This window comes from Mobula hypostoma, chromosome 30 (genome assembly GCF_963921235.1).
Source record: "Mobula hypostoma chromosome 30, sMobHyp1.1, whole genome shotgun sequence".
In the NCBI taxonomy this organism is placed as follows: Eukaryota; Metazoa; Chordata; class Chondrichthyes; order Myliobatiformes; family Myliobatidae; genus Mobula; species Mobula hypostoma.
In genome coordinates, this window is record NC_086126.1 from 7,702,125 (window position 1) to 7,990,482 (window position 288,358).

General features: G+C 42.6%; 1 protein-coding gene across 3 annotated transcripts; it reads right to left on the minus strand.

Moving 5' to 3' along the window:
• Window positions 1-5,222: 5,222 nt before the first annotated feature.
• LOC134339692 (leucine-rich repeat transmembrane protein FLRT1-like) lies at window positions 5,223-239,537 on the minus strand. 3 transcript variants are annotated; one of them, XM_063036401.1, is made up of 3 exons: window positions 239,193-239,537; window positions 142,501-142,683; window positions 5,223-18,400 (listed from the first exon to the last, which is right to left on the minus strand). In XM_063036401.1, exon 3 carries the CDS (start codon window positions 18,345-18,347, stop codon window positions 16,428-16,430), a length of 1,920 nt encoding a protein of 639 aa, XP_062892471.1. In that variant the 5' UTR covers window positions 18,348-18,400; window positions 142,501-142,683; window positions 239,193-239,537; the 3' UTR covers window positions 5,223-16,427. The 3 variants fall into 3 exon arrangements, with proteins under 3 accessions (XP_062892471.1, XP_062892473.1, XP_062892472.1); XM_063036403.1 differs by lacking the exon at window positions 142,501-142,683; XM_063036402.1 differs by lacking the exons at window positions 142,501-142,683; window positions 239,193-239,537 and adding an exon at window positions 51,420-54,283.
• Between the last annotated feature and the right edge of the window lie 48,821 nt (window positions 239,538-288,358).

Sequence of the window (288,358 nt, forward strand, 5' to 3'; positions counted from 1 at the left end):
AGTAGAATTAGAATCTGAAGCAGGCATATATTGTGAATTGTTTTTGTCTTTTTAGTAGCAGTACGATGCAATACATAGTAATAAAAAAAAGTAGTGAGGTAGCGTATAATTTTTAAATAGAAGAGACATGCTGAGTGGAAGGAACAGTGTTACCCAGAGGTTAAGAGTTGGAAATAAATGCAGTTTTAATTGAATTGTTATGGGTTGGGCAGGTATCACAGTCCTAAAAGCTTCTTTTCCCAATCTTGCTGAAATCCTCAACTTAGTCCATATTTTTCCATTCCCAGATTTTAGAGCTACCTCCACACTTTCAGATACTTTTCTTTGCTGCCAGATCTCTGGAATTATCACTGCAATCCTAGTAGCTTCCCCAATGATTTTTATTTTATGTAGAGATATAGCCCTTCTGGCCCAATTACATCTATTTGACCAATAACCCTACTAACAAGCTCATCTTTGGAATGTGGGAGGAAACTGGAGCACCCAGACGAAACCGTGGGGAGAATGTAGAAACTCCTTACAGACAGTGGTGGGATTTTTATATCTCCCTCTTCAGTATTTCCAAATGGCTCACACTTGAACCCAAGAAGGTTCTTCTATTTATGTGCCAGTCTACTTTCAAATAGCATTTGATTTGAGTTGAGAGGGATAGAGTGGAATATTCATGTTGGCTTCCCAGAAGAGGAGAATTGATGCAATATTAGGAAAGAAGGTCGCTCAGAGATTTTGTTTCCTTTGAAACAGCGACCTTCCCGAAACATGATCACCATTGTAAAGGAGCCAAGGATGTGATTTGTTTCATTTTCATAATTTTGTACAAATAACTATCCTCGGAGTCTCTCTCGATAACCAACATCTTAAAAAAAATTTCCAGATAGCAGAATTGCTGTGCTCATTCTGCAGAATAAATTCAGCACCAGATCAAAGTGGTACACCTAACTGTGTTTCTGTGCAGGCAACAATTTAACCATGCCACTTAGAATATTTTCACTCCAGTTAGACTTACATAACATTCTGAGAATGATGGGATTATCAACAGACACTGGCTCTTTTACAACCATGTCTGGATTTCAGTAAGCTCTCCAGGCAATGCTCCTCTCTATCACTGCACTGATGACTATTCCATTAAAAAACGGACTCGTATATTATAATCCTCTATCTCCCACAACCCAAAAATTCTCCTTCACCATTCTTCATTACCATTTTCCCCCCTCACCTTATCTACTTACCTGCCCATCACCTCTCCCTGGTGCTCCTCTCCGTTCGCTCTCTTCCATGGCCTTCACTGCACTGATGACTATTCCATTAAAAAACATGACTTGAAAATTATAATCCTCTATCTCTCACAATCCAGATTCTACTTCACCATTCCCCATTCCCTTTTCTTCCCTTTCACCTTATTTCCTTACCTGCCCATTACCTCCCACTGGTGCTCCTCCCCATTCTCTCTCTTCCATGGCCTTCTGTCCTCTGCTATCAGATTCCCCCTTCTCCAGCCCTTTATCTCTTTCACCAATCGACTTCCCAGCTAATTACTTCACCCCCCCCACTAGGTTTCACCTATCACCTACCACCTTGTACTTCTTCCTCTCCACCCCCCCTCCCACTATCTTTCTCTGACTTCTCATCTATTTTTTTTCTCAGTCCTGATGAAAGGTCTCGGTCCCTTACTGTTTACTCTTTTCCATAGATGCTGCCTCGCCTGCTTAGTTCCTCCAGTACTTTGTATGTATTGCACAAAACTGATGATGTTTGAAAATATGGTGGAACTTCAGTTGAACTTCCAATGTCTTTAGTGGGGGATGATTGGAATCACAGAAGAGGGAGGTCAGAAATCCCAGGGAAACTATTGGGGGCTCTGGTGTTGCTACATAATTTGTGCAATAAAAATGCTACCTCTCAGATAAAATGGATTCCAGAGCGTAGTTGTTGATGAATAATTCAATTTACATATTATCTTGTTTCTTTTTAATTTTTCCACAGGTAAGAAGTCACTTCATACTGAAAGGTTTTGCAGACTTCTTTAAATTTAGCTCTTCCCCAGAAATCCTGCTGTGCGTGCCTGCAATGTCAAATTGTGTACAGACCAAGAAGCACATACCTATTTCCTGTACAGGTTATTTGTGGAGCTTTGCCCTATAGGTGTACAGCCAGCTGTGGACATGTATTCCTTAAGCACTCATTGTCAGTAATGTAGGCTTGAGATAAAATAATGGGTTTAATTTAGGTTTCCACTGCTAATCTGTGAGAGGATAGGAATTTATGCAAAAGCCTATTGAAGTGCTCCATTTATTTAAGGATTCTTTTGAAGTGAAAGTTGTATTCATTGATCTCATGGGCCTTTGAATGCTGAATAAATTCCGGGAACCAGCTAAGGCAGAGCTTCGCATGTTTCAGCAGCCACTGTCTTTCATTTATAGAGATGTCTGGCTTTCAGGAAGGCCACTGTTGAAATGGGAACACAGAAGAGGGCTTGGGTTTGAGAGATTCTTTAATGATGAGCGTTAGTTCTATTGAACAAAAAGTCTCTTACTTTTTTTTGATATTAGTATAGAAATTGTCAGCTTTGCCTCTGGGATGGTCTGAAAAATTACATACAGGATTGGGTTCGCAATATAAGACAAAAATTGGTGGCGGGACTGAGCAGGTCAGGCAGCATTTGTTAAGGGGAATAGACAAGTCGATATTTGGGTCAAGACCCTTCATCTGGACAGAACGAGGAGAGGGGAGTTAAGAGGTAAGGGGAATGGGTGGGCAAGAGCTGATTAGCAATTGGTGGATCCAGGTTAGAAAAGGAGATTGGCAGAAGGAAGTGTGCAAATAGTGACAGAGGCTGGAAGATGGGAGGTGGAGGCAATAAAGGGCTGTCTATGATGGAATCTGATCGGAAAGGAAAGAGGAGCAAGAATTAAAATGGAGGTGGAATGGGCGGATGGTAACAAGTGTGTGGGTGATGGCTAGATGAAGAAGGTGGAGGAGGAGGAGGAAGAAACTGCGTGATCAGGTGGGGAAGGGGCTATTGTCTGTATGAATGGTATGGACAAGTTTTTCACTGTACTCGTGAGGGGGTGGGGGTTATCGTCTCTATAGATGGTATCCAAGACAAGTTTTTCACTGTTGCTCGATAAATCTGATGCTAATAAACTAACTTACCAGTTTTGGCAGTTGCTGAATTGCAGTGGCTTGAGGTTGTCTGGGAGGCTGGAGTTGATGTGCTCATGACTAGCCTTTCAAAGCACTTCAGGATGACAGATGTCAGAGCTGCTGAGCAGTAGTCATTAATCTACCTTGCCTTGTTTTTCTTTGGCAGTGTGATGATAGTGGTCTTAAAGAATTGGGGAGCCTCAGACTGAAGTAGGGGGGAGGTTAAAGTTGTTTATGAATACTCCTGCAAGCTGGTCCATGCAGGATCTGAGGACGTGATTGGAAACTCCATCCGGGACTGTTGCTTTCTGATGGTACAGTTTCAGGAAAGCCAATCTGATATCCGCGTTAGTGGCTGTGGACTGATTGGAGGTTGGATACTTCCCACAAAAAGAGGTTAAAGAATTTGGAAAAATCTTGGAATTTATTTCTAAGTAAAAACAGCCCCTGATTAAAACAATATTGGTTGTCCTCTCAACATTGACATATTCCTGTTTAGTAAGGCCCTTCAGCCCATCATGTTCATGCTGACCATCAAATACCAATCTATAATAATCCCATTTACCACTACTAGGTCTTTAACCTACCATGCCTGGGTAATTCAAGTGTTTTTCCCAGACATTGCTTAAATGTTGGGAGAGCATCTGCCTGGACCACATTGTCAGCTAAATGGCTAGACCAAGATTGTGTTGTTGTAAATCGTCTTTTAAAATTGTCTATGATATAATTATTTCAGATTTATGAAGGAATTTCAAGCAGTTAGTTGACGGTGGTACATTCCTTCGTCGTGAAAAATATTTCTTCCTTTTTACCCTCTAATCTTGTTATTCTTTACCTCAAACCCTCTATTCCCCTAATTGTAGATAACAGAATGGGGAAAAGTTTCCTATTATCTCCTGTGTCTATGCCTCAAAGAATTTTGTCTCCCTCTCTCAATCTCCATTTGGCTATTTCTGCTTCAAGATGAACAATGTCTCGCTTGTCTAGTCTCTCCTCATAACTGGAACATTTTATCTCCGGCTACATCCTGTGCATCCTCTCCAGTGCAATCACGTTTTTCTCCGATGATGAGTAGAACTGCACACAATATTTTATGGGTCCTGAATTAATTCTGCAGATATAACATCAAAGATAAATTACCTGACACGAATGACCTTCCATGTCAGAACAGAGAGTGTTGGCCACTCTTGCTTCTCTTTCCATAAAGACATATTTTCCCCTCCATCCCACCCAACCAACCTTTCTCCAGTAATAAGCCATTAGCATTAAAAAGAATCATATCACAATGATAATCTTCTTTTAGCTACTGCAGTATTTGCTCTACTGTGCTTTTAATAATTTTTGTGCTAAATGGATAGGCCAAGAATGGTGTAGTTGTAAATGGTCTTTTAAAGTTGTCTATGACATAATTATTTTAGATTTATGAAGGAATTTTAAGCAGTTTAGTTGAAGGTTATGTTATATTACTTAGGAGTTGTGGGATTAACAGGGATGTAGCCCTCTGTCATAATTTAACTTACTGATCTGTTCAGTTCTGAAATATTGCCAAGCCTTCTAATGCACTTTCATACTGCAAGCCAAGAGCATTGTGTGGTTCTCTTGCTATGAACTGCACTTAGAAATGTACCCTGAATTGACTTAGTTTGAGCTGCAGCAGAGATTAACTTCCTTGGTAGATCTTAGAAACTCTGTCCAATTCTTTGGTTTTAATCCAGGTTCTGGTGCTTATTGTGGATGAAAAATGAAAGGCAGGAGTTTCACCGGAAAATGCTATTTCAGTGACTATGTAGATAAAGGTTCGACCGATTAAGATAATCAGTAAAATCCCTGTTTCTGTTCTGAGTTAGCTGATTATCACCTGACCCATACGTGGAGCAATGAAATTGGTTTATATGTGCCTCTGGTGAGTGAATTGGCTCCGGCTCGTTATGAATGTCTAGTGTCTTTTGCAGAAATGTGTGTGTGTATATGCGCGCTCATGTTGAGTTGGGTAAAGTACAAAACAGTTGAGGAAGAGGTTGAAGAACAGGTTCAAGAACAGTTCCTGCCCCTCAACCATCAGGCTCTTGAATAAAAGGGAATAACTACACTCACTTGCCCATCCATTGAGAAGCTCCCACAACCAATGATCTGACTTTAAGGACTCTTCATCTCATGTTCTCGTTATTTATTGCTGTTTATTTACATTTGCATTTGCACAGTTTGTTGCCTTTTGCACCCTGGTTGATCTTTCATTGATCCTGTTGTAGTTACTATTCTCTAGATTTGCTGAGTATGCCCGCAGGAAAATGAATTTCAGAGTTGCATATGGTGACATATATATACTCTGATGACAAATTTACTTTGAACTTTGAAGTCCCCTTTCAAAGGTTGAAGGAATGAACTCTTGATCTCCCAATCTACCTCATTGTGGTCTTTGCATTTATCTACTGGTACTGCACTTTGTCTGTAACTGATAGAATATATTCTGTCAACACACACAAAAAATATTGGTGAATGCAGCAGGCCAGGCAGCATCGATAGGAAGAGGTACAGTCGATGTTTCGGGCTGAGACCCTTCGTCAGGACTAACTGTTCTCCTTTTGTACAACCTCAATGCATTAATGTATGGAATAGTCTGTGTGGTTGGCATGCAAACAATTCTTTTCACCCAGCAGAGCACACAACATGTTGGAGGGAATCAGCAGTTTGGGCAATGTCTATAGAGGGAAGTTAGCAGCTATTGTTGCGGGCTGAGACCACTGTCCACAGAACAAGTGAGAATAACAAATAAATTAGCAATTACTTATCAAAATTATACTGTGTTTCTTGTGACGGCTTGGACACAGACATTTGCTGGAGACTCAGATGTCTGGGTCATCTGAATGTTCTCCCTGGTTGAGACAGACATTTCCAGTAGGGAAACATGAAGAACTGAAAAGGAGCAACAGACAACGTATTCAAATGCTGGGGGATCAGTGACTGTATCAGACAGCATCAGAGGTTCTGGTGCCTTCAAAAATGCAATCATAACTTGAATTGTTATGCCAACTTTAACATGGAAAAACATAACAAGACTTTTATAGACAAAATCTGAAACAAAAACCATGGAAAAAGATATTAAGAACCATGGGAGAAGTTATTGAGATAACTTGATCAAAGATAAAATTTTTATGAAACATAAGAGGCTTGGGAAGTTTATGGCACGGATAGCTGAAGGAGAAGTGACCATGCACCTCAGGACAAAATTAATGTCTTGGAAATTGGAGAGACATTAAAGGCTAGAGAGGTGTGGTTGGAGGGGCTGAATGGTGGCAGGCTTATGGAGGGAACTGAAATAGGAAAGCAAGAACTTTTGGGGTGACAGGTGAATGACAGCTATAGAAAGTAGTTAATTTTTCCGGTCGGTGAAATCTGTTGCCTTTCCACTAACACTGCCTGACCTGCTGAACATTTTCTATTTTATTCCATGTTTCTAGTATTTGTGTTATTTGCAAAATAGGCCCTTTCAGCCCTTTGAGCCGCGCGATCCCCTGATTTTAATCCTAGCTTCATCCTGGGACAATTTACAATCACCAATTAACCTACCAACTGGACTGTGGGAGGAAACCAGAGCACGCGGAGAATGTACAAATTCCTTAAAGGCAGCGGCGGAAATGGAACCCAGGTCGCTGGTACTGTGAAGTGTTACGCTAACCGCTGTACCACTGTGCCACCCATTGCAATAGTGGAGGTATTTGGAGAGGTGTAGGTCAGGCAGAACTTGACATTATATGGAGTATGAAGATGTGTTTTTGGATGAAATTAATGGGACAGAGTGTAGATGTTGACTGGGCAAAATTTAGAACATGGAGCAGCACAGCGCAGGAACGGGCTCTTGGGCCCATGATGTCTTAGATGGCACACTTTCTGGTTACGGCTGGATCGATATGAAAAGAACAGAGAGAAGCATTGTCAGATATGTCAAAGGCTACAGATGGTTTAGAAAAGGATATTTTCAACAATAGCACATTTTCCCAATCATCCTTACTCTCTGCTTTCCGTAGGGATTGATGTCTACTTCACTCCCTTGTCTACTCGTCCCTCCCCACTGATCTCCCTCTAGTCACCTATCCCTGCAAAGGAGGCAACACTTCACCTGCAAATCTGCCGGGGTCATCCACTGAATCCAGAGCTCCTGGTGTGGCCTCCTCTGTATTGGGGAACTGCTTCACCGAGCACCTTTACTCCATCCACCACAAAAGGTGGGATATTCAGGTGGCCAGCCATTTCAACTTGATTTCCTATTCCCATTCCCAATCTGATTTGTGCCATGATGAGGCCAATCTCAGGTTGGAGGAGCAATACCTCATATTCCATTTGGATAGACTCCAACTTGATGGCATGAAAATTGATTTCTCTAACTTCCAGTAATTTCTTCCCCCTTCCTCCTTTTCACTTTTTCCATCCCCATTCTTGTTTCCCACTTATGCCATGTCTTCTCACCTGACCATAGCTTCCCTCTGGTGCCCCTCCTCCTTCCCTTCTCTCCGATCAGATTCCTCCTCCTTCAGCCCTTTACTGCTTTCACCTACACCTTCCAGCTTCTTACTTCATTCCCCTCTCCCCTACCCATCCACCTTCCACTTGAACTGGTTTCACCTATCACCTACCAGTTTGTACTCCTTCCCGTCCTCTCACCTTCTTATCCTGGCTTCTGCCCCCTTCCTTTCCAGTCCTGAAGAAGGATCTCAGCCCAAAACGTTGATTGTTTATTTCCTCTACACAGATGCTGCTTGACCCTTTGAGTTCCTCCAGCATTTTGCATGTGGTGCTCAAGGCTTCCAACATCTGCAGAATAAGGATATTGTGCACTATATTCACAGAGAAAATAATTTATTCTGTACCCAGGTTAGAAAGTAGTAAAAAGGTAAAGTTCCTCCTTGTGCCTTGTTTGGCACATCAGGTGGCAACCTCGCTGTCTCTTTAGCGTTTTTCTGTTTTATGAGGCAGAGTTGCTCAACCCAGCACAGATGGAAGGTGTGCAAGGAGCCGGCCGGATTCGAACCCGGGACCACTCGCCCTGAAGTCCGGTGCGGACGCCACTTCACCACCAGCCGAACAGACGGGTTAGAAAGCCGGGAAATTTAAACATGAAGTAGGAGGAGTGAGATTTAGAAAGCACTCAAAGTTTAATGTTGTTGGAGAGGAAAGTAAGGTTGGAGACGGGTCAGTGAATGAATGACAGGAACTGAATGTGGCTTTTTTGGGGAGTTGGGTGATAATGCGCAGAGATTTCTTGCAGAACAAGAGAAACCACGACCACAAACCTACATTGATTTAACAACTTTTTAATGTAAGTGGAAGATACCTCATTTTACTCTGATCATCTACAAAATTTGGCAGCAGTGCTCCGATAGGAAAAAATATAACTGACAAAGCTAAGTTACCACTGATAGACACCGTCTGTATTTTCAAAAATTTTATTTTGAAGAGAACAAGGAAATTTTCACATTTGTATGTACAAGTAAAAGGTCAGCATGTTTCAGCTTGAACACACATTAACATTGAAATTTCAAGGCACCTACAAAAAGAGGCCAAAGGGCTTCACAATGCACTTTGGTTTTTTGTTTCTGAAAATCCTTTTTTCTCCTGTAGCAATTCTCCTCAAAAACACAGCAAGCCAACCCTAAACAATACGACATTCAGAGAATGAAAAAGGAGTGACCATTTTCTATATAACTATGATTGAGTTTAACTAATTAACCCGCTCCTTATGATTTATTGTCTTGATTAGGACATAATTATTCACACTGTACAGCAGATGCCAGAGCTAAGAATATTAATTCACCTTCTGAGAGTTAGCTCCTCTCAGTAAGGCAATATTTCTGCAGTTCCAGTATTTACCTCCACGTCCTTTTGAACTGCATTTCCATGTATTCATTCTTTGATCTTTAAGCTGAGTATGTAGATTTGACCAGTGTACTGGATACAGGCAATAATTCACCTTGTTTTTTTCATTATTCGTGGCCTAGTCCCCACTTAACTAATTTTAGGAATAATTTTGGGGCATTTCTTTGCCAGTGTTTTGATCAGAATGGTAAGTAGGTAAGTGATCTGAGGCCAAACTGTTTCTGCAGTCGGCTGCGTCTCCCAACAGTGACCACCATTTTATATTCTCACTGGATTTTCCTGCTACTAACATCAAACTCGTATCTTGCGACAGTGACAGAAAGAACATTTCATAAGCAAGACGTCACCTGAACCATGTATGCTCTAAGTAGGGATTTTTGCTTTAAGGTTTTAAGCAATTTCATCATCAGGAATTTGCCTGAAGTAGAGAATGGTAATTCTATTGGAGTTAAGGAAACATTTGTGCAAAAAGCACTTGCATGAGCAATTGATTCTGAATGATGCATGGCATGGACCTGAAAAGAATTTTGATTTGAAGTAGCACAGTGTACTGATTGGCCAAGACAGACTTTTGCTAATTTATAATGATCCTTTCAATGGCATTCCAGTGATAACGTTGCTTATATAAAAGCAGCAAATTATCAGGAGCCATTATTCTGCTAAAAACGAGAAATTAAATGTAGTAAAGCATTGTTTCTCAAAGGCATGCTTCCTTACTTTAAGTGAAACCCAAATAGGAAGGAGAAGAATAGAAAATCAGCAGTGTTCTGAGATTTGCTTTGTTGACATGAAGTGAAAATTTAAAAAAATATATACATAATGTTTAAATTTTGAGAACATGGTCATTGCTGGCAATGTAAATATTTATCGCACATCCCAATTTGTCCTCTCCCTTTGCTAGGCCAGAGAGCAATTAAGACTCAACCATGCTGAGGTGACAGCGCAGTTGACTAAAAGCCTAAAAGCTGTTACCCTCCATAAGGGATTTTAATGAACACCTTGGGTTTTCCAAAATGGTAACCGATTCAAAATTCTGGTGTAGTCTTTTTTTTCAATTTGGCTCAAATTTTCAAATAGCCCATAGGACAGAAGGCAGGGGTTTGGACCTATCAGGATTATTAGTCCAAATACTCAGTCATTATATTACCATGCGTTGCAATCCTAGTTCAACATAACTTCAACATAATTGGACACAGAAATACATGGAAAAATTAAATAATCAGTCTTAAAATAAAAGTTTGGTGTCTTAGCTACAACTCAGAAATGACCACATAGTCTGCAAAGTAATTAAGACTTTCTGTAGTGAGAATGGAAGGTGACTAACCCAGATTCTGTCTGGGTAGCCTCCAACCTGATGGCATGAACATTGACTTCTCAAAATTCCAGTAATTGCCCCCCCCTTCTCCTTCACCGTTTCCCAGTCCTATTTCCCTGTCTCACCTTATCTCCTCACCTATCCATCACATCCCTCTGGTGCTCCTCCCCCTTTCCTTTCTTCTATGGTCTGCTGTCCTCTCCTATCAGATTCACCTTTCTCCAGCTCTCTATCTCATTCATCAATCAACTTCCCAGCTCTTTACTTCACTCCTCCCCCTCTCCCGGTTTCACCTATCACCTACCACCTTGTACTTCCTCTCCCCCCACCTTCCTACTCTGATTTCTCTCCTTTCTTTCCAGTCGTGATGAAGGGTCTCGGTCTGAAACGCTGACTGTCCACTCTTTTCCATAGATGCTGCCTGACCTGCTGAGTTCCTCCAGCATTTTGTGTGTGTTGCTTTGGATTTCCAGCATCTTCAGAGTTTCTTGTGTTTCAGATTCTCCTTGGTACTTTTTAGTGCATGGGTAGGGATTTTAAAAGACAATTATTAATTTAATACTTTGTTTCAAAGTTAATTGCTGCATGGAAAGAGTAAAGATCTTTTTCTGTGAAATCCTAGTGCCAAATGCTATAAAAGGACAATTTGTGCAATGGGGAATACCAACTGAGTCATATAATATAATTTTTTGCAGGAATATTTTGATCATAATTATCTTTGCCATTATAGTTTTACCATGCACACAATTGTTCATGTTGTTGGAAATGAAGAAAGACAATAAAGGTAATTATTTAGAATTTGTAAAGATTGTTACTTATGAATTAAATATTGATTTTGTGACACTTCAAGGTTGGGTTCATGTGAAGTGAATTTTATATAAAGCAAATTATCAGGTTGTTAGGCACTGAACTAAAATGATGGTGATATGTCTGAGTAGGTAGATGGCGCATTCTCTGAACACTGGAGATTTTACATTTTCGATGATGAGATTAGAAGGTTATAGAAAAACATCCATAATTTAGCTTTCTGATCGGTAATGCTTTTCTATTTCAGAGTACACATGTAATGCCCATGATGGTGATCAAACAGTACAAGATTGGCCTGTTGAAGAAAAACACAGTATTATCTACCCTTTCAAGGAATAATGAGAGAAGTGGGGAAGGGTTTTTTTGGCGCAGAGCAGTACGGTAGCAGAACACCGGCAGGGAGTTGACGGAGATTTTTTTTCAACACAATAACTTGCATTTCAACAACAATAACTGCACTAACATTGTAAAATGTCCCAATGTCTTATCAAACAACCAAGGATAGAGCATGTGACAAATAGTTTAGCCAAACAAGTAGCTCTTAGGGAACATTTTAAAGGAGGATACAGAACTCCAGAGACTGAGATATTTAGGAAGAAAGGCTTAATGATCAGGAAAGGATGAGTGAATGAAACACGTTTTAGGGGCTTGTTTTGTCATTCTGATTTCAGTTAATCATAAATCTGAGTATGTGAGAAATCTGTGTTACTCCTGAAAAGTTGATTCTGATAGGACATAAATCCCTTTTGCAGTTTTATTAATTACTTATCTATTTATGGAGATACAGTGCAGAATAGGCCCATCTAGTCCTTCGGGCTGTGCCGCCCATCAACCCCCCCAATTTAACTCTTGGTCATTGTAAATTGGGACAATTTACAATGACCAATTAATCTACCAAGTGATGTGTCTTTGGACTGTGGAAGAAAATCAGAGCACCCACGTGCAAGAGCATACAAGCTCCTTACAGGCAGTAGTGGGAATTGAACCTGGGTTGCCTGTACTGTAAAGTGTTGTGCTGCCCTGTATAGACTTCCAAATGAAGTTCTGTTCGAGGACACCATTTTAACTTGTATGACATTAGGGTGATGACTTCTTGTTTTACTACAGTTCATGTAAGGCCATGGGCAAAATTGAATTTTAATTATTTTGGATCAAGGAGTACTTTTCTTACTTCAACTTGTACAAGTGTTGAATCATGAGATTAACGTTCCACGGTGCTGTGCTGGTGTATGTAATCGGGCATTGGCTGAATTCCTGATGCTGTGCCCTGAATGGTAACTAAATGGATAATGTAACAGTGCAGACATTATTGTTTTGCTGTAGGAAGAAAGGTTAGAGAGGCCAACTAAAGAATTAAGCAACCACCTTCGTAGCTGCATAGCATGTTGGGAGATAAATATCTGTACCTTTTTGAACCAAAGTGTCTGTCGGAGAAACAAAGTAATAAATTTTAACACGTGTATAAATTAGTCATGTTTTCCACTGCATTGAGACATGGACTTTTAAAGGGTCTCCCAAACAAAGAAATATAATTTAAAAAAACCCTTCACCTTTTTTCACTTTTTCCCTCTACCTATGTAACTGAGCAATGGTGTGCTTGCTACTTCTCTTGGTGTTTGTTTGCAATCCCAGGGTAGAGATACCTTTAAGTAAATTTTACAGACCTATCACAAAAGTTCCTTATTATTTACTTTTCTCTAAGAAGGCCAACTTGGTAACTTGCTGGAGCATGTAAAATGTATTTTTAATATATTTAACTGATGGAGGACCATTTCTCTTGATGGCATTAAACTTGAAAGGTTATGAGGTAAAAGTATTAGTCAAAAGTGGTGACATATTATAATAGTTTCTTCTACAGTACTTGCACTAAAACCACCTTTTCTTAGCCAGTAGTTTGGTATTTACACGCAGTGGCCACTTTATTAGGTACACCTGTACACTTACTCTAATCAGCCAAACATGTGGCAGAAACACAATGCCTAAAAGCATGCAGACATGGTCGTGAGGTCCAGTTGTTGTTCAGACCAAACATCAGAATGTAACTAAAGTGGCTTTGATGTGGAATGATTTTTGGTGCCAGGTGGGGTGGTTTGAGTATCTCAGAAATTGCTGATCTCCTCGGATTCTTAAGCATATACTCTAGAGTATAGAGAAGGGTGCGGAAAACAAAAAGACATCCAGTGAGTGGCAGTTCTGAGGGTGAAAACGCCTTGTTAATGAGAGAGGTTTGAGGAGAATGGCCAGACTGGTTCAAGCTGGCAGGAAGGCGACAGCATCTCAAATAACCACACGCTACAACAATGGTGTGCAGAAGAGCATCTTGAACCTTGAAGCGGATGGGCTACAGCAGCAGACCATGAAGTGGCCACTTCATTAGGTACAGGTGGTACATAATAGAGTGGCCACGGAGTATATAATGTCGCCAGGGTCAGCTTTGCTGAATTGACAAGGTTGAGAATGCTGAATGTTCAGTCCTACATGTAACATTGAAGTGGATAATTATTCACGGTTGTCTGCTCAGAACAGTTTGTTAATCAGTCTGGTGGAAGTATTGGCAGTTTTCCTGTTTTTTAGAATGATGCTGCAAAGATTGCTGGTGGCTCGTTTTTCTCATTTTGAAAATGTATCGCTCTGCAATGAGGTGTGCTCTCACTTTAAAGCTGTAAATGTACATCTTTCCCAAATAATGGCGCAGTGGATTAGAATCAATATTTTGTTTTATGCACTCTACTGCCTGCATGGACTGCGCACTGCATTTTAATTACATTCTGAGTGGTTGAGACAAATGCTTTGTGTAACATTTGATTTAAGTGAAGCATTTTTAACAAACATTTTAATTTGAGGATCTATTATAATTCTGACTCTTCTGAGGCGTAAAGTATAAATGCCAACATTGCTGCGGTAAGCAGGTTATTTGAGTAGTTCTGCTTTCATCTGGTCCGACTGGTGCGACAGTCAAGATGATCTGAAGCTATCAGGTGTATATTTAAGTAGTTAAAGTGCAGAATGTTCAGCCTATCTGGAATGAAAATCTATATCCTACTAGTGTAAAAATCTTCCTATTATATTTTGTCAATCTTTTTTAAATTCCATTTCTGAAAGTAATTTAGAAGTGTTGGGTTTGGTGGGAGGTTGCAGTGGGGAAAGATACAATCAAACAATGTAATCAATATTCTCATTAAAATTCTCTAATTTAAAATAAATCAGTATTTTCTGGTTACTTAGATACAAATTAGAACTGTGAAATGACTGCAAAAGGTGAGATGATGTAACTACAATGACCATAAGGAGCAAAATTAGGCCATTTGGCCCACTGAGTCTGCTCTGTCATTCCATCACCTTTCTCAATCCCATTCTCCTGCCTTCTCCCTGTAATCTTTAACATCCTTACTAATGAAGAACCCCTCAACCTCTGTTTGAAAATACCCAATGACTTGGCCTCCACAGCCATCTGTGTCAATAAATTGCACAGATTCACTGCCGTCAGGATGAATAAATTCCTCCTCATCTCTGTTCTAAAGGGACGTCCTTGTATTCTGAGGCTGTGCCCTCTGGTCCTACACTCCCGCACTATAGGAAACGTCCTCTCCACATCCACTCTCTCCAGATCTTTTAATATTCAATATCACATCATCATTAGTGTGGAAATATGATCTCGATAACAATATTTAAGGTCATAAAAATATTAGAGTATTTTACAGTTTAAGGAGAATTTCTTTAAAAAGTCAGTTGTGACTTGCTAATCGTGCTTAAAAATTATTCACTGGCAAACTTTTAGATAATCTTCATATTATTTCTGTTAATCATCAATCCAGGGTATTACTGTACCTGCTAGGTAGAAAAGTTTGAGGCTATCAACTCAAATGTTCAGGAAATCTTGTCACTAATAAACAGGAATAAAATTAACACTGTTTGGAACAGAAGGTGCTTTCAGTAAAGATGTATACATTTCCTGAAAGAATTCTCAGTACATAAAAATGCATTTCTGGATGATCACCATAGAAAGGGACAAAAATCCAACATTACAATGAGGAAGATGAGCCTCCAATGCTTAGGTTAGCAGTAGATAATACACGCGCAGCTCTGGTATATTGAAACATTTCCATTAGAAGCATCACCTTTTATCACTGAAACATATTTAACACCAAGCCTTGGGTGTGCTTCAGTTTAAATGTGTTCTTTTCACAACATTCGGACTAATTTATTTTATGAAGAAAGTTTTTAACCCTTTGAACATTTAGTTTTACTAGTCACTTCAGAAATTATATTGTTTTCCTCAAAATTAAGGAGCTTTTATAAAAAAGGCAGGGCGTTTCACTTAATGCAGATAATTTGTCAAAACCGAATTCACCGTGACGTTAATTATTCTGCACTTTGTATTATGGAAATGTAACTACAGAACAAAACTAAGGCTTGGAAATTATTCAAATAAATTGCAAATTTTTCTATTGTGTCTAAATTTGTTTTAGTTGCAGCTTTTCCTGCAATAGTTCTTAGAATTAAGTTGAGAGAATCAATGTCATGACAGGTCAGATAACCATTTGGCTTCTCATTTAAGGACATATAATTCATGGTCTAGGTGCACAAATATCTAACTTGATTTTTTAAAAAATGTTTTAGCAAAACTGTCTTCAAAAGTAACTATGATATTCTGTCTCTTTTCCCAATTATGATAATGTCCTAAAACAGCACCACAAGCAACACCATAAAGAACTAAATATTTTAAAACTAATTTTCTGTTTTAAAACACCATTGCAGAACAGAGGGAAACAAAACATCAACAGATGATACCACTGGAAGTATGGGGAAATTTAAATCCTGCACAGAGAAACAGAACTTTTATATATATATATATATATATGTATGTATGTATGCACATATGTTTTGCTGAACCATATGCAGTAAATCTTCAACATGGTGGGAAAAGAACGCATTGCTAAAAGAATTTCTACATTGTTTACTTGTTTGATACTAAAACATTTCTGAGTCTTTAAAATGCCTTATGATTCCAGAGTAGGCTGTTCATTCTTTATCCCACTTCTAACCAAAATGCGAAAGAAAGAATGGCTTGAATACAATTAGGAAGCTGTGTTTTCTTTCTAAATATCCAGCTTTTTTAATCTTTTAAGCATATTAAATATAAATTATATGACAAATGTACAAAATATTGTGCCAGACATTTACTGCTGGACTTTGTGTTTTGTCCCTAATGGTTTTTATGATCTTTTTTGTAAATATCTTTTGTTTGCAGTGCATTGAAGATGAAAAATGCCGTAAAGCATCTCTGCAATCACGTGTAAGAGTATTCAGCATCTGGTATCCCACCGTCTCTGTAACCTCGGTTACTGCCAAGTGCTGTTCTATGACTGTTCTTGTAAATACTTGTCCCATTGGATGGAAATATGGTGTGGATCACATAGTCCTCCTTCGGTCGTTGTTGGTTGTTGAGTGGTATCATCTGAAACCCACTCCCTCGGATTTCTAAAATGGAATTGTCTTTTTTCGTTCCTGCCTCTGCGTAGTCATCCTTTTTCCTACAGCCTCTGTTGTATGGTTGATCCTGTGAGAAAACATTCCGGTTGTTGTTGATGTAACAGCAGAACGCTGCAAGGACGACAACAATGAATACTAAAGCTGATGCGCCTCCAATAATACCAGCCAGGGGTAGGACTCCTTGGTCTGATTCTTCTTGCTCCCGGTTTAATGTTGTGGTCGGGCTATACAGATCAGCAGTCTCTGCTTTAGCACAGACCGGAGTCTCGTCTCTTACGTAGAAATTGCTGGCCTCCATTGTAACCATGCAGATGATGTAGGTCGACTTGGGCTCAAGGGCTGTGAGAAGATATTCAGTTTGGTCTCCTTGTACCAAGGTTTCAGTGATGGATCCAACTGACGGATTATGGTCGAGTCTCAGCCAACTAAGCCTGAAGGAAGTGACTGGCAACATTGCCCTCCATGTTATGCGAATGCTGTCAGCTGTTAAAGGCATTACATTGATGATTATTGGTTTTGTTCCTGACCCTCCTGACAAGGGATGGTCTACAGTCAAATCTGGTGACTTCATGTTTGGCTGCCTTGGTTTATATGTGAAATGTAATCCTTGAGTGGCAGTTACTGTATGTATGATTGGGGTTGTCTTTGGAGCTGGATTGCCACCACGTAAACATTCATTCATTTCTGTTTTGATGTCTTTGACCGCCATTCCTCGAACTTTTTCGGGACCTTGGCACATCAACCCCCTCACGTTGACATGAAACGCTGTTGTTTGCAGCCAGTCTCTCAGCCACATCATCTTGCAGCCACAGTACCAAGGGTTGTTGCGTAACAGCAGCTGACTCAAGTTGACCAAGTCGTCGAAGACTCCTTTGGGCAAACTCGTTAGGTTGTTGTTCGATATGTCTAGTCTCTGTATCTGCCTCATTTTAGAAAAAGCATTGGGTGGAACATAGCTAATGAGGTTATCCTGAAGATACAGCTTTTGTAAATTTGAACTGGGAAGATTTGTTGGTGGAAAACTCAGGGAGTTTCTGATCAGTGAAAGTTCAGTCAGATTTTGCAGCCTGCTGAAAGTTTCATCTGCAATTCTTTGATTAGCTAAAAGGTTACCATCCAATACCAAACGCCTCAAGTTGACTAAACCTTTGAAAGCATATTGTGGAATGGTTGCAATCCGGTTGTCATCCAATCTCAATTCCTCCAGTGTTTTCGGAAGACCAGTCGGGATGCTGCTCAGGTGATTCCTCGATAGAAAGAGCAGTTTGAGGTGCTTACTGTCAGCAAAAGCATCTTCCTCAATACTAACTGTGGACACTGAGTTGTCATCCAAATGTAACTTTTCCAGGAGAGGAATCCTTGCCAATGCGTCATGGGTAATGGCCCTAATGTTGTTGTCTTGAAGGTGCAACTCTCTGAGTGATCTAGGAAGGTTTATTGGAAACTCGTCTAAAGAATTTTCATAAAGATAAATCACTTTTATATTCAATAGATACTTCAGTTTGTTTGGGATCCCGGCATTGTTAATCTGGTTATTTTGCAGGAAAAGTGTCGTGGAGTCTTCGGGTATTTTGGCAGGAATGGATGTCAATCCCCGATCATTGCAGTAAACGAATCCATTGTCACACCGACACATCGAAGGACAAGCTGATAAAACACTTGGCATCAGTAGTGTTGGTATGGTAGCGCAGAACAACAAACAATTTTTGAAATCCATTGTTTGAAGTGATATTCAGAGGTTGGTAATTTATATTTCTGTCGGCTTATAATCTGCAGGGTAGGAGAAATTAGAAAATGCATGTTAGTTAACGAACAATAATTCTTCTCACCCTTACAAGATGACAGTTTTGTAATTTCATTTTTCATAACTAATGGTTGCAAATCCCTTGTACACTGAATTGGCTGTCTACACTAATGAACAATGTTGTAATTGGAGGTGGATTATTAGTGTCACACGTACTGAGATACTGTGAAAAACTTGTCTTGCATTACTCTTCATACATATCAGATCATTACACAGTGCATTCAGTAAAACAAAAGCAGAATGCAGAATACAGTGCAGTGTAGGTAGGCAATCAGGTGCAAGATCATAATGAGGTAGACTGCGAGGTCAAGAACCCTACTAGGGATTCAGTTGTCTTTTAACAGCAGGGTAGAAGCTGTCTTTAGTGAAGCTCACTGCTAAAGTGCGCTTTCCTTCTGTCAATAAACTTGTTGAAGACGTATAAAGGCTTATTTACCCACCATTAGAAACATTATTTTCTCAAATCTTTTGATCTGTTGTCAGATAGTGGCTTAAAGTGAACAGTATGTGATCATGCAAAGCCAAGACAGAGTTATTACTCTCCAGAAATTTGCGCGGTGGTATAAAATGCCATAAATTAAAACTTTACATTCCTGGCATTTACATCTGAAAATTAATGTGGCGAACTAATTTTACCAGGTAATGACAAAATTCCTTAAGGTTAAATATAAATAAAAGATTTGATCGAAATCAAGGATTTCTAATTAAGAGTTCTTCTTGCTGTTCTACTAAGTTAAGCTTTTTTTCCTGAAACGAGAACACATGTTTTTCCTCAGCAAGTGTTATTTCTGGGAGCCTGATCCTTTCATGAGGTTGTATTCACATTGAGTTCACTTTGGAGTTAAACACTTGCCTAGTCAATTAGAAAAGATTCCCATCTCAGTTCACACCTGTACTTGGACAACGATAGATATAAATTCATGAAAATTGGAGGTTTCGGTCGCAAAACATATTAATTTTCAGATTAGATGTTAAAAATAATTATATTTATTCCAAATGGAATTGTTTTTGGTCGTGCTATTAACATTTACAACATGCTTGAACTGTTTCTGTAGTTTCACGAGTATTTTTGACACTAATTCAAAGCTGTCTGTGCGTGGATTTGACCTGATTGATTTTCATGGACGAGGTCACAAGTGGGGTGAATTACAAACATCTGTTTCTGTCACTTATTACCGGGTGAGAAGGAAGATACTGTTTCTTCGTTGTGTACAACTATATAATAATTTTGGTCTGCTTGTATTTTGGGAGAAGTTTGGAGGAACAACATGGAAGGATTATTTATAAAATTTCATCACAATCCTGTAATTAGTTACAGGCTTGTAACTTGGTTCACGGAATGTTGTATGAAATGCCAAAAGTGTAAAATATCCAGGTATCCCATATCAGAATTCATAAATGCATATTGTCCTCTGTTTTAATTAACAACGATTGATTGAGAGTTATGTAAACTTGATCATCCTCTTCGTTTTGGGAGCTTTTTAATTCTCCTATGTTTTAGTTCATGATGCCTCAAAATTAGAACACAAGTCTATGTTTCCACTGGAAAATTCATTAACACCGTTTATTTGTTTGAAAGTATTATTTTATTAAAAATTTCAAATATATAAAGTATATTTATTATTCAGGCAACTTCCCCCCTTCCTTTCCAGTCCTGAGGAAGGATCAAGGGCCGAGGCGTCTACAATTTATTCATTTCCATAGATGCTGCTGAGTTCCTCCAGCGTTTTGTGTGTGTTAGTTCTGATTTTCAGCATCTGCGGGCTTTTTCGTGTTTATAGTATATGCATTCTCACGGTTCTCAGCACTGCCACACAAGAGATATTGTTATATCTACATTATGTTCAGTTTTCCTTTTCATTGATTCCCTGTGGAAACAATCTAAGGATTTTTTAAAACATTGGTTCCAGCTCCATAAAACTGTTCATGGCAGCTGCACCACTCTTCAGTGCACCCCCCAGTATGTATCATAGACCATGGAATGTGGCAGTCTGCAGCATTCGATGGTGGACGTCTCGTTGTATTGGAAAACCAATAAGTTTTATGTCGATCTTTCACAGAACTGATCATCTTTGACAGCAGTTGATGGTTCTGTCAAAGTGTGCCCTTGAGAAACATCCAAAGAGCACAGAGTACTGTGCTATACAGCTGCCTGCTTCAAACTTCCAAAGAAATCACTGAATCTCTTTCCAGACAGATGCACATTCCAGAAGTAGATAGATGATGTCTCATCCCCAGCACAACTGCTTCATGGGCAGCATAAGGTGACGCTGAGTCTCTGGCTGTGCAAGAAGGATTTGCCAGAGAACGATCTTCTTTCTTATTATAGTCATAGAAAAGTACAGCACAGAAACAGGCCCTTTGGCCCGTCTAGTCCAGGTCAAAACCATTTAAGCTGCCTACTCCCATCGACCTGCATCGGGACTACAGTCCTCCATACAAGAGAAGATTGGATAGGTACCATCCATGTACCTATCCAAACTTCTCTTAAACATTGAAATCAAGCTCACATGCACTACTTGTGCTGGTAGCTCGTTCTACAATCTCACCACCCTCTGAATGAAGATGTTTTCCCTCACGTTCCCCTTAAATTTTTCACCTTTCACCTTTAAATCATGATACCAGCTAAGATAATGTTTTACTTCTATATTGCTTGTTTGAATGTTCTATTAATGAGGTATTTTGTCCTACGGTCTTGACGGATTCCCATATCACAAACATGAGAAAGTCTGCATATATTGGAATCCAAAGGGACAACACACACAAAATGCCAGAGAACTCAGAACTCAGTTGATGTTTCAGCCCGAGACTCTTCTTTGGGACAGAAAAAGAAGAGGGAAGATGCCAGAATAAGAAGGTTGGAAGGGGAAGGAGGCTAGCTGGAAGGTGATAGGTGAAGCCAGGAGGGTAGAATAGGTAACGGGCTGGAGAGGAAGGAATCTGATAGGAGAGGAGAGTGGATCTCAGGAGAAAGGGAAGGAGGAGGGGACCCAGGAGAAGTAATAGGCAGGTAAAAAGAGGTTAGTGGTCAGTGTGGGGAATAAGGAAAGGTGGGGGGGGGGATTTTTTTTTTAACCAGGAGAAATCAATATTCATGCCATCGAGTTGGAGGCTACCCAGATAGAATATAAGGTATTGCTCCTCCACCCTGAGGGTCGCCTCATCTTGGCACAAGAGGAGACCATGGACTGACATGACAGAACGGTGATGGGAATCAGAATTAAAATTGTTAGCCACCAGGAAGTCCCGTTGTGGCGGATGGAGGGGAGGTGCTCGACAAGGCGTTCCCCAATTTACAATGGGTGTCACCAATGTAGAGGAGGCCACATTGGGAGCACCAGACATAATAATAATAGATGGCCCCAGCAGATCTGCAGATGAAGTGTTACCTCACCTGGATCCTCATAGGTTTTCCTACTGTGCCTATGGACTGTTCTTTGTAAATCGATGCCTCACTGAGTTATGGTCAAACATCTTCTTTGAAGCAAGATTTGCTGAGAGTGGCGGGTGGTAGGATGCAATCCAACTGAAAGGTAGTTTTCAATACACCTGAGCATGCAGTAATACTTGGTATCTGCCAGGTCTCAGAATTTACTGCACCCAACAATAATGAGTTTATTGTTATTATTCATCCCTGAGCTTGTTCTACGTTGGTGTGCCACTATATCATACCTGTTCCTCAGCCACAATCATGCTTATCTGTCGCGGCAGCAAAAGCCCTGATAGATTACTTCCCTGCTGTGTTGAACAATGAACGATCTTGCATTCAATTTCTCCTTGCTGCACTAATACGTGGAATCTTTCTCTTTCTTTGTAACATCAATTCCCTTTATGATTGGAGAGGGAGATTGGAAATCTGGTGGAGTGGTGCCACAACGGCAACATCTTACTCAATATCAGCAAAGCCAAAAGGCTGATTATTGACAACAGGAGGAAGAAATGAGAGGTCCATGAGCCATTCGGGGATAGAAGTGGAGACGGTCAGTAACTTTAAATTCCTTGGCTTAGTGACTTCAGAGGATCTGTCCGAGGACCAGCATGTGTGCCATTTCAAGGTCTGCATGGCAGCGCCTCTACTGTTTTTTAGGGGTGGCATGTCATTTAAAACTTTGACAAACTTCTACAAATGTACAGTGGAGTATCCTGACTGGTTGCCTCATGGAAGCACCAATGCCCAAGAATGGAAAAGCCTATCAAAAGTAGTGGATGTAGCCCAGACTGTTACAGACAGAGCTCTCCCCACCAGTGAGCACATTTACATGGAACTCTGCCACCATCAATCACCAAGGACCTCTACCATCCAGGCAATACTGTCCTCTCGCTGCTGCCGTCAGGAAGAAGATACCACACCACCAGGTTCAGGAACAGTTAATCCCCTACAACCAGTGTGGGTTACTTCACTCACCTCAACACTAAGTTGATTCCACAGCTTATAGACTCACTTTCAAGGACTATAATACATGTTCTCGTTATTTATTGATTGACTATTTGTTTCTCTGTATTTGCACATTGCTTGTTTGTCAGTCTTAGTGTGTAGTTTTTCATTGATTCTATTGGGCATTTCTGTGTTCCTCTGTGAATGCCTGCAAGAAAATGAATCTCAAGATAGTATATGGTGACGTATTTCGATTAAAAAATTTCACTTTGATTAGGCCTCAGTTTTATATACTAACAGGCTTTCATTTATTTTAATTCACACAACTTGTACAAATTGTAAGGTGTGTGATTCTGGAAGAGAATTTATGATGACATTTGCTTGGCAGTTTAGACCTTTAACCTTTGGTTAATACCATGAAGAAAATGTACAATTAATTTTTTTGTAGAAATATAACTGTTATCAATGCTGAGGATCCCTTGGGGGATCTGGAATTTGATCGCAATTTTTACTCAAGATATTATGTGAAGAATCTATTTAAAAACATTTATCATTCGCTTGTTTGGCAGAATTCTGCTCTGAATTAAGAGTCTGTGGACGGAGTCTCCGTGGACTTCAATTCAGGATGTTATTTGCTTGTTTTTATTGTTTGCATGGTTTGTTTTTTTTCCCCCCTCTGCACACTGGGTGTTTGACGGTCTTTTTTAATGGGTTGTTTTGGGTTTTTTTTTGTGGCTGCCTGTAAAGAGACAAATCTCAAGGTTGTGTAATGTATACATACTGTGATAATAAATATACTTTGAACTTTAACAAGCTGTATTATATTCAACTGCAGACTGCTGTAGCATTCGCGGACTCAGGGCCTGCCTTGGACTATTTTTCTTTTGTGTGACTATATTTTATTGACACCTTGAGTGCTACATGTGCTTTGTGCTGTGTGTAACTGTAGGTACTGTGTTTTGCACCTTGACCCCAGAGTAACACTATCTTGTTCGGCTGTATTCATGTATGGTTGGATGACAATTGAACTTCAACTTGAATTTGAATATTATTCCCAAATGTCGAGGTCAAGTTTGAATCCTGTGTGCCTTCTTGGCTCAGCTGTGAGACAAAACAGCCTTGTGCAAAGAAGTGGCGTTAAATTGGTTCTGTGAAGTTAAGATTCTCTGCTCTCCTAAATTATTCCCTTGAGAAGTAATATTTGTTCCACCACATTTTAAACCTCAGAAGGATGGTTCCTTGGATGGGAGTATGGAGAATTGTAACTTAGAAAGTGAAGTGTAACGAATGTATTTTATTACAATACTTTAAAACAAATATGGCCTTTACAATAGCTTAAATTTATGTGGCAATTTTCTCTGATCCTTCTCCTCCTCTACCGTAAACGTGTCTGACAGGGTTCAGATTTATTTTGGCTTCATGGCCTTAAGCTTTGAGTATCTTTGTTCCCATGCATTATCTTTTTAAAGGCACCAATGAAGTGCTAATGGTGCTTTAAACACTTGTTTTGAAGATATTGAGTATCAATGTCAGTAAAGGAACTCTAAGAAAGTTTGAAAGGTTTATGTATGTTTATTTTTTGCTTCTATTGAGTCAGGTTTTCTGGGGTTTCTCTTTCACACCGGGACATAAAACTTTGTTTTTTTAAACTTTCTGGCCTGTATTTTAATATAAAGGTATATTAATACCTTAAAACCTGTATATAATAATATATATAGTGTATAACAACATTCAAATTAAATATATTATCGAAATACATGTAAGTTGAGTGAACTTGGTCTTTTCTCCTTCGAGCGACGGAGGAGGAGAGGTGACCTGATAAAGGTTTTAAAGATGATGAGAGGCATTGATTGTGTGGATAGTCAGAGGCTTTTCCCCGGGGCTGAAATGGCTAACACGAGGGGGCATAGTTGTAACGTGCTTGGAAGTAGGTACAGGGGGATGTCAGAACTAAGTTTTTCACACAGAGAGTGGTGGGTGTGTGGAATGCACTGCCAGCAGCGGTGCTGGAGCTGGATACAATAGGGTCTGTTAATAGACACTTAGATAGGTACATGGAGCTTAGAAAAATAGAGGTAGGGAAATTCTACGCAGATTCTAGAGTATGTTACAACATGTGGGCTGAAGGGCCTGTAATGTGCTGTAGATTTTCTATGTTCTATGTCATCATCTGCAACCCTGAGATTCATTTTCTTGTGGGCATTCACAGTAGGTACAAAGAAGCACAATAGGACCAATGAAAACATGTATACAACAGGGACAGGCAAACAACCAATGTGCAAAATTGTGCAAATACGGGAAGTAAATAAGTAAGAAGTAATAAATATTGTGAACGTGATTTGTAGACTTCTTGAAAGTGAGCCAACAGATTGTGGAATCAGTTCAGTGTTGAGGTGAGTAACATTATCCATGCTGGTCCCGATGGTTGAAGGGTAATGTTCTTCGCATACCAATAAACAGTAAGGACACTGAGTTGGAGAGGTTTTATCATGTCTTATAGTTTTGGAGAAATTCATCTATTCCTTGCAGAATATAGATGCTGCATGACAGTGTGTGTTACTGCTTCCAAATTATATTCAAATGTTTTTTTATGAATTGGAATGTTCATCCAGTAGATAAACCAATGGCTAAGCATTGTTGTTGTTTCAGCAATTGGTTTTATTAACATTTTGATTATGTTACGTTGGAGGAAATGATGAAGAGGAATAAGGGGGGATAATAATATGATTAGCCTTGGTAGTGTAGCGGTTAGCATGATGAATGCAGGCAATGGAGTTTGGAGTCCTCACCATGACTTCATGGGTTTCTTCTGGGTGCTCCAGTTTCCTCCCACAGTCCAAAGACGTACCGGTTAGTAGGTTAATTGGTCATTGTAAATTGTCCCATGATTAAACCAGTGTTAAATGTTATTGATTTATTTTTACTTAGCGACACAGCGTGGAATAGACCCTACCAGATCTTCAATCTGCACTGCCCAGCGATCCCGACAACCTGGGTTGTCGAGAGTTGCTGGGACGGTGTGGCTCGAAGGACCAGAAAGGCCCACTCCACCCTGTACGGCTAAATAAATAAATGAATAAATAAACAAACTGCGATTTAACCCTAATCTAATCATGGGACAATTTACAATGACCAGTTAACCAACTAACCGGTGTGTCTTAGAACTGGGAGGAAACCCACCCACCCAGAGGAAACCCATGCATTTCACAGGGAGGAGGTACAGAAAAAATGTTACAGAGGATGCCGGGATTGAACTCCAAACTTTGATGCTCCGAGGTGTCCCACGAACTGCTGCACTACTGTGGGTTTCTGGGCCATGTGACCAGAAGGACCTGTTCTGCGCTGTATCACTAACTAATTAAAAATAAATACCAAATATAGGTTAAAGAAGGAAACTGTTCAGACTGGCACACAAAATATTGGAAGAACCTGGATGTCCAGCATCAACAGAATCTGTTGTGTTTATAATTAACTATTCAGATTGACAAAATACTTCCAATTTTGTTTGGCCAAATTATTGTTGAATTGAGGAAGCATCATTTAATAGTCGCCTTGATACTAAAAGGTAGGTTAACCTGTTCGATGCTAGAAAATGGGAATAATTGTGTGCAGAGTTAAGAGTCATTTTAGAGTGAAGATCTGTCAGCATTACTCATTCGTTTATTGCCTCAGTATCATCTTCCTGCAAAAAAAAGCCCAGATTATTCAACTAATAGTCCATGATCAAAACTATAAAAAGTATTTTTATGCATCGAATTATGTGCCGTTGGATCCTTGAGGTTGTCATAGCCAGGGGTGGTAATGGGGACAAGCTCGCACTACCTATTAAATGCTCCCAATGGCATGTGCCTCAAATAGCCTCTGACAACCAAGTCCAGCTCCTGGCCTTCATGTGTGGCGTAGCTTCTACTAACGGGAGAAGGTGCAAAAACAGGTTACTGGTGCCTTAAACCCAGCTGCATCAGGCAGATGGGGCTCGTCAGCCATGGCTGGCAGCTCATCTAGGAGAAGGAAAACTCTGGTCTCAAATCTCTGCTGGCTTGTGGCTATACCCGTTCATGCGAAGGCTTCAGGAGTAAGCCTCGAGGAAAAATCCACAGCTGGAGACCCTGAGGCAGTCCAACATTGAGTTCAACACTGACTGGCAACTCTGGTTACGCTGTTGGTACCAAACTGTATCGGTCTCTGGCATTGCTTTGAACTCATCAGCTGCGTGGCCTCATATGTGCCGTTATTAAATGTGAAACTGCCACCATGTCAGTTTGATAAAAAAATAATTAAGTTGGTAGCAGTGCATTTTTTTCTGAGGTTTATGACACAGAACAAAGGTATTCAGTTGATTTGTTCTTGCCAGTTTAAGAAAAAACCTACCCAGTCCCACTTTCCAGCACTTAATCCGTCATATCTCTTCTGCATATTCCAGACATTTTGAAAAACGTGTTTGGTAATTTATACAGTGAGATAACGACCCCAACCAACTCTGGATGAAAATCTTTTCCACATCTCCCCTCTAATCCTTCCTTATGTCGGACAAAAATAGGGAAAGATGGAAAAGCAGGTTTGGTGTTCTCACTTGGAACTTGAACAAGTACTGGAAAACCCATATCATCAAATGTAGGTAGTACTCCTTTAGAAGAATATCATTGAACCTCCGCAACTATATTAAATCATAAATTTAATAGTGAGTGTTTTAATCTGAGAATTTATGTATGCCTAATGTTTGTTCAAAATGTTCAAGTTACTGGTTTGTCATTAAGAGCCTGTAATTTGAAAGTAAGTAGAAAAGGCAATTATTTTCCTACATTTGGGCTAGAGCTTGTCATATTTTAATTCCTAGATATTACAGACAGTATTTTAATGCCCAAATATTACAGTCAATATAGTCTCTAATTGTCTAGCATTTCAATTTCTCCTCTGAACAGCATTAGCTGAGCACAGTTAAACAACAGCCTTTTCAATGACGCTGTCAGCTTTTGTATCCAGGACTTTATGAGGTATAGTAACAATGTGAGCAGACCAAATGTGCTAAGCTTCCTTCATCCCAGCTTGTTACTCTTCACCATTGTGTACCTACTATCATAGTCATCCTCTTAGTATTCCCTCAGGAGCAAGGATCAGTAGCTTCCCCTGCATTTTCCTCTGTTCTGAGACGACTACTGAGGCCAGTGTGGGGGAAATCACAGAATCTTCCACAGATCGGGGCAGGTAGGTTGGTAGTTTACGAGGTAGTTGTGCTGTTTCTGCTATTTAAGTGTGCTTCAATAATACCCCAAATGCTCCTTTACTTTGAACAGAGATTCCCAGAATCAGTGGGCTTAGCATTTTGAGCACAAATTTTTGTTTTACTCTTTCCATCTGATTAATTTCTTCCCTTGACAGAGCGTCTGATTTTTGGATGCTGGTGTCAAGTGACATCTGAAACATGGGGCCCATACAGTGGTGTGAATGAGCATGATGAGGACTTCATTTCTAGGGATATTAACCTGGGATAGCATGCCGATGTTCATACACTTCCAGTGGAGTCGAAAGATTTTGTGAGACCGTGTTGGTGATGAATTTCTAACGCCTTAATGTGATCCTGTAGACCTCATAAACATATAGGAGGTCAGTCTCACTGCTCCTCACTATAAAAGTGTGTTCTGTGTCAGGACTGAGGTCCTTGATTGTCCAAAGGCTATGCTGAGATCTACAAGTTGGTAAATTTTATTAATGCCTTCCTTCACCAAGAGTACCTCCGAATGATGTGGGAATTGCTCCATAATTTCCAGGGTCTCCCCATTCACCTTTTGTCATCGGAGGATAGGGGTTATCAGCAGAGGTGCTTTGGTAGAGATTTTAGTTTTCCGGCTATTGAGTAAAGGTCTATCCCTTCATATGCTTAACTGAATGAGCTGGGAGCCTGGCCTCTGGGAATGATCAAAGAAAGTACTTTCAGCATACCACAGTTTGACTACTGAGGTTTGGGTGACCTTGATCTTGAAGCATAACCAATGTATCGCACAATAGAAAATGGTGCATTTCCTCCTTCAAGAGTACTGTTCTGAAATAGCCAACTGCCAGATAACAACTCGCTACAAGACACCCACATATGAAACCCTGCCAAATGTTGCCTGGCTGCTTTTGTAAAAGCTAATATGCAACATTAGACTTCTAAGCACCCTACTGGAAGGAATGAGCAAAGGTGAAACAAACCATCTACAAAATCATGAATCTGGAGATGTCATAAACTGAGACCTCAGTAGGGGATCCTCATACCTAGGATGTGATCTGAACGTACTTTCTTGGTTGTGGGATGGGAAGAGATGACGTGACACAGGGTATGACACACTGCACTGTTTTGTGCACTTTATGCAGTCCTGGGTAGGTCTGTGGTCTAGTGTAGTTTTGTGTTGTTTTACGTAGATCAGTGTAGTTTTTGTATTGTTCATGTAGCACCATGGTCCTGAAAAACGTTGTCTCGTTTTTACTGTGTACTGTACCAGCAGTTATGGTCGAAATGACAATAAAAAGTGACTTGACTTGTATGTAGAGAACAAAAACTGAATTGTGGTTACCTATCGAGATTTATCATGCATTTCTGATCCTCATATCCAGAGTTTGAATTGCTGAGATTTTGTAACTCTGTCCGGTTATGTTTCTTATGTATCTAACATAAAACAAATAAAATTGAACTTTCTCTTGGAAGATTTATTTAACATGGAGCTGAAAGATTAATTCTTTATGTTGATGTTTAACTGACATTCATAATTGTTTAATTTTCACTTAATACAGTTTATCAAGATTTTAAAATTTAATTATAAAATGTCAATAATATTTGTTATTGAAATATCCTGCTTCTTCAAATTTCACCCTATAATATATTCAAGAACAATGAAATCATATGCTTCATTGTACATTGCTTTGTAGAGCACATAAATTTGAGCCAGAGCTGTCATGTGGTTAAGCTGCAGACAGATATTCACTGCTGCTTCTTTTCTTCAGCTTCTGTCTAGATTATGACAGACACTCCATGGTTATATTGCTTGGGGACTAGATTTTGGAGTTTTCCAGTTCTCAAATTGTGTTACAGTCTGCATGATTTAAATTCTTTGTGTTGTTGATCAATACATGCGTGAGTTGGATTTGCAGGGATGCTCCAACTCTTGAGGGATGATAACAGGTGACTGCTGGTAAAGGCGAATGCCACATTGGTAATGAAACTAATCTCAGGAATAAGAAAGGCAGATTTGTGTGTATTTGATTCATTTTGGGTTAAAATTGTTTTTTGTTTATCAAAAGTCAACATGTTCTTCTATGGCCTTGAACTTGCTATGATTCTCACAGTATAGTATTTAGTGAGTATACTTTGAAAGGCAAGTGTACACAGAGATGTGATACTAAAGTACACATTTGTAAAATGAGGAATGTAAAAGCATAATGAGACATCCATATGATCACCATTAGAAATAGCTGAAAGTTCACGCCAACCAACACTCCTTCTCTTTATTTTTTTACAGCTGCGTGGACCAACCATTGCTCAGAGCAGAAAATTCTTACACAGCCTGAAAATTATGTAGCACTTTAAATTAGCATTATATAAAAGAAAATTCCAGCTGTGCGGCAACAAAGGCTATCTGCACGGGAGCATTGTAGTTACTGCACAGCAGCGCACCTGCGCAGCTTAGAGGGAACAGTGATGCCAACCATTTCTATCTCAGGAGATACCGTGACAGGAGGGCTTTAATATGCTGCGTGAACATTTTGAATGATGTTTCTTGAAACAATATGGCTTATTTTAGGTTTGCCACAAATGCTAAATGTATTTAAACTCTTGTCAGTTTGTAATGATTGGTAATGCAAGAAGGAGAAACTGTCTTCTCTTTGCTTGGTAACACTTGGTTCCAGAGCTTAATTCCTTCGCAAGTACCACACCCTCCTCCCTGCCCCCATCACAAAAGAAATGGTTCCAATGGCAGAAATCCAGTGAAAATTCTGTGACGGAGCAGAGAAATTTGAGTGTTCATCCTCAGAGATTTACTCATGTATTGAGCACTTAAACTTTGCCAGCTATGTGCTGAGGAGGAATACAGGCGAGTGAGTCAGCTCTCTTCAGAAAAATGGTATCTTAACATGAAGGACACTCATCACCCAGGATAATCTCCTTTACTTATTACCACCATCAGAGAGGAGTTTCAGGAGCCTGAAGACACACACTCAACATTTTAGTTACAGCTTCTTCCCCTCCACCATCAGATTTCCGAATGGACGATGAACCAACCCGTGAATACCTCACTATTCTTTGCAAACACGAGGAAATCTGCAAATGCTGGAAATTCAAGCAACACACACAAAATGCCTGTGTGTGTCACTATTCTTTGCTCTCTTTTGCACCACTTATTTATATTTTTAATAATCTTATCGCAATTCATAATATTTTAATGTATTGCACTGTGCTGCTGCTGCAAAACAACGTGGTATTAAGCCAGATTCTGACTGTGAACTCTGTTTCATGGCGAGGCTGCAACTCAAAGTTTGGTAAAACCTAACTGAGGGTGATGTCAGTCTAAACTAGTGCAGTGGTTTGTGCAACACTATTACAGCTTGAAACGCTGGAGATCGGAGTTCAACCAGTATGTATCGTCCATTCTGTAATGAAGCTGCTGCAGGTGACTGAATCCAGGACACAGACTCGAGGAACTTAATCCATATCTTTTATTTTTATTTAGAGCCACACAGTGGAACAGACTCTTCTGGCCCCATGAGCCAGCAACCCACCTATTTAACCCTAGCCTAATCACAGGACAATTTACAATGGCCAATAACCGCTATGTCTTTGGAAATATGATAGGAAACCCATGCGTTCGTGGGGAGGACATGTAAACTTCTTTACAGACAAGGTCGGAATTGAGCTCCAAACTCCGCCTGGAATCATAATAGCGTTGTGCTAATGGCTACACTACCATGGAGTCTTTCGGTGGCTTATCTTAGGTCAGGAATAACTGACCCTTGAATAATCAACCACTATAACCAAGTATGATTCTGACCATCGGGATGCCTTCTCCTTGATGCCCATTGACTTCCTGATACCATTCTCAATCTACTGCTGCTGTCTGTACGTTCCCCCCGTGACTGCGTGGGTTTCCTCCCAAACTCCATAGATGTAGAGATGGGTTGGTAGGTTGATTGGTCACATGGGTGTAATTGGGTGGGAGGCTTGTTGGGCTGGAAGGACCTGTTATCATGCTGTATCTCCAAATAAACAAATAAATGCCACCGCGATGTCAAAAACACTCCCTCCCTCTTCACTTCCAGAATTCAATTCTTTGGTTTATGTTTGGATCACCTTCCATCGCTTTGCTTTGCTTGCTTTGAGATCCATTTTACAACTAGATGGCAGAAATACAAAAAGCTGCCGCCCTATTACAGAGGGACTGTCTCAATCAATCTGAACTACAGAAAAAGGCTGAGCAGACTTCAAATCACACAACATCCTCATCTGGAAATAAATTTTCTCTTCTGTGTGTTTGCATATACACACTATGTATCAGGCATCTCCAGAACAGCAATATCACTCTCCCCTCACCAGGTGCACTCCAGCAGCCTGAAAGGAAGAACACCAGTGGGTTCCCATATGTTGCCCAATATCTGTGAGTGACAACACAGATTAAATGCATATCCCTGTAGTGAAACAATTCCCACATTGCTTTCTGTCTGTTAATGGTCAAATGCACAAATAATGAGGGGCAATTCACCATACCTCACCATTTCATTCAAAAGTGAGATGATATAATCATCGACTTTTGGTTCCTATCTTCCAAGTTTCTCTGCCTAACCTATTGCTTGGACACAAGTGTTCCTCCTATGATTTGCAGTCCAACTGGTGAATATTTGGGTGCTTTGGAGTGAAGTGATAGCAGACGGTTGTAAGGCTAGATGGGCCGGCTTTTGGACTGAATCACCTTGCTATGCATGTGCCAATAGGAGTCTGGGATAATGAACTTCTGGCCAACTCTGAGCATGTGGATGTTGGCCTCCTGAGGGAGTTGAAATTATATGTACTCCCATCCAGAGTACGAGACAGAAATATTGTTTATTTGTCCTGAGCACAATATGGTCATCTTAAAAGGATCAGCTCATTTTTATCTCCTTTGCAAATAAGCATTGAAAGAAGTGTAAGGGGGTTTGTCTTTTATGTTACTGCGATGACACGAAGCTGGGTGGCAGTGTTAGCAGTGAGGAGGATGCTAAGAGGATGCAGGGTGACTTGGATAGGTTGGGTGAGTGGGCAAACTCATGGCAGATGCAATTTAATGTGGATAAATGTGAAGTTATCCACTTTGGTGGCAAAAATAGGAAAACAGATTATTATCTGAATGGTGGCCGATTAGGAAAAGGGGAGGTGCAACGAGACCTGGGTGGCATTATACACCAGTCATTGAAAGTGGGCATGCAGGTACAGCAGGCGGTGAAAAAGGCGAACGGTATGCTGGCATTTATAGCGAGAGGATTCGAGTACAGGAGCAGGGAGGTACTACTGCAGTTGTACAAGGCCTTGGTGAGACCACACCTGGAGTATTGTGTGCAGTTTTGGTCTCCTAATCTGAGGAAAGACATCTTTGCCATAGAGGGAGTACAAAGAAGGTTCACCAGATTGATTCCTGGGATGGCAGGTCTTTCATATGAAGAAAGACTGGATGAACTGGGCTTGTACTCGTTAGAATTTAGAAGATTGAGGGGGGATCTGATTGAAACGTATAAGATCCTAAAGGGATTGGACAGGCTAGATGCGGGAAGATTGTTCCCGATGTTGGGGAGGTCCAGAACGAGGGGTCACAGTTTGAGGATAGAGGGGAAGCCTTTTAGGACCGAGGTTAGGAAAAACTTCTTCACACATAGAGTGGTGAATCTGTGGAATTCTCTGCCACAGCAAACTGTTGAGGCCAGTTCATTGGCTATGTTTAAGAGGGAGTTAGATATGGCCCTTGTGGCAACAGGGGTCAGGGGGTATGGAGGGAAGGCTGGGTTCTGAGTTGGATGATCAGCCATGATCATAATAAATGGCGGTGCAGGCTCGAAGGGCCGAATGGCCTACTCCTACACCTATTTTCTATGTTTCTATGTTTCTAATTAAAATGGCTTCTTTGTTATGTTATACTTGGGAATGCTTCTTTGTTATGTTAAACGCTGAGAAAGTTCTTGCGCTAGCAGCTTGTTTTGGGTTAGACTGTGATAAGAAGATGTTACAAACCAATTGGGATAGTTGTTACATTTTTGGTGTATCTGAAGATATTGTATGCGCGGGTTTTTGGGGGAGAAGGTGGGAGAGAGAGACAGAGGATGGATGAGGTGCTGTGAGTCCGCTAACGGGGTCGGACCCCGTGTGGGGCGTTTGGCGAGGAGAGGAAACGGAGACGGACTCGTGTGGAGTGTCTGGTTGACCACCGTTGTTGGTCCCAGGCGGCAGGTCGAGGTGGTTCGAGGGGTCGCAGGGTGAAGAAGAAGGGTTCTGAGCTCCAACTGTTTGTGCACGAAGAGATTGAACTTTGATAAGTGTGGCGCCTTTTATTTTCCTTTTATATTTTATTCTCTATTAATTATATAGTTCCAGTAATATCTATAAACTGTAAAGCATTTAATCGTATCTGGTGTGTTGTCTGTTATTTGGGCGGGGTGGGGTATATCACACAGCATCCACACAAACTAATTATCCAGTTTGGCGGGGCCGAGGGCTGTTTCCCTAGATGACAGCGAGCTGAGCGACCCTGAAGCTGGCCGGGGGGCTACAGAAGTAATTCATTTATGAAAAGGCTGGATATTTATTGAGGACACAAAATGCAACTATTCAGCAAAGAGACAGTAGGTGTAGGAGAGGGGCTGCCACTTTTTGTTGATTTGCGAAACTATTTCTTACCAATTTTGAATAGAAGAATTCAAGCAACGTTCTTGCAAATAGCCCTTTTCTACTGCAGCCTCCTTTATGTAAGTGAACAGAAGGATATTATGATCAAAGGTGTCACAGTTTGCAGTTGATGAATGGACACATTTTATGGTGCTAGTTGTGTTAATTGATGTAAAAGTACTGGCTTGCACGATGGAGTTTCCTGATCATTCATCAGAAGAAGCATATGGAGTCTCAGTTTGAACACTGATACCTATCTCTCTATTTATTCAAAGATACAGTGCGAACAGGTCCCTCTGGCTCAATGAGCCAGGCCACCCAGCAACCTATTTAACACTAGGCTAATCACAGTACAACTTACAATGACCAATTAACCTACTAACCCAAACGTCTTTAGACCATGGGAGGAAACCAGAGTACCCAGAGGAAACCCACACAGTTCATGGGGAGAACATTCAGACTCCTTAAAGACAGGGGTGGATGCCTAGAATGTGATGTGGTGGTACAGGCAAGTACATGAGAGGGTTTTAAGAGGGATTAGTTTTTAGGGTTTTGAAATTTACTTTTTAAGCTGGTTGAGCACATTGTGGGCTGGAGGGCCTGTTCCTGTGCTGTACTGTTCTATGTTCTAACTGTTATGTTAACGTGGCAGCCCATATATTTGACAATGCAGCAATCTCCTAGCACCAATATGGAATATCAATCCAAACTGTAAATTTGAATCATGGTATTATATTTTGTAACCTTTAATCCAGTACTTTAGACCTAAAGCCAGATATATCACCTCACTTAAAAATAAAACACTTTTGGTTGTGTTCCTGCCAACAATATCAAAGTTAACAGTATGTCAAATACGTTATTCACGAATATAAAATAATTCAAGTGAAATTAGTTGTATCTACAGTTGAAGTCAGAAGTTTACATACACCTTAGCCAAATACATTTAAACTCATAGTTTTTCACAATTCCTGACATTTAATCCTAGAAAACATTCCCTGTCTTAGGTCAGTTAGGATCACTACTTTATTTTAAGAACGTGAAATGTCAGAATAATAGTAGAGAGAATGATTTATTTCGGCTTTTATTTCTTTCATCACATTCCCAGTGGGTTAGAAGTTTACATACACTTTGTTAGTATTTGGTAGCATTGCCTTTAAATTGTTTAACTTGGATCAAACATTTTGGGTAGCCTTCCACAAGCTTCTCACAATAAGTTTCTGGAATTTTGTTCCATTCCTCCAGATAGAACTGGTGTAACTGAGTCAGGTTTGTAGGCCTCCTTGCTCGCACACGCTTTTTCAGTTCTGCCCACAAATTTTCTATCGGATTGAGGTCAGGGCTTTGTGATGACCACGCCAATACCTTGACTTTGTTGTCCTTAAGCAATGTTGCCAGAACTTTGGAGATATGCTTGGGGTCATTGTCCATTTGGAAGACCTATTTGTGACCGCGCTTTAACTTCCTGGCTGATGTCTTGAGAAGTTGCTTCAATATACCCACATAATTTTCCTTCCTCATGATGCCATCTATTTTATGAAGTGCACCAGTCCCTCCTGCAGCAAAGCACCCCCACAACATGATGCTGCCACCCCCATGCTTCACAGATGGGATGGTGTTCTTTGGCTTGCAAGCCTCACCCTTTTTCCTCCAAACATAACGATAGTCATTATGGCCAAACAGTTCAGTTTTTGTTTCATCAGAACAGAGGACATTTTTCCAAAAGTAAGATCTTTGTCCCCATGTGCACTTGCAAACTGTAGTCTGGCATTTTTATGGTGGTGTTGGAGCAGTGGCTCCTTCCTTGCTGAGCAGCCTTTCAGGTTATGTCGATATAGGACTCGTTTTACTGTGGATATAGATACTTTTCCACCTGTTTCATCCAGCATCTTCACAAGATTCTTTGCTGTTGTTCTGGGATTGATTTGCACTTTTTGCACCAAAGTACATTCATCTCTAGAAGATAGAATGCGTCTCCTTCCTGAGTGGTATGATGGCTGCGTGGTCTCATGGTGTTTATACTTGCGTACTATTGTTTGTACAGATGAACATGGTACCTTCAGGTGTTTGGAAATTGCTCCAAAGGATGAACCAGACTTGTGGAGGTCCACAATTTTTTTTCTGAGGTCTGGCTGATTTCTTTTGATTTTGTTTGTAAACTTCTGACCCACTGGAATTGTGATATAGTCAATTAAAAGTGAAATAATCTGTCTGTAAACAATTGTTGGAAAAATTACTGGTGTCATGCACAAAGTAGATGTCCTCAACGTCTTGCCAAAACTATAGTTTGCTAATATGAAATCTGTGGAGTGGTTAATGAGTTTTAATGACTTCAACCTAAGGGTACGTCCACACTACGCCAGATAATTTTGAAAATGAAGCCTTTTCTCTTCGTTTTGACCTTCTGTCCACACTGAAACAGAGTTTTCACCCCCCGAAAATGGAGATTTTCAGAGACGGTCTCCAGAGTGAATAAATCTGAAAACGCCGAATATCCGTTGTAGTGTGTACGGGATAAACGGAGAGATTTTAAAACGCTGTCATGACAACACCACAACAACAATGCTCTTTCTGCTTTTGCTTGGTACTGCGCAAGCACTGCCATACGGCTGTTATAACGCGCAGTCAGTGTGAAAGACGTGAGAGTTAAATTGTAAAGTGAGCTTTTTTGACTATTTAAAAACACTGTCGTGAAATGCCGGAGCAGATGGCGGCAGCGCGGCATTTCGTTGTTTTCTTGAACGCAATCCCCCACATAACCTAATAATTTCAGAACAGACGGCAACGAGACTGAAGCCAGAAGAGTTAGAAATGTACTCACCAAATACTTTGACCCATAGCTTACCGAATAAATAAGTATACTCACTTTGCCCTGTTTTCTGTCCTTGCTCGTATGAAGGCGGTTTACCTATTTATGCAAGTACTTCTCTGACAATAGATGTGTAATAGCCTAATGTAACATTGTATGGAAATACAAGAGAACACTGAAGCAGACATTTAACAAGGTGCTTTATTAATGCAACAGAGTTAGTCAGTTTTTCAATGCTCGAAACCGGCGTTTTCAAAATTATCCGGCGTAGTGTGGACGTACCCTGAATTCCAGTTTGAGAAGTGCAATATTCAGAAGTGTAAAAAATGTCACAGTGCAATTTATACCCAGGAGGTGTTTAATTATAGAAAGACCGCAGTGCTTTTGCATTTTCTCAGCAATCAAACTATCTACAAATCTGTGAATGACTGGAGCTGTCTTACCAGTGGAAAATCGATGTTAGTTAAAAACACAAAAGTCTTTAATTTGTAATTAACTTCTTATTGCAACTCTTTAGCCTGTGCACATACAATTGTAGTAGGAGGTTTGAGATTTCTATACAAGCAAAAAGTACTTCAAATATCTTGATGAATAGGAACTGGATACAGTTGAAGTCAGAAGTTTACATACACTTGGGTACGTCCACACTACGCCGGATTTTGAAAATGCCGGTTTCGAGTAAAAACGACAGGCGTGTACACTGAGCGTTTTTCAAAATATCTCTGTCCACACTAACACGGATATTTGGGTGAATCTCCTCTACTGGGCACGCGCAGGACACACAGAAAACAAGCGAAGAGGAAACGGTATACTTAGTGCGCGTTTGTCCAGTTACAGAGTAGAAAAACTGCAAAGGAATTGCTCTTGGCTCTCACGCAGGAGGACTTAAAACTAAAAAAAACAAATACTGGAGCGTATGGTGGCAACTGACAGGGAGCTCATGGACAGTATGACCCGGCTGACGACGAGCATTGAAAAACTGACTAACTCTGTTGCATTAATAAAGCACCTTGTTAAATGTATAAAACATGTCTGCTTCAGTGTTATCTTGTATTTCCATACAATGTTACATTAGGCTATTACACATCTATTGTCAGAGAAGTACTTGCATAAATAGGTAAACCGCCTTCATACAAGCAAGGACAGAAAACAGGGCAAAGTGAGCATACTTATTTATTCAGTCGCGTTGCGGCCATCTGTTCTGGCATGTCATGACAGCGTTTTTAAATAGTCAAAAAAGCTCTCTTTACAATTTAACTCTCACGCCGTTCACACCGACTGCGCGTTATAACAGCCGTACGGCAGTGCTTGCGCAGTACCAAGCAGAAAAAGCATTGTTGTTGTGGTGTTGTCATGACAGCGTTTTAAAATCTCTCCATTTACCCCATACACACTACAATGGATATTCGGCTTTTTCAGATTTATTCACTCTGGAGACCGTTTCTGAAAATCTCTGTTTTCAGTGGGTGAAAACGCCGTTTCAGTGTGGACAGAAGGTCAAAACGAAGAGAAAAAGCTTCGTTTTCAAAACTATCTGGCGTAGTGTGGACATACCCTCAGTCAGTCCAGCTCTGCTGGTAAATATTTCTTCCCGTAGAATTGTTTTACATTTCAAACACCAGTTTTAAGTTCCACTTAAAACAAAGTCAACACTATTACCGATCTTGGCAACTCCACGTGTAGTTTAATTAATTGCGGCTTTTATCGGCTGAGTACCTTTGAAAAGAGAGAAGTAGTTTCCATTATCCATTCTGTGTGCTACTGCCTTTCTTTGCATTCCTTTGTGAAAGCAAAGAGGTGGCAGGCATCAGGAGAAGGGGGGTTGGGGTGGAATCCCGAGGAACCCAGTAATGTGCAAGTTCAGAAGTGACGCATGATTGAGCCTCATCATCTCTGGACCCCCGCCGCTCTAAGATGTTATTACAGTTGTTTAAAGGTATCGGGTTTTTGTTGTGGTAGGCACCACTAGGCTGGCTGTCCGCTACTTGGTCAAACAAAAGCGCATATGTTCTCACTTAGTCACACTGGCACTCTATGAAAGGGCTTTCTTTTATATTTCAATGGTGCATTTTCTGTCACATAAATAAAAATTTTATGGCTGGATTGAGAACCGCAGAAAATCTTTTCTTCCACCACTGCTTAATTAAGACTTCTTGAAACCTCACTTATTTTCTTTTTCATTTAAAGACTGTGCAGTTGGCAGGTTCTTCCAATGCATGATCTGATCTTAATCTTTGTGAGCACTGCAACTATTTCGAGGGGCCGTGTTTTTGTAAATGTTTCATGTTTTGGTGAAATGTTCATTCCCATAAATCATTGGGCTAAATACTCACATCAGTTTAATACTAGGAAAGGAAAAGAAATGATTCACTGATGACTGTGTTAAGCGACTCAATGACAGTGTGCCTCTAAAGTTACTTTGGAATCAGTTTCTGGAAATTTTATCGGAAGGAAAAATCCACGGCAAGTTTAAATAGTTTACAGTTTTCTGATGCATCTTGCATCACATCTGATTTAGGATCAACCTTTTCAGAGTGATAATTTTCTACTTGTGAGTGGCCAAGGACACTATATTGCCCTAGTGTCCACTTCAAAATTCAAAGTAAATTTTATTATCTAAGTACCATATACAATCATGAGATTCATCTTCCTGTGGGCACACTCAGCAAATCTGCAGAATAGTAATGATAACAGGATCAATGAAAGATCAACCAGAGTGCAGCAGACAACAAACCGTGCAAATAAATAGCAATAAATAACGAGAACATGTGAGTGTAGTTATCCCCTTTCATTCAAAAGCCTGATGGTTGAGGGGTTGTAACTGTGCTTGAACCTGGTGGTGTGAGACCTGAGGCTCTTGTACCTTCAACCCTAATGGCAGCAACGAGAAGCCAGCATGACCTGGGAGGTGGGGGTCTCTGATGATGGATGCCGCTTTCCTATGACAGCATTTCACGTAGATGTGCCCAGTGCATGGGAGTGAGTGAAGTGCCCTAAGCCTCAGTGTTATATGTTCACAAGTTTATTTTTAAAATTGAAGTTGGTGATTTGTATTGCACAGATATTTGAGTGGAAAATCCTACAATGGTTAGTGGATTCAGCTCAGTAACATCACGGGTCAACCCCTCCCATCCTTTGAGCACATCTACGTAAAACATTACTGTAGAAAAGCAGCATCCATCATCAAAGATCCCCACCACCCAGGCCATACTCTTTTCTTGCTGCTGCCATCAGGTAGAAGGTATAAGAGCCTCAGGACTCGCACCACCAGGTTCAGCCATCAGGAATAACTACACTCTACTTCTGGTGTTCCCACAATCAATGCCTTGGATCATGCTCTCGTTATTTATTGCTATTTATTTATATTTGCATTTACACAGTTTGTTGTTCATTGATACTGTTTACAGTTACTACTCTATAGATTTGCTAAGTATTGCTTACAGGAAAAAATCTCAGGGTTGTATGTGGTGATATGTATGTACTCCAATAATAAATTTTACTTTGAACTTTGGGGTAGAAATAGTAAAAGAGTTGGAGTCGTGTCATGAGGGATATGTAATTTTTCAGTTTTTTTTAATGCTGGCATCCGACAATGCCTATTGTTCAATTCCTATCTTACAGTAACTCATAATTTTAAAACATCTGGTCACATAAATTTCAAAATGTCAAACCATATTTTGATAGACAGTTAATAATGATTCACTGTACATCTGAATAAAACATTGTAGGAACCTTCTGCACAAAAAACATCACATATGGTTATGTATATATGAAAAAAATCAATGCAATTACAACTGTTAAACTGCTCTGCAATTAAATTTGAATTTGTCTTTCTCATAGTCTACCACTTGTATCAGTCTAGTTCAGCTGGTAATAATGATAATGCAGAAACTTACAGATTAAGTCTTTCTCAAGCACATAAATACCTAATCTGGACTTCATTTTGAAAAGTAATAAAACAGTAAACAGATGCACTGCCTGTCAATTCAAATTAATGTAAGAGAGCCAATCACACTCTTAGAAAAAGTCCTTTCCTTGCTTTTGTGGCTATTGTTTGTTTCTCAATAAACACCACCAAAACACATTAATGCATTTGTCATTTATCCCATTTCTTTTATGAGATTTTTGCTGCGCGTGTATTGGCTACAAAGTTAACGCATTTCAAAAAATATTTGACTGCCCATCACACCTCGCAACATATACATGTTTATCAAGAGCAAAATTGAAAGCAGGTTCTGTAATGAATTAAAATATGTATTTTGTAAAAATTCAGTAATAGTTCCCAGTGCTGTGACATGGAGTGCTTGCCACAGTTTAACACATTCTCATCAATTCTATTATGTAAATTATACAGCGCAGTAAAAGACTGGCACCTTACGTAATCCGAAAGAAAATTAACATGTGACAAAATTCATTTCCCTGTAGATTCTATTAGTAGACTGTGACATTTAATTTGAGCACCCAGCTAATGATCCCACCCCCACCCCCCGCGGCAACTATTACGGGAATTCAGTCCCACGGTCAGTTAAGTGTTATGGTGGGAAATGTAATGAGAGATTTTTTTTGTCCTAAAAGCTTCAAAGAACAGCAACTACATAGACAACATTAAAAACAATTGAAATAATATGGGGTATTACTTACTGCAGTGTTCACATGAAAGAAAATCCCGCCATTCGGGAGAACTTCACACAATATCTCAACTGTATAAAAGCCTTTGATTCAGCAGAAGCATATTATAACTTATTGATGCAAAACAATTTGCTTTTCTTGTTATTTATTTTGCGTAAAGTCTTCGCAGACTGAAAATCTTTAAAAAGTGCAGATGCCACAAACCTGAAATAAAACGGAAGACACACTATGGGAAGGAAAACAAACATTTGTGGTCAAAGGGAATATCTATGATAGGGTGAGGCTAGGGGAGGTATAGGAATAACCTGCAGATATCGTCTGGTCGATGGATTCACAGAGGCAGTCAGAAAGTAAGAATACAATCAAAGGAGTGTGAAACACTGCAAAATGCAGGGCTGTAGGTTATGCCTAGCAGGACAGATGTTCCAACGGAGAGAGAAAACCTGAGCCTTTTACATAGGAGAAACCAAACCCAGATTGAGTGACTGCTTTGAGGAGTTTCTGCTTCAGAATGTAGGGGCCTCCCTGAATTTATTGCTGCTCATTCACATGCACTCTGACATATCTAGCAGTGGCCTCCTGCACTGACGTAATGAAGACCAATTCTGAACACAAAACTAATTGAAATAAAAACATGTTGCCGGGAGATGTGTGTGTATTTCATTTTTTTTTACTTTAAGTGAGGCACACACTTATCATGTGGTGGCGTGATGACCTACACCATTCACATAGTTTTACATATAACCTGTAATGAATTATGCAGACAACAATCTATTTACAATATTACTCAAATGTTACTGAAATGTTAACTGCCCAACACTCTTTGCTTAGCAATGAACTCAAACTCAATGTAGAATGCATCTCAACTCAAATGTGTAACGTATGCTCTCTAGTCATCTTATATACACACTATAATATATAATGCAACTACTATATACACATCCACAGCATAGTAAATTTTAAATTGTCCCATTCAGTCCTAAATATTTTAATGTTGTGGAGGATTTCTTACAGTTGTGGGATATTGTCTATCCTGAGTCACTGCTTGGTAGGTGAGCGTTGTGGTTCTGAAACAATCTCAATTTCTGGGGCCCCCTCCTCGGTGGTTGTAGGAGTTGACTCTGGGACTGCAGAAAGTGGTTCTGACAGCTCTGGACACCTTTCTTCTGGATGTGTTCATGTTGGCATCCCAAACAGTGCATGGCAAGCTGCTTGATCAGCTTATCTATCCCAGACCACCAGATAAAAATTTGAGCCAACACTTCCATTTTGACCGCACCTAGATGACCAGCATATACCTCCTCAAACACTTCAGCTCTCACTTCGATGGTGCAACAACTCTCAATCCCTGCAAAAGGCAAACCCCATCAAGGGCAAGTTCACCCTGATGCTGGTAAAAATGGGGGAAACTGGGAATTCTGCTGCACATTCCAGCCATGTAGACTTGTAGACTTCCTGGCTTTTCTTTGGATCATCTCTTAAGTAATCTGGGCTCAGAGCATGAGGCAACAAGTGTGAATTCTTTAAACCAAGCATCACTACTGTGGTCACACCATTGACACCCAAGGATTGCACAAGTGTCCTGAGAAAATTCAAGCAGTGATGAATGGGGAAACTGGGATTAGGGAAGAATACATCAAGAAGAGTGCCCTCTTTTGTAATTTTTTTCAGGTATTTCCCAGGGTAAACGGGGCAAGCCATCAGATTTCCATGATTAATTGTCCTCTTGAGTTAAATCTAGTAATTGGGTCTTCTAGTAAACAGAGCCCATCTCTGTATTTGTGCTGCTGTGTTAGTGGAACATGGTTCTGTGGATTGAAAATAGACAGTTCTGACTGATGATAAATAATGAGGATAAACTCTCCCATACAAGTACTGGTTGAAACATTTTACACCCCAAACCAGATTTAAGGCCTCTCTGTAAATCTGTGAGTAATTTTTCTTGGCAGTGGTAAGGGAATATGATGCAAAGGCTACAAGGCTTTCACTTCCATCACTCATCACATGTGACTTGACTGCACCTATACCATAAGGCAGCTTCACTGGACGATGTGGATCCTAATTTGTAAGTACAGTCTCTGATGTCATCATTTCCTTTGCTTCTGGAAAGCCACCTTACACTGCTTTGTCCATTGCCAATTTTTCCCAGTCTATAGTAATGAGTTCAAGGGGTAGAGCACAGTAGCCAGATTTGATAGTAAACTGCTGGAGTAATTGACAAATCTTAAAATGAACTGCAACTGCGACGTGTCCTTTATCCTTGGGATATCCACCACTGCTCGAATTTTCTCTGCACACTTCTGTAATTCTTGTGCGTCAATGGTGTGACCACAGTAGTGATGCTTGGTTTAAAGAATTCACACTATTTGCATTGTGCTCTGAGCCCATAATCATCTAATCTTTTTAACACCTTCTTGAGATGTTCCTGGTCAGCCTTGATGCACCTGGTCCATGGCTTTCTGCCAAGGTGCAAGTGCAGATGCTACTCCAAAAATAAGCCTATTACAGTGATAAAGCCCTTTGTGAGTGTTTATGGTGAGAAACACTTCAGACTCTTTCCATCTTCATTTGTAGATAGGCCTCAGCTCAGTCACTTTGCTGAAGTGTTTCCCTCCAGAAAAGTTTGCAGAGATATCTTCTATCCTAGGCAGATGGAATTAATTTACTTTCAGTACTGGGTTGATGGTGACCTTAAAATCACCACAGACCCTGAGAGACCCATGCTTCTTGGCCACTGGGACCACTAACCTTGCTAAGAATTCCTTCAGACTTCATGTGAACTAGAGGGGTTTTGTAAAATTTGGGGGTGGCATTTTCATTTAACACTATTTTACCCTTGATATGTTTGAGTTTTCCAATGCTGTCCTTGAACAATGCTGTGGTATCATCCTGTTCTGTTCTTAATTTGCTTTCAGTTGACTCTGTTGCAGGGGATGTGGCATGCAAATGGTGGATGGATCTCTAATCAAGTTGTAGTTGTCTCCCACAATGTTGGCCTTCCTGTTTTACCACATACCAGCCTGTCATGCCTTGTTGGTTGTTGTATCTCACTGGTATGAATGTAATTCTCAAAGAAATGAATCTTTCCTCCATAATAAGTTCTTAGTTGGATATGTGCAGGCTTCAGTTCAGTATCTGAAATACCATTTATGTTGTGAAATGACTGAAACAGCTGAGCCAGTGCCCAATTCCATTTTGATTAATTTGCTGTTCATTTCTGGTGCAAGCCATATTGCTTGTCTATTGTTAAGTTTTCACATAATAAGTCTCAAGGCTATCCAGTCCTGTGTCACTCTAATTATTATCAGAATTCTCATGAACAGCATGCCGATTAGTGCTCTTTTTGAAATTGCAACTTGACTTTTTATCATTTTCTCTTCCCTGTGCACTCCATTTATTTTCGTCTTTGTTTCATTTTCTGAAAGTTTAGATGTTGCAATTTTGTTCAACTCACCCTTATTCCTGACTGCAACTCAATTGTGTCTGTCTGCTGTTCCCATTGATACAGCAATTTCAACTGCTATTTTAAATGTGAGTTGTGCTTCAGTTATTTGAAATATTACAGAAAATTCTAGATTTGAGAGACCGCCGCCTAATCAGGAATCTGTACTGGGAACAAATGGTCACTGTAAGAATTGATGGACAAGTGAGTAAGTTTAGGAAAATCAAGAGAGGCATTAGACAAGGGTGTGTTTTCTCCCTTGGTTTATTTAATGTGTACAGTGAAACAACATTACAAAAAATAAGAGACATCTTGGGAATCAAAGTTGGCGGTGAAAACATCAATTTCAGATATGCAGATGACACTGTATTAATTGCAAGTACGGAGGAAGAACTACAAACTTAATTGATATAATTGTTGAAGGTAGTGCAAAAATGGGTCTATCTATCAATTGCAAAAAGACAGAATGTATGGTGATATCCAAAAAGAAGGAGAATTCTATCTGCAGGCTGAGAATAAACGGGGAAGACATAAAACAAGTACAGAACTTTTGCTACTTAGGAAGCTGGGTGACATCAGATGGCAGGTGCGACATGGACATCAAAAGACGAATAGGGATGGCAAAAGACACCTTTACGAGAATGAAGAGCATACTGACCAGTACTAAACTAGGCATGATACGTTTATCCAGTTATGTTATATGGCTCAGAATGTTGGACAATATCTAGTAACATAAGGAAATGAATTGTAACAGCATAGATGTGGTTTTTGAGGAGGATGCAAAGAATATCATGGACGAAACGAATATCTAACGAGGATGTCATGAACAGAGCAAACACAAAAAGAGAAATAATGTATGAGATCATGAAAAGGCAATGTAACTTCATTGGACATGTGATTAGGAAAGAGGAGTTAGAATGCACAGTAATTATGGGAAAGATTGAAGGGAAGAAAGCAAGAGGAAGGCAAAGACAAATGATAGAGACAGCAGCCAGAGAACTGGAAATGAATACCAATGAATTGATCCACTTAACCCGAAACAGGAGTGTGTGGGCCATGGCAGTCAAAGCTCAAACTGGGCACGGCACCTGATGATGTGCTTCAGTTAGGAGCTGTCTTTCTTGTAAGATTCCACAAAAGAAATGGTCTCTCGGTGCATCATTGAGCTCATCACTGAAATGAGGATACTCAGACAATTCCTTCAATTTAGCCATGTTCGTTGAAATGGACTTTACTTCCTTTTGATTTTGCTTATGAAACCTAAAGCGTTCTGCAATCAACAATAGTTTCAGTTCTAAATATTCCTGCATTACTTTCACGATATCAGCACATCTCATTTTTGGCTGGTTTGGTTGGAGCAGCCAAACTTCTAAGCAAACTGTATGCTTTTGCATCCAATGCACTCAGCAAAACTGACATTCGCTTTTCATTAGCTATTTCATTTGCTTCAAAATACTGCTTAGTTTACATCAACCAGTTATCTTTTGTGCTATCGAATGCATCTCTTTCCGACGTAGCCAGCCATTTCTGCTTTTTTAAATCTATTATTTTTATCACCTGACCCTCACTGTTTATAAACCCATGAATTTTGTCTGTTTTCTTTCTTTTTTAAAAACTCAACCTTCTCTGCTGAAGAATGCATGCTGCGCTTTTAAAAAAAGCTCGAATGTCTCTTTCCACTTTTTAAAAAATTTGAACATCTCGCTGTGCTTCAACAGGTAGGTAGTCATCTTGAGTTCGTTTAAAACTTCCTCGTCACCATTATTATGCTTTGTAACTGCAAAATATAAAACTAATTGAAAGGAAAACACGGATCCAGGATGTGTGTGTGCACTTTGTTTTTTGCCTATAGCGAGATATTCACGTATGATGTGGTGGCATGATGACGTATGCCATTCATATACTTTCACATATAACTTGGAATAAATTACGTAAACAACAAAGACTGCTTAATAAAACAATATATTTACAGTATTACTCAAATATTATTGAAATGTTAAATACACAACTAACAGCAGCTCATCTTTCTTAAGTATTGAATTCTACAATTTCATGCTTATTCAATTCCTCTGTTTGAATCAGAAATGGCCATTTTGGCTGTTAGTCATCTATTTTTAATATTGGCTCTGTTTTTTTGTTCTCCATTAGCACTCTGTAACTAGCCTGACATGTCACAGGACCCTGTATTTATCAAATCAAGTTTAAATCAAGTCAACTTCAATTAACATTCAACCATAATAGATACAGTGAACAAAACAGTGTTTCTCTGGGGCTAAATTGCAAAACAAACAAACCAGCACATTCAAAAAAATGAGCAAAGAAGCATATTCACGTGAAAAGGACCCTCAGCGACATGTCTCGCAATTGATACTACAGTCTCACATCAGTGCACAGATGTACACAATCCAGCCTGTCATTGCATCGCTCGAACAGGGTAGGGAAAAACCAATGGGAGAGGCCAGCCCCCAACCGAGTGTGGACGCCACTCTTCACCGCCTCCGGTGTTTCCTCACTTGGTCTGCGCAGTAGGTGAGCCCACTGCTTAAGGTCTAGTTCTCGCTACAACCGAGGCTGAACAACTTCGATGTCTACTGTCCTGTCACCAGACAAGGGTAACAGGCCTGCATTACTTACATTATCACTGTCCAACAGAGTCTTGCGATCGCAGTGAAATATCTGAGACAATCTCCCATGGTTATACTGCACGCAGCAGGCAGCAACACAGTTTTCAGCCAGCTCAGCTCCTCCGAACCTAAACTGGCTCCTCCGACATCCCGACTGGCTCCCTTCCTGATGCCCCAGCCAGTTCCTTCGCCACCTCAGCCAACTCCTTCTCCAACATCTGGGCCGGCCACTTCGACACCTTGGCCGGCTCTGCTGCCGACAAGAGTCAAGCTACTCCGATCAGTCAGCAGCTGACTGATGGAGTAGCCCTGCAGTACCCGAAGTTCTTGGAGTAGAACTGTCTTGCGATCGTAAAAAGCACATTTAACAAAGAAAAAAAGCACCTCTGGTTGGTCCCCCCACAAGAGGCTGCTGCGTGCGAACGTGCCGCTGTCTTACCAGAAGGTAATTTAACAATATTTTATGCTATTTTGTTGATATTCTAATTCTCAAACTGTGTATCAACAGTGACCTCCACAATTCATCCCCACGGCCATCATCCTATCCACAGATATTCCCTTTGTTCCCTCTCCAACTACTGGCCATAGAAGTAACTTGTTTCCTCTCTTTTCCAGTTCTGCTGAATGGCCTTTAGCACTGAAACATTGAATCCGTTTCCGTTTCTCTTCCTACAGCTTCTACCTGATCCATTAAATGTTTCCGGCATTCTCTGTTTTCAGAGGCTGAAAGGCTTGATAGTTGGCAGGTCCTTTCCAAGATAGCCTTCCACCAAGTGGCCCGGAAGTCTATCCAAGCAGTCTGGGATGACTCTTCTTCTGGTATTCTCTTTGAGATAACTCACAGCTTTCGTTACTTGACAATGAGATCGGGTAATCATTTATGTGAAACATCTGGGTTTTTAAAACTCTGAGGATTTTAAGTACCATTAGGATTTATATTGACTTCAAGATCTTGGCTCACATAACACATTTGCATTGTTTTGCCACAAAGATGTTTCTCAGTGTCACTTTTCCATTCATTTAGTTAATTATTTAAAAAAACACAGCTTAAATAAATTGTTCTTTATTACTTCTATAAAAGAAGTTCAATTTCTTTCCACCCTACCTATTCCCAAGCTGACAATTTGTGTGCATTAAGCCATACTGCAAAATCAATAGATTGTTAATTAAATTGAAAGTGTTGGCAATGTTGAACCTTAAAAGATCAAGGCCGTTTTTGTTTTACAGAGGACAATGATGGCTCATACTCCCAAGACAACCAAACTAAGGAATGTGACTGGTTATTGCTCTAAGAAACTCTTGGTATTCTGATTGGCACATCAGAGTCAATCTTGCTATACACATTTCTTATCTTGCTTATATTACCAATAGAAACTTGAGATCACTAAATAGTAAACATGGAGGAATTTGGCTGCAATTTACTGTTGCATTGCCATCCTTACAATATGCCTTTGCTCAAAACTGATTCCGGGATTGAAAGGTTTGTCACATGAGGAGCGTTTGATGGCCCTGGGCCTCTACTCACTGGAATTCAGAAGAATGAGGGGGTGACCTCATTGAAACCTATCAAATTGGTGAAAGGCCTCTATAGAGTGGACGTGGAGGATGTTTCCTCTGGTGGGAGAGTCTAAGACTGGAGGACACAGCCTCAGAATAGATGGACATCCTTTTAGAATGGAGATGAGGAGGAATTTCTTTAGCCAGAGGGTGGTGAATCTGTGGAGTTTGTTTGCACAGGCGGCTGTGGAGGCCGAGTCACTGGGTATATTTAAGGCAGAGGTTGATAGATTCTTAATTAGTCAGGGAAGGAAAGGATACAGGGAGAAGGCAAGAGATTGGGGCTGAGAGGAATAATGGATCAACCATGATGAAATGATGGAACAGACTTGATGGGCCAAATGGCCTAATTCTGCTCCTATATCTTATAGTCTTATTCATTGCTTAATTTTGCTCCCCAAGTTATTTCTTGTTTTTAACTTTCAATCCAATCCGAGCTAGAGTGTTTAAAACTGAAATAGGATTTTTTAAAAGAAATATTCTTTGTTCTGTCAAAGCAACCATGGAGAAAAGTTATCTTTGGAAAAATACCAGGGATTTTATTTTCAACTACATGACAATATGTGAAGATTTCATCGTCTTTTGATCAAAAGGAAAAGCTGAAGTTTTGTTTAAAAATGTACTGTTTTTACATGGTTAATGAAACAATAGTGAAGTTGCTGTGTGAAATTGTATCCGATAATTAATTAGATCATTAGATGGAGTTAGTCTGGAAGCAGATAAATATTTGAAAGGTTGAGGAATTGAGGATTTTCGGTAACTGGTACTGAAAGTACTGAAAAAGAGTTAAGGCAAACATGATCATATTGAACTCAAGGGATTCTGCAGATGCTGGAAATCCAGAGCAACACACACAAAATGCTTGGAGGTCAGGCAGCATCGATGGAAAGGTGTAAAGAGTTGATGTTTCATCAGGACATATTGAATGCTGGCATAAGCCTGAAGACCTAGTGGATTACTCTGGCTTCCAGTTCTTGTGTACAATGAAAATGATCTGTGAACTATTTTAAAAAAACCTTTCATGAATGTATTTTCACACCACAGATTTGATTTGGGCAGGAGTAAGGTGTTGTGAAGTTATCAGCTACGATTCATGGAAAACCATAGTATTGTCATGGTAAAAAGGTATGTGCTTGTAAAACTGTTATTTGATTGAAGTCTCATAATTCATGCACAGTAATCGCAGGCAACCAGTTCCACGTATTGAGCCACATTTCAGATGGGGACTAACATAGAAAGAGAAGGAACAATTTTTTAGAGTGTTCACCATGTGAAAACATCTTACTGAGTAAATCTGTTGCTGGTACTGTTTTAAGCCTGATTTCAATCCGGAAGTTTATGAACAAGTCTAAAAATGCTAAATGCTCCCAAATGAATTGCTAACAAAATCAGATTATAACTGAAGTAATGACCCCTTTTACCAGCCTTATTATGCCAGTCTACCATTGTGAAAAAAAAATTGTGTATAACAATCTTTCTTCATCACCTTTAATTTCACCCCGGTAATCATCTACTGTGGTCTCTTGTGGGGATATACTGTTCAAAATACTCTCTTTGACACATTCAGAGAATAACATAAGTAAAGATGTGTTTTCAAAACTTGAATGAACACCCTATGGAAATTTTACTTATACTGAAATTTCAGTGGTAGTAGTTATTCTGACATAATCTTACCTCTTTCACTCTACTTTCAGTTCCTGTAGCATCTGAACTGAACAGAATTCGCTGGAATGGCTTGTGTCCAACAGCAGAAGTGATCCTCCTTTGGTCTACTTATCGTTTTGTTTAAGCCTTATATTTGTAGTTTTGCATTATAATTCTCCCAGGCAAATCCCCCACAGATTCTGGTGTTCACATTCCAGGCTTCCCTTGCTTTTCTGAATTTCCGGCAAAGATTCCGAAAATACTTAAATTTTGTGTATTTCCCTCTTTTTATCTGCTCGAAAAGTCCCTTTTTTCTTTGTTTCAGTTGAAACCAGCCTTTTATTTCCCTGCTGGATTCTTCAACAGCAAGCAGAGGAAGAGCTCTAGTCTATAGTCCAGCTACCAGAGAGAGAGAGTGAGTAAGCAGTCTCCAGAACAAAGTCAGTGGGATTCCTGGTATTACATTACATAGCTATGGAATTGAAACACAGGTTCTTTATCTGTCCAGTCACTGAACATGCAATAGAGAGCTGTCACAGCTCTTAAGGAACTTCCAGTGTGAACCTTGACCAGTTGCATTCACTTGAATGACAAAGGAATTTGGTATCCAACCCACTTCTTGTTTGTTATTGTGTTTCTTTAAGACGTAGTAAATAGTTTCAAACAAAAATCCGGAGCTGTCTGTCCAGAGTTAAAAGCAGCAAATAGCAAAAGAAAATTAGCCTATACTATAAAATAGTTTGCCTAACTTTTGTTCCTACTTTTGATACGAAGAAATAATTTCCTTTAGAGGCACTGAGTAAAACTTGGGTGGAATTTCCCAGCTTTGTAAACCTAAATGGGTGGTGTCGATTTAGGACGAAATGACATGCCAGCAGTCTTTATCTGATATTTGCATAAGTAACTATCAGGGATTGGTCACTGCAGAGAGATCAGGAGCAAGGCCTCTGGTTAATTTCCTCTCTTCCTTAGTAACTCTCCTGAACTCATGAATATTGCACTAGAATGGTTACTATCAAGGATACTGTTTTATTTTTGGAGAACGTGTACACCACCGTTACTTCATTTGTATCATTGCTCTTCCTTGTTGTACTCAGTAACCATCACTAACAAATTCTGCCAAAGGCAACTGTTCCTCCAATACAGGAAGAATAGGTCTTTTGTTATTCTTTTTACACATCTTTAGCTGTCAATGTGACTTATTCCTTTGTTGTGAAATGAGAGGTTCACCCCCATATAGCAACACGAAAATGAGATTATCTGCCCTTTGAGCCACACCACCCAGCAATCCCCCAATTTAGTCCAAGCCTAATCATGGGACAATTTACAATAACCAATTAACCTACAACTGCTGGGTGATTAAATATTGTTTCAGTGCCTTACACCAGTGGTCCCCAACCACCGGGCCGCAAGCATGTGCGAGGAAACGACATGATTTGGCGATATGAAACGATATGAGTCAGCTGCACCTTTCCTCATTCCCTGTCACGCCCACCGTTGAACTTGAATGCACGCGAGGTCCGTAAGAATATTGTTGATATTAAACCGGTCTGCGGTGCGCAAAAGTTTGGGGACCCCTGCCTTACACCCATCCTCTAGTTGTGGAGGATAGTATGCTGCAATGAAATTAAGGACACTCATGTCGAAGACATGAGATTTCCAAGATGTGCCTAGGGAAGGTTTCCAAAGTCTTCTCCAAGTCGCAGCACAAACAGGCACTTTGGCCCATCTAGTCCATGCTGCCACCATTTAAACTGCACCGGTACCATAGCCCTCCATAACCCCTACCATCCATGCACCTATCCAAACTCATGTTAAAGATTGAAATCGAGACCACATCCACTACTTGCTCTGGCAGCTCATTCCACACTCTCACCACCCTCTGAGTGAAGAGGTTTCCCCTCATGTTCCCCTTAAAGTTTTCACCTTTCACCCTTAACCCATGACCTCTGGTTGTAGTCCCACCCCACCTCAGTGGAAAAAGCCTGCTTGTATTTACCCTATCTATACCCCTATTGGTATATGTCTACCAAATCTCCTCTCAATCTTGTACATTCTGAGGAATACAGTCCTAACCTGTTCAATCTTTCCTTATAACTCAGGTCCTCCAGTCCCAGCAACATTCTTGTAAATTTCCTCTGTACTCTTTCAACTTTCTTTACATCTTTCCTGTAGGTAGGTGACCATATCCTTGAAAAATATGCAGTGTTCATGTTTACTCATGGGAATCCTGAAGGCATTGAGCACCCCGCCCCCCCCCCCCGAGTCTCAATGCAGACTCCATGCATGAACAAATGAACAATGATTAACTTAACATGTTGACTGTTTCTCCACTTACAGATGCTGCCTAATCTAGAGAGCATTTCCTGCAGATCTCCAGCCACTGTTGTATTTTGTTTTTCGATTTGAGCAAGACTTTAGAACATAGAACATAGAATAGTACAGCACATTACAGGCCCTTCGGCCCACAATGTTGTGCCAACCCTCAAATCCTGCCTCCCTTATAATCCCCCACCTTAAATTCCTCCATATACCTGTCTAGTAGTCTCTTAAAGTTCACTAGTCTATGTTTATGGAGCAGGTGCTTGTAACCATTTAAGCACTTGTCTTATTTGTGCTCGTTATCAGAACAATTACAGTGCAATCTGTTTTCTGTCTTTAGAGTTGCTGCTGATTTGGCAAAGCCTGGATAAACATGACAATGGTGATCCACAAGAATTATTTTCCCAATGGGGCTGGGTGTGAATGATTGAGTCAGTTGCGTCTGTTTACATTCTGTGAAATTTTTACTTCTGGTCTTCTCTCATTCCCTTTTCCTCCCTGCTATCCACTGTACTCTAGATCAGAAAGCAAGATCTCCAGATCCCATGCCAATGTAATTTATTTTCATGAGATTTACAGTTTCATCCCTTTCTCTCCACAGATTGTTCACAGTTAACAGCACCCAACTTATATAGAACACCCTACATGAGAATGAGCTCCCATTTTGTTACTAAGTTCAAAAGAAAACTGGTTCTGCTGTTTGTAGGAACAAACTTTCAGCTGCATTATGGGAACTCATTCACATATAGGGTGTCCTCTATATCGGTCTGTGTGTTTTTCTTGACATTCATTACAATGTTGTGGCGGTAATGTCAAAGTGATTTTGTTATCAGAGTACATGCGTGACACCACATACAACCCTGAGATTCTTTTTCCTGCGGCCATACTTAGCAAATCTGTAGAACAGTAACTGTAAACGGGATCACTGGACGACCGACTGTGCAAATGCAAACGTAAATAAATAGCAATAAATAACTAGAGCATGAAGTAGCAGGATAACGAGTCCTGAAAGTGAGACCATCGGTTGTGGGAACACCAGAAATAGAATTAGTGTAGTTTTCTCCTTTTGTTCAAGAACCTAATGGTAACTGTTCTTGAACTTGGAGGTGCATGTCCTGAGGCTCTTGTACCTTCTTTCTGATGGCAGCAGGGAGAAAAGAGCATGGACTGGGAGGTGAGGATCTTTGATGATGGATGCTGCTTTTCTATGGCAATGTTTCATGTAGTTGTGCATATACATATTTAGAAACATAGAAAACCTACAGCACAATACAGGCTATACCGAACATGTACTTACTTTAAAAATTACCTAGGGTTACCCATAGCCCTCTATTTTTCAAAGCTCCATGTACCTATCCAGGAGCCTCTTAGAAAACCCTATGGTATCTGCCTCCACCACTGTTGCTGGCAGCCCATTCCATGCACTCACCACTCTCTGCATAAAAAACTTATCCCTGACATCTCCTCTGTACCTACTTCCAAGCATCTTAAAACTGTGCCCTGTCGTGCTAGCCATTTCAGCCCTGGGGAAAAAACCTCTGATTATCCACACGATCAATGCCTTTCATCATCATATACACCTCTATCAGGTCACCTCTCATCCTCCGTTGCTCCAAGGAAGAAAGGCCAATTTACTATAAATTAATATATTTACTATAATTTATTTACTTATTTTTTCCATATTTATCATGTATTGCATTCATTGTACTGCTGCCATTAAGTTAACAGATTTTATGACATTTGCCAGTGATATTAAACCTGATTCTGATTCTGAAAAGGGGTGGAATCTCACTGAGGGTGGTGAAATGACAAAGGATGATGTGGAATGTGGGGTGGGAAGTAAGGACCAGGGGATATCTATACACAATGTCTAGGAGGAGAGTGGGTGGAAGTAGAGGTGTGAGAAATAGATGATGTCAGGAGCTCTGTCTGCTATGGTTAAGGGGAATTCATAGTTGCGGAAGAAGGACAGCACTAAAGAGGCATAATTCTCATCATCATGGGGGCAAGTCTCATTATCAGAGCAGATAGGACAAAAAATGGAGGAACTGGCAGAGTGGCTTGGAGTCCATGTAGGAAACAGAGTGGCAGGAAGCATGGTTAAGCAAGCTGTGGACTTTTAATGGATGTAAAACTTTGACAAACTGCTATAGATGTGTAGTGGAGAATATACTGAGTGTTGGATCGTGGCCTGTATGGAAGCACCAATGCCCATGAATGGAAAAGCCAACAAGAAGTAGTGGGTAGAGCCTTCCCCACCACTTACTTTGATAATAAATTTACTTCGAACTTCGGTTGCTAACTTATTTTCTGAGACAGGGACAGATCAAGAAAGAGGACTGAAGGGTCAGGGATGGAGTACGTTCAGGTGAAAACAGAATGGAAATTGGCAGCAATTTTTCAGGTACATCAAAAAGATTTGAGGAAGAGATTGTTCCACATATCCCACAAAAAGGTGGTATTAACTGTGTCCATAGTTACACCTTGACTTAGAGAAATCGAGTGGATTGAAGGAGAAGTTCAATGCGATAATTCCTGGATGCTTCAAAAAGTAAAATGAAATTGCTGAATAGGTGATAGAAATATTTATCTGCCTTCAATGCAAAGTATTCTACCACAGTATCTTATGGGCAAATATTCTGTTTCAGATATATTTTCTCACTAACTTCATGTATTACACAGAAAGCCAATTTCAGCAGTCACCCATTGTACATTTCTGAGATACATTTTCTGTTCTGGTGCAATTATTATGTATGTCTTTGGCAAGTAAATTTTTTATTGTACTTGTGCATATACAAACACGTGCATATGACTATAAACTTGTCTTTGACTTTGGTGGTGTTGATTTTTATATCCTGCAAATGAGATCTCTTTGAATTATTATATGGATTTTTAGTGAGAGTAATGTTTGTGATGGCAGGTGCAGTTATCATAAGCTAGTAATACTGGACACCATATTTTATTCATCTTAATCAAATGAATTGCTCTTATACAGAAACAATAAATAAAATTTTGCAGATGCTAGAAATCTGAAGTAAAACTGGTGAAGCACTGCTGTAAACCTTCAAGCAGCAAGGTGAGGGCTGTGCACGTATACAATATATACCTAGGGTACAATATATAGCTAAGACATTTGCACAGTATTGCAGTTGTCAACTTGGAATGGAGAACAAGTTTTTAAATCTGGTGGGAACAAAAAATTTTTGGAATGGGGAGTGTAGAGCACAGCGGGAGGGGAATAGGACAGCTGGCAGAGAAGGAGTGGCGGGGTGGCGGGGGGGGGGGTTGTGGATGGAGGGAGGCTCAGGTGCAGACACACCCAGCCCTGAAACACCAGGCAAGGTAATTTCGTTCTAAACAATTGGTTTATTGATCATAACAGAATGTATCTCTGGTGCTTCCCACTCCATCCCCTTTCCCTTCCCATTTTCCCAACTCTGATTTCCTTCATCCTGCCCCCTTCCCACTCTCAGTGCATGATAGAGACCCACATCAGAATCAGCTTTATCATCATTCACATATGTCATGACTTTTTTTTTGTGGCAGCAGTACAGTGCAATACATGAAATTGCTACAGTACTGTGCAAAAGTAGTTAAGTGAGTAGAAGATGGACTGATCTCCAAAAGTCATAAAGTTAAAGATGAAACATTCTTTTCAACATTTTAAGCAAGATTAGTGTATTATTTTTGTTTTGTACGATTTTAGAGTGAAAAAAAGGAAAGGAGCACCATGCAAAAGTTTGGACACCCCAAGAGATTTGAGCTCTCAGATAACTTTTACCAAGGTCTCAGACCTTAATTAGCTTGTTAGGGCTATGGCTTGTCCACATTCCTTGTTAGGAAAGGCCAGGTGATGCAAATTTCAAAGCTTCATAAATACCCTGACTCCTCAAACCTCATCCCAACAATGTGCAGCCTAAGCAGCTCCTCCAAGCAGCTGCCTAGCACTCTGAAAATTAAAATAAATGATGCCCACAAAGCAGGAGAAGGCTATAAGAAGATAGCAAAGTGTTTTCAGGTAGCTGTTTCCTCAGTTTGTAATGTAATTAAGAAATGGCAGTTAACAGGAACGGTGGAGGTCAAGTAGAGGTCTGGAAGACCAAGAAAACTTTCTGAGAGAACTGCTCGTAGTATTGCTAGAAAGTCAAATCAAAACCCCTGTTTGACTGCAAAAGACCTTCAGGAAGATTTAGCAGACTCTGGAGTGGTGGTGCACTGTTCTACTGTGCAGCGACACCTGCACAAATATGACCTTCATAGAAGTCATCAGAAGAAAACCTTTCCTGCGTCCTCACCACAAAATTCAGCATCAGAAGTTTGCAAAGGAACATCTAAACAAGCCTGATGCATTTTGGAAACAAGTCCTGTGGACTGATGAAGGTAAAATAGAACTTTTTGGCTGCAATGAGCAAAGGTATGCTTGGAGAAAAAAGGGTGCAGAATTTCATGAAAAGAACCCCTCTCCAACTGTTAAGCACGGGGGTGGATCGATCATGCTTTGGGCTTGTGTTGCAGCCAGTGGCATTGGAACATTTCACTGGTAGAGGGAAGAATGAATTCAATTAAATACCAGCAAATTCTGGAAGCAAACATCACATCGTCTGTAAAAAAGCTGAAGATGAAAAGAGGATGGCTTCTACGACAGGATAATGATCCTAAACACACCTCAAAATCCGCAATGGACTACCTCAAGAGGTGTAAGCTGAAGGTTTTGCCATGGCCCTCGCAGTCCCCCGACCTAAAAATCATCGAAGATCTGTGGATAGACCTCAAAAGAGCAGTGCATGCGAGACGGCCCAAGAATCTCTCAGAACTAGAAGGCTTTTGCAAGGAAGAATGGGCGAAAATCCCCCAAACAAGAATTGAAAGAATCTTAGCTGGCTACAGAAAGCGTTTACAAGCTGTGATACTTGCCAAAGGGGGTGTTACTAAGTACTGGCCATGCAGGGTGCCCAACTTTTGCTTCAGGTTCTTTTCCTTTTTTGTTGTTTTGAAACTGTAAAAGATGGAAATAAAAAAGTAATCTTGCTTAAAATATTCAAGAAATGTGTCATCTTTAACTTTATGCCTTTTGGAAATCAGGTTATCTTTTACTCGCTTAGCTATTCACAGTAACAGAAATTTCGACCAGGGGTGCCCAAACTTTTGCATGCCACTGTATATATGTGTTTGCCTAAGAATTTTGCACAGTACTATATATATTTTTCAGGCTAATGATCATGTGTTTAGGTGGTGCACAAACCTGATAACCTGTGGAAGATTAAATATCTACCATGGTGTGTAGGTATTTTATAGTATGCGCGCAGACTTGCCACGTTTTTTGCCAAGTTCAAAATGGAACAAAAGAAAGAACTGGAATGAAGCAAGTGATTAGGTTAAAGCATGAATTCTGATGAGGACATTACCAGTGATGAATATTAATTGAAATATCTTCAACTGGTGAGTCACAGACACATAACGGATGGAAAAAATGGATTTCTTGGAGGAGAAATTACTCTGTGACTTCCTAATAAATGACTTAATTTGTTAAAATCACGTTGTTAATTTGCGTTAACTCACTGAAGGTGGCTTGTGTTGTGATACCTTTGGCACGGTGTGAGTGTCTGGTTTGGTCTTCCTTCAGAAATATGACCTGAAGACCACGGTTCAAAAATTGCAGAATGTGAGCACACCATTTAGGCTGAGGTTCCGACAAGCAGTGCCTGGCCAGAGGTCCTGTGGTTTAGATGAGCGATTAAGCATGGGCCCCCTATTTTCTGCTTCAGATTAATTCATAGAAATGGCCATGGCAAAAGGGAGTTGCTTTGGTCAGTATTCAGCCTACAGTCAACATCATCAAAGCGGATTAATAGGCCATTTATCACACACTGTTTGTTGGATATTACAGTTTGCAAATTATTGCTGCATTGCCTGCATCACAGTTGTGATTCACTCGCGGTGAAACGCTTTCGGACATCACGAGAATGTAAAAAGCTCTGTATATATGTAATTTCAATCTTTGCTTTCTCATTAAATTTCAATCATTTTCATCTAACTACAGTAAAGACTGGTTACAAATCTTGCAAAAATCTATCACCTGGTGATAAATTCATATCTTGGAAAGAGGGACAGTGCCTAGCCCAGAACCAGATGGTATAACCTTTAATCATTCAGTGCAGCCATTATATATCCTCTAGTTTATATCCACTATTTTGCTCCCAGAGCATATTTTTTGTATAGATATGGACACCCAGGGAGGTAGGCATTGCAAATGGCCTGTCTATAAAGTGTTTGTAATCTGGGCTGACTTGCCATTTATAATTTATTACTGACTTTGAGATTTGCTTATGCATCTCCCCGTGACAGTGTAATCATAGACAAACAGTACCTTTTTCCCAGGGCAGCAATAGCTACTGTGAGAGGACGTAGTTTTAAATTGATTGGAGGAAAATATGGATGGGGGGGGGAAGAACAAAAGACGTAGGAGCAAAATTAGGCCTTGCAGCCCATTGAGTTTGCTCCACTATTCGATCATGGCTGATTTATTTACCTCTCAGCCCCATTCTCCTGCTTTCTCTTCATAACTTTTGACACCCTTACTTATCAAGACCTCTCCACTTTAAATATGCCCAAAACTTGGCTTCCACAGCCGTCTGTAGTAATGAATTCCACAGATTCACCACCCTCCGGCTAAAGAAATTCCTCCTCATCTCTGTTTGTATTCTGAGGTTGTTCCCTCTGGTCCAAGACTCTCGCAGTCTTGGAAACGTCCACCTTATGTTGGCCTTTCAATATTTAGTAGGTTTCAATGACAGCTCCTGCCCTCCACCCCCAGCCATTCTCCTAAACTCCAGCAAGTATAGACCCAGAGGCATCAAACATGCTTCATACATTAACTCTTTCATTCCCAGGGTCATTCTTGTAAACCTCCTCTGCACCTTCTCAAATATCAGCACATCCTTTCTTAGACATCGGGCGCAAAACTGTTCATAGACCAAATATAGTCTGACCAGTGTCTTATAAAATCTCAGCACTGAATCCTTGCTTTTGTATTCTAGTCCTCTTGAAATGAATACTAACACTTCATTTGCCTTCCTTCCTACCAACTCAACCTGCAAGTTACTCCTTAAGGAATCTTGCACTAGGTGCAAGATTCCAAGTCCATTTGCATCTCTGATTTCTGAATTTTCACCCCATTTAGAAGATAGTCGCGCCTTTATTCCTTCTACCAAAGTGCATGACCATATACTTCCCTGCACTGTATGCCATCTGCCACTTCTTTGCTTATCCTCCTAAACAGTCTCAAGTTCCACTGCAGACTCCCAGCTTTCTCAACACTACCTAACCCTCTATCTATCTTGTATCATCTGCAACTTGGTCACAAAGCCATCAATTCCATCTTCCTGCTCAAAAACATATAACGTGAAAAGTAGTGGATCCAACAACAACTCCTGCGGAAAACAACTAGTCACCGGCAGGCAATCAGAAAGGCCCCCTTTATTCCCACTCTTTGCCTTCTGCTAGTCAGTCAATCTTCTAGCCATGCTAGTATCTTTCATGTAATACCATGGGCTCTTGTTTAGCAGCCTGATGTGCAGCACCTTATCAAAGGCTTTCTAAAAATCCAAGTAAACAAAAGCCACTGACTATCCTTTATCTATCCTGCCTGTTACTTCCTCAAAGAATTCCAACAGATTTGTCCCCTTGAAACTATGACTTTGGTGTATCACCTCCAAGTAACCATGGTCATAGTCATACTTCATTGATCCCGGGGGAAATTGGTTTTCGTTACAGTTGCACCATAAATAATAAATAGTAAAAGAACCATAAATAGTTAAATAGTAATATGTAAATTATGCCAGGAAATAAGTCCAGGACCAGCCTATTGGCTCATGGTGTCTGACCCTCCAAGGGAGGAGTTGTAAAGTTTGATGGCCACAGGCAGGAATGGCTTCCTATGGCGCTCTGTGTTGCATCTCGGTGGAATGAGTCCCTGGCTGAATGTACTCCTGTGCCCACCCAGTACATTATGTAGTGGATGGGAGACATTGTCCAAGATGGCATGCAACTTAGACAGCATCCTCTTTTCAGACACCACCGTCAGAGTCCAGTTCCGTCCCCACAACATCACTGGCTTTACAAACCTGAAACATCATCCTTAATAATGGACTCCAACATCTTCCCAACCACTGAAGACTAACTGGCCTATAATTTCCAGTATTTTGCCTCTCACCCTTCTTAAAAAGTGGAGTGACAATTGTGTTTTCCAGTCCTATGATTATGGTGCCATTCCATAATCCAGTGATTATTAAAAGATCACTTCTGGTGCCTCCACAGTCTCTAAAGCTACTTCTTCCAGAACCCAGTGATGTAATCCAGTGGTCCCCAACCTCCGGGCCGCGGACCGATACATTGCCGCGAAGCATGCATGGCCGGAACGCACCCAGCACATCTTTAAGAAAAAAGCCGAAATATACAAGCTAATTATTGTTTATTAGCATCGCCTCTGATCTGGGCTGACATTTACGTGCCGGGCGGCACCTAGTTAATTAACTTGTTTATTTCGGCTTTTTTCTTAAAGGTGTGCTGGGAGCATCCCGGCCACTGCTGCACCGCTGCATTCTTCACGGCAATGTATCGGTCCACGGCCCGGAGGTCGGGGACCACTGTTGTAATCCATCTGGTCCAGTTGACTTATCTATCTTCAGACCTTACAGCTTCCCAAGCCCCTTCTCCTTAGCAATAGTGACGACACTCACTTCTGCCCACTGACACTCTCGAATTTCTGGCATACTGCTAGTGTCTTCCACAGTGCTGACGGGCACAGAATACCTATTCTGTTTGTCTGGCATTTTCCTTGTTCCTCATTACTACCCTTCCATCATCATTTTCCAGCGATCCAATTGCTACTTTTTCCTCTCTTTTACCCTTTATATGCCTGAGAAAAATATTTGGTATTCTCTTTTATTGGCTGGCTTACTTTTTTATTTCAACTTTTTTCTCCTTATTGTTTTTTTAATTGTCTTCTGTTGGTTTTTAAATGCTTGCCAGTGCTCTAGCTTTCCACTAATTTTTGCAAAATTGTATGTTCTCTCTTTTGCTTTTATACTACCTTTGACTTCCCTTGTCAGACTTGGTTGCCTCACCCCGCCTCCCTTTTAGAATGCTGCTTCTTTTTGGGGATGAACTGATCTTGTGTCTTCTGAGTTACTGCCAGAAACTCTAGCCATTGCTGCTCTACCTTAATCCCTGTTGGTGTCCCCTTCTGGTCAACTTCGGCCAGCTCCTCGCTCATGCCTCTGTAGTTACCTTAACTCAACTGTAATGCAGATACATCTGATTTTTACTTCTTCCTCTCAAACTGCTGGGTGAAATCTATCATGTTATGAATAATGTCTCCTAAGGGTTCCTTTACCTTAAGCTTCCTCGTCAAATCTGGTTCAGTCCTGAGTTGCCTGTTCCTCAGTGTTCTCGACCTCAAGCTGCCCTAAAGACACCTCGTAGGCATTCTACAATTTCCTTCTCTTGAGATCCATCACCAACCTGATTTTCCCAATTTCCCTCATATAGAAATCTGCCCCCCCATGATTATCATAACATTGCCCTTTTGACATGTGTTTTATATCTCCTATTGTTATTTGTATGGCCTCTGTATAACCCCCATCAGGGCTATTCACTGTTTTAGATTCTTAACTCTACACGCAAGGATTCTACAACTTTTGAATGTCCTTCTTTCTAAGGATCTGATTTCACTTTTTACCAATAAAGCTATTCGACGGTCTCTGCCCAGCAGCCTCTCCTTTTGATACAATGTGTATCCTTGGACATTAAACTCCCAGCTGTGATCTTCCAACCATGACTCCAAACATCACGCAGTACCTGCCAATTTCTAACAGCGCTAAAAAATTATCTGCCTTGTTTCAGATGCAGCGGGCATTCAAATGTAACACCTTCATTCCTGTATTCACCCCCCTTCTTTTCAACGTTGACTCCATGTTGCCCGAAGTTAATTTCTTATCATCCCCTTTTTAAACTTTTTGACTTATTTCTTTATTCTGGAGACCTAAGTAACCTCTCCTGCACTCTCCTTCCTTTTTACTTTATCCATAGTTTTTGAAACTGTTGAATCCACTATTTAGTTTCAGAATCAGAATCAGATTTAATATTTATTGTGATACAGCATGGAACAGGGCCTTCCGGCTCTTCGAGCTGCACTGCCCAGCAACCCCCCTCCCCGATTTAATCCTAGAATGGGGCAATATACAATGACCAATACCAATTAACCTACCAACCGGTACATCTTTGGACTGTGAGAGGAAACCCATGCGGCCACAGGGAGAACGTACAAACTCCTTACGTATCACCAGCATATGTCGTGCAATTTGTTAACTTCGCGGCAGCTGAACAATGCAATATGATAATATAGAGAAAAAAACCCTTGTGAATTACAGTAAGTATATATATATATATAGTTAAATTAAATAAGTAGTGAAAAAAAAAGTTTAAAGCCAGAGTTACGTTATTTGCCAGGACCCTGCTACTAGCATGATTCAAGCTGCTCTAACAGAACAGCTCCCTCCTTCTCCAATGTCCCACCAATTCAAGCCTAATTTTCCCACACCAATATCAGAGGTAAGTTTTTTTATGCATAGGATGGTAGATACATGGAATACACTGCCAGGGTTGGTGGTAGAGTCTGATAACAAAAGGGACATTTGAGAGAATCTTAGATAGGCACATGGATGATGGCAAAATGGAGGGCTAGATGGGAGGAGAGATTGATCTTGGAGTAGGATTGTGGGCTGAAGGGCCCGTACTGTGCTTGTGTATCAAATAGAGTCATAGAAAAGTACAGCTGTATCATTCTATATTCTAACTGATGAAATAATAGGTCTCAAAAGCTTTCTCACTCTTGGCTCCTGTGCAACCCCACACTTGCTGTCCTGCCCTCTATTATTACAAGAGCAGTAGTGATAGATAGTGACATTTTTACAGCTATTGATTCTTCAGCACTGTTTAAGAATTTTCCACGAATACTTATACTATCTATTGTGCCCTCCCTGCCGAAACACATACCCTGAACATCCACACCTGGTACATACAGAGGGCTTGGGCCATAAGACCATAAGATATAGGAGCAGGAGTAAGCCATTTGGCCTATCGAATCTGCTCCACCATTCCATCATGGCTGATCCAGTTCCTTCTCAGCCCCAATCTCCTGCCTTCTCCCCATATCCCTTCATGCCCTGACCAATCAAGAATCCATCAACCTCTGCCTTAAATACATGTAAGGACTTGGCCTCCACAGCTGCCTGTGGCAAAGGCTGAATTATTGTTAAACTGTTAACACACTACACAGTTAATGTGCCAGTACAAGTAGGGGCTCTGTATCTTTGCTACCTTAATATGACAGGTTTATATCATTGCCAAGTGAATTCACCATAATGGATAAATAAGGCTGAACTCCAAACTAGTTGGATCTCACTGGCTTTGCACTCAGGACAGCAAAACATATGTCAGAGGGAAGGGTTAAATTGATCTTGGAGCAGATTAAAAGGTCAGTACAACATCTTGGGCCGAAGTGCCTGTACAGTGCTGTACTGTTATATGTTCTGCCAATTGTGTTCTTGCGATACCCACATGATGCAATGAAGAACTTACATTACTGAAATGCAGTTGTGATTAAGTACAAAAATATAGGAGTTGTCCAGGTAACAAAATCGTTATACTAAGTTATAACATGGAAAGATGAATTCTTGTACAGTTAAGAAATACCAGTCTGATAAAATATTGCGTGTAGTGCGCGGTACATTATACTGTATCATGCAGAAATTCGAATGGATTTAGATCTTAAATCACTAAGCAGTGATACAAGCACATAAATACAAGAGATTCTGCGGATGCTGGAAATCCAGAGAAATATACACTCAGTGGCCACGTTATTAGGAACATCGGTACGCCTGCTTGTTAATGCAAATCAGCCAATCATCTGGCAGCAGCTCAGTGCATAAAAACATGTGGACCTGGTCAAGAGGTCCAGTTGTTGTTCAGGCCAAACATTAGAAGGCAGAAGAAATGTGAGCTCAGTAAATTTGACCATGGAATGATTGTTAGTGCCAGATGGGATGGTTTGAGTATCTCAGCCACTGCTGATCTCTCCTGGGATTTTCACGCACGGCAGTCAGTTTTCACGCAAAACAAGAAACATCCAGTGAGCGTCAGTTCTGTGGGCGAAAACGCCTTGCTAATGAGAGAAGTCCGACTAGGGTGGTCAGATTGGTTCAAGCTGAGAAAGATGACAGTAACTCAAATAACTGTGCATTACAATAGTGGTGTGCATGTCGAAACTTGAAGCAGATGGGCTACAGCAGCAGAAGATCACACTGGATTTCATTCCTGTACCTAATAAAGCGGCCATTAAGCGTATATATTGCTCTCTGATTCTTATTGGAATAGGGAAAAGAAAATATGCAGCGGCAAAGACAAAACGGGAAGGAACTTCTAACAGAGTGCCTTTTATGATCTCGAAACATCCTTGTTCACAGTCAATTAAGTTCTAGTGAAGTGCGGCCACTGTTGTAATGCTGGGAATCACAGCAAACAATTTGTGCACAGCATGGTTCACAGCAATAAAATGAATAAGCAATTGAACTCTTTCAGTGATATTGGCAAATCGTGACAGGCAATGTTTTATGCATCCCACCGGAAAGAGAGCAGCTTTGGCACCATGGCATTACCTCGCTAAACTGGCGCTTGCATCCTAAACTGACCAACTCAGACCTGGCTTTACAGCCAGGTCTGAGGGAAAAAGGAGAATGAAGATAATTTCACGATGATCTTTTTTTACATCTTTTCCAGATTTGGTATGGATGCAATAACAATGGAAAATTAAAAAAAACTCAAAATACTCAACTGGGCAACATTTGTGGGAAATGTTTCAGATTGAACACCATTTGTCAGTGGAAAGGTTTTTGACCTGAAATGTTAACCCTGCTTCCCTTTCCACACTGGTGCAGCAGGTAGAGCTGTTGCGTCAAAACACCAGAGACTCTGGTTTGATCCGAGACTTGGGTGCTTTCTCCGCACATTTTCCCCGTGACTACGTGGGTTTCTCCAGGTGCTCCAGTTCCCTCCCACGTCCCACGGGTGTGTGAGTTGGTAAGTTAAATGACCACTGAAAATTGTCCTGAGTGTGTGGGTGATGAGAAAGTGGGGATAATTAAAAAATATATTAAGATAGGATTTGTGTCAGTGGATGGTTGATTGTCAGCATGGTACTGAATGGGCTGAAGGGCCTATCTCTGTGCTGTTATAAAAAGGCACAGTAGTTGTAACTGGTACAGCCGCTGCCTGACACTGTCAAAGACTCTAGTTCCTTTTTGATCTCGGGCCCTGTCTTTTTAAACTTTCCATATTCTTCCTTTGAGCGTGTAGCTTCACCCCAGGTGCTCCAGTTTCAAAGTTGGAAGCAAATTTATTATCAAAGGCCATATATGTCACTGTATATTACTTTGAGATCCATTCTCTTAGAAACATAAAAACATAGAAAACCTACAGCACAATACAGGCCCTTCACCCACAAAGCTGTGCTGAACATGTCCTTACCTTAGAAATTACCTAGGGTTACCCATAGCCCTCTCTTTTTCTAAGCCCCATGTACCTGTCCAGGAACCTCTTAAAAGACCGTATCGTATCTGCCTCCACCGTTGCCGGCAGCCCATTCCATGCACTCACCACTCCCTGTGTAAAAAACTTACCCCTGACATCTGCTCTGTACCCGCTTCCAAGCATCTTAAAACTGTGCTGTTTCAGACCAGGGAAAAAGCCTCTGACTATCCACGCAATCAATGCTTCTAAATCATCTTATACACCTCTATCAGGTCACTTCTCATCCTCTGTCGCTCCAAGGTAAAAAGGCCGAGTTTACTCAACCTATTCTCATAAGGCATGCTCCCCAATCCAGGCAACATCCTTGTAAATATCCTCTGCACTCTTTCTATGGTTTTCACGTCTTTCCTGTAGTAAGGCGACTAGAACTGAGTACAGTACTCCAAGTGGAGTCTGAGCAGGGTCCTATATAGCTGCAAGGTTACCTCTCGCCTCCTAAACTCAATCCCACGGTTGATGAAGGCCAATGCACCGTATGCCTTCTTAACCACAGAGTCAACCTGCGTAGCAGCTGTGAGTGTCCTATGGACTCGGACCCAAAGATCCCTCTGATCCTCCACACTGCCAAGAGTCTTACTATTAATCCTATATTCTGCCATCATATTTGACCTACCAAAATGAACCACTTCACATTGCTCCCGATGTGGCCTTTCATATATTGGCGAGACCCGACGCAGACTGGGAGACCGCTTTGCTGAACATCTACGCTCTGTCCGCCAGAGAAAGCAGGATCTCCCAGTGGCCACACATTTTAATTCCACATCCCATTCCCATTCTGACATGTCTATCCACGGCCTCCTCTACTGTAAAGATGAAGCCACACTCAGGTTGGAGGAACAACACCTTATATTCCGTCTGGGTAGCCTCCAACCTGATGGCATGAACATTGACTTCTCTAACTTCCGCTAAGGCCCCACCTCCCCCTCGTACCCCATCTGTTACTCATTTTTATGCACACATTCTTTCTCTCACTCTCCTTTTTCTCCCTCTGTCCCCCTGAATATACCTCTTGCCCATCCTCTGGGTCACCCCCCTCCCCGTCTTTCTTCCCGGACCTCCTGTCCCACGATCCTCTCGTATCCCCTTTTGCCTATCACCTGTCCAGCTCTCGGCTCTATCCCTCCCCCTCCTGTCTTCTCCTATCATTTTGTATCTCCCCCTCCCCCTCCCCCTCCAGCTTTCAAATCCCTTACTCACTCTTCCTTCAGTTAGTCCTGACGAAGGGTCTCGGCCTGAAACGTCGACTGCGCCTCTTCCTATAGATGCTGCTTGGCCTGCTGCCCTCCACACTATCCACAACACCCCAACCTTTGTGTCATCAACAAATTTACTAACCCATCCCTCCACTTCCTCATCCAGGTCATTTATAAAAATCACGAAGAGAAGGGGTCCCAGAACAGATCCCTGAGGCACTCCACTGGTCACCCACCTCCATGCAGAATATGACCCATCTACAACCACTCTTTGCCTTCTGTGGGCAAGTCAGTTCTGGATCCACAAAGCAATGTCCCCTTGGATCCCATGTGTCCTTACTTTCTCAATAAGCCTTGCATGGGGTACCTTGTCAAATGCCTTGATGCAATCCATATACACTACATCTACTGCTCTACCTTCATCGATGTGTTTAGTCACATCCTGAAAAAATTCAATCAGGCTCGTAAGGCAGACCTGCCCTTGACAAAGCCATGCTGACTATTCGTAATCATATTATGTCTCTCCAAATGCTCATAAATTCTGCCTCTCAGGATCTTCTCCATCAACTTACCAACCAGACATTCACAGTAGGACAAAGAAATAGAACATAATCAGTACATTCAAAGACTGGCAAACAACTAGTGTGCAAAAGACAGACTGTGCAAATACAATCAATCAATCAATCAATAGATAGATAGATAGTACCTAGAACATGTAGAGTCCCTGAAGTTATCCACGCTGGTTTGAAAGCCTGACGGTTGTAGAGTATTAACTGTTCCTAAAAGCTGCTGGTGTGGGACCTTAGGTTTCTGTACCTCCTTCCTGATGGCAGTAGCGAGAAGAGAGCACGGCTTGGATGGTGGGGGTCTTTGATGATGGATGCTGCTTTCTCGTGGCAGTGCTCCTTGAAGATGTGCTCAATGGTGAGGAGGGCTTTTCCTGTGATGGACTGGGCTGTATCCAATATGTTTTGCAGACATTTCCATTCTTGGAGAGTGGTGTTTCCATACCAGGCCGTGATGCAACCAGTCAGGATATTTTCCATTGTACATCTAAAGAAGTTTGTCAAAATTTCAGATGACATGCTGAATCTGCGCAAACTTCGAAAGAGTAGAAGCACTGCTGTGCTGCCTTTAATATGGCACTTACACGTGGTGGTTCCAGGACCGATCCTCCGATATGATAAGGAATTTCAAGTTTTTCCTACAAAGACATATTAGTTCTGTAAATTATTCCTAGTAGGTGGGTGAGTGACGGAAGCAATAGGAATATGGGATGAGCCAATACCCAATGGGCCAAATGGCCTAATTCTGCTCCTATATCTTATGGTATTGTGAGTGTAGGATCTGTGTAAAATATGTTTGGCAGGCGGCCTGGACCACAGGGCTAATTTCCGGTGGTGTACCTATAACTGCAGAATTGCTTATCCTACTGAATGTTTTGAGCATTTTCTGCTTCTATTTCCGATATTCCAGTATCTGCTATACTTTTATTAACTTTTAGGAGCAGTTAGCTCCTTACCTATCTGTTACAATGAAAGCTGATTGGAATAATAAATATTTCACAGCACAGAGATTTACAAAATTAACATAAAGAACAGGTTTAATCTGTGCGTCTGGACCTTGAGGATAACAAAGAAAAAACTTGGATACCAACGATGTAAGGGAAGAATCAGGAGGGAAAAGGAAAATTGGAGGCTGATCTTTCTCATCAATCGTCGATCTAAACACTATCAACAATGTCTGAAAACAACAAGACCCTTAACAGCGTTGATGAGCAGTGTGTTTTGGGGTTCCCTCTCCCCCCCACTATAGGAAGGGCGTCAAGGCTTTGGAAAAGGTGCAGAAGAGATTGACAAGGGTGCTGCCTAGTTTAGAGTGCATGTGCTATTCTGAGAGGTTGGATAACCTCTCTGCTTTTTCCGGGGCAGCGGAGGCTGAGAGGTTTGTAAGATTATGAGAGGTATAGATAGAGTAGACAGACAGGATCTTGTTTATTTATTTATTGAGATACAACGTGGAATAGGCTCTTCTGGGTCTTCAAATAGTGCCGCCCAACAATCCCCCAATTTAATCCGGGACAATTTACAATGGCCAATTAACCTACCAACCACAGTACAGCCTTTGTACTGTGGGAAGAAACCGGAGCACCTGGAGGAAACCCACGCGGTCGCATGGGAGAAGGTACAAACGTCCTCACAGGCAGTGCCAGAAATTGAACTGAAAAGTGTTGTGCTAACCACTACACTACCGTGCCGCCCCAAAAGGTTTTCCCAGGGTTGAAGTGTCTAATACAAGAGGGTATTTAAGGTGAAAGGGTAATTTCAAAGGAGATTTGAGGGCAGCTTTTTTACACCTGGAATGCGCTGCCTGGGGTGGTGGTAGCCATAACTACATTAGAGGCTTTTAAGAGACATCTGGATAGGCACATGAATGTGAGGAAATTGGAAGGATATGGACATTGTGTAGGCAGAAGGGATTAGTTGGCCATTTGATTACGAATTTAATTGGTACAGCACAACATTACAGGCTGAAGGGCCTGTTCCTGTGTTGTACTGTTCTATCTATCTATTAAACTTAGTCTGCAAGCGGGACAAGAAGTGATTTTCAGAACACCACAAGTCAGGTAAATACCTCTTCACTAGGTTCAGTCAGCAGATACCCCAGTGATGTACAAATGTGGAAGGGTTCCTTTAAAAATAACAGTAAAGCTAAATGACAGGTAAATTTGCTTTCAAGTTGCTGCTTGCCAGTGGTTAAATTCAAAGCAGCATCAGCAGGAACCGAGGATTTGAGTCTGCTAAGCTCAAATTCTTTGCCTCCCTCAACGTGCACAGATGATGCCAAGGAAGAAGAAATTAAAAATGAAGAGGAGTAAGTGATATGCACTAGGAAAAATAAAGTGATCAGATGGGAACTCCATCTTATATTCACTCACAGAACAAATAATAATAAGAAAAAATTGAAACATCGAAGCATACAGTGAAATGTGTCGCTTGCATCAAATCAAATCAGTGAGATTGTGCTGGGGGTGGGCTGCAAGTGTCACCACAGCGTGCCCACAACATACTCACCCTAATCGGTATCTCTTTGGAACGTGAGAGGAAACCGGAACACTTTGAGGAAATCCACGCGGTCAAAAGGAGAACGTACAAACTCCTTACAGAGAGCAGCGGGAATCAAACCCCAGTCTGTTTTCAGGTTCTTTGTCAGAATCAGGTTTAATATCACCGGCATATGCCGTAAAATTTATTAACCTTGCGGCAGCAGTGCAATGCATTACATAATAAAAATAGGAAACAAACTGAAGTACAGTAATTATATATATGTACATTAAATAGTTATGGCAAAAATAGAAATAAATAAAAAATGTAGTGAGGTAGTGCTCACGGGTTCAGTGTCTCTTTAGAAATCGGTTGGCGGAGGGGAAGGAGCTGTTCCTGAATCGTTGAGGTTAATGTACCCCCTTCCTGACAGTAACAATGAGAAGAGAGCATATCCTGGGCGGTGGGGGTCCTTAATGATTGACGCTGCCTTCCTGAGGCACTACACGGAGCACCATGTAGTAGCTTTTCGACATGATTGAGATAGCCGGTGATGTTGCATTGAAATGCAATGCAGCGCTTTTATAACAATCCTGTATAAAGTCAAAATGGACAGCTTTTTTTTCCCATTCATGGCTTTTCAAACAAACAACCTCAATTTTACCAGGGTCTGGAATCTATTGGCTTTATAATGTACACAGTGTTTGCTGAAACACCATTATGCAGAAAGGAAAATGGTGTGACCATTTCAATAACATCACCATGTCCTTCTCATTGATGGATTGCGCACACTTTGCTATTAGGATGGGCAACTGTGTAAACAGATTTATCCAGCTAATGGACAAAAGTGGAAAGTAATGAATATTTAGTTACTGCTGCCGCTGAAATTTTAAACTGGAGTATTGATGCTGTAAATGGTCTCTGATTTGGTGATGTATTGTACAATTATGTGCAGAGCAGAAAGTAATGAAGGCACAGATATGATGACTTTGGTAATTTTCCCTTCATATTTTGACGTGCTATTTCTCTAACTTAAGCCTGTACCAAACATAAAATATTAACCTTTTTACGGATTCAGATAGATGCTGTGTTTCCCCTACTTTGCACTGTGATTATATAATTACAACCTCATGCATTCCGAGATTAAAGCTCCTCCAGCAGTAAATTCTATATGCATACATGCATGTTATTACATAGGCAGCTGTTTACAGAGATACTGGAAACTTAAAACAGTGAAGATTGCATTTGCGCATTTATTAAATGTTGTACGGCTGTGGCTTCAAGTCTGCCTTTTTTTTTGATTGCATTGTAAAGCCTCCAGGGTTGATGTGCAAATATTTGGCGTGTTTCATCATTTTCAATAATTGTCGCCATTTTCTCTTCCATCTCCACCCCAGCCCTGCAGCCATGAACACTTGTGGGGCCACAATTCACATAACGTACTGAATTTCATCAGTTTGTTCATCTGGAACTGGAGGTGAGGGTGTCCGTTGGAGGAGAGAGAATCGAAGAAGTGTCTAATCCTTTCCTCACTCAATTTCCACAGATATGTATTTCCATTAAATGGTGATTAGATGGAGAACTCTGGCTCTGTTCTATCCTCACTCACCATCCTAGGGGCAGAGGGCAATTGATTGATAATTTAATGGAGGATGGGACTAAAATCATCGAGCACCTTCGCTCTGGCCACCGTAGTAAGTGGGATTTCCCAGTGGCTGCCTATTTTAATTCTGCTTCTCATTCCCATTCCACGATGAGGTTGGAGGAGCGACAACTTATATTCTGTTTGGGTAGCCTCTAACCTGATGGCATGATTGTCGATTTCTTAAATTTCTGGTAATTGTCCCTCCTTCTTCTTCACTATTCCTTCATTCCTGTTTTCCTCTCTCACTTTATCTCCTTACCCACCCATCACCGCCCTCTGGTGCCCCTCCCCTTGTCCTTTTCACATGGGTCTTCTACCCTCTCCTATCAGATTCTCCCTTCTCCTGCCCATTATCCCTGTCACCAGTCAACTTCCCAGCTCTCTACTTCACCCCTACCCCTTTCCCGGTTCCACCTATCACCTACCACCTTGTACTTACCCCTCCTCATCCCCCCCTCCGCACCTTCTTACTCTGATTTCTCCTTCCTCTCCAGTCCTGATGAAGGGACTTGGCCCGAAACATCGACTGTTTACCCTTTTCCATAGATGCTGCCTGGCCTGCCGAGTTCCCCCAGTATTTTGTGTGCGTTTATCCAGAATATGTCTTGTTTGCATGACTCTGTACTCATAAATGCAGTCATCTACTGGGCCATGAAGGTTACTTACAAAGTATATTTATGGATTAATATATTTAATTAATGGATACACACTGAATGAATTAAGCAAAGGTAAAAGTACCTGCATGTGCAGTGGATGTGAACCCACCACACAGTGTACAAGATTCAAGATTGTTTATTCAGTACACGAGTGTAAAGGAGAACGAAATGAAGATTACAGTGATATAAATTGATGATAGATAAAATATTTGACATAAAAATATGAAAAACATAAACAGTGCTGTTGGTCCCAAAATATGTATATTTATTTCATCAAATGGCTTCAGTTTAAAGAACGAGCTTTTAATCCCCAAAAGCATTTGGGAATCCTCAGTGCATGGTAGTAATTATATTAAGATAGGCATACAAGGTGACCTGCTGCCTCTGACTTACTGTACGGCACAGCCTTTTCTCACTGGAAATGTGATACGGGACTTTAAGAAATAATTGTTTAAAGTTTCCTACACCGGATTTGTAACTCCTGTCTATTTCTGTGCCACTATCCTGTGGGTAACCAGTGCAGGGGATAATTCAGTCACCATTCTGAATGATGAGGGCAAAAGGCTTGATTGGTTTATAGTTGTCATCCGAAATTGAAATTGCTACCTGGTAACAATGGTTTTGTGTTGGAGGGGCATATCTTCAGATTTTGTTCTGGTATTTGGTGTAATGGCTGATGTGAAATTTCTATCTGCCGCACTAAAAAATCAAACATTTCTAATTAATCATCACTGCATTTTTGTTGCAAGCAATTATTGAATAAAAATGACCGTTAACTTTAGATGAGAATTCCTCATTTGTTTTCTGATCCCCGAATCATAGAAAAATTATGACACAGGATGAGTCCATTCACTCAACCGTCTATGTTTGGTCATAAAATCCCAACTTCCAACATACAGTTTTCAGCTCTACAGGCCATGAATTTTTCCAGAGAAATGCAGAGGGCAGCACCAGCCACTAATCATGGGGTTTTAAAATTTTGTTCTGATGGCAATCAGACCCGTGATTTGAACCAAAGGTTGAGAGCAAAGCCAGTCTTGGTACAGACTGGCCTCAAGCAAGCCAGTGTCATTGGTTCAACTCTTTCACCAATTGGGGTTTGATTCTAGCCGCTGTCTAGTTTCCGCATGGGTTTCCTCTGGGTACCCCAGTTTCCTCCCGCATTCCAAAGACGTATAGTTAGCGTTAGGGTTAGTAAGTTGTGGGCATGCTGTGTTGTCGCTGGAAGTGCAGCAACACTTGTGGGTTGTCTTCCCAGAACAATCCTCGCTGATTTGACGCTAACAGCTTCAATGTTTTGATGTACATGTGACAAATAAAGACAATCCCTGTAACACACACAAAATACTGGAGGAACTCAGCAGGCCAGGCAGCTCTCTATGGAATGAGTAGATAGTTGACGTTTCGGGCTGAGACCCTTCATCAGGACTGGAAAAAAAGAAATGAGAAGTCAGATTAAGATGGTGAGGGGAGGGGTGGGGGGGAAGAAAAATGTACAAAGTGGTAGGTGATAGGTGAGGAGGGAGTGATGAAGAGCTGGGAGGTCGATTGGTGAAAGAGATAAAGGGCTGCAGAAGGGGGAATCTGATAGGAGAGGGCAGAAGACCATGGAAGAAAGGGGAGGGGAAGGAGCCCTAGAGGGAGGTGATGGGCAGGTAAGGAGATAAGGTAATGAGAGGGAAATAGGAATGGGGAATGGTGAAGGGGAGGTGGGGGGGGGCAAGTACGGGAAGTTTGAGAAATCGATGTTCTTGCCATCAGGTTGAGGCTAACCAGATAGAATATAAAGTGTTGCTCCTCCAATCTCGCCTCACCACAACAGTAGAGGAGGCCGTGGACTGACGTGTCGGAATGGGAATGGGAAGTAGAATTGAAAAGGGTGGCTACTGGGAGATCCCGATTTTTATGTGCTTGGTGAAGTGGTCTCCCAAACTATATTGGGTCTCACTGATATACAGGAGGCCACACCGGGAGCACCGGATAATCTCTCTCTCTCCCCGCTGGAGTGGAACTAATCCAGAGGACTAACAGATTCCTAATCAACCTATGTTGCCATAACATTTTTCAATGGGGGTCACTGGTAGTGGTTCCCGCTCCAAACCTTTGTCACCCCAACCTCAGTATTTGAGATGCAGCATTTAGAAAACTCTTGCATTATGTGCATTTGAGCTAATGGACTTTACACTCAACCACTGCAAAACAAAGCTCCTCTGTTAATTTACTCCAGTTTACAACGCTGCCATTTAACAATAATGATCAGTGGCATTACTCTGAGTAACATGGACCACTTCTGCACCTTTCGGAGCCTCTTCTCAATAAAGGTAGACATTCAATAATGAGATTCACCATGCATTAACACAGCCTGGAACAGAGTGCTGGTGCATTGTGGCTTTTACTAAGCTTTCACCAAGCCACCTACCACCCCTTCTGTGAACTTTCTCCCCGCTTTGTCCTTCCTCTGATCCATGGCATTGGTTCATGGCATAATAAAGGTTAGGAACCCCTGCTCTAATCCTTTTACTAATTACTTCAGCTCATGATTTTGATTGTTGCTTCAAGGGAATTATATTCTTCATGTTTACTTTTCTGAGGTTCCTCATTTTTACATCTGAATGATAAAAATATTTCCTGTTTTTCTTATTTGTCACTCCACAAGAAAACAGACAGACACACACACACACACACTATTTTTGCTAACATGACTACTTTAAGCTGTTGAAGAACAAAATGCTGAATACGTGTGTTATTTTTTTCACATGGAATGGTTTGCAGCCACATGATGGGGGACCATGATTTGCACTGCCATTAAAAGGAAAAAAAAACTGAAAGATTGCAGATGAAGTGCCAACCAAATTGTGAATGTGTCGATGAAGCAACTTGTCAATAGACAGCAGAATGTTAAAAGCCTGGCTATTTCCTAATGAGGTGATAAAATCTATTTTTAAAACTTAACAAAAGCTGCAGAGCAACACACGCAAAATGCGGGAGGAACTCAGCAGGTCAGGCAGCATCTGCTGAGGGGAATAAAGAGTCAACGTTTTGGGCTGAGATCGTTCATCAGGACTGGAAAGGAAGTGGGGGGGGGGGAGGAGACACCAGAATAAAAAGCTGCGGGGGAGAGGAGGTGAAGAAGTACAAGCTGGAAGGAGATAGGTGAAGCCAGATGGGTGTGGGAGGGAGGTAAGAAGCTGGGAGGTGATAGATGGAAAGGTAAAGAGCTGCAGAAGTTGGAATCTGATAGGAGAGGAGAGTGGACCATGGGAGAAAGGCACCAGGGAGAGGTGTTAAGCAGATGAAGAGAAGAAGAAAGAGGCTAGAGTGGTAAAACCTGCAGAGACTGGCTTTAGGAAGGAGAAAAGGCCCAAGGGTGACTAGGACTTCATAAGACAGACTTAGAAGAGATGTTTCATATTTAGAGTGAAAGGGGGCATAATTAGAAGAAAGTCTTCAACAAATCCAGCAAGGAGCTCCTGAAAAACTCACTACCACGTGGACTAGTTGAGTCAAATAGCGTCAGCGAAATTTCGGGGAAGACAGACAGACAAGGTGAGGTAAAGTAGGGTTAGAAGAAGCTTTGGCACTGACAGACCATTCATCTCAACTGTTGCAGTTCCTGTGTAATTCTATTTTGTGGATAATAGGCAGCTGCTCTTTGCTTGTCTAAGTGGTTTTGACTGTACATTTCTCAGAAAAGGGTGAGAAATGGTTTTTAATTGAACTGGTGAAACATTGTGTTTTATGCTCTGGGAAGTAAGATTGATTCTGTGATTGTTTCATTATTTATTGCAGTAATCTAATTTTAGTATTTTATGTCAAATATTTCCTTTCATCAGTTCGGCACAGCGATGCGATCCATTATACGTTACAATTAAACCTGGGGAACTTGTACTACTGCTCCAGTAAATAGAATGACTTTACATTTTCGAATAATAACATCCTTGTGAATTTTGATCCCCGAAATAATGCTCAACTAAATTTTACTTTCATAACTACAATCCATTAAACGAAACTTTTATTTCCAACGAACACGTAAATTTCAGGATGTATGCGAACGTCCACTTTGTGTGACACAGAAGCATAACTGCATAATAAATTAGAATTGATGAGCATTAAATTAACTATCTCTGCAGGCAGATATTGAATTAAATTCTTGCTTGTTGCACAGCTCATGCAGTTTATGACCTTGTTATTAAATCTTTGCAAGAAGCAAATATTTTCTTGATGAAATGGACACAAATGAGCAAGTCTCACACAATTAATTATAAATCCTGATTTATTGCATTGATAAAGGTGGAGTCACAGCTTTTTATATCACAAGCACGAAGGGTTCATAACTGACGACTGCTGCATTCTGCGTAAAAGGAGTCATCATTATCATTATGTGCAGCATTGTTGTCACACCGTTGGGTTTTGGCAAGGGTCGCGTGCCCTTATTGAGGTGTGGATGGCAAGCCACCATAGCATATTCAGTGCAAAGGTGCTTATGCTGTGCCAGAGGTGAAAAAATGAAAAAATATTTACAGTGCAAAAAAAAAGGCAAACTAATACAAAACAACAAAAGGAGAAAATGCAGATATAGACCATCAGACCTTTTGGATTACAGCTCCAAAATATCAGTCTGAAGTAATACGCCACCTCACTTTACCACACCCTCTTTCCCTCTTCCCCCACTTACACAATAATGAGCCTTTAAATAAGGATCTCCTTGGAGAAAAGGGATAGTCTATTCTTTGGAATGCAGCGGGAGTTGTTACCTCAAGCCTGAACAATTACACAAAAAGAAAAGAAGGAGTTCGCATCCTTTTTCACAATCTCAAATGTCCACAAATGCATTCCTCACAATAACATTGCACGACAATATCTATCAGTAACTACCATTTTCCAAGAGCCAGCGCAGTGCATGTGCCACCACAAACAGGCACCTTTTTCAAGACACCCCAGCCAGCAGTCGGGGCCCCTCCCTGAAACAGGAAGCTGCAACAAACAGGAACCGTCAAAGAATGCCACTGTCCTGGAGTGTGCAGTACAAACAAGTGTCCATGGTATGCATTAGCCTAATAAATATAACCTCGTCACTGCCTACAGGGATGTTGGGAATCACAAGGCTACTGGTGTGGGAGGTGGGGGTGGGTGGGAGCAGAAGAAGTTACTGGTGGCAGACCCGTTCTGTCATATTCATATGATATGGACGATCATGGTCTTTGACCTTGATTGGTCTTGGCAAATTTTTCTACAGAAATGATCTGCCATTGCCGATGGCTGACCCCAGCCATTATCAATACTCTTCAGCGTAACCAGGACTTGTGATGTGCACAGCTGCTCTCATGCCTTCCCGTGACTTTGATCAGGGAGGGGGAGGGGGAGGGGGAGGGGGCAGGGGGGGTTAAGCAGGTACTACACCTTGCCCAAGGGTGACCTGCAGGCTAGCGGAGGGAAGGTGCACCTTATACCTCCTTTGGTAGAGACGTATCTACACCATCACCATATTGACATTTGTAAACCTATCGAATATTGAGATACCTAGATAGAGTGGACGTGGAGAGAATGTTCCAAATAGTGGGTAAGTCTAGGACCAGAGGACACAGCCTCAGATTACAAGGACGTCCCTTTAGAACAGAGATGAGGAGGAGTTTCTTTAGCCAAAGGGTGGTGAGCTGTGGAGGTCAAGTCATTGGATATATTTAAAGCAGAGGTTGAGAGGTTCTTGATTAGTCAGGGCACCAAAGGTTACAGGGAGAAAGCAGGAGAATGGATTTGAGAGGAATAATAAATAAGCCATGATGGAATGGCAGAGCATTCTCGATGGGCCAAATGGCCTAATTCTGCTCATATGTCTTACAGTCTTATGGTTGCAACAACCTAGCTGTCCTTTAAAACCAAAACATCATTGACATTAAAGTGATAAGGAACAGATATATTAAAGGTTGCAGAGTACTTTCCCTTTTACCAATTAGTTCTGTGCCCTTACAACATACAGGTGTGTGTGTGTGCACCGAACGTAGTGGCTGAAGCACTGCGTTTTGTTGGCCTTCTACAAAAGATTATGAAAGTCGATCTGGCTGAGCAACTGAAGTTCCCTGACTTCAACGCATCATCATCCCTAAGGCCTGACGGGGTCACTCTGACAGAAACCTCGAAGCAGGTGGTCATGGTAGGACTGACAGTTCCTTGGGCAGAGGAGGCATATGAACGTAAGAAAGCCAAATACCAGCAGCCGGTAGAGCAGTGCCAGAGACAGCAATGTGAGCCTATAGAGGCCCGTGCAGAGGTTTTGCTGGCTGCTTGCTCTGCAGAACCTACTCTCTCCTTGCATTACGAGGCCTGCAAAGGAAAGAGACTTCAGGACCATCGCAGAAGCTGCTGAGCGAGCCTCCAGATGGTTATGTATCAAAAGGTGTGACCCGTGGACCAGTGCTGCTGGGACACAAGTCGGGGCCTGATCAACCCTCACCGAGTCACCTGGGCAAAGAGTGTCTGATGTTGAAAGACCCGAAACACCCGATGACCACAGGTTTCATCACTGATGATGGGTCCCAGTGCATCCTCAGATGTATCTCAGCATCACGAAGAAATGAGGCTGTGGATTGGCAAGGACATGAGGTATTCCTTGCCCACCTCGGGCGCATGTAGGAGGAAGTTTTCATTTATTTTTTCTCCTATCTCTTTCTCTTTTGTCCCATCAGGTTTGTATTTCTGGTTGCATGTATAGGAAGATTAGTAATGTTGAACAGGAGTCCAAAGTAGACACTACCTGATGTGAACTAACTATATATTTTTTCAATTCCACACAAAACAGTAGAACTGATAGCAGTAATGCTGACGACTCTCTCTGCTACAACTCTGATGAGAGAAAACCAGTGAAGTTAGCTTCGGGTGAAGAAGATCTTCGCTGATAAATTCTTTGATCCTTTCTGAGACAGTCATCTGATGCCTTTCTTTAGGAACTTCAGAAGTAATTTTATAAAGTTTCACATGAAAGATTACGGATTATGTTCAAAGCTGTGAAGATGCCGAGTAAAACTTAGAAATAGAAAATAAACTGTCTTACTGGTTACACATACAGAATGGATGAATGCTGAATGGATTCTCTCAGGACTAAATGTTGCAGCCAAGTGTGTTTTTAATTGATACTGCATTTTAGATAGGTACAAATTGATAAAACTCAAGGGATGGTGCAGGTTAGGTAGAAACTGAGCAAAAACGTTTTAAAACAATATCTTCCAAAGCCAGTAGGACGAGAAAACAGGAGCTTGGAAATGTCACAGCTTCCTTCTGAGTTAAATGCAACCCAAATTTGAAAAATATATTTCTTTAACTTCCTCTCTCCATTCCTCATTCTGGTTTCCCTCTTCTCCCTTCTCTTCCATTCACCTACCCATCACCTCCCTCTGGTTCCCCTCCTTCCCTTTCTCCCATGGTCCACTCTCCTTTCCTATCAGATTCCTCCTTCTTCAGCTCTTTTCCTCTTCCACCTTTCCCCTCCCAGCTTCATCTCCCTTCCCTCATCCGCCCAGCTTCCCCCTCACCTGGTTTCACCAATCATCTGCCAGCTTGTACTCCTCCCCTTCCTCCACCTTCTTATCTGGCTTCTTTCCTCATCCTCTCCATTCCTGATGAAGGATTTTTGCCCAAAATATCAACTGTTGATTCCTCTCCATTAATGCTGCCTGACCTGCTAAGTTCCTCCCACACTGTGTGTGTGTTCCTCAAGATTTCCAGCATCTGCAGAATCTTTTGTTTTTTTTTGTGGAAAAATATGTCTCGAAACTCCTTAACTAATATTACTGTGGGAGAACCTTTTTCGCAAAGAATGTAATTCAAGCAGCTGGGCTGCTGCTGCTTCTCAAGATGAGCATTAAATGCTATTCCTGACAATAATACCCATAATCTTTTGCTGGTGCGAGTCGGTGGGGGGGAGCGATTGATGCGTTTGCTGCTGCTTCTGTGAAGGGTTGGGGGGGTGGTTTCGAGGCTTCATTTATTCTATGGGGTTTCTTGTTTCGTGGATGTCTGTGAAGAGTATGGATTTCAGGTTGTATACTCTATACATTCTCTGATACTAAAGGAAGCTAAAATCCTAAATCCAAAGAGCTAGTAAAAGCAGGGAGGTGAGCTTAACTTTGTCAAATGAGATGATCTTGGTGGGCTGGGAGGTCAGGATTACACACATGCATATTCTGCCTCATTGTATTTTTACTAATGTTCTATATGTGCAAGGACCAGTCCTGAAGGCGGTGGTGTCGCCTCGCAGGTGTAGGGGCGGGTCGACGGATGATATCGGTGGGCTGGGGAGCCTGGACCATATACATGCATATCCTGCTTTGTTGTATTTTACTGATATTCTACATGGGTTTGTTGTCTTGTTCAAGTGAGGACTGGGCCTCAAGCTGTGGTGTCGCTGGGGAGGTGGGTGGTCTTCTGGACTCTTTTATTCTGTGAATGCGTTCTTATGTGTGACTGTTGGTAAAGTGCGTTACTCATGTATGGCAGAATGGCAATTAAACTTGAATTGAGTTGAAATGTTCACTTTAAAGACCCATTTCAGAGATGCGGCTTGTTACGAACAGCCTTTGAATATTTTTTAAAGTAGCTTTAGGCAGCTTCTAGATTAGAAAAGGTTTGAAAGATAACCAGGTATTGGTGGGAATGCAATTAAGAGGTTTCGGTCAGGTCAGCACAGCAGGCTTGATGGGTTGAATGGCTGATTTCCCCCCTAAATTCATATTAATACGCACAAGGTGCTGGAGGAACTTAGCAGGCCAGGCAGCATTTATGAAAAAGCAGTAAACAATGTTTTGGGCTGAAACCCTTGATCAGGACTGGAAATAAAAGAGATTAGAAGTCAGAGTAAGAAGGATGGGGAAGTACAAAGTGGTCGGTGATGGGTGCAACTGGGAGGGGGGAGGGTTGAAGTAAAGAGCTGGGAAGTCGATATGTTCATATTAAGTCTAAAGCAGACAAGTGCAGAGCTTTGCACTTAGGAAGGAAGACGCAGACATTTGACCCACTGGGACCCTGTCAGTCTCTATCCTATACACGAGCAGTAGTCCAGACACTATACACACTCTGTTTTACTGCTTTATTCCAATTGACAGCAAACTTCTGAATAATTCATTCTTTAAAACATGTAGTCCCCGGTTATCAGAGTGTACCATGCCCAGATTCCGATTTTTCCCTTTGTCAAAAGCACCTGTTTTCTGCGGTAATCCGTATCATATTGCTGAATGTACACTCAAAAACATGTTCAGAATCAGATTTGGTATCACCGGCATTTGTCATGAAATATATTGTTTTGCGACAGCAGTACAATGCAATACATAGTCAAAACCTATAAATTACAGCGAGAAATATAATTAACAGCGCACTGACGATGTCTCCTTGTATGGTGATGAAATGTTGACAAGTAAATTGCTAAGATCGGAGAACAACTCAGCCCAACCATCAACCACCCGAGCTACACATCTTCCGAAATATTTCCAAATATAAATTATATAAAATATATAAATAAAAGAAGTGGTGCAGGTAGAGAGAATAAAAGACAAAATGATAGTGAGGTAGTGCACATGGGTTCATTCAGAAATTTGATGACGGTGGAGAAGAAGCTGTTCCTAAAACATTGAGTGTGTGGTATGTGGTAGATCATCTCTGAATTAACAACGTGTGGATCCTTGAAGCAGATGGGCTACAGCAGAAGGCCATGAACATACACTCAGTGGCCATTTTATTAGTTCTATTCAAAAGGTTCAAAGGAACATCTAAACAAGCCCGATGCATTTTGGAAACAAGTCCTGTGGACCGATGAAGTTAAAATAGAACTTTTTGGCCGCAATGAGCAAAGGTATGTTTGGAGAAAAAAGGGTGCAGAATTTCATGAAATGAACTCCCTCTCCAACTGTTAAGCATGGGGGTGGATCGATCATGCTTTGGGCTTGCGTTGTAGCCAGTCGCATGGGGAACATTTACTGGTAGAGGGAAGAATGAATTCAATTAAATACCAGCAAATTCTGGAAGCAAACATCACACCGTCTGTAAAAAAGCCGAAGATGAAAAGAGGATGGCTTCTACAACAGAATAATGAACTTAAACACACCTCAAAATCTACAATGGACTACCTCAAGAGGTTCAAGCTGAAGGTTTTGCCACGGCGCTCATAGTCCCCTGACCTAAACATCATCGAAAATCTGTGGATAGACCTCAAAAGAGCAGTGCATGCGAGACGGCCCAAGAATCTCACAGAACTAGAAGCCTTTTGCAAGGAAGAATGGGCGAAAATCCCCCAAACAAGAATTGAAAGACTCTTAGCTGGCTACAGAAAGCGTTTACAGGCTGTGACACTTGCCAAAGGGGGTGTTACTAAGTACTGCCATGCAGGGTGCCCAAACTTTTGCTTTGGGCCCTTTTCCTTTTTTGTTATTATGAAACTGTAAAAGATGGCAATAAAAAAGTTTTCTTGCTTAAAATATTAAATAAATGTGTCATCTTTAACTTTATGCCTTTTGGAAATCAGTTCATCTTTTACTCACTTAGCTATTCACAGTAACAGAAATTTTGAGCAGGGGTGCCCAGACTTTTGCATGCCAATGTAAGTGTCTATCAAGTTCATGTGTGCTGCTTCCACCAGGAATAAAAAGGGCTTTTAATGTCTCCGGTCTGATCTTTGCTGATTACTTTGTGCAGCTATAGAAGGCAATAGAAATTTGAGTTCTTTACTGCTGATCACCCCTCTCCCTCCTTTGACATGCTAATAAAGAGGTGGACCAATGCTGGTGTCTCATTTCTCAAGTGTTACTTCACAGCCCAATGTTGATATAGAATTGCTGTTGGAGTTTTGTCTATATTCCTTCCACCGATCCAGATAGAGAGCACTAGGAACTGTCTTAACTTTTTGTAACTTATTCATAGTTCCAAATTATGCAGTGGATTGATTTATATATTAAAATATACATCTGCATCTGTGTGTGTACAGTGAAGAGAGAACAGTCTAATGGTGATGTCAGGTTATGGTGTTAGCTGTGAAGCTAATTTTCTTGAAGAAAGGCTGCTTGCACAATGTGCCGAAGAACTGCTGATGTAAACGACGCTAGAATAGATCACAAACACGCGAAAATCTACAGATGCTGGAAATCCAAAGCAACACTCTCAAAATGTTGGAGGAGCTCAGCAAGCCAGGCAGCATCTATCGAAATGAATAAATAGTTGTGGTTTCAGGTCAAGATCCCTCATAGTCCTTCATAGACTGTTACTCTTTTCGATTGATGCTGCCTGACCTGCGGCGTTCCTCCAACATTTTGTGTGTGTTGCTCCAGAACAGATCAACAACTTTTAAACTGTGAGAAAATTGAGGAGTGAACTCCAAATTAAATGTCCAAAGGATAGTTCTTTTTAAATTTTGGATCTGAATTTGTATATTCATTATTTTGTTTATGGTTTTTAATAGCATTGCGTGAATTATGAGGTAAAAATTATCATCAGCTTCTGTTGGGTAAATAACTATCACAACAGCAATAATGCTGCAGATTTTTGTAGTGCTTGTGACATTACATATGGGACTGTGAAAGACTTATGTGCCTGAATCTCTCTCGGGCACTTTGGCGTTTATTGATTAAGGAACTGTAGATCTTTTGTTTATGATAGAAAGTCGGATGTTGAACCCAATACAGATTTCCATTATCAAATCTATATACTGCAGTGGCCTCTCACTTGGAAAGAGACAAAAGGAAAAGTATGACAATTGGACTTTAGCCATTTACTGATTTGGTAGTAATTTGTTTTGTTATTTTAATCCAGTTTTATGGAATGAATCACAATGCAGTTCAATATATGACATTTAGAAAAAGGTGTGTATATTATATCTGACAACATAATACAGCTTCAACTTAATTAAATGTGTTATTAATCCCCAGTCATTGAATCCACAGCTTCAAAACAACATAAATCTGTTACTAAAAGTTTTAAGTATTATAGTATTAGAATGTTAACAAGGGACCTATTATTTGTGGAAGTTATAAGATTTTCTATTAGTCTTCTCAGTTGATGGACTCAGTTTAATAAAAGAACTTGGGCAACCGCTACTGAGTGACTGTGATGTGCTTCTCTTTTGCTATCTATCTATATCTAATCTACCTATCTAGATACAGCATGAAATAGGTCCTTCCGGGCCTTCGAGCCACAATGCTGAGCAATCCCCTGATTTAATCCTGGTCTAATCAAAGGACAATTTACGTTGATCAATTAGCCTACGTGGGACTGTGGGAGGAAGCTGGAGCACCTAGAGGAAACCCACGCAGTCAGGGAGGATGTACAGGCTCCTTACAGGCAGCGGTGGGAATTGAACCCGTTTTGCCTGTACTGTAAAGCGACGTGCTAACCACTACGCTACTGTGCCGCCCCATGTATATCTTCAGTATGAAGAAAAATACCAGCACTGAGCATATTAAAAAAATGACAATAGGTAGTTCTGCCTCCCCTACAAAGAGCAAGGTTTTATTATCTACACTTACAAATCAAAAGGAAGGACAAATGCCCCATTTCTTCCTTAAATCCACACAGCAGAAACTACTCTTTAGCTCATCTCCCAGTGGCCACACATTTTAATTCCACATCCCATTCCCACTCTGATATGTCTGTCCACGGCCTCCTCTACTGTCAAGATGAAGCCACACTCAGGTTGGAGGAACAACACCTTATATTCCGTCTGGGTAGCCTCCTACCTGATAGCATGAACATTGACTTCTCTAACTTCCGCTAATGCCCCACCTCCCCCTCGTACCCCATCTGTTACTTATTTTTATACACACATTCTTTCTCTCACTCTCCTTTTTCTCCCTCTGTCCCTCTGACTATACCCCCTGCCCATCGTCTGGGTTCCCCCCCTCCCCCTTGCCTTTCTCCCTGGACCTCCTGTCCCATGATCCTCTCATATCCCTTTTGCCAATCACCTGTACAGCTCTTGGCTCCATCCCTCCCCCTCCTGTCTTCTCCTATCATTTTGGATCTCCCCCTCCCCCTCCAACTTTCAAATCTCTTACTCACTCTTCCTTCAGTTAGTCCTGACGAAGGGTCTCGGCCCGAAACGTCGACTGTACCTCTTCCTAGAGATGCTGCCTGGCCTGCTGCATTCACCAGCAACTTTGATGTGTGTTGCTTGAATTTCCAGCATTTGCAGAATTCCTGTTGTTTGCCTTTAGCCAGTTTGATTCACGCCATGTGACGTTTTGAAAATGGCCGAGAACACTGGAATGTAGTGCTTGTCGTGGGCAGACATGTTCTGGTTGACGTACTGAAGATTTTCACTCTGGAACTGTCTACTTCTCTTGCTAAGCTGTTCTGGTATATTTGGCATCGACCTAGGTAGGTCCAGTCTACAGAAGTAAAATCTCAAACATGAGAAATCTGCAGATGCTGGAAATCCTAAGCAAAGTGTAGGAGGATCTCAGCAGGTCAGGCAGCATCTATGGAAAACAGTGAACAGTTGGTGTTTTGGGCCTAGACCCTTCTTTGAGACTGTCTACTAACAGTCTACACAAGGGGTTCCCAACGTTTTTTATGCCATGGAGGCTTAGCATTAACCAAGAGGTCCATGTACCCCAGGTTGGGAACACCTGATCTAACTGTCTGCTTTAGTTGTTAACTATATGCTAGAAGTTGCCATTGACAGAGCTCTCAGGCAGCACTTCCTGGTCAATAATCTGCACTGGCAGTTTCGAGTTTTGCCAAGTTCCAGACTTCATTGCAGCTTTGATCCAAGTGTGGAGAAAAAAGTTGAATTCTAGATTTGAAGTGACAGGGACTGTCTGTGACATCAATCCAGCATTTGATTGAGCATTGTGTCATGAAGACCCATTCAGAATGAAATCAATGAGTATGAAGGCGAAAAAAAAACAATAGTGGCTACAGTCACTATATTGGAAGGATAGAGTCATAGAAACAGGCCACTCAGCCCATTTAGTCTGTGCCGAACCATTTAAACTGCCTACTCCCTTCGACCATAGCCCTCCATATTCCCACCATCCATGTACCTATCCAAACTTCTCTTAAATGTTGAAACTGTGCTCTCATGCACCACTTGTGCTGACAGCTCATTCCACACTTTCATAACTCTCTGATTGAAGAAGTTTCCCCTCAAGTTCCCCTTAAACTTTTCACCTTTCACCCTTAGCCCATGACCTCTGGCTGTAGTTGCATCCAACCTGAGTGGAAAAAGCCTGCTTGCATTTACCCTATCTATACCCCTCATAATTTTGTATATTTCTAAGATACTTATAGTTATTTAGATTGATCCTTCTACTCCAGAATATCACTGAGAGGTCTCAATGTCCAAGTCACTAATGACTTCTCTTCCTCCAGATACACAAAATTAAATTCCATTTGCAACTCTTCAGCAAATGCAACAGACCAAGACAATATATGGGGCATTGGCTGTTAGTGACAAGTGACATGCACACTATCAGAGTGCCAAGCATTGACCATCTAGAAAGAGTTTAAGCACCTTTCTACGATGTTCAGTTGCATCACCAATGCAGAGTCCTTAAATGTGTTTTAAAAAGATAACAATTGTGAAATAAGTGTCTTTCCTGCATCTTTGAATAATTCTGATCCTATGTGAACAATTGTTTTCTTCACTTGTGAGTAAAGAAAAACAGTTGTCCACAATAGGTTCGGGATGATTCAAAGATTATGTCTTTTTATTCAGTCAAGTACAAGTTGGTCTTCAATTGGTGCAACACACACAAAACGCAGGAGGAACTCAGCAGGCCAGGTAGCATCTCTGGAAAACAAAAGTACAGTTGACGTTTCGGGCCGACACCCTTCGGCAGGGTTCCTCCAGCATTCTGTGTGCGTTGCTTGGACTTCCAGCATCTGCACACTTTCTCTTGTTTGTCCTTCAATTCATGTCCTTGCTTCTGGGTTGGAAGGTTGAAGATTACTCTGAATTTTCATTCCAGACTACAACGTTTGTACTATGTCGCCAGAACTGTGTATGTCAATTAGGAACTTACCAACTTTGGCTGTGGAACAACCTGCCACCTCTCATTATTTAGACACATACTTGTGTGTGCTTCTTGAGTAGGTATGCCCTGTGTAGCATGTCTCGCCACCTTAGGAGATGAAGGAAAAGTGGAAGGGAAAGCACGAATGACCAGGTAGAGAAACATATTTCTATGTCTCCAGGAAAAGCAGTAGAATTCCATGGGCTTGCTCATATGTAGATGATGTAACCTAATAAGTGAAGGATGGCTATACAGGGAATTCTCTGTTTTCCATACTCACAAACTTTCATTTGTGTAAATGAAACTCTCGGGATGTTAATGGGTGCTGGGATTTGGGATGAAGGAGAGCCCTGGTTATATAGTTTGGAAAGTAGTCTCTTTTTTTTGGCTCCGGTCAGTTGATAAAAAATGAAGTCAGTGCGCACAATGATAAATGAGATGAGCTGTAATTGAGCTGAGCTGAAACAGTCCGGCACTGTTTGTGTGGTTTGCTCTGCTGATGCGGTTATTTGTTCATGCAGACTTTTTCATTCATCTACAGCAATGCTCAGCTTAACTGTATATAAAGGTTGGAAATAAAATGTTGATATATGTCCTCTTGTAAAGGTGTAACAGTTAGGCTTGGTCCCCAATCCATCACATGGACATTTTTAAACTGCTGAGCCAAGATTTTTTTTATCATCTCCACAAACAAACTTCAAGTTCAAATAGTTTTAATCCTCAAGAGTGACTGAGCCATACGTTTTGACATCATAACCCAAATTTTCAGGTACAATTTTAAAAATGTTAAAATTATTAATGTTAGAGGTCTTTTGGTTAGGTATATGGTAGTTTTTTTGTAAATTTTAAGGGCAGCTTTTCTTTCTGGGAAGGTGCCCTCACATCTAAAGGGATTAACATAGTGGTGTGGAGTTCCATGTGTACTGGAAGTTTTCCAATATCTATCTATCTGTATATCTGTCAGTCTGTCTATCTGACTATCTATCTATCTGTCTGTCCATCTATCTGTCTGTGTCTATCTATCTATCACTCTAACAGGCCATTCTGGCCCAATGAGCTCGCACTGCCCAATTACACCCATGTCACAAATTAACCTACTAACTGGTACGTCTTTAGACTGTGGGGGGGGGGGGGGAACCGGAGCACCCGGAGGAAACCCACACAGTCATGGGGAAAACATACAAACTCCTTACAGACAGTGGTGGGAAGTGAACCCACGCCATTGTTACTGCAGTAATGTTAAGATAACCGTTATGCTACTGTACCACCCGTGCTTTTTTTAAACAATCTGTGTAGTTATCCATATTTTCACTATTTGTACATGACGTGTTTCCCAGCTGTTTGACTTTGAGTGCTTGAACAGGTAGTTCCGATGATAACTTGCCGAAAAAATTGTGCTCACCAGCTGAGGTACTATTTGATTGATGAGAGAGGAGCAGGTACTCTGGCAGAGCTTCCACTGTTCAGTTGAGAGGTGTTACTTGTATCACCCAAATGTTATCTTGATGGTGTTTTGCTTACTCACCACAAAAACCAGAAACCAGCCTGGCACTTCCTCACTTTGTCACCACATTAGGCAGTGATTACACCTCATTTCAGTAATTAAAATCACTCTTTGATGATTCATTGAGCTTGTCCCATACAACTTGACTACTCTGCAGGTTCCCTTCCAAATAGTTTCCCAATAGGTTGCCTCCATCTGCCAGTTGAGAGGGGAGTGGAATGGGAAACTGAAAATCTATTGGAACACATAGAGAAAATGCTGGAGGAACTCAGCAGGCCAGGCAGCATCTATGGAAGAGAATATGGTTGATGTTTCAGGCCGAAAACCCCAAAATCTATTGGGCCTTAATTGGCCACCTTCACAAGCCTAATTCTTCCATCCTATACATCTTTCCCTCCCCCCCCCTGCATTCTGCAGGGATCGCTCCCTACGCAACTCCCTTGTCCATTCGTCCCCCCCCATTCCTCCCCACTGATCTCCCTCCTGGCACTTATCCGTGTAAGCGGAACAAGTGCCACACATGCCCTTACACTTCCTCCCTTACCACCATTCAGGGCCCCAAGCAGTCCTTCCAGGTGAGGCAACACTTCACCTGTGAGTCGACTGGGGTGATGTACTGTGTCCGGTGCTCCCGATGTGGCCTTTTATATATTGGCGAGACCCGACGCAGACTGGGAGACCGCTTTGCTGAACATCTACGCTCTGTCTGCCAGAGAAAGCAGGAGCTCCCAGTGGCCACATATTTTAATTCCACATCCCATTCCCATTCTGACATGTCAATCCACGGCCTCCTCTACTGTAAAGATGAAGCCACACTCAGGTTGGAGGAATAACACCTTATATTCCGTCTGGGTAGCCTCCAACCTGATGGCATGAACATCGACTTCTCTAACTTCCGCTAATGCCCCACCTCCCCCTCGTACCCCATCTGTTACTTATTTTTATACACACATTCTTTCTCTCACTCTCCTTTTTCTCCCTCTGTCCCTCTGAATATACCCCTGACCCATCCTCTGGGTCACCCCCCCTTGTCTTTCTTCCCAGACCTCCCGTCCCATGATCCTCTCGAATCCCTTTTGCCAATCACCTGTCCAGCTCTTGGCTCCCCCTCCTGTCTTCTCCTATCATTTTGGATCTCCCCCTCCCCTTCCAACTTTCAAATCCCTTACTCACTCTTCCTTCAGTTAGTCCTGACGAAGGGTCTCGGCCTGAAACGTCGACTGCACCTCTTCCTAGAGATGCTGCCTGGCCTGCTGCGTTCACCAGCAACTTTTATGTATGTGCTTGAATTTCCAGCATCTGCAGAATTCCTGTTGTCTTCCATCCTATTGACAAGTTTTGGAGCTTACACACGGAACTCTAATAAACAAATTGTTTGCATTTTCAGTGAATATTAAATGCTTCTCCATACAGATTGTGTGATCTTCAGATGTGTGGCACATCCCCTGCTAAGTGTTAGAAGTGGCCAAGCAGGTAGACCAAGTGGTAAAGAAGGCACATTGCATGCTTGCCTTCATTGGTTAGGGCACTGAGTATAGGAACGGCCTAGTTAGAGTGGGCATGGAGAGAATGTTTCCTCTCGGATCAGAGGGCACACTCTCAGAATAGAAAGACATTCCATTAGAACAGAGATGAGGTGAATCTATGGAATTCATTGCCATATGCAGCTTTGGAGGCCAAGACACTGGGGATATTTAAAGCAGAGGTTGATAGATTCTTTATTTGTCAGGGTGTCAAAGGTTACAGGGAAAAGACAGGGGAATGGGGTTGAGAGGGGTAAAAAAAATCAGCGATGATGGATTGACGTAGTAGACTCGATGGGCTGAATAGCTTAAGCCTGCTGTTATGTCTTATGGTCACCTGATCAATAGAGAAGCTGTGTGTTTTGTCAGTTAGGACCTGACCCTTCTGATTTGTCTGTGGCTAATCCATAAAAAAGTGATTTCTTTCTTGTTGATTGTCTCCACGGAATTACTTGATGTGTAGGTAAAGAGGGTAGAGTAGTCCTTAGAGTCATTGGTGTCTTCCAACATTGATATAAAAGTGTATTAAGAAAGTTGGCTTGCGCTTCAAATATATTATTCTGTCCGTCAAGTCATTTGAAGAGCACTGGTAATTTTCACAACAGTAGCTATCAAAACTCTGTAATCGTGGCCTAAAACAAGATGGAACTTTGAGCCCAGCAATCAGCCCTGTAAAGTTCAAAGTTCAAAGTAAATTTATTAGCAAAGTACATATATATCGCCATATACAACCCTGAGATTTGTCTTTTTGCGGGCATGCTCAATAAATCCAAGAACCATATAATCAGTGAAAGACCCCGCCTAACAGGGTGGGCAATCAGTGTGCAAAAGACAACAAACTCTGCAAATGCAAAGGAAGGAAAAATAAATAAATAACAAATATGGAGAACATGAGATGAAGAGTCCTTGAGAGTGAGTCCATGGGTTGTGGGAACAGTTCGATGATGGTTATCCCCTCTGGTTCAAGACTGTTCCTGAACCTGGTGGTGTGAGCCCTGAGGCTCCCATGCTTTCGCCCTGATGGCAGCAGTGAGCAGAGAGCATGAGCTGGGTGCTGATTTCTTTCAATATTTATTACTGTATTATTAGAATGTGGATGAACGGCAAAAAACATTGTTCTACTAAATTGACAGTAAGTTAGCAAAAACAACGATCATTTGTCAGATACACAGGAGAATCTGAGATTATGTCTTACTCTTATTTATCTATTTATTTACTGAGATACAGTGTGGAGTAGGCCCCTATGGTGCTTTGAGCCAGCAACCTCCCCCCACCCCTGATTTAACCCTAGCCTAACTACAATGACCAATTAACCTACCAATCAGTACATCTTTGGGAGGAGCTCAGACCACCCAGAGGAAATCCACGTGGCTATAGGGGAAGAACATACAAACTCCTTACAGGCGAGGATGGGAATTGAACCTGGGTTCCCTGCACTGTAAAGCAGGGGTCTCCAACCTTTTTTGCACAGCGGACCGGTTTAATATTGACAATATTCTTGCCAACTTTCTCACTCCCAAATAAGGGACAAAAGTAGCAGTCAAATCCCGGGACACTTTACCCCAGGAAAGACTACCATGACCATGAAGCCTTGCGCGGGAACCTGTGTGCGCATGCACGTACGTGCCGATTTTTTTCCCCACAAATTGGTTTTGGCTTCATCTTCCCGACTATACTGTACATACATTATTTCTACTTTATATAGGCTGTGTGATTACCATATGATTCCTGCTTTTACTATATGTTAGTGTTATTTTAGGTTTTATGTGTTATTTGGTATGATATTTTTTGGATCTGGGAACACTCAAAAATTTTTCCCATATAAATTAATGGTAATTGCTTCTTGGTTTTAGGCCATTTCGGCACGAAAGGTTTTGTAGGAACGCTGTACGTTAGCGGGGGAAATACGGGACAAGGGCGGTCCCGTATGGGACAAACCAATTTAGCCCAATATACGGGATGTCCCGGCAAATACGGGACAGTTGGCAACCCTATGTTCAAGTTCAACAGTGTGTGACAGGGAATGAGGAAAGGTGCAGCTGACTCATATCATTTCCTCGCGGCCCGGTAGCACATGCTTTGCGGCCCGGTGCCGGTCCGCGGCCTGGTGGTTGGGGACCACTGCTGTAAAGCATTGTGCTAACTACTACGCTACTGTGCCCTACTGTGCTGCCCCATCAGGTTAACCCCTGAGGCTGCCATTCTCTGGTAAGCACTGTGGTGGCAGGTTTTTATTCACCTCGACATAAATTACAGAATTATGTACTTTAAGAAAGAGAGTATTATAAAATGACATTTGCATATAAAGAGACATTTCAAGGTTCACAAGTAATACCATGACCATGATACAGTAAAGGGCTGGTTTTTTAATGGAGCAATGCTTAAATTAAACCAAAATAACTCCCCATGCCATAATTGGTAAAGACAGCACATGAAGCTATATGTAGAACTTGATGGGGTGCCCTGTTATGCCAGCCAGAATAGAGCTGAGTGGATAATTTTCCTGTCAGCCTGCTATAAGCGAACGAGACTGATTCCGTGCACAAAACCTGCATGTAGCTATCATCTGCGGATTTTTTTATGCCCCTTGGAGAAAATGCCCTGTTTTTAATGGTGAAAGTTGCTGTAATTTCCTGAGCAGACACTTTTTTTTCCCAAGAGTAAATTGAACTTGGCGAACAATAGACTGTTTAATGCGAATCATTTGTGCTATCCCACCTTCAATTCATTGGTGGTCAGTGAATAATCTGATCAATGGTATCTTTAATACCATTTGTAAGCAGTACACCAAGTGGAAAGTAAATAATGCTACGTACCAGTGAGCCACGGTAAGTCGCATTCTATCTTTGGCTGAGCTGTGAAGCAAAGCAAGGCTCAACAATTTGCAAATGACATCAGTGAAGAATGGATAAAGGAAACACGAGTATTCTTTCCAGCTCCTATCCTTCATTTCCTCTGGCTGTGAATGGCGTGAGCATTTAAACTGCTTGCCAAGGCCCACAATGTGGTTTCTGCAATACTGTCCTTTTCCAGCAGCTGTGAAAAATCCGGCAGTCTGGATTCAATCTCAAATCATTCTTTTACTTTGTTCTGCGGCCAATACAATCTAATGCAGCAAAAAAAAACCCTGCTTCTTGGCAATGCAAACCCAGTGTGAGAGAAATTATAATTTGCAATTTGTACCCTGTTTTCTCATCAAACATATTTGGAGTTTTTAGTTAATACAATTCTGATTTTAAAAAAGTTATAAAATAATTTTAAATCTCAAATATATTTGGAGTTTTTAGTCCCATAAAATTATCATCTAAAATAAATTTAAAACTCAAATATCTTTGGAGTTTTTAGTTCCTAAAATTATTTAAAATTTTAAAAATATAAAAATATTTGGAGTTTTTAGTTCTGAAAATCCTGATTTTAAAATTAATTCTTATGTACACAGTAAGTTAATTGGATCAATATTACTAACTCTTTTGACATTGAACTTCACTGTGTGAGGAGACAATGAACAAACACTTGTGAAATTTAAGCACTATGCATTTAATGTGAACATTACAAGTCTCCAATATTCTCCATTGCAGCAACTGTCAGAAGTAATTTCTTTCTCTAAGTGATATTCTCACCATTTGCTATTAATTATTCAACAGGAGGAAGGGCTAGATGAGAAAAGATATTTAACAATTGTAGATGTGGGACTTGACTTTCAAAATTCAGCAAATGTGAATTGTGATACTGATTGAACTAGCTTTCCAGTCCGCATATAGACTTGCTGTGATTATATCTCTCTTCCACATCATCTCAGGGTTAGCCCGAATCTCCCTGAATCACATCCTCTCATTACAATCTGATTTTCCTCTTCCCGCATTTTCTTTGCAAATTTTTCCCAAGGTCTCTCCTCCTTGCAGAAGCTAACTGGGAGTGGCCTTACTTCCTTCCGATTGGCCTTGTTTCATTATAATCATAATAGGATACCTTCAGAAATTGTTTTTCTTTCCCTCACCTCTCTGACATCAAAGTTCTATTCTTAGCCTGTTCTGCTTCACATCTGCATACTCCCTTGTGACAGTGATATTTGAAGATATAAAGGGACTTGAGATTTCTTTATTTATCAGGATACAGCTCGGAAAAGCCCTTTGAGCTGCGTTGCCCAGTTAACCCTGATTTAACCCTAGCCTAGTCATGGGACAATTTACCCAATGACCAATTAATACACCGACCGGTACATCTTTGGACTGCAGGTTTAAACCACGGTACTCAGAGGAAACTAACGTGGTCACGGGGAGAATGTACGAACTCCTGACAGACAGCAGCGGGAATTGAACCCGGGTCACCGGTACGGTAAAGCGTTGTGCTAACCACTACGTTACTGTGCTGCCCCCAGATGGTGGAATCTGAACCAGCAAACAATCTGCTGGAAGAAAGAATTTAGTAGGCTGAGCAGCAACTGTGGGAGAGAAAGGAACTGTTCGTATCTCAGGTCGAATTCCTGCATCAGGATTGAGTTTTGAGAGGGAAGTTAATTAGTATGAAGATGAGGGAGAGGGGTCAGACTGAGGCCAGTGAGTGATCGGTGGACTGAGGAGGGTTGAAGGATGCCGGGCAGAGGGAGCTAGGTAGAGGAACAAGAGGGCTGGAATTGGGAGATACAGGTGTGACATTTTGGGTCAAAACAAGGTTTTTCATAGCTTTCACATGCAAAATGCTGGAGAAGTTCAGCAGCATAGGCAGCATCTATAAAAAAAGAGTAAACAGTCGACATTTCAGGCTGAAACTTTCATCGGGACTGAAGAGGAAAATGGTGGTGGGGGGATCAGGCTAAGAAGGTGGGAGGAGGGGAGGAAGAAGTACAAGTTGGCAGGTGATAGGTGAAACTGGGAGGGGGGAGGGGAGTGAAATAAAGTGCTGGGAAGTTGATTGACAGAAGAGATTAAGGGCTAGAGAAGGGGGAATCTGATAGGAGAGTGTAGAAGGGGAGGAGCGCCTGCCTGACAGAGGTGCTGGGCAGGTAAAAAGAGAAGGTGTGAGAAGGAATAGTGTTCTAATTGTTCACTGACTAAACCCTGTTCTGGATTTCTTTATGACCCAGTTCTACCATTTTACCTTCTTTCTAATTTTCTCATTTGCACTCTACGTTGTCAGACAGTTTCACATTCAATCCAGATGTGCCACATATTGAAGGTGAACTATATTGTGTTCAAATCTCAGCACATACTCACTTATGACATCATACATGTCCTTAGCTACCATCCGAGGCTGGACTTCATTATCTGCATCCTTGACTTTCTGACCGTGATCAACTTCCCTATCTATATCATCTCTGAATTGAAATACTGATAAAAACTTCCAAGTGCCAACCTTTGCTCAGTGGCAGGGGATTATGCAAATATCTTGCTGTAAATGTGGTGGAAGTGTAAAACTGCAGTTTCCCTCGGAACACAGACAGAGATATAAATTCCTTGAAGTACAAATTGCTACTTTAAAATCACAATTATATGTTTGAGTCAGAATGATATATTTTGTGCAAATAGAAAGATTTGTGCTAAAATACAGCTGCAAAGGCACAGACTCATAAATTGTGTGTTCTTAAGAAACCACCTTTTCTGTTTTCTCAGTTCTTTCCTTGCCATTCTTGAACTAATTGTATTTCAGGATCCTTACTGCCTTTGTTCAATCCTGATGTCAGTCATGTACATGGAAATGACATGCTGAACGTTTTCAAATAGCTCAGTGCTGAAGAATTAGATCACGTTAACTGAAATTTACCGCCGTGCTTTTCTGATTGATACTGCAGTCTTAATGTCAATCCACAGGCAAGTAATCCCAAGAACTCAGCAGAGAATGTCCATTTTCCTCGTAACAGGGATATCAACATAATTCAATACTGTAGCATCATATCTTTACAGGATTCCTTTGCGTTTCAGGGTATAAGCACTAGAGAACTTGACGTTTCTTCACCGGATCCCCATAAGACTTTGCTTCAAATTTTAATCGCACATAACACTCTTAATTATATCAGTAACTTTCCAAACGCTAATGAAAACATTTGGCTCTCAAGGTAGTATAATTTGATGACATTATCAGCAATACTGTAGGTTTCGGTTTTACAGTTATTTTCCAATTTTCACTGTGTAAGGCAAGCTACAGAGTGTAATTAGAGATTCTACCGGCACTAATATCTTAGATTTTACTCAAATACGTTATGATAATGTTGCTGGATCTTGCTGCACAGGTGATACTCAAGCAATCTAAAAGGTACCGCCACTCCCATCCATTCCCCACTCTGACCTTTCACTTCTTCTCACCTGCCTGTTACTTCCCCTTGGTCCCCTCCTTCCCTTTCTCATATTCTTCACCTTCCCCTCCTATCAAATTCTTTCTTCTCCAGCCCTTGACCTTGCCCACCCACCGAGCTTCACCTATCACCTTCCAGCTGGCCTCTTTCCCCTCCACCCACATTTTTATTCTGGTCTTTTCCCCCTTCCTCCTCAGTCCTGAAGAAGGATTTCGTCCCTTAGTTTTGACTGTCTACTCTTTCTCAGAGATGCTGCCTGGCTTGCTGAGTTCCTCCAGTGTTTTGAGTTAGTGATTGTTGGCCACTTACTGCCCATTACGCTGCTAGCATTTTGGGCAGCATCGAAGGTCCTTCCTCTCTGTTTGTCACTGGCCATCTTCTCTATTGTGCCCCGGGTGTGGTACAGGGTCCTCATTTGTGCCTCTACAGTGCGGCTCCAGGTTGTTTTCGGTCCCCTGCAGTTCCTCTGCCCTTCAGGAGTCCAATGAGTGCTGTCTTGATGATGGAGTAGACCTCTCTTCTCATCACCTGGCCAACCCATCTCCAGTGTTTCTTCATGGTGATTGTGGCCAAGTCCTCCTGATGACACTGAAGGAGTACAACATGGTTGGAGATCTTTCTTGGCCAGGAAATATGAAGGATCTTCTAGGGGCTCGTGGTGGGGAGTGATGGCAGCTTGACAAGGTCGCTCTCTGTCACGTGCCAGCATTCTGACCGGTACAAGAGTGTGGACAGAACACAGCTGATTCTTGGCAAGTGGCCAAGGAAATGTGATGCTTACTTTTGTTTCGCTGCTTGAGCACAGAAGACCATTGCAAAGAACCGATGGTTCCTCAGCTGTATTAGAAACAAGATAGTTATTACAAGAATATACCCTCATGAGATTCCATGATTTCATTCTTAAGCATTTCACTGAATATAACAGCTACTGCTAAATTGTAGGCAGCTTGGTGGGATGTACTGGTAACCTAATTTACCTCAGACTTCAGAAAGAGAGAGTTACGATGAAGGGATCTGATCTGAAACATGAACTGTTTCTTGTTCTACAGATGCTATCTGACCTGCTGTGTGTTTCTGGTATTTTCAGTTTCTCTTTTATTTTGGAAAGAGAACATGTTTAGAAGAGTATCGTTAATAGCAAATGCACGTTTCTTCTGGGGTTGGCTGTACTTCTGAACATAAATTCAGTGACCACTTTCTTAAATCCCTCCTGTACCTAATAAAGTGTAAGAGTGTGTGTTCATGGTCTTCTGCTGCTGTAGCCCATCCACTTCACGGTTCGACGTGTTGTGCATTCAGAGATGCTCTTCTGCACACCATTGTTGTAACCCTAGGTTATCTGAGTCACTGTCTCCTTCCTGTCAGCTTGAACCAGTCTGGCCATTCTCTGATCTCTCTCGTCAACAAAGTATTTTTTCCCCCACAGTACTGTTGCTCACTGATAGTTTTTGTTTTTCACACCATTCTCTGTAAACTCTGGAGACCGTTGTGCATGAAAACCCCGGGGGAATAGTAGTTTCTAAGATAGATCACCCTGTGGCACAGTCATTCCATGGACAAAGTCATTTAGATCATGTTTCTTCCCCATTCTGATGTTTAGTCTGAACAACAACTAACCTTTTGACCATGTCTGCATGCTTTTATGCACTGAGTTGCTGCCACATGACTGGCTGATTAGATATTTGCATTAACGAGCAGATGTACAGATGTACCTAATAAAGTTGGCACCGAATACAAACCCTCAGCCTATCTTGTTCATGCAGCAGAAGAGACCCCTCACTCTTAAAAGGTTTCCTGACCTACTGCTGGGCTTATGACCTCTAATTAAGTAGAGCTCTCCGTACAACGTCGGTGTTGGAAGTCATTCCCAATAATGACATTCTCTCTCCAGCTTCAGGTCTGAGTGCCTGCAAAACCAATGCTTTGAAAACAGGGATCCAATCAGTAAATATAACGTCGGCCAAACTGGGAGAAAACGATCCACAAGGATCCATGGACATCAATTGGCTGTCAAGCAGCATGACCAACTCTCCCTAGTCTCTACCCATGAAGATTGAGAGGGGTACAAATTTGACTGGGCATCAGTGAGAGTCATGGCGCAAGTGAACACATGGTGTGCAAGAGAATTCCTAGAAGCGTGGTTTTCTGCAAACAATTCTCTAAACAAATACGTAGACCTCGATCCTGTTTATGAGCTGATGCGGGCGCAATTTCAGACCACAATGCATGAAGTTCACCACACAGCCAATCAGCGTCGAAACTTCCTCCCCACATTATAACTGAGTTTCCGTAATGACGACCAATCGGCTGATTGATAAGTATATGAAGGCCAAGCATTCGGTGGACACACCACACAATCAACAGGGCACTGACGATGTCTCCTTGCATGGCAACGTAAATTGCCAAGATTGGAGAACAACTCAACCCAAACCGGGGATCCATTCATTCCATTTCAAATCAAAGCCACCCAAGTAACAAAAATACAGAATGAGATGAAAAAGCATGAGAATGCTTAAAAAAAACATTGTTTTTGCAGTTACCTTCCTCTGGAACGATGAAGAGCAATGTCAGATGAGTAGCATAAATAAAGAAATCACCACTTAGAGGTTTGTACAGCGAAACTGGATGATCATAAAAGCAGTGAGCGAAGTTTTTCATCCCATTAGACGCTGCTACCATCATCATGTTCAATTCTACAAATGCTCTAACTCTGTTGCCTCATCCTTCTTCTCCCCTCCTTGCAATTACTTTCAATTGCTAATTGTAATTCAAGGCTCGCCGAAACAATTTCGCCTCATTTAAAGCATAATGAAATAAACTGCGCAGCGAACAAAACAATGTTACTTGAGCAGAGAAAAAAATATATTTTATCGTAGTGTTATTTTTGCAGCACAGCTGGCTGGTCCCAAATTTCTCATAAATTAGGGGAAAATATGTTCTCACACAGTAATGAATCACGTAAAACATCACTGCTTTTCATATACTTTTGTCGTGCTCAAAATGAGTATTGTAAAGTGGTAAAGCTGATCAGCGGCTACTTTGGTTTGTTCATTTATGGATATATGAGGTTAGGGATAGTGAATGTGAGCTGGAAGGCGGATTTCTTTTCTCCCCCAACCTTTTTTTTTTAGTGGCTTCTTTTGTGGTAAAATTTTCCCTCCGTTTTCTGAAATGATATCAGTGTTCAGAGTGAGGATAGTGAAGGAATTGGGATAATGCAGCGAATGAAACAGGCTATGAACGTACACCCAGTGGCCTCTTTATTGGGTACCTCTTCTATCTAATAGAGTGTATGCTGATGATCTTCTGCTGCTGTAGCCCGTCCACTTCATGGTCTGACGTGTTGTGTGTTCAGAGATGCCTTTCTACACCCCACTGTTGTAACGGGTGGTTATTTGAGTTACTGTCACCTTCCTGTCAGCTTGAACCAGTCTGGCCATTCTCCTCAGACCTCTCTCACTAACAAGGCATTTTTTCCCCACACAACTGCCACTCACTGGATGTTCATTTGTTTATAACACCATTTTCTGTAAACTCTATAGCAGGGCATCCCAACCTGGGGTCCACAGACCCCTCGGTTAATGGTAGGGGTCCATGACATAAAAAAGGTTGGGAACCCCTGCTCTAGATACTGCTGTGCCTGAAAATCCCAGGAGATCTGCAGTTTCTGGAGATACTCAAACCACCCCATCTGCCACCAACAATCATTCCACTGTCAAAGTCACTTAGATCACATTTCTTCCCATTCTGACGTTGGTCTGAGCAACAACTGAACCTCTTGACCATGTCGGCATGCTTTTATGCATTGAGTTGCTGCCACATGATTGGCTGATTGGATATAGGCATTAACGAACAGGTGTACCTAATAAAGTGGAGACTGCAAGTACTAGCCATAATACCATTGAATGGCTTGGGAGGCAGGAAAGGCCATATGGCCTACTCCTGTGTATATCCAATATAGTCTGATTCAGTTTCTGATATAGCTCATATGTCATGTGTAAAACCAACAACAGATATGGATGAAGTATAAAGGATTATCCATCTAGGCTGAAGAGAGGAAATTTATTGACACAGACAGTTAAACCTTCAGAATGTGAATGTTCTGGATGCTTAGCCATTGAGTGTTTTTAAGGGTGATTGATGGATATTTGGACTTCACAAGCATTAGGGGTTCTGGGTTTGAGTGAGACAATGAAGGCATGGGATTAGCTGTGATCTGATTGAAAGACGGAGAGAAAGAGTGAGTATGTTGTATTCACTAGAATTTAGAAGAACGAGGGGTGATCTACTTGAAACCTATTGAATGGTGAAAGGTCTTTGATAGAGTGGATGTGGAGAGGATGTTTCTTATGGTGGGAGAGTCTAAAACCGGAGGTCACAGCCTCAGAATAGAATGGAGATGAAGAGGAATTTCTTCAGCCAGAGAATGGTGAATCTGTGGAATTCTCTGCCACAGGCAGCTGTGGAGGCCAAGTCTTTATGTATATTTAAGGCAAAGGTTGATAGATTCTTGATTGGTCAGGGCATAAAGGGATATGGGGAGAAGGCAGGAGATTGGGACTGAGAGGGAAAATGGACTAGCCGTGATGAAATGGCGGAACAGACTTGATGGGCCAAATGGCCTAATTCTGCTCCTTTATTTTATGGTCATACAGTATTCCTGGTCTTGTTGGCTGATGGGTCAGAGTGTTGCATGTAATATGTACCCAGATAAACATTATTGTTCAAAGTTCAAAGTAAATTTTATTATCAAAGTACCCTGAGATTCATTTTCCTGTGGGCACACTCAACAAATCTAAAGAATAGAAACTATAACAGAACCAGTGAAAGATCAACCAGGTCAGGACTTTCAACCGGAGTGCAGAAGACAACAAACTGTGCAAATACAAAAAGGAGAAACAATAAGATCAATAAATAAGCAATCAATATTGGAAGAGTAGTTCAAAAGACGTACAGTTAAAAGAATTTTTGGAATGATTTTCTCCAGTCCACGGAATGTCACCAGTGATCACCGGCACCATCTTGCATCGTATTCACCATGAAACTGAGTGCTACAATTAAGATTTTTAAAATTATAACTCGGAGAGATAAATTCCTTGATCACTGCGTGTATTTTGTGAGTGAAAAAAGTTATGTAGTTTGTAAAAAAAAAGAGATAACAAAGCATCAGCAGGGCAGTGGGTAAGAAAGCCACACAAAGTCGTCAGCATCCCTGGTGTGACCTGCATCTACTGCTCATCCCTAATTGGTTTTGAATTAATTAGCTGGGTCGGCTATTTTAGAGAGTACTTTAAGAGTTAACATTGCTCGGGTCACACATAGCCTGGCTTGGATACGAATGGGAGGCTTGGGTGGATTGGTTTTTGTGACAATGTACAGAGGTTTCATATTCATTATTACTGATATCAGCTTGTAATTTCAAATAATTGAATTTAAATTCGCTACCTGCCACGCTGAGATTTGAATTACTGTCTCCAGATCGTTGACGCAGGCCCTGAATTACTTGTCCCATTGCGTAAATACCATACTTCAGCATCATACAGGAAGGCCATTGTGAGAGGGAAAAGGCAATCCCGAGTGAAGCTCGAGACAGAATTGGATGCACCACAGCTGTAGCAGAGAGTTCGCTCTTCTATTATCTCCTAACGGCATAAATGGCTGTGAAGCCCCACTCCCTGTGGAGATTAATGCCTTGAATGCACACTTTGAAAGGGAGAATAACACTATATCTGTGCGAATCCCCGCAGCATCTGGCGACCCTGTGATCACCCCTCGGATGCTGATGCCCGAACATCCTTCAGGAGGGTGAAACCCTGCAAGGCATCAGGCCCTGACAGTGTAACTGAAAACCTGTGCCGACCAACCGGCTGGAGTATTCAAGGACACCTCCAACCTCTCACTGCTAGATTTCCACCTGCTTCAGAAGGGCGACAATCATTCCAATTCCCAAGAAGAGCATGGTGAGCTGATTCAATGACTGTTGCTTGGTAGCACTCACATGCACCATAATGAAGTGCTTTGAGAGGTTGGTTATGGCTAGAATTAACCCCAGCCTGAGCCAGGAGTAAGGACTTGGGCCTGCTGCAATCTACCTACTGCCACCATAGGTCAACAGCAGATACAGTCTCTCCGTTTATCCACTTTTCTTTGGAGCACATAGACAATTACATCAGGCTACTGATTATTTATTACAATTTGGCGTTCAGTGTCATCATGTCCTCAGTATAATAACCAGGCTTGAAGATTTGAGCCTCTGTACCTTCCTTCCTTAACAGGATCTTCAGTTTCCCGAATGGGAGGCCACAGTCAGTGCGGATCAGTAATAACATCCACTGTTCGCTGGACTATCTGTACGGGCGTACCTCAAGGATGCATGCTTAGCCCCCTGCTTTACTCTTGACTGTGTGGCTCGGCATAGCTCAAATGCCATCTGTAAATACACCGATGACACAGCTATCATGGGTAGAATCCCACATGGCAATAAGGAGAAGACACACCCAGCCCTGAGACACCAGGCAAGGTCATTTGATTCCAGACAATTAGTTTATTGATCATCACAGGATGTCCCTCTGGTGCTTCCCGCTCCCTCCCCTCTCCCAACTGTGATTTCCCCTTTCCCTGCCCCCTTCCCACTCTCAGTCCACAATAGAGACCCATATCAGAATCAGGTTTATCATCACTCACATATGTCATGAAATTTGTTCTATTTTTGTGTGCAATACATAAAACTACTACAGTACTGAGCGAAGATTTAGACATCCTAGCTATACAGTACTTTTGCACAGTACTGTACAGTGCTGACTGGTTGCATTACAACCTAGTATGGAGCCTTGAATGCACAGGATCACAAGGGGCTGCAGAGGATTACAGACTCGGGCACAACCCTTCCCCACCATCAAGGGCATCTTCAAGAGGGAAGCACGGAAGCAGCATCCATGATTAAGGGCCCTTACCATCCGGGACATGCCCTGCTCCCATTAGTACCATCAGGAGAGAGGTACAGGAGCCTGAAGTCCTACATTCAAGGATTTAGGAACAGCTTCTTCCCCACTGCCATCCAATTTCTGAATGGTCCATGAACACTACCTGAATGTATCCTTTTTTGCACTATTTATCTATAGTAACTTTGAATGTCTTTGGACTGTACTGAATCAGACTCAGGTTTATTATATAGGCATCCATTAGTCTCATGAGACCATGGATTTGCGCCTTGGAAGGTTTCCAGGGTGCAGCTCTCACAACACGCTGGAGGAACTCAGCAGGTTGGGCAGCATTTGTGGGAAAGATTGGTCGACATTTCGGGCCGGAACCCTTCCTCAGGACTGACCCGAAACGTTGACCGATCTTTTCCGCGGATGCTGCCCAACCTGCTAAGTTCCTCCAGCGTGTTGTGAGTGTTGCTTTGACCCCAGCATCTGCAGATTATTTTGTGTTCCAAGGCGCAGGCCTGGGCAAGGTTGTATGGAAGACCGGCAGTTGCCCATGCTGCAAGACTCCCCTCTCCACGCCACCGATGTTGTCCAAGGGAAGGGCACTAGGGCCGATACAACTTGGTACCGGTGTCGTCGCAGAGCAATGTGTGGTTAAGTGCCTTGCTCAAGGATACAACACGCTGCCTCAGCCAAGTCTCGAACTAGCGACCTTCAAATCACCAGACGAACGGCTTAACCACTTGGCCACACACCAGGTTTATTATCCCTGTGGTTTTACGGCATCAAAGTTCAAAGTATGTATACATGATATAACCTTGAGGTGTATCTGCTTACAGGCAGCTACAAAACAAAGAAACCCGAAAAAAAACCATAAAAAAGACTGAAGAACACCCAATGTGCAGAGAGAGAGAAAAAAAACAAATTGCGCAAACGATAAAAATAAGCAAGTAACATTTAGAATGAAAGTAAGTCCTCAGACACGAAGTCCGGAGCAGCCAGAGCCTCAACCTCAGTGCAGTGCAGAGTGGAGTAAACGTCACGGAGCAGTGAGCAGAACCGGCCTGACCCTGACCTCTGGTCCCGACACCCTGCCTTTTCAATCCATCTGGCCCAGCGTATAAATCAGTACTGTGATTCTGATTTGGAGCGCAATTCCGTCAATAAATGTGCTGAATATTCAGGTTGATGCCATTAGTTTCACTTCACTAGCCACAAACATCACTCAGGCAATCTACTACATTCTTTCATAAAGCTTATGCACGGTGCCTACCATGGAGCGTTTGGCCATTATTAAGCTGCCTGTTTGATCCTGCCTTTTCTGCTCTCCTTTCTAAAAAAAAACCCCTCAGGTTCTTTAACCTTGAACTTGCTGCTGTAAGAGGGACTAAGCAGACAACATGGCAAGAGAGGCTAAACTCTTTAAACCAGCAAAAGGAACATTCAATAATTTCCACTGGTATTCTTCAATACCTCTGACTTGCAAGTGCAGATCTTCGCATTGTACTCAAGATAAATGCATTGCTATGTGGGGAGCAGAAAAAGGTGAAAACTGAACCAGAAAAGGCACTTCTTGTCTCTTGAGCATTACTTATAAATTGTTTGAGGTTTAACTCAAAGGTAGCTCCCATTGAACGAGGTTTAGCACATTTACAGACAGATAAGTGTTTGATTCAAGCACTTAGTGATCATGTTGCCCGTAAATATTCCTATTTCAAACTTCCCCGGTCCTTTGAGACAAGTGAAATGCAGATAGTCTTGCTTATGGATCTGGAACAAGTTCCTTATTCTTAGCATCAGAATCAGGTTTAATATCACTGGCTTATATCGTGAAATTTGTTGTTATTGTGCAGCAGTACATTGCAATACATAATAATACAACACTGTAAATTACAGTAATAAAATAAATAGATAAATAAATATATTAGGAGGGAGGAGAAGATGGTGGCACGACGCAGCGCGTTCGGCCGTTCTGAATGATATTGATATGTGTTAACTAGGGGGCCGTGCACAATCCTGATTTCATGGACACAGCTGTGAAAAGCATGGAGGAACACCTGGAGAAACTTCTGAAATGTCCGCTTCGCTGCCGCTGCTACTGTGCGATCGAGAATCTCCAGAGGGGAAGGTCCCAAATCCTTGGCTTGGGCTATTGCCTGTTGCCGGGGCCGGGGCTGAAGCGCTCGGCAGAGATGGTGCTCGGTGTTGGAGAGCTGGTCGGAGGCTCGGAGTTTTCAGACGGATTCAGAGTCGGACTGTGGTCGGATGCTTCCAGGAGGCTGCATCGGCAAGTTTGCGGCGCTGGAGGTTTACCGTCTGCGTGAGATGATGGGACTTTCGAGAGACTTTGAGACTTTTTACCGTGCCCATGGTCTGTTCATATCAAATTACGGTATTGCTTTGCATTAGCTTCTGGGTATTTACATAAGATATCGCCTGGACGGATCGATGTTTGACCTGAGACACCTTGCTGCAAAGACCAAAATGTTGAGGAGGCTCATCACGGAAGCCCTGTTTGCTGATGACTGTGCCCTCATGGCCCACCAGGAGAACCACCTGCAGACGATTGTTGACAAGTTCTCCGCAGCCTCAAAGCTGTTCAGCCTGACAATCAGCCTGGTGACAGAAGTTCTCCTACAACCTGCATCAAACAGTCACCCTCCTCAGCCATGCATCACCATCGCCAGCACTGTACTGAAGAATGTGGAGAGCTTCAAGTATCTAGGAAGCACCATCTCCAGTGACGGATCCCTTGACAAAGAGATCATAGCAAGGATCCAGAAAGCCAGCCAGGCACTCAGGAAACTCCGTGTCAAAGTTCTGGAGCACAAGGACATTCAGCTTTCAAACAGGCTCAAGGTGTACAAGGCTGTGGTCCTCACCTCTCTCCTGTACGGCTGCAAAACCTGGACCCTGTACCGCAGGCAGATCAAACAGCTGGAGCAGTTTCACATGCGCTCTCTGCGGTCGATCATGACGATTCGATGGCAGGACCGAATCACCAACCAGGAAGTCCTTGACAGAGCCAACGGCACAAGCACTGAGGCAAGGATCCTCCAGGCCCAGCTATGCTGGACTGGCCACGTAATCTGTATGGGTGAAACAAGGATCCCCAGGCAGCTGTTCTACAGTGAGCTTCTGTATGGCAGTCGCAATCAGGGCCACCCCAAAAAAAGATTCAAAGGCAACCTGAAATCGTACATCAAATGAGCAGACCTCCAGCCTCAACAACTTGAGAAGTCCGCAGCCGACCGGGCTGCGTGGTGCGTCCTGACCAGAAAAGCTGCATCTGACTTTGAGGATGACCGAAATCAGCGCCTTGCAGCAGCACGAGACCAATGCCACAAAGCTGTGTATGCACCTGTTCTAACAACCGCCATTCCATGTCCAACCTGCAACCGCACATGTGCTTCGTCCTTCGGCCTCTGAAGTCACCTGCGTGTCCACAGATGACTGCACAATGTTTAGTCTTCCTCAGACCCTGAGAGACAACCACCTATTAATGAGCAAGTGTACCTAATAAAGTGGCCACTGGGTGTAGTGTAATACTTGCAAATATATGGATTATGTTAATCCGTGCTTTGTCTTGGCTACAACCTTCCACAAATGGTTACGGATGGTTAGTGATCCGTCAAGAGTCACTTCATGATATGTTGCTGTTGTGCCACACAGAAATTTCCTTCTGTAGAACGATATATAGGTGCTGCCATTGTCAAGAGCGCTGTGGATTAGAACGCTGTGACCATGGCTTTCGCTGTATTTGGCTTTCAGCCTCCATGTTAGTTAATGCTGTTAGACGCACTGTCTCACTGCCCTCCTGGTCTCTGAAGGTTTTTGCCTGTATTGTAAGTGCACATCATAAGAGTAGGCAAACTTTCTCATCGTTGTTAGTTGGTATATCACTTGTACACGTATTACAGAGAATAGAAGCAAAATCTGTCCCTCGGGTTACCTGGTGCTAAAGGTTTAGGGTTAGCTAATCTTATCGGGATTGAAGTAAACTACAGAGAGTTGTAATCTTAGTCAGCTCCATCATGGCAACTAGCCTCCATCGTATCTACGACATCTTCAAGAAGCAATGCCTCTAAAAGGTGGCATCCATCATCGAGGACCCCCGTCACTCAGGTCATGTTCCCTTATTGCTACCATCAGGGAGGAGGCACACTCAACGATTCAGGAACAGCTTCTTCCCCTCTGCCGTCAGATTTCTGAATGGACATCGAACCCATGAACACTACCTCACTACTTTTTTATTTTTATTTTTGCAGCACTTATCTATTTTAACTATTTAATGTATCTATACTTACTGTAATTTGCATTTTTTCTCTTTTTTTTGTATTACATTGTACTGCTGCCACAAAGACAACAAATTTCACTACGTATGCTGGTGATATTAAATCTGATTCTGATCTATGGTTCAAAGAAGGTACACGAAAATGAATCCGGGATTGAAAGGCTTATCACATGAGGAGCGTTTGATGTCTGTGTGCCTGTACTCATTGGAATTCAGAAGAATGAAGGATGACCTCATTGAAACCTATCAACTGGTGAAAGGCCTTGATAGAGTGGACGTGGAGAGGATGTTTCCAAGGGTGAGAGAGTCTTAGACCAGAGGACACAGCCTCAGAATAGAGGGATGTTTATTTAGAACTGAAAAGAGGAACAATTTCTTTAGACAGAATGCTGAATCTGTGGAATTTGTTGCCATAGGCGGCTGTGGAGGCCAAGTCATTTGCTATATTTAAGGCAGAGCTTGATAGGTTTTGATTAGTTAGGGGAGAAGGCAGGAGATTGGAGCTGAGAGGGAAATGGATTAGCCGTGATGAAATGGTGGAGAAGACTGGATAGGCCAAGTGGTCTAATTCTACTCCTATATCTTATCTCATTAGTGCACTCTCATGTTTTGATTGCTTAAAACTGTCCACATTAAGTTGAAAGGACTTGGAATGACTGAGCATGAGTTGTGCTCATAAGATTAGGGTTAGGGTTAACCCTAACTAGGGCAAATGATGCTTGAACTTTATTTTCAAGGACTTGTCTGCCACCGATTTGTAGATGACAAAAGCTTCTCATAGTGAGAGACACACTGGCGGCGGGACTAAATCTTTGGCAAAGTAGCTGTACAATGAATTTATAGTTTGTATGGAATAACGGGGTCAGCCTGTCATTCTTCAGTTCAAGAGTCAATATCCCTGGCTTTGAGATGGCGATTTCCTTTGCCTCCTTTGCCAGATTAGTGGGTTATCACCATTGCCACAAGAACTCGAGGAGCTACTTTTAGACATTTACAAATTATATTTTTTGCAAATACCAACAAATGGCTCCAAGAGTAACCTTTGGCCAGCTCTAAACAGGATAGGGGTAGGGTAGTTGATGAAACCATGGTTTACTTTCTGCCATTTTGATAATTCTTTCACCTTTCACACGACCATTTGAGAAAATCACATTTGAAGTAAAAATATAATTTTGCTGTATTCTTTACAGTTTTATGCATTCTTGTTTGAAAGATTTGCATTGGGTTCTGAAACTAATTGTCACTGCTCCCTGCCTTTAGAACAGGCTAACAAAATGGCATCCAATAAAAATTATTTTCAAATTGCTTCAATGTTATGTGGATGGGAAGAGGAAAGTGGGGAATAGGAATTTGGTCGGTGAGATGCAACTGATACTGTTCGCTGAAGGATAAGCATGGGATCTCCTTTTTGCGAAGACTTTGAAAGTTATTACATCAGGGAATAAAGGTTGCTTCTGTCACATCAAGAACAGTAAAATCCAAGGAGCTCTATGGGAAATGAGAGGATGGAGCAAAACTTTATTTTCTTGATACTTATGATATCATTCTTTTAAAAAAATGCACATTTGTATTCTAAAGCAAAGGAGCTGCCACATACAAAGTCATTCACTTTGAGAGGGAACCAGAATTGGGTTTAATATGACTGGCATATGTGTAAAATGTTTTGCGGTAGCAGTACATTGCAATACATAATAAAAAGTTATAGAACTTAGAAGAGTACAGCACAGGAACAGACCATTCGGCTCATAATGTTATGCTGAACCAACTAAAAAGCAAATCAAAGACACCCAAACACTATCCCTCCTACCTAGACCTTCCTTACATCCATGTGCCTATCCGAATGTCTCTTGAAAGCCTTCAATGTATTTGCCTCTACCACCATACCAGGCAGCATCCGCCACTCTCTAAGTAAAAAAACTACCCCTCACATCCCCCTTGAATCTACCCCCTCTCACCTTCAATGCATGCCCTCTGGTAGTAGACATTCAACCCTGGGAAACAGATACTCTCTCTCCACTCTATCTATGCCTCTCATAATCTTTTAAACCTCTGTCAGATCTTCTCTCAGCCTCCAGCACTCCAGCCTCTTGTGATAGCACATGCCCTTTAAACCAAGCAGCACCCTGGTAAATCTCTTTTGTACCCTCTCCAAAGCCTCAACATCCTTCCTACAGTAGGGCGACCAGAACTGTATGCAATACTCCAGATGTGGCCTAACCAGAGTTCTATAAAGTTGCAACATAATCTCTTGACTATTGAACTCAGTGGCTCGACTAATAAAAGCAAGTATTCCATAAGCCTTCTTAACCACCGTATCGAACTGTGTAGCCACTTTCAAAGAACTATGAACTTGGATCCCAAGATCTCTCTGCTCAGCAACACTTAAGGATCTTGTCTTTCCTGTACTCTGTGCAATTGATCTTTATATACAGCGGATTCTGGTTAATTGGATCATTGATTAATTGGCATAGCTGCTTATTTGGGACAACTCTTACAAACCAAAAAACTAATCAAGAAGATAGCTGGGATTCCCTGCATTTATTTGGGACACTATGCCGCTTAACTGGGGAATGAAACTGTTGCCAAACAGGTTCTAACTAGTGCCAGTTACGTGCACTTGTGTGGTTGTCAGACACTACACTGTGCTTAGAGCAAATAGTTTTAAATAGAGTCAGTTGCAGGTGCTTATGTTCAAAAAGCAGTGATTTCTGTCATGAAAATTGGTGAAAAATAAGCTGTAAGACAATTCAGAACTGTTTTGCTCACTGTGGTTTTAAACATCCAGGCTTGGAGATGCCAGAAATGGCCCAGAGTGAAAATGAAACAATTTCACCATTTCAACAAGTTAGGAACTACGAAGAATTTCAAGGTATTGACAATCATCTTGAATGTTACAATGAAAATGAAGATTTGAAGGATGCAATTGTCAAATGCATTGTATGAATGCCATTATCTACACTCAGTGTTTGCACTGGTTTTGTTCATTTGCAGTCAATCAAAAGAACACGGCAATATATGCTGAATTCCTCCTTTGATAACGTAATGCATAATTTTATAGTACTACACTAGAATTGATGTGTTCTAATTTGTTTTGTATTTCATTTAAATATGTAATTTGTTACTCAGTTTGCCTTTTCTTTGGTAGCTTTTTAACTATTTCCATGAAACTTTGGCTAATCGGGACAGCTGCTTTAATGGGCCAAGATGTATGGGTCCCAAAGTGTCCCAATTAATTAAAAAAAAGTCCCGTGTGTGTGTGTGTGTGTGTCTGTGTATGTATATATATAATTCAGTAAGTAATGCAAAAGAGAGCAAAAAAGAAATAGTGAGGTAGTGTACATGGTTTCATTGTCCATATAGAAATCTGATGGCAGAGTGCGTGTCTTCAGGCATGCATAGTATGGCAGCTCCAAAAAAAAAAATTCTGAGTGATAACTAATCTGCTGGTTCTTACTACTACTGGAAGAATGGAGTGTGACTACGTCCAGTTTGAGCTTGCCAGTGGCATTCCTGCTTTATATTTGCCATGAGCAGCAGTATGACGTTGAAAGAAGCAGATAAGCATGATCTGTGGCATTGGTACTCCCTCGCTGACAATGCTGTGCCTGTGGCAATGATGCCCTGGCTAACGTAAAGCCGACAGCTGGAATATGAAGTGAGCTTGAACTGCAGATGGCACTGCAGTGTCTGAGCTGAAGAAAGCTGGGTCAGATGCTGATCTGTGAATCCCTGAAGATAACGCCGAAGCTGTATGGTGCCTCCTCCTCAAAATGAAAGGTTCTCTTTGAAAGATGGATATTCTTGAGGGGAAATAAGAATCTTATCTTTTATAGACGACTGCACAAAGCCGAAGATTGTCACTTGATGTGCTGTGCATGGCTTTTGTATCTGCATATATCTGTGGCAGCTGATGACTTGACCCTAATGCCTACGGGAAGCTGTCTGAGATTGGCTAAGAGGATTTATGGGAAATGTATGGTATGACATTACACTTAGAAGCGATCTTGACCTTAGTAGTGGAAATGCATTGAATTAAACTGAAGTACTTGCAAGCCGATATAGTCTCTGAGACACTTTGTTCATTACATTCAATCAGAAACTCAATTTTCTTTCTCCATTTCATCCCTAATTGATAAATATTAAGTAGTCTCAGATGAAACTGGGATGGTTCAGTGCTGAGGTGGGGGAAATGGATTCTTCAACACACTTTCTGATACCTGTAGTTGTAAAATAGCTCATCAACAGAGAGGCATGTCAGGGAGGCGTGGAAATGAAAAGACAGATATGACTCCATAATATATTGTTGGGGTTCAAAATAGCTGGCTGGAAGCTACTCTGGATCTGGATGTGTCAGGCCAAAGATCGTGTTTCTGATCTGTAAATGGCTTCAAACAAAACACTCGGTGATTAAATTGAGTGGCTAATGCATTAACGTTCAAGTAAGTGGTATGTCATAGATTCATAGCCCACAGTTTATCCATGTAACAAAAGCTCATAATCACTCATAGCACCGAGGAAAGATATTCCCTGGAGACCTCTACTTCTCCATAACATGACTGGTTCATGTTATCCATTAAGTTGCATTTGCTTACCAGCAACATTTCTGCCTTCCTTCTTATCCAGTGAATAGTAAATTTTATTTGTTGCTGTGTTGTGCAATTTTGTGCAGATAGTGAAAGACATGGTGCTAGATTGAGCTGAACTGCATATGCCAGGACTCGTTCGATGACAGTGATTTGGAGTTTTGCATTCTGTGATTTTTGCTCTATTTTTGCTGTTTGCGCGATTTGTTCTTTTTTCTTGCATGTTGTGTGTTTGCTCTTTTTCTTTGAAGATTTGGTCCCATGGTTTTCTTTGTTTCATGGCTGTCTGTTGTACACTGCATACAGAACATAGAACACAGAAATCTTCAGGACATTACAGGCCCTTCGGCCCACAATGTTGTGCTGACCATGTAACTACTCTAGGATCTGCCTAGAATTTCCCTACCGCATAGCCCTCTATTTTTCTAAGCTCCATGTACCTATCTAAGAGTCTCTTAAAAGACCCTATGGTATCCACCTCTACCACCGTCACTGGCAGTGCATTCCACGACGCTCTGTGTGAAAAACTTACCCCTGACATCCCCTTGGTAACTATTTCCAAGCACTCTCATGTTAGCCATTTCAGTCCTGGGAAAAAGCCTCTGACTATCCACACAATCAATGCCTCTCATCATCTTATACACCTCTATCAGGTCACCTCTCATCCTCCGTCGCTCCAAGGAGAAAAGGCCAAGTTCACTCAACCTGTTCTCAAGGGACACTCTCCAATCCAGGCAACATTCTGGATCTCCTCTGCACTCTGCATGTATACTTTGAAAATAAATATAGTTTGAATCTTTGAGATTAAAGAGCGTCATCCAGAAAGCTGGTGGCTTCTTTGTATTTCTGGCGTTTTCTTTTTATATTTTTTGAATTTAAAAAGAGACAAAAAGTGGCACTAACTAGCTGGCATAGATACACTGGGCTAAATGACATACTTCTCTTTGCGTCTCTCTGACTATACGAATGTGTTTTAAGTTGATGAGCATTAAGTAGAAAGTGAGAAACAGCTTGCTTTAGATGTTTATCTTTGAATCCCTGAAGATAACGGTGAAGCAATTTGGCGCCTCCTCCTCAAAATGAATGGCTCTCTTTGAAAGCTTACGGTGGGGAATAAAATCGGAGGCAGTACTGAAGTACATACAGCCAAGAAGAATGTTAGCTTACTTAACAAAGCTACAAAGTACCACCGTGCTAGGAACCTGCCTCAGTGGGCACTTTATTAGGTACACCTGCTTGTTAATGCAAATATCTAATTAGCCAATCAAGTGGTAGCAACTCAATGCATAAAAACATGGTCAAGAGGTTCAGTTTTTTAGACTGAACATCCAAATGGGGAAGAAATATAATCTAAGTGACTTTGACTGTGGAGTGATTGTAGGTGCCAGACAGGGTGGTTTGAGTGCCTCAGAAACTGCTGATCTCCTGGGATTTTCCCACGCAACAGTCTCTAGATTTACCAGAGAACGGTGCGAGAAACAGAAGGCATCCAGTGAGTAGCAGTTCTGTGGGTGAAAACGCCTTGTTAATGAGAGAGGTCAGAGGAGAATGGCTAGACCATTTCAAGCTGGCATGAAGGCGACAGTAACACAAATAACCACACGTTACAACAGTGAGTGTGAATGAACAGCATGTTGAACCTGAAGTGGGGATGGGCTACAGCAGTGGTCCCCAACCTCTGGGCCACGGAGCATGCAGGGGTGCAGCGGTAGCCAGAACGCACCCAGCACATCTTTAAGAAAAAAGCCGAAATAAACAAGTTAATTAATTAGGTGCCTTATTTCGGCTTTTTTCTTAAAGATGTGCTGGGTGCGTTCCGGCTACCGCTGTACCCCGGCATTCTTCGCGGCCCGGTATCGGTCCATGGCCCGGAGGTTGGGGACCACTGGGCTACAGCAGCAGAAGTCCACAAACACAACTTCCTGTACCTAATAAAATAGCCACTGAATGATTATTAATAATATAGAATTGTTTTTTATTTAGAGATAACAGGCCCTTCTGGTCCAATGAGCCTATGCTGCCCAGTACATCCAAGTGTCCAATTGACCAATTAACCCTTTAGACTGTGGGAGGAAACCGGAGCACCCGGAGGAATCCCACATTGTCACAAGGAGAAGATACAAACTCCTGACAAACATCAGCGGAAATTGAACCCAGGTCGCTGGTGCTAACCGCAACGCTACCATAATGACCCTTGTCATTCGAAAATAACAAGGTTAATGAATTTTATGTTCAGCAAAAGAGTGTGATCACATCATTTTAGAGGGCTGCAAACTATAGTTTGAAGGCCTGACTTGGGATTTTAAGTTAATTCCGCGGAGGAATATATTGAGGCACACAGCAACATCTGGTACATCCTCTTTCCAATACATCCTGACCTTGAATACAGTAAGGTTTGATACTGATGTCACATTTTCACCCTTTATTCGTCCAATAATTTTCAGCTGTCTATTTCTAATGAACACATTTTCCACGCCATTGAAAACAGCTACCTAAACAATCTGTATCTCCTATAAACTATCACGGTCGTGGGGACATTTGCCTGCAGTAAACTGTTGAGTGCTTCTAAAAAAATGCAGACAACGCAGAGTTATCATTTGAGGTGTGCATTGTTAACAAAATATGTATTGTTTACGGCTCTTTTTGATGTCTTTACAACATTTGCACTAACTACATTTTAATATCAAAGTGGAACAGGATAACTTGTGTATCAAATAGAGTCATAGAAAAGTACAGCACAGAGACAGGCCTTTTGGCCCATCTAGTCCGTGCCGAGCCATTTAAACTGCCTACTCCCATTGACCACAGCCCTCCATACCCCTACTATCCATGTACCTACACAAACTTCTCTTAAACGTTGAAATTAAGCTCGCATGCACCACTTGCGCTGGCAGCTCATTCCACCTTCTCACCACCCTCTGAGTGAAGAAGTTCCCCCTCATGTTCCCCTTAAACTTTTCACTCATCACCCTCAACCCAAAACTCCAGTTGAAGTCCCACCCAACCTCAGTGGAAAAACCTCTTTGCATTTACCCTGTCTATATCCCTCATAATTTTGAATACCTCAATCAAATCTCCTCTCAGTCTTCTATGCTCCAAGGAATAAAGTCCTAACCTGTTCAATCTTTCCTTATAACTCAGGTCCTTTCAGTCCTGGCAACATCCTTGTAAATTTTCACTTTGTTCTTTCAACCTTATTTATATCTTTCCTGTATATAGGTGACCAAAACTGCTTACAATACTCCAAATTAGACCACACCTACAACTTCAACATAATGTCCCATTTCCTGTACTCAATACCTTGATTTACGAAGCCAATGTGTCAAAAGCATTCTTTACAACCCTATCAACCTGTGACACCACTTTCAGTTAACTATGGACTGTATTCCCAGATTTCTTTGTTCTACCTTGGGGAGATCTTTGTGCTGCTGGTAGAATGGTAGCGTCACAGTTGGGGGCGGGGGTGGGGTTGGGAAGTTGGGGGTGTTCCTTCCCTAGAAACTGGACTGTATTTTGAATTTTCATATGCATCATTTGATCATTTGCATGTATGTTGTAAAATTAGTCATCTCCATCATGGGCACTAGCCTCTGTAGTATCCAATATATCTTCAAGGAGTGGTGTCTCTAGGTGTTCCTTCCCTAGAAACTGGACTGTATTTTGAATTTTCATATGCATCATTTGATCATTTGCATGTATGTTGTAAAATTAGTCATCTCCATCATGGGCACTAGCCTCTGTAGTATCCAATATATCTTCAAGGAGTGGTGTCTCTACGTGTTCCTTCCCTAGAAACTGGACTGTATTTTGAATTTTCATATGCATCATTTGATCATTTGCATGTATGTTGTAAAATTGGTCATCTCCATCATGGGCACTAGCCTCTGTAGTATCCAAGATATCTTCAAGGAGTGGTGTCTCTAGGTGTTCCTTCCCTAGAAACTGGACTGTATTTTGAATTTTCATATGCATCATTTGATCATTTGCATGTATGTTGTAAAATTAGTCATCTCCATCATGGGCACTAGCCTCTGTAGTATCCAAGATATCTTCAAGGAGCGGTGTCTCAAAAAGGTGGCATCCATCATTAAGGGCCTCCATCACCCAGGACATGCCCCCTTCTCATTGCTACGATCAGGAAGGAGGTACAGAAGCCTGAAGGCACACACTCAATGATTCAGGAACAGCTTCTCCCCCTCTGTCATCCAATTTCTGAATGGACATTGAACCCATGAGCACGACCTCACTACCCTCTAATTTCTGTTTTTGTACTACTTAATTAATTTGTATTTTATATACACTTACTGTATTTCATAGTTTTGTTTCTATATTATCATGTATTACATTGTACTGCTGCCACAATGTTAAACAAATTTCACAACATATGCCAATGATATTAAACCAGATTTTGATTGTGATTCTGAAGAAGCAGCAAAAAAAATCAAATTTTGTGTGTGTGGATTTATTTTCTCTTCGCATAATTTCTAAGAGAACAACTTGCATTCCGTATCTCAAAATTTTTGATTAATTGTCTTTGAATTTTGTAAGGGGAGATTTCCATATGGGCCATTACCCCGGGTTCACAGTTTTTCCTTCACCAGCATCAAATTATTCCAAGTTAAGTAATTGCAACACTAATTAGATAGAACATTGTTTTAATCTAGTCTTCATGGTAATCCTTGACACCAGTTTCAGAAGATCATCACTTATTTTATCAATCTGTAATCTTAATCAACTGCAGGATGGTCTTTCTGATCCATCTCAGAGACACTAATGGTTTTGTGTCAAATTGTGCATGGTTTTATGCTGCAGATGGACAGAGGTTGTTCAGCTTGTTATCAGTTTCCAAAATTAACAGCATTTTGGGAAATATGGTACTTTTTAATCTGTCTGTCCTTGATCAGCTTGAAAAATCATGGTTGGGCTTTCTTTAATACCCTGCTCCATCCAAGATCTTTGGCATTCTGGTTGTTTTGTGCTCGTTACCAATATATTATTTAAAGAAGACAGAAGATATTGAATAAGAGAAAGCTAGCTTTAAAAGCGCAAAATATTTTTCAGTATACCAGAGGTTACAAGAACTATCAGACCTGAAGAAGGGTCTCGGTCCGAAACGTCGACTGTTTATTCATTTCTGTGGATGCTGCCTGACCTGCTGAGTCCCTCCAGCATTTTATGTGTGTTGCTGTGGATCTCCAGCATCTGCAGACTGTCTCGTGTTGAAGAACTATCATGCTCGTGCCTGTGAATGCTTAACTTTTTTCCAAAAGCAGCAAATTCTAATGAGTTCAAGTGTCGATTATTTTGAGTTATGTAGCTCAGTACTTGAGAACAGGAGAAATAATCTATTTATTTTACTTTTCCTTTCATTTTTCTTGTTGTGGTAAAAGACATCTGCTGTCTTGTAGAGTCTAGCAGCATAATTACAACAAGCTGTTAACCTGATCAATGTGTGAAATTAAAGGTGCACTAAAGCCTAAATCTTCTCTGATCTGGAGGAGTGTTTTGGGAGAATTTCATACTGACCTGTGAATGTGTTTTTAGCTTTGTAGTGTGGATATGAAGGATTAAATAAAGATATTTGTGAGAATATACCTCTAGAACACTCTTTCCGATACATTCTCAGGATATGCAGTGTCACAGGCAGCGCTAGCAGTTACTGTCTCCCCCAAATTGCTATCTTCTTGATCTGTGGCAGCTTATTTTTGTAGTTTTTTTTGAATTTTTGCTTGGCCACTTCAAATAAATTTCAACTGCATTGATGTGGGACTGGAAAGAGCAGGCTGTGTGTGCAGGCATTGTACTCAAAAGCAACATCAGTAAGTTTGTTCTCTCTTTGTGACAGGCCATGAATTTTTACTGACGGCAGCTTTTTTAAAACTTCCATAAAAGAAAACCTCAGTTAAAATTTTCAAATGGTCATGGTGTATATTAATAACGAAGGGCTAATTTTGTACGTTTGTCACATATACAGTACTATGTAAAAGCCGTAGGCACATATATATAGCTAGGGCGCTTTAGACTTTTGCACAGTAACTGTGGTAATTTTAATGTATTGCACTGTACTGCTGTCACAATAAAAAAACAAATTTCTTGACATTTGTGAGTGATGATAAACCGATTCTGATGTGGGTCTCTATTGTGGACTGATAGTGGGAAGGAAGTAGGGAGAAGGGAATCATGGTTGGGAAAAGGGGACGGGAGAGGGGAGGGAGCGGGAACCACCAGAGGGACATTCTGTAGCGATCAATCAATGAATTGTTTGGAATCAAGTGACCTTGCCTGGTGTCTCAGGGCTGTGTGCATCTGCACCCGCAACACCCTCTCGCCCCGGCACTCCTCTGCCACTTGTCGCACACCCCTCCCCTGGTGACCCACCATCACAATTCCCAACATCCTTTGCTCCCCCCAGATTTACTCACTTTTCGCTCCACGTTGACAAATACAGTGCTGTGCAAAAGTCTTAGGCACCCTAGCTGTGTATATGTGCCTAAGACTTTTGCACAATATTGTTCATCTTCTGCTTCAGCAGACATTGCTTGTTGAGACAGACTTATTTGAGCTCTGTGGGTTCTGAGGTGGCTGGCAAGGCACTGCTACATATGGGGTAGAAGGTGCTTGAGGGGACGGGTGATTGGTTAGTATAAGGTCAAGTCACTGTCCTTTTGCTAGTTTTATTGGGTTTCCTTATGGTCCTGTTGGAAGGATTGAAGATCCTCAGTTCTATCATGGACGCTTCTTCTTCATGTTGAACACCCATGGGGGGTTTGGGGGGGGGGGTCAAGAATCTGCATAAAATCAATGGGAAAGTTCCAGTTTTACAAGGAGGCTTTGAGAGCATCTTGGAATTGTCTTCTGTCCTGGTGACCTATCGATACTAAAACACTCAAAAACTTCTACAAATGTACCATGAAGAGCATTCTGACTGGCTGCATCACCATCTGGCATGGGGTGAGGGGGGGGCGGAGGGCAATGCACAAGATCGAACCAAGTTGCAGAAACTTGTAAGCTTAGTCAGCTTCATCATGGGCACTAGCCTCCTTAGTATCCAAAACATCTTCAAGGCGTGGCGTCCATCATTAAGGACCCCCATCACCCAGGACATGCCCTCTTCTCATTGCTACCATCAGGAAGGAGGTACAGGAGCCTGAAGGCACATACTCAGCGATTCAGGAACAGCTTCTTCCCCTCTACCATCCGATTTCTGAATGGACATCGAACCCATGAACTCTACCTATCTACTTCTTTCATTTCTGTGTTTTTTGCACTACTTAATTTAACTATTTAATAGACATATATACACTTACTGTAACTCAGATTTTTTCTCTATATTTATTTAGCATGTATTTCATTGTATTGCTGCTGTAAAGTTAACGAATTTCGTGGCATATGCCAGTCATTTTAAACTTGATTCTTATTTATTGGGGTATGGAATTGCCCTTTTGGGATTTTGGTGTTAGGCAGGTGAATGATATGGCTTGCCCACTGGAACTGGCTGAGTATAACTAAGACTTCAGTGATGGGGATGCTGGCATGGACAGTACACTGGTGGTGGTTTCCTATTCAGGCTGGTGAATTTGTAGGATTTTGCAGAGACAGTGTTGGTGGTATTTCTTCAGTGCTTTGAGATAGATCCTGTTTCAGAAAAGTACAAGGAGGGCAGGGGTCTGAGTCTAATTCTCACACTGGTTCTCTGTGGAGAGAAGGTGAGAATGACTGGGATAAAAGAGTAAACACTTTAATAAAAGATAAGGAATTATTATGTAGTGAAGTATGTAATTTTGATGAGTAGATGCAGAATATGGTGAATAACAGGACAAAGTTGGGAATTTGAAAATGTGGCCTTAAAATAATGCAAATATTCCAAGTGTGGGCCATGACAGAGTTGGGTGTGAGTCGAAAAGGGAAGGGGGTGGGTAGAAAGCTTGTTGAAGCTGGCAGACAATCAGAGGTTGCCTGATCTGTGATAGCTCCAGCAGAAAAGTAAACTGTAATGCCAAGGTAAATGATATGAACCATGCATATGTGTAGAAGGCTTTTTTGCTTCAGGAGAGATTTATTGAGGAAATAAGAATGGCTTCAGAGGGTAGATAGCCTAGAAATATTAAAGGTATATTGGGGGGGGGGGTCATATGCCAGGCTGCTGTTTATAGACTTCAGTTCAGCATTTAACACAGAAACTGTCCTCACTGGGTCTCAACACCTCCCTCTGCAAATGGATCCTGGACTTCGGAGCAGAAAGGCCATGGTCAGTTCATGTGGGCAGCAATGTCTCTAGCGCTCCACGGATGCATGCTCAGCCCGCTGCTATCACACTGCTGACGCACGATTGTGTCGCTGGATTCAGCTCAAACCGCGTCATCTAGTTTGTGGGTGACACTGCAGTGGTCGGCCTCGTCGGCAACGACGGTGAGATGGCATACAGAGAGGAAGTAGAGCGGCTGGTGGATTGGTGTGAGAAGAACAATCTAAGTCTGAGCGTGGAGAAGAAATGATTGTGGACTTCAGGAAGGTGCAGATGAACCATCCCCCTCTGTGAACACATGGCTCCTCCATAGACAGAGTTAAGTGCACCAAGTTCCTGGGAAGTTCACATCATGGATGACCTCACCTGGTCCTTTATTATCACCTCTCTGAACAAGAAAGCACAGCAGCACTTCCTAAGGAGACCGAGAAAAGCACGGCTCCCTCACACCACCGCACCCCCAACATCTTAACAGCATTTTACAGGAGCACCATTGAGAGCATCCTGACAAGTTGCATCAGCATCTGGTCTGGGGGCAGCCGAGCATCAGACCACAAGTCCCTACAAAGGACTGTGAGAACGGCCGAGAGGATCATAGGGGTCTCCCGACCATCCATCGGGGACATTTATCAGGACCGCTGCGTACGCAGGGCCCTTAGTATTATCAAGGATCCCATCCATCCATCCAGCATCCTCTTTGACTTTCTACCATCAGGCAGGAGACTCCGATGCACAAAGACAAGAACGGTCAGGATGGGAAACAGTTTCTTCCCTCAGGCCGTCAAGCTTCTGAACTCCCTGCTGCATTGAATTCGAAGTGTCACCCGTTAATCTGTTCTGTATTTAATTTATGCACTTTACTTTGTTTATTTATGCATGATTCATTTGTAGGTTTAATTCTTATTTTCCTAAGTTATTGTGTGTAATATGTATGTTATGTGTACTACTGTGCTTTACACCCCGGTCCGGAGAAACGTTGCCTCATTTGACAAAATTACAATAAACTTGACTTGACTTGAAATACACTGAGAGTGACAAGTTGGTGAGCCAAGAGACTGGGGGAGACAAGAAATCTCATTTGAAAACTTGGCCTGACTTTAAAAAACAAAGCTTTAAAGTGACAGGTGTCATTAAGCAATGTGCTTGAATGAGGAGAGGAAAAATGTTGACCTTGAATGTTGATTATTTCTTTCTGCTCCTCCTGCTGTGTCTGCATTACTTGTTTTCATATTTTTGTATTCATGAGATTTGCTTTCATCAGCAAATAAAACATGAGACTGCTGCCATGTTCCGTTGATGGATGGACGTGCTGAGCCACGATCTGAAGCACACAGAGTGGTGCCAGAACGTTTACTCTCTGTGGCAAAGTTGCTAAACCAGGTGGAGATCTGTAAGAGGCAGCCTGCAATTCCAAAGGAAACCAGGAAAAAGTATTCCAGCTGATTATCAGCTTCAAGAAAAGTTTGAGTATTTGCTAGCAAGTTCAATTAATTTATAAAGGATGGTTACAACATATTAAAAGCCTTTAATTTCCTTTTTGTTGTGTGTACTTATGCTGCCAAGAGAAATAGATCATTAGTATCTTATTTATAAAGTTGGATCTATATCTGAATCAAAATGAGTACTCGGTTTATGCACAGGTTAAGAAGAGTGTGGAGATTTTGTATACAACGTCAGATTCTTGGGCTGTCTAAATAGTTTGACTTTTTAAAGAAAAGCTTTTTTAACCGCTTTCTGTTGCCTCAGGTTCAAGGTACTTTGTGGACAACAAACTACTTTAGAAGTATCTATCTATCTTATCAATCTTTCCTTTATATCTTGGGGTCTGAGTCCATAGGACACTCAAAGCTGCTGTGCAGGTTGACTATGTGGTTAAGAAGGCATATGGTGCAGTGCCTTCATCAACTTTGGGATTGAGTTTAAGAGCCGAGAGGTGATGTTACAGCTTTACAGACCCTGGTCAGACCCCAACTTGGATTATTGTGCTCAATTCTGGTCACCTCACTGCAGGAAGGATGTGGAAACTATAGAAAGGGTGCAGACGAGATTTACAAGGATGTTGCCTGGATTGGAGGGCGTACCTTATGAGAATAGGTTGAGTGAACTTGGCCTTTTCTCCTTGGAGCAACGGAGGATGAGAGGTGACCTGATAGAGGTGTATAAGATAATGAGAGGCATTGATCGTATGGACAGTCAGAAGCTTTTCCCCAGGGCTGAAATGGCTAACAAGAGAGGGCACAGTTTTAAGGTGCTTGGAAGAAGGTACAGAGGAGATGTCAGGGGTAATTTTTTTTACGCAGTGGCGGGTGCGTGGAATGGGCTGCCAGTGACGGTGGTGGAGGCAGATATGATAGGGCCTTTTAAGAGACTCCTGGATAGGTACATGGAGCTTAGCAAAATAGAGGGCTATGGGTAACCCTAGGTAATTTCTATAGTAAGTACATATTTGGCATGGCATTGTAGGCCGAAGGGTCTGTATTGTGCTGTAGGTTTTCTATGTTTCTACCTATCTGCCTTATCTATCTATCTGAACAGCTGCACCACTCAGCAATCCCCAAATCTAATCCTCGCCTAATCATGGGACTACCAACCATTATGTCTTTGGACTGTGGGAGGAAACCCATGTGGTTATGAAGAGAATGTAGAAACTCCTTAAAGATAGAGGTGGGAATTAGAGTCAGAGAGAAGTACAGAGAGGCAGCCCCTTTGGCCCATCTAGTCCATGCCAAAAACATTTTAACTGCCTACTCCCATCGAATTGAACCCAGGCCGCCAGTACGGTAAAGTGTTGTGTGAACCACTATGTTTCCGTGCCACCATTGTATTGGTAACACAATAATAAATTTGTTCACACAAACTCCCACAAGGCAATGTGAAATGAAGTGCACTGAGTGATCAACATTAGCTCGAAGCTAGGGTCAATTCTTGTCTTACAACTTTGCTGTAATATGTTTTACCACTGAGTTGAGAAGGCAGATGTGATCTTAGTGTAACGTTGCGTGTGACAGACAGCATTCCATCAGTACCGCAACTACATGCCCTATAGGTTCTGTGCTGAAGTGAAGGGAAAAGTACCAGTGAATGTATGACTTCCACTGTTTTTAAATTAATTTCATTTAGCAAAATTAGTTGAAGAAACTGAATGGAAAATTGGTAGATGCACTAGTTCATCCAGGGTATTCATTTATTTAATGAGATACCGTGAGGAGTAGGCCTTTCCAGCCCTTCAAGCCGCACCACACAGCAATCCTGTGATTTAACCCTAGCCTAATCACGGGACAACTTAGAATGACCAATTAACCTACCAACCAGTACATCTCTGGGCTGTGGGAGGAAACCAGATCACCCGAAGAAAACCCACACAGTCACGGGAAGAACTTACACACTTCTTACAGGCAGCAGCAGGAATTGAACCCGGGTCACCGGTACTATAAAGGCCAATTTATACTTCTGCGTTGAATCTACACCGTAAGTATGACATAGCCGTGTACCCTATGCCGTACCCGACATCGTAGCCTGACGCGCACCTCCCCAAAAATGTAACTATGCGTCGCGGCAATGCAGACCACAACAACTGTGATTGGTCCGCTTGGTAGCATCGCATTTCCGGTTGCTTCTTCTCGTCAACTCTACCTGCCGACATCCGAAAATATTTGAAATGCATTTCCTCGTCCATGTCTCTCAGTGGCCGGACAAGCACAGAAAATTCACCCTCCTTCTGCCTCAATCCATTCAATGGTCGTACACACCATCTCCTCCGACGTCTTCTCTCTTTTCTGCATTGCAGTAATTTCAATGAAAGTAACTCTTATTCAACACTTACTAGCTCCAACTCCAACATGATGCGCTCAGTTTCAGTCGCCATTGCTTGAAGTACACAGAGAAACTCAACACAGTGGCATAGAAACCCCACCGCCAACTAGCGTTTTGGCGCGACACAGACACACCAATGCACAAGTATAAATGCTCGCAACGGCGTAGGCCACTTGCATAGGCTACGGCATAGAGCCTACGCAGAAGTATAAATCAGGCTTAAAGTGTTGCACTTTGCTATCATGCCGCCCGGGTAATATTCAAATGGGTCTCTTACCTTGTAATATACAGACAACAACGAGGACGGTGGAAATAAATACTTGTATGCAGATTTTTGATTGTTAAATTGGAATTGACCTGTCTTTAAAAGCAAAAGACTAAGAACAAGCAGGTAGCCAAATCCTCGATCTTGGCTGGTGTTATTGTTGAGGAGTACAGAAAGGCAGACCAACAGGAAGGTCAGTTCTCAATGCATCACTTTAAACTGACAACCAGTAATTATAGTACGCGATTACAAGATCATTTTGAATGCATTTATTAAGGGATTAGAAGTGGATCTCCGTTAATATTAAATGTAATTACTTTTCCCATCACACCGTAGACCCAGAGCTAGCCATGTGAAAGAAATAATAATCATGTCTCTCCAATGGAATGCTTTAAGGGTTAAGAAGGAAATAATTCATAAAATGTTTAATTTTTTGAGGTTTTTTTTGCTCCTTTGCTTCTGATTTTGTGCAGAGATGCATTAAGTTCAAAGTTCGAAGTACATTTATTATCAAAGTATCTACACTATATACAGTCTTGAGACTTGTCTCCTTACAGGCAGCCACAAGCAAAGAAACCCAAAAGAACACATTTAAAAAAAAGACCATCAGACACCCAGTGTGCAGAGAAAAAAGTAAGCATTAGGTATATTTTTTACAGAGCTCATCAATACATCAGGTTCTGTTTGTAAATTTTCCTGGAAGCAGAGCATATAGAACATGAAACACAGGAAAAGGCCCTTCAGCCCACAATATCTGTGCCAAACATGATTCGGATTTAAACAAAATCTCTTCTGCCTGGACATGATCCATCTATCTCCATATCCTGCATATTTATGAGTCTTAATCTATCAGCCTCTTATGCACCACAAAATGCTGGAGGAACTCAGCAGGCCAGGCGACATCTATGGAAAAGAGTAAACAATCGATGTTCGGGCCGAGACCCTTCTGCAAGACTGCCTCAGCCCAAAACACCGACTGTTTACTCTTTTCCACAGATGCTGCCTGGCCTGCTGAGTTGCTCTGGATTTCCAGCGTCTCCAGATTTTCTCATGTTTCTTACACACAATGATCACATATGCTTCCACTGCTGTTCCTGCCAGCCTGTTCCAAGCACTTATCAATCTATGTGTTAAAAAAAAACTTGCCTAGCACATATCCTTTAAACTTTCCTACTCTTAGCACAAATTCATACCCTCTAGGACTTCACATTTCTACTTGGGGGAAAGGATTTTGACTGACTTAATTATATTGTCCTGACAACATATTGTATATTTTTTGAAACTTTAAAGTTCTGCAAACACTTGAGCTACAGTGGGAGCTGAATCTGCCTTACTGTGGTTTTAGTGGATGACCTGAGGTTTAATCTTTTCTTGAAGTGTTACTTTGAAGTGATCTCTGCCTATTGAGATTCAGCATGGAATCAGCCCTTCGAGCCACACCACCCAGCAACCTTGATTTAACCCCAGCCTAATCACGGGACAATTTACAATTAACCTACCAACCGGTACGCCTTTGGACTGTGGGGGGAAACCAGAGCACCCGGAGGAAACCCACGCGATCACGGGGAGAACGTACAAACTCCTGACAGGCAGTGGCAGGAATTGAACCCGGGTTGCTGGTACTGTAAAGCATTGTACTGTGCCGCCACTAAGTGACAATGAACTGCAACCCAGCTTAACAACATGCTCAGAATGCTGGGGGAACTCAGCAGGTCAGGGAGCATCCACGGAAGGGGAGGGAACGTCGACTCAGACCATGAGAGGCCTGCGTCGGGCATTTTCATGCCTTACAAGGTGCAGATTGGAAGTCTATGTGGGACACCACTCCTCGCACAGACTAGAGCAATGTGTGATTAAGGGCACAAACACACTGCATGAACTAGCAACCCTGAGATAACTAGACGAACGCCTTAACCACTTGGCCACGTGCCCAACACAACCATGGAAATGAACAGTCAATATTTCGGCCCAAGACCCTTCTTCAAGTCTGGAAGGGAAGGGGGATGAAGGCAGAGCAAAAAAAGTGGGGGGAAAGGAAGAGGGATAGCCGTAAGGTGATTAGTGAAGCAGGTGGGAAGTAAAGGTAAAGGGCTGGAGAGGAAGGAATCTAATCGGAGAGGAGAGTGGAATATAGGAGAAAGGGGAGGAGGAGGGGCACCAGGGGGAGGTGATAGGCAGGTAAGAAGAGGTAAGAGGCCAGAGCGGGGAATAGAAGAAGAGGAATCACTGGAAGGAGAAATCAATGTTCATGCCATCAGGTTAGAGGCTACCCAGACAGAATATAAGGTGGTGTTCCTCCTTCCTGAGCCTTTAGTGGACTACAGTGGAGTACTCTGCATTTGGGTGTGGTAAAATAGTCAGGAAAAGGTTTCAATGTAAATGAATGGGAAATAAACAGTAAGTATTGATGTACTCCATATCTAGCTGGGGGATTAGAATTTAAACAGTTTGAACATTTGAAATCACTGATGTTATGAGTTTTTACATCATGGTTTTGGATTGGGTCATCTGGCAGAGCAAGGGAAAATAATTACTTGTGTAGGAGGGTTTGGTCGAGAGAGGATCCTACATCCCTTGATGAAGCTTGCTTTCTGGTAAATCTATCACAGAATGGATTGGTAAAACACGACTGCAGATAAATGGTTTGTGAGAGGTTATCCATTCCATCTTCTCGTCCGGCCAAAGAAAAAATTGCGCTCAAAATGAAACACAAAATAATCTAAATGGTGCAGAATTAATCTAAGATTTTTGCCTCAGCCATCACACCCTGAAGACATCCAGGTATTTATCACTGGTGTGATGCTTTCACTTTCAGACGATTAGTCCTGATAATGAGGCCATTCAGCCCTTTGAGTTATGCCTACACTCATCAATCCCTGGTACTCATCAATCGCTGGTGGTAATTTAGAACAAGCAATTAACCTATCAACCAGCATAACTTTGGTTTCCTCGAAGGTGTTTGCCAGCAAGACAGTGAATCTCAGGATACCTTGATAGTAAATTTACTTTGAACTTTGACGGAGAAGCCACACAGTCACAGACACCATTGGAGTTCAGAATTAAACACTGTGAGACAGCTCCATTAACTGCAGCATCTTGGCTGCAATCTGTTGGTATCTGAAAGATTGAGGTGGATTTACTTTATATATCTCAAAGTTGTGTTTTTAATCATTATCACGATCTGAGCATTGCTGGCAAGATGAGCACTGACTGCGCTTGAGGTGAAGATAAACTGCCACTTCAATCTGTTGCCATCTGTATAGTGAAAGTATTACTCCAGTGTTACTGGGTGTGGGGTTCCAATATTTAGAAAATACGACGATATTGAGATGTTTCCAACATATAACTGGGAGGGGAACCTGCAGGTGGTGGTGTTGCCCTGAACCTCTGTCTTTATCCTCCCTGATGATAAATCTTGTGGATTTAGCCTTAGTATCATCAGAATCATCTGGGTGAAGAACTGATTTTTATTCATTTATTGAAATACAGCTCGGAACAGACCCTTCCGGCCCCTCAAGCCATGTGGCCCAGTAAACCCCAATTTAACCCTAGCCTAATCACAGGATTTGCAATGACAAATTAACCTTCCATCTGCTACGTCTTTAGACTGTGGGAGGAAACTGGAGCAGCCGGAGGAAACCCATGCGGTCACAGGGAAAACCTACAAACTCCTTACACACTGCAGCAGGAATTGAACTCAGGTCACTGGTACTGTGCTGGTAGCAGATCAAACGAGTGATCAGGGTCGTTGATACAAATCGGGCTGTGAATAGTGTTTTATTGTGAATTGTATTCAGCTTCTTGAGTGCGTTTGGAGTGGCAGTCTTCCAGGCAAGTCAAGATTATTCCATCATACTCTTGATTTATGCCTTGCTGATGTTCGAAAGGCCTTGGGGTGTTGGGAGGTGAGCGACTTGCTGCAAGATCTACTCTTGCATTTATATGGCTGTTTTATTTAAGCTTTGTCTGGTTTAAGATGGCGCTGGTGAGTACTTACCGGCAGCAAAATATAAAACAAACTACTAAACAGCTTAGTAATAATGATCACCGCTAACAATGGAGAGGTGTGCAGACGTGAGTCTGGGCAAGCAGAGGAGGGAGACGCAGGCGAGGCATGGCGGAGGCGGGAGCAAAGACAGCCCCCGATGTCTGAACAATTTAAGCGCCAGGCCAAATTGGAAAGGTTGGGTCCAGGCCAGATCGTGACAGCAGGGTCCCAGGCCCCAGAGCTGTCGCAGAGCGAGGAACGACCCGATGTTTGGACGATTTAAGCCCCTGGCCAGATTGAAAAGGTCAGGGTATCTGGACCAGACGAGAAGGACGGGCCGGTTCTGCCTGGTTTAACTGAGGCTGTGGCCTGCTCTTGTGGGCATGTGGCCAAGTGGTTAAGGCATTGGACTAGCGACCTGAAGGTCGTGAGTTCGAGCCCCAGCCGAGGCAACGTATTGTGTCCTTGAGCAAGGCACTTAATCACACATTGCTCTGCGATGACACTGGTGCCAAGCTATATGGGTCCCAATGCCCTTCCCTTGGACAACATCGGTGGTGTGGAGAGAGGAGACTTGCAGCATGGGCAACTGCTGGTCTTCCATACAACCTTGCCCAGTGAAGACTTTCCAGGCGCAGATTCATGGTCTCGCAAGACTAACGGATGCCTTTATTTTTGGCCGGCTCTGGCTTTGTGTCTTTTGTAATACTTCAGTTCTGAATGCTATCTGCTTATTCTTATTGGTTTTCTCTCTGTGCTTTGGGTGTTTGACAGTCTACCTTTTTAATGGGGTCTTTTTGGGTTTCTTTGTTTTGTGGCTGCCTGCAAGGAGATGAATCTCAAGGTTGTATTATGCATACATACTTGGATAATAAATGTACTTTGAACTCTGAACAGTGACCCCTGACGTTAATGGTGGGGCATTCAGCAATGGTCATTCCATGAATGTCAAAGGTGTGTGGTTGGACTCTCTCTCATGGGAGATAATCTCTACCTGGTACTACTTGCACTTATTAGCCCATGTCCAAATATGCCTGGAGACATGGGTTGCTTTTTGAAGAGGTGCAAATGGAATTACCCATTGCAAATGACAGTTTCAGAAAGGAGGGAGGCAAAAGACAAGAAATTATAGGCCAGTTGAGTGGTTGGCAAGATGTCAGCATCCATTATTAAGGATGAGGTTTAGGGTTGCTTGCAGGCACATGATAAAATAGGGCAAATAGGCTAAAATGGTCGAATGATGCCTTGGTGCAGGTGAATCAGCCTCATGTTACTTCCTGAACAAGGTTGTGATGATGTCTGGAGCTGAGTGGTTCTCCTGAAGCCTGAAGTGTGTGGGTTAATGAGAAATGATGCAGACGAGTACTGACAGTGACAGCTTCCGTCACTCTACTGATGATTGTGTACTCGTACCAGACGATTTATATGAACTACATGTGCAGTTCACACAACAATAATACTTCTCCAATAATTTCTGTGGCGGACAGGACGGCTCGACAATGGGGAGTCAAAACTGCCCAATGTATCACCTGCACTAGCCTACCTGCCATCAAGGACATAAATACAGAAAGGTGCCAGAGAAAGGATCCCACCCATCCTGCTCACGGACTGTTTGTCCCACTCCCATCAGGGAGGAAGCTATGTAGCATCTACACCCGGGCCACCAGACACAAAAACAGTTACTTTCCCCATGCAGTGAGGCTGATCTACACCTCCACCCACTAACCCACCCCTCCACCACCACTACTTTATCATTTCCTGTCAGTCACCTTACGTACAGACACTCCTGTGCCCAGCGCCGCTTAATGGATGTACAATCAATCTATGTATATAAGCTATCTTACGTATTTACATTTATTGTGTTTTTAAAAAATTTTATTGTATTCTTTATCTTACTTTTTTTTAATGCTGCTTCAGATCTGGAGTAACAATGATTTTGTTCTCCTTTACACTCGTGTGCAGGAGATAACATTAAACAATCTTGAATCTTTCTATTGTTGTTCAGCAATAGAGCAGTATGTGATTGGGATGAAAAACATTCTATGTTATTTAATTTAACTTCATCTTAAGTAGTCTTACTGACTTATGGAGCCAGATCTAAATTTCCATTTCGCCTTTCCTCCTTAAAAGTTTTGCCGACTTAAAATTGGCTTCATGCAAGTTTTGAAAATGTTACCACTTGGGGAAGAGTTCAGCTTATCTGATGCTGAAATTATGTTGACATGATGGGACTTCTTTCATCCCTCATTCTCCATCACTCTGATCTCTGAATGCTTTTAACACACCAATTACTTTTTAAAATATATCCATGTAGAGTCATTTCTGAGGACCTCAGAAATATTAACAAAAGGAATAGATGCAGGAGTAGCCGCTGAGTCCACTGAACCTCTGCCTGATGAAACTCTGTGAAAATAATAGGATGGATGGTTTGGTGCTGTTCCAATCTTGAAGCATTGCACAAAGGTGCCTTTTTGTCAGTTCAATAAGCTTTTTGATTAATAAATCTCAGCCAAAGAATTGCAGAGTGAAATCTTAAAGAAGAGGGAGATGATAAGGTCTTGGAAGAAAATTTCAGGGCTTAGATAGTTGAAAACTTTGGTGTAAGCATTGAACAAATTGCAGGGGAGTTGCACAATAGGTATTGAGGGAGGCAAAAAGGAAGGCTGCATGCTTGACACAAGAGATTCTGCAGGTGCTGGAAATCCAGAGTAACACATATATAATGCTGGAGCTCAGCAGGTCAGGCAGCAACTATGGACAGGAATAAACCGTCGATCTTTTGGGCTGAGACCCTTCATCTGAACAGTCCTGATGAAGGGTCTCAGCCTGAAACTTAACTTACTGCCTGTTATGCTGCAGGCTTTTAGGGTAGCAATGAAGGTCTGCCTATACCATTCCATTCAATGTAGAAACAACTTTTTTGACCAGTCAGGGTTGTTAGCCTTGAGCTGAACCCCAAATCTGGAGGACTGGTGGACCACTCTTAGTATGGCCTCTACCTGAAAAGAAAAGTTTAGCATGGGTGACTCCACTAAGAGCCAAAGCATAAAGCCCTGACTCCAGCTGACATAGCTCTCCGGGTCATTGAGGCACACAGGCCTTCAAACCCTGTGACAAGGTTGTGGTCCTCTTGAAGGCTCGGCCTGAAATGCCAGCTGTCTATTCCTTTCCACAGATACTGCCTGTCCTGCTGAATTTCTCTAGCATTTTGTGTGTGCTATGCTGCATGTTAGACTCGTGTTTTGCCTTAAGTCTTCAACAGGAGTTGTGTCTAAAATTGTACAAGCTTATCAACAAGGGTTGTAATATACACTACCCTGCTTACAGTCAGCAACATTAGTTTGGCATTTTAACTGAGAATTTTTAAAAATTCCATTGTGACGGTGCATAAAGACAAGAACAGTCAGGATGGGAAGCAGCTTCTTCCCTCAGGCCATTAGGCTTCTGAACTCCCTGCGGCATCACATTCAAAGAGCCACCGGATAACTTCAAAGGTTCAGAGGTTCATTTTATTGTCAAAGTACGCATGCACAATACAACTCCAATATTCATCTTCTCCAGATAGCCACGGAATGCAGAAAAAACATGGAAGTCATTGAAAGAAAAGACATCAACCCCCCCGCCACACGAAAAGGAAAAAGAAACAAAACTCGCAAACCCCAACCCCGCTCCCTCGCACAAAAGCTAACAGATCATCTACACGGAAATTGGCGGCTGGAACATCAAACCCACAACCCCCCACCCCCCCGCAGATAATTTGTATTGTACCCTACAATATTTAATTTATGCACTTTACTTTGTTTATCTATGCATAGTTCACTTGTAGATTTAATTCTAGCTTTCCTAAGTTATTGCGTGTTATATGTGTGTTACGTGTACTACTGTGCTTTAGACCCTGGTACGGAGAAAAATTGTCTCATTTGGCGGTATACATGTATATAGTTAAATGACAATAAACTTGACTGGGAATTTGCTTGAAATTAGTTAGTAAATTTAATTGTTCTAAAGACGTCAAAAGAGGAGCAGTTTGTGCTTTCACATGTCAACACGATGGTACTGCAAATAAATATTTCTTTGCACAATAGTATTGATGTATGAAAGCAACTTTGAAAGTAACAGTGAAAGTAGCTTTCGTTTGTGTTCACAATAATAGAAAACTGTAATTGGTTTCGGTATTCTTTATATATTGACAGAGCTTCATAACATTTCGAGGACATATATGCAATACACAAAGAAAGCTACAAAGCTCAAAGTAAATTTATTATCGAAGTGTGTATATGTCACTATATATTACTACTCTGAGATTCATTTTCTTACAGGGATTTACAGTACACATTACACACAAAGACAGACAATCAATGTGCATATGAAACCCTACATTGTAGGTTTGTGAATTTGGTCCAGTACATCACGGGTAAAGCCCTCTCAACCATTGAGCTCATCAACATGAAAAGCTGTCGCTGGAAAACAGCATCCATCATCAGAGGTCCCCACCACCCAGGCCATGCTCTCTCCTCACTGTTGCCATCAGGTAGAAGGTACAAGAAGCCTTAGGACTCGCACCACCTGGTTCAAGAACAGTTACTACCCTCAATCATCAGGGTTTTGAATCAAAGGAGATTACTACACTCACTTGCCCCATCATTGAAATGTTCTTTTAAGGACTCTTTATCTCATTATTGCATGGTCTTGTTATTTATTGCTATTTATTTATATTTGCATTTGCATAGTTTGTTGTCTTCTGCACTCTGGTTGATCTTTCATTGATCCTGTTGTAGTTACTATTCGATAGAGCTGCTGAGTCTGCCCACAAGAAAACGAATCTCAGGGTTGTATGTGGTGACATATATGTACTCTGATAATAAAATTTACTTTGAACATTGAACCCGTGCGTCTTTGAAGTGTGGGAGGAAACCCATGCAGACACAGGAAGAGCGTACAGAGAGCGTCAGGAAGTGAACCGAGGCTGCTGGTGCTGTAATAGTGTTATGCTAACCGCTACGCTTTCACAGAGATGTAAAAATACTTGATACTGTTCCTGGCATCTATTATCATCATGATTTGATAACAAGGTTTGAGCTCTAAGTCAGAGAAATGCCTTGAGATTAGCAAATGCAATCTGACTATCAACAGTGAGTCTTAATCCCTAGTTTATAGAGTTGAGACCATGTTGGAGTTTGCTTTTCTGATGTAAAAATAGGAGGGAGTCCATCTGAGACAATAAGGGCAAGGAGAAGAAAGATGGGGACAGAATCTCTGCTCCCACCACAAAAAGCAGGATCTCCTGGTGGCCACCCATTTCAATTCCACTTCCCATTCCCATTCCGACCTGTCAGTCCACGGCCTCCTCTACTGCCACGATGAGGCCACACTCAGTTTGGAGGAGCAAAACTTCATATTACTGCATATGCTCCCAAGAAAACAATCTCATCTCAGGGTTATATATGGTGACATGTATGTACTTTGATAATAAAATTTACTTTGAACTCTGAACAAACACTGCAATTACCAAAAAAAAAATCCCAAATAATAATAAATAAATAATATTGAGAACATGAGTTGTACAGTTCTTGAAAGTGAGTCTATAGGTTGTGGAATCAGTTAAGAAGTTGAGGTGAGTGAAGTTATCCACACTGGTTCAGAGGCCTTTTGGTTGAAGGGTAATAACTGTTCCTGAACCTGCTGGTGTGGGACCTCAACCCTGGGGCCTGGATAAATAATGGGAATCATCACTCATCTCCCTGAGGAAAGGATTAAAAGCTCATGTAGCATTATCACTTGGTTATCCATCTTCAACTAAAAGCCCCACGAAGCATAAAAGCAAACAAATGAAATTACTAGCAACACAAAATGAAATTGTTACATTATTTTGCTGAAAGTATCAAAAATAGTGAGCCATATTATCAAGTTAAATCAAGATTATTGTCATTAACTCTATTGGGTATACTGTTAAACGAGACAACGTTTCTCTGGATCAGGGTGTAAAGCACAGTAGTACATGTAATGCACATAATGCATAATAACTTAAGAAAGTAACACAGATCATAAATAATCACCGACTTCAAATTTATAATTTTAGACTATATACAAAAAGTACCTAAATTGAAGGATTTACCTGTCTACCTATTTATTTGTTTAAATACGGCACGGAATAGGCCCTTTGGGACCTTCAAGTCGCGCCACCCAGCATCCCTCGACTTAATCCTTGCTTAATCACAGGACAATTTACAACTAACGATTATCCTACCAACTGGCACGCCTTTGGACTGTGGGGGTGGGGTGGGGGAAGCAGGAGCACCATGAGGGGACCCGTGTGGTCACGGGGAGAATGTACAAACTCCTTACAGGCAGTCCTGACGAAGGGTCTTGGCCCGAAACGTCGACTGTACCTCTTCCTAGAGATGCTGCCTGGCCTGCTGCGTTCCACCAGCAATTTTTATGTGTGTTGCTTGAAATTCCAGCATCTGTGGATTTCCTCGTGTTTGTGTCCTTACAGGCAGACTGTTTTAGACTTTATACAAAAACTAGTTTTAAATTGGGGGATTTATTTATTTAATTATTGGGACACAGACTGGAATAGGTCATTCTGGCCCCTTAAACCAGAACTCCCGATTTAATCCTAGCCTAATCATGGGACAATTTACAAAGACCAATTAACCTACAAACATGTGGGAGGAAACTGGAGCCCCCACAGGAAAGCCATGTGGTCGCTGGGAGACCTCCTGACGGGCAGTGGCAGGAATTGAACCTGGTCGCTGGTACTGTAAAGCGTTGTGCTAACTACTACGCTACCGTGCCAATCTACACATACAATCTAAACAACAGGAATTCTGCAGATGCTGGAAATTCAAGCAACACACATCAAAGTTGCTGGTGAACGCAGCAGGCCAGGCAGCATCTGTAGGAAGAGGTACAGTCGACGTTTCGGGCCGAGACCCTTCGTCAGGACTAACTGAAGGAAGAGTGAGTAAGGGATTTGAAAGTTGGAGGGAGAGGGGGAGATCCAAAATGATAGGAGAAGGCAGGAGGGGGAGGGATGGAGCCAAGAGCTGGACAGGTGATAGGCGAAAGGGGATACGAGAGGATCATGGGACAGGAGGTCCGGGAAGAAAGACGGGGGGGGGGACCCAGAGGATGGGCAAGAGGTATAGTCAGAGGGAGAAAAAGGAGAGTGAGAGAAAGAATGTGTGTATATAAATAAATAACAGATGGGGTACGAGGGGGAGGTGGGGCCTTAGCGGAAGTTAGAGAAGTCGATGTTCATGCCATCAGGTTGGAGGCTACCCAGACGGAATATAAGGTGTTGTTCCTCCAACCTGAGTGTGGCTATGAGGAGGCACCTTATATTCCGTCTGGGTAGCCCCCACCTGATGGCATGAACATCGACTTCTCTAACTTCCGCTAAGGTCCCACCTCCCCCTCGTACCCCATCTGTTACTTATTTTTATGCACACATTCTTTCTCTCACTCTCCTTTTTCTCCCTCTGTCCCTCTGAATAAACCTCTTGCCCATCCTCTGGGTCCCCCCCCCTTGTCTTTCTTCCCGGACCTCCTGTCCCATGATCCTCTCGTATCCCCTTTTGCCTATCACCTGTCCAGCTCTTGGCTCTATCCCTCCCCCTCCTGTCTTCTCCTATCATTTTGGATCTCCCCCTCCCCCTCCAACTTTCAAATCCCTTACTCACTCTTCCTTCAGTTAGTCCTGACGAAGGGTCTCGGGCTGAAACGCCGACTGTACCTCTTCCTACAGATGCTGCGGGGCCTGCTGCGTTCACCAGCAACTTTGATGTGTGTTACATACAATCTAAGATGAGTAGATCGTATCCACTGAATAATGTTGCCACGTGAGTGGCAGCTGTGATTAAAGAGTATGGAAAGTGTTGACAATGTCTGTGAAGTGTGTAAAGCTATTGAATGGTTTATTCTTGTAAATATTTTTTTTATTGTTGAATAAGGAAAAACGTTGCTTTAACTACACCGTTTGATTCAACATGCATTTATAAGTCTCCCTTTCCTCAGAGGAACTGCTGACTTTGAAATTCTGAGCTTCTCCTTGATGAGGTTTTCTTGATGTTGCTAAAGACTAATTAATAGAGATCGATTAGAATAGTTAGTCAACGTCTCCATTACTACTGTTGATGTAACCAGCAGTTTTGTGGAAAATAAACAAGGTCTTACTCGGCCATTTTGTTGGTGGGCACTAATGTTCAGATCCTGTGGTGTTATTTATTGAATCTGGTGCTCCTACATGGGTAAGTCAGATGCCATGCCAGTTGTGACTACCTGGTAGCCCACCATTTTAATTTCACTTCCCATTCCCACACCGACGTTTCCGTCCATGGCTTCCTACACTACCTGGTCGAAGCTGAAGGCAGAGTAGAGGAATAACACCTCATATTCCGGCTGGGCAGTCTCCAACTTGACGTCACGAACATTGAATTCTCAAACTTTTGGTAACGATTTCCCCCTTCTTTCTGTTATCTCTGTGCCTGATCCAACCGGCCATTATCATCTGAGCTCTTTTCCATCCCCCAGCTCATCGCCCACACACTCCTTCCCACTGGTCCCCCTCCCCATCTCCCTCCCCTTATTCCAAGCTCCACCGTCCCCTCCAGTCGGATTCCTTCATCTTATCTTCAGGAATTTTGCCACTTCCACCTATCACCCCCCCACCCCAGCTTATGACATTATTCCCACTCTCCTCCCTCCCTCATTGGCCTATCACCAACTCAAACAAAACAATGCTGCTGGCAGCGACCCCACGGGTAGTTATCTTGTATGATGCACCCTCATATCAATCCAAAAATACTGTTCAAAAAAGTCAAAGAAGTGTATTCGATCCTTTATTAGCAACTAGCAAAACATTCAATCTTGACGTAATCTAACTTATGAAACTGAACTAGCGATATTAAGTATACTTAAGTGGACCTAACACAAGTAGACTGAAGCAATTTCAAATGTAATTAAGCGTAATTAAGCCTTGAAGTTGTATATGTATACATACTTAGATAATAAATATACTTTGAACCTAGAACACAATGCCCAGTGTTGGTCACTGCACTTTAGGAAGGATGTGAAGGTCCGAGAGACGGTGCAGGAAAGATTTATTAGAATGCTTTCCAGGATGAGAAGCTTTAGCTAAGCTTGAGAGCAGATTGAAGGTTGAGAAGAGATTTGATGGAGGTGTAGAAGATTATGATAGCTTTAGAGATAAGGTAGCAGGTGGCTTAGGTATCAGGGCTAAAGATATACTGGGGCGGGTTAACTGGCTGCGAGGATTGTGGACACAATGTCAACAAGACCGTTAAAAATGGAGTCTGATTGAGAGGGATCGCAAGTAGAGGAAGTGAGCAATTTCAAGTTCTTAGGTGTCAAGATCTCGGAGGATCTTACCTGGTTGCAACATATTGATGCAGCTACAAAGAAGGCAAGGCAGCAGCTATATTTCATTAGGAGTTTGAGGAGATTTGGTTTGTCACCCAAGACACTCGAAAACTTGTACAGATATACCGTGGAGAGTATTCTGATAAGCTGCAGCGCTGTCTGGTTTGGGGAGGTGCGGTGTGGCTACTGCACAAGATCGAAAGAAGCTGCAGGGAGTTGTAAAATTAGTCAGCTCCATCTTGGATACTAGCCTCCATAGTATCCAAGACACCTTCAAGGAACAGTGCCTCTGAAAGGTGGCTTCCCTTATTATGGACCCACATCACCCAGGACAGGCCCGCTTCTCATTGTTACCATCAGGGAGGCAGTACAGGAGCCTAAAAGCACAGACTCAACGATTCAGGAACAGCTTCTTCCCCTCTGCCATCTGATCTCTGAATGGACATTGAACCCATGAACACTACCTCACTTTTTTATATATATCATTTCTATTTTGCACTATTTTTAATTTAACTATTTAATATATGATACATATATGTACTTACTGTCATTGACTTACCTATTTCTTTCTATATTGTCATGTATTGCATTATACCGCTGCTGCGAAGTTAACAAATATACCGGTGATATTAAACCTGATTCTGAACATAATTTGCAGGACCATGTGGGCGGAAGATTGAAATGCTTTACAGCAGGGGTTCCCAACCTGGGGTTCACGGTCCCCCCTTGGTTAATGGTAGAGGTTCATGGCATTAAGAAGGTTGGGAGTCCTTGCTTTAAAGGGAGCCAGCATGGACTAGATGTATCATGATTCTGTCCAAGTTATAAATAATTGGAGGTTAGAGGGTAATCTGGTATTGTAAAGTTAAAAGGTGCTATTTGAGCTTCCTTTGTACTAGCTACATTCATTAGGGAAGAAAATGTGCCAGGGAAAGTGACTTTGGTAAATACATTACTTAAAAATTGGAAAAGAATCAGGAACCCATGAAGGTGAACAAGATAAAACAGATGTGTGAAAACCTTCTTGCTCAACAATACCCCATCTTCCATCTTGATACCCCTTTCAGAAACCAGCACTGAACTGCAGAAACTCAGCCCCTGGTATTAAACCACAAGGCCATAAGACATAGGAGCAGATTTAGGCTGTTCAGCCTATCAAGTCTGCTCTGCCATTCCATCACAGCTGATTTATTATCCCTCTCAACACCCATTCGCCTGCCTTCTCCTCATAATCTTTGACGCCCTGACTAATCAAGAACCTGTCAGTTCCCGCTTTAAATATGCACAATGACTAGGTCTCCACAGCTATGACTCGACAGATACATTACCTTCTGGCTAAAGAGACTTCTCCTCATCCCTATTCAAAATGGGCGTCCTTTTATTCCGAGGCTGTGCCCTCTGGTCCTCGACTCCTCCACTATAGGAAACACCTCTCCATGTTCGCTCCATCTACAGCTTTCACTATTCGATAGGTTTCAATGAGATTCCCCCTCATTCTTCTAAACTCCTGTGAGAACAGGCCCAGAGCCATCAAATGCTGCTCATACATTAACCCTTCATTCCTTGAATAATTCTCGTGAACCTCCTCCAGACCCTCTCCAATGCCAAAACATCTTTTCTTAGATAAGTGGCCCAAAACTGCTCACAATATTACAAGTGCTGTCTGACCAATACCTTATAAAGCCTCAGCATGACAGTTTTCCCAGCACTCAGTTTTTCCTGTACTAGCATTTCAGATTTTACTCTAGTAATCTTATGTATTGCATTGTACTGCTGCTGTGAAAAAAAAAGCAAATTTCATGACATATGTGAGTGATGATAACCCTGATTCTGATGTGGGTCTCTATTGTGGGCTGAAAGTGTGCCTCAAACTCTGTGGTCGCTGATGACAGGACCCGGAACTCCAAATCTTGGACTCTGGACTCGCGAACTCACATACCCAGTAGGTTCACTGGCCCTTATGCCCCCTTCCCGCACAGAGCTCTGATCTTGAAACCTGCCAATGACTCGTTGACCTGGGGTGCAGGGTTGGGGGGGGGGCACGACTAGCCCTCCTGTTTTCTAACACCAGCCCGACAATCTAGTCACGGGTAACCTTTGCCGCATCCACATCGCAGGCCTTTGAAAGTGGAGCGGAGGCCTAGGCTCCAGCCTGACCTCTAATTACACCTCCCCCCTCCACGTCCATATCCCGAAGCCCTAACCTGACCTCTAACTCCCTTCTTCTCCTCGTCCTCCTTAAAAGTGCTATATCTCCCAACTGATCAGTAACTTCTCACAGACAAAGACTGCAGCTTGTGTAAAAAAAACACAGCAATTCATAATTCTGTGATGCAGCAGATCATCCATTTGAGTAGTACCGAAAACATCACAGCTGTACAGTAAAAAAAATTGAAGGTTGGCAGTTTAAGTACTCCGTTCATGAAGATGCATTAAGTGGTGCTGCAGTAGTGCTGTAAATCTCAGCACTTTCACAGCCTTTTTACTCGAGGTATTGAATGCTACCAACAGCAGTTTACTCTTTTCATTTTCTAGTTCCAGTCATTGCTCTAGCTAAGTTAATTTGTTGTTCCCTACGGAAGCAGATGTGTGTGCATGGGTTATTGGGAGCGTTCGATATAAGCACTATATGGTGCTTCAAAAAAAGTGGAAGGAAGACCTCTGATTACATATTTTAAAAATATTGCATCTGTATTGCTACTTTCACTCTAAACATCCATTCCAGATATATCATGTTAAAAAGTACCTCCCCTGCGCCAGTTGGGAGCACTGGGCGGTTTCTTCAGTGTTTACCTACTTCACAAGGCTGAGTTGCTATTTCGACACTCAACCCAGCACGAGTAGAACTTGCGCAAGGAGCCGGCCGGATTCGAACCTGAGACCTCTCACTCCAAAGTCTGATGCGGATGCCACTGCAACACCACTGGAGGCAGGAGAGAAGTCCGGGAGGAGAGGAGTGACTGCTTTCTAATAGTCGTTCCTGTTATTAACATAGACATGGGAATTTATAGAATTCATGTGCTTGGTGACAGAAATGTTCCTGCATGCAGACAGGTTCTCGATATTTTTTTGCTTACTTATTTATATTATTGTTTCTTCTTTTTACATTTGCAGTTGTTGTCTTCTGCACACTCTGGTCAGATACCCTAGTTCAGTGGTATTTCATTGATCCCGTTATAGTTATTATTCTATAGACTTGTTGAGTATATCCACAAGAAAATGAATCTCAGGGTTGTATATGGTGACATGTATGTACTTCGATAATAAAACTTACAAGTACCTGGGGTCAAGAATGATGAGTTCGGAGAAAGACATAAAGATACGGAAGGCGCTGGCGTGGAGGGCTATGAATGACATGAAGGAAATCTGGAAGTCGAACCTGACCAGAGAGCTTAAAAAGAGGATTTTCCTAGCAGTCATAGAGTCTATTCTCATGTACGGATGCGAGACGTGGACACTCACCAAGACTATGCGAAAGTCTCTAGATGGTTGCTATACACGAATGCTCCGGATGGCTCTTGATGTGAGTTGGCAACAGCACATGATGAACGTCGAGCTCTATGATGACCTACCGATGCTCACCACTAAAATCGAGGCGAGAAGACTGCAACTAGCGGGGCACTGTCTACGCCATCCCGAGCTACCTGCCAGCCTACTTATCATATGGGAGCCCAAGCATGGGAGGATGAACCTTGGGCACCCTCCCAAGACTATGGTCAACATGCTCCTAGAAGACAGCAGCACGGCTAATGTAGATCAGCGGTCCCCAGCCACCGGGCCGCAAGGAAACGATATGATTTGGCGATACGAGTCAGCTGCACCTTTCCTCATTGCTTGTCATGGCCACTGTTGAGCCATTACACTTGCGAGGTCATTACCCGCGCGTCATCCATGTCAGCGCGGGAGGGAGATCAACTCCTCAAGCTTGCAAATGATGGCGGGCTGAAAAGTATGTTTGACATAACATCCCTGCCAGCATTCTGGATCTCAAAGTCAAGGCTAAGTATCCTGAGATAGCCACGAAAGCACTGAAAACATTGCTTCCATTTCCAACATATCTCTGCAATGAATGCAACGAAAACTAAATTGCGTAATAGACTGGACATAAGGAACCCCCTTCGAGTATCGCTGTCTCCCATCACCCCTCGATGGGACCATCTTGTTACAGGGAAACAAGCATTCAGCCCAGGGCTCCCACTGATTCAGCGATATTGGTGTGTTGCAATGACTTCATGTGTTCATACCGGGAAAATATGTGCTGTGTGTTTAATATCCAAACGTTACTTAAAATGTTATGATGCTATTGACTTATATAACCATATAACAATTACAGCATGGAAACAGGCCATCTCTGCCCTTCTAGTCCGTGCCGAACGCTACTCTCACCTAGTCCCACTGACCTGCACTCAGCCCATAACATACTATTCCTTTTCTGTCCAAATACCTATCCAATTTTTCGTTAAATGATAATTTCGAACCTGCCTCTACCACTTCTACTGGAAGGTCGTTCAACACTTACTTAAAGCTCCCTTGTCCTTCCCTGATAATTGACTTATTGCTATATTCATGCGAGGAAAATATGCGCTGTGTGTTTAATATTAAATTTGTTAGATAAACCCTTTTAGAAACGAGACTGAGTGTATTAGCCACTTATCACCTATATTCCGGTCGTGATTAACATCCCCTCCCCCCGCAACAGAATCACCAAAAACGATTAGTAGAAAACATCGGCATGTACACGCATACGCAAAGCACGCATGTGCACTGGTGCCCGCGCAAGGCTTCATGGTCATTGTAGTCTCTCTGCGTAAACAACATATTTGGCTCTACTCTTGTCCGTTGGCAACCCTACTCCGCCCCCCCCCCGGGGTCGGCCGGTCCGCAAGAATATTGTGAATATGAAACCGGTCCGCAGTGCAGTAAAGGTTGGGGACCCTTGATGTAGATGAACTGAACACACTGATGAGGGAGAGGGAGAAGTGGAGAGTCCGTCATCATGCCCGACGCCGGCCCCCTAGGCCTGAGTCAACGTAGTAGTAGTAGTTGAAGTTTGAACTGGATAAGCTGTAACCCATGGGTTATATAGTTTATGATATAATCCCAAATCAGACTAAAATTGGGAATTAAAATTAACCTTCACAGGTCATCCCCAAGTTACAAATCGAACCACTTTCACAGATATTCATAAGTATGAAAATACACAAAATTACTTGATATGGGTAACCTTCCTTCTGCAGTAATGTAATGGACGGTCTTCTTTTAACACATCTAATTAACATGATTTTTAAAAATTGTTTTCCCCTGCCCGCTTTACAATGGTACAGAATCAAGATGTCGCTCGCACAATGGCTGGTTTCTCTGGGCTTGTAGTATAAGAGGCTGTTTACATTGTTCAGTAGAGTTTCATTACACAAGTTATCAATAGAGGTGATTGCTTGTCAGTTTCCAAAGCAATTCTCTCAAGTGGCATCCCATCATAAAATAAGGAGCGTATATTCTTCAGAGACAATGTCATCTGATTATTGCAAGGAAATGTAAACAGCTCCGGATGTAAACATGAAAATTTGCTCTGGATTTCCATCATCTGCAGAATCTAAACACGAGGAAGCCTGCAGGTGCTGGAAATCCAAAGCAAAACACAATTGGGGGTATAGATTTAAGATAATAGAGAGTGAAAAAAATCTCATCCCAAGAATTGTGGAGATCGGCAAGTCACTCTTGAGAGGAGAAGATGGTGGAGATAATGCTCCTAATCACATTGATGGGCACTGAAATGTTCCCACAACCAATGGACCATGTTCTTGATATTTATTGCTTATTTTTTATATTATTGTTTCTTCTTTTTGCATTTGCACAGTTTGTTGCCTTCTTCACTCTGGATGAACACCCTAGATCGGTGGTCTTTCATTGATTCTGTTATGGTTATTATTCTATAGACTTGTTGAGTATGCCCACAAGAAAATAAATCTCAAGGTTGTATATGCGACATATATGCCCCCTGCTAAAGTTTACTTTGAACTTTGGTAACTATTTTAGAGGCATATCCCCAACTTTTTATGGGGTTAGTCATTCCTATCTGTGCCTTAGGTGCAGCTGATAAAGTTTAAGGGAATGTGGGATTCTCAGATTGCTGTAAACAATGGATTCAGTACTGACTATGTCTGTGACTGCAGTGTGTTTGAATAATGTCTCACAGCTGCCTTCTTTGGAGCAAGATAAGGGTTAAAGTTCGTCCAGATCCACATAAGATGTCTCTGGGCTTTTCACACCTCTTGATTTTGACAAAAAGCAGTACCTGATGGAAAGTAGACAGAACATTCCTTTCTTAATTAAAGCATAAATTTGACGGATTTTCTTATTTTTGTAATTAAGTTGTGGCTCCGACAAACCAGGTAGGACATTCTTTCTTTAATTAAGATGGCTGGAGTGTCATCTTAACAAATTGATTGTACTTTTATATCAATAGTCCATTGACTTGATCGGAATAGTTATCAAACTGATTGTTCTTTTGTATCGGTGGCCTTATAACTTCTGACAATTCTGACATCGGGCAGTGAACTTGTAGAACCGCTGGGGAGATGAGAAAGGGTCTCTCCCTGATGTCGGGTCCGAGTTCACTCGCCGGCTGAGCTCGAAGAAATAAACGGGTGAAAAGGTAAGTAACGATCTTTTTGTGCTGTCGTGATTTGATCCAGCAAAGTTACGTTTACACAGCGGGCAGCAACCTTGCCGTTTCTTGAGCATTTTTGACTTGTTTTTAACGAGGCCAAGTTGCTAGCTCAATGCTCAAACCATCACGGATGGAAAGTGTACAAGGAGATGGCTGGATCTGAAACTGGGACCACTCACCTCGAAGTCCAGTGCTGTTGCCACTGCACTACTGGCCAGGTATATGGGGCATATGACTTTAAAATAATAATACCAGCACCTCCATATCCCAACCAGGAACAGTCTGTCATCAAACACTTATGTTCAATGCTCCAGGGATTAATTAGTCTGAAGTAAAATTATTTGTTAAAATTTGTTGCATTTCTTTTATGAATGGATGACTAAATTTTCCACCCACCTACAGCTGGCACAGGAGCCTGAAGACACACACTCAACATTTAACATAAGAACATAAGAAATAGGAGCAGGAGTCGGCCATCTGGCCCTTCGAGCCTGCTCCGCCATTCAATAAGATCATGGCTGATCTGGCCATGGACTCATCTCCACCTACCTGCCTTTTCCCCATAACCCTTAATTCCTCTACTATGCAAAAATCTATCCAACCTTGTCTTAAATATATTTACTGAGGCAGCCTCCACTGCTTCATTGGGCAGAGAATTCCACAGATTCACCACTCTCTGGGAAAAGCAGTTCCTCCTCATCTCCATCCTAAATCTACTCCCCCAAATCTTGAGGCTATGTTTCCTAGTTCTAGTTTCACCTACCAGTGGAAACGACCTTCCTGCCTCTATCTTATCTATCCCTTTCATAATTTTATGTTTCTATAAGACGTCCTCTCATTCTTCTGAATTCCAGTGAGTACAGTCCCAGGTGACTCAATCTCTGCTCATAGTCTAATCCCCTCATCTCTGGAATCAGCCTGATGAATCTCCTCTGCACCTCCTCCAAAGCCAGTTAATCCTTCCTCAAGTAAGGAGACTAGGACTGCATGCAGTAGACCAGAAATGCATGCATTTTGGGAACAGCTTCTTCCCCTCACCATCAGATTTCTGAGCAGCCAATGATACCTGTGAAGTCTATCTTACTATTTTTGCTTTCGTTTTGCACTACTTATTTATTTATATATATATTTATTTTTGTAACCTATTGTTTCTTTTTTTGTGTATTGGATTGTACTGCCACCACAAAGCAACAAATTTCACAATATATGTCAGTGATATTAAACCTGATTCTGATGCTGAGGTACATCCTAGAGTGCGCTGGGTCACACCACCTGGGTGTTTCGGGTCTGACATTCTCGCCCAGGTGACCCAGCCAGGGTTGGTCAGGCCCTGCCTTGTGTCCCAGCAGCACTGGTCCATGGGTCACACCTCTTGATCCATAGCCATCTGGAGGTTCGCTCAGCAGCCTCTGCGACAGTCCTGATAACTCTTTTCTTTGCAGCCCCATAACGCCAAGGAGAGAGTTGTTTCTGCACAGCGAACATCCTCTGCAGGCTTGCATTGTACCCTCCACCCGGTCTCTGGCACTGCTGTACCAGCTCCTTGTAGTTGGCTTTCTTACATTCAAATGCTTCCTCAATCCAGTCTTCCCAAGGAACTGTCAGTTCTACCATCACCACCTGCTTCGAACAGCCAGCAAAACCCGTACAACCACCTCTATGGGCTCACATCGTGCCCTCTCCTCCTGTCTCTGGTACTGCTCTACCAGCTCCTGGTATTTGGCTTTCCTGCAATCTACATCCAACTCATTTTTCTCCTGCTTGCTCTTTACAATGTGTACGCACCTCTATCACACACAATCAGATGTCAAAGATTACAGGGAGGAGGCAAGAGAATGGGGTTGAGAGGGATAATAAATCAGTCATGATGGAATTCCAGAGCAGACTCAATAGACCAAATGGCCTAATTCTGTTCTAATGTCTTATGGTCTTATGTAAATTGTGTCTTTCCATATGTACAAAATACCTCTCACAATGTTTCCAGCTCTGGATCATGGACTTGGTTGCAATGTTGAATATATATCACAGTAGTTTAGTAGCCCAAGTTTCCCCAGATTCAACTAAACTTGTTTCATTTAAGCAATTACTTCACAATTTCTCACAAACCTCAACCATATTCTATGAGCAGTGTTACAGGAAATTAATTGACTAAAATATAAAACCTTTAAGGATTTTCTTTTTTTTTGAAAAGTCTTCAGTATTGAAGATGTGGCAGTTTGGTACTGTTTTAAAAAATGTTCTCTTACCCAATTCTCTACCCTCATTTCACTGTCAGAATCAGGTTTAATATCACTGGCTTATGTTGTGACATTTGTTGACTTTCTGACAGCAGCACAATGCAATATATGATAAATCAATAGAGAGAAAAACATATAAAGTATTTAAGTTAAAATAGGTAGTGCGAGAAAAAAACCAGAAATTTAAAAGGAAGTAGTGTTCATGGGTTCAATGTCCGTTCAGAAATCGTACGGCAGAGGGGAAGAAGCTGTTCCGGAATCATTGAGTGTGTGTCTTCTGTACCTCCTCCCCGATGGTAAAAATGAGAAGAGGGCATGTCCTGGGTGATGGGGGATCTTAGGATGAATCCCGCCTTCCTAAGGCACCGCTCCTTGAAGGTGTCTTGGATGTTATGGAGGCTGGTACTCATGATGGAGATGACTAATTTTACAAGTTTCTGTAACTTACTTTGACCTTGTGCAGTAGTTCTCTCCCCCCCCACCCCCCATACCAGACAGTGATGCAGCCAGTCAGAGTGCTCTCCATGGTACATTTGCAGAAGTTTTCGAGTGTTTCAACTGACAAACCAAGTCTCCTGAAACTCTTAGTGAAATATAGCTGCTGTCTTGCCTTCTTTACAGCTGCATGAGTATGTTGGGCCCAGGTTAGACCCTCAGAGATATTGACACTGTCTCAGACCTTTTCACTGCTGCCTCGTTCTGTAACGCTGAATTTGAAAGGGTACAGAATATTTCCATATTCACTTAAATTAAGAGTTATCTGATTATTATGAAAATTCTCAGAGGCTATTAAAATAAACTGCAAAAAAAGAAGAGAAATGAAGTTGGTCTGCACAGTTTGCTGAATGATTCAGCCACCAGTTTCAAGCGAGGAAGAATGAACATTGGGCCCCCTGTGGGTTATCATTAGGAGATTAACTGGAGAAGGCTGTGGGAGAAGCGGTCATCAGCACTGGCACATTAGTTCCGGTTCTGACATTCACCACGACCTATTTTACATTAGGCATTGCCAAAAAGGATCAATTTTACCAGATCACCATCAATCCCTTGTACTTTGTTCTCACAGAGGGATCAGAAGTGGAAAGAGTGAGGGATTTTAAGTTCCTGGGACCTAACCTGGACGCAGCATATCAATGCAGCTATAAAGAAGGCAAGACAGCGGCTATACTTCATGAGGAGTTTGACGAGATTTGGTTTGTCAACTAAAACATTCAAAAACTGCTACAAATGTACCCTGACTGCTGGCATCACCACCTTGTATAGGGTAACGGCTACTGCACAAGATCAAAATAAGTTGCAGAAACTTGTAAGATTAGTCGGCTCCATCATGGGTACTAGCCTCCATGGTAAACAAAACACTTCCAAGGAGCGATGCCTACGGAAGTTCGCATCCATCATTAACTACCCCCACCACCCAGGACATGTCCTCTTCCCATTGTTACCATCAGGTAGGAGGTACAGAAGCCTGAAGGCACAGACTCGGCGATTCAGGAACAGCTTCTTCCCCTCTGCCATCCGATTTCTGATGGGCATTTGAACCCATGAACACTACCTCACTATTTTTCTATTTCTGTGTTTTTTTTTGCACTGCTTATTTTAGTTTAACTACTTAATAGACATATATATATATATACTTACTGCAATTCAGTTTTTTCCTCTATATTTATCATAAATTGCATTGTACTGCTGCCGTAAAGTTAACAAATTTCATGATGTAAGGACCTGATTCTGATTCAGATTCGTATATGAGGAGAAAAGTAAATCAGTAATAAGACCAGCGTAATTCATTTGAACAGTTTCAACCTGCATTGTAGAAATGCAGAAAATTGCTTCAACTGGCTTGGTGTTTACCATCCCCCTTTCCCCCTACATAGATATAAGAAAATCTTTGTGCCTAATCTCATGAGTTGACCTGTGACATAGTAATCTTATTACTGGATTGCAGGAATTCCCTGGAGGTAGTTTTAATGAGGTGCCATCAACCCTGCTAATGCTAAATACGCCAGAGCCTGCATTATTCAAAGAAAAGCAAAAATGCAGACTGGTTGTGGGCTGAGACAGCCAGGGTTTTCATTATCAAACACTTAAGCATTACTCCTGATTGTTGCTTGTGGTACGGTTATTTAATATGTTTTAAATGTGTTGCAAAATACCATTTCGTTCTAGAATCGAGCAAATAGGCCATGTACAGTTGCTCTTTGCACATTATGTGGGATAAGTGCCATTACTCTGCGGCGTCTGTGGGCACACATTCTATTCATATATCATTAATATCTCCAAACATCTGTGCAGTGTTGTAGAATATTTATTGTGCTGTAGTTTGTCGCACAAAGGAACTTTTTTAAACAAGAAAAATGGGTTTATCTGAAAGGGTTGTTACTGGATTACTTTTCGGAGTTCTCAGGGATTAATACAAGACTGTGGTAAAACATTGATGCTGTAGTGATGCTGGCTGCGAGGGAATGTTGCTTCTGCCTTCACGACCAGACCACTGCTCTAGGCCAAACCTGATTCTCTCTGGCACTCGTCAATTATCCCAAGTGGAAAAAGCAAACCTTTTTTCCCCAGTGGTTATCTATCGTAGAGATTCACTTTCACTTTTAACGTGACAGCTTTATTGTTCTTCCCTTCAGCATTTCTTCAGCATGTATAGTAATAATCAAGAGCAGCAGTAGTGAACGGTTTCTCGTTTGAAATGTTTAATAGTTAGATAGCTTATTAAACTGAAATGTAGGCACAAGTAATGATTTTCAGTTTTTCCCCCCACTTTCTTCAATGATAATTTCTCCTATATTTCTGCTGGGGGCACAGAAAAATTCCCTCAACTCACCCACCTCTCCATTTCTAACAGATTCTAATCTTTCCTTTCCCTGAGTTCACCAGCAACTTTGATGTGTGTTGCTCCTTTCCCTTCGTCTTCCTTTTACCCTCTGGCTATGTGAGACACCTTGGGCTAGGGAGCTTTTCTACCTTAAAGGTTCTGGGCAAACTCAACATTTTTCACGTGCCTGAAATACATTTATTAGTTATTTATTGAGAGGTGGCGCGGAATAGGCCCAATTTAATCCTAGCCTAATTATGGGACAATTTACAATGATCAATTAACCGACCAACTGGTATGTCTTTGGAATGTGGGAGGAAACCGGAGCACCCGGAGGAAACCCACGCAGAGACAGGGGGAAGGTACAAACTTCTTACAGGCAGCGGCAGGAATTGAACCTGGATCGATGGTATTGTAAGCATTGTGCTAACCACTACGCTACCATGCTGCCCTGTACCATACTGTACACGTATACCTGAGTCAAACACTTTTGTTTCTCTTTTTCCTGTTGATGCTTTCTTATTCTTCTCTGTTTCGTACAAGAAATCTGTATGTTTATTAGCTCATTCTCATAGTTATGTCATTTATTTCTACATTTTTACGATTGAAAGATAAAATAGGCATAGTGCAGTAACTGTCACTGTCACAGCATCGTACTCAATCTCTCTTTCTGCATTGCTGTGCCTTAGCAGCTGAAGTTGAACTAATCTTTGCAAATGGTTCACCTTGTGGCAACTATGCCCTGGAACCAAGGTCGTCTGAACTTCAGGAGTTGGTCTACCACGTGCAGATGAAACGTTTGTTCATGATCAAAGGCTAACTTCTACAGATAAGACAGTGGAGGGTACCCAGACTGGTTGTATCACGGTCTGGTATGGAAACACCAATGGCCAAGAACCGAAAAGTCTAGTCCAAAAATTATGGGGAGAAGGCAAGAAAATGGGATTGAGAGGAAAAATAAATCAGCCATGATGGAATGGCAGAGCAGACTTAATGGGCCAAATGGCCAAATTCTGCTCCTTTGTCTTATGGTCTTATAGTCTATTTCCCCATTGTCTTTAATGACTCAGTACGGTAAGTAGAGGAAAGCAGTGTCTGAAGGTCAAGACCTCAGACTTAGCACAAAACTTCTGCTGGGCAGCACAGGACATCGGTGTTCAGAGTTCAATCCCAGCATCCCCCTTAAGAGGTTTGTACGCTTCCCCCCCCCCTTGGAATGCGTGGGTTTCTTCCGGGTGCTCCGGATTCTTCCTGCAGTCTAAAGACATACCGGTTAATAGGTTAATTGGTCAGTATAACTTGTCCTGTGATCTGGCTAGGGCTAAAGTGGGAGATTCTGACAGTAGCCAGCTCGACGGGCTGGAAGAGCCTAGTCTGTGCTTATCTCTAAAGAAATAAATAATCACTGTCCTCCAAATGCTACAGAGACCTGGTCTCCCAATAGCAACTCTCAAGTTAAGATATTACCTGTCTCTGCAAAATCTTTCAAACACTCTGCAAGATTTGTGAATCGATACCTATGCCCTTTCCCGCGTGAACATTGGCAATATCAAGGTTCTAGTTACAGTCATCTCCATCAAGAGACCACATTGTTTATTCGTCTGATTCTAGACTCCTGAAGCAGGGACATTAATGTCACACAAAGGGATTGCAAGATCATTGAGGAAAAGATCAAGGACATGGTCAAACACCCCTCAGAAAAAAAATTGCATCATATGCATTGACTGCTGGGAATTCCTGACCCCTGATCACTCAAGGTAGGGAAGGAAAGTTCGACAGACTTGAATTCGTGCATCAGGAGCACGGAAACCCTGCACAAACAGGGGAAGAGTACAATCACCTTGCACACCACCTGCCTATTTGCCCGGGAATCAATCCGATTCCCATATTATCCTCAGAACCCACCAACATAGAGAGAAACAAGTGATTTCTGGTCCTGAGGGATTGCCTTCAAAGACCAAAAAAGAATTGTGGTCCCTAGAGTCTCGGAAGATTAGTTGGCAAAAGGATCCATTTTTTAAGAGTCAGAATTCTCCTTTCTGTCCCATCAGGCAGAAGATACAGAAGTCTGAAAGCATTACTACCAGTCTCAAGGACAGCTTCTAACCTGCTTTTATAAGACTATTGAATAGCTCTGTAGTACAATAAGATAGATTCAATCTCACAATCTACTTGGTTACAATCTTGCCCCCCTTATCGTCTGCCTGCACCGCACTTCCTTTGTAGCTGTGTTCTTCATTTTCCATTTATTAGTGTTTTACCTTTTAATACTGTAGGAGCCATGAATCTGTTTTCTATCTGCACTGTAAATTGTGTCGTGCGTTCACTATGTTTACGTTGGTAACTAGTCACGTGAGCGGGGGCGTAGTAAAAGTGAAGGGAATAAGTTACGTATTTGTGCTGTGTTCTGGGCAATTTGGTTCTGGGGACCGGCGAGTGCCATATCTTTTGTAGACTACTCAATTAACTACATCGCTTTAAGATCGTAAGATTCGACTTTTTGGAACATTATTATTGGATTTATCAGAGGGCACATCATACAAGATAACTCCCCATGTGGTCACCGGCAGCGGCATTGGTTTGCTAGAATAGCTGCTACAATTATATCAGTACACTGTGTAATGATTTGGTCTGTATGAGTAGGAAGAAGAGAACATGGCCTGGGTTTTGGGGGTCCTTGATGATGGATGCTGCATTGCTGCAACAGCGCTCCATGTAGATGTGCTCAAAGGTGGGGAGGACTTTACCTGTGATGGACTGGACTGTGTCTACCATCTTTTGTAGACTTTTTCCGCTCAAGGACATTGGTGTTTCTGTACCAGGCTGTGATGCAACCAGTCAGTAAGCTCTCCACTGCACATCGATAAGAGTTTGTCCAAGTTTTAGATAAATATGCCGAATCTTTGCAAACTTCTAAGGAGGGGAAGAAGCTGTTCCAGAATCATTGAGTGTGTGCCTTCCGGCTTCTGTACCTCCTTCCTGATGGTAACAATGAGAATAAGGCATGACCTGGGTGATGGGGGTCCTTAATGATGGATGCTGCCTTTTTGAGGCATCGCTCCTTGGAGATGTCCTGGATACTCCGAAGGCTAGTGCCAATGATGGAGCTGACTAAGATTGATGGATCAAAGCAAGTCTTCAGGAATCATTTAAAGACGGCTCTTTCAAGGTAATATTGAAAATTGAAAAACAACACAACAAGCATTTTTTAAGTCATTTTGGAAACGCATTTGCCAAGACCAAGTGTAATAAATTGCATATCAAGATTATTACTGTATGAAAAAATAAAATAAATTTTAGACAAGGATGTTTTTCTTTACTTTGTCTTGCTAAATAAGATTAATTTCACTAAGTTTTGATACATAGTTTAAGCCGTAATCCCTCTGAGTGTAGAAAAACAAATTAACCGGGAAAAAAAGCCTTTTATTCTCTTGCTCAAAGCAAACACAGTCTCTTTGCCCTATCAGTGCTAGTGGAGGTTGATTCAAACCAGAAGAGCCCAGGGCAATTTGGCAAATCTAATCCAAAATTGGCTTGATGTTCGCAGAGAACGATGAACAAAAGTCGCCTTTATGATAGGGTGCTAGTGATCAGTGATGGGATGCTTGTTGCTAATATCCATTACAACCATTGTTGGCAGAATTTCAGATGGTGGCAAGGGGGTATACAGGAACGAGATACGTCAGCTAGTTGAGTGGTGTCGCAGCAACCATCTTGCACTCAATGTCAACGAGACCAAAGAGCTGATTGTGGACTTCAGAAAGGGTAAGACAAGGGGACACACACCAATCTCTATAGACAAAGCAGAAGTGGAGGGAGTGAGCAATTTCAAGTTCCTGGGTGTCAACATCTCTGAGGACTTAACCTGGTCACAACATATCAACGTGGCTATAAAGAAGGCAAGACAGCAGCTATATTTCATTAGGAGTTTGTGGAAATTTGGAATGTCACTTGAAACACTCACAAATTTCTACAGATGTACGGCGGAGAGCATTCCGACTGGCTGCATCACCATCTGGTATGGGTGGAGGGGGCTACTACACGATCGAAGTAAGCTGCAGAGAGTTGTAAAATTAGTCAGCTCCACCATGGGTACAAGCCTCTGTCATATACAAGACATCTTGAAGGAGCAGTGCCTCAAAAAGGTGACATTCATTATTGACCCCTACCACCCGGGACATGCCCTCTTCTCATTGCTACCATCAGGGAGGAGGTACAGGAGCCTGAGGGCACACACTCAGTGATTCAGGAACAGCTTCTTCCCCTCTGCCATCCGATTTCTGAATGGACATCGAACCCATGAACATGACCTCACTACTTTTATATTTCTGTTTTTGCACTCCTTATTTAATTTAACTATTTGAGATATATATACATACATATTTTTCCTGTATTATCATGTATTGCATTGTACTGCTGCTGCAAAGTTAACAAATTTTACAACTAACGACAGTGATATTACACCCGATTCTGATTCACGAATGTGGGAGGTAAGTTTACGAGTTTCGTAGATGATGTTTTATGGAAGCAGATTTGCGGGCGCGGTGAGTGAAACAGCGGACATTGATTGCAGGTTTGTACAGCGACCGTTTGTTCACCAGTAAGCAATGGAACAGCTGACTTTCCTACTGTTGTGCTGTTCTGTGAGAGCTGCTCGTTTCCAGCTTATGTTTGGGTTACTGTTGAAGATAAGAGAGGAGGAGAATGTGTGTCATCCAATTGGGATAGTCGGATTAAGGAGAGGTTTCTCTGGAGGTTGGGCTTTGAAACTTTTGTTCGAGGGGAGATGAAGAAAGGAGACGCTGCGGAGAACCGGTTGTAGCATAGAATCTGGTGGGAGACTCACTTGTTGGAGATTGATTGCGAGTGACATTTGGAAGGTGGTGGGTGCTTTCACGTTGATCGAGGGGCCAGCGGGCCAGCGCGTGACTGACAGTGAAGTTCAAGCTGAGCTCCAACTTGTGCACCTGTTTAAATTGAATGGGCCCTTTTTGTTATTCTTTACTAACCCTTGAGCTAAGATTGATAAATATAATTCCTTTAATCGTACGCAGTGTGCTGCCTGTTATTTTGTGGCATTAATTTGTAACAGGGTAGTTAATGACAAAAAATCCACACACACCGGGGTTTGGGGTGGGATCGAGCGCACCTCAATCTCACGAGTTTGGCGTGGCCGGAGGATGTCTTCCCTGGACTTATGCAGTCAAGGAAACCAGTGTTTCACATGCATGTAAGTTGAACAAGCACTCATCCAAGTCACCCAAACTTTAGAAATTACAACATTAAGCATTCAATACACTTGTTAAATCTGTCCCAATCACACAACAAGATTAAACAGGCAATAAGCACCCACTTTAACTAGGGGTGCACCTGAAACAAGAGCCCCTCCCCTATTAACTGTAACACACCTTTCAAATGGTCCCTCAGCACTGCCCGTGGCTCATGGCCTGGAGAGAGCTTAGGGGTCAAGAGAACGAGTCGCACACGTGCGCCCACCTTTATACACCTGAAGACCGAAAGCCTGCTGCAGGGCACGGGAGCTAACCAAAGGGAAGGCACCTACACACCTCACGGTGGAAACCATTTTCGGAACAATTTTCGATCGGCAAATAGTTAACTTTCCACACATTACAGATGACATGAAGATTGACAATTGTGAGGAGGCAGCCCTCAGCCACAATATTATATTGAAGAGTAGTTAAAATGAGGAATGAAATTTAATCCTGAAAAATGTGAGGTGAGACATTTTGGATTGACTTAAAAAGCTAAGAAATGTAATGGCTGAAGACTCTTGGGAAGTACTGAGGAATAGAGAAAGTTTGGTTTGCATGTTCAAGGATGCTTCAAAGCCAAAACCCAAAGGGTAAATGGGATACTTGTGTTCATTAGCTGGGGTGTAAAATATAAGGACAGGGTAGGTTATAGTACAACTATACTCTGTTTATTAGGTGCCTGCTGTACCTAATAAAGTGGGAACTAGGTGTGTGTTCATGGTCTTCTGCTGCTGCAGTCCATCCACTTCAAGGTTTGATATGTTGAGCGTTCAGAGATGCTCCTTTGCACACCACTGTTGTAACTGGTAGTTATTTGAATTACTATTTCCAATTTCCCCTGGGATCAATAAAGTATGACTATGACTACTGTCACCTTGAACCTTCTGGCCATTCTCCTCTGACCTCTCATTAATGAGGCCTTCTCGCCCACAGAACTGCTGCTTACTGGATTTTTTTTATTTTCGCACCTTTCTCTATAAACTCATGAGATTGTTATGTGTGAAAATACCAGGCGATCAGCAGTTTCTGAGATACTCAAACCACCCCGTCTAGCACCAACAATCATTCCACAGTCACCTAGAGGACACTTCCTCCCCATTCTGATGGTCGGTCTGAACAACAACTGAATCTCTTGACCATGTCTACATGCTTTTACGCATGGAGTTGCTGACACATGATTGGTTGATTAAAGTAAAGGCATCTGTTAGTCTTGCGAGACCATGGATCCGTGCCTGGAAAGTCTTCACTCTCCAGGGCACAGGCCTGGGCAAGGTTGTATGGAAGATCAGCAGTTGCCCATGCTGCAAGTCTCCCCTCTCCACGAAACTGATGTTGTCCAAGGGAAGGGCATTAGGACCCATACAGCTTGGCACCAGTGTCGTCGCACAGCAATGTGTGATTAAGTGCTTTGCTCAAGGACACAACACGTTGCCTCAGCTGGGGCTCGAACTCATGACCTTCAGGTCGCTAGTCCAATGCCTTAACCACTTGGCCACGTGCCCACATGTGGTTGATTAGATGTTTGCATTAACAAGGTGTACCCAATAAAGTGGCCACTCTGCGTATATTATCATTAGTTCAGTGTGCATTTGCGTTTGGCACATTTACAGGAAGGACATGATCACATTGGAGAGGCACATAAGGGGCTCCCAAATGTTTCTCACATTTGAGGATAGATCAGATAGGCTGTGTTTGATTTTTTTTGCAATAGAGAAAAGTGGAGGAAATAAGATTAAGTAACACAAAATTATGAGGGACAAAGATAAATAATAAACTTTTTATCCCCTTATTCGGGATGTTTATAACCAGAGGGCACAGGTTTTATATGAGGTTGAGGAGATTTAGATTTTTTCCTCCCACTCAGTATGTTTGGAATCTGGAATGAACTGCCTGAGGGGATGATGGAGGCAGGTATTCTCGTATGTTTATGAAGTATCTAGATGAGCGCTTGGGAATACCACGGCATAGAGGGCCATGGGCTGAATTCTGGGAAGTGGGATTAATCTTGATTGACACTTGATAGCTGTGTGGACATGGTGGGTGGGTGTAAAGGTCTTTTTCCACTTTGTATGACCACTACACTGTCCACTTCTGATTGATGAAATATCCACATGCAGAGAAGAGTCATATTACAGGGTTCAAATCATCAGGAAGCGTTGGGGAAACTTTGGCTTTTCATCTGAAAAAATACAGGTGAATTCTGGGGAACAAACTCCAAATGATTATTGCACGACTAATTTATCTTTCAACGATCCAAGTACACAAGTAATGAAAGCAATATAGAGCTAAAGTAGCTTTGTGACAGGAAATGGGGAGCAACTTAAGCGTTCAGCTTTTTTGGCAAAGTAAAATTAGCTGTTGTAATCCCAAGAGGTCAGTTTTAAGCACTGTTTTTAATTATGGGTATACAGGCGTGCGATAGCAGCCACATCCTGGTACACCACTTCGACAAGTGGGCTAAACCAAGTGAGGGTAGCCACATACCTCGGAGGGATAGGACATGCTTGTCCGAGCATGTGAAGTCAGCTCCGGCAGACTGGGTGGATGAGATCTGAAGTGAGATCCAACGGCCAGGAGGGCAGCACTGCAACGCCCCATGGAGAGCAAGGGCCATGACACGGCACAGAAGACGTCACGGTCATCCACTGCAAACCAGGGAAGAGCCCCGGTTTGTGATGCTTGCTTGTACCACTGGACCTGGACTTCTGAGGTCGAGAGAGTGGGACAGCCCCAGTGCAAGGGCTCTTCAGCTTTAAAAACTCTCTGGCACAGGTCTCCTGTCATCATCGGACAGGACGGACAACCACCACACTTTCACCTGACACAAAATTTGGAAGTATAGCAAACAGTGGAATGGACACTGAGTTCAGGAGAACATTGGCTTTCTGGTGAAAAGAACGGACTCATGGCAGATAAGATTTGATGCAGAGAATGGCAGAGATTTAATTTGGTAAGAGAAGTGAAGAAAAAGAATATAATTATACGCGGGGTGATTGATAAGTTCGTGGCCTAAGGTAGAAGGAGATGAGTTATACCACTCTTGTTACATGCACGTGCAGTTCAACTCTTTGAGTGAAAATGCAGAAAGTTTGAAGTTAATAACTCATCTCCGTCTACCCAGGCCACGAACTTATCAATCACCCCATGCTGTGGACCATTTCTGGAGGTCCAAGATGCCGACTACTACAAAGAAGAGATCCGTATGCTCCATGACCGCTGGACTAAGTGGGCAAATGTAGGAAAAATAAATGTGCTAGGTTTTCTAAAATTGACTCCTTCTACCTTAGGCCACGAACTTATCAATCACCCCTCGTAATGGATAGATTTCTACAGTGTCTGCTGAGGGCTTGCTGCAATTGCACAGAAACCTTTTGAAGGTGCCGTTTGTAATTGAGAAATCAGTTTTAAAAAGCAAATAGGATATGGCTTTATAAGGGTAAATCTATGTGGTTTGTGTTTTGGATTCTGTAGTTCACGTTATGTTGTGTTTCTGGTGTCTGGATGCTCCTTTTTTTTGTGGCTATTTTGGGTGATTTTGAATCAGGGTAACCTGCAGATAACGAACACTGAGCTGAACAACATATGCCTGGACTCCTTCGAGTTTGTGTTTTATATTTTTCACTCGTTTCTTTGTTGCCTCTTGCACGATTTGGTTTTTTAAGGCATGGGGTAATTTTCTTTGAATGGTTTTCTTTGTTTCGTGGCTGTCGGTGGAGAATATGAATCTCAGGGTTGTACACTCCATACATACTTTGATAATAAATGTACTTTGAATCTTAAGTCGAAGCATGTGAAGTGCATAAGCTGGTAGGTAATTTAATAATTCTTTATTAGAACTTGCATTTAATATCACCTCTACTTTAGCCACAACTCGAATTGTGTCCAATCCCGGACATCATATCATAGGGAAGACTTAAAATTTTGTAGAATGACTGTGAATTGAATAGCAACAGTCAGGTAGGGCCACTGGAAAAGCTGGGGCTGTTCTCCTTGGATTAGGCTGAGAGGTGTTTAATAAAATTAATAAGAGTATGAACAGAGTGAATATAGAAAAACTTTTTCTACTTATGGGACGGGTTGAGAACCAGAGGAAACAAAGAACCTGCATTGACATCAGCGAAAACACCTTCGCTTAGCAACCAGTCATGGAAACAGAATCGAGTCTTATTTATAAAAGGGAATTGGATAGGTATTACAGGGACGGGAAAAAATTGACAATTGTGGTTGAAAATAGCTGGGAATGGAACTGAACAGTTTCAGAGAGCTAGCATGATCTTGATGGGGTGAATGGTCTCCTGCACTGCAGTGGCTCTGTGATTCTAAGATAGCCGGAATCCAATATTACTTTAAAATAAATGATAAGTAGGATAAAGCAAGGCAGGATCAAAGCTGGTATAATTTAGAACTAATAGCTACTAAACAACGATCAAATATGTAACGTACCAGCAGCTCATCAAACAAACACTGCTGGAAGAGCTCATGGTATCCAAACACTGAGGGGAGAGTGCCCATTAGCCAGACAAACATCGAGTAATCTCTCTTCAATCACGGACTACATGTTTAATCTATTGAAAACATGATAAAGCCAACGAGGATATTCAGGCTTTAGAAAGCATGTTATATAACTTCAGTGGTACTGACTAGAATTACAAAATAAATAATGAAGTCTTGAAGAACTGGATCTTTCACATTGGAACAGTGTGTAATCATGAGTTGATGGAATGGTGGGAGCAGATAATCATGAAAAGATAAGGCACAGTGCATGAGCTGGGTGTGGCCACTGTCCTATTTTCACACAGCAGGGAGCATCCTGACTGGCTGTATCACCGCCTAGTACGGGAACTGCACCAACCTCAATCACCGGCCACCGCGGAGAGTGGTACGGACAGCCCAGCGCATCTGTGGCTGTGGACTTCCCTCCATGAAGGACATTTACAGCAGCAGGCGCGTAAGTAAGGCCTGGAAGATCATCAGGAACACCAGTCACCCCAACCATAAACTGTTTCAGCTGCTTCCGTCTGGTGAACGGTACCACAGCATTAAAGCCAGGACCGACAGGCTACAGGACAGCTTCTTTCTACAAGCCATTAGACTTTTAAATTCACATGTCTGTACACTGCGACAGTGTCATAACGCAAAGAGTTTTACTCCCTCACGTTGCAGGACAGATGTAAGATTTAAATAAATTCAAATTCTTACCACTAGCTGAGGACTTGAGAAGATGTGGCCAAAACTGCAACATTAAGGCAGAAGAATTTTTGGATCCCATATTGGCAGTAGAGAGGGTGTAGAGGAGGTTGACAAGAATGATCCTGTGAATGATGGCTCTAGACCCTCGCTGCAGTTTAGAAGAATTGGGGATCTCACTGAAACCTATCGAATATTGAAAGGCCCAGATGGAGTGAACGTGGGGCGTATGTTTCCTAAAGTGGGGTTCCTGAAGGTTGCTAGTTCGAGACTCAGCGGTGGCAGCGTGTTTGTGTCCTTGAGCAAGGCACTTAACCACACATTGCTCTAGTCTGTGCGAGGAGTGGCGCCCCACACAGACTTCCAATCTGCGCCTTGTAAGGCATGAAAATGCCCGATGCAGGCCTCTCATGGTCTGAGTCAAGGTTCCCTCCCCTGTGTAGGACCAGAGGGCACAACCTCAGAAAAGAAAGACGTCCTTTTAGACCAGAGATGAGGAGGAATCTCTTTAACCAGAGAGTGGTGAATCTGTGGAATTCATTGCCTCAGGTGGCTGTGGATGCCAAGTCATTGGGCATATTTAAAGCGGAGGTTGATAGGTTCTTGATTAATTGGGGCGTCAAAAGCTATAGGGAGGATGGTGTTGAGAGGTTCAATAAGTCAGCCATGATGGATTGGTGGAGCAGACTCAATGGACCGAATGGCCTAATTCTGCTCCTGTGTCTTTCTGGTTTTATGGTCTAATCTAATTTCGTCAGCATTATACAGTACTGTGCAAAAGTCTTAGGACAATATATATAGCCAGGGTGCTTAATACTTTGCACAATACTGTAGCAATTTTATGTATTGCATTGTACTGCTGCTGCTGAAAAAAAAAACAAATTTCATGACATATGTGAGTGATGATAAACCTGATTCTGATATGGGTCTCTATTGTGGACTGAGAGTGGGAAGGGGAATCACGGTTGGGAAAAGGGAAGGGAGAGGGGAGGGAGTGGGTAGCACTAGAGAGACATTCTGTAATGATCAATAAACCAATTGTTTGGTATCAAATGACCTTGCCTGGTGTCTCAGGCTGAGTGTGTCTGTACCTGTGCCACCCCCCCGCCCCCCCCCACCACCACCTTGGAACTCTTCCTCCGCCATCTGTACCACACCTCTCCCGCGGCGCTCCACCCTCGCCATTCCCAACACCCTTTGCTCCCGCCAGATTTGCAAGCTCGTTTTCCGCTCCATGTTGACAAATACAGTTCTGTGCAAAAGTCTCAGGCACCCTAGCTCTATATATATGCGCCTAAGACTTCCGGACAGTACTGTATGGATGCAGGAATTCATCTCCAGGGTCGGTGGTTGAGGGGAAAAAACCATGCCGGCATTTAAATTAAATTGGACAGAGGCAATTGGGAAAAGGCAGTTGAGAGAATTTTGACTTATTGTCTCAGCTGTTTCCATGTTCATCTCCTGTATGCGGAAGTCCAAACAAATTAAAGTGGGCAAATTGTATTGGGAAAAGTCTGCTTACACTAATTGCTCTTGGATTGTTGAAAATAAAGTTGAATGGAGCCTCTGAAATGTTAATATTTTACATATTTTAATTTTCTTACAAGGCATGTTTTTGGATGCACTATTCAATTTTTACCTCCTGATAAACCAGGTACACTCAAGCATAAAATTAATAATGAATGTGTCTTTTCATTTGGAAATAATGTGTGCAGATAGTTTTGTGAAAATGGAGTGTGCTGAAAGTGGAGAATTCTTTGTGAGCACTGAAGTATTTTTAAAACTTGAAAGTAACTTTAAGGTAAATGCTGCTTCTGCAATTACAAGCTGGGATAGCTTCAGTTTGGGTGGTCAGAGAAAGTAGTTAGCAGAAATAACGGACACTGTAATTAGGAAATCACCAATAAGTGAGCCCACTGCCTTTGTCAAAGCTGAAGACCAACCACAGCCTCAGCCCAGATCACCAGCTGGCTTGCTCGCCACGGCGTCTGAAAGGCAAATGAAAGTCAATCTTGGCAAGCGATTAAAGTTCCCTCACTTCATCGCATCATTATCCCTGAGGCCTGACATGGTCACTCTGTCAGAAGCCTCGAAGGAGGTGGTTATAGTAGAACTTTCGGATTGAGGAGGCGTTTGAGTGTTAGAAAGCCAAATACCAGGGGCTGGTAGAGACTGGGGTGGAGGGCACGATAGAGGTGGGGTATAGAAGCTTTGCTGGCTGCTCACTCTGAAGAACCTACGAACTGCAAAGAAAAGAGCCGACAGGGCCGTCTCAGACACTGCTGAGCGAGCCTCCAGATGGCTATGGATCAAGAGGTGTAACTGTGGACTGACGCCACTGAGACACAAGCCAGGGCCTGATCACCCTGGCTGGGTCACCCGGGGTGAGGATGTCTTATGTTGAGAGACCCAAAACACCCGATGACCCCAGGTTACACCACTGATGAAGCATTTCGGTGCACCCTAGGATGTATCTCAGATCATAATAAATATCACAGTCTGGCAAATGTCCATAGGTCAGCATACATTTGCCTGCGATTTTCTGTATATTGATCCAGGAAATTTATGATTTATCAGCGACTATGCCCTTCAGCCTAGAGTGGATAAGGAGTGAAGTTCAAGCAGCAGCAGTTTATGTCGTCATTAGCTATCGATCAGGTTTATTACCACTGTCTTATATGACACGAAATTTGGTGTTCTGTGGCAGCAGCACGGTGCAAGACACAGCTTTACTGTAATTTACAAAATAAAGAAATAGTTACAAAATAGTGTTCGTGGACGGTTCAGAAATCTGATGATGGCGGGGAGGAAGCTTAATCACTTAAATAATTGACTGTGGTCTTCAGGCTCCTGTACACCTCTTCCTGCCCCCCGCCCCCAATGATTGTAACGAGAAGAGGACATGAGGGTCCTTAATGCTGGATGCCACCTTGGTAAGGCATTGCCCCTTGAAGACGTCCTCAATGGCAGTAAGTCTCGTGCCTGTGATGGAGCTGGCTGAATCGACAATTCTCTGCAGCCTTTTCCAGTGCTCTGTGTTGCAGCCTTCATACCAGGCTGTGAGGCAACCAGTCAGCGTGCTCTCCACTCCACATCTATAGAAATTTGCAAGAATCTTTGGTGACGTACCAAATCTCCTCAAGCTCATAATGAAATAGAGGTGCTAACACGCCTTCTTCATGATTACATCAATATGTTGGGCCCAGGACAGATCCTCAGAGATACTGACACCCAGGAACTAAAAGCCGCTCACCCTTTCCACTGCTGACCTCTCGACGAGGACTGGTGCATGTTCTCCCGACTTCCCCTTTCTGAAGTCCACAGTCAATTTCATGGTCTTGCTGACGTTGAGTGCAAGGTTGTTGTTGCGACATCACTCAAGCAGCCGATCTACCTCACCCCTACATGCCTGCTCTTTGCCATCGGAGATTTTAACAATGGTGTCGTCTGCAAATTTATAAAATGGCATTTGAGATGCGCTTAGCCATACGTTCGCACGTGGAGAGATTAGAGCAGTGGGTTAAGCACACATCCCTAAGGTACCCCTGCGTTGATTGTCAGCAAGGAAGAGATGTTATCACAGATCCGTACTGACTGTGGTTTCCTGATGAGGACGTCAAGGATCCAGATGCAGAGGGAGGTACAGACGATGTAATGGACAAGAGTTTCTAGTAATTGTACCAGACTCTCAAAAGCTATTTTGAGCCAATTATTCCAGTGCTTTTACATTTCAAGGTTAGGTGACTTAACATTTCCCAGATTTTTTTTGGAGTTAATAATATTAGTATCATTGTTTATAACTGATTGTATTGATATCTTATACCGGTTCACATTTCTCTGTCACTTTGCAGGAGAGGGGCGACAGAAAGCAGGAATAGAAAATTGTTTGGAGAGATGGGCAAAATCTGGTGGTACAGATTTAGAAGAAGCTTTGAAAAACAGGCAAAGAGACACTAATATAATGAGGTTATATAATGTGATTAATTTCAGAGGCTATAATCAAAACAGAGGATTATGGCACCAGTGTAAGGCAGAGAGAAGAACATTGCATGGTGTGTAGTGCTGGAGAAAATTGCTGATCCAAGATATGGGAGATTATGAAGTGATATGTAAATTGGGACATTGTTGGAGGTCAGTGTAATAAAGAGTAGGCATTTACTTTCTCTTTCTTCATTCATTTTTCGGGATGTGGGCGTCACTAGCAAAGCCAGCATTTATTTCCTATGGCTGATTGCCCTTGGAGGATGTTGGTGAATCTCATCTTCCACTGATAGGAGATTCAGATGTGCAGTAATGCAGGAAAGGCAATTTATTTCCAAATCAGCAAGGCATATAACTTGTAGGAGAAACTACAGGCTCTGGAGTTCCCTTGTGCCCAAAAATCCTCCTCCTTCATGGTCATCAAGGTTAACTGCTCTCAGAAAAGCCTACACATTGCATGGTGGTAGTGGAAGAAATGAAGGTTTAAGCGGAGGACAGGGAAACCAATCAAACATTGTCCCGTTAACCATCTTGTGGGTTGTTAGATCTGCACTCTCCTCCAGGTGAAGAAGTGCATTCAGTCACTTTCCTAACATGCCTTATAGCTAACTTTATGGTGTCAGTAGATGAGTCACTTGATCCAGGGATACCTCTTGTTCATGGAACCTGGTACTTATGTGGCTGGTTCAGTTGAGCTTCTGGTGAATGGTGACTGTCCAGGGATATCTGAGGTAGGCAATTCAACATGAATGTCAAAGGGGTAGTTATTAGATACTCTGTGTCACTGTCTAGTATTTTCATGTTCCTTGTCACTCATCAGCCCGATACTGAATATGATCGTATTTGGAGAAACAGAACCATTATGGGGAGAAAGAGCATCAGACTCGATGGGCTGAATGGCCTAATTCTGCTCCCATGTCTTATGGTAATTTGTTGTTGCAGTCTTGCTGCACGTTGTCGATTTCTGAAGAGTTGCAAATGATATTGAATTCTGTGAAAGCATCAGTAAATATCCCCATTTTTGACCTTGCAATGCAAGTAAGGTCACTGACAAAACAGCTGAATGTAATTGGGCCCAAGGCGCTGCCCTGCACGTTGTGGGCTCGATTTATTGATCTCCAACAACTGCAGCCATTTTCCTTTATGAAAAGAATGACAGTTGGTGGTATGTCCCTTCCCTGATGCCTTTCAATTTCAAATTCCATGCTGTCGGCAGATGGTGCCACAGCATAGTTTAACTGGCGTGGATTGTAGACTTAAGAGTCTCAGGTTTATGATGTTCTGATCCCTCTTTTCTGTTACCATATTTGAACGATCTTTGAGTCGGGGTGGTGTGTAGCCGAAATTTTAATTCTGTCTTTTTGTGTTTTCGCCTGTCTTTTTGTTGCCATTTGTGTGATATTATTTGCAGGGGGAAGGGGAGGTGTGAGGGGTTGATGTTTGATATTTTTCTTTGAACAGGTTTTCTCTTTCCACAGATGCTGCCCGGCCTGCTGAGTGTTTTCAGCATTTTCCGTGTTTGCTGTTTGACGACAAATTCAGTAAAATGTTCAAAGTAACTTTTATTATCAAAGCACATATATGTCACCATCTACTACCCCGAGATTCATTTCCCTGCGGACATACTCAGCCAATCTATAGGATAGTAACTGTAAACAGGATCAGTGAAAGATCAACCAGTGTGCAGAAGACAACAAACTCTGCAAATGCAAATATAAAAAAATAGTAATAAATAATGAGAACATGAGATAAAGAGTCCTTAAAGTGAGATCATTAGTTGTGGGAACATCTCAATGGATTGGGCAAGTGAGTGTAGTTATCCCCTTTTGTTCAAGAGTCTGATGGTTGAGGGGTAGGAACTGTTCTTGAACCCAGTGGTGTGAGTCCTGAGGCTCCTGTACCTTCTACCTGATGGCAGCAGCAAGAAAAGAGCATGAGCTGGGTAATGGGGATCTCTGATGATGGACGCTCAATGGTTGGGAAGGTTTTACCCGTGATAGAACATAGAACATAGAATAGTACAGCACAGTACAGGCCTTTCGGCCCACAATGTTGTGCCGACCCTCAAACCCTGCCTCCCATATAAGCCCCCACCTTAAATTCCTCCATATACCTGTCTAGTAGTCTCTTAAATTTCACTAGTGTATCTGCCTCCACCACTGACTCAGGCAGTGCATTCCATGCACCAACCATTCTCTGAGTAAAAAACCTTTCTCTAATATCCCCCTTGAACTTCCCACCCCTTACCTTAAAGCTATATCCTCTTGTATTGAGCAGTGGTGCCTTGGGGAAGAGGCGCTGGCTATCCACTCCATCTATTCCTCTTATTATCTTGTACACCTCTATCATGTCTCCTCTCATTCTCCTTCTCTCCAAAGAGTAAAGCCCTAGCTCCCTTAATCTCTGATCATAATGCATACTTTCTAAACCAGGCAGCATCCTGGTAAATCTCCTCTGTACCCTTTCCAATGCTTCCACATCCTTCCTATAGTGAGGTGACCAGAACTGGACACAATACTCCAAGTGTGGCCTAACCAGAGTTTTATAGAGCTGCATCATTACATCGCGACTCTTAAACTCTATCCCTCAACTTATGAAAGCTAACACCCCATAAGCTTTCATAACTACCCTATCCACCTGAGAGGCAACTTTCAGGGATCTGTGGACATGTACCCCGAGATCCCTTTGCTCCTCCACACTACCAAGTATCCTGCCATTTACTTTGTACTCTGCCTTGGAGTTTGTCCTTCCAAAGTGTACCACCTCACACTTCTCCGGGTTGAACTCCATCTGCCACTTCTCAGCCCACTTCTGCATCCTATCAATGTCTCTCTGCAATCTTTGACAATCCTCTACACTATCTACAACACCACCAACCTTTGTGTCTTCTGCAAACTTGCCAACCCACCCTTCTACCCCCACATCCAGGTCATTAATAAAAATCACGAAAAGTCGAGGTCCCAGAACAGATCCTTGTGGGACACCACTAGTCACAAACCTCCAATCTGAATGTATTCCCTCCACCACCACCCTCTGCCTTCTGCAGGCAAGCCAATTCTGAATCCACCTGGCCAAACTTCCCTGGATCCCATGCCTTCTAACTTTCTGAATAAGCCTACCGTGTGGAACCTTGTCAAATGCCTTACTAAAATCCATATAGATCACATCCACTGCACTACCCTCATCTATATGCCTGGTCACCTCCTCAAAGAACTCTATCAGGCTTATTAGACACGATCTGCCCTTCACAAAGCCATGCTGACTGTCCCTGATCAGACCATGATTCTCTAAATGCCTATAGATCCTATCTCTAAGAATCTTTTCCAACAGCTTTCCCACCACAGACATAAGACTCACTGGTCTATAATTACCCGGACTATCCCTACTACCGTTTTTGAACAAGGGAACAACATTCGCCTCCCTCCAATCTTCCGGTACCATTCCCGTGGACAATGAGGAACATAAAGATCCTAGCCAGAGGCTCAGCAATCTCTTCTCTCGCCTCGTGGAGCAGCCTGGGGAATATTCCGTCAGGCCCCGGGGACTTATCTGTCCTAATGTATTTTAATAACTCCAACATGTACTGGGCTGCATCCATTTTCCATTGCAAAGGCATTGGTGTTACATTCTTTGTTAAGGGCAGTCACTCTCACCTCACTTCTGGACTGTAGCTCTTTTGCCCATGTTTGAACAAAGGCTATGATAGGGACAATGGCCGAGCGTTCCTGTCAAAACCCAAACTAAGCAATAGTCAGCAGTTTATTGCAGTGTCAGCAGGTCATTAGCCAACAGTTTGCTCAATAGCACTGTTGATAACAGCTTCCATTATATTTCATTGACAGTAGATTGATTGGATGATAATTAGCTAGATTGAAAATTCCTTGCTTTTTTTTTGCTATCATGATATACCTGAACAATTTCCCACATTATCAGGGAAAGTTAATGTTGTAAATGTACTGGAACAATGATGGGAGGTGTGACTAGTTCTAAAACGCAGGTCTTCAGCATTACAACGAATGCTGCTCGGTCCCATAACCTTTGCTGTATCTCGTGCGGTCAACCATTTCTTGAACACTTGGCGTGAACTGAACTGGCTGAAGGCAAGTTTCTGTCACGATGTGGATTTCAGGATGAAAGACCCGATGAGCTGAATGGTCTAATTCAGCTCCCACATCTTATGGTCAAGGTGGATCACCCGCTCGGTAATTTGGCTGAACATGGTGGTGAAAGTGTGAACCATGACTGCTTCATTCTGGGCCTTATGATAGCTGAAGATAGGAATGTTTCTTGGCCTGTCTTTTCTCATACGCTGTGATGAGGCCACACTCAAATTAGAGGAGCAACACCTTATATTCCGTCTGGGTATCCTCCAACTTGATGGCATGAACATCGATTTCTTGAACTTCTGGTAATTACCCCCCCCCCACCACTCCCCATTCCTGTTACCCTCTCTCACCTTATCTCCTTAGCTGCCCGTCACCTCTCTCTGGTGCTCCTCCTGCCCCGCTTCCCTTTCTTCCACGGTCTTCTGCCCTCTCCTTTCAGATTCCTCCTTCTCTAGCCCTTTTTCACTTTCACCAATCACTTTCCCAGCTCTTTACTTCACCCCTTCCTCCCCCTCTCCCAGTTTCACTTATAATCTACTGCCTTGTAGCTCTTCCTCCCCTCCCTCCACTTTCTTATTCAGGCTTCTCATCCTTCTTTTTCCCAGTCCCGATGAAGGGTCTCAGCCCGAAACGTCGACTGTTTACTCTTTCTCATAGATGCTGCCTGGCCTGCTGAGTTCCTCCAGCATTTTGTGTGTGTTGCTCTGGATTTCCAGCATCTGCAGATTTTCTCGTGTTTGCTTTTCTCATATGTCATTTAGTTGCCCTCTATGCATACCAGATATAGCATCATTTCAGGTCTTTTATCTAATGCAATCCGTTTTCTCTGTCTGTTTGCTGTTTTGGTGCGAAGGTAGATGACACAGAAGGTAAAGTTTCAGATCAGTTAGGATCTGTGTAGAGCTTGGGAAACGCAACACCAAAATAAGTACCAAAAAGCATCTTATAACTCTTCAGTATGATTGATTGTAAGTGGTCTTCCCAAACTGACTCTTTGTTAAGAAATCTGTGTGAGTGTCCATGCCCAGAAAAGGCTTTAAATCCTTTGCTAGCCAAGGCACAGAGGTTAACAAAATCAAGGATAAGGGTATTTTTTTTTTAGAGAGAATGACAGAGACATGATAATGGACATGTTGTGAAGTTTAGGAGTCAGAGAGTTTCAGACTATATCCTCTGTGGTTTCATGCAAAGAACAGACAGGAGAATTACTTTACACTGAATGAAATTATTTCGGTAGCTTCCAGCTGGATGGCATGAATATTGATTTCTCATTCTGGTAAACAAAATTTCCACTCCCCCCCACTTCTTCTATTCCCCACTCTGACCTTTTACCTCTTCTCACCTGCCTATTATTTTCCCCTGGGTCTCCTCCTCCTTCCCTTTCTCCTATGGTCCACTCTCCTCTCCTATCAAGATTCCTTCTTCCTCAGCTCTTGACCTTTCCCACCCACCTAGCTTCACCTATTACCTTCCAGCTATCATCCTTCCCCTCTCCCCCACCTTTTTATTCTGGCATCTTCCCCCTTCTCAGTCCTGAAGATGGGTCTCGGCCCGAAATGTGAACTGTCTATTCATTTCATAGATGCTGCCTGACCTGTTGAGTTCCTCCAGGATTATGAGTTTCTTCATTTAAAACCAATTTTTTAACTAGGTGATGTTTAGTTCTGATTTAATACTAATCAACCACGGTACAAACTCAAGCTTCAAATGTCCTCCCAGTTTCTGGCATCATCAAACTTGCCATTTTTGATGTCTAAGCTATACATCAAGTGCAGTTGGATTATTTCATCCTGAAAGCCAAGGGAGGATGCAACACCATTTTATCTTGCCTTTCATCATGAATTCAGACAAACTCTGTACTGATGACAGTTGTAGATTTTCCTCTCGTCACCACAATGTCTATTAAATCATTCATGGCATTTAAATCGCTCCCCGGCTGGGACTTGTTAATAGAATAGAACAGAATTAAATAAGGGATCTACTAATTATGCTTAGTATTTACTCAGCGACATCTTTTGGGAGCTCTCCTTGGTGCTCCAATACCTCTTCAAAATTCGAATTCTGAATCAGGTTTAATATCACCCGCATATGTCATGAAATTCGTTGACTTGTGGCCATAGTACAATGCAATACATAATAGGAGGAAAAAAAACTGAATTACATTAAGTATATATTAAATAGTTAAATTAAGTAAGTAGTGCAAAATTTTTTTTTAAAATAGGGAGGTAGTTTTCATGGGTTCAATGCCTGTTCAGAAATCGGATGGCAGAGGGGAAGAAGCTGTTCCTGAATCGTTGAGTGTGTGCCTTCAGGCTCCGGTACCTCCTCCCTGATGGTAGCAATGAGAAGAGGGCACGTCCTGGGTGATGGGGGTCCTTAATGATGGACGCCACATTTTTGAGGCATCGCTCCTTGAAGATGCCCTGGACTAAGAAAGCTGACTAAGCTGAAGCACATGACGCAGCTGACTAAGTTTACAACTCTCTGCAGCTTATTTTGATCCTGTGAAGTAGCCCCCCCCCCACCCCGCCATACCAGACGGTGAGGCAGCCAGTTAGGATGCTCTGCACGGTACATCTGTAGACATTTGGGTTATTTCAGTTGTAGGCACCTTCCAGTCAGCTTGAACCAGTCTAGCTATCCATTTCTGACCACTCTCGTTAACCCACGGAACTGGTGCTCACTGGATGTTTTTTTCTGGTTTTGTTTTGCACCTTCTTCTGTACATTCTAGAAACTGTTGTGCACGAAAATCCCAAGGGATGACCAGTTTCCGAGATACTCAAACCACCCCATCTGGCGCCAGCAATCATTCCACTGTGAAAGTCACTTAGATCCACGTTTCTTCCCCATTCTGATGTTTGGTCCGAACAACAACTGAACTTCTTGACTGTGTCTGCATGCTTTTATGCATTGAGTTGCTGCTACGTGATTGGCTGATTAGATATTTCCTCTAATGAGCAGGTGTACCTAATAAAGTGGCCATATCACTTATGCAGCACAGAGACAGCTGTGTATAATTGCAAGCTATTCTTACGTTTTATTTTTAAATATAGAGTGACCTTCAGTTTAATCTGCAGCCTATTATCATTCATGGTACATTCAGACTGCATTTCAAATATATTCAAAGGAAATAATTCTAAATGGATGAAAATCGATATAAAGCAATGGTGAACTAATATCGACTGGGCTGTACACCAACTTCAAGCTGAAGAACCAGAATTTAATGATTGATACACATCATGCTCCTCGGGGAGTTTCTAACAATGTATTGTGAAGTAAACATCAGAAGAACTGAGCTCCAACAAGCAAACCATTACATTGGCTGATGTTTGTGTGATTACAATTAACAAGGCAACTGTGTTAATTAAGAAGGCAGAATGCATTATGATTGGTGTGGGATTTGATATTTGTGCTTGGGGAGAACGCAGGGTCAGATAAGTGGAGGCTGTCTACCAAAGCAGTGAGCAGACTGCAGTGGCACAGAATTTTAATTGGCGATACAGCGCGGAGAGGCCCTTGTGGCCCTTCGAGCACGCCACCCCAGGAACCCCGATTAGCCTTAATCTAATCACGGGACAATTTACAATGACTAATTAACCTAACTGGTATGTCTTTGGACTGAGGAGGAAACCAGAGAACCTGGGGAAAGCCCAGCGCATTCCACTGGGAATCCTCACAGATGGTGATGGAATTGAACTCCAAACTCCAGAACGCTCCAAGCTGTGGCAGCGTTGTTCTAACCGCCATGCTGTCGTGGCACTCAAGATTAAACTGAGTCGTCCTTTGTTTCCAAAGGGCTTCAGGTGAAGTTATGATGTCTCATGCTAGAGAGACCATGCCAGATCACTTTTCAACCAGGTTTATTTTGCGATCCAGAATAAAGAAGGCAAGACAAGTGGCCACACATATCAAAGTTGCTGGTGAATGCAGCAGGCCAGGCAGCATCTCTAGGAAGAGGTACAGTCGACGAAGGGTCTCGGCCTGAAACGTCGACTGTACCTCTTCCTAGAGATGCTGCCTGGCCTGCTGTGTTCACTAGCAACTTTGATGTGTGTTGCTTGAATTTCCAGCATCTGCAGAATTCCTGTTGTTTGCATTTTTAAAAAGACAAGTGGCCATGTTGTATTAGGAATTTGAGGAGATTGTTACCTAAAGCACTCGCAAATTTCTACAAATATACCGTGGAGAGCATTCAGACAGGCTGCATCACCGTCTGGTATGGAGGGGGTGGGGCTACGGCACAGGATCGAAAGAAACCGCAGAGAGTTGTAAACTCAGTCAGCTCCATCACGGCCTCTGGAGTACCCAATTCATCTTCAGGGAGCGGCGTCCATCATTAAGGATCCCCACCACCCAAGACATGCCCTCTCCTCACTGTTACCATCAGGAAGGCACACACTCAACGACTCAGGAACAGCTCCTTCCCGTCTGCCATCCGATTCCTAAATGGACATTGAAACTATGAACACTACCTCACTACATTTTTTAAATTTCTGTTTTTGCAATAGTTATTTTATTTAACTATTTAACATACATAAATATACTTATAGTAATTCAGGTTTTCTCCCCATGTATGGCATCGTACTGCTGCCGCAAAGACAACAAATTTCACGACATACGCCAGTGATATTAAACCCTGATTCTGATTCCAAGAATCAAAGGTCCAGGATTCTTAAGATTGGGAATCCTCGTAAATAATACTCTCGATGCAACGACCTTGAAATTTCTAACTTCAGTTTTCACGGAACTGAAGACAGTGCACCGGGGGTACTTTTATTTCACATTCAGCAAAACATACAATTTAGAAGCAAAACTGTGCAAATTAATCTCTCTGCTTTGGTTTGAGTGGATTGGTGTTTTTATCTGTACGCTAAAGGTTCCTGATTCAAGCATAAAATGTGGTGGTCTATGTGCTGTGAATTATATCATTTACTTCCAAAGGAGAACGTGAAATACATACAAAGTGGCAGTGTCTCTTAAGTGGCTCAAAGCCTCACAAAGGCTACTTATTGTGTTGCGTGGCTGGATCCTTTCCTACCATGTAATGTAAGCAAACATGAACATTGATGCAACAAATGAACTACTACATTTTTTGAATGCAGAATTTCAGATATAAAGTAGTTGTAGTTTAGGGAAGGTGTGGTGTTCAAAATAGCATGCTACAAATTATGCCCACTTAGGGTACTGTGCAAGAGCCTCGGCTGCCCAAGACTTTTGCATAGTACTATATTTGTTAACGCGGAGTGGAGAGTGAGTTTTATAAATCCAGCGGGAGCAAAGGATGTTGGGGATGGTGTGGGTGGAGCGTGGGAGGGGTATGGGACAGGAGGCAGAGAAGGAGTGTCAGGGGCGGAGGAGGGTGGTGTGGGGTGCAGACACACCCAGCCCTGAGACACCAGGCAAGGTCATTTGCTTCCATACAATTGGTTTATTGATCACTGCAGAATGTCTCTCTGGTGCTTCCCACTCCATCCCCTCTCCCTTCCTCTTTTCCCAACCGTGATTCCCCTCTCCCTACCCCCTTCCCACTCTCAGTCCGCAATAGAGACTCATATCAGAATCAGGTTTATCATCACACACATATGTCGTGAAATTTGGTATTTTTTTGTGACAGTAGTACTGTGCAATACATAAAAATTACTATAGTACTGTGCAAAGCTCTTTGGCACCCAAGCTATATTTATATGTGCTTAAGACTTCTGCATAGTACTGTGCTTATGAGGGGCAGGTAACAGCCAACTGGGAGACTGCTTACCAGAGTGAAATACAATGGTCTTGAAGGCTATCATTAATCTTGAAATGGGTTGGCAAATGAGGCAAAGTCCTCAATTATGGATCAGGTGGAAGAGAATCTTTGGAAATCTGTGAAAAAGAACGAAGGCTGCAGCAAGCTTCCCACAGGACAAGGTTTCTACCATGCTAACATGGCTGACAGGCCCAACCCTGAAACCACAAACCTGCCCAAGGAAAGGTCTTTTCTTCATTCTCCCTCCCTCAGGAAAAATGGTTTAAATATCACAACTGAGAGGAGAAAGCTGATCACAACAATTCTTCAAATCCAACACCATCACACTTCTCTGAAGCCACATCTCTTTGTCTCTGACTGGTTGGGAGGACCTATCATAAGAACATTATCTTCTAATGGCTTGTGTTATGATGGTTTCTCTCTTTGAACTGCCTTTCCTCAATTCTTTGTTCCAGATTAGACAGAATTTCTTATGCATTTACCATTCATTGAAGATGATCTAAAAATTCTCCTTCCCACATTTACATGCCTCCACGGCTTCAACTCACTCTATGCTTGTAATGCCCTCCAGCTCTACAACCTTCTTTGAGATTTCTGTGCGTCTCTAATTCTGCCTTTATATCCATCCCCGGATTTTAATCACACTGTCACTGTCAGCCATGTCACTGGTTGCCAAGGCCCAGTGCTCTGGATTTCCCTCATCAGACTTCTCCAACGTCCTCAGACTTAATTCTGTGGCTCATCTAATCCTAACACTCAAGTCAAGTCAAGATTATTGTTATTTAACTATATACATGCATACTGCCAAACAAGACAACGTTTCTTCAGTCCAGGGTGTAAAGCACAGTACACATAATAACTTGTGAAAGTAAGGATAAAATCTACAGATGGATTACACATAAATAAATAAACTAAAATGCATAAATTAAATATTGTCAGGTACGGAACAGATTAACTGGTGACACTTTGAAGGTGATGCGGCAGGGAGTTCAGAAGCCTAATGTCTGAGGGAAGAAACTGTTTCCCATCCCGAATGTTCTTGTCTTTGTGCATTGGAGTCTCCTGCCTGATGGTAGAAAGTCAAAGAGGATGCTGGATGGATGGGTGGGATCCTTGATAATACTGAGGGCCCTGCGTACACAGCGCTCCTGATAAATGTCCCCGATGGACGGTAGGGAGACCCCTATGAGCCTCTCAGCCATTCTCACAGTCCTTTGTAGGGACTTCCGGTCTGATACTCAGTTGCTCCCAGACCAGATGGAGATACAACTTGTCAGGATGCTCTCAATGGTGCTCCTGTAAAACGCAGTTAAGATGGGAGTGTGGGGGAGCCTCCTCAGGAAGTGGAGGCGCTGCTGTGCCTTCTTGTTCGGGGAGGTGATATTCAGGGACCAGGTGAGGTCATCTGTAATGTGAACTCACAGGAGCTTAGTGCACTTAACTCTCTCTACAGAGGAGCCACGTATTCTCAGAGGGGGATGGTTTGTCTGCACCTTCCTGAAGTCCACAACGACTTCCTTGGTCTTCACGGCATTCAGATTTAAGTTCTTCTTCTCACACCAGTCCACCAGCCGCTCCACTCCCTCTCTATTCTCCGCCTCACCGTCATTATTGACGAGGCCGACCACAGTTGTCCTTGTGTGACATGCTGCTTTTTCCCCTCGACAACAATTCTGTGATGGCTTTTTGCATTAAAGGCGCGTGCTATTGGAATGAAGTATGGCGGTTACAGCCTGCGACAATGACACAGGCAGGAAAAATGTGAGCTAATGAATTAAAAGCATCTTGTAAGTGTGTTGGCACAACACTGTATTGATACTGAATAAGGCAAGTGACAACTGTAATAAATTTTGAGTCCCTGTAGACTGTTCAATTGTTCAAAATTGATTCCATACTGGTAATGATTATGATTTTTATTGATGTATCAATAATAATTAACAGCTCATAATGTTTATGTTAGACTGTGGTCTGTAACTTTGGGAAGACAGGCTAGAGTAAAAAGCTGGCTGTCAGCTAAGACAGCTTCATTAAAAGAAAAATTGGTCACCTTAAGTGATCTGATATGCCCTTGGTCCCAAAATAAATTCTTGCTTTCATAGTCTACAAAGATTAAAGATGAAATCATCATATAGACCCTTTGGTAGAACTTGAGGCTTCTTTTTATGGAATTGACTAGTACAGAAGGACTTTCTTAGTCCTTCTACACCTTGGAGAAATCTATCCTGTCATAACACAACACAGGATTTCTTTGTCCTGCTTTTAACTTTAGCACGAGCTTCTCCCAGCTTTTACAATTAATAACATCATCATCATCACTATGTGCCGTGTCGTATGACTTGGGTGATCACAGTCTGTCCATGACCATGAATGTATTTGGCAGATTTTTCTGCAGAAAGTGGTTTGCCATTGCCTTCTCCTGGGCAGTGTCTTTGTAAGACGGGTGATCCCCCGCAGCCATTATCAGTACTCTTCAGAGATTGTCTAGTTGGGTGCCAGTGGTCGAATAACTAGTAAATGGTGATATGCACCGGCTGCTCATACAAATGTCCACCACCTACTCCCATGGCTTCACGTGACCCTGATCGGGGGGCAGGGGGTGCTAAGCAGGTGCTACACCTTGCCCAAGGGTGACCAGCAGGCTGGCAGGGGGAAGGAGTACCTCACACCTCCTTTGGAAGAGACGTATCTCTACCCTTCACCCAACAATAAGACTTTAAATTCAATGAGTTCTAAGAGTAAATTAAATTGAGATTTAACAGTATTCCCTTTTAAAATTGAGAAAAATAAATTCATAGAATTATGAAATGAATATTAACATCTAGGAGAGGACACCAGAATTCTAGAAATAGGAAGGATGAAAATTTGCTTATCTCACAAATCCAGATGAAGTAAGAGATGTGGTGCTAATCTCATTCTCTGTCTCTTAGTAGAGACTATCAGCCCGTGAATTAATATCTGCAGAATCTAATCCATTTATACATCTTTATCAGCCTATAATTTCTTTTTTTTTGTTCCTCTCCGCACCTTGTGGTACATCGGGCAACAACTTTTGCCATTTCCTTAGCATCTGTCTGGTTTTTTTTTACGAGGCGGAGTCGCTAGCTCGACGCTCAACCCAGCATGTGCGGAAGGCGCGCAGGGAGCTGGCCGGATTCGAACCCGGGACCGCTCGCCTCAAAGTCTGGTGCTGATAGCATCACACCACCGGCCGGCTTATATCTTCTCACAGAATCCTGATTTTATTCTGATTGGTAACTCTGCTTAAATAACCACCACTAAATCATTATCTCATTGCCGTTCGTTGAAGGTTGTGGCACAGATTAGTTGCACTTCCTGCATTGCAGGTGAATGAGAATCAGTATCAGGTTTATTATCACTGACTTATGATGTGAAATAAGTTGTTTTGCAGCAGCAGTGCAGTGCAAAGAGGTAAAAATCTGTAGCTAGTGAACAGAAAAGTAATGACAAGGCAGGGTTCATGGACAGTACGAGAATCTGATGGCGGTACGGGAAGAAACCATTCCTAAATGTTTGAGCGTGAGTCTTCAGGCTCCTGAACCTCCTCTCTGATAGTACTAAAGAGAAACAGGTATGTCCTGGATGGTGAGGGTCCTTATTGATGGGTGCCTTCTGCTTGAGTCATCGCCTTTTGGAGATGTCCCCAACAGTGGGGAGGTTTGTGCCCACGATCGAGCTGGCTGAATGTACACTTCTGAAATATTCACTGGCTATGAAACACTTCCGGATGTTGTGAGTTAAAGATAGGAAAGTTTATTCTTTTACGCTTCCTCTTAGACTTCCATCAAGAGGTCTTCCACTGCGATTTTGAAATCCAGATTCATTTTCTAGGATTAGTTGACATTTCAGATCACGTGATATTACCAAGCTGTTTTGATATCCATGTCTTTAACAGTTAGCTTTTAAAAATTATCTCTTGTCCTGCATTATCTGTTTTCCCAAAGCTATGTACCCGTTTTAACCATCAACAAGCTTTTCCTTTGAGATAATACGTAAAATAATTGCTTACTCGGAGTTCAACCTGTCACTCTCACAATGATAAGCCATGGGCTGCAACCTGTCATATCTCTCACCACAATGGTATCTGAACGAGTTTCTCTTCCTATACCCTCATTCTTGAGGGAAGGCTATATCTTCCTTTACAGATAATAGGAAGTCATTGGTGGACTGTCCTCTCAAATTTTAGTGATGATAAAAATGCCTTTTAGAGGGCAAAGAACTGATTTTCCCTGCTGTCAATCAGAGCAAATTGTGGTGAAGGGTGATCTAAAAAGGAACGGCTGGGGGAAGAATCATTTTTCTTGTTTGTTTCTCTCATTGTATACCCAGTTGAGTGACTCTGGAGATATGATATCTCTGATGATTCCTGCTTTCCAAATGCTGTTGATCATCTGGTTTCTATATGACAAATTTACTTTCCCTGTACAAGTAAATAAACAACTTCTCGGCACCAAAATGACTCTACGCTCAGTGGCAACTTTATTAGATACATGTGTACAGAATCAGAAGCAGAACCGGGTTTAATATCACCGGTATATGCCAAGAAATTTATTGTCTTTGCAGCAGCGGTACAATGCAATACGGAATATATGCAATATATTAGTTAAATTAAACAAGGAGTGCAAAAATAGAAATAAAAAAGTAGTGAGGTAGTGTTCATGGGTTCAGTGTCCATTCAGAAATCGGATGGCAGAGGGGAAGAAGCTGTTCCTGAATCGTTGACTGTGTGCCTTCAGGCTCCTGTACCTCCTCCCTGATGGTAGCAATGAGAAGAGGGCATGTCCTGGGTGATGGGGGCTTAATGATGGATGCCACCTTTTTGAGGCATCGCTCTTTGAAGATGTCTTGGATACTACGGAGGCTGGTGAAAAATGATGGAGCCGACTGAGTTTACAACTTTCTACAGTTCATTTTGATCCCGTGCAGAAGCACCCCGCCCCCCCATACCAGATGGTGATGCAGCCAGTTAGAATACTCTCCACAGTGTGCCTGTAGAAATTTGCGAGTGACTTTGGTGACATACTAAATCTCCTCAAACTCCTAATGAAATATAGCCGCTGTTGTGCCTTCTTTGTAGCTGCATCGATATGTTGGGTCCAGATTAGATCCTGAGAGATACTGACACCCAGGAGCTTGAAATTTCTCACTCTCTCCACTTCTGATCCCTCTGTGAGGACTGGTGTGTGTTCCCTTGTTTTACCCTTCCTGGTCCACAATCAACTCTTTGGTCTTATTGACGTTGAGTGCAATATTGTTACTGTGACCCCACTCATTTCACTCCTGTACGCCCTCCCGTCACCACCTGAAATTCTGCCAACAATAGTTGATGCAAACCTACTCATTAATGCAAATATCTAATCAGCCAGTCATTTGATAGGTAATCCCTTTACCTCATTCTCTATCTTTTCGTCACCATTCATTATTACCAATGTACATTAAACAGTAACTCCTGAACCAAATAAAGTGGGCACTGAGTATTTGTTCGTGGTCTTCTGCTGCTGTAGCCCGTCCACTTCAAGGTTCGACATGTTGTGTGTTCAGAGATGCTCCTCTGTACACCACTGTTGTAACGGGTGGTTATTTGAGTTACTGTCGCTCTCCTGTCAGCTCGAACCATTCTGGCCTTTCTCCTCTGACCTCTCATTAACAAGGCGTTTTCACCCGCAAAACTGCCCTCCCCGGATGACATTCTGTTTTTCATACCATTCTTTGTAAGCTCTAGAGACTGCTGTGCGTGATAATGCCAAGAGAAGAGCAGTTTCTGAGATACTCAAACCACCCCGACTGGCACCAACAATCACTCCACTGTCAAAAGTCACTTCAATCACATTTCTTCTCCATCCTGATGTTTGGTCTGAACAACAACTGAACCTCTTGACCATGTCAGCATGCTTTTATGCATTGAGTTGCTACCACATGATTGGCGAATTAGATAATTGCATTAACAAGCGGGTGTACCTAATGAAGTGGCCACTGAGCATATGACTGGTAGCTCGCATTGAGGTTGAATAGACTTTTCAGATTTACAACAACCTAAACAGTGAACAGGGTGGGAAATAGATTCAAGGTAGGGTACAGAGCTTAAACTGGGCATTTGCTCTTCTCTCTTTGAAGCTGCAGGACATAGTAGTTTGTTTGGGGACTGGCTGTGAATTAAAAATTGGACAGTATAGAGTGCAGGAGAGGAGTGAGATGATAACAAGATAGTGTTGGGTGCTTATATTTCTGTAGATAACATCATGATTGAACATTATGAGGAGACAGCGGCCAAGGATTAAATCTCAGCTGTTCCAAACAGGGTAACTTTGGGGTGGGGCAAAAGTAAGTTACTAATGGTAAATGTTTCACGTTGATGAGAGAGAATCATACCACTCAGATGGCCACAGAGGAACTCAACGTGCTAGTATACTACTCTCCAGCTGCAAATACTACAAAAGGTGGCGGATTTGGCCCAGTACATCACGGCTAAAGCCCTCCCAACCGTTGAGCACACCTACATGAAACGCTGTCATAGGAAAGCGGCATCCATCATCAAAGATCCCTGCCACCCAGGCCATGCTCTCTTCTCTCTGCTGCCATCAGGTAGAAGGTACAGGAACCTCAGGACTCACACATCCAGGTTCAGGAACAGTTATTACCCCTCAACCATCAGGCTCTTGAACAAAATGGGAAAACTTCACTCCCTTGCCCCATCCATTGAGATGTTCCCACAACCAATGATCTCACTTTTAGGACCCTTCATCTTGCTGTTTATATTTGTAGTTGCACAGTTTGTTATCTTCTGTGCTCTACCTGATCTTTTCATTGATCCCTGTTATAGTTACTATTCTTTAGAGTTGCTGAGTATGCCCACAAGAAAATGAACCTAATTTTGTATGTGGTGATATATATGTACTCTGATAATAAATTTTACTTTGAACACTTCTTAATGTTAACAAAAATAAAATGTCATTTGCGAGTAATTCAGTCAGCATCAAACAAGAAATCTTTTTTTAAAAAAAGACCTGTCTTTAACAGAGACAGAAAGAGGAAGAAACTTGTAGTCTTTATAAGACAATTCGTCAGTAAGAGTCCACTGGTAACTGTGTGAGAAATATGTGGATGTAGCCCCCTGCCTTGCTGGTTTACTTTTCAACACTTACGGTGATTGTATGGCTGGGAGATTCCTGCAGCTGTTCTCTCTGGGTTTTGCCCACATGGGGGTGGTACATACTGCAAGGTTACCTTATTACTAGGAAAAGGTCAGACTTCTGCTGCTGCTTTCATGTTTGCCTGCTTGTAATTATGATAAATTCCACCATCAGAAGCCACCAGCTGAGGCCTATTAAGAATTGTTGGCTCTTGCAGTTTACAAATTGTTCCAATATTAACTTTACAGCAATTTAAATTCGTACAAATGGTGCATAGCATTTGAGACTGATTGGAAAATATGTGCTCCTTGCATTGCGGCCGCAGCCTTGCCAGCCCCTTCAACTACCCTGGAGCTTCCAACTGAAAATTAATATCTTGCACATTGCCATGAGCAACCTATCAAATGAGTAACTGGGAAATTAAGAACCATAATTTAAATTACTTTTTACATTTTTGTTAACCGTGTTGATGATGATGAGAGGTCTGTTGTGGAAGCAAGTCACAACATCATCAGTCAATAACACAAGAAATTCTGCAGATGCTGGAAATCCAAAACTACACACACAAAATTCTGGGGGAACTCAGCAGGCCGGGCAGCATCTATGGAAATGCGGTCGATGTTTCAGGTCGAGACCCTTATTCAAGGCTGGAGACAATGAACACATGCACACAGGCCACGGTACAAGTCAGAGTCGACTTTTTAGTTTAAGTGTACTAGACAATGGTCCGTGCACCAAAGAAAGCATGGATCTACTACAGCTGAATCCATTATTCAATATTAGTCCCAAAAATAAAAGTCCACCTTTATCTGTACCTGGAAGATGTGGACCATTTTCCATACCCCTGGAGTTAAGGAGACAACAATGATGAACTTCATCATCAACTCCCATCCACCACAAAGCGTTTATCTTTCCAAGGAAAAGACTGTTCAAAGATTAAGGCCTGAAACCTGGCAGAAAGCTCATGGTTTTCCAGTTAGCATTGATCCTTGCCCACATGTACATCTCTGAGACAAGGACTAATTTTAGCAGGCACCTCAAAGGATTACAAAGGTAACATCAACTTCACAAAATGCTTCAAAGCCAATGGTAGGACAAATGAGACAAGGGCAGTATCCAACTTCACCATCACTGAGGTTGTAGTTACTTTTAGCCAGCCTCGTAGAGCAGACTACATTGTTAACATTGCTGACATCAGACTCTGCAACAAGCACTATACTCATTGTGACATGGGACACCAGAAGGCCATAGGAAATAATTAAAGAACATTCCTAAAGCTTCCTCGAAAAACTGAAACATTTTCATCATCCTTTGTGAGTTCCTGGACCATCAAAATGGAGAAGGAACAGTCAAGGGGGAACTGAGAACCTTGAATCTCTTTGTCAGGACCAATGGAAGTTCAGTGAAATTGGTGGGAGAAGCACACTACCTCCCAAACTACCCAGTCACTCACCTGCCTGCCCTATCTATGACATAATCTGCTAGTCCCACATTGGTTCACCATACCTCAGAACTCACAGAACATAGATTATGGGGTTCCACCATCAAGGATCTCATCATGATACTAGACCCAGATGGAATATGAGGGGTTGCTCCTTGGCCTCATCATGATACTAGACCCAGATGGAATATGAGGGGTGGCTCCTCCAACGTTAGAGTGGCCTGATTGTGGTACTAGATTCAGACAGACTATGATGTGTTGCTGTTCCAACATGAGGCCACTATGAGGGTGGACGAGCAACACCTCATATTCCATCTGGGTAGCCTCCAACCAGATAGCATGAACATTGATTTCTCTAACTTCCAGTGATAATTCCTCCCCTAGGCCCTCTCTCTTATTCCATTCCTTCACTCTGATTCCCCTCTTTCCCCTCCTCTTCCTCTCACCTGCCTACTACCTGCCACTGGTGCCCCTCCTCCTTTCCTCTCTCCGTTGGTCCACTTTCCTCTCCTTTCAGATTCCTCCTTCTTCAGCCCTTTACCTTTTCCATCTACCACCTCCCAGCTTCTTACTTCCTCTCCCAAATACTTCTTGCTTGTACTCCTTCCCTTCCCCCTACCTTCTTGTTCTGGGACCTTCCCTCCCCCTCTCCAGTTCTGATGACAGGTCTCAGTCCGAAACGTTGACTGCTTATTCCTTTCTATAGATGTTGCCCGGCCTGCTGAGTTCCTCCAGCATTTGCTGTTTCGCTCTGTGTCTTTAATCCATTTGCTCTCTCCCTCCGAGCCGGAATGAGTGAAGAGCTATTCACGGGCACTCCTGATTCTTTCTAACTCCTGGGAAGTAGCTGACCTCTGAGTGGCTTAATCTCCTGAGATTGTTAACTCCTCACTTGGGGGATCAAAGTGGAAACGCAGGCTGTGCTTTACGAGTCACCAGTTGTTGTGCCAGCAGTAACCGCGAGGCTTTAGTTTTGATCTGCATCTCTCATGAAAGATAAAATGCTGCTCTGGGTTCATGTTAGTCAGAATAATGTTACTTGACTTTCTGGTTGCATAACCTTGGCTGTTTGACTGCCTCCAATTGTAATCAGTGCCATGTGCTTTAAAAGAGTTTCTTTTTCGTTGCTTTCTTATTACTTTCATATCTGACCTTACAGCAAAAGATAATGAATAGGCTGAAATCCTTGACACTGGTGCTGTAAGCAGGTTTTCAAAATTATTTGGAACACTAGGTCATCTGTCTTTTATCTCTCAAAATTCTGAACTACCACCCACTTCTTAAATAGAAAAAGTGACAACTGAAGCACTAAAAAGAAAATTCTTACTTAAAAGTTATTTTATTCCCTTGATTCTATACAGTAGATAAAACTCAAACAGTCTTTTGTCACCAAGAGCACAAGATTAATGACTGACTTATTAAAGACCTTTATCAGTGATAACTATGAAAAACTTCTAAAAGCCACACACACAAAATGCTGGTCAGGCAGCACCTATGGAGAAGAATAATCAATCAACATTTCAATCGAGAACCTAGCTCAGGAATTGGGGCCAAAATGTCAACTGTTTATTCCTCTTCATTGATGCTGCCTGATTTGACACGTTCCTCCAGAGTTTTTACTTTTTAAAAAATTTTATGGAGATACAGTGTGGAATCAGCCCTGCCAGCCCTTCGAGTCGCTCCACTCAGCAGTCCCCCAGTTTAATCCTAGCTTAATCACGGGACAACTTACAATGACTGATTAACCTACCAACCGTGGGTACGTCTTCGGACTGTGGGAGGAAACCGGAGCACCTGGAGGAAACCCACGCGGTCATGGGGAGAACGTACTAACTCCAGTGGGAACTGAATCCCAGTCATGGAACAGTTCTGGAAGTGGGTTTTCTCAACAATTTCTAAAGCACTTAAAATTACTTTACAACCTAATAAATTAACTGTGCTTTTTAGAATAGTTTGTCAAAATATTCATGGTATTTCTGTGTCTGACCAACAGGTCATTGCATTTGTTACATTGATAGCTAGGAGGGCCATTTTGTTGAAGTGGAAGGATACATCAACTCCCACTTTGTCACAATGGTTCTCTCAAGTGATGCTATGTCTTAGTTTGGAGAAAATTAGAAGTCGAACCTTTGAACCTTTATTTGACTTTGAGAAAAGATGGGGCTCATTTGCTCGTTATTATCATTTGAGTTAATTGTATAATTTTTCCACGATCTAATTGTAAGTTCTTTTAGTATATTTTCTTTTCTTGCTGGCGGTTTGATGTTTATTCTTAGAAGCTTTTAGTATGACGCATGGCTCTGGGGTTGTACACCTAATGGGTTCTCTTTTTTTTCTCACTTTCCTGCTTAGTAGGTTTTTTTTGTTATCACAAAATTTTGTTTTCAATCTTTAAGATGATGGTTTTTTTTGAGGCATTGTAAGTGTTGTTACTTCGATGTACTCATGTTATTTTTCCTGTATATATACAATAAAAAGATTTGAAAAGAAAGAAAGAATCCCAGTCACATGTACTGGAAAGGGCTGTGCTAGCCTCGAAGCTACCATATTTTTTGTGTGTGTGTGTGTGTGTGTGTGCGCGCGCGCGTGTGTTGCTCTGCATCTGCAGAATATCTTGTGTTTGTAAAAGCAATATATTTGTATACAAGTTCTGAAAGATTAATTCCATGTAAGCTGAGTCAGTCTGCTCCTGTTAATAAAAAAATACTTAAGCAAGACAGTGGCCTTTCATAATTAAATACCTAGTTTTTTTTTTGTACATGCTCAGTATGGTGTTGGGAGCAGAAGTCTTACAAGGACAATGAAGTAATTTTTTCAAAACTGAATTGCTGAATAGATAATCATAAACAAGAGTCATAAGTCTGCAGTCACTGGAAATCCAAAGCAATGCCAACAAAATGCTGGAGGAACTCAGCAGGCCAGGCAGTGTCTATGGAAATGAATCAACAGTTGACGTTTCGGGCCAAGCCCTTTCTTCGGGGCTGAAAATGAAGGGGGAAGACACCAGAATAAAGAGGGGAAGGAGGATAGCTAGAAGGTGAAAGGTGAAGCCAGGTGGGTGGGAGAAGTCAAGGGCTGGAGAAGAAGGAATCTGATAGGAGAAAGGGAAGGAGGAGGGGACCCGGGGGAAGTGATGGGCAGGTGAGAAGAGGTAAAAGGTCAGAGTGGTAAAAAAAAATGTTTCCCCCTCTTCCCCTATTTCCCAGTCTGACTTTTATACCTCTTTTCACCTGCCCATCACTTCCCTCGGGACCCCTCTTCTTTCCCTTTCTCCTATGGTCCACTCTCCTCATCAGATTCCTTCTTCTCCAGCCCATTATCTTTCCACCTGGCTTCACCTATCACCTTCCAGCTAGCCTCTTTCCCCGCCCCCCACCTTTTCATTTTGCCATCTTCCCCCTTCCACCTTAGTCCTGAAGAAGGGCCTCGGCCCGAAACGTTGACTGAGTAGATAGTTAACCATCAGACAATATATAAGAATGTTATAAAACTAAGGTTTTTAATGAGTATAGTGGAAAGGATAGGAAAAGTAAGAGTAATGTTATTAAAGTCTTTTATTATAAATTTGTGAAGATCAGTACTCATTGCATAACTAGCAATAAGCACCAAGGATAATGAACGTTAAATGGTACAAGACAGTATAGAAGCAATAGACATTTAATAAATTTATACAAAGGCAACTTCCGGTTCAGCAATAAGTTATAATTAAATAGCATTTCTAAAGAAATTTTAAAATCAGATCAAAATATTTTCCCTATTTCTTTTTGCCCCTCACAGATGTTTTGTGAAACTCGTGCTTGGTGACACTTACCCTAGCGACTCTCATTCAGAAAGGATTTGACACACTGGTTAATTGAAAACAAACCGAAATCGCTCAAATACGGGGTTGAGGGGTTGACACTCTATGATGTGCTTCTAAAATAATGAATTTCCAAATTGAGAAAGGTACTCTCAATCCTCTATTATGAAACCAGCAAGGGCGAAAAATCCAATAGCAATAAAAAAACAATAAAACAAAAACTAGCGATATAGCAAAATTAACATTCTAACCATGAGGTCTAACGAAGTCAGCGTAATCAGAATCAGCAAAGTTAGCGCAATAGAGAATTTAACAGTCAACAGACACCCCTGGCTCAACCTCTGGCTCTAACCAGCCTAAACTAAACAACTAACTAACCCAAAGCATGAATATCTAACTATACTCAATTGCTTCTACAGTGCCCCGACTCATGTGACAGATTAACCATAATAAACACGTCACAAAATACGATATAGATGGACAGAAAATAGATACGTGGCTCCCACATTTTTAGCTTGCCTTTGAAATATGCCCTTTCGTTAAAAAAAATCTCCTGTTAAAACCGTTAGCAAATATTGCTGATCCAAGAGCAGAATTTCAAAGTGCACTTTTAATTCACTTTCTGTGCTAAATTAAAGGGTTACTCTAATCTTCAGCTAGAATTTCACAGCAGCTACCTTACTGTCAAGGATTCAGACAGAATTGCTTTGCTTTTAAAGTGCCTAATTGTTTAGTGGCGACGTTAACTGGAAATGGAGCTTGGATGGGAGAGTAAATGTAGAGGAAATTGGTGATTGACCCAAATTTTACCAATTACCAATTGTTTTATGAAGAAGAGTAGCCTTGGCAGGTTGTGATTAGTTTTATATAGAAAAGTTCAGCCCACAATGTTGTTCCGAACCAGCTAAAAAGCAAATCAAAAATACCCAAATACTAAACCCTCCTACCTACAGCTTCCTTACATCATTGTGCCTATCCAAATGTCTCTTAAAAGCCTTTAATGTATCTGCCTCTTCCACCACACCAGGCAGCGCATTCCTAGCAACCACCACTGAGTAAAATACTTACCCCTCACATCCCCCTTGAAGCTGCCTCTTCTAGTATTAGCCCTGGGAAACAGATACTCCCTGTCTACTCTATCTATGCCTCATATAATATTGTAAACCTCTATCAGATCTCCCCTCAGTCTCCGACACTCCAGAGAAAACAACCCAAGTTTATCCAGCTTCTTCTGATAGCACATGCCCTCTAGGTTTTGCTCAAGTGGAAACTGTCAGGGTCGGCACACGAGTGCAGTGGTCAGTGGAAAGCTTTACAGTGCCAGCAACCGTTGCTCCCCGTGACCAGATGGGTTTCCTCCCACATTCCAAAGTGATGTGCGTTCGAAGGTTAATTGGCCACTTTGTGCAATTGGGCAGCGCAGGCTCGTTGGGATGGAAGGGCCCGTTACCGTGCTGTATCTCTAAATTAAGTTAAACATTGGAAAAAACAAGAGTAGCCTCTGCAAACTGTGCTAATTGATTCTGCTCTGGTGGACGGCTCAGAGGAAACCAGCTAGAACAATAGTACGAGGCTACCCTCAGGGTGGAGGAGCAACACCTTATATTCCATCTGTCCTGATGGCATGAATATCGATTTCTTCTTCCAGTAGATAAATTCCACCCCACCCCTTCCTCTGTTCCTCACTCTGACCTTTTACTTCCTCTCACCCGCCTATTAATTCCCCCTCCTCTCCTGTCAGATTCCTTCTTCTCCAGCGCTTGTCCTTTCCCACCCACCTGGCTTCACCTATCACCTTCTAGCTAGCCTTCTTCCCCCCCCCCACCCCCACCCCCATCAGTTTATTCTGGTGTCTTCCCTCTTCCTTTCCAGTCCTGAAAGAGGATCCTGCACCGAAACGTCAACTGTTCATTTCTTTCCATCGACGCTGTCTGACCTGCTGAGTTCCTCCAGCATTTTGTGCGCGTCGCTAACAAAAGCATTGTCATGCTGGATGAATACAGACCGGTCTCTGTGCTAGCAGTAGTTTCTGTTCATGGTAATTAAGGTTTAAGGGGAAAAGGCAGGTAGGTGAAGACGAGTCCATGGCCAGATCAGCCATGATCTTACTGAATGGCAGAGCAGGCTCGACGGGTCAGATGGCCGACTCCTGCTCCTATTTCTTATGTTATTATGTAACACCTAACGTCCTTACTGTTCACTGGTAATCGCAATTAAGGAAGCAATTCAGTGCTGTGAAAATGCTCCTATTTAGGTTGGATAGCTGATTTTCACGGCACCTAGTTCCACACCAACACTGCATCAGTGAACTCAAAACTGTTTTAGCTGGGCAGTTCTGATGAATTGAACTTTTCGGCAAGTCTATTCCAGTTAAAGCAGTTTTGAAGCAAGGCTCACAACTGGGGAATGAATTATTTTGAAGGTAATGCTATTTTATAATAATAGAATTGAGGAATTATATGCAGAATTAAAAGGGCTAAAACCTAACTGACGTATTTGCGGCTTGGCTAATAATGCTGCACGATAACTAGTCTGCTAACTGTGGAAATAATGTAAAAACAAAGGAGTGTTCTTGCATGAGAAAGCTGCTCTGTGTAACCCTATCAAGATGCCTAGCAACAATCAGAGTATGTATGTGATAACGAATGCTTAGCAAGTAGCCCCAGACAGTACTTGGGGCTCACTTGATAGAGGACTTTCCCAGGCTCTATGAATGGGGACTCCGTTTTGCCAACTGAGTGACGCAAGCTTGCTAATAAACAGTGTTTGACTATTATTCCCTGGGTCCGAACCTAAAGTCCCTTGGTAGAAACATAGAAAAGCTACAGCGCAATACAGGCCCTTCAGCCCACAATGCTGGGCTGAACATGTACTTACTTAGACATTACCCATAGCCCTCGATCTTTCTAAGCTTCATGTACCTATCCAGGAGTCTCTTAAAAGACCCTGTTGTATCCGCCTCCACTACTGTTACTGGCAGCTCATTCCACGCACTCACCGCTCTCTGCGTAAAAAATTTACCCCCGACATCTCCTCTGCACCTACTTCAAAGCACCTTAAAACTGTGCCCTCTCGTGTTAGCCATTTCAACCCTGGGGAAAAGCCTCTGACTATCCACACGATCAATGCCTCTCATCATTTTATACACCCTTAGGGTAGAGAGGCAGATCGACGGAAATATAGAAAATTTGCAAAATATGTCTTTGCTGGTTGACAAAAAGCTATCTGGTCAAATTCTATCTTCCAGTAACTGGTCCATAGGCATTCAGTATCACGGCTCTTCAACGTACTATCATGCCATCGTTAATCGACCATCCTTTCACCCCGGGTGAAAAATCTTTTCTTTACCTTACCACCCAGGCCATGCTCTCTTCTCGCTGCTGCCATCAGGTAGAAAGTACAAGAGCCTCAGGACTCGCACCACCAGGTTCAAGAACAGCTACTACCCCTCAACCATCAGGCTCTTGAACAAAAGGGGACAACTACACTCATTCTGCTTCTGGGGTTCCCACAACCGATGGTTTCACTTTAAGGATTCCTTATCTTGTTATTTCACACTCTTATTTATTGCTATTTATTTATATTTGCATTTGCTCAGTTTGTTGTTCATTGATCCCGTTTACAGTTACCGTTCTATAGATTTGCTAAACATGCCTGCAGTAAAAGAATCCTGTACTCTGATAATAAATTTTACTTTGATCTTTTATAATCCATTTTTCTGTTGTTCCTCTCTGCACCTTGTGGCACATCCTTGCCGTTTCTTTAGCATTTGTCTGTTTTTTTTTTACGAGGGCAAGTTGCTAGCTCGATGCTCAATCCAGCAAGGATAGAAAGCGGGCAAGGTGCCAGTCGAACTCAAACCTGGGACCATTCGCCTCAAACTCCGGTGTTGATGCCACTGCACCACCCTTTAATCCATCCAATATTTACCCTCGGTTAATGGTAGGGGTCTGTGGCGTAAAGAGGGTTGCCAACCCCTTGCTTGAATAAGCCTGTATTAATCGAGTCTGAACTTGATCTTAAAGTTGCAAAAAACTTAATATGAATTTAGCTGGGAAAGGTTGTGGAAAATCAGAGTGTTTCTCAGTATTCTCAGGCTGTCTACAAGAAGGGTCAGAGCCGTCTCTATTTCCTGAGGAGACTGAGGTCCTTTAACATCTGCCGGACGATGCTGAGGATGTTCTACGAGTCTGTGGTGGCCAGTGCTATCATGTTTGCTGTTGTGTGCTGGGGTAGCAGGCTGAGGGTAGCAGACACCAACAGAATCAACAAACTTAATTGTAAGGCTAGTGATGTTGTGGGGATGGTGGTGTCCGAAAAGAGGATGCTGTCTAAGTTGCATGCCATCTTGGACAATGTCTCCCATCCACTACATAATGTACTGGGTGGGCACAGGAGTACATTCAGCCATTCTTCCAAGATGCAGCACGGAGCGTCATAGGAAGTCATTCCTGCCTGTGGCCATCAAACTTTACGACTCCTCCCTTGGAGGGTCAGACACCCTGAGCCAATAGGCTGGTCCTGGACTTATTTCATAATTTACTGGCATAATTTACATATTACTATTTAACTATTTATGGTTCTATTACTATTTATTACTTATGGTGCAACTGTAACGAAAACCAATTTCCCCCTGGGATCAATAAAGTATGACTATGACTATTGATAGTGAGGGCATCTCAGATGAATGGAACCCTTTCTCTGGAGTCCGTGCAAGACGCTGCTTTCATCGTGAACTAGGTCAGCCAATCTCTTGGAGGGGATGAATTCAGCAATGAACTGAATTTTGTACATTTACTCCCTGGCTGGTTTGTACATGAAGTCAAGTCATGTATCGAGAGTGCTATTGTTCATATTTTCGATTACACAGAACATCATATTTTGATAAAAAGAAGCAGTGATGCAGCCTATGGACTCACTTTCAAGGACTCTACAGCTCATGTTCTGAATATTATTTATTAATTATGTTGGTTGTTTGTCCATCTTTGTGTGCAGGTTTCAATAGGTTCTATTGTATTTCTTTGTCTCTACTATGAATGCCCACGAGAAAATAAACCTCAAGATAGTACACATGTACTTTGATAGTAAATTTATTTTGGACTTTGAACTTTGATTTACCTTCCCCTGTGATTTCCTTCCTGGCTTCTGCTGACCTTTTCCCTGATCAGTGATACCTTTCAGGAAATAGTTACCTGCTAGGCAACTCTCACCTCCTCAGGGGAACATCAAGCTGTTCTATTAATAAACAGGGCACCGAAAAACATGATACCACCAGATATAAATAGGAAGGTTGTTATTCATGACTATCAGGGAGTTGAAGAGTCCAGGGACTTGCTCATTGTGGTATTTAGATTTCTCTACGGAAAACCTCAAGGGAAGGAGAATTCCAAAGAGATCTCAACCAGTTGCTGTTTTGTGTGAATGTGCTGTAGTTTTATCGATATTATATGTACAAATGCTGAAACTGAAGACTGTATTCACCCAGCAGGAGTATGGGTGGGGTGACTGGTAGCTCACTTGGTGAGCTCTTGGCTTTCAAGATTCAATGTGTATTTATTATCCAGTATCTCTGTGGTATACATCCCTGAAATTCACCTTCCCCACAGACGGTCGTGAAACAAAGAAGAATCATGGAACCAACCTGTTCAAAGGAAAAAAAAATCAAACGTCAATCCCTCCTCCCCCCACGCGCAAAAATAAATTGTGCAAACGGTAATTTAAAAAATGAGCAAAAACACAAAATCAAAAGGCATTATTTCAGTTCAGCTCAGCTCAGTGTTCGGTATCTGCAGTCAAAGTACAAAGTACAAGGTAAAATTTATTATCAGAGTACATACATGTCACCACACACAACCCTGAGTATGAGGGCATACTCAGCAAATCTATAGAATAGTAACTATAACAGGATCAATGAAAGATCAACCAGAGTGCAGAAGAAAACAAACTGTGCAGGTGCAAATATAATTAAATAACAATAAATAACAAGACCATGAAATAACAAGATAAAGAGTCGTTAAAGTGAGATCATTGGTTGTGGGAACATCTCAATGGATGTGTGTAGTTACTCTCTTTTGTTCAAAAGCCTGATGGTTGAGGGGTAGTAACTGTTCTTGAACCTGGTGGTGCAAGTCCTGAGGCTCCTGTACCTTCTACCTAATGGCAGCAGCTAGAAGAGAGCATGGCCTGGGTGGTGAGGATCTTTGATGATGGATGCTACTTTCCTACGGCAGCGTTTCATGTAGATGTGCTCACTCAGTGGTTGGGAGGGCTTTACCCATGATGGACTGGACTGAATCCACTGCCTTTTGTAGGATTTTCCACTCAAAGGCAATGATGTTCCCATACCAGGCTGTAATGCAGCCAGTCAGCAACACTTTCCACTACACATCAATAGGGGTTTGCCAAGGTTTTTCATGACATGCCAAATCTCCACAGACTCCTGAGGAAGTAGAGGTGCTGTCGTTATGACCCTCTCCATTTCATCTTGTATGAGCCTTATTTGAGGCACACTTTAACAAATGCTGAAAAAAACAAGAACCTTTCTCGTCCCAATGAAGAGTATCGGCCTGAAACATCAAACTGAGTATTCCCCTCTTTAGATGCTGCCTGACTTGCCGAGTTCCTCCAGCATTTTGTGTGTGTGTTGCTCTGGATTTTTAGCATCTGCAGAATCTCGTGTTTATAAATCAGAGATGAGCTTATGAGCTTGCCAGTATATCGAACTAGGATTTTATTTCTCGGTTATTTTATTCTAGTCATAAAATTCACCTAATCATTAGTGCATACATAATGCCATCCACTGGTTGTAATTAATAGGATTCCCAATATGAGTTTGGTCTAAAAAAAACTTGTTTAAAATCACTCTTATTAAATTAGTAATTAATTATTTTCAAGTAATTATTTTAATAAATAAATCCATTATTTTCAATCTCCCTAAAAATATTTGTTAAACATTGGAAGTCTTTGTTTCATCCTTGATGCATCTTGGAATGGAGGAGACTTTTGGTCTGTGGGTTCCGGGGTGACTGGTGAGGCCAATGGGGGGACTGCTAAGTCTGATGTAGCAAGTGCCATATGGGGTTGGTCTATGCTTTGCTTGTGCCTTTTCTGTCATTTAAGTTCAAAGATCAAAGTTCAAAATAAATTTATTATCGAAGTACATATATGTTATCATATACTACCCTGAGATTCATATTCAAACCAAATTTAATTACTATTCAACCATACACGGATGCAGCCGAACGAAACTGCATTCCTCTGGAGCCATGGTGCAAAACACACACAGCACATTTAAAATAGTGAGCAAAAAAAACAGCCACACAAAAAAAACACAAAGAGCCTAAGCATTACATCCCACAAATCGATGGTCGTCCCTGAGCAGTGTGCATACAATCCAACCTGTCATTCCACTGATCAAACACTGGAGGGCAGCACCAACAGGATAGGCCAGCCCCCAACCGGGCACTGCCTCCAGTGTCTCCTCACCTGGACTGCAACAGTAGGGCAAGACTGCCGCTTGAGGTCTAGTCCTCGTTACATCCCAGCTCCCACTAGGCTTTATGCAGACATTGGGCTTTTTTGTGCTCCCAGTGTAACCTCACTACAGGAAGGATGTGGATACTATAGGATGTTGCCTGGATTGGGGAGCATGCCTAATGAGAATAGGTTGAGTGAACTGGGCCTTTTCCCCTTGGAGCGACGGGGGATGAGAGGTGACCCGATAGAGGTGTATAAGATGATGAGAGGCATTGATCGTGTGGATAGCCAGAGGCGTTTTCCCAGGGCTGAAATGGCTAACACGAGGAGACATAGTTTTAAGGTGCTTGGAAGGGGATGTCAGGGGTAATTTTTTCACACAGAGAATGGTGGGTGTGTAGAATGCACTGCCAGTCTTTTAAGAGACTCTTAGATAGGTACATGGAACTTAGAAAAATAGAGGGCTATGCGGTAGGGAAATTTGAGGCAGTTTCTAGATTAGGTTACATGGTCGGCACAACATTGTGGGCCGAAGGGCCTGTAATGTGCTGTAGATTTCTATGTTCCTTTAATCATTAAGGAAAAGGTTTGAAGATGAAGGCTCTGTACCCTGCACATAACTTGCAGGCAGCTACGTTTCCTGACCTTCCATCAGTGGAAATTGTACAGTAGATATTGGTCTGTTATTAATCACTGATTTTGGGTTGAATTATTGGCATTGCCATGGACGGCTGTGGAGGCCAGGTCATTGGGGACGTTAAAGCGGAGGTTAATAGGTTCTTGATTAGTAAGGGCATCAGATGTTATGTAGAGAAGGCAGGAGAATACAGTTGAAAGGGATAATAAATCAGCCATGATAGAAAGGCAGAGCAGATTCGATGGACAGAATGGCTTAATTCTGCTCTTATGTCTTGTGGTCTGATGCATTTGCCAATAAGCACAAGAAAGCCTGCAGATGCTGGAAATCCAGAGTAACTCATACAAAATGCTGGAGGAACTCAGCAGGTCAGGCAGCATCTATGGAAATGAATAAACAGTCGGTGTTTCAGGCCGAGACCCTTCTTCAGGACTGAAAATGAAGGAGGAAGATGCCAGGATAAAAAGGTGGGGGGGGGCGGGGAGATGGGGGGGGAGGGAAAGGGGGAGGAGGCTAGCTAGAAGGTGATAGGTGAAGCCAGGTGGGTGGGAAAGGTAAAGAGAATCTGATAGGAGAGGAGAGTGGAATACAGGAGAAAGGGAAGGAAGAGAGGACTCAGGGGGAGGCGATGGGCAGGCGGGGAGAGGTAAAGGGCCAGAGTGGGGATAGAAGAAGAGGGGAGAGGGAGGGGAAAAAAAATTACAGGATGGAGAAGTCGATGTTCATGCCATCAGGTTGGAGGCTACCCAGACGGAATATAAGGTGTTGTTCCTCCACCTTGAGTGTGGCCTCATCCTGGCACAAGAGGAGACCACCCTCAAAACTGGCCATTTTTGTTGCGTGTGAGAGGGTCTTGCATCGTGAAAAGATGGCTTCTTTTTCATAATGTCAAACAATAACTCTGGTTAAAAAAAATACGTGAGAAAAATTTGACAATCCAGTTGATCTTTTGGTTTTGACCACATCAATGACATTATCGTTTAGTAACCAGAATTAAGTTTTTTAGAAAAAGTACAGCACTCTTTGGTGAAATAAAGACTACAACTTTGGTATTTTTATCACCTCAATCCATAAAAAATAGGAAAAAAATAGTGTTTTTTTTTGGTAGCTCAGGTATCTCCTGCTTAATCTGCAGTCAGATTTCAGATATTCATGGTTTGAACAGTAAACTAAGTTCTTCCCTCAGGGCTCTGTAAACTGATTTCAAGTGGCATGTTCAATGAAGCCTTTGTACAGAATGTGTAGCGTTTTTTTTGTCCAAAATTCTGTCATGTTCTGTTTTATAGAAACAATAAAGTACAGTGGAGAACAGTAACAAAGCAGTAATCTGACTGAATCTGATCACCTGAGCACTTTATGAGATTACAGTTTTGAAATTACTCCAGGGTATCTTTAAAAAGAATAACTCCTTTATATGTTATGAGATAAATGTGTCCAGTTTAATTTTTTTTTGTCTTTCCTCGATCAGTGATACCTTTACTCGAATATTAACATGGAAGGACCCAATAATTGTGGGGAATACTCTGCAGATTTATTGATAAAATAATATTCAGTTGACACACTGAGCTGTAATGTGATCAATGCTTGTAAGATTACAGGAAAAGAAATCAGATAATATTTTTAAGAATATTGAAGTATTGGATAATCACCATTTACTAAAAGTATGCAGTGGGAATCCATAACAATGAGAAATAAAGGACCATTTTTCAAGACGCAAAGGAAGGGAAGAATCATTGCGTGCTTTTTGGCCTCCCGTTTGCACACAGTTACGGTCATGTAATGTAAAGTCAATAGCTGCTAGAGGTGGAAGATTGATCAGAAGGCAAGTTCAAATCCCTCCTTGGCAGCTGGTGAATTTAAATTTAAGTAATTAATAAAATGTGGAATTTAAACCTATTATCATTAAACCACCGGATTGTCATTAAAAAAAAACATCTGGCTTACTAATGTCCTTCGGGGAAGCAAATCTGCTGTTCTTACCCATTCTGGTCCATATGTGACTGGAATTGATTCCTTACCTCTTCCTCACTTTAGAGGAAATTGGATATAAACCACAAACACCAGCAAGCCAATATCTACCTCAGCGAGTATTTTTGCCCACAGAACTATCGCTCACTGGAAGTTTTTAGTTTCTTGCACCATTCTCTGTAAACTCTAGAGGCTGTTGTGTGTGAAAATCCCAGGAGGTCAGCAGTTTCTGAGATACTCAAACCACCCCTGTTTGGGACCAAAAATCATTCCACGGTCAGAGTCACTTAGAATCAGAATCAAGTTTATTATCACTGGCATGTGTCATGAAATTTGTTAACTTAGCAGCAGCAGTTCAATGCAATACATAATATAGAAGAAAAAAAAAATAAATAGTAAGTCAATTACAGTATACAGGTTTCCCCCGCCATCCGAAGGTAGAGCGTTCCTATGAAACGGTTCGTAAGCCGGAATGTTGTAAAGTGAAGAAGCAATTACCATTTATTTATATGGGAAAAATTTGTGAGCGTTCGCAGACCCAAAAAATAGCCTACTAAATCATGCCAAATAACAAAAAAACCCTAAAATAACAGTAACATATGGTAAAAGCAGGAATGATATGATAAATACACAGCCTATATAAAGTAGAAATACTTTTCTACAATCATCGCCACACTGTCCACTGTGGCGAAGATCTCACGCAAGCGCTCTCAGCAGAAACACTCTCTCCAGTAACCTTTAAGCTATGAAGCTGCCAAATCATACCAAATAACGCATAAAAATACACAACCTATATAAAGTAGAAATAATGTATGTACAGTGTAGTATCACTTACTGGAACCAGGAAGACAGCGCCGGGCACACTGATGATGGTGTGTTAGGCTGAGTCGTCAGAGGTTGGGGTGGTTTCCTTCCCCATTCTCTGCAACATCTGAATCTCTTGACCATGCCTGCATGCTTTTATGTTGCTACATGTCTGGCTGATTAGATATCTGCATTAATGAGCAGGTATACGGGTACACCTAATAAAGTGGTCACTGAGTGCATAAGTTTTTGTAATTAAAAAGAAAAAGTCTCTTCCCTTTTAAAAATGCTGGGGAATCAGAATTTTCCACCCATATTACCGGGAGATATTGTGACACTCCAGAGTGGACAGGACATGCGAGTATGCACTCCTGTCCACAATATAAATACTACTCAGTTCCCAATTTCAGTTTATCCAGAAGTCTTATAGTTGGTTGATAAAAGAAGCCAGGGAAAACTTAAAGGGATCGATCTTAAAACCTCATGGCTGTTTGGCTGCATGTAGTGGAGAAGAAAGAACAACTACAAAATGAAAGTGCACACTATGTATGGTATGAAGCCTCAGGGAACAGTTAAAATAACTGGAAAGGGGTGCTTTTAACCATCTAAATGTTGATCATATTCTGACTATCATATTCAAAGTACTCTGATTATCAAAGAATGTATAAATTATACAACCTTGAGATTTGTTCTTTAACCGGCATTTGCAAAGTAACCCGAAAGAGCCCAGTTAAAAAAAAGACCAACCCCCTTTGAAGACAGAGAAAGAGAAAAAAAAACAAATCATGCCAACAGCAGCATTCCGAACCAAATTAAGTCCTTCGATCCAAATCTCCAGAGCAGCCCAGAGTAGGCTCAGAGGCTAGGCATCATGTTAGCAGGGCAAATCACTGCAAAGTTTGCAGACATGAAGCATAGCAGCCAGGAGCAGTCTCACAGCCTTAGCGTCGTGGAGAGAGGGGCCCCCAGTCTATCTGGGCCAGTGTTTAAATATTACATTTATACTGTATACTCAGTAACTACCCTATGGTGATTTTAACACATGTACTTTCCTATAAATATGAGTGATAGTTTTTTGGTATTTAGAATATCGAGTGTTATGGGTATAATGATCAAGCAAAATATGGTACCTCTACACGTATACCATGGAGAGCATACTGACAGGCTGGATCACTGGCAAAATGATCGAAAGAAGCTACGGAAAGTTGTAAAATCAGTCTGCTTCATCTTGGGAACTAGCCTCCGTAGTACCTAAGACACCTACAAGGAGCAGTGCCTCAGAACAGTGGTGTCCATCAATAAGGACCCCCATCACCCAGGACATGCCCCTTTCTCATTGTAACCTTCAGGAAGGAGGTACAGAAGCCTGAAGGCACACACTCAATGATTCAGAAACAGCTTCTTCCCCTCTGCCGTCTGATTTCTGATTTCTGAATGGTCATTGAACCCATGAACACCACTTCACTTTATTTTTCTCATTTCTGTTCTTGCACTATTTTAAATTGAACTATTTAATATATATATATTTACTGTAATTGATTTACTTATTTATTTTTTCTCAATATTATCATGTATTGCACTGTACTGCTGCCACTAATTTAACAAATTTCATGACATATGCCGGTGATATTAAACCTGATTCTGATTCTGAATAGCAATTGAGGACTACCATGGTGTTGCAACAGACTCAAGGAGCAGAATGTCCTGCCTTTTGTGTCGATGTCTAATGTTCTTGTTCTTATGTCAAAGCTTGACCCAACAAAAACTAATTTCTTACAAGAAGAAAAACAGCAGTTTAAGAACCAGCTGTGTATTCACTTTTTGTGATCATTGCCTGCTGGTGTTGCCACGGAAACTTTCTCTCTCTGGCCTGAAGCTTTTTGCATTTTCCAGCAGAAAAAAAATAGAAAATAACTCAAAACTTTATTTACTTCTCAGGTTGGGAGTTTAATAACGTAATTTACAATATGTTGCATGTTGACTCAATTCAATTGCAACTGATGGACCTTATCAGGGAAATGCAAATTATTTCAATGCTTATTTGCATAATGCCACAAATTAACTGCGCCGGTCTTTCATTTCTTACTGAGTTTGTGTTCATTATATGAAAATAAATAGACTGAATTTTTGTTATCTTGAATTAACAGAATTATGCACGACAAAAAATTGCAATATACATTTAGTATTTCCTATTGGCATTCACTTAGAAATTAATTTGTTGTTGATGTTACAAGATTGTTCGGTAATAAAATGAAAATAAGTGTTGTTTGTATTGTTCTAAAACTTATTGAACTGTACAGAGTAGAAACAGGCTTTTCAGCCCAAATTTATTTTTTATTATTGAGATGCAGCATGGAATCGGCCCTTCCAGCTCTTCAAGCTGTGCTGACCAGAAATCCCCCAATTTAATCCTAGCCTAATCAAACTGAAGTACATTTATTATCAAAGAATGTATAAATTATACGCCTTGAGATTTGTTCGCTCACAGGCAGCCACAAAGCAAGAAGCCTGAAGAACCCAATTAAAGAAAAAAGAAAGACCATCACCACTGTGCATAGAAAGAGGATAAAAAGCACATCTTGCCCGCAATAGATGCAAATGACAGCATTCCAAGCCAGACTGAGTCCTGAGATCCACTCAGGAGCAGCCGGAGTAGTAGGCCCAAGCTAATTTACGGTACAATTTACAGTGACCGATTCCTCTACCAACCAGTACGTCTTTGGAGTGTGTGAGGAGACTGGAGCACCCAGAGGAAACCCACACAGTCGCGGGGAGAGCGTACAAACTCCCTAAAGACAGCAGTGGGACTTGAACCCGGGTCACCGCTGCTGTACAGCGTTGTGCTAACCACGATGCTACCACGCTGCACACACTCATCCACACCTTTCTTCCATCTTCCAGTACAGTCAGAGGAGGTTCACCAGAATGATTCTGGGAATGAAAGGCTTATTGTATGAGGAGCGATTGATGGCTCTCGACCTTTACTTGCTGGAATTTAGAAGACTGTGGGGGGGAGGTGGGGAGAGATATAATTAAAACTTCTCAAATGTTGAAAGACCTAGATAGGGATGTAGAGAAGATGTTTCCTATGGTGGGACAGTTTAAAACCAGAGGGCACAGCCTCAGAATAGAGAGACATCCATTAGAACAGAGATGAGGAGGAATTTCTTTAGCCAGTGAGTGGTGAATCTGTGGAATTCGCTGTCACAGATGGATGCGGAGGCCAAGAGTGTACAGTATATTTGGTGGAGACTGATAAGTCAGGGCATGAAAGGTTATGGGGAGAGGGCAGGAGAATGGGGTTGAGAGGGGAAATGGATCAGCCATGAAGAAATGGCGGAGCAGACTCAATAATGTGCTGAATGGACTAATTCTGCTCCCATGACTTATCATCTGCTTGATCCACAGCCTTTTATACCTAAATGATCCAAGTACTTGTCGAGGCACTTTTTAAATATTCTTCCACGGAGCAGCTTCAATCACTTCCTCAGGGAGTGCATTCCAGATACTTATCTTTTTCCTCATATCCTCTCTAACCTCCTTCATCTTACCACGATCTATGTCCTCTAGTTTTGTCTACCAACATGAAGAAAGTTTTCTGCAGTCTACCTTTATCTACTCCCTTCATAGTTTTTAAGTACCCGAATCACGTCCCCTCCTAACCTCATCCACTCCAGAGGGAACAGGCTTAGCTTCTTCAATCTCCCCTCATAGCTGAACTTTCCCATTCCAGGCAAAATCCTGAGTTGTCTCCTTTGAATCCTCTCCATCACACTCCTTTCTATAGCATGGTGAGAGAACTGTATGCAATACTCCACCAGAGGTCTGGCCAAGGGTTTATACGGTTGGACCATAACCTTCTCACCTCTGTATTCAGTGCCTGGATTAATGAAGGTCAGTATCCCACACATGCCTTCATAAAGACATTATCTACCTGTGTTACCATTTCCAAGGATCAATGGATATGTTCTCTTTCTTCAATACTCCCTTACTTCATTAGAATTCACCAAAAAACACCACCCCATATGTTTCAACATTTAAAAGACACTTGGAGAACTGCATGGCTAGGGAAGGTTCAAAGGGATAGAATCAGGCTGAAAATAACTGGCATATGACATGAAACTTGAAATATGGGCTAAACATAGGCAAACTGGCCTTTTTCCAGCCTCTATGGAACACTTACCTGGCTTAAGTTCCATCTGCCATGTCATCAATACATCGTTTCGTTATTCTCCGCAGTTTAAGGCCATCTTGCACACTAACAACAATCCTGCTAGTCTGTGTTATTTGCAAGCTTACAGATCACGCCTCCCACGCCCACAAAAAAAATAATTCACACGCATTACAAGCAGCAAGGCTCCCAGCACTTATCCTTCTGAGACACCATTAGTCACAGGCATTCTATGAGAAAACAAGCCTCTATTATCAAAAGCCTCGGCTGCCGACCTAATTTTGGATCGAGTTTGCTAGCCTCCATTGGATTTTATTAGCCTGAATGTTTTGAATCAGTCTCCTATTTGGGACCTTAAAGTCCATGTAAATCACATCTACTACCCTTCCCTCATTGATACTTTCTTATCTCTCTAAAGAATTTAGTCAAATTGATCAGACAGGATCTGCCCTTGATAAAGCCATGTTGGTCCCCGCTTTTCAAAGTGACCATTAATCCTCTCCTTCAGATCTTTCCCCCCCAGTATCTTCCCTAACACTGAGTTATAGCTAATCAGCTTTTCCCCACTGCCTTTCTTGAAAAGCAGGGAAACCACATTTCCTGCCCTCCTGTCATTTGGTACCTCACATGTGATCAATGAAAATTTATAAATCAGATTGGTTTACAGAGAAATTTAGGCACATCCTCACATGAAGCTGAAAAAAATTAACCTGCAGTTACAATAAATAACCAGACAGAGGGAACATTAGCCTCTTTGCAAGAGGGATGAAGTAAAATGTGGAAAAATCTTGTTTCAACAGAATAGAGATTGGTGACATCACACCTAGAGGACTACAATTTTGTTGTCATAAATTAAAGAGTGTTTTTGCATTCTGAAAAGGTTTGCAAGGTCGATTCCTGGGATTAAGGGGTTACACGAGGAGGATGAGTGGGTTGGAGCTTAAAACATGAGAGACGATTTTACATAATGAGAAGGGATTAGACTATTTGGTCCCTCATAGCAGCTCTGCCATACATTAAAGTCACAAATGATCTTGTACCCCAATACCACTTTCCTAAGATTCTGAAGCAGGCTGAATGACATTTCTGAGAGGATTTGCCCTCAGGGGAAAATGTTGAACGAAATATAATTGATAATGGGGAGACGCAGTAGCACAGTGACCCAAGTTCAATTCCCGCAGCCGCCAACAAGCTCCCCCGCGACCGCGTAGTTTTCCTCCCACAGTCCAACGAGGAACCGCTCAGTAGGTTAATTGGTCATTGTAAATTGTTCTGTGATGTGGCTAGTGTTAAATCAGGGGATTGCTAGGTGGTGTGGCTCGTAGGGCCGGAAAGTTCCTATTCCGCAATGTATCTCAATAAATAAGTAAGTACATCATTATAGGGAGCTGTCCATTTAAAATGGCGATGGGAAAGATTTGCTTTTCTCAGGGGGTCATAAGTTTTTAGAATTCTCTACCTGGGATTGAAATCTAAGAAACTTAATGTATTTAAGACTGAAACAGATCTTTGGACTGTGGGGATTGGTTAAAAATGCGAAGTTGAGGCCAAGATCAAATCAACCATAATGGTAATGAAGAGCGGAGGCAAGGTGATGAATGGAGTGTGGGGCCCTACATCTATTCCTCTTTCTTATGTACAGGCACACCCTGAATGACTGGTGGGGCGAGGGGCGGAAGGGAATGCGGCTGGTTGCATTTATAGAGCCGTATCACGATTTTCCATAATGTCACCGGTCATGCTGAAAGAAATTGAAAAATATGTGATTCATTTACTTTATTTTTCCACAAATTTCATTAGAGTGAATTTTATTGTTTCCTAAAAGTTAAATAGTAATTTGTGAAGTCTGTAAGGTGAACTCCTGTAACCATAATGTGGGTGTTGCCTATATTTAAATTAGATCTTCATAACTAAAATGGCAGCTTGGATGTTTCCAAATTTACTTCCTGGGCTCTTAGCTCCCGGAGGAGCAGAGGCCATCAATGTCCTCCCGTCTCCGTCGTCCTCTGTTCTGAGCTAGTTTCTCGAGGGTGGACCAGGAGTGTCCCCCATCGTCGAATTTCAGGCCTCCATGTCTCCCCTCCATGCGTTCTTTGGACGTCCCTTTTCCTCTTTCCTTGGGGGTTCTATTTTAATGCCTGCCAGATGATGCCGTTGGTTGGCGTCCTGAAGGTGTGGCTGATCCACCTCCATTTCCGTCTGCATATTTGTATCTCTGTGGATTCCTGGTTGGTGTTTTCCCCACAGTGTCTGGTTGGTTACTTTGTCAGTCCATCTGACATCAGGCACTGGTTGATGAAAGCCTGCAGTCTTTGTGGTATCTTCTAGGTCGTTCAGAATCAGATTTAATCCCTCCAGCACATGTCGTGAAATTTAACTTTAAAGCAGCAGTACGATGAAATACATGATAAATAAATAGAGAAAAAAAACGTTACATTGAGTATATATGTCAGTTAAATAGTTCAGTTAAATAAGTAGTGCAAAGTAACAAATAAAAAGTGGTGAGGTAGTGTTCATGGGTTCAAAGTCCATTCAGGAATCGGATGGCAGAGGGGAAGAAGCTGTTCCTGAATCGTTGAGTGTGTGTCTTCAGGCTCCTGTACCTCCTTCTTGATGGCAACAATGAGAAGAGGGCATGTCCTGGGTGGTGGGGGATATTAATGATGGACGCCGCCTTCCTAAGGCATCGCTTCTGGAAGATGTCTTGGGTATTGTGGAGGCTAGTACCCATGACTAATTTCACAAGTTTCTGCAACCTTCTTTGATCTTGTGCTTAGCTCCCCCCACCCCCATTCCAGACGGTGATGCAGCAGTCGGAATGCTCTTCACAGTACATCTGTAGAAGTTTGAATGTTTTAGTTAACAAACCGAATCTCCTCAAACTCTGAATGAAATATAGCCGCTGTCTTGCTTTCTTTATAGCCCCACCAATATGTTGTATCCACGTCAGATCCTCAGAGTTACTGACACCTAGGAACTTGAAATTGCTTCACTCCCTCCACTTCTGATCTCTCTATGAAGACAGGTGTGTGTTCCCTCGTCTTACCCTTTCTGAAGTCCACAATCAGCTCTTTGGTCTTACTGACACTGAGTGCAAGTTCCTCCTGGTTTCAGAACTACATAGGAGCACTGTTTAAACATTGGGGTTGAAGATTCTGATTTTGGTTTTCCTTGATATGACTCCGGATGTTGAAAACTGCCCTAGCCTTGTTGACCCAATTTAATGATGTGGAAATTTAATGAATTATCACCTCCCTTCCCCATATGTTTTTTATTCCTTCTGTTCTTCACAAGGTCAGATAATGAATGACATCTAGCAATGAACATTACATGTATAACTGATTCTGTTGGAAGGAATCACTTGATTCTCACAGGAATAAGAACGGCTCTTTTCCTCACCGAGACACTGAGGTCCGTTTGGTTGTCTCAGCCACGGTCCTGGCAAAATGGCTAATAGCATAGGCCACGGTCAATGTTCCCTCTAAGGTGTGCGTGCGCACACATCTTTTGCCACTAGCGCACAAAGGAATTTAATTTAAACTGCACACAAAAGGTTGTCACCCTCTACCTCATCGGCATGTTCAGTATATTTCGCAATTGCACACAATCACTTTTCCTCTTCCGGTTTCTGACGTGGAATGTTGATGACAACATGGAGTTTGTGAAGATTTGTCTGCGGATTTCAGAGCTGGCTTATTTATACTGTTTTCTATTGAAGAAATTATTGATTTACTATGCCAGGTTCCGAAGAAACGAAGGGCATGAAGTGAAAAAAAACTGCTAGTTCATTTATAACAGAATGGCTTATTATCCTTAGAACAGCTTCAGGTTTACTTCCACAAAAATTCAGTGTGCACATGTTGTTGTCACTGGGCAAAAAAATTGCATGCACAAGATTTTTGCACACACTGGTCATTACAAATTGGAGGAAACACAGCCACAGTAAAAATTTGGCAGAATTTGTCATCTATATTAAATTTCACCCTGGGCCATTCAATCACTTGCAAGGTACTTTTTTTTAAAGTTTATTTTTAATCAATGATCAACTATATACAGAAATAAATATGTAAGAGGATTTGTTATTGTTATTTGCCTTGAAGGACTAAAGCTACCTACTTTAGTTAATGTCATTTTTTTGATAATGCAATTGTTTTTCAATTTATATCTTCCATTAGCAGGGTAGTACTCTGTCTTACCTTCTGCTACTGCGCATTAGTCAATTCCAAATGACATTCTTCTCTTTTCTCTGTGATTCAGCATTCCATGTACTGCGCCTTTCACGTCAACACTATTTCCCCCACTAAACCATATTCTGATGGTCCCGCCAGAGACCATCAGGTGAGAGCCAAGGCATGACAAAATCAGCGGAGGCTGGAAATCCAAGCAACGCACACACGAAATGCCCAAGGGACTCAGCAGGCCAGGCGGTGTCTATGGAAAAGAGTAAACGGTTGACATTTTGGGCAGAGACCCTTCTTCAGGACTGGGGGGAAAAAATGAGGAGTCAGAGCAAGAAGGTGGGGGGGGAGGGGAGGAAGAAGTACAAGATGGTGGGTAATAGGTGAAACTGGGAGAAGCGGAAGGGGTGAAGTAAAGAGCTGGGGAGCTGATTGGTGAAAGAGATAAAGGGCTAGAGAAGAAGGATGCTAATGGAAGAGGATGAAGACTATGGAAGAAAAGGAAGTGGGAGGAGCACCGGAGGGAGGTGATGGGCAGACAAGGAGATACAGTGAGAGAGAGAAATGGGAATGGAATAGTGAAGGATTTGGGGGGGGGTGCATTTGCTGGAAGTTCAAGAAATCGATGTTCATTCCATCAGGTTGGAGGCTCACCAGACGGAATATAAGGTGTTGCTCCTCCAATCTCATCATGGCAGTAGAGGAGGCCATGGACTGACAGGTCGGAATGGGAATGGGAAGTAGAATTGAAATGGGTGGCCACTGGGAGATCCCGCTTTTTGTGGTGGGAGCAGAGATTCATCAAGACATACCTCCTGCATATCAAAGGTGTTTGTCCCCATCTTTCCTCTCCTTGTCCTTATTGTCTCAGATGAACTCCCTCCTATTTTCACATCAGAAAAGCAAACTCCAACATGGTCTCAACTGTATAAACTAGGGATTAGGACTGGCTGTTAATAGTCAGATTGTATTTGCTAATCTCGAGGCATTTCTCCGACTTACAGCTCAAACCTTGTTATCAAATCGCGATGATAATAGATGCCAGGAACAGTATCAAGTATTTTTACATCTCTGTGAAAGCGTAGCGGTTAGCGTAACACTATTACAACACCAGCAGCCTTGGTTCACTTCCTGACACTCTCTGTACGCTCTTCCTGTGTCTGCATGGGTTTCCTCCCACACTCCAAAGACGCACGGGTTCAATGTTCAAAGTAAATTTTATTATCACAGTACATATATGTCACCACATACAACCCTGAGATTCGTTTTCCTGTGGCCATACTCAGCAACTCTATAGAATAGTAACCATAACAGGATCAATGAAAGATCAACCAGAGTGCAGAAGACAACAAACTGCACAAATGCAACTATAAATAAATAGCAATAAATAACGAGAACATGAGATGAAGAGATACAGAGTCCTAGAAAGTGAGATCATTGGTTGTGATCATTGGGTAAGTGAAGTTGAGGGTAGTTATCCCCTTTCGGTCAAGAGCCTGACGGGTAGTAATGGTTCCTGAATCTGATGATGTGAGTCCTAAAACTCTTGTACCTTCTACCTGATGGCAGCAGCGAGAAGAGAGCATGGCCTGGGAGGTGGAGATCTCTGATGATGGATGCTGATTTCCTATGACAGCGTTTCATGTAGATGTGCTCAGTGGTTGGGAGGGCTTTACCCATGATCGATTGGGCCAAATCCACGGCTTTTTATAGGTTATTATGTTAATTAGTCACTTGAGTATAATTGGTCAGCATGGGCTCGTTGGGCTGAAGGGCCTCTTGCTGTGCTGTATCTCTAAATAAAATTAAAAGTTATTTGGAAAATATCTGCCATACATCCCAATCAAAAGTCTATGGCGGTCAATTATTTCTTATCCTTCAGTTGCTCTGTTTTGCCTGCCCTCTCCTTTGCTCCGTCCTACTTCATTCTACCATACTGTCCGAATGGAGACAGTCATTAGGTATTTTAAAGTCTCTCTGGAACTCTTAAACCTCCAAGAGGACCACAATCTTGTCGTAGGGTTTCGAAGGCTTGCGTGCCTCCATCACCCGGAGAGCTTGTTGGCTGGAGTCAGGGCCTCGTGCCTTGACTCTTGGTCAGGTCACCCATACCAAACAGGTCAAAGGGCAGAGGCCAGACTAAGAGTGGTCCACTGGCCCTCCGGGTTCAGGACTAGCAACCCCGGCCGCTCAAAAAAAAACTGTTACAGAGACAGCAGTGAAGAATCCTAAACACGAGGAAATCTGCAGATGCTGGAAATTCAAGCAACACACACAAAATGCTGGTGGAATGCAGCAGGCCAGGCAGCATCCATAGGAAGAAGCACAGTCGATGTTTCAGGCTGAGACTCTTCGTCAGGACGGATGAAGGGTCTTGGCCTGAAACGTCCACTGTGCTTCTTCCTAAGGATGCTGCCTGGCCTGCTGCGTTCCACCAGCATTTTGTGAATGAAGAATCCTACATTGTGTGCGATGGTATTCCTGAGTCTCCACCCGGGATTTGCATGACTGACAGTAGTGGAAACCGAGAGAAAGCTACTGGCACGACGAAGGAAGCCCCGAACCCTGGGGATGGCTCAGGACAGACAGGGATGGAGGACTGTCATTGCTGTCCTAAATCCCAGTGGAGTAACAGGGATTTGATGATGATGAAGATGAAACTCTTTCCTTTCTCAATCTTTTTTATTAAGTTTCGAATTGATAAACATAACAGTGATAATGATACAAAGAGATCGGGATTACATTATTAACGGTTAACGTATACAGACACAAGACTCTGAGTAACATATGTAATTTAAGCCTCCCAATCTCTTAATAACTGAACATGAGAAAAATTCAAAAAATTTTATACAAAAAAAAGTCCCCCTACACTTTAAAAAAACAAAACAACACAAAACAAAGGCTGGGCTACCATGATTCATCGGTTAAAATCAGTATTTGTCATTAACTCCGCTCCTCTATACACAAGCAAGAAGTTATTAAAAGGGACTCGGAAAAGGTCAGCTTACATCGTATGAAAATGTTGAATAAATGGCCTCCAAGTTTCTTCAAATTTAACCGAAGGATTGATAGTACCACTCCTAATTTTTTCCAAGTTTAAACATGTTATGGTTTGGGGAAACCATTGAAATGTAGTAGGGGAATTAGAATCTTTCCATTTAAATAAAATGGATCTTCTGGCTATTAATGTAACAAATGCACTTAAACGGCGAGCTGAAGGGGATAAATGATCCAAGTCCATCACTGGTAATCCAAAAACTGCAGTAATAGGATGAGGTTGGAAATCAATACGCAAAACTGCTGAAATAATATCAAAAATGTCTTTCCAATATTTTTCCAAAAGAGGGCAAGACCAGAACATATGTGTCAAGGAAGCTACCTCAGAATTACATCTGTCGCAGACAGGATTTATATGGCATAAGATGGAACTCTTAAAGCTCCCTTTCTACGTCATTGACGCTGTCTTACATGACCCTTGCCATTTCAGCATTAAGTTTGCTGCTATTGCCTTTCTTTTGTACAGACTGTGAACTCTATATGAAGAGCAGGAAATATGGATGGTTGGTGATGCCAGTGCCTCATAAAGATCATTTATTAATCTAAGAAATGAACGTCTGAAATTAAGATTGCCATCAAATTTTCAAGTTGCAAGGGGTCCTTTTTACGTGTCGGGGGGGCAAACAAGCTATTTAGTGAGCCCTGTACTTGCCTGGAGGTTGGTGGGTTGGCTCTGTCTGACTTTGCAATCCTAGTATCTAGCTTAGGGCACAAGTTCGTGGCTATTAAGTTCAAATCAACTGTAGTTGATTATGAAGCCTCGTCACTAAGGCCTGTTAACATTTCTCCCTTCCAAGAAGAATGGAAATGTGGATGGACTGCCAGGTTGAGACAGTGCCTTAGGGAAAGGAAACGGAGTAAAATGGAAGAACTCTCATTACTTGTTTCAGGAGAGTGGAAGAATCTCTGCTACAACTTATTAAACCTCAGCATCCTATTAGTCACTCTCTCGGTTCCCTTGCAAATCCATCATAGTTCCCATGGAGAAATAACTTGGAATTTGACCTAATATTTAAACTGTTAAAAAAAATATATCTTGGCCTAGTTTCCGATGAATTTTGTAGACAAATCTATTGAGGTAACATGGATTGTAACCTGGGGCCGCACTTCCTTGAAACGGTACCAGAATTCTTACAATTCCTTGCACAAAGCTGTAGACATACACATTACTGTTTCATGAAAGCAAAGTTTTGTCTTTAATGTAAGTTTGTAAATAATCAGTACAGCTCCAGCACTGCTATTTAATATACCTTTTTCCTGGTAACTTGGTGATATGCATTGACAATTCAGCATAAAAGTAAGGTCTCTTTATTATTTTATAATACAGCCATTCATAAGTTTCAATTGCATGATTGTTTTAGTATCTGTTCGAATGGGGGCGGGGTTAATAGTTTTGAATTGTTGCTTGACAATGGCATTGATTCAAATATATATTCAGTGCCACTTTATTAGGTAAGTTCTGTATCTAATAAAGGGGCCATTGAGCATATGTTTTGGTCTTTGTGCTGCAGCCCATCCACTTAAAGGTTCAACGTGTTGTGCGTTCAGAGATACTCTGCTGCACACCACTGTTGTAATGGGTGGTTATTTGAATTACTGACACCTTCCTGTCAGTTTGAACCAGTCTGGCCATTCTCCTCTGGACCTCTCTCGTTAACGAGGCCTTTTCACCCACAGAATTGCCTCCCACCGGATGTTTTCTTGTTTCTCATACCATTCTCCGTAAACTCTAGAGACTGCTGTGTGTGAAAATCCCAGGGGATCAGCAGTTTCTGAGATTCTCAAACCAACCCGTCTGGCATGAACAATCATTCCACAGTCAAGGTCACATTTCTTCCCCATTCTGATGTTTGGTCTGTATAACAGCTGAACCTATTGACCATGTCTGCTTTTATGCATTGAGTCGCTGCCGCATGATTGGCTGATTCGATATTTGCATTAACAAACAGGTATACAGGTGTACCAGACAGAGTGGCCACTGAGTATGTATTGGTAGATTCTTGGCTGCCTCAACATAGGCAAATGCGTAACCTGCTTATATCTTAAATCTAGAAACTACATTGCCTTAAGTAAATTAATTAGATTTTATACAGTAATTTCATAAAGGAAAGTGCTAGGATTTCACCTTCAAGATTCAAAGTGTTCAAGGTCCATTTATTATCAAAATATGTATGTAGTATACAACCCTGAGGTTAGTCTTCCCGTAGATAGCCACGAAACAAGGACTATCATGGAACCCGTTCAAAGAAAAACATTAACCCCCCCATGAGCAAAAAAAAACAAATCACGCAAACAACAACAAACAAAAAAACCGAATAACACAGAATATGAAACACAAAATCGAGAGAGTCCAGGCGTATTCAGTTCAGCTCAAGTGTTCATTGTCTGCAGGCTTCCCTGATTCAAAACCGCCCATAATAGCAACAAAAAAAAAGAGCGACCAGAAATCAGAAACACATCATAACGTGAACTACAGTGTCCAATCCACAAACCGTGTGTTGAATAAACCTTCCCAAGACCCAAACTCCAGCACCATTCTCTGACAGCATCGAGGGAGAGAGAGGGAGGGAGCAAGAGAGAAGGAGGGAGCGAGAGAGAGAAGGAGAGAGAGAGAGAATGAGAGAGACGGGGAAGAGAGAGGGGGGGAAGAGAGAGAGAGAGGGGGAGAGAGAGAGGGGGGAGAGAGAGAGAGAGGGAGAGAGGGGGGAGAGAGAGAGAGGGAGGGAGGGAGCGAGAGAGAGAGAGGGAGAGAGGGGGAAGAGAGAGAGGGGGGAGAGAGAGAGGGAGGGAGGGAGCGAGAGAGAGAGGGAGAGAGGGAGGGAGGGAGGGAAGGAGAGAGAGAATGAGAGAGAGGGGGAGAGAGAGAGAGAGGGAGGGAGGGAGAGAGGGAGAGAATGAGAGAATTCAGATGCAGGGACTTTCCTTCCAGAGGAGCGAGCAAGAGGGAGAGGGTGAGAGAGACCGTCACACACATACACCTTCTTCCGGAAGCAGCGAGTGAGAGGCTGGCAGACGGCGCTGAACAGCCGCTCACCTCAGTGATCTCAATCTTAGATCGGTGAGAAGTTAAATTAAAGAAGTACTGCCAAAAAAAGTAATGAGGTACTGTTTATGGGTTCAATGTCCGTTTAGAAGTCTGATGGCAGAAGGGAAGAAGCTGTTCCTGAATTGCTGAGTGTGTGCCTTCAGGCTCCTGTACCTCCTCCCTGATGGTAACAATGGGAAATGTGATGGGTGACAGTGGGGGGGGGGGGTCTTAATGATCGGATGCCGCCTTTTTGAGGCATCAATCCTTGAAGATGTCCTGGATGCTACGGAGGCTAGTGCCCATAATGGAGCTGACTGAGTTTACAACTCTCTGCAGCTTATTTCAATCCCGTGCCGTAGCACCCCCCCCCCCACCTCCCACATATGCACAGTGAAACAGCCAGTCAGAATGCTGTCCATGGTACATCTGTAGAAATTGGTGACATAGCAAATCTCTTCAAACTCCTCATGAAATATGTCACTGAGGCCTCATGATGAAGCAATAATCAAACCTCATATTGATTATAATCAATAGTTCAGTACCACATGAGAAAGGAAATACATTTACTTTAATAATTGTCACGCTCGTATCTATATTTCACTGTCAAACTTTAGCAATGTCAAGATATCAAGCTGTTAAGAGGCATAGATAAGACAGCCAGGGACTTTTCCCAAAGGTGGAAATGGCTAATATGAGGGGACATAATTTTAAGCTGATTAGAGGAAAGTATACAGGACTTTACACAGAGAGTGCTGGGTGTCAGATGCAGGGACTTTCCTTCCAGAGGAGCGAGCAAGAGGGAGAGGGTGAGAGAGACCGTCACACACATACACCTTCTTCCGGAAGCAGCGAGCTGAACAGCCGCTCACCTCAGTGATCTCAATCTTAGATCGGTGAGAGGTGGAGACTCCCTGTCTCCGGGCTTGTCGGCCTCCAGGCCACACCCTTCGCTCGAAGCCTCACAAAACACCCTTAGACACAGCAGAAAGCCAGGTCGCTCAATTCCAAAAAAAACAAGGACTTTAAAACAATGTACCACATTCACAATTATAGGGATTGTAATTGTTAATATACAGGTAGAATGGAGACCACAGGGATTCATTTGATTTAGATTTCAGAAGACTGACATTAGTGGGCAAGTTCTGTGCAGTTGATCTACTTCATTATCTCAGTTGCAGAATTACAGACTCATCAAGATCTCTTAGAGCATCCTTTGAGAACTTGAACTAAATAACATCACAGTTAAAAATAGGTTAATGAGACTACGTGGCAGCATCTCGCGTGACAAGTTCCCGATTCCTGCTAATACTCAACTGATCACAATTAGAATGCCGGCATGGATTCTGCAATTGCTTTCAGATTGTACAGGGTGTACTTAGTTAGTGCCCCCCGCTTCCACTTCTGAGTTCAGTCTGGTGCTCCTACTTGGGAAAGGTTTAGCACAGGAAATATCGAGCTTATGTGGCTCACTGCCAAATGTTAAACTTTTCAGTCCCCAAAAGAATTATCTTTTGCTGCAGTTCCAAAGAAAAGGATACAGGCAAAAGTCATTAGATTCAGAAGTTAAAGAATTTCTATAAAACAAGATAAAATTTGTTCTGATTTATACCAATAAATGATGGCTATCTTCGTCTCATTTCAATATGCAGTTTCTGGTATGATCCCTTACAACCCATGATTGTGAATTGTTATAGACTGATTAAAGCTCTTACCGTCCTGGCATCACCCATCACCTTCGAGTTTGTGCTCCTTCCCCTCCCTCCACCTTCCTGAAGAAGGGTCTCGGCCCTAAACATCGACTGTTTATTCATTTCCATAGATGCTGCCTGTCCTGCTGAGTTCCCCCAGCATTTTGTGTGTCTTACAAAAACCTCACCCATACATTGTTATTATCCTGCTACGGGCTGTTAGCTTCCATTCTGTCCTTAACACACTGAAGAACATAGATCGATACTGCTTCAAGCTTTTATCTCGGCAGAACTGATTGTTGCCAAAAATGTCGTTTGGGAACAGTCTGAAAGGATTTAGAATCTTCAGCAACACACATAAAATTCTGGAGAAGCTCAGTAGGTCAGGCATCTTCCATGGAAAAGGACAAACAAACAGCTGATGTTTCGAGTCGAGTCACTTCTTCAGGACTGGAAAGGAAGGGGTAAAGACCACAGGGAAAAAAAGGTGGGGGGAGGGGAAGGAGGCTAGCTAGAAGGTGATGGGTGAAGCCAGGTGGGTGGGAAAGGTCAAGGGCTGGAGGGGAAGGAATCTGATAGGAGCGGAGAGTGGACCATAGGAGAAATGGAAGGAGGAGGGGACTCAGGGAGGTGATAGGCTGATGAGAGGAGGTAAGAGGCCAGAGTGGGGAATAGAAGAAGAAGGGAGGGTGAAGGAATTTTTTTTACCAGGAGAAATCGATATTCATGCCATCAGGTTGGAGGCTACTCAGACAGAATGCAAGGTGTTGCTCCACCACCCTGAGGGTGGCTTCATCGAGGCACAAGAGGAGGTATTGGACAGACATGTCGGAATGGGAATCAAAATTAAAATGGTTGGCCACCGGGCAGTTCCAGTTTTGGGGGATGAAGTGGAGGTGCTCAATGAAGCAATCGCCCAATTTATGACGGGCCTCACCAGCCAAATGAAGGGTGCCGGACACAATAGACAGCCCCAGCAGGTTCGCAGGTGGTGCGTTGCCTCACCTGGAAGGACTGTTTGGGGGCCCTGAATAGAGGTGAGGGAGGCGATGTATGGGCAGGCGCAGAAACTTCAGTTACTGCACAACCATTACCTTAAGGGCTTCCGCTGCTTATTAACAATTCCTCCTGACATTATTGAGTTTTAAAACACTTTTAAGTTGCTCGCATTCAATGAAAAATCAGGAAAATAGCCTGCAGTAACGAATCGGTGTTAAATTTCAATGTAAATTCCTTCTAATGCTTTGAATTTCAAAGCAGAATCCCAGCAAGACTCCCTGTAGGTACTTCACATATGTGCTGACTATAGCAGCCGCTCTACACAGTCTCTTAATTATTAGTGTTGATTCAATTTTGGCCACCCCTCTACAGGAAGACTGTGGAGGCTTTGGAGAGGGTGCAGGTTTACGAGGATGCTGCCTGGATTAGAGGGCATGTGCTATTAAGAGGAGTAGACATACTTATATCATTTCCCCAGGAAAGCAATATGAAGCACCAGCATTTAAACTTGCGATGTAAATGCACCTTATTACTTGTTAATTTATTTGTGGTAATATTACTTTAGGTGTTGTGTGTGTCAGTCACATGCACTGTGCAGCACACCTTGCTCTGGAGGAATGTTGTTGCGTTTGGCGGTGTGTACTTTTATACATGTGGCACGGTAGTGTAGTGGTTAGCACAACGCTTTACAGTACAGGCGACCCGGCCTGTTCCCGCCGCTGCCTGCAAGGACTTTGTACGTTCTCTCCGTGACCCCGTGGGCTTCCTCTCACAGTCCTAAAGACATATGCCAGTAGGTTAATTGGTCATTGTTAATTGTCCTGTGACTAGGCCAAGATTAATTCAGGGGAATCGCTGGGTGGTCCAGCTCGGAGGGCTGGGTGGGCCTGTTTCGCACTGTATCTCAATAAAATAGTTGAACTGACAATAAACTTGACCTGAAGAGCGGAAGAAGGCTGAGGAGGGGACCCGGAAGAAGCATATAAGGTTATGAGAGGCATAGATACATGGCCGGTATCTTTTTTATAGGGGCAGGGTTGAATTGTCTAATACTCGAGGGCATGATTTGTGGCGGGAGAGAGTAAACTCAAAGGAGGTGTGCAGGGCAAGTTGTTTTTTTTAAAAAAACAGTGATTGGTATATCACCAAAGACACTCACAAATTTCTACAGATGTACCGTGGAGAGCATTCTGACTGGCTTCATCACCGTCTGGTATGGGGAGGGGGCAACTACACAGGATTGAAAGAAGCTGCAGAAAGTTGTGAATTTAGTCCACTCCATCACGGGCACTAGCCTCCATAGTGTCCTAGACACCTTGAAGGAGCGGTGCCTGAGGGAGGCGGCGTCCATCATTAAGGACCCCCACCACCCAGGGCAGGCCCTCTTCTCATTGTTACCATCAGGGAGGAGGTACAGGAGCCTGAAGGCACACACTCAATGATTCAGGAACAGCTTCTTCCACTCTGCCGTCCGATTTCTGAATGGACATTGAACCCATGAACACTACCCTCACCACTTTCTTATTTGTTTTTGCACTATTTATTTAATTTAACTTCTATATATACTGAAATTCAGTTTTTTTCTCTATTACTATATATTGCATTGTATTGCTGCCACAAAAATAACAAATTTCATGACTTATGCCGGTGATATTAAACCTGGTTCCGATGTGTGCCTGGACTGTTCTGTCAGGGGTGGTGGTGAAATCATATACAATAGGGGCACTTTAGAGATTCTTTAATGGGCACAGGAATGTGCAGAGAATGGACGGATATGGACCCTGTGTAGGCAAAAGGGTTTAGTTTAGTTAGATGTTTAATTGCCTTGGCACAATGTCAGGGGCTGAAGTTCTTGTATTATCCAATGCTGAAACGTTCTAATTTCTATGTACTTCTACCAATGAAATTAGTTGCAAGCCATTACTTTACCGGATGTAAAAGTGCAGAGAATTGAATCCAGATGGATTGGAAAGGCAGGGACAACAGGTGAGGGTCGGGCCTGTTCTGTTCACTGCTCCGTGGCATTTGCTCGGCTCTGCGCTGAACTGAGGCTGAGGCTGTGGCCTGCTCCGCTTCAGGTCTATGGACTCACTTCTCTTCTGAATGCTATTTGCTTACTTTTATTGTTTGCACGATACGGTTTTTTTTTCTCTCTACACATTAGGTGCTTGACAGCCTTCTTGATGGGTGCTTTTGGGTTTCTTTGTTTTGTAGTTTAAGTAGATGAATCTCAAGGTTGTTATAATGTACGCACACTTTGATAATAATTGTGCTTTAAACTTTAAATGGCCACGGCAGGACGGGTAATCTGTTTTACTGCACACTTGCACAAACACACAGAAAATCTGTCACGTCAAGTTAAACCTTTTTATTTCTTGCTTTCATTCCTGTCAAGTGTTTTTCACCAAATTTGCTTTAGAATGATCAAAAGCGAAACGACATTCCACCAAAAAACCAATGTAAATACACAGCAGCCCAGGCTGCATGTGTGGAGGGAGAAACAGAAATACTTTGGAATGGTAAGATCCTGAACACAGACTTTTGTGTTTTCCTTAGATTTCCAGCATCTGCAGTATTTTACTTTTTGCACTGAAAATAACAAGAAAATATTCTTAAACTATTTTTGCCAAGAATTATAGGAAGACCTATTTCTAAGAAAGGGTGTGCTGACAATGGAGAGGGTTTAGAGGAAGTTCACAAGAATAATTCCGGGAATGAAAGGATTATCATATGAGGCGCATTTGACGGATCTAGTTCTGTACTCGGAAGAATGGTGGGCGTGGGGGGTGTGGTGGGATCTCATTGAAACCTATCGAATAATTGAAAGGCAAACAACAGGAATTCTGCAGATGCTGGAAATTCAAGCGACACACATCAAAGTTGCTGGTGAACGCAGCAGGCCAGGCAGCATCTCTAGGAAGAGATACAGTCCACGTTTCAGGCCGAGACCCTTCGTCAGGACTAACTGAAGGAAGAGTCAGTAAGAGATTTGAAAGTGGGAGGGGGAGGGGGAGATCCGAAATGATAGAAGAAGACAGGAGGGGGAGGGATGGAGCCAAGAGCTGGACAGGTGATTGGCAAAGGGGATATGAGAGGATCATGGGACAGGAGGCCCGGGGAGAAAGACAAGGGGGCGGGGGGAAACCTAGAGGATGGGCAAGGGGTATAGTCAGAAGGACAGAGGGAGAAAAAGGAGAGAGAGAGAAAAAGAATGTGTGTATAAAAATAAATAACGGATGGGGTACGAGGGGGAGGTGGGGCATTAGTGGAAGTTAGAGAAGTCAATGTTCATGCTATCAGGTTGGAGGCTACCCAGACGGAATATAAGGTGTTGTTCCTCCAACCTGAGTGTGGCTTCATTGAAAGGCCTGGATAGAGTGGATGTGGAGAGGATGTCTCCTCTGGTGGGGGAAGTCTAAGACTAGAGGACGCAAGACTCAGAATAGAGGGACATCTATTTAGAATGGAGATGAGGAGGAATTTCTTTAGCTAGAGAGTGGTGAATCTGTGGAATTCATTGCCACGGGCGGCTGAGGAGGCCAAATCTTTATATATATTTAAGGAAGCGGTTGATAGATTCTTGATTAGTCAGGGCATGAAGGGATAGGGGGAGAAGACAGAAGATTGGGGCTGAGAGGAAAATGGATAAGTCTCGATGGGCCAAGTGACCTAACTGCTCCTATATCTTATGGTCTTAATGTTAGCCTGAGACATTTTTGCTAACAAAGCCCCATTTGGTTTCTCACTTCAGAATCGCAACAGTTCATTCATTGTTTCCCCATATTGGTAGAACAGAGGTTGTCCAGTACCAGAAGGGCCACTTCTCTCACTGGGTGAGGAGGACGGCAGAGGAGCAGGGCGAGAAGGAGGGGTGGGAGGCAGGGGTCAGTGATCGTCAGTTGTCCTTCCTTTTGAAACTTGGATTATTAAGCCATCGTCTTGCTGGCAAACCTTGGCATAATTGCCAGCCCCTCCGTGGGCATTTCTGCTCCTTTAGTGACCCTCTGCCTCTTCAGCTGAACTTAGCAGTTCTGCTGCAGAACTGCCTCTGCTCTTACTGACTGGATACAGCCACCTCCCTCAGTGGAAGGTGATTTGTTAGCAGGCTCACTTCCATGGCTAATGACTATCCAGCTTTGCGCTCTGCGAAGTCCAGCTCTTCCGTGCTGCATTCACACCACGAGAGATGACCGCACAGACCAGTTACTGAGCACTTCAACCTCAGCATGAATCAGTGCATTCAGAAGGAGAAAACGAAAATAATAACAAAATGGATGTTGATGACTGCTTGCATCTGATCTTATAAAGGCTACAGGTTCATTAATTATGTTGTCAAGGAAACAAGACAGCAGTGACTTCTTTATTTCCCTTTATAATTTGTGTATTATTTATTTATACCGGCAGGATGCTTGCATTGGGAATACACATAAAAAGAACATCTTCCATACAAAATATTCTCTTTGTAATCATTTACCCCCATCGCTTCATGCAATTTTTTTTTTGTTCCATTCTGTCAAGCAGTGACATAATATCTTGGGTTGACGCTAATCCATAGCAAGATTTTGTTTGGCTAAGATGATTCCAAGTAGTAGTGATTCTGTTCAATGGCTTTCACACTGTCATAACATACTTTCTTTGTGTCATTCCATTGGAGCAACAGTGTGAACGAGTCACCAGTCTGTCGCTGTGACACAGTCTGATGTATTATTCTGACTCCAACGAAGACATCATAGAACAGCCGTCATTCTAGTACAAAAACAATGTTTGCAGGTCCGTCTTTTGCAGAAATACACACACACACATATATAGCGGTGTGGTTGTGTTTTCACTGATATTCTGCATGTGCTTCTAAATCTGAGGACCGGGCCTTGAAGCTGTGGATTTGCCTAGCGAGGCCTCAAGAAGGTGATATCCATCACCCCTGACACCTGGGACGTGCCCTCCTCTCATTGCCACCATCAGGAAGGAGATACAGGAGCCTGAAGGCACATATTCAATGATTCAGGAACAGCTGCTCCCCTCTGCCATCTGATTTCTGAATGGACATTGAACCCGTGAACACTACCTCACCACTTTAAAAAAAAATTTTTGCACTATTCATTTAATTTAACTATTTAATATCTATATTTACTGCAATTCGCAGCATTTGTTATCATGTATTGCACTGTACTGCTGTCATAAAAACCAACAAATTTCATGACATATGCTGATGATTTTAAACCTGATTCTGAGATGGAAGGCAACAGTGACAGTTGTAAAACTTCACACAGGAGGGAGCGAAGCTCTTCAGCTGTTGTGTGGATTGATTTCTATCCACGCGTATCAGTCCCTCTACAGTGTACAATTTTTAGGTAATTTGTTTAACTCCCTTTCAGAAGACAATTGACTCTGCTCAAGTACTGCTCCAGACGTGCACGTAGTAGAACACCGTGGATTCTAAGCACTTTTAGCCCTCAACTTTCTCACTCTTAATGTGAAAAAGAAAATAAACCAGGTGACTAAGTTGGAGGACAGTGACACCACACATTAGCACCGCTGGAAGCTACTTGGCTGACAGATAGAAATTTGTCGTCTTTGCCGTAGCAGTACAATGCAATACATAATAATAGAGAAAAAAAACTGAATTACAGTAAGTATATGTAGTATTAAATAGTTAAATTAAAGAAGTACTGCCAAAAAAAAGTAATGAGGTACTGTTTATGGGTTCAATGTCCGTTTAGAAGTCTGATGGCAGAGGGGAAGAAGCTGTTCCTGAATTGCTGAGTGTGTGCCTTCAGGCTCCTGTACCTCCTCCCTGATGGTAGCAATGAGAAATGTGATGGGTGACAGTGGGGGGGGGGGGGCGGATCTTAATGATCGGATGCCGCCTTTTTGAGGCATCGCTCCTTGAAGATGTCCTGGATGCTACGGAGGCTGGTGCCCATGATGGAGCTGACTGAGTTTACAACTCTCTGCAGCTTATTTCGATCCTGTGCCGTAGCACCCCCCCCCCACCTCCCACATATGCACAGTGAAACAGCCAGTCAGAATGCTGTCCATGGTACATCTGTAGAAATTGGTGACATAGCAAATCTCTTCAAACTCCTCATGAAATATGTCACTGAGGCCTCATGATGAAGCAATAATCAAACCTCGTATTGATTATAATCAATAGTTCAGTACCACATGAGAAAGGAAATACATTTACTTTAATAATTGTCACGCTCGTATCTATATTTCACTGTCAAACTTTAGCAATGTCAAGATATCAAGCTGTTAAGAGGCATAGATAAGACAGCCAGGGACTTTTCCCAAAGGTGGAAATGGCTAATATGAGGGGACTTAATTTTAAGCTGATTAGAGGAAAGTATACAGGACTTTACACAGAGAGTGCTGGGTGCCAGAGGTGGTGGAAGAGGCAGACACATTAGGGGCATTTAAAAAACTCTGGCACATGGATGATCAAAAAAATAGAGGGCTATGTAGGAGAGAAGGGTCAAATTTATCTTTGAGTAGGTTAAGAGCTCAGCACAACATTGTGGGCAGAACACCGTTGCTCCATTTGCCATGTTTTTTGATCTGCAACATTTTTCCGTACAACACAACAGACTAAAGTTCAAATCATAAACCCAAACCAATATTGGAGGCACTGCGAGGGTAAGGCAGCATCTATGGAGAGAGAAAGAGAGTTAACATTTCTGGTCGATAACCTTCCACATTTGCATTTTTCTTTGTTTTTTTTATTGTCGTCCTGTGCTTGTTCAAAGTAAATTTTATCATCAGAGTATATACATGTCACCACACCACATACAACCCTGAGATTCATTTTCCTGCGGGCATACTCAACAAACCTATAGAATAGTAACTGTAAACAGGATCAGTGAAAGATCAACCGGAGAGCAGAAGACAACAAACTGTGTAAATGCAAATGTAAATAAATAGCAATAAATAACGAGAACATGAGATGAAGTGTCCTTAAAAGTGAGATCACTGGTTGTGGGAACATCTCAATGGATGGGCAAGTAAGTGTAGTTATCCCCTTTTATTCAAGTCTGATGGTTGAACCTGGTGGTGCGAGTCCTGAGGCTCTTGAAACCCCACCTAACAGCAACAGTGAGAAGAGAGCATGGCCTGGGTGGTGAGGATCTCTGATGATGGATGTGAAAGGTGCTATGTGAGCATCAAGTTTTCTTCTAATTTGACTGTATTAAATACAAATTACTCTGTGTTTCAAATACACCATGTCTTTGTGAAATATAAGTTATCTTTGTACCTGAGCGGGAATTTTCTTGTGGCTTCTCCTATCCTACCAAGAGTTTGGTGGAAATTTAACATATGCATGAGCTTTCTTCTTACTATTATTTCTTGTGTGTTATTGTGATGCAGCCAGAGAATGCCTGAAGAAATTTCACTGCTGCTCTTTAACATGAAGAAAGAAAGGAATAAGCAAAAGCCATTTTGTTCATCCTGCCAAAGTAAAGGCCAGATAAATGATCTCATCCAAATTCCTGAGGGAAGAAGGTTTTGCATAAATGCTTTCTAATCTTTAAGGATAATCTCACAAATCTTCTGAATTTTCATCCTTCCCTGTATTCTCCCTCAGTCCCAGTACTGCATGCCTGGGAACTGATTGGGAAGGAATTGTACTTTGCAGTGAACTTGTAATTGTTGTCCAGTGACAAATAAACAGGACAGATCAGCACATGCTATTGATGAATTTTGATCCAGTAAAAAAAATGCAAAATCTCTCTCTCTGCTAAGCAGATTCAGCATCCAAAAGCACTTTGAACGAGCAAGGAAATGCCTCAGAAATGCAAGCTCTACCAACAAAGTCTTCTGTCTCCATAGCAACTCTGATCACTTCAGCATTAATAATATTTTTTACATTATTAATTTTCTCATATACTTCTCCCATATCTTGTATAATTTTTTTTTTAGCAAAGTTCATGTCCCAGTTGTTACACTGGTGAGATTGTGTTCTCTGAATACCTTCCGCTGAAGCAGACCACAGGATCATACCTTGAGGAGTTGGACAAGTAATCACATTTCAATCTTTAAAATGACGTGGCTCTTTAAATAAATTGGATCTTTTAAAAGCGGAAAAGAGTGCTCTGTTAAACTAATCACCATTTGTATTTTTAATGAAAACAGTTGTAAACGCAGAGGGGAAAAAAAACAAGGTGAATGGTCCCGATTTAAACATTTAATCAAGAAAATAACTAGAATTGATTTTGCTCTTTATTGGCGGACAGTTAGCAGTTACAGGACTCAGATTCAGGAGGTTCAGGTCAAGTGTCGATGCTGCCTGGGCTGACTCTTCATTAGAGCATTGAGGACAACTTATCATCGTCCAAGTTGCCTTTTCACAAGCAGTATATAAAGCAGTTCAATGGGCGAGCTTGAGGAATGATATCATGTCAACAGGGAGGAAGAGAGCAGAAAGTTGAAAGCTTTCATGCAAAATGGAAAATGTACAAGTAAGCTCAGCTCCAGCATGACAGCTATTTCAGATACATCACAGACAGCGCTGATCGTTTTGGAATACTTAAATTATATGATATATTGAAGATATTAATTTGCTTTTCCTTTGAGCACTACTTTAATAGTGAACACAAGAGATTATTCAGAAGTTGGAAATCCAGGGTAATGTACACAAAATGCTGGAGGAACTCAGCAGGTCAGGCAGCGTCTATACGGAGAGGAATAGACAGTCAGCGTCTTGGGCTGAGACCCTTCATCGGGACCTGCTTATTCTTGTGACCAGGGCTTGGAGATTTTTTTTTAAATTTGATTTTTGGAATATGAGTATGGCCTACACTTATCTCCCACCTCCACTTGCCCTAGAGCGGTGGATACGCTTTCTTGAAATACTGCTGTCCTTTAGCTGAAGGCACTCTCGCAACATTATTGAGTGTGGAGTTCCAGTACTTAGACACAGCAATGAAGAAAAAAATAGCAAAAAAAAATTCCCAGGGAGTATCGGACATGGCTTGATAGCCTGTAGTCAAGTTCCAACAATTTGGTGTTCTCAGTCATCTTGGCAGCACAGGTTTGGGAGGCAGTGTTTGTGTAGTCAAGTACCTACAGTGCCTTTGACAGAAGGCACAAACTGTATCTTTGATGGGATGACAGCGGAAGAAATCAGGGCCTAGGGCAGCGAGTGGAGTGGCAGGTAAACGGCCTGCTTCATTCTGAATGGCGTAGAGCTTCTCGGGTCATTCCAGCTGCGTTAAGGCAAATGCAGAGTATTCAATCACATTCCTAACTTGGACTTAGAGACGACAGAATCGGTATCAGGTTTAATGTCACTGGCATATCTCGTGAAATTTGTTGTCTTTGCGGCAGCAGTATAATGCTGAGAAAAATAAGTAAGTAAGCAAGTGCAAAAATAGAAATAAAAATGTAGTCTGGTAGTGTTAAGACCATAAGATATAGGAGCAGAAGTAGGCCACTCGGCCCATCCATTCTGCTCTGCCATTCAATCAATTCTTCCAGCCATCCACACTCCTCTGCCTTCTCCCCATACCATTTGATGCCCTGGCTAATCAAGAACCTATCTATCTCTGCCTTAAATGCAGCCAGTGACTTGGCCTCCACAGCCGCTCGTGGCAACGAATTCCACCGATTTACCACCCCCTGACTAAAGTAATTTCTCCACATCTCTGTTCTAAATGGACGTCCTTCAGTCCTGAAGTCATGCCCTCTTGTCCTAAACGCCCCTACAATGGGAAACAACTTGGCCATATCTAATCTGTTCAGGCCTTTTAACATTTGGAATATTTCTATGAGATTCCCCCCTCATTCTCCTCCAGGGAATACTCCAGGGAATACAGCCCAAGAGCTGCCAGACATTCTACAGTAACCCTTTCATTCCTATATAGTTACAGCCATATAGGACCCTGGTCAGACCCCACTTGGAGTACTGTGCTCAGTTCTGGTTACCTCACTCCAGGAAGGATGTGGAAACTATAGAAAGGGTGCAGAGGAGATTTACAAGGATGTTGCCTGGATTGGGGAGCATGCCTTATGAGAATAGGTTGAGTGAACTTGGCCTTTTTTCTTTGGAGCAACAGAGGATGAGAGGTGACCTGATAGAGGTGTGTAAGATGATGAGAGGCATTAATTGTGTGGATGGCTAGGGCTGAAATGACTAACACAAGTGGACACAGTTTTAAGCTGCTTAGAAGTAGGTACAGAGGAGATGTCAGGGGTAAGTTTTTTTTATGCAGAGAGTGGTGAGTGTGTGGAATGGGCTGCCAGCAATGGTGGTGGAGACAGATACAATATGGTCTTTTAAGAGGCTCCTGGATAGGTACGTGAAGCTTAAAAAAAAATAGAGGGCTATAGGTAACCCGAAGTAATTTCTAAAGTAAGTACATGTTCAGCCCAGCATTGTGCTGTGGGTTTTCTATGTTTCAATGTTCATGGATTCAATGTCTATTCAGAAATCGGATGGCAGAGGGGAAGAAGCTGTTCCTGAATCGTTGAGTGTGTGCCTTCAGGCTCCTGCACCTCCTTCCTGATGGAAGCAATGAGAACAAGGTACATCCTGGGTGGTGGGGGTCCTTAATGATGGACACCGCCTTTTTTGAGGCATCGCTCCCCGAAGTTGTCCTGGATACTATGGAGGCCACTGTCCATGATGGAGCTGACTAAGTTTATTTCAGTAGCCCCCCCCCCGCATCACCACCCCGCTGTACCAGCCAGTGATGCAGCCATTTAGAAAGGCTTTGGGGTGTCAAGAGGTGAGTCATTCACTGTAGGACAGCCTGCCTCTAACCTCTATATTTTTTAATGAATTTCTGATCATTGGAGACCTTGAGGATGTTAACGGTGAGGGACTCAATGATAGTAATGTCATTGACTGTGGCTGGCGGTAGTTAGACTGCCATTTACTGGTCTGCCAGTTGGGTGCTGCAAACGAAACTTGTTCGTTACCTGCGCACTAAGTAGGTCTCTCCGCATACTGGGTGGAGCAGTCTCATCGCACAGGCTTGAACGTGATGGAGGGATGGTCAATGATGAAGCAACTGAGGGTGGTTTGCCCTCGGACACTACCCTGAGGATCTCCTGCAATACTGTCTTGAGTTGGGGTGACTGGAGCCCCCAATAACCCTAAGCATCTGCATCCCTGGAGCCACTAGATGGTTCTTCTGAGTACTTATTGACTAGTTTTACCAGCTTCTTGATGCCACACTGAAGTTGTACTCTGAATGGAACCATCCTTGAGCCTGATTCTGTTTTAATATCAACATATACTTCACAGCAAGAATCATCATTGGAATCCTAGTCGACAGGTTCCCCGTTCCAAGTAGCCTCAATGTGTCTGCATTGCTTCCCAGGTTAAGTATGTACAACTTCCTGGACCAAAGAGGGCCTCTTGATATGCAGGATCTGTATGATTTAAGTGATCCATGTGTCCACGAAGCAATATGTTCTAAGTTGCATGGAACTTAGCAATGAAGCAATGATTCTTTCGCACAGAAGTCTCTGCCTTCCAAATTTCTTCCTCAGTGCCCTTCGTGAGCTGAGAAAATAGAATGTATATCTCAGGAGATCTGTTGGCCTCGAATCCCTTTGACTTAACAAATATCTCCTGTCATTGATTTCAAAATGCCTGGTCCCGATTAGACTCCCAACATTGAATTGCAAATGCATATTTTACTTTTAGATTTTATAATCAGATTCCCTACGACTTAGAATTTAGAGCTGAGAAATCTACACGAAACACTGCTTTATTCTTATAAAATGAAAACTAGTATTAGTACAGCCAATAGCTGTTAACTTATCCGAGACAAATAAGAACCTAAGACATCAGAGCAGACATCGGCCCATCGAGTGTGCTCCTCCGTTCTGTCGGGGCTGATTTATTATCCCCCTCAACTTCATTCTCCAGCCTGCCCCCGTAACCTTTAACTAATCAAGAACCTATCAGTCTCCACCTTAATACACCCAATGACTTGGCCTCCACAGCTGTCTGTGGCAATGAATTCCACAGATTCACCATCCCCTGGCTGAAGAAATTCCTCCTCACCTCCGTTCGAAAGTTACGTCCTTGAACTCTGATGCTGTGCATGCTGGTCCTAGACTCTCCCACTATTGGAAACATCCTCTCCACGTCCACTCTATCCAAGCCTCACAGTATTCGATAGGTTTCACTGAGATCCTCCTCCCCTCATTCTACTAAGCTCTAGCGAATACAGGCAACACACTCAAAATGTTGGCGGGGCATCTATGGAAAAACGTACAGTTGACGTTTTGGGCTGAGACCCTTCAGCAGTCCTGAATTCCAACAGCATCTTGTGTGTGTCGCTTGGATTTCCAGCATCTACAGATTCTCTCGTTTGTGATTTGACTTCTAGCAAGTACAGGCCCAGAGCCATCAAACGCACCTCCTATGTTAACCCTTTCATTCCCATGATCATTCGCATGAACCTCCCCAAAATCAGCTCATCCATTCTCTGGACTCTCCCCAACGTCAGCACATCCTTTCTTAGATAATGGGCCCAAAACTGCTTGCCAAGAGTGGACTGACCAATGCCTTATACAGCCTCAATTAAAATACCTCAGACTTTTTAGTCAGTGAGATTTCTTTCAGCTTTCTGTGGAGCCTTGTAAGCACCAAAATGTTTGAGTAGTTGTGCTTTAAAAAAAACAGTATTTGCCATGAATAATATAATGGGAACACCAATGCCTTTGAGTGGAAAATCCTCCAAAAGGTAGTGGATTTAGCCCAGTACATCACTTGCAAAGCCGTTTCAGCCACTGAGCACATCCACATGAAATGTTTAGAAAAGCAGCTTCCATCATCAAAAAATCCTCACCATCCAGGTCAGGCTCTTTTTTCCCTGCTGCCATCGGGTAGAAGGTACAGGAGCCTCAGGACTCACACCACCAGGTTCAACACCAGTTACTACCCCTCAACCATCAGGCTCGTGGACCAAAGGGGACAACTACACTCATTCTATTTCTGGTGCTCCCACAACCGATGATCTCACTTTAAGAACTCTTTATCTCGTTATTTATTGCTATTTATCTATTTTTGCATTTCAACAATTTTTTTTTGTTTTCTATGCTCTTGATCTTTCACTGATCCTGTTTACAGTTACAATTCTATAGATTTGCTGAGTATGCCTGCAGCAAAAAAGAATCTCAGGATTGTAAGTGGTGACATGTATGCACTCTGATATTAAGGTTTTTTTGAACCTTGGATTATCATTACTGAATAAACTTTACTGGTTAGAATTATAATGGGAGTTTCCAAATGCTCATGAAGAATTTTTGCTTCAGTAGGTCTGTTGCAAACTGCACGCCTATTTAGTATGACAGAGATTCTTTGGTCAAAGTGGGCCTAGGTTCAAATCACTGAGTGCTGAATTTACTCATTTCAGTTGGGCAATTGGTTGGAGAACTACCATAGTCTTCAGCAACTAAAGCTGAGGGAGAAGGGATGATCAACAGCCAGAATTCATGCTCCTGCCTGCTAACCAGTGACTTCTGCTACTGTGGGAATGGTATGAATGGAATTGTGTTTTCATTTTCAATGTAACTAGCCTCTCCTGACATCAGACTTGTACGCTCGTGCATGGACAGGTCAAGCACATGAATAGTGATCATAGGCAAAAGCAGGAAATGAAGATCCAAAACCAAAATTTGTATTTATTGATGAAGGATGTAGATGCTATACAGGGAGTACAGAGGAGATTTACAAGGATGTTACCTGGACTGGAGAGCATGCCTTATGAGAATAGGTTGAGTGAACTCGGCCTTTTCTCCTTGGAGTGACAGAGGATGAGAGGTGACCTGATCGAGGTGTATAAGATGATGAGAGGCATTAATCATGTGGATAGCCAGAGGCTTTTTCCCAGAGCTGAAACAGCTAACACGAGGAGGCACAGTTTTAAGGTGCTTGGCAATAGGTACCTGGGGACATCAGGGGTAAGCTTTTCACACAGGGTGGTGGGTGTGTGGAATGCACTGCCAGCGACGGTGGTGGAAGCAGATACAATAGGGTCTTTTAACAGACTCTTAGATAGATACATGGAGATTAGTAAAACATAGGGCTATGCGGTAGGGAAATTCTAGGCAGTTTCTAGAGTAGGCTACATGGTTGGCACAACATTGTAGGCTGAAGGGCCTGTAATGTGCTGTAGATTTCTATGTTAAGATCATTCACATAATAAGGCTCATTGGTCTTGATATCTAAGAACCAGCCGTCTACTGGACAGCATTGAAAGGGAGGAGATATTTTTGTTTCACCACCTGAGAGAGTTAAATGTTAATTTGGATGCACTGAATTATGGAAACCATTCTGTTTTCAACAGTGTTCATCACCATGAGCAGAAAATTCAATAAATTTTATAATAGCGAGTGCCCACAGTTATATTATGAATAAATTTTAAAGGAAAAAAGTTGATTTACATTCCTGCTTGTTAGGCAGCAAAATAACCTGTGATTTGTTTTTTGATGACAGCTCAGGACAGTGACAAAATTGGAGATTTAATTCCATGCATTGATTTGCATGTGGTTAAAGGACAGGTCTTCACATCCATAGAGCATCAGCCAGTGGCTGCAGTTGCCCTTTGTTGAACGAGGTTGTCGGTGTACACAGATCAGGAAATACCCATCTCAGAACTGAAAGAATACTTTGGATGCAATCCAGGAATTTCTGTGGAAAATTGTGGAAGCCATCACTGCACACAATGGAGGGGCGAGTGAAAGCGAGGCTGCTCTGAGGGTCGAGGCACGTTCGAGATGGAGACAGAGCTGGGGCTGGGGCGAGCACAGTGGAGGTGCTTTGGAACCTAAACTGGGAGTGAGGTTGGATCCATCAAAGCACCAGGCCGAATTGCGAAGGTCCAGTATGGGCCCGAACGCTGGGCCCAGGCCGAGAGCGTATTGCTGCGGCGGGCTTGTGTCCGAGTGAGGGGGACGACCCCGTGTTTGGACACAACCCCAGGTGGACTGAAAAGGCAGGGTGTCGAAAACCAGAGGCGAGGGTCGGGGCTGTTCTGCTGCGCGATGTTTACTCCGCTCTCCTTGGTGAAAGACTGGATCGACTAGGCTTATACTCGTTGGAATTTAGAAGATTGAGGGGGGATCTTATTGAAACGTATAAAATCCTAAAGAGATTGGACAGGCTGGATGCAGGAAGATTGTTCCCAATTTTGGGGAAGTCCAGAACGAGGGGTCACAGTTTGAGGATAAAGGGGAAGACTTTTAGGACCGAGATGAGGAAAAACTTCTTCACACAGAGAGTGGTGAATCTGTGGAATTCTCTGCTACAGGAAACAGTTGAGGCCAGTTCATTGGCTATATTTAAGAGGGAGTTAGATATGGCCCTTGTGGCTAAAGGGATCAGGGGGTATGGAGAGAAGGCAGGTACAGGGTTCTGAGTTGGATGATCAGCCATGATCATACTGAATGGCGGTGCAGGCTCGAAGGGCCGAATGGCCTACTCCTGCACCTATTTTCTAGGTTTCTATGTTTGTTCTGTTACTGTTGCTGTAATTGATTTGCTTGTTTATTTCTTATTATTGTAATTGATTTACTTGTTTATTTATTATAATTATTTTTTTAAAAATTTCTCTGCTCGATTATGTATTGCATTGAACTGCTGCTGCTAAGTTAACAAATTTCACGTCACATGCCAGTGATAATAAACCTGATTCTGATTGTGGTGGTGTTCTGCCAAACATGGTGGCAAACTATGTTGGCGAACATGAATCTGAAAAATAATGCAATACTTTTGTTTTAATAAGTCATGTGTGAAGTATATGTGTGAATGTGCACAGAGTCTTGTCATCTTCAGAAGTTTTCGGATGACTCTGCCATAATTGGATGCATCAGCAAGGGAGATGAGGCTGAGTACAGGGCTACGGTAGGAAACTTTGTCACATGGTGTGAGCAGAATTATCTGCAGCTTAATGTGAAAAAGACTAAGGAGCTGGTGGTAGACCTGAGGAGAGCTAAGGTACCGGTGACCCCTGTTTCCATCCAGGGGGTCAGTGTGGACATGGTGGAGGATTACAAATACCTGGGGATACCAATTGACAATAAACTGGACTGGTTAAAGAACACTGAGGCTGTCTACAAGAAGAGACAGAGCCGTCCCTATTTCCTAAGGAGACTGAGGTCCTTTAACATCTGTCAGACGATGCTGAGGATGTTCTACGAGTCTGTGGTGGCCAGTGCGATCATGTTTGCTGTTGTGTGCTGGGGCAGCAGGCTGAGGGTAGCAGACACCAACAGAATCAACAAACTCATTCATAAGGCCAGTGGTGTTGTGGGGATGGAACTGGACTCTCTGACAGTGGTGTCTGAAAAGAGGATGCTGTCCAAGTTGCATGCCATCTTGGACAATGTCTCCCTTCCACTACATAATGTACTGGGTGGGCACAGGAGTACATTCAGCCAGAGACTCATTCCACTGAGATGCAACACAAAGCGTCATAGGAAGTCATTCCTGCCTGTGGCCATCAAACTTTAGAACTCCTCCCTTGGAGGGACAGACACCCTGAGCCAGTAGGCTGGGAACTGGACTTATTTCCATCTGGCATAATTTACATATTACTATTTAATTATTTATGGTGCAACTGTAACGAAAACCAATTTCCCCCGGGATCAATAAAGTATGACTATGACTATGACTTTAATTAATATTTCATTGTGCCTGGAAATAATAAGACATAGACACAGAATTTGGCTATTCGGCTCGTTGAGTCTGCTCAGCCATTCAATCATGAGTGATTTATTATCCCTCCAGCCCCATTCTCTTGCCTTCTCCCTGTAAACTTTGATGCCCTGATTAACCAAGAACCTATCAAACTCTGCCTTAAATGTACCCAATGACATGGCCTCCACGGATGTCTGTGGCATCAAATCCCACAGATTCAACACTCCCTGGCTGAAGAAAATTTTCCTCATCTCTGTTCTAAATGGATGTCCCTCAGTTCTGAGGCTGTGTCCTCTAGTCTTAGACTCCCCCACCATGGAAGCACCCTCTCCACATTCTCTCTATTGAGGCCTTCCAACATTTGATAGGTTTCAATGAGGTCACCGTCATTCTTCTGAATTCCAGTGAGTAAAAGCCCAGAGCCATCAAACGCTCCTCATATGATAAGTCTTTCAATCCCAGAATCATTTTCATGAACCTCCTCTCCAATGTCAGCACATTTGTTCTTCGATAAGGGGTAGAGGCCGTTCTTGAGCCCAGTGGTATGCACTTACAGGCTTTTGTATCTTCTGGCTGATGAGAAAGGGCAGGAGAGAAAGTGTCTGGGATGGGTGGGGTCCTTGATTATACTGGCTGCTTTACTGAGTTAGTGAGAAGTTATTCAGTCAATGGAAGGGACGGCAGGTTTACATCCTGTGTTCAGCTGTGTCCAGAATTCTCTGAAGTTTCTTGCCGTCGTGGGCGGAGCAGTTGCCTTACCAAGCCAAGTTGCATCTAAATAGGGGAAATGACAAAGTACTTCAGCCTCCTGAGGAAGTACAGGCATTGCTGAGATATTTTGGCCGTGGTGTCAGTGTGCTTGGACCAGGACAGAGTGTTGGTGATGTTGTCTTCTAGGAAGTTGAATCTCTCTCTCAACCCTCTCAACCTCAACACCACTGACGCAGACAGGAGCATGTGCACCACCCCTTCCCCCTCCCCTTCGAAAAACCAAATAAACAATATCCACTCACTCTCCTTTGTCTATCCTGCCTTATTTCCTCAAAGAATTCCATCAGATTTGACAGGCAAGATTTCCCCTTTAGGAAACCGCACTGGTTTTGGCCTATTTTGTCATTTGCGTCCAAGTACCACGAAACCTCATCCTCAATAAAAAACTCCAACATTTTCCCAACCACTGAAGTCAGGCAAACTGGCCTATAATTTCTTTTCTTCCCTTCTTAAGGAGTGGAGTGACATTTGCAATTTTTCAGCCTTTTGGAACCATTCCAGAATCTAGCGATTCTTGAAAGATCATTACTCTGTCAGAATCCTGGGTGTAGTCCATCTGGTCCCAGCAACTTATCTACTACCTTCAGACTTTTCAGCTTCCCAAGCACCTTATTAGTAACAGCAAAACTCCCTCTACTGCCCCCTGACATTTGTGCCTTTCTGGCATTTGGCTGGCAAAATACTTTTTAAGTTCATCCGCCATTTCTTTGTCCCCCCATTATGACATCTCCAGTATCATTTTCCATCAGTCTGATATCCACGCTTGTCTCCCTTGTACTCTTTATTGTTGCTGTTCCTCTCCGTGCCCTATGGCGTTTTGGCAGTAACCTTGCCTTTTCTTTAGCATTTTGTCTGTTTTTTTTATGAGGCCGAGTTGCCAGCTCAACACTCAACCCAGCACGGATGGAAAACGTGTAAGGAGCCGACTGGATTTGAACCCACGACCAATAGCCTTGAAGTCCGGTGTTGATACCACTGCACTCTTTATATATTGGCGGGAGGAGAAGCTGGCAGCGCGCTGCGCGTGCGCAGCTCTCTGGTGAAAATGATATTGTATCCGTTAAATAGTGGCCGTGGACAATTCTGATTTGATAGCAAATGAACGTGAAAGCACAGAGGAACATCTGGAGAAATTTCTGAAACGCTCATTCGCTGCTGTCGTTACTACGTGGTCGTGAATCTTTCGGAGAATAGGCCTCAAAATCCCCGGCCTTGCCTGCTTTTGGCGACCCAGAAGGAGGTCGAATCGTTCGGACAGAGATGGCGCTCAGTACTCAGTGTCAGAGAGCTGATCGGAGCTCGAAGTTTTCGGATGACTCAGAGTCGGATTGTGGTCGGCATGGCAGGGAGAGTTTTTCTTCCTTCTCCCGCCTGCGTGAGATGTGGGACATTTGAGAAACTTTGAACTCTACTGTGCTCACGGATTTCTTCATTAAATTATGGTATTGTTACACTGTTTTGTAACTATATGTTACAATTATGTGTTTTTGTCAGTTTTTTCAGTCTTGGTTTGTCCTGTGTTTTGTGATATCACACTGGAGGAAATAATGTATCATTTCTTAATGCATGCATTACTAAATGACAATAAACGAGGACTACGTGTCTTCATAATCATAAAAAACTTTTTGTATGCTCTTTTATATTATTGGCCATCTTCGTTTTCTGGGATGAATAAATTCCAGAAAGCTTTTCCAGAATTAGGAGCACAATAGAACGTTTTCAAGTTTGTTTGTGCATTCTAATCTCTCGTCAAAGAAGTTTAACATCATTATTCCCGCTCTTGTGACATATCCTCAGCCCTTTGGTGATGTTCCTGTACATCTGTGTCCTTCACATTTGAAGTATGTGCGAAGTTAATTATCCCCCTTGTCTTTACTGTTCGGTCCCAGTGCGGGGAAAACAAACTGACTTTCAGATGCTACGCTGCTGGCTCCTGTGCCAGGCAGGGTTTGTGGGGAGCTCAGAGACGAACCATCTTCCTTGCCCTGCAAAGTAGCGCATGATACTGCAGAACACGGCTGATTTAGATGAACCTTTGAACAGTGTATCTGCAGTTGCTGTGACACTGTAATTAATCCCTAAAGTATTTAATCTGGACTAAGTTTAGAGCTGAGTGCAACAGGCATATTTCTTTGATAAAGCTTTTTGTAGCTTTTACAGAAGGATTGCCACCACCTGTCTTTAAATTATAAGATTTATTGTGGCCATATTTAGAGGCACAATAAGAACATGCAGTCATGCTACCATTTCATTTTCACAGAAGATGCCAAGGGGATTAACAGAGGCCAGTGGATTTTCAGCTTCGGGCTGAACTGTTTACCAAGTTCGACTACATCACCATCTGATCTGGGGGGGCGCGAGGGGGGCTACTGCACAGGATTGAAATAAGCTGCAGAGAGTTGTAAACTCAGTCAGCTCCATCATGGGCACCAGCCTCCGTCGTATCCAGGACATCTTCAAAGAGCGACGCTTCAAAAAGGTGGCGTCCGTCATTAAGGACCCCCATCACTCAGGGTGCACCCTCTTCTCATTGCTACCATCAGGGAGGGGATACAGAAGCCTGAAGGCACACACTCGATTCAGGAACAGCTTCTTCCCCTCTGCCATCAGATTTCTGAATGGACATTGAACCCATGAACACTACCTCAATACTTCTTTATTTCTGTTTTTGCTCTACTTATTTAACTAATATATAAAATATATGTATACTTACTGTAATTCACAGATTTTTCATTTCTATTATGCATTGCATTGTACTGCTGCTGCAAAGACAACAAATTTCCCGTGATATGTCAGTGATATTAAACCTGATTCTGATTCAGATTCGATCCGAAGTTCAGTTTATAGATGCAGGAGTTGAAAGGAGCCGCGGATCAGCAGGGCAGGATGGTGCGAGTGGAAGGCAGGAGAACCAGCACGGACATGAGAGAAACAGGAGGCTGGGACTGCAAACTGAACGCAAGCACAATGAAGACCGGCAGCCTCGTTCATTGTCACGCTCCCTGTTATGTAAACTGCGACCAGTGTTGTTCCTTACAATCTATTATCTCTCACCCAAGCCGTCAGACTCAACTCTGCTTTGGCCTTCTGGTCAGTCAGTCCTCTTACATATGCGCACTCAGTTTAGAACGCAACTTTCACATCGCATCAAATATTATAGCTGCCACCTCTCAGAATTCGTTAAAACTGATGAACAAGGAAAGTTATCAATTTTATTAATTTTGCCCCGCTTGGCAGAAGAGCATCCTACTGAACTACACAAGGAAACCTTGATTTTAGCAACACACATCGAAGTTGCTGGTGAATGCAGCAGGCCAGGCAGCATCTCTAGGAAAAGAATCTTGATTTTACTTGTGATGTATGGCAGGTATCCCGAGCCCAGTGAAGGGAGTGTTGGATACCCTTTTCACACAGCCACACACAAGGCTTCACCTCATTTTGTTACCAAAAGCACAATTGTAAGATACGGTTTTGTTTAAAACAGCTCCTGTTTGCTAACATGTTTTTTACTGGGTCGGTGGGGATGAAGTTGGAACTGGAATCTAGTTGATTTTTTTTTGCACCATTTGATTTAATCCTCCTTGCTTTCCATTGAAACTACTTAAAGGCTTTACTGGGTATGTGCGTATCCTCTTTCCACATAAGACCGAAAAACCAGAGCTCCACTGGAGCTTAGTTTCGCCCCTTTTTCCATACATACAGCTTTCAAACTTGGCAGCTGCAGCCTTTTGTTGCTTCAGTGAATTTTCTTTTTCCCAGAGAAAACTGACAACTAAGCTGCCTTTTTACCCACAAATACATCAGAGCTGTATTTCTTGTATGTGTAAGCAGGTTTGAAACCGGTTGCCCAGTGGTAGGACTGATCTCTCAGTGTTATTTGTTTTCACCCTTTTATATCTCTCTGCATTTCCTACTTTATTCCTTCCGCTCGGTCTTTACAAATATCATCAAAGCATCTGTTATTTGTGACCAAACCATCTTATCTTACTTCATTAACATTCAATGCATAGAGCAGTTAAGGAAACCACAGCTAATCTCCCTGCGGGAATACTGAGTACAACAGTAGAAATGATCTAAATTTGGTCAAAAAATACAAAACCAGACAGAAAAGTGAGGATTTTACAGTAACAGTACTAAATCACACAGAGCAGATTTTTCAGCCCTTTGCTCTGAAATCTGTCACAGAACCCACTGATGTGGGAAAAAAAATCACTCACCTGGTTAAAAAGAAACTGTTAAGGCCATAATGCTCTTTCACCAAATGCACTCAGAGTAAAATTACCATAAAGACAATCTTTGCACAGAAGAACAAAAAAAAACCTGAATCCGTCAGCAATCAGGAGACGGCCAGGAAATATCCAAAGCTTTGGAGAAAAGGTGAGAAATAACCTCCTGGCAATTAACTGCCAAATGACATTGCTTTATGGTGCCTGAATAAGAGACAGAAAGGATAAGAGCAGGAAGACAAGACCTATTATATGCATGTGGGCTGATCAGGCAATTGGAAAATAAACAGGCTTCTTCATTGTCATAAGCAGATTGCCACAAAACAGTTTTAATTTTCAGACATTTCACAATCTTAATGCCTTTCCTTGGAATTCACATGTCGCTAGTTAACTAACCCTGATTCTTTCTACTTTTCTTTCCCAAGTTTGCAGTCACCCCCCCCACATATATTCTCAGTTTATGAGGAGCCTGAGGTATACAGGTATCGGCGGCAGTGCTGGAAATGCGTGAAGAATATCCTAGAGTAAGCATTAGAAATTTGCTCCATGCCTCACTGTTGGCAACGCATTTTCCCTCGTTCAGCACTGCCTTATGCAAACTGACAGGCTTTATACTTACTGTACTTTCAGTTCCCCTGATTTCATCGCTCTTCCGTGCAGACGGAGTCAAGACTGCACGCTTTCTGTCCGTGTAAAATTACACCAGAGTCGCGGGCCAAAATACTGTATCCACACTTCCACTTGATAAAGGGAGTGCGATATAGTTACCCGACCATTTAAAAAAAATATATAGCAAACAGAAAACTACAAGAATAGTATTGAATACGACCGGAATCTTCAATTTTAACAATAAAACCAGAAGTAGAATATAACTTTACGCAAATAACCGGTTAGTTACCACAAGATGCACTTTCCAGAAACATGTCCTCAATAGTTAGGTGGTGTGGTGCTTTTGGAATAAGGGAACATGTAATCTTCGACAAATTAATCCAGAATATGTATGCCAATATTGAAAATAGTATTAATAATTATATAAATAAGCCACCATAAAATACTATAAAATAAATAAATTATCCTCGACTCTCCACAATTCTTTAATCTAGCAATCGTATTTCAACATTGGGAAATGTTTTGATGTGTAGATGCACAGGAGAATTTCCTGTTGCGAGAGCAATTTAACATCTTTCCCGCCGTCACAGTTAACTCGCACAATTATTCGCATTAAACCCGACTGGTGCTGACTGATTCTGTTCACAAGTGCAGAAAACTTTGTGTGTATAAAACAGAGGCCCTCTATTCAGCTTAGCTTGCTATGCATTTAATAGTGAGTGGAGATCCGATTGCACAGGGATCCGCAAAATCGGGGGGAAAGGGGGGGGGATATTATTCCAAACGAGTGAAGCAATTTAGCGCCCGCTTACCTGTTCAAGGTTTGCTCATCTTCAGGCACACGATTCAAATGAAGCCCCCATGAAGCACAAGAGATATTCCACTCAGCGAGGTGGGGGGGGGGGGAAGAAGAAAAAAAGATCAAAAAAAAGTGTTCAACACACTCCTGAAGTCAGAAAGCACGAGCAAGGTACACAGCCACCGGACAATCAAACATCAAGCAAAAAAAAGAGCAGGTTGGGTCTCGGTGTTCCAGAAATGCTTCATACGAGCCGGCTAGTAGCCACCGCAAGAACTGAACTGGAGAAACTGAGAGCTTCTGCGGACACGCTTGCTGAAAATTCTGATGAGATCACCGATGGGTTGGGCTTCCGCCGTGACAGGCAGCCGGGGATGTGCTTGGGAGTTTGCATTTACTGCTATCTTGAGGGGATGTGAATCTAACCTTGTGGGCTCTTCCACACGGAATAACTCAGTCATGTGTACCCGTTTAAACAAAAGCCAGCGGCTAGATAGATAGATAGATATAAAAAAAAACTCGAAGCCGACAGAGAAAACAAGAAGTGTTCAGTCATTTACCTGCTACAGCTTGAGAGAGTTAGATAATTTTATTGTTCTTCAATTTGCGGTTAGAATATTGAGTCAACCACCTTTTTCTTCTGAACATTTGACAATTCTGAATTGACTTCCAAAGGGAAGTATGTTGTTTACTTCCCATTTGGATGGTCCTCCGTCCGTCAGAGCTGGGAGGAAAAGAAACCTCTTCAATCAATGGAATTGACAATCTTAACGTGACACATAATTTCGATGCATTGTTTAAAAGGGGATGGTGGAACATGGGGTAATTTGCTGTATGCATGCTGCTGTTGTACACTTTTAAGCAGTATTTTCTTTTAGCAAGGGGGCAGTATTTGGGGATTCTTAAACGCCAATGTTTATTCTGTTCAGATTAATTTTTTGATGCCCCATGCTTCTATGAAATGCGTTATGAATTTGCGTACCCCATGTGGACATTGCTTTCAAAATGTGCTTTACATATCCTTGGCTGCACTATATGTGTAAATATTTTTTAGAAATGTTATTTGCTTAATAAAAATTAGGCAGGTGACAGCTGTTTATCCGAGGGCAGAGCTGACAAGTGTGAAAGTGTCATTTTAAATTTGTGTAAGTGCAGCTTTGAAAATTGTCAAGCACTGCTTTGAAATCTGTCTGGTTAACACTAATGGGAACTGATTTCAAGGCAGATATTTTACACATTCACAAGTATTCCTAACATGGTTAACGATGAAGGGGTGAGGGGAGTTTTGAATTCTGTGAAGTGCATGGCAAAGCGAAGTCAGGTTTTAAACCACCTTGTTCTGGCTTCTTCCCCCCTTTCTGTCCAGTCCTGACGAAGGGTCTCGGCCTGAAACGTCGATTCTTCGTTCTTCTCCACAGATGCTGAGTTCCTCCAGCACTTTGTGCGTGCTGCTCTGGATTTCCAGCATCGGCAGAATCTCTCGTGTTGAACTTACCCTTGTCCCTGAGCAGAGCATTGGATGCCTGCCTTCGGTTCATATGTGAATGTAATCGCAAAGCAAAAAGCTCGGGACCCTTCTCTCTCTTTTGTTCATTTCAATCAGAGTGAGAACCAGGTTTAACATCACCGGTATATGTTGTGAAATTTGTTGTCCTGGAGGCAGCAGTACAATGTAACACATAATAATAAAAAACTGTAAATTACACTATATATAATAGTTAAATGAAATAAGTACTGTCAAAAATAGAAATAAAAAAGTAGTGAGGTAATGTTCATGGGTCCAGTGTCCATTCAGAAATTGTATGGCAGAGGGGAATCATTGACTGTGTGCCTTCAGGCTCCTGTACCTCTTCCTTGATGGTAGCAATGAGAAGAGGGCAAGACCTGGGTGATGGGGGTCCTTAATGATGGACGCCACCTTTTTGAAGCATTGCTCCTCGAAGATGTCCTGGATACTACGGAGGCTGGTACCCACGATGGAGCTGACTGAGTTTACAACTCTCTGCAGCTTACTTCAATGCTGTGCAGTAACACCCCCCCACCCCTGACCATACCAGGCGGTGATGCAGCCAGTCAGAATGCTCTCCATGGTACATCTGTAGAAATTTGTAAGTGTCTTTCGTGACATACCAAATCTCCTCAAGCTCTGAATGAAATGTAGCCACTATTTTGCCTTCTTTGTAGCTGCATTGATAGGTAGCAAGTGCAGGTGTAAGTTGCAAATACCTAATGAAATGTTTAAAACATGCTATGTGGACATATATCAAGAGTTGTGAAGATATGTGTTGTGAAGTGAGATGGCTGATTAACTATGTTAAAAGTGCTTATGTGTGTTTCTGTATTCAGTATAATTGATGAGCACACCTACATGAAGCATTGATGCAGGAAAGCAGCATCTATCCTCAGGGACCTCCACCACCCAGGTCATGCTCTCTTCTCACTACTGCCATCAGGAAGAAGTTACAGGAGCCTCAGGACTCACACCACCAGGTTCAGGGAGAGTTATTACCCCTCAACCATCAGGGTCTTGAACCAAAAGGGAATAACTTCACTCACCCCATCAATTAAATGGACTCACTTTCAAAGGTTAAAGGACTCTGATGGCAGTTATAGACAGGCCTCCCAACTGTAGCTGGGATGTGGACCACAGATTACAACACAAAATAGAAAAGGCATGTCTTTTTGATAGTCATGGGAGCTTCCAACTTGCAGATCGATTGGGAAAATCAGGTTGGAAATGGATTCCAAGAGAGTGAGTTTGCTGAATGCTAACGAGATGGCTCTTTAGAGCAGTTTGTAATTGTGCCGACTAGGAAATCAGCTACACTGGATTGGATGTTATGTAATGAAGCGGAGGCAGTTAGGGAGCTTAAGGTAGAAGAACCCTCAGGAGACAGTGATCACAATATGATTGAGTTCAACTTGAAATTTGATAGGGAGAAAGTAAAGTGTGACGTAGCCATATTTCAGTGGAGTAAAGGAAATTACAGTGGTATGAGAGAGGAGCTGGCCAAAGTAAATTGGAAGGAGATGCTGGCAGGGATGATAGCAAAGCAGCAATGGCTTGAGTTTCTATGAAAAATGAAGAAGGTGCAGGACAGATGTATTCCAAAAACAAAGAAATGCTCAAATGGCAAAATAGTATAACCGTGGCTGACAAGGAATGTCAAAGCTAATATAAAAGCAAAAGAGAGGGCATACAACAAAGTAAAAATTAGTGGGAAGACAGAAGATTGGGAAGCTTTTAAAACCATACAGAGAGCAACTAAAAAAAAAATTAGGAGGGAAAAGATGAAATATGTAAGCAAGTTAGCAAACAATATCAAAGTGGATAGTAAAAGCTTTTTTCAAATATGTAAAAAATAAAAGAGAGATGAGAGTGGATATAGGACTGCTAGAAAATGAGATTGGAGAAATCATAATGGGGGACAAGGAGATGGCAGATGAACTAAATGAGTATTTTGCTTCAGTCTTCACTGTGAAAGAAGTTGTAAAATTAGATCAGATCCATCATGGGCACTTGAAGTCATCTTCAAGGAGCGGCACCTCAGAAAGGCGGTGTCCATCATTAGAGACCTCCACCACCCAGGACATGCCCTCTTCTCATTGTTACCATCAGGGAGGAGGTACAGAAGCCTGAAGACGCACACTCAACGATTCAGGAACAGCTTCTTCCCCTCTGCCATCTGATTTCTAAGTGGACATCGAACCCATGAACCTTACCTCAGATTTCTTTTTATTTATTTCTGTTTTTGCACAAATTATTTTAACTTAACTATTTACTGCAATATACATATATAAATTTATTGTAATTCAGGTTTTCTCTATGTTTATCATATATTGCATTGTACCGCTGCGCAAGTGTGGGCACGTGGCCAAGTGGTTAAGGCATTCGACTAGCGATCTGAAGGTCGTAAGTTCGAGCCCCAGCCGAGGGAACGTGTTGTGTCCTTGAGCAAGGCACTTAATCACACACTGCACTGCAAAGACACTGGTGCCAAGCTGTATGGGTCCTAATATCCTTCTCTTGGACAACATTGGTGTCGTGGAGAGGGGAGACTTGCAGCATGGGCAACTGCCTGTCTTCCATACAACCTTGCCCAGGTGCAGATCCATGGTCTTGCAAGACTAATGGATGCTGCTGCAAAGTTAGTAAATTTCACAACACACGGCAGTGATAGTAAACCTGATTCTGATTCTTGTGTTCTCAATATTTATTTCTTATTTATTTCTTATTATTTTGCTTGTTTGTTTTTGTTTGTTTGTATTTACTGTGAATGCCCACAAGAAAGTGAATATGGGGATATATCTGTACTTTGATAATAAATGTACTTTGAACTTGGAATGTGGTTTAGTATTTGGTGAAATCCCAAGGTACAACACAGTACCATATACTATATTATTAGTGGCTATGGAGAGCTCCAACCTACCACTTAAGTTGACAGCTGAGGTTCTTATATTTTGCAGCCTGACAGCTTATATTATGAGTTATCAAGATGGCTCCAACATCCAACGCTCCCTTGGGCGACATCTTCCAGATAGCCCACGAAAAGCAACAGGTCTACAGCAGATGCTATCTCATTGGCTCTTCGCACAACCTTGGAACATCTGGACAGCAAAGGTGCTTCAATCAGGATGCTCTTTATCAGCATGTAACACTATCATCCCCTCTAAACTAATCAGTAAACTCCAAAACCTGGGCCTCAATAACCCCTTGTGCAATTGGATCCCAGATTTGCTCACTTGTAGACTCCAATCCGGATTGGCAAAAACACCTCTTCCACAATATCCATCCACAGGAGCACCACAGGGATGGGTTCTTAGCCCCCTGCTCTACTCGCTATACACCTATGACTGTGTGGCCGAGGTGAGCTCCAGTGCCATGTACAAGTTTGCTGATGACAGCACTGTTGTGGGCCGTATCAAAGGGGGTGATGAATCAGCACACAAGAGGGAGTTTGAAAACTTGGCTGAGTGGTGTAATAACAACAACCTCTCACTCAATGTCAATCAGACCAAGGAACTGATAGTGGACTTCAGGAGAGGGAAACCAGTAGTCCGTGAGCCAGAAATCATTGGCGGGTCAGAGGTAGAGAGTAACTTTAAATTCCTGGGTGTCACTTTCTGTCCTGGACTCATTATATAAATACAATTGCGAAGAAAGATCCTCTACTTCCTCAGGAGTCTGCAGAGATTGGGCAAGTCAGCAAAATCCTTGGCAAACCTCTATTGATGTGTGGTGGAAAATGTACTTACTGGCTGCATTACGGCCTGGTATGGGAACACCAGTGCCTTTGAGCGGAAAATCCTCCAAATGGCTCGTTGTGTACATCGCAGGTAAAACCTTCCCAACCACTGAAAGGTTGCTGTAGGAAAGCAGCATCCATCATTAAAGATCCTCACCATGCTCTCTTCTCGCTGCTGCCATCAGATAGAAGGTGCAAAAGCCTCAGGAATCGCACCAACAGGTTCAACAACAGTTCCTACTGCTCAACCATCAGGCTCTTGAACAAAAGGGGATAACTACACTTATTTAAGGACTCTTTTATCTTGTTATTTCATGCTCGTTATTTATTGCTATTTATTTATTATCTGCATTTGCAGAGTTTGTTTACACTTCCTGATGTTTACAGTTTACAGATCCCATTTACAATTACTGTTCTATGGATTTGCTAAGTATGCCCGCAGAAAAAAGAATCTCAGGGTTATATGTGGTGACGTGTATGTACTCTGATCACAAATTTTACTTTGAACTTTGAATTTTGAAAATGTCTAGTTTACTTCTTTTTCACCTGGTTTTTCATGTTAAGTGTGTTTCTGGAACTGTTAGAACCTACGACATACTGTCTGGACAACACACACAAAATGCTGGAGGAATTCAACAGGCCAAGCAGCAACTATGGAAAAAAGTACAATCTTCGATTCCTGCCGAAGGGTTTTGACCTTAAAGCATCCATTAATCACCGATTAAAGTGTTGAGGAAGATTGAGGAATCGAAGTGAATGCCAAAGGCGAGCGAGAGTTCAGCACCGACTGTCCGCCTTTTGATCGCTGCTGAGAAGGAATCTGTGAGCAACCTATTGCCGTGTGGTTCATTGTGGCAGGCGGGTCGGCCTCGGCATTCGTGTGGTGTTCCTCTCTTTGTTGACCAAGGAAGATGTTATCGTAGTTCATGGTTCATGGATTGGACTATTGTGTTTATGGACTGTGGACTTTTTTTTAGACCTTTGGTTTTTACATTCTGTTTTCTTTTCACCCATTTCTTTCCATTTCGTGGTGCGAGGGGAGGGAGTTTGAGGGTTGATGTTTTTGTTCTAGCTGATCGGGATGGTTTTTTGTACGGGAGATGGGTTTGACGTTTCTCTCTGAATGACTTTCACATTCTTTCGTTTTGTGGCTATCTGGAGAAGAAAAATCTCAGAGTTGTATATGGATGCATACTTTGATAATAAATGAACCTTTGGACCTTAGAATCAGCGAGTGTAGCAGTTGAGAGTGATGTAAGTTGTCTGAATAGTTTTCAGTGTAATGAATAATTTGGTTTTGCTTTAATTCACTGGAAATATGACTGATTTGCTTTCATTTAGAATGAAAGTGACAAATTTTCAGTCTAACTTAATGCGGTGAAAGATTCTTTAAAAGATTGAATAAATAGCTTTAAATTGATAGAGGGAAATGCTCATTGGTTTTTATACGACGGTCTGTAATGTTTCAGAGAGCCATTCCATCAGTGATGTGTCTCACTGATTGGCACGTGTGGGATCATCTTGGCAGTGGGAGGTGAATTACATCCAATAAGTTGGCAATTGAATACCTTCGGCATACTTTGGCAGAATATGAATTGCCTACCATCTCCTTAGCCAAGGAAATGTAGTACAATGGGAAATAAAGGACTAAAGACACACATCTTACTCTTCTTTAAAGATCAAATTGAATACATATTGTGCAGGGTCAGCTTTGGCAAATATTAAGTTACTGTCCAACAAATCCTTTAGGAGCCTGAGTGTATCAACAATTCAATTCTGGGCTATTTTACTCCAAATAGGGGGTCAAGTTCGCCACAGCAATATTTTTTACACCAATATCTGGGTCCTGTAGTTACTTTTATATGCAGTCCTAATGTGGAGCCAGGTTTACACCAATTCTGGTCAAAGCAGCTGCAACTTAATTTAATTCTCCAGCAGTCAGACTGCCCCAGTTAAACTTAGTCTTTGGGCACCAGAGCATCCACAGATGGCAACTGATCTTAAGCTGGGTGTTTTTAAATAATTCTTTTGTTTTCCAGATAACTACCATAATTGCATATTTTGAAGTGTTCTTGTTCCTTTTCACACTTTGTGGTGCATCAGGTGGCATTTTTGCCATTTCCTGTTTCTTATTTGACTGTTTTTTTACAAGCTGAGTTGCTAGGTCAGCACTCAACCCAGCACGGACGGAAAGTGTGCAAGGAACACTCACAACACGCTGGAGGAACTCAGCAGGTCGGGCAGCATCCGTGGAAAAGATTGGTCGACGTTTCCGGCTGGAACCCTTTGTTGCTTTGACCCCAGCACCTGTGGAGTATTTTGTGTTTAAGCGTGCAAGGAGTTGGCCGGATTCGAACTCGGGACTACTCACCTTGAAGTCCGTTGCCGATGGCACTACGCCACCGGCCGGCTATTCCTAAGTGTACAAACTTGCATTTACACAGAGCAGCACTGAGCTTATCATGTGGTTTGGGATCCAGGCTGCGTAGTGCAAAGCCACTAGGCAATCAGAATGAACTTATTTATAATTATTTATATTTTCATCTATTCCACCGTTGAAGCCTGTTGGAAGGTAGTTCCACATTGCCACAAATCTTCTGATGTAGACCAAGCCAATGGGCATATTTAAAGCGGAGGTTGATAGATCCTTGATTGGGAAGAGCATCAAAAGTTACTGGGAGAAGGCAGACAAAAGGGGTTGAGAGGGATAAAAATAAAATCAGCCATGACAGAATGGCAGAGTGGACAAGATGGGCCGAATAGCCTAACTCTACTCCTGTGTCTTATGGCTTTATGTTTTCTCAAAGTGTCCTTCCGAGCAAAAAGTTGCACCCAAGAGGACATCACTGCTGGACTAGTTTCTGCAGGGAAAGACCAGATGTTAGCGGGCAGCAGGAAAGCAGAATAACTTTTCGCTTTGGTTGCTTGGTATCCGTTGTGACTGTGAATGGAAGGCATAGAAGCTGGTGATATAGAAGTCTTTATTCAGCAAAACAAAGCAAACATCATACTGGAGACACTCTTGGAAGAGGAGGCCTCCTGACCCAATATAACATCTCATTTTTATATGTTAACAAACAAAGATAACAACGTGACAATTCTATAGTTACAATGCAGTTATAATGCTTCCTTTGAGTTGCACGTAATTTCAGACACCTAGATCTTCACATCCAACATACCCAAAATGAGTGCATATCTCTGAAGACCCAACCTGGCCACAACGTATTGATGCAGCTATAAAGAAGGCAAGATAGCAGCTACGTTTCGTTAGGAGTTTGCAAAGTTTTGGTTTGTCAACTAAAACACTGGAAAACTTCCACAAATATACTGTAGAGCATTCTGACTGGCTGCATCACTGTCTGGTATGGGGGGCGGGGGGGGGGGGGGACTACTGCACAAGATCGAAGTAAGTTGCCGAAACTTTTAAAATTAGTCAGCTCCATCATGGGTGCTAGCCTCCATAGTATCCAAGACATCTTCAAGGAGCAGTGCCTAAGGAAGGCAGCGTCCATCATTAGGGAACCCTCATCACCCAGGACTTGCCCTCTTCTCATGGTTACTGTCATTGTTGTAAAGTCTGCAACTGATACGAAGATAGGTGGAGGGATAGGTAGTTTTGAGGAAGTAGAGAGGCTACAGAAGGAGATACAGGAGCCTGAAGGCACACACTCAGCAATTCAAGAGCAGCTTCTTCCCCCCTGCCACCCAGTTTCCAAATGGACATTGAACCCATCATGAACACTACCTCACTACATTTTTATTTCTGTTTTTTTTTGCTCTACTTATTTTAACGTAACTATTTAATAGACACACACACACATATATATATATACTTAATGTAATTCAGTTTTTCTCCTCTATATTTATTTTTCATGTATTGCATTGTACTGCTGCCGTAAAGTTAAACAAATTTCACGACATATGCCAGTGATATTAAACCTGATTCTGAATCAGCTCTAGCTACATTTATGTATATGCAGACATCTTAGGTGAATGGAGTGTTTATTGCATTCATGCATATGCAGGCATCTCAGATGAATGGGTTTGCAATCAACCCCAGTCTGCAGCTGTTCTGAGCTGCATTTTAAATTCAATCTCCAGTCAACATTCAGAGTTGAGGATGGTTGCTGTTGAAAATAATATTTGCTATATTGCAGATATTAACTCCAGAATACGCCCTAACAGTATTCAAGTTCGCTTGACTAGCAAAATGTTTATTTATTTGTTCATGGGTGAGAACGTTGCCGGCAAGACCAGCTTTTAATGCTGATCTTGAATTGCCCTTGAGGAGATGCTGGTGAGGCACCTTTTTTTAATGCTGCAGTCTCTGTGATGACCCATGTGTTTGAGTAGGGAGTTCCTGGCTGAGATCAATTAGTTGGCTTCAGGATGAAGTTAAGAGCCAGGAATCTTTTTTCCTTGTGTTTAATACAGCTCAGTTAAAAGCTGACTTAATCAACTAAGTCAACGGGAAACAGTTATAATTGTATTCCATCCAGCCAAGATGTGCAAAAGTGTGAAGCATAACATTTCCTCCTGTTGGTTTTCAATCCCGGTGGCCCGAGGAATTGTCTGGCTTTACTTCAATTATTGCTTCCAAAAGGCATGTATAAATCCAGGGGAAATGGTGCTGAAACTGGTGTAAATGGTGCTTTACGCATATCTCAAATATCTTAATAGCAATTTTATAGAGTAGTAATTCCAATGTGAAATATTGAAATTCATTCTTGGATCTCCCCTGGTGGCCTAGTGGATAAATTCACTGGCCAACATTGAATTTTTTCTGTGCAGCAAGGAGGTACAAGTTCAATTGCTAGTCTTCTGTTAAGGCTGCCGGCAGTAGATTTATAGTAGAGATCTTATGCTGATCCTTTGTGCTCCTGGCCTGCAGACTGAAAGTTAGTAATGGTCCTTGCTTCTGTTATAAGCAAACAACTCCATCTGGCATCTAAATATGCGGCTCTCATTCCAGAACAGGTTTACACCATCTGTGAGCAGATTTGTTGCTGATGTCCACATTGTCACTTGGACAAGACATTGGAGGATTATCAGAACCACTGGAGCTGTTCCCAGCGTGAGTCAATGTCTTTAGAAAATCAGGGTCGACAAGTATTCAAGCTTCATAAAACATGATTGTCAATACATTTTAACAAATGTGTTCAAAGTTCAAAGTAAATTTTTAATGATCAGGATACACCCATGTCACCATATACACCCCTGAGATTCACCTTCCTGCAGGCATCCTCAGCAAATCTATAGAATAGTAACTAAACAGGATCAATGAAAGATCAACCAGAGTGTAGAAGACAACAGTGCAAATATAAATAAATAGCAATATATAATGAGAACATGAAATAATGAGATAACGTGTCCTTAAAGTGAGATAATTGGTTGTGGGAACATCTCAATAGATGAGCAAGTGAGTGCAATTATCTCCTTTTGTTCAAGATCCTAATGGTTAAGGGGTAGTAACTGTTCTTGTATGAGCCCTGAGGGTCTTGTACCTTCTACCTGATGGCGGCAGCGAGAAGAGAGCATGGCCTGGGCGGTGGGGGTCTCTGATGATGGATGCTGCTTTCCTACGACAGCATTTCATGTAGATGTGCTCAATGGTTGGGAGGGGCTTTATCCGTGATGTACTGGGCCGAATCAACTACCTTTTGTAGGATTTTCTGTTTGAGGGCATTGGTGCTTCTGTACCAGGCTGTAATATAGCCAGTCAATTGATGCTTCTGTAGGTGATGCAAATATACTTCTAATGTAAGAAAAATATTTCCTTTAGTGGGTGAGTGGGCACAGCCTCAGAATAGAAGGATGTCCCTTTAGAACAGAGATGAGGAGGAATGTCTTTAGCCAGAGGGTGGTGAATCTCTAGAATTTGTTGCCACAGATGGCTGTGGAGGCCAAGTAGTTGGGTATATTTAAAGCAGAGGTTGATAGGTTCTTTATTAGTAAGGGTGTCAGAGATTACAGGGAGAAGGCAGGAGAGTGGGGTTGGGAGGGAGTTTACATAGATTCGGCAGGACATCTAAAACGTTGACAAATTTCTCTTGATGTGTAGTGGAAAGCATATTGACCGGCTGTATCACAGCCTGGTAATGTCCTTGACTGGAAAATCCCACAAAAAGTAGTGGATACGGCCCAGTCCATCAGGGGTAAAGCCCTCCCCAACACTGAGCGTGTCTACACAAAGCATTGTTGCAGGAAAGCAGTGCTCATCACCGGGACCCCCACCACCCAGGCCATGCACTCTTCTCACTGCTGTCATCAGAAAGAAGGTACAGGATCCACACCATCAGGTTCAGGAGCAGTTATTACCCCCCTCAGCCATCAGGCTCTTGAACCAAACTTCACTTGCTGTCATACGGGGGTGATGGTAGCGGACCCAAATGCAAGACACAGACACTGAAGTACTAGGAACTGGACTAGAGTTAGGGACGGGACTGGATGCAGACTAGAAGCTGGGACAAGAACACAGACTTGGGCTAGAACTGGGCTAGGACTTGACTAGGAAAGCGGGACCTGGATGAGGAACTAGGAACTTGGAACCTGGACAACGACCCGAAACCTGGGTTTTGACTCAGGCTCAGACCCTGGATCCAGGCGAGGACATGACGAAGCTTGGGTTCCTCGAGGCGAGGACATGACGAGGCTTGGGTTCCTCAAGGCGAGGACATGATGAGCCTTGGGTTCCTTGAGGCGAGGATATGACGCGGCTTGGGTTCCTCGAGGCGACGACATGATGAAGCTTGGGTTCCTCGAGGCGAGGACATGACGAGGCTAGGGTTCCTCGAGGCGAGGACATGATGAGGCTTGGGTTCCTTGAGGTGAGGACATGACGAGGCTTGGGTTCCTCGAGGCGAGGACATGACAAGGCTTGGGTTCGGACTCCGAGCCAAAGACTGGGCAAGGACTCAGAACCTGGGTCTTGACTCGGGCTCAGACTCCGGAACTAGGCGAGAACAAGACATGGCTACAGAACAGGATGTGGAACTCCTGCACAGAACGAGGCACGTGGACAGGATGAGAGACTCCAGCACAGGACGAGAGAACTTCAGCACCGGGTGGCTGAGAACACGAAGCTTTGATTTGGTCGAGGGAGAGACAGGAACGCAGAGCTGAGAGCCTTGGTACTATGTACTTTGAAACTAAATTTAATTTGAACTTTGAGGTTTTGAACTTTGAAATCAGTTATGAGCAGATTTGATGGGCTGAATGGCCTAATTCTGCGCCTTTGTCTTATGGTCTATGGTCTAAAAACACAAGATGCTTTGCAGCAGGTTGTTTTATAAATGGGAATAGGTACCAAGTATGCAAGTCAATTTGGACGTGAAAGTAAAAATTGACCTGACGGAAAGTTTGCCTGAAATGAGCAACTTAGGAAATACTTTTGAAGGTGGAAAAGGTTGGAATTACAAAGAGGCAGGATGTTTTTAGAGCAAGACTAGGACTCAGTTATCTTTCTTAGCCTTTTTTGGCATCCAATAACTTCAGTAAATCTCTTTGTGAAGATCTTGTATCTCTTCCAAACATCATTCAGCTTTCAAACGGAATGTCTTTTCAGTGCTTCCCCAACAATTAATGGTCACATTCCTCACCTTGTTGCTGCTTTTTCTTTGTCTCTGCATCGTACCTCTTGCAGTTTAAGTTCACTTGCATACATTCATCACTTCTAGATATTCTCCTCAGGTTGGGTGAGGCTAGAACTAGAGGTCATAGATTTAGGGTGATTGGTGAAATATTTAAGGGGAATCTGCTTCACTTAGACTGTGGAAGGAGCTGCCAGCGAAAATGGTAGATGCAGGTTCCATTGCAACATTTAAAAGAAGTTTGGATCAGTACGACATGGACGGGAGGGCTTTGGAGGGATAGGGTCAGCATGGAGCAGATGGACCGAGAGGTCCATCTTTGTGCTGTTAACATAGAAACATAGAAAATAGGTGCAGGAGTAGGCCATTCAGCCCTTCAAGCCTGCACCGCCATTCAGTATGATCATGGCTGATTATCCAACTCAGAACCCTGTACCTGCCTTCTCTCCATGCCCCCTGATCCCTTTAGCCACAAGGGCCATATCTAACTCCCTCCTAAATATAGCCAATGAGCTGGCCTCAACTGTTTCCTGCGGCAGAGAATTCCACAGATTCACCACTCTCTGTGTGAAGTTTTTCCTCATCTCGATCCTAAAAGGCTTCCCCTCTATCCTTAAACTGTGACCCCTCGTTCTGGACTTCCCCAACATCGGGAACAATCTTCCTGCATCTGGCGCGTCCAATCCCTTTAGAATTTTATACGTTTCAATCAGATCCCCCCCTCAATCTTCTAAATTCCAGAGAGTACAAGTCTAGTCGATCCAGTCTTTCATCATATGAAAGTCCTGCCATCCCAGGAATCAATCTGTACTGTATGACTACATTTAATTTCAGAAAATCTCCTCAGCAATTGGTTTGTTTGTAAAAGGAACTTGTAGGTATACGGGGAAAGGATGGGGAGTGGGCTTAGCTCGATTACTCTATATCTGGGGCCAGGAGCTAAATAGTTTCCTTCCATTGCAAAAGTATTTCTGTGGTTTTGCAGCTCTTTCTGTTGTTCTTCAGAGTCTTCAAAACGTGGGCGCCTGATTTTTGTCCAGTACTGAGTTCTCGTTGTCCATCACCCAGCCACTGAAGGCTTCTCACTTTCATAAACTTTTTCACTTAAATTATTACGTTTAAAAATTTCATTAACTCTGTTAAGACCCTTGCCTAGCTCACTGTACTCCACTTTACTGTATCCTCCAATTCTTATCTTTTCTCTTGAATTCTTTTATGCTTCACTTTTATCCATAGTCTTCAATGCATTCGGCTCCTTTTTCATCTGTAGTCCAAAAAGACAGGGGTTCCCAACCTGGGGTCCACACGCCCTCTGGTTAATGGTAGGGCTCCATGGCATTAAAAAAGATTGCCTACCTCTGCAATAAGAGCATATTTGGGGTTATTGTGTAATCTTTCCATCTCAACTACAGTACTGTGTAAAAGTCTCCTGCATACACACACACATACACACGCACACATATATATATATATAGTATGTAGAGCTAGGGTGCACAGTTCAGTAGTAATTTTATGCATTTATATGCACAGTACTGTTGTAATTTTATGTATCGCACTATACTGCTGTCACATTAAAAAAATCATGACCTACCTGATTCTGACAGGGGTCTCTATTGTGGACTGAGAATGGGAAGAGGGTGGGGAGAGGGGAATCATCTTTGGGAGAGGGGAGGGAGCAGGAAGCCCCACAAAGACACTCTGTAATGATCAATAAACCAATTGTTTGGAATCGAATTACCTTGCCTGGTGTCTCAGGGATGGGTGTGTCTATACCAACTGCTCGCCCCCCCCAGCCCCTGGCACTCCTTCTCTGCCACCTGTCCCACACCCCTCCCGCGGTGCTCCACCCTCCCCATTCTGAACGTCCTTTTCTCCCACTAGATTTACAAGCTCACTCTCCGCTCTACGTTGACAAATACAGTACTGTCCAAAAGTCTTATTAGGCACCCAAGCTATATATATGTGCCTAAGACTTTTGCACAGTACTGTATGTTTCAGACAGTTTTCCATGTTAGTCAATACACTTGATTTCTACTTTTGTGACTATACTTGCTCTATCATAACAAAATCTGTCCACCTGAATCTAATTCTATTGTTCCTCTGTTGATTCTTGACTCTCTGTAGAATCTAACTGTTCAGCTGTTGTAAAACTCCAGACTAACTCTAACTAATAAGAGTTAGTCTTTTAATAGTAATAGGGGAAACATTTGGTACGTTTTACTATGGATGTGTTCATTAATCATTTCGAAAATCAGACTAGGCAGCGTTGACGTAAATTTATGAAACAGAAGCCAGTCTTGCAGATCTGTTTTTGCAAGGATTCAAAGTATATTTATTATCAAAATGTGTATGCAGTATACAACCCTGAGAATCGTCTTCCCCACAGACAGCCACGAAACAAAGAAAAACCATGGAAACCATTCAAAGAAAAACATCAATTCCTCCGGCGCAAAATCGTGCAAACTGCAACAAGAAAAATGAGTGAGAAACACAGAATATAAAACACACAATCGAAAGAGTCCAGGCATGTTCAGTTCAGCTCAGCGCTTGGTGTCTGCAGGTCGCCCCGATCCAAAACCGCCCATAATAGCAGCAATACAAGGAGCGACCAGGAGCCGGAAACAGATCGTAACGTGAACTACAGAGCCCAATCCACAAACTGCATTGATTAAACTTTGCACAAAACTCAGAACTCCAGCAGCATTGGGGGAGAGAGAGAGACCATTAAGAGAATGCAGGGACCTTCCTTCTGGAGCAGCGAGCGAGAGGAAGAGAGAGAAAGACCGTCACATGCAGACATCTTCCTTCGGCAGCAGTGAGTGAGAGGCAGGTCTACGGCGCTGAGCACCCGCTCACCTCGACGATTTCCTCGGCTCTTCCTTTCGTGATCGGCAGGATAGATGAAGAAGCCAGTGTGTGCAGCATGTTTGGACTTCCAGAAGTCCAAGGACAGACTGCAACCAGGATATTACTAAACAAAACCAGACTGACGGAATTGGGTTAACACAGCGCAGTGGGACAATTGGTTAGGAGACAGAAAACAAAGATTAGGGTGGCTGTCTCAGGCTTGGTGGTGGGTCTTTTTTGATTTGAGACGTGCCACAGGGATTAGTGCTGAGTCCCCAATTCACAGTCTATGTGGTTGAATTGGATGTGGAAAATGTAACATCTAAGTTTGCTGATGAAACAAAACTGGTGGGCAGTGGTGAGGAGAATGCAGGGAGCCTTTAAGGATATGAATGGATGGGCGTATCATAGGTAGAGTATTATGTAGATAAAATGTGAAGTTGAAAGGAAATGGGAGTATATTCTACCAAATGAGTAAATAAAGGCCAAGCATTCAGAGGACACACCACAATCAACAGCGCACTGATGATGTCTCCTTTCACGGTGATGGAACGTTGGCAAGTAAATTGCCAAGATCTGTAGACAACTCAGCCCAACAATGGACCACACAAGCTACAAACTTTCCGAATTATTTCCACCAGCTCATTTTTTTTTTGTTGTCATTGAGGGAAAGGTTGCTGTCACGACACCATGTTACCGAGCTCGCGGTCTCCTTCCTGTACTCCAACTCATCATTACGTGAGATATGGCCCACTGCTGCGAACTTGTAGGTGGAGTTAGCGCAGAATCCGGCCATGCAGTCACGAGTGTACAGGGAGCGGAGTAGCGGGCCAAGGACGCACTCTTGTGGAGCACTGGTGTTTAGAATAATCGTACCAGAGGTGTTGCTGCCTCTCCTTGCAGATTGCAGTCTGTTGGTCAAGAAATTGAGGGCCATTTGCAGAGGGAGGTGTTGACTCCCTGGGTCTGGAGTTTGGGGATGAGTTTGCATGGAGTGACAGTACTGAAGGTGGAGCTGTAGTCAATAAACAAAAGTCCAGTGTTCGTTGGTTTGTTATGTGCTGTGTTGTATGACGTGGGCGGTCATGGTCTTTCCATGACCATGATTGTTCTTGGCTCATTTTCCTACAGAAGTGGTTTGCCATTGCCTTCTTCTGGGCAAGACGGGTGACCCCCCCCCCAACCATTATTAATACTCCTCAGAGACTCACAACCACGAGAAAATCTGCAAATTCCTGAGGAAGCATCTCGGCCCGAAACATCGACTGTTTACTCTTTTCCATAGATGCTGCCTGGACTGCTGAGTTCCCCCAGCATTTTCTGCTTGCTGGTCTTCATACATTGTCTGCCTGGTGTCAGTGGTCACATAACCAGGACTTGTGATCTGCACCGGCCCCTTGTACGACCTTCTACCACCTACTGCCATGGCTTCACGTGACCCCGGATCACCTGTCTTCAGGAGTTTCGGCCCACTTATGATCAAGACTCCCTCGAGGTGGTGGGCCAGCAGTGCTAAAGCACCACCTCCCACTGGTGAGCTTAAAAACTTGGCATCTGCCTCTATCTGAGTTGTTGGTCACTTCCATCCAACAGATAGTCTGCTCTTCAGATGTCTATGCAACTACTGAAGGGTTTGCAAGATATGTATACACTGTCTGACTATCTGCCCCTCTGGATATACTTGGTCCACACCCATGCTGATCCTTTCTCTGCTGCCTTAGCTACAGCCCTGCTGGTTGACTTGATCTCTCTTCTAGTGAAGCCAAGGTCACGCAGCCACTTCTGGAAAGTGAACGCAATAAACCCACGGCAGCCTACTTCGAATGGATAGCATGAGACCTTCCACCCTCTGTCTCTGCACTCTGATCTTAATTCTGCATATTTGGTTAACTTGCACTCATGGGCTTCATCGATGTTGTCTTCCCAGGGGACTGTGAGTTCACCACAGGGTCAGAATCTGGGGGGGCTAAGCAGGTGTGACACAGGTGACCTGCAGGCTAGCAGGGGGAAGGAGTGCCTTATGCCTCCTTCGGTAGGGACCCGCCGCACAAGTCCAATGTAGGCATCTTATTATTGTCGTGTGTACCCAGGCACAGTGGTTGTACCTCGCAGTTGTACAAGGGAAAAACAAGTGTTACGCAGAACGAGCAGAGCAGGCAGACAATAGAGAGCAAGAGCCACAAGGAGGTAAATTGTGAGGTCAAGAGTCCATCTTATCTTCCAAGAGGTCCATTCAATAGTTTTATAACAGCAGGATAGAAGCTGTCCTTGAGTCAGGTAGTATGTGCTTTTCTGGTTTTGCATTCTATGCCTGATGGGAGGGGAGAAACAGTAGATGTCTATAGTTGAAGGAGCCTTTTATTATGTTCAGTGCTTTAACAAGACAGCAGAGATTCGGCATGACATCAGAAACTTTGACAAACTTCTGAGATGTGCAGTGGAGAGTGTACTGACTGGTTGGTATGGAAACACCAATGCCTTTGAATGGAAAATCCTATGAAAGGTAATGGGTTCGGCCCAGTACATCATGGGTAAAGCCCTCCCTACATGAAACTCTGTCGTAGGAAAGCAGCATTCATTATATGAGATTCCTACCACACAGGCCATGCTCTCTTCTCACTGCTGCCATCAGGTAGATGGTACAAAAGCCTCAGGACTCACACCACCAGGTTCAGGAACAGTTACTACCCCTCAACCATCAGGCTGTTGAACAAAAGAGGATAGCTACACTCACTTGACCATCCATTGAGATGTTCCCACAACCAGTGATCTCACTTTAAGAACCCACCTTAAAGACATACCTACCAAATGTTGGAAGGACCAAGATTGGGTGGATGTGGAGAGGATATTTCCTATGGGGGTATGAAGAACTAGAGGGCACAGCCTCAAAATTGAGGGGCGACCTTTTAGAACAGAGGTAAGGAGGAATTTTTTAAGCTAGAGAGTAGTGAATCTGTGGAATGCTCTGCCACAGACTGCGGTGGAGGCCAAGTCTGTGGGTATATTTAAGGTGGAAGTTGATAGTTTCCTGATTGGTCAGGGCATCAAAGGATATGGCGAGAAGGCAGGTGTAAGGGGTTGAGTAGGATCTGGGATCAGCCATGATGGAATGGCGGAGCAGACTTGATGGGCTGACTGGCCTAATTCTGCTCCTATGTCTTATAGTCTTATGGACTCTTTATCTCATTATTTCACATTCTCGTTACTTATTGCTATTTATTTATATTTGCATTTGCACATTTTGTTGTCTTCTGCACTCTGGTTGATCTTTCATTGATCCTGTTAGAGTTACTATTCTATAGATTTGCCGAGTATACCTGCAGGAAAATTAATCTCAGGGTTGTATGTGGTGACATGAATGTACTCTGATAATAAAAATTCCTTGGAACTTTGAACTTTTGAGAAGTGTAGACGGAGTCCATAGAATGGAAGCTGGTTTTCCTAATGTGAGGAGTGTACAAATCTAAAATAATAGTATCACTTAGTACAAAAATTGCTCATTGTATTTCTAATAAGACATGCAGATCTTCGATTCAGTTACAGCCTCATGTGAGTTAGTAATCTCAGTGAGAGAGGCCATTGATTTTTCATAATTACGTTCACAAGCTGATAACTGAGGGAGTGAAACAAAAATCGTTTAGGCTCCAGCTCTTGACTGCTACGAAGTGATCCCTGTTGAAAGATGTGTGCGGATGTTGGCTGAAAACAGAGCACATGTGTGTACTAGATTATGGATGTGGAATTTATGCTGGCACGCTCTGCATCATTTACTTGTGTTGACTGCGCTTCTCAAATTTTACAATGCAAATCTCTCTCATGGTGTAAACAAATTAATAGCAAAGAGAAACCTGGCCCAGAGAAATTTGGGAGAGTAGAGATGCTAGATACTGGCAGCCCCCACCATGGTGGAAGAATAGTGGCCCTCAGTTTGTAATAGACAGTAGGTTAATGAAGCAAGCTGGAACATTTTAAAGAATGTTAAAGGTTCAAAGTAAAATTTATCATCGAAGTACATATATGTCACCATATACAACTCTGAGCTTCATTGTCCTGTGGGCGTACTGCACAAATCTATAGAATAGTAACTGTAAGCAGGATCAGTGAAAGATCAACCAGAGTGTGGAAGGCAACAAACTGTGCAAATGCAAATATAATTAAATAGCAATAAATAACGAGAACATGAGATAAAGAGTCTTTAAACTGAGATCCAAGCACACAGAGAAAGTGCTGGAGGAACTTCAGCGTGCCAGGCAGTATCTATGGAAAAGAGTATAGTTGACGTTTCGAGCCAAGACTCTTCAGCAGGGCTCATGATAATCATGTCCTGAAAAAGGGTCTCGGCCTGAAATGTCGACTTTTTTTTCCATAGATGCTGCCTGGCCTGCTGAGTTCCTCCAGCATTTTGTGCGTGTGTTGCTTTGGATTTCCAGCACCTGCAGATTTTCTCTTAGAAGTGAGATCATTGGTTGTGGAAACATTTCAATGACGAGGCAATTGAATGTAGTTATCTCCCCTTTTGTTCATCAGCCTGATGGTTGAGGGGTGGTAACTGTTTCTGAACCTGGTGGTGCGAGTTCCTGAGGCTCCTGTACCTCCTATCTGATGGTAGCAGCGAGAAGAGAGCGCGGCCTGGGTGGTGAGGGTCTCTGATAATGGACACTAGCTCTTGTTGTGATTGAAAGCCAGCCTCTCATACAGTGAAGGTGCAAACGCATATGGGAAGGTCAGTACTCAGATGTCAAGCCTCTTGTGCTTGATTGAAACTGAAGTTTGGTGGCATCAGGAGAAAGGCAAAGATGAAAGAATTTAATAGCTTTGGACATATGGTGTGGTTCACAGAGCACAGCACAGCCAAGGCCGGGAACAAAGAAACGATGAAACTAATATGCAGTCAGGAGTTTGAAGGCTAGTGACATAGCAACCGAGCAGTTGACTCCTATTTAATGGTTGCTGAATCAGATGAGGTAAAATGTGAGCTGATTGGAAAAAAAGATTGGCTGTATGCAGCACTCCACGTTGACATCCTTGAAGATCAAGCCTGCTTAAAGACCAGGCAGATTCTCAGCAGCAAGCATCCTAACAACCTGTGGTGTTCATTTTAAGTGAATCAGGACTGAGCTAAAAAGTAACTTTCTGTTATCAATATTCGAGTCTTACAGTATGAGCTGAAACAAGCATTTTAAAAATTATTTTCAACATGCTCTGTTCTCACTGCTGCCATCAGGAAGTCGGGAACAGGAGCCTTAGGTCCCACACCACCAGGTTCAGGAACAGTTATTACCCTTTCAACCATAAAAATCCAAACCATATTTATTATCAAAAATGTATAAATTATACACCTTGAGATTTGTCTGCTTACAAGCAGCCACAAAACAAGAAACCAGAATAACTCAATTTTAAAAAAAGAAAAAGACCAAAAACCATTCCCGCAGAGCAAGGGAGGGAAAAAATAAACACAAATCATGCAAGCAATGGAAGCAAGCCAACAGTATCCCGAACCAGACTGAGCCCCAGATCCGCTCTGGAGCAGCCGGTGTAGGGCCAAAGCCTCGGTCCCAAATCATCATTCTAAAATGCAGAACACCCGGATCAGTTCACAACCTTGCCGGAAAGAATGAACATGGTGCCCCGATACGCCTGGGCCGCCCAGCCCGAAGCCGTTCTCAATCTCACCACGTCGGCTCGGCACTTGGAGTGACCCAATCTCGCACCCGGGTTAGGTGGACGGGTGTCGGAACTCTTCAGCATCGACTCCTCTCCGGATCGCTCACTCCGTCTCTGGCAGCGACACGAGCTCCGTCCGTGACCCCGGCTCCAACGCGTTGCATCTCGCAGTGCCCCAGCACGGTGCAGCCCCTGAACCAGCCTCGTCTCTGGCTGCCTCCCCACCGTCTGTGGTGATAGTCCACCTCAATTTACTTCAGAAAAGATGTTTTGAGTCGAATCTCTTGCCTTTAAATCTACCAGTAAGCTGTTACATGCCCTTGGTAGCACCATCTTAAACGGGAAGCTTCTGAACTAGCGTGGATAACTTCACTTACCTCAACACTGAACTGATTCCACAACCTATTGTCTCACTTTCAAGGACTCTATAACTCATGTGCTCAGTAATATTTATCTATCTAATTTTTAGTTGCACAGTTTGTCTTCTTTTGCACATTTATTGCCAGTGTTTGTGTATAGTTTTTCATTGACTCTTTCGTATTTACTGTGAATGCCTGCTGGAAGTTGATTCCCAGTGTTGTATATGGTGACATATATGTACTTTGATAATAAGTTTATTTTGAACTTCAACTGCACGTTCGTATTGGAGCCATTCCATCAGGAGGTGAAGGCTGGGCCGGTTCTACTCGCTGCTCCGCAATGTTTGCAAGGCTGGATCACTCCAAGCGCCGAGCCGTAGGTGGACACTGCGCCAAGGCTGAGGCTGTGGGCCTGCTCCGGGCCTTTGTATCTGCGAGCTCCTTGATGTTTTGCTCTGCTGTGTGACGGGCCAAGGCTGTGGGCCTCTTCTGGCTTCTCCAGGCCTCGTGCCTACGGAATCACTTTCGTTCGGAATGCTGTTGCTTGCTTTTAGTGCTCGCACGATGTGTGTGTTTTTTTTGCACATTGGTTGTTTGTTGGTCTTTTTTTTAATGGGTTCTTTTGGGTTTCTTGTTTTGTGGCTGCCTGTAAGGAGACCAATCTCCAGGTTGGATAATGCACACATACTGTACTTTGATAACAAATGTACTTTGAACTTAGAAGAATTTGGGTTTCTGAGGAAACAGAGAGATCAGAATTGTAAGCGCTTTTGATAAACCCCTTTTAAGTATAGAGGCCCCTAAATCAATGATCATTTGCTAAGGCGAGGAACATATGCTTGACCTTGCACATGTAGATCTGCGGATGTCAGTGACTGGGTGCAGAGCATCTCTTGCATCTCTTGTACAATCTTGCCAGCTTCATACTCTCCCCGTTGGTTCCTTTCCTCCGAAGAAACTGCATGTGGTACTTCCCATTCGTGACGCCAATAGCTGGCGTACTAATTATAGAAACGTCGCTGTAAATACAACCATCTATGTGGAAACACGAGAAAAAAGAAAATTAGTGCAGACATGCAGGCTTTTCTTAATTTGGTCCTTTAAAGTTATTCTCAGATATGTTGTGTCAAGTCAAGGCAAGTTTATTGTCATTTAACTATATACATGCATACTGTCAAAAGAGACAACGTTTCTCTGGACCAGGGTGTAAAACACAGTCGTACACATAACACACGGTAATTTAGGAAAGTAAGAGTTAAATCTACAAATGAATTACGCACAGATAAACAAAGTAAAGGACAAAAATTAAATATTGTCAGGTACAGAACAAAGTAACCGGTGACATCTTGAATGCAATGTGGCAGGGAGTTCAGAAGCCTAATGGCCTGAGGGAAGAAACTGTTTCCCATCCTGGCCGTTCTTGTCTTTATGCATCGAAGTCTCCTGCCTGATGGTAGAAAGTCAAAGAGGATGCTGGATGGATGGGCGAGATCCTTGATAATACTAAGGGCCCTGCGTATGCAGCGCTCCTGATAAATGTCCCCGATGGATGGTAGGGAGACCCCTATGATCCTCTCGGCCGTTCTCACAGCCCTTTGTTGGGGTTTCCCGTCCCATGCTCGGCTTCTCCCATACCAGATGGAGATGGAGCTTGTCAGGACGCTCTCTGCGGTGCTCACTTCAGGTGGGTGGTGGGGGGAGGGGAGCCTCGCTTTCCTCAATCTCCTCAAGAAGGGGAGGCATTGCTGTATCTTCTTATTCAAGGAGGTGATATCAAGGGACCAGATTAGGTCATCCATGATGTGAACTCCCAGGAACTTGGTGCACTGAACTCTGTCTACGGAGGAGCCATCTATGCACAGAGGGGGATGGTTTATCTGCACCGTCCTAAAGGCCACAATCGTTGGTCTATTCCACGAACAGACTTACGCTGGTGATCTCATACCAGTCCACCAACCCTCATGTGATGATTTTGATATCCCATTGCAACAGGCTGGTAAATAACTCTTCAGGGTGGGAGCTCCTGATGTCCCTACCTGACCCTCAGCAGCCAAAACGTATTTTGGTGTATTTGGTGTGATTCCCCTCCACTTTCAGTAACACTATTTCAAAGCTGTGACAAAGACTGCTTAAGACCACACAAATGATTTTACTTGAAGGTGGAGCAAAAAGAATTCTGCATTAATTAAGCCTTATGCTGCAACAATAACTTTTCGAAAACACAGGTATGTGGATTAATATGCACTTGGAAATTTTGGATTTGCTTTTCAATTGAACCAGGTGCCCCAAAAAGCTTCTGCATGTTGTTCTTAGTATTTATTTTAGTAGCTGTGTGCCTCATTGATACAAGACAATGAATATTAGGAGAACGTTGGAAGTGACATTTATGGCCAGCAAGAATGACAGATTGTGCTTCTCAAAGTGATATGAAGGAGAAGACTAAACCGAGTGCTGGCAAGTCTCTTCGATTTTGTTGCATTTGTGCTTGGAGAAGAATTAAATAATGATAACCTTACAACTGCAATCTTGTTAATTTTTCATGTAAAATTATGGAAAAAAATGGTTTTATTATGGAACTTCCCACAAGGATTTTCCCAATTGGTAGAACAGCCTTCTGAGAAACATTTCAGAATGGTCAGTTCCTCTGCAGATCTATCACTGTCCCTCTGAAGTTGCAGTGGGAGAGCAGAACTCCTGCTGAGTTTCTTTGCAGTTTCATATTTTAACTATTGTTGGCCTAAAATATTCATGTACAGTTTAAGGCACATGCTGGGATTTTTTTTTGTGTGTGTATGTGGGGTTCTTCCAACTGACAGCCATAACTTTGGGGAAGATCAATTGCTTCATGATGCAATCCAGTTTTTTCCTTGGTATGTACCCGAGGAATAAAACAGGCAGGGCTCCATATGACTTCTGCAAAACTATTTCCCGTTGCAGTCTCAATATGGAAGTGATCGGAATTATTGAATATTGAGTTCGCACGAGGCACAGAAGAAGGAAGGCAGTATCGTGTGATGGAGAAGGTTTCAGATTGGAAATGGCAAGGATTTCATGATTATCAATGATTCAAAGTGAAGCCAAAAGACCATAAGACATAGGAGCAGAATTCAGCCACTCGGCCCATCAAGTCTGCTCTGCCATTCCATCAGGGCTGATTTATTATCCTTCTCAACCCCATTCTCCCGCCTTCTCCCTGTAACCTTTGACGCCCTTACTAATCTAGAACATACAGTATCAACCTCCACTTTAAATATGCCCAGTGACTTGGCCTCCACAGCTGTCTGTGCAATGAATTCCACAGATTCACCATCCTCTGGCTAAAGGAGTTCCTCCTCATCCCTGTTCTAAAGGGATGTTCTTTTAAATCAGGGGTTCCCAACCTTTTTTATGCCATGGACCCCTACCATTAACTGAAGGGACTGTGGACCCCAGGTTGGGAACCCCTGTACTGAAGAGTCAAGTCAAGTTAAGTCACTTTTTATTGTCATTTTGACCATAACTGCTGGTACAGTACACAGTGAAAACGAGACAGCATTTTCCAGGACCATGGTGCTACATGAAACAATACAAAAACTACACTGAACTATGATAAGAAGAAACACAGAAACTACACTAGACTACAGACCTACCCAGGACTGCATAAAGTGCACAAAACAGTGCAGGCATTACAATAAATAATAAACAGGACAACAGGCACAGTAGAGGGCAGTAGGTTGGTGTCATCCAGGCTCCGGGTATTGACGAGTCTGTTGACTTGGGGGAAGAAACTGTTACATAGTCTGGTCGTGAGAGCCTGAATGCTTCGGTGCCTTTTTCCAGATGGCAGGAGGGAGAAGAGTTTGTATGAGGGGTGCATGGGGTCCTTCATAATACTGTTTTGCTTTGTGGATGTGGCGTGTGGTGTAAATGTCTGTAATGGCGGGAAGAGAGACCAGGATGATCTTCTCAGCTGAGACCTCACTATCCGCTGCAGGGTCTTGCGATCCGAGATGGTACAATTTCCGAACCAGGCAGTGATGCAGCTGCTCAGGATGCTCTCGATACAACCTCTGTAGAATGTGGTGAGGATGGGGGCAGGGGGTGAGACTTTCCTCAGCCTTCGCAGAAAGTAGAGATGCTGCTGGGCTTTCTTTGCTATGGAGCTGGTGGTGAGGGACCAGGTGAGATTCTCTACCAGGTGAACACCAAGAAATTTGGTGCTCTTAACGATCTCTACGGAGGAGTCATCGATGTTCAGTGGAGAGTGGTCGCTCCATGTCCTCCTGAAGTCAACAACCATCTCTTTTGTTTTGTTCACATTCAGAGACAGGTTGTTGGCTCTGCACCAGTCCGTTAGCCGCTGCACCTCCTCTCTGTATGCTGACTCATCATTCTTGCTGATGAGACTCACCACGGTCGTGTCATCGGCGAACTTGATGATGTGGTTCGAGCTGTGTGTTGCAGCACAGTCGTGGGTCAGCAGAGTGAATAGCAGTGGACTGAGCACACAACTCTGGGGGACCCCATGCTCAGTGTGATGGTGTTGGAGATGCTGCTTTCAATCCGGACTGACTGAGGTCTCCCAGTCAGGAAGTCTAGGATCCAGTTGCAGAGGGAGGTGTCCAGGCCCAGTAGGCTCAGCTTTCCAATCAGTTTCTGAGGAATGATTGTGTTGAATGCTGAACTGAAGTCTATGAACAGCATTCGAACGTATGTACGAAACCATGGATTAAGCATTGTTAGTGAGAGTTCACAGTGGCAAGTACTTTTGCCTTCTCCAAGTGATGAGCTGAAGAAATTACAAATGAGTAACGCTTGATGTTAGCTAGCCCGTGGTGTAGCGGCACCAGCACTGGACTTCAGGGTGAGTGGTCCTGGGTTCGAATCTGGCTGGCACTTTCCATCTGCTACGCTTTCCATCTGTGCTGGGTTGAGTGTCAAGCTAGCAACTCAGCCTCGTTAAAAACAGGCAAAATGCCCGATGAGATGAATATCAACAAGCAGGCCAGGCAGCATCTTTGGAAAAGAGTAAACAGTTGACGTTTCAGGCTGAGACCCTTCGTCAGGATCAGTTATCAACTGTTAACTCTTTTCCATAGATGCTGCCTGACCTGCTGAGTTCCTCCGGCATTTTGTGCGTATTGCTTGGATTTCTAGCATCTGCAGATTTTCTCTCGTTTTAAGGCTTGATGTTAATTGTGCTGTACCATAACACAGATCCAGCCCAGGAGGTCTATATGTTGGCCACATATAGGACCCAGCGAGCTACCTTTTGTATCTGAAGTAAATGTGTTCCTTTTAGGTCTCATCGCTACTCATCTCTGGAGAGCATTATTTTTCATAATTAAAGGCAGTTGCCCTGAATTTATTATTTGTAGCAAGAACAATAAAATATTGATTGAATCTGGTATGAACAAAAAGAAGGGGAACTCAATTTCATTTTCTATTAAGGTATTCTGAGGATGTCACATGGAACGTTGTGTGCACAGCACATCTGCCGCTATTATGTGAGGCTATATTCGTTATTATACAATTCCAATTCTATTGTTTATCTTTCTGGAAAGCTGACAGTACTCTATAGACAGCTGTCTGTAAAAATAATGTAAATAAATGCCAGGAATTGTATTTATATGCATCAATACATAGAAACGCACACAATGGAATTGCAATTCTGGACATATTGGATGAGCAGAGATAATAGTTCTGTGTAAACTAATGTTGCAACCTGATGATATTCTATTGTTTTCACATGGCAAGAAGGAGAACGAGGGTGGCAAATTATGCCAGGTTAATTTTCTAAACCTTCCCTACCTTTTCTTTAATGCCGTGCACCCCAGGTTGGGAGCCCCTGCCTTGGACTAAAAATTGAAGCGGAATTATACAGAAGAATTTAGACAGCTTAGGAGAACAGGCAGAGAAGCGGCAGGTGGAAACCAGTGTCGGGAAGTGTATGGTCATACACTTTGGTTGAAGTAATAACAGGGTTGACTTATTTTCTAAATAGAGAGAATATACAACAAAAGTGAGGCGCAAAGGGACTTTGTGCAGGATTCCCTGGAGGTTAATTTGCAGGTCGAGTCTGTGGTGAGGAAGCCAAAAGCGATGTTAGCATTCACTTCAAGAGGACCAGAATATAAAAGCAAGGATGTAATGTTGAGACTTTATAAAGCACTGGGAGGTCTCACTTGGAGTATCGTGAGTAGTTTAGGGCCCCTTATCATTAGAAAGGATGTGCTGAAACTGGAGAGGGTTCAAAGGAGGAAAATGATACCAGGATTGAACAGCTTGTCATATGAAGAGCATTTGATGGCTCTGGATCTGTATTCAGTAGAATTCAGAAGAATGAGGAGTGACCTCACTGGAACCTATTGAATGGTGAAAGTCCTTGACAGAGTGGATCTGGAGAGGATGTTTCCTGCGGCGGGAGAGTCTAAGACCAGAGGACACAGCCTCAAAACAGAGGGGTGTCCTTTTAGAATGGAGATGCGGAGGGATTTCTTTAGCCAGAGAGTGGTGAATCTGTTTGAAGTCATCGCCACAGGCAGCTGTGGAGGCCATCTTTTTTGTATACCTAAGGCAGAAGCTGATAGATTCTTGACTGGTCAGGGCGTGAAGGGATACGGGGAGAAGGCAGGAGATCGGGGCTGAGAGGGTAAATGGATCGGCCATGATGAAATGGCAGAGCAGCCACGACGGGCCGAATGGCCTAATTCTGCTCCGAAACGTTATCTTGTGATCAAGTAGCTCAGAGTGAAACTGAGCAGAGGCAGGCCAACTATCCCAGAAGTGAGAGAAGGGTGACCTTCATCTGATGCAGAACAGGCACAAATTTGAATCAGAAACGTTCACTGAGTTGTTTTTGTTAATTCAGAGATGCAGCTCGGTAACAGGCCCTTTCCAGCCCACAAGCCCAATCACAGCCATGTCTTTGGAATATGGGAGAAAACCAGAGCACCTGGAGGAAACCTACTCAGTCGTGGGGCGAACGTACAAACTCCTTCCAGACAGCAGCAGGAGCTGAACCCGTTGTAATAGCGTTATGTGGCCGCCTGGGACAAATTTGGAAGGGGAGTGATTGATGATAGCGCTTCTTAAAGCGGGACGAGAGCATGATTAAAGAGAAAATTCTGATGGGGGTGGGTAAAGGAAACAATTTGTCATGCCAGTTATTAATAATGTTAGGAAAATAAGAATCTCATTCGCCAATTTTGCAGGAATATCGTCTAGTTAGCTGCAGGTGGGTATTGATGAATGAGATTGGAGAAAGTTTTTGTGCAAATACGGGAGAATTTAATGGAGACAAATACAGATTAGGAAGACTTTATATTTTGGACGGGAGAGTTGGAGCATTTTGATTCCCGGCAATCAGAAGGCAGTGAGGAAACAGAGGACTTTGGTCTGGATCTCAGTAACACAGTTCATGAGTGCCTCGCATTTATTGCAGACCATAAGACATAGGAACAGAATTAGGCCATTCCGCCCATCGAGTCTGCTCCACCGTTCTATCATGGCTGATTTATTTTCCTTCTTAATCCCATTCTCCTGCCTTCTCACCGTAACCTCTGACGCCCCTTCTAATCCAGAACCCAACATCTCTGGCAATGAATTCCACAGATTCACCGCTCTCTGGCTAAAGAAATTCCTCCTCAGCTCTGTCTAAAGGGACAATCTGAGGCTGTGCCCTGTGGTCCTAGATGCCCCCACTATCGGAAACATCCTCCCCACGTCCTTCCTATTTAGGCTTTGAAGGATGGTTGGTGGTGGAGAATAGAAATGGCTTTTCTTTTGACTTCCTGGTACGTATATTGGTTTTCAAAGGCGGGAGGAGAGAGAGCAGCGCGCCCCGCATGCGCAGCCCTCCGGTGAAAAATGATATCGTATCCGTTAAATAGGTGCCGTGGACAATTCTGATTTGATGGAGGTGGACGTGAAAGCACAGAGGAACATCTGGAGAAATTTCTGAAACGCTCGTTCGCTGCTGTCGTTACTGCGCGGTCGGGAACCTTCCGGAGGGTAGACCTCAAAATCCCCGGCTTTGCCTGCTGCTGGCGACCGAGATTGAGGTCGGATCGTTCGGACAGAGATAGCGCTCAGTACTCGGCGTCGGAGAGCTGATTCGGAGGCTCGAAGTTTTCGGATGACTCAGAGACGGATTGTGGTCGGGCATGGCAGGGAGAGTTTTTCTTCCTTCTCCCGTCTGCGTGAGATGTGGGACATTTGAGAAACTTTGAACTTTACTGTGCTCATGGACTTCTTCATCAAGTTATAGTATTGTTACACTGTTGTAACTATATGTTATAATTATGTGGTTTTGTCAGTTTTTTTCAGTCTTGGTCTGTCCTGTGTTTTGGGATATCACACTGGAGGAATATTGTATCATTTCTTAATGCATGCATTACTAGATGACAATAAAAGAGGACTACGTGTCTTCATAATCTATAATATCAAAATCAGCCTGAAGATATTCAGCATGACATCTAAAAACTGGGATGATATGCACTCTATAGGTACACCTGGAGGAAATCTGTTCAAGAGGGAGCTGAGCTCCGTGGGAATGACCTCTGCTGTGCCGCAGAGAACAAGCCACAGGTACAGAAGGAGAGGTCGAACAACCAAAAGACCCGACCTCTAACCTCAGACTCCGCTTACTCTTGTCGGCACTACACCAGAATATGTGGATCTCGGATCGGCTTCTACCGCCAGCTGAAGGCTCATGAATAGACAACCCCTCAGGAAGACATCATACTCGACTCGAGGGATCGCACAAGTATTTATATTACCACGATTTCAGACTATTATCAGCAACAGGACTTCTGCTCTTCACAGTCCACGAGCTGGATGAAGGAACTCAACATGATATTTCTAAGCAACACACACACAAAATGCTGGGGGAGCTCAGCAGGTCAGGTAGCATCAATGGAAATTAGCAAACAAGTCGATGTTTCAGGCTGAGACCTTTATAAAATCTTCAAGTTTGAACATAACATGAAAAAAGTTTCCCTACCATCCATCCCACAATCTCCTTGACCCACTACCGTGAGGAAGGAGGTACAGAAGCATCGGGACTAGGACTGCCAGACTGGGTCGTAGCTTCTTCGGGGCAGACTCGATGGGCTAAGTGGCCTAATTCTGCTCCTATATCTCATGGTCTTCTTCCCTAGGCTGTGAGACTAATGAATACCCTGCCACCACCGAGGTCTTGTCACTAGGACTGTTTACCTGTGCTGTGCACTACATGCAATTTGAATTGTATTTTATTAGCCTATTTGCAGTAATATTTTGTTTTATGTGCTGTGTGCACCATGGATTAGAGGAATGTTGTTTTGTTTGATTGTATATCTGGCTGGGTTCGGTTGTTCTCTGATCTTGGCAATCCATTTGCAAATGTTTCGTTACCACAAGAGGAGACATCGTCAGCGGGCTGTTAATTTGCAGTGCGTCCTCCGAATGCTTGGCCTTTATATACTTATCAATCAGCTGACTGGCCATCATTACAGGAACTCAATTGTGATGTAGGGAGGGGTCTTGTCGCTGATTGGTTGCGTGGTGAACTCTTTGCGTTGTGGTCTCGAAGTTTGCCCTCATTGGCTTATAAACAGGATCGAGGTCTATGCGTCCGTTTACAGAATTGTTTGTGGAAAACCATGCTTATGCGGATTCTCTTGCACGCTGCGTGTCTGCTTGCGCCACGATGCCCGGCCAAGTTTGTGCCCCTCTCGACCTTCATGGTTAGGGACTTGAGAGAGTTGGTCATGCCAGTCTGACAGCCAGTTGATGTACAGTCAATCCGAGGGCAACAAACTTGAACTGAAGGTGAAAATGTGATTTGTGAGGTGGATGCGAAAGAGGCTTCAAGGCTAATGGGACGTTGAGTGAGTGGGTAAGCACATGGCATATGCGGGGTAATAAGGACAAATGTGACGTTATTCACTTCAGTCGGGTAAACAGAGAGACAGGGTGATAAACTGGGAAGTATTGATGTATGAAGGAGCAGGTTGTCCTTGCACACCAGTCCCTGAAAGCAAATATACAGGCATAGCCAGCGATTAAAAAGGCAAACAACACATTAGTCTTCATTGCAGAGGTTTTGAGGACAGAACTACAATCATACAGGGTATTGTTGAGATCACTATGAGAGCATCATACGCATTTTTGGTGCCATTACCTAAGAAAGGGCACACAGGTCCTCCCCAGGGTATAATGAACAACCAAAAGATCCAGCCACTAATCACAGCCACCACTTACTCTTGCTCCAAAACATTTTATTTACTTATTTTAAAACTTATTGAGATATATACACGGAGCAGGCCCTTCTGGCCCTTTGAGCTGTGCCCCCCCACCCCCCAGCAACCCACCAATTTAACCCCAGCCTAATCACCAGACAATTTACAACGATCAATTAGCCTACTAACCGGTATGCCTTTGGAGGAAACCGGACCACCCGGAGTCATGGGTGAACGTAGAAACTCCTTACAGGCAGCGGCGGGAATTGAACCCGGGTCGCCTGCACTGTAAGTCATTGTGCTAACCACTATGGTGCCATGCTGCTCCATATTTGGACCACAGTTCGGCCTCTTCAGCTACCTGAGGACCCACCAATGGACAACCACTTGAGACAACATCATACTCGACTTAAGTGATTGTGAAAGAATGGAAAGGAGGGATTATACCAAGGTGGGCGTCAACAGAGCAGTCAAAAGGCCTTTTGAAAGTCCATTTATCCCCTTCTTCCTTTTTGATAATTGGATATATTGTTTTACACCTGCACAAAGGCAACAGTACCTGCACACATCACCAGGCAGGCGTTGAAATGGAATCCCCAAGGTAAGAGGGAAAAGGGACGTCCAAGGAACACGTGGAGGAGAGACGACAAGGCCAAAATTAGGCAATGGGGACACTCCTGGTCCACCCTCGAGAAACTGGCTCAGACCAGAGGACGTTAGAGATGGCAGGTCATCGATGGCCTCTGCTCCACCGGGAGCTCAGGGGCCAAAGAAGAGAGACCTAAGGTTCAAGATTCAAGTACATCTTCGCAGTGGTGCCCGGGTCCTCATGTGAGGTACAATACGCCGTTTAGACAATTTAAACACCAGCCCAGATCAGAGGCGAGAGCCGATCTCGCTCGCCAGATTTCGACGCTCAGCCCGAAGCCCTTCAAATCAGCTCGGCGCTCAGAGCAATCCAACCTCGCGCCTGGGCCAGTTGTGTGAAGACAAAGATAAAGAAAAAAATGGATCCTATGTGCTAAGCTGCAAAAGTTTCTCTTGTTTCTTATGTTATTTAGATACAAAAAGAGTTAATCAGATAAATTTACATCTATAATTAGCTATTCCTAAGCATTACTCTCAGAATGGCACTTTGTTTTAATTTATGAGGAGAAGGTTATACTTTTCAGTATGTGAAAATATTAGCCAAGAGGCTGAACTGCGTTTGCTAAAATCTCTTTAGATCTAATTTCTTATGAAGTCAAACCATTACAAATGAACAATTGCTGCACTTATGATTAACAGTCACAAGTAGCTTGATTTGCTCACGCTGCCTGTAATTTAATAATGTTAATGCAATTTTTTTTGGGACTCTAATGAGGATTTCATTTTGCTCATTCTACTGTGATATTTGTTTAACATTGCCCTGCTCACTCATACCCTCAGTGTATTACAGAAGCAATTTCAAATGTGCTTGAGTCATGCAGACTTCATAAAAAATTACTTTAAAATGATACATAATTTAAATCAATCGTCAAAATATGTTGCTGATGGTAAGAGGAATATTTTCACACGTTATTGTTGGGGGGGGGGTGACCATGATCACGTGGAGGTTAGCACGCCGCCATTACAGCCCGAGGCACCGCAGTTCGGAATTCAGTTCCAGCGCCGTCTGTACATTCTCCACATGACCGAGCGGGTTTTTTTCCGGATGCTCCCAGGTTTTCCTCTCACAGTCCAAAGGCGTACTGGTCAGAGGGTTAATTGGTCATTGTAAGTTGTCCCGTGATTAGGTAGGTAGCTAGGCAGTCCGGGAGGCCCTGTTCTGCGCTGTATCTCTGAATAAGACTTCTAAGGACAGACTCTCTCCTCAAAGGGATATCTCAAATATCAGGTGTGGTTTAAAGAGAGACTCATAAACATGAGAAAGCCTGCCGGTGATGGAAATCCAGAGCAACACACACAGGAAATGCCGGAGGAACTCAGCAGGTCAGGTAGCATCTGTGGAATTGAATCGACAGTCGACGTGTCGGGCTGAGGCCCTTCTTCAGGACTGAGAAGGAAGGGGGAAGACGCCAGAATAAAAAGGTGGGAGGGGGTTACGGAGGCTAGCCGGAAGGTGATTGATGAAGCCAGGTGGGTGGGAAAGGTCAAGGACTGGAGAGGAAGGAATCTGATAGGAGAGGAGAGTGAACCGCAGGAGAAAGGGAAGGAGGAGGGGACTCAGGGTGAAGTAATAGGCAGGTGAGAAGAGATAAAAGGTCAGAGTGGGGAACAGAATGTGGGGGGGTAGTTTTTTTTACCAGTAGGAGAAATCTATATTCATGCCATCAGGTTGGAGGTTACCCAAAGGAATATAAGGTGTTGCTCCTCCACCCTGAGGGTGGCCTCATCTTGGCACAAGTGGAGGCCATGGACCAACATCTAACTTAAAGAGGTTCTCTTTAAACCAGATCTGATGCGGTTCTCCTTTACACTTGTGTGCCGGTGAATGACAATAGAATCTGATTCTCCGGGTTAACCAAGGTCTCCAGGTTAATACTGCAAATCAAACAAAGGGAAACATAGATTTATTTTTGTTTGCTAGTTATGAAAATATTGGGTGGGGAGGGGCGGAGACAGGCAGAATGAACCGACTGAGTCATGAGGAGTCTGTTTACTTTCTGGTTGCCATGGAAAGTCAAGCATGCTCATTATTGGTAGTCATCGGAAAGATTGAAGGGTAGGGCAAGTGGGTGCAGGCATTATGTGCTGACACCTCTGGGAACTATTACGTGAGGAGCGTGTAATGGCTCTGGGCCTCCACTCACTGGAGAGTGGGCTGTCCTATACACACAAATATCACAGTTGCAAAGGACAATGGAAACTGGCTTCTGTGGTTGAAAGTAGACCTCAAGTAGGGTCATTTGGTGACAGAACTGAATGCAGTCATAATTCTTCCCCTCGATCACCTAGCTCTCCAGCTCACTCCGGACTTGATTATTAGACCGTAGCACACAATTAGGCTATTCAGCCCATCAAGTCTGCTCTGGCTGATTTACTAACCCTCTCAACCCCATTCTCCTGCCTTCTCACCTAACCTTTGACACCCTTACTATTCAAGAACCTCTGCTTTAAACATATGCAAAGCCTTGGCTTCCACAGCTATCTGTGGCCATGAATTCCACAGATTCATCACCCTCTGGCTAAAGAAATTCCCTCTTATCTCTGTTCCAAAGGGATGGCATTGTATTCTGAGGCAGTGCCCCTTGATCCCAGACTTCCCAAATATGGGAAACCTCATTTCCACGTCCACTCTTTCTGGGCCTTTCGATATTGGATAGGTTTCAATGAGATCCCCCGCGCCCCCCCCCACCAGCTTATTCTTCTAAACACTAGTGTGTGTAGGCCCAGAGCCATCGAACACTATTCATATGTTAACCTTTTCATTCCCAGGATCATTGTCCTGAACCTGCTTTGGACCCTCTCTAATGCCAGCACACCCTTTCTGAGATAAGGGGCCCAAAACAGCTCATAATGTCCATCTGGTCATACTAATGCCTGATAAAGCCCCAGCTTTAGGATTATCTCCTCCAAGAGGACCACAACCTGATCGTTGGGTTTGAAGGCATGCCTCAATGACCCAGAAAGCTCTGTCGGCTGGAGTCAGGGCTTTGTGCTTTGGCTCTTGGTAGGGTCACCCATGCCAAGCAGGTCAAAGGGTAGACTAAGAGTGGTCCACCAGTCCTCCAGGTTCGGGGTGGTGGTTCAACCCTGACAAAACAAAATTGTTACGGAAACAGCAGTGAAGAATCCTTCTACATCTGAGTGCGACGGTATTCCTGAGTCTCCACCTGGGCTTGCATGACTGACAGTCATGAAAACCGGGAGGAAGCTACTGACACCCGATGAAGGAAGCCGTGAAGGCCACCAGAGATGGTGGACCTTCATTGCTGCCCTAAACTCCAGCGGTGTGAAGGCTGGTAAGTAGGTAATGCTCTTTGGACTTGAAGGGCCTGTTACCGTGCTGTAAAACTAAAATAAACTTCAGACAGTATCCAGGGAGAGAGAAAAACAGAACAAGATAAACCGAGTTTCTAAAGTTTCCTCGCTCTGATCAAACGTAGTCAAACTGTCTGTAAAGCTCGTCAATGTGTCTGCATTGGGGATCATTCTGCAGTGATAGTATAATCAAAATCATCTTCATCATCATTATGAGCCGTGGGCGATCATGGCCTTTCCATGACCATGATTGTTTTTGGCGAATTTTTCGACAGAAGTGGTTTGCCATCGCCTTCTTCTGGGCCAGTGCCTTTCCAAGATGGGTGACCACCAGCTATTATCAATACTCTTCAGAGATTGTCTGCCTGGAGTCAGTGGTTGCATAACCAGGACTTGTGATGTGCACCGGCTGCTCATATGACATGCTTCCATGGCTTCTTGGGACCCTGATCGGAGGGGTGCTACATCTTCCGCACGGGTGACCTGCAGGCTAGAGGAGGGAAGGAGCGCTTTATACCTCCCAAATGCCAGCAGCATAATGGGCAGTAAGCTAAAAAGAAACAAATTACTATTATCTATCCTTATGACTCACTCTGGACTTTGTTTATGAAGAACAGTTACTTAGGTGAAGCATGTATCATTGCATTCAGGGGATGAAAAATAGGGAAGAAGTAAATAGATGTTGTCACCTTATGAAGTTTAGTTAGATTTTTTCCCCTCCCAAATATGTTCTGGGACTCTATTCACTGGAATTCAGAAGAATGAGGGTGACCTAATTGAAACTTATTGAATGGTGAGAAGCCTTGATAGAGTGGATGTGGAGAGGACGTTTCCTATGGTGGGAGATTCTAGGACCAGAGGACACAGCCTCAGCATAGAGGGGTGTCCTTTTAGAATGGAGATGAGGAGGAATATCTTTAGCCAGAGAGTGGTGAATCTGTGGAATTCTTTGCCACAGGCGGCTGTGGAGGCCAAGTCTTTACGTATATTTAAGGCAGATGTTGGTAGGTTCTTGAAGGGATTCCGAGAGAAGGCAGGGGATTGGGGCTGAGAGGAAGAATGGATCAGCCATGATGAAATGGTGGAGCTGACTCGATGGGCCAAATGGCCTAATTCTGCTCCTATGTCTTATGGTCCACCTGAGACAGTGAGTAACAGTGCAGGGCGGATGGAGAAGCTGAGAATTCGAGGATCTCTTCTAACTTCTGCAAATATCTACTTGTTTCTGAGATGATGGCAGAATCTGATGAGAAGCTTTATTGAGCTCACAGTGTGTGGCAATTAAATTAAAAGGAGCAGAATTCAGTAACCCATTGGTGCTTAGATGGCAGCTGAACTCACTGAGTTCTCACTGTCAATCTCGATGTTTCCCAACACTTGTGACTGTGTGAAGTAAACGGTGCAAGATGCACAAGCAAATGAAACGTGTGAAATGACATTAACTAAAAGCTCTACAGTAGCAGAGAGAGAGGTGAGCATTCAAAGACTCAGCATTCAAGGTACATTTATTATCAAAGTATGTATTCACTACACAACCCTGAGATTCATCTTCCCCACAGACAGCCATGAAACAAAAAACCTGTTCAAAGAAAAGCATCAAACCCACCCCCAGGCGCAAAGAAAAACCATGCAAACAGCGACCAAAAAAAAAACCGAGTGAGAAACACAGAACATAAAACACAAAATTGAAAGAGTCCGGGTATATTCGGGGATTGAAAGTCTTGCCACATGAAGAGCATTTGATGGCTCTGGGCCTGTCTTTACTAGAATTCAGAAGAATGAGGGCTGACCTCATTGAAACCAATCGAGTGGTGAAAGGCCTCAATAGAGTGGATTTGGAGAGGATGTTTCCGATGGCGGGGGAGTCTAAGACCAGAGAGCACAGCCTCAGAATAGAGGGGAATCCTTTTAGAATGGAGATGAGGAGGAATTTCTTCAGCCAGAGAATGGTGAATCTGTGCAATTCTTTGCCACAGGCAGTTGTGGAGGTCTTATACATATTTAAGGCAGTGGTTGATAGATTCTTGATTGGTCAGGGCATGAAGGGATATGGGAAGAAGGCAGGAGATTGGAAAATTGGATCAGCCATGATGAAATGGTGGAGCTGATACGATGGGCCAAATGGCCTAATTCTGCTTCTATATCATGGTCTTATGGTCTTACATTCAGTTCAGGCAGCATCTATGGAAGTGAATAAACAGTCGACATTTCAGGCCGAGAGCCTTCAAGATGAGCAGTCCCATGGTCGAAGAGTTGGAGGGCAGCAGAGAGTGAGCAGTTACAGAGTTTTCACTGAAATCCCATTGCAGAGAAGACTTAAGCTTCTTCAGTGTAGCAGCCGTCGGAGAGACTTCACACTGTTGTAGTAGAATCACAAACGTGAGAAAATCTGCTGATGCTGGAAATCCAAGGCAAGTCATCCTCCAACATTTTGTGTGTTTTGCTTTGGATTTCCAGCATCATGTTCGGCATTCAGTTCAGCTCAGTTCGCTATCTGCAGGCAGCCCTGATCAAAAACGCCCAAAGTAGCAAGAAAAAAAGGATCAGCCAGAAACCAGAAACACATCATAACGTGAACCACAGAGTCCAATCCACAAACCGCGATGATTAGATCTTGCCCAAGACCCAGAACTCTGAAAACAACGAGACAACATTTGTTTCAAATGGCAATCTGGAAGCTCTGAAACTCCATGAAAGTCTTAAGCCAGCGATTGGCACAAAGATGCTGATTTAAAATTTCTTTCTGTTTTGGTGGAAGCAGTATCATAACAATATTTTACTTGTTAAATTCTCAATTAGTATTTGTGGCTTACTGGCATTCCTTTGAGGCCCACTGAACACAGGTGTGGGAAAGTTACTGGTCCTCTCTGTACACGTTGACAGGAGCGAGATATACCAGCTGGTTTAGTGGTGTCGCACCAACAACCTTGCACTCAATGTCAGTAAGACCAAAGAGCTGATTGTGGACTTCAGAAAGGGTAGAACGAGGGAACACACTCCAGTCCTCATGGAGGGATCAGAAGTGGAGAGGGTGAGCAATTTCAAGTTCCAGGTTGTCAAAGTCTCTGAGGATCTATCCTGGGCCCAACATATCGATGGACGACAGTGGCAAAATTTCATTAGGAATTCGAGAAGATTTGGTATGTCACCAAAGTCACAAATGTACTGTGGAGACCATTCTAACTGCTGCGTGGTATGGGGGTGGGGTGGGGTTGCTACTGCATGGGATCGAAAGGAGCTGCAGAAAGTTGTGAACTTGGTCACCTCCATTATGGGCACCAGCCTCCGTAGTATCCAGGACATCTTCAAGGAACGATGCCTCAAAAAGGTGGTGAAGGACCCCCATCACCCAGAACATGCCCTGTTCTCATTGCTACTATCAGGAAGGAGGGACAGAAGCCTGAAGACACACACTCAGTGATTCAGGAACAGCTTCTTCCCCTCTGCCATCCGATTTCTGAATGGACATTGAACCCAGGAACACTACTTTGCTGCCTTGTGCACTGCTTGTTTAGTTTAATTATATGTATATTACAGTAAGAAGCATATATATATACTTATTGTAGTACACAGTTTCTATTATTGTGTGTTGCAATGCACTGCTGCCACATTACAACAAATTTCACAACACGTGCCAGTGGTATTAAACCTGATTCTGATGATAATTCTGATAAATCTGCCTGACTGATTGTTCTAATGATAACTGCTTTTACGACTATTCAAAATGCAATCAGCTAGTGTAATGAAAAAATTAAGGCATCAGACAGGACACAAAATGACTTCTTGTAGCAATATATTTTGAGAGCGATCTGAAATCCGTGCTGATTAGAGGGTAAGGGATAAAATAAGCTGATTTGAATCCCATATCTGCTGGGATTTCAGCTTGTTTCTGTTAATTCCATCTTCCTGGAAGTTCCACTATTTCACCACCTGGTAGATCAAATAGGATTCCAGCATCCGAGGAGGTGATACAAGTTCCATACTGACCTTTGAGGCTGCCATCAAAATGAAATGAAGTAATTTATACCAGTTCATTTGAGAATGATTCTAGCTTTCCTCTTAGGAGTGGAACAAAATATACGTATCTACCTTATCTGGTTAATGCTTCCTGAGTATCCATGTGAGTTACTATGGATGAGATAATGTGTGTGTATGTTGGCTGCATGCCTCTCTGGACAACTTCTCAACTTCTCCTTTCCAAGCAAGGTCAAGGACTTGCAGGGGTCTTTAAGGATCCCCGTCACCCAGGACATGCCTTATTCTCTTTGCTACCAACAGGAAGGAGATACAGGAGCCTGAAGGCACACACTCAATGATTCAGGCACAGCTTCTTCCCCTATTCCATCTGGTCTCTAAACAGTCCATGAATCCACAACGCCCATCTGCCCCTTCTTTGTCCACTCCCTTTCTGCAGATTTCTACAAATCTACCACGGAGAGCATTCTAACTGGCTGCAGCACCATCTGGGATGGGGGCGGCTACTGCACAGGATCGAAAGAAGCTGCAGAAAGTTGTAAACTCAGTCAGCTCCATCATGGACATGAGCCTCTGTAGTAGCCAAGGAGCAGTGCCTCAACAAAGGTAGCATCCATCGTTAAGGTCCCTCAACACTTAGGACATGCCCTCTTCTGAGTGTTACCATCATGAAGCAGGTACAGGAGCCTGAAGACACACACAGGAACAGCTTCTTCCCCTCTGCCATCTGATTTCTGAATGGACATTGAACCCATGAACACTACCTCACTATTTCACTACTTTTTATTTCTAGTTTTTGCACTACTTATTTAATTTAACTGTTATTTATATGCATATACATATACATACATATATATATATGTATATGTATATATATATGCACATTATTTTTGTAATTCACAGTTTTTCTCTATTAGTATGTATTGCATTGTACTGATACTGCAAAGACAACAAATTACATGACGTATGTCGGTGATATTAAACCTGATTCTGATTCTGAAGTATCAATAAAAGGCAGTACTAAAATAAACGCTGGAGAAACTGGGGAGTGATAGGGATAGCGGGGAGAATTCAATAATGAAGTAAGAAACCATTCTGGCTATAACAAGATTTGTTGGAAGATCAATCTAACCCTTCCATCAGACATAGCCCTCTATTTTTCTTTCATCCATCTGCCCGTCTCAGAGTTTGTTAAATGTTCCTTACATATCTGTCTCTACCACCATCCTTGAGAGGGCGTATCACACTGTGTGTGTGAAAACACCTACCTCTGACGTTCCCCAGATGATGATGATGATGATGATGAAGATGACGATGATGAGAGGCCAGCGTCGGGCACTTTCATGCCTTACAGGGCGCGGAACGAGAGACTGTGTGGTGCGCCACTCCTCACACAGAATCGCGTTCCCCATATACTTTCCTTCCATTACTTTAAAATTATGTTCTCCCCTCGTATTCACTATTTCTGCCCTGGCTGTCCACTCAATCTTATCATCTTATATGCCTCTATCAAGTTACGTCTCATCTTGCTTTTCTCTAGAGAGAAAAGTCCTAGCTCGCTCAACCTATCCTCATAAAGCATGCTCCCTAATCCAGGCAGCATCCCGATAAATCTCCTCTGCGCCCTCTCTAAAGCTTCCACATCCTGCCTATAATGAGGTGGTGAGAGCTGAATACAATATTCCAAATGTAGTCTACCGGGATTTTATAGACACAGCCGTTGAGAGATCCTCATCATCACTGTTATAAGCCGTGTTGTACGACGTGGGCGATCATGGTCTTATCCATGACCATGATTGTCCTTGGCTAATATTTCTACAGGAGTGGTTTGTCGTTATCTTCTTCTGGGCAGAACCTCAGCCATTATCAATACCCTCCAGAGATTGTCTGCCTGGACTCAATGGTCGCATAACCAGGAATTGTGATCTGCACCGGCTGCTCGTACGACCATCCACCACCTGCTGCCATGGCTTCACGAGATCCTGACTGGGGGGACTAAGCAGGTGCTACACCTCGCCCAAGGGTGACCTGCAGGCTGGCGGAGGGAAGGAGCGCCTTACACCTCCTTTGGTAGAGATGCGTTTCCATTTGAAAAAATGTGTCTGTTAGCACCACGCTTTACTAGACCAGTGACCTGGGTTCATTTCCCGCTGCTGTCTCTAAGGAGTTTGCATGTTCTCCCCGTGACTTCGTGGGTTTCTTCCAGTGTTCTGGTTTCCTCCCACAATCCAAAGACGTACCAGTTGGTAGGTTAATTGTTCATTGTCAATTGTCCTGTAACTAGGCTAGGATTAACTTGGGGGATTGCCGGGTGGCGCGGTTCGAAGGGGCTGTTCCATGCTGTACCTCAATGAAAGAAATGAAGAAAAGAGAAGAGACAAGAAATTATAATGAATATGGCCAAGATTTCCCTTGACTAATGCTGTGAGTTGTGCCTTAGAGGCCCATAAGCCTCTGTGGGGTTCAGTTCCCCCTGATCGTTTAAAGTTAAATTGGGTAGCTATATGGACAGGAAAGGAATGGAGTTCGGCATGGACTAGAAGGGCCGAGATGGCCTGTTTCCATGCTGTAATTGTTATATGGTTATATATAAGACAATGTAGAAGAAAATATCCTCACAAGACATATCATGATTGTAAAGCTGAAGGGACACTGACAAGCCGGTGGCTGCTTTGTCCACTAAAGGGTGCCTTCTACTTGACAAGCTGATCTAAGTCTGCAGGAGAAGGTGAGATCAGCACTCGGTCTCAGTAATGGTAGACAGTGACATTCTGCTAGATTTTCTGGCTAAAGCAGGAATCTTTGAATCTAAGAGTCCGTGTATATAAGAGGAATTTTCAAAAGTTCCAGTCCTCTTAATTAGTGGAAATCATATGGGTTATACTCTCAGTGGCTATTTTATTAGGTACACCTGGTCGTTAATGCACATATCTAATCAGCCATTCACGTGGCTGCAATTCAACGCATAAAAGCATGCTGACTCGGTCAAGAGGTTCAGTTATTGTTCAGACCAAACATCAGAGTGGGGGAAGAAATGTGATCTAAGTGACTTTGACTGTGGAATGACTGTCGGTGCCAGATGGGGGTGGTTTGAGGATCTCGGAAACTGCTGGGATTTTCACACACAGCAGTCTCTAGAGTTTACAGAGAATGGTGTGAAAAACAAAAAAAAAATCCAGTGGACGGCAGTTCTGTGGGTGAAAACGCCTTGTTAATGAGAGAGGTTGGAGCAGAACAGTCAGACTGGTTCAAGCTGACAGGAAGGGGACAGTAACTCGTATAACCATGTGTTATAACAGCGGTGTGTAGAAGAACCTCTCTGAATGCACAACACGTCGAACCTAGAACTGGATGGGCTACAGCAGCAAAAAACCACAAGCATGCACTCAGTGGCCACTTCATTAGTTACTCCTGTACCTAATAAAGTGGCCACTGAATATGTACTTGAATCAGCCCCACTGTCAAACAATGATTCAAAACTATTAACCCCCCCCCATTCAAACAGATACTAAAATAATCATGGTGTGTTATAAAAAATAACTGTGGCCTTACTTTTATGCTGAATTGTCAATGCATATCACCAACTCACCAGGAAAAAGGTATAAAAAAGTATATTAAATAACAGTGCTGGAACTGTTATTCACAAACTTACATTAAAGGCAAAACTTTGCTTTCCTGGAACAGCAATGTGTATGTTTACAGCCCTGTGCAAGGAATTGTAAGAATTCTGGTACTACTTCAAGGAAATGTGGCCCCAGATTACAATCCATGTTACTTCAATGGATTGCTCTACAAAATTCCTCAGAATCTAGGCCAGAATATGTATTTTTTTCTTGCAGTTTGAAGATTAGGTCAAATTCCAAGTTATTTCTCCATGGGAGCTATGATGGATTTGCAAGGGCAACGGAGAGAGTGACTAATAGGATATTGAGGCTTAATAAATTGTAGTGGAGATTCTTCTACTCTCCTGAAACAAGTAATAATTAGGTAGAGGAGATAAGTAATAAAGTGGCTACTGAGTGCACATCACTGGGATCTGCTAGGTGGCTTCCTTTTCACATTATATTTGATAGAATGCGGGTGAGAGTACTTATCTTGCAGATGGAAAAGGAAGTTTTGCACTCTTCCTAGAATGTGAAGCGATCTGAGATTTCCATCTTTCACTGTACTTGTTCAACGAATTATCAGCGTATCTTTTTCCTGCTATGTTCTTCTTTTGCTTCCAACATCCAGTCTGTCAGTGATGTTGACTGATGCAACGCTAATTCATTGATATCCTGCCGCTACCTTGTAAAAACAAACAGAACTATCAGCCACATCGGAGGTAAGGCAAAAGACAAAAAGAATAATTCATATTCTGTAATGTTTGTCTTTGATATTAAATTCTGTCTAAATCATTCACCTCTCCAGCTGGTGGGAACAGACATTCCTCAATATATTTATAACCAATCCATCCTTTGCCTTTTGCTTTCTTCGACATTTCTCATTCTAACTACAAATATTTATTTTTCTCCACTGAATTATTGAAAAATTTGGGTAAATGGCTGTGGTCCAAACTGCTAGACCTAAACAAATCTGACCTGAAAAAGGATCTTGGCCCGAAACGTCAACTGTTTTCTCTTTTCCTTAGATGCTGCCTGATGTTCTATGAGTCTGTGGTGGCCAGTGCTATCATGTTTGCTGTTGTGTGCTGGGGCAGCAGGCTGAGGGTAGCAGACACCAACAGAATCAACAAACTCATTCATAAGGCCAGTGATGTTGTGGAGATGGAACTGGACTCTCTGACGGTGGGGTCTGAAAAGAGGATGCTGTCCAAGTTGCATGCCACCTTGGACAATGAATCCCATCCACTACATAATGTACTGGTTGGGCACAGGAGTACATTCAGCCAGAGACTCATTCCACCGAGATGCAACACAAAGCATCATAGGAAGTCATTCCTGCCTGTGGCCATCAAACTTTACAACTTCTCCCTTGGAGGGTCAGACACCCTGAGCCAATAGGCTGGTCCTGGACTTATTTCCTGGCATAATTTACATATTACTATTTAGCTATTTATGGTTTTATTACTATATATTATTTATGGTGCAACTGTAACGAAAACCAATTTCCCCCGGGATCAATAAAGTATGACTATGACTATGACCTGCTGAGTTCCTCCACCATTTTGTGTGTGTTGATTTGGATTTCCAGTATCTCAGCATCTGCGGATTTTCTTGCCTTTGCCCTTGCAAAGTATCCTTTTCACTGAGACCCCCAAAATGCAGCTGACTGACGACAAGCCATTTTCCAGAATTTACCTAACATGCTGCCGCTCTCTCTATGAGAAGCACTTCAGCACATTTTTGTATTGTAAGACTCAAGTTTACGTGCTATCCAAGCCAAGATTTGGGAAATTTGATTTTGGTTCATAGTTCTTTTTCCAGGGATGGAGATTTCATAGTAGAAAGAAAAGGCACAATGAACAACTAGGTTCAAATAATTTTGCATTACCACCAATTGGATGAAAAGCAGATGGACCAACAACCGTCATCAACAAGCAGACGGGGGCGGGGCAGGGGCGACATCAAGAACTGGAGCCCCATCTCACTGTTGAACGTAGATGACAAGATCCTGTCTCACACAGGGTCTAGTCTGCTCTGGCACAAGTGACCCACCTGGACCAAACCTGCGATGTACCTGGCAGAAAGATCTTTGTCAGCTTTACGCTGCTCATGGACACCATCGCTTACATGAAGGACGTAGGGGTGGGTGCCTGCCTGGTCCTGCTTGGACTATAAAACATAAACACAAGAGATTCTGCAGATGCTGGAATTGCAGAACGGCACATACAAAATGCTGAGGACGGAGAGGGACAAGCACTCAATGTTTTTGGCCGAGATCTTCATCAGGACTAGGAGAAGACCTTTGGCAGGATCTCACGCATGCACGTGTTGGATGTGCTGTGCAAAATGGGAGAAAAACAGGAATTTTCCAGCTGCACTACAGAGATATCTTGGTGCAGTGCAAATCAATTAGTGGGAAATTGATATCTTCCCCATCAAGTCAGGAGTCAGGCAGTCTCCCCTTTCTTGTTAGTATGCTTTACCAAATCCATCAGGAAGGGATGACGTTGCCAGGCAGTGGACAGGTCCAGGTGAAAGCTTCCCTGCAAACGGACAATGTCATCATCTTCTGCTTGGATTCTCAGCCAGCTTGTCGACTGATCAGTATCTGTGGCTGTTTTGAATTGGCATCAGGGACCCGAGTTAACTACGCGAAAAGAAAGGCCATGCTCCGCAGCATCTGGCCCAACTGATCTGGCATTCCCTTCGCTGTCAGTTCTGGCTACCTGAAAGTGCTGGGGATCCCGTTTGGAGGGACTGAGGCGTGTAACAAGAATTGGCTGGAGTGGACTGGGAAGAAATTGGGACAGTGGGAACAGTGTTCCCTCTCAGCTGGGAAGAACTTGATCATCAGCGTGAGGTACTGCTGTACTTAGCACAGGTATGGCTGGTGCCCTGTTCCTCCTGCTTAGAAATCACCCATGCAGTCTTTTGGTTTATCTGGAGATCCAAGTGGGAATGAGTCAAATGACGACACACATTGCCCTGAGCAATGTCTTCCTCATCCTGATGACTGCTGTTGGATCTTCATTTATTTTGTGATCTTTGGGGCTCTTCCAGGATTCAGGAATGATGAGCAGTCTTCATGCCAAGATTTCAGTTTATTTTAGAGTACAAACAAACACACAAATACTAAGCAAACTAAATAAAGAGCTGAGAAACGATGCTAAGAGGTAGAATGAATGTGAATGTAGAAGAAATAAAGGGGCCAAGATGGCACCTCTGAGAAATCTATGACTTTTATAGATAAGATAAGGAAAATTCCTCCGATAGGAATGAATTAGTTAAGAGGCTACATAATTAAAACAATTACATCGCATAGCTAATGGGCTAATACATAGCCAACAAAAAATGAGAAAGATAATAAACCACTAGCTTAGCTGCTATACTGCTTTCTGCCAGTGAGGGTGAAAAGTACATGAGTTTGTTAAAACATATAAATCTTATGAAAAGTATTGTATAAAAAAAACAGGTTTTCAACAACACCTTTGTCCCTGGCTGCATCAGTCTGTGTGTGGAACCAAAGTACGTGGGCACCAATTACCAATACGTAATGAGGTCCAGGTTTTGTGAACGGTGGGTCTGGCCCCGATGCCACGTAATGCCCCAGTGAGATAGACATTGGCACACTGCCTGTCCTTCTCAGAAAACTTCTTTCAGACCAACATGTTTGACCACAAGTCCATCAGGCATTGGTCATCACAGGACCATCCTTGAAAAGAACACTTTTCAAATGCATTTTCAAAACAAAATAAACTTCATTCATGATAAAATAATATAGATAATAATAAATCATGCAAAGTAAACATTAAACACCTAACTGGTTTATGCAAAGGAAATACAGAAGGTAACTTTAATTCGTAATCGTTAGTTCAGGAACAGATGCGCGAATAGAAGTATAGCAGGTTAATTAGGAACATCAATTTTATGATTTCATACTCTGCTTATAAAGTAAGTGGAATACAGATAACAATATGGCTTTAAATGTCTTAAAATGTTCAAGAAAATTGTGATGAATATAGATGACAAAACATCACATAAATATAATCGCAAAGAAAGCTTGACAGCGCCTCCGCTTCCTCAGGAGCCTGTGCAGATTTGGCATTTTTACCCAGCACTTTGCAGGTAAAACCCTCTGAACCATTGAGCACATCTACATGAAACGGTAGAATAGCAGCGTACATCATCAAAGGTCGTCACCACCCAGGCCGTGCTGCCTTCAGGTAGAGGATACAAGTGCCTCAGGACTTGTACTACCAGGTTCAAGAGTGGTTATTATCCTTCAATCATTGGGCTCTTGAACAAAAAGGGATAACTACACTCATTCTACTTCTGGTGTTCCCACAACCAATGGTCTCACTTTAAGGACTCTTTATCTTGTTGTTTTGTTATTCATTATTTATTGCTGTTTATTTATATTTGTATTTGCACAGTTCGTTGTTTATCGATCCTGTTTGCAGTTACTCTTCTATAGATTTGCTAAGCATGTCCGCAGGAAAATGAAACTCAGGGTTGTATGTGGTGACGTGTATGCATTCTGATAATATATTTTACAGTACTTTGAGTTGCAGATGGTGGTGCCATCCGTTAGTCTGGCGAGACCATGGATCTGTGCCTGGAAAGTCTTGCTTCAGTCTGTGTTAGAGCAGCGTCTGTTGTGGCTGTAGAGGCCCACACGGGAGTGACAGTCTCGGCTGCAGTGACTGCACTTGAAGGCGCTGTCCTCCAGTGTTGTCTTGGTGCTGTTTTTCCAACGAGTGCGCTTTTCTTCAGCAGCAAGCCTCAGCTTCTCTTCTCCTCTTTTTAGACCTCTGCGTATTTCCAGCCTCCAGTGAGAATGATCACTTGCGATGTCCTCCCGCCTCTCGACGTTCATTTTCAGTGACTTTATGTCTGTCTTCCAAACGTCTTTGAAACGAAGATGGGGCTGCCCTTGTGCTCTCTTGCCGAAGGCCAGTTCCCCGTACAGCAGGTCTTTCGGGATCCTCCAGTCTGACATGCGGTGTACGTGGCCCAGCCAACTGAGATGGTGTTGTTGGAGCAGGGTGAAGAGGCTGGATATCTGGGCGCAGGCCAGGATCTCATTGTTGGTGACTTGGTCAGTCCACGTGATGTCCAGGATGCGTCTCAGGCTGCGAAGGTGGAAGGCGTTGAGACGCCGCTCTTGTCTGGAGTAGAGGCTCCAGGTCTCGCTGCTGTAAAGCAGTGTGCTGAGGATGCAGGCCCTGTAGACTGCAACTTTGGTGTGGGTCGTCAGCTTTCTGTTCTCCCAGACTCTCTTTGTCAGCCTGGCGAATGTTGAGGCTGCTCGTCCGATCCGTCTGTTGATCTTGGGGTCTAGGGAGAGGCTGTCCGTGATGGTGGAGTCAAGGTACGTAAACTCGTGAACTACCTCCAGCTCGTAGTTGACTCTGAGTTGCAGATGAAGGTAGGGTAATGAGAAGAATCAATGCGTGGGGTATTAAGAATAGTGCATCAGCATATATTGGGCAGAATCTAAAAAGAATTGGTGGAATGTAGTCATTCAAAGTGAATTAAGTTCCATACTTACTATGAGTCTGGCACTTGCTTACAGATTTGCTGAGTAGGACCTGTCCCTGTATCCTTGGAATCGGTTTTGCTTGGACACCCCAGCATCTGCTGCTCAGATCCTGCCTCTGTCAGATTTGGTGTGGGATCTGAGAACCCATTTAATTTCCTAGGGCGTTCCCAATGTGCAAGTGAGGAAG

What these genes read in the sequence shown, in the direction of transcription:
- LOC134339692 (XM_063036403.1), bottom strand. Translation starts at nt 18,347, where the DNA reads ATGGATTTCAAAAATTGTTTGTTGTTCTGCGCTACCATACCAACACTA.